We start from the raw sequence: 287,570 nt of genomic DNA on the forward strand, positions 1-287,570 counted from the left end.
CTTTAAGTGGCTGTGTGTAACCGTTGGTGATTTTTGTTGTTGATGTTATTATTTATGGAATTGGATTTGTGTCAATATTTTCAAACAACACCTTTCACAAATCAAGCAACACCTTTTAAGAGGCAAACAACACAATTGCAAATAAAATATCAATTTAATCATTCAAAAATATTGTATTTTATTTGGATGAAAACACTGTGGCTGGCGGTAGTCATCGTTAAAGTCGCTGTCCGTCTGGAACTCCACAAGCGCCCCAAGTTTTCCCCATCAACATCCGAGTCGGAGATCCAGACGGACAGCGACTCAAAGCCTGTGATTACTTCCGGTCCATTGAGGTGTCGCTTTAGGAAGAGCCAATCTTCCTAAAGCCCGCCCATGGTTTATATGCAGTTTGTGGATTTTTGTTTGCTCAATTCATAAAGTGTTGTTTGCTAATTAAAATGTGTTGCTTGCTTCGAGAAAATTTCATTCCATAAATATTCTGCCTCTTTATGAACAGAAACGATGTAAAATTATTTGTCCGCTGTGTCCTTCATAAACAAATCACTTCCTGTGTGCAGCCTGGGAATGTTGCAGAGTGACACGGGACCTATAGTGAAAATTACAGACTCATGTGGAGCTGAGTGTCTTAATCAGTATTGTATAAACTAATTTCACAGTGGTTTGAATGTAATAGACATTAATATTTAAAAGTTACAAGGAACAACTTTAAATATCAACACATTAAAAGACAAAAAACTAATTTCAAATGTGACAGACAATTTAGAAATGCACAATCTAATGTCCAACACCGTTAGATGTAGTTTGACATAAGATCCAGCAGAGGGCACTCTAGAACCCGACCAATGGAAGGTCCTTTAGACCAACACATTTTTACAGTTGAACAGTATAAAAATAATATTTGCCTGCAGAAAGCCACTTTGAGCAGACAGTCACAACAACAACACATCTGAGAAGCAGCATGTGGAGACATTTTGTGTCTCCACATGTCTCTGCAACAAATACGCAGATGCACTTCTCAATGTGACACTCAAGTGAGGCAACAGACAAAAAAATAAAAAATAAAGCAGAAAAAGTCCACTGAATTCACACTGGACACAAACAGATGCTACCAGAAGGTGTGTTGTGTGTAACTTTTAATATTTCGTTAACATTTAAGATTTTGTAAAAAGTGACAGGCCTAGTGTTAACCATAACCCTAACCCGAGTTGCTATGACAATACCAATCATGTAGCCTTAGGACATGTTTCTACGTGGAGCTGTTTGGTACGTTAAATATATTTTTGCGTTTCCATTAGGAATAGCACCAAAATAACCACCCCAACCATTTCTTTTTTCCAGTACCCTTCCCTTGGGGTACCAGGTGGAACTAGACCCACAACAGTCAGTTGATTGGGTGACAGAAAAGCGTCTCTCCCCTGTGACCGGTGTTTCTTCAGTCTATTCTAATACAAAGCTTGATGTCTTCTACAAACAGTCACAAACCAAGCAGAAAATAACGAGCTGCTAGATAAAACACAAGCCTGACCGAGGGCTTTACCACTACTGTACCAAACCAAACTGTACACATCATCAACATTTCTTTATGAAACTGTGCCGTAATGATGTAGTTGGTGATTACATCTCCAGAATAGTTCCTTACCTTGCCTCTGATCTTGTCACTGTATACTCAAACCATAGGATGTTAGGAATCAGGCTTGTGTCTCGCACCAGGAAGTACTCTGATATTGGCCTAGCACAGAATAAGAAGAGAAACCACAATGAACCAGTCCAGGCCACTTGTATAAGCCGAAGATGAATTTTTGTTCCAGTGACACATGAGGGAAGCAGAGAAATTAGAGTACTACTTACCACGCAGCTATTTTGGGGAATAATGGTGTCAGAACCTCTTGTGTGAACAAGAACCAGATTATCCCAATCGTACACCCAGCCACTGCACCATAGAAAACCTGGCCCCAGGTGTGATACAAAAGGTAGACTCTGAAAGCCAAAGCAGAGAGAAACACAATCAGACAACAATCAAGCAACATGTCGTTCTCAGAGTATCAGACCTAAAAAAAAGTATTGTTTATTGTTTGTATACAGATATTTGCACAACAACATCTTTGTTTTGTACACATGCCTCAAGTACAACAGAAAAGGTAAGCAAGCAGCATGATAATGAGCTTCATGTGGTGTTAATTAGCAGATTAAAAACACACTTGACAGCATTAAAATGGTCTGATGCACACACTAGTTATGTAAAGCAGTTCATTCACATGATAAAACTTTTTACAGACATTAAGATATATGTATATATATATACACATATATATACACACACATACACATACACACACACATATATATGTATACACACAGTATATATACACACATCTTAATCCTATCTTACACACATTACTACATTTAATCGGTCAACTTATTTTTTAAATTTATCAGTCTGTTTTTTGCACCACAAAATATTGATTAATCTGTCCTAAAACTTGAAATGATGTTTTCAAATGTCTTGTTCTGTCCACAAACTAAATTTATTAAATTTTACAGATTTTGTTGTTTTCAAAGAAAACGGAAAATATTCATATTTAAAGAGGCCATAGCCCGGAAGTGCCAATTAACGCTGCGTGTGGGTGTGTATCTGCGTCATTACCTCGTTTATGAAGCCCTAAAAGACTCCAGATCAAATGCGTAATGGATTACGGCAACGGCATTACTCAATGTTTTGATAATTGCTAACGGTGTATCCGCCTTTCCAGAGGGGGAGCTGTGGGTCCGAGAGCTGATGTGCCAATTACGTCACTTCCAGGTAACCGGCCAATCACAAGACAGTTTGTTCTGCGGGTGTGGTTTTGGTCTGAAACAGCGTGGCTGACGAGAGCGTCAGTGATGAGACATTTACATCGGCTCGTTTGCAGCGAGTAGGAGGTTTTTGACCATAAAAATGACTTTGTGTTTGTAAGTACACCTCCATATCTCACATATAACATAGAACTATGCCATGAAAATCAGTGTTTTTTTTTTTATTATTGAAAAACAAACCCACTCGATTAATCATTGCAGCCCTGCTGCGTATATATTTTTAAATACCCATATTGGCCAAAATAAAAGCAGTTAAATGCTGATCTCTCCTTTTATGGAAATGTATTCATTAGTGTTTTGTCCACCTCAGCTTTTCATTTGCAGCAAGCTGGGCTCGAGAGTGCGAGTGAACTGTGATATACAAAAAGACTGGCAGGGGACAACATAATTAACATTCTCAAGATACATGTGCAAAAGTTACCAAGCCATGAAGGTTAAGTTCTAGATACATCCCTTCTCTCCCCCAGTATTTTCACGAGTAGAATTAAGAACAAAAATGTACAGAACATTTATGCAGCAGCTGCTCATTTTCAGACAATTGCTTTTGCCAGATAAGGAACGTACCTGATGGAAGATTGTACATATCAGCCGGTGCTAATTTATGTCTGTGGGTAATTTCAGATCCTATTACTGCAGTAATAGGATAAGAGTGGCATCCTCACACACTCATTCGTATATCATATAAAGCTTCTTATCAATAATTTATGTCGATCAACTTAATCGTTTCTAACGAGGCCCTTCAATAGCTTGTGAGAAATAAAATGTGCCCCATATAGAAGGCTACATCTCTTACTTATGGTACATATTAAATAAGCATTTAGGTTGATACAGGTATTGGATCAGCCTAAGAATCTGCAGTAAAAGTTTTATTTAAGCAGTGGTAGTTGTTAGTCTTTGAAATGGGGGAAGCTCATTTCAGTCCCAGTTATTTAGTTATTTAAATTCTGCAAAAAACAACTAAAACAAGGAAACGTGATAATTACGTTAAGCTGAGCAAATAACACAACGACCAGCTATTTGTCTACAGACTTCCCTCACAAAACCAACACAGGACTGAGGCAGAAAATGCTCCGCTGTGCATGTTTCTGCAATGTTGTCAATCAAAAACTGGTTCCACTTTTCAGACAGTTCCTCCAATCACCATCGAGATCACCGCAGTGAAAAATCCTATTCTGTGCCGTCCCATAGAGAACAGTTGAAGCTGAGCTTCATGTGGTTTTGAGTCGGAATACGCAAATCACATAAGACGATGTAAATACAACACAGTTTAACACACATTAAGTGATGGTGAAAAGCAATTCCAAGGCCATGTGTCATGGACAAAATTTACGATGCGAGCCAGACATTAAATATTCTAATGTAGATCACACTGTACCCAGGTTCTTACATTTCCATGAATTAGATACCTCATAAAAACATGTGCATCACATTTTCCAATCTTTTATCATCATCATCATATTTTAACAACTTAAAACACCTTGTAACATACTGCTCATTTGGAGTCATGTGGAGAGGAGCCTCTTACCTGCTGTATGAGACTGATAAGGCCATGCCCAACAGGATGATGGACAGTATGTGTCTCCACAGCAAGTCCACACATCGAGCGTTGTTCGTTTGATGCATTCTGAAAAAGGAGACGAGCTTGAGCTCACATGGCATCCACTTCATGTAAAGATGGAAACGAGAACATCCAATAAAAGCTTATGAAAAACATGAATTTAATTCAGATAGTAATGTAAGATATTGTAGAATAAACAATACCATAAAAAATAAATAATATAAATGTTTAACTCATACATAATGAAGTCAGTGCTAACACAAGAGGGCTCCTCAAGTTTTTACGATCTACATGGAAATATGTCATAATAGTTGCCTAAAACCTCCAATAGAACAGAAAACTAATTGCTGCATTTCCCCACCCATAAAAATCTCAACAGTAAGAAGAAACAAGCTCACCTTAAATAAAGGAAAAGAAAGAAGTAAACAACAAAAAACCAGATTAGCTGGGAATGACTGGAGGGCATCCCATAATCTGAGGGCAGGGTTCTGTGAGCCCCTGCAGAAAAACAAACAAACACTCATTTAAATATATTTTTACATTATAGAATTTGTTTCCAAACCAAATACATGATTGAAGTCTGTCGGAAGCACATATACAGTAAATATCTAATTCAAATGAAATTGCTTATATTTATTTACATACATTGTATTAATTATTATTACATGTCATTTAGCAGACGCTTTTATTCAAAGCGACTTACAACGGAATTGAGTACAATCAGCCAGGGGTGGAGCCGAACTTGTGACCATTGCGAACATGATGTCTTTCGCACACAGGGTACCGGTCTTAACCACTGAGCCACTCCACCCCTATTAATGTCATAGTTACAATTTATATATAATTTTGAAGGGGAAATGAAAAATCAGATTTAGGTTTTAACACTCCTAAGACGTGGGACAGTTGACATATCAATAGAGTTAAATACAAATCAGTGCAATGAAAATGTATTCAGCCAGTGACGGATTACGATAAGAAATCATGTGACTAAAACATGACTCCAGCTTCTGCATTTCACTGCACTGAAAAATGATAGAAATGCTGTTTATTTTGCAGCTGGCTTTCAACCCAGTTATGCACACAGAGCTCTTAGGGTTAGTATTTCAAGCACACAAACTGGAGTAAAAGGGCTATGTCAATTGTGATGTTTTGATCTTACTTGGTGTCCTTTAAGTCATCTAAGCTGTGTTATTTCATCATTGTTCTGTGGTGACCCACAATACCGTATATCTGGTTAATCAGAAGTATCAGCAGATTATGTTCTGGCTGTTGTGGTGCTTTTGTAATATACCCCAAAAAAAAACAAATAGTCCCTCTTCACACCTGCTATTAACACCCGTCCTGAGAAAACTGCTCACATGGGAATACTGCTAAAATCATCTATTGAAATTTGATCATTTAAAATGCTTCCTGTGGCCACTTAACAGATTTCCTTTCACCAGCACTGTATTCAAAATACACACCGACTTCGTGTCTGATCGAGAGCACAAACGTATGTGCGAGTGTACATAGCGTGTGTTTGTGCGTCAGCATGAGTAACAAGAAGACAGGAAACGGATGGAAGGAGCAGAGCAAGTCAAATCTATACTCACGCTGCTGTCACATAAAAATAAACGCGTATTTAAAAAAATAATAATAATTACTTGGTTATCACTGATCAGTGTGATGTATCATTTAATGTATAAGAGATGTTTAGTGTGTAAAAACCCCCAAAAAGAAACAACTGTCGGTCTAACTCCACCCAGACCGTACCGTACCGTACCATATTACCGGTACTCTGCAACCCTAAGGAAAGGGGATATGGAACAGTTGGGTGGGATGGTTATTTTGGTATTACTGATGCAAAAAAAAAACAACATATATCGTACCAAACCAAACCGTTCCACTCAGTGGAAACACGGCTTGATGCATCCTGAGGATGGATTGAGTTCATGCATGCTCAGGAATGTGGCCACGTGTCTCCTCAAACCATATCCAAATGTGGATCTGTGGCTGCAATCAGGCCTGTACTTACTTAGTTCTGTCCACATGGGATCACACTACCCAGGACAGATGTTAATACCAGACATGGGTCGTAAGGCCAACAACACAGTTACCACCTCACCTGCACATGGGCGTGGCTCTTTGAGAATGTGCTTCAGCAGCCAGTTCACACCTTCATTCAGGATGAGCCCACCAAAGAAGGAAATCTGAATTTTTAAAGAAAAACAAACCAAGAACACAACAGACAACACATTAGCACTGACTAAAAACTTTCAGGCTGACAGCTGAGGCAGCCTCACAGACAATGATGCTCTTCTTGTGCAAGTCTTACCGTGTGCAGCTCCCGTTTAAACACTATGAGTGTAACAAAACCCACAAGGATTGCTATAGGCAAGAGACTGATGTAGGCCAGCACTTGTCCCGTAAGATCATCTGAAATTCAGTCACAAAGTAGTGATGTTAATTTTAAAACCCCCACTGGATTGTCACCTGATGGAAATGACACTGAGACACTCAGTAAACCCGGATGGTTAAAATGTCTAACCGTGAGCACAGTCAGGAAACTGCTGTGGTGGAGACGCTAACCGTCATAAAACCAAACACAACACACATGTGGCTCATTTGTTAAAAAAGAGGGTTATGATTTTTTTACTAACCACTATGAGGCCATTGAGCTAGCTGCTGCGTTTACACTAGTCCTGGCTTTAAATGTGAATAGTTAGGAAATTACACCACAGTCGCAAATCATAGTTTAACTGCTTTAAACGCCTTTATTTTGTCGGGTAATTCTCACAGAACACGACGTATATGTACATTCAATGGAAATTGTCAAAAAGTCGATATTAATGAAGCTAGCAGGCAAGCTAGCCTTCATTGTGGACATTGTCGCCAACTACGCATGCGCCAATGCCTCACAATTTAGCAGTCCGGCCAGAGTTCCCCCACTACGCTCAGTCTTTACAGAATCTCACAATTTGGCAGCGTCACCGACGGCCGCGTCCATTCAGGAGCAAGAAAACACACGCACCGCTCTAAAAAGACAAAGCGGTCGGTGGTAGCGGAGCTTCACCAGTAAGAGGAAGATGTTAAGTTTACGTACCCTCGGGGAATTCTACGCGTGTCAGAGATATAGACCGCCATCGAGGTAGTGCCGAGCACTGCTCTTCCAACGCCATCTTACCCGGACACAGCCGGGCAGTCCGAGTGAAACGCCCCACACACCCTCCCTGACCAATGACGAGCCGAGCTCCGATTTCAAACGAACCCCGGCAGTGGAGCAGTCGTCCAATCCCGGCCGCACACCGGAGAGGAGCTATCCTGCACAAACATACAAGAGAATTATTGAATGAACAAAAAGACAAAGTCATCGTATGTATAGTGTTCCCCAGCAAGCTGCTCTCATACAATTTATAAATAAAAAAAAAAATCGAGATTTTACACTCACAACCTGCAGCATTAGCCTGATTAGGTATTTGCCCAGATCTGTGTATGAAAACCTAAATAATAACCAAAATGCTTCATATAAACTGCACTTTAAAGAGTTTAAAGGGTGTAGATAAAATATGCCCCTATTTAATCATTTCTAACACTCAAATCACAGGTTATAAGCCATTCCAAAGAGTATGACTGCAACTAATGACTTCCATCATGTAGGAGAAAATGAAAAGCAGGAGAGAAGATATCAAAGAGCCACAAAACAGAATACATTTGGAAGATTATGTGCATAAATAGGGAGGAATGAAAGCTTACAGTTATAAACCAAATAAAGGGAGATTGCTGAGGGAAATGCCTATTAAATATGACTTCATCTAAGATGTATATACATATTCTTCTTGTCCGTGGAAGAAAGATGAGCCTAAAAAACAAAAATCCTGAAGGCTGCTTTAAGGATGAAAAAAGTGCAACTCCACTTGGACTGAAGAGCAGAAGAGCCGTACTCACCACTACACCCAGAAGACAAATGCACACACTTCTTGCTCAAACTCAAATAGTGTGCAAATGACTGGCTAAAACAGGACACAGTAAACAGGAAAAACCTGAGTTTATTTCCCCAAAATTGACCTTTTTACCATTTCTTATATGACAGAATGAGACCCTCTAACTACAAAGGACACGACATGCAAGTGAAGGGGCAAAACAGGACAGAAAAAGTGAGAATAATGTAGTGTAAGAAGGATAAAACGTCTCAGCAACACCACAAACCAGAATGTTAATACCTCCAAGTCTATAAACTCTTTGAAATCAAATGGATCCCTGTTTCCAAGGGAGAAAAGCTTTAATCTTAACTTGCTTAACTTCAATATCTTAATACTGAATCACTCCTTAGTTTCCTATGCAGTTTTATGATCAAAGCATATGTAAAAAGTCCAGTCAACTCATGTATCAGTGTAACCCTGGCAACACAAATGTGTCTAGGTTTTGGGACCAGTATAGAGAAAACTAAAACGGGAGAAAATGAGAAAATAAAACATCATGACAGAAACCATATGTGGCTCTATAATAGACGCATAATATTTACCCAAACACTAATATCAGCCACCTTATCAAAGCACAGCTGTTCCTCTAACGACATAAGAAGTCCATTACCTGTGCTTTCGTGACTGTGACATGTAACAATTGCAATAAATGGTTGAGTTACAAACAACAAGAATAACAACATAGCAATAGAAAAGTTTCAAATGATCATTTATTGGGAAAAAGGCAAAAAATAAACTTATTGTTTGATAATAAAAAATAACATTTAATGTGGAGAATCAAAATCAATTTACAGTTTGTGCTGGCATTGTAAATCAACAATAGAAAAGACAAAAGGCATAAACAGGACACTTGTAATGTATAGCAGTGACTTTACAAAGTAAAATCATTTTGGCCATCTGAAATCCCCATAAAACTTGATAATCTATTCAATGTAATCCAAGGAGAATCTATACCTAAAAATTGACTTTTAAATGAATGAGCATTTTCTTCAGCTTATTTCTACTTCGGTTATGTAAAACTAATAATAACAGTAACTATGGCTGAGTGCGGTTTTAGATAATGCAGGGAAATGCCAATAACTGCTTGCAAAAAATCTACATTTTTAACATGCAAAGGCTGCTGATCATCATTACTGAATTTGCCAGGATGATTCACACTGCTGATATTCTACAACAACAGGATTTAACAGGGAAGAAAACAATTTTGAATCATTGCACAACACAGTCAGATGTTAAAATCAACACAAAGGCTTAAATCTTAGGGCAGTAACCACAATTAACATCTTCCATAATATATTTTCCTTGCTATACATCATGTATGTTCTATGGTATTAATATATATATATATATATATATATATATATATATATATATATATATATATATATATATATATATATATATATATATATATATATATATTAGTTAGTTATTTTGTGTAAAACCTCAGAATTATTGTTTAGTCAAACTTTCACTCTGTTTATTTAAAAAGAGCTGCGGGACATTCCCATAGCTTTCTGTTTGTCTGATAAAGTGCAAAATGCTTGAAAGCACAAAGCTGCATATCTGTCAAAACAAGGTATGAAATTGATTTCAGGTAAGTTGGATAGACGCAGTTCACATTTGACTGACAATACAGGTTTTAGATAAAGGTATTGCATTGTGACCAAACAAAATAAAAAGGATTTATGACTGCGACTTTTTAGAGGCATGTTGCAACAAGAGCAGGATTTGGATTATCAAGACAACACATGCTTACACAAGTGATTATGAAGACTATGAATAACCAAGAGCCAACTCCTCTTAATTTGCATGAAACTATTCGGATCAGGACCAGAGAGGAAAACTTGCAGACAACACAAGCATACAGTGCGTTTACACTGCCTTAAATAATAATAAGTAATCTATTCAACGTATTTCATTACGATCATTCACTTTGTGACGATTTCTTAAATACAATAATGCACAACAAACATCTGCTTTTACAGTAACAAGGTTGTCCATGTTGGGATTGTAGAGGAAAACACGTGTCCAACACGTTCACAGTACTGAGAAAGAGAACTCAGGTTTTATCATCCATGCCCTTATGGAGGTAACAGTCTGACTGTACAATGCCCACTTCCTCATTGCAAGACTTCATGAAGTCACAAACAACCTTGGTAACAATTCTACTGTAAATGGTGCTCAAAGTGTTGATGAGCTTTTTTCACAGCACACATTTTGGCATAAAAGGAAAAGCACAGGGGTAAGACATTGTGATTCTCAACTAAAAGTAGGAAAATGATCAATTACATTTGACGAAAGTTGAATTTAAAGAGCAGTGTACCTAGGTATCCAAATGAATGCTCTTCTGATGACGATGTACTGTTTATATAGTCAACTATATTATTGGATCATTATTATTATGGTTAATGTTTTACTGGTTATGGCTGAAAATGAGTCTACATACTGTTAGGTAGTTTAATCAGCAAAACTCACCTAGTAATTTTCTACCCGTGCTGTTGCTGTCATGGCTTAAACTAAATAAACACGTAATTAAAACACTTCAATTGTTCAGATTAACAGTAACACTTGCACTTTTCCTATTAAAACACTGGCACATGTCTGCTGTGAAAAATAAGACCTTTTGGGTTTAGGGTTTTTCTTTAATCCACTCTTATCCCAATTTACACCAATAACAACATTTATACTCAGTATGTAGTGCTGCTGAAAATTTCACACATTAACAGATTTAAATGTATTTGTATTGAGACACTTTTGTTTAAATAAACTCGAAAACCACATCAGTTCTATGTTGTTTTCTATCGGCGTAATCCACTTTATCGGAGACGATTAATAGAAGTGGTGTGGGGTCAGAGCATAATTTGGGGATAATCAATACATATTTTCTATATGTTAACATTTTACCCTAAGCTACTTTTAATTGTTGTCCTTCTGGACTTCACACAGTCACATCTTAAACTGCTGGACCATACCAAACTGGAATAAATACTATTGTATAAGTGGGGAGACAAATTCATCACATCTTTCATTAAGCAGCAGAAGCGACAGAGAGTTAGCCAAGGTTATCAGGAATTATCATGGTTTTAACAAATATCTTTGTCCCTTTCAATAAAAAACTAAAACATTATCAGACTTGTTTTTTTCCCCATATAATAATGAAGAAGGTAGATAAGGAAGATATTCAAACTGATTTCACCGGTCAGATGAATGGAAGGTTACAATGCAACCACGAGTGGTAATCTGAAAACATTCGCTCCATGAGGAGTAACAGTGTAGAAGGCCCAGTCTTCATTTGCTCAGAGTGCTTCTGTCCTGTGTGTTTCTACGTATCACATCAAGGCAGAGACAAGTCCACACATGTCTGAGATTACATGACTTCAGTTGGCCGTCTCCAAATACAACACAGCAGCTGATTACAAAATAGGAAAGTCTCCCCTCACTGGTACTGGTGATAACCCAGATCTAGTGAAAATAAATCTGCTGATGATTAAATGATTATTTCTTACAACTCAAGTGTTGAGATGGAACTCCTTGCTGTTCCCTACTTGAAAACCCAAAGTCTTTGGCCCTCACAAGACACATGAATAACTTAGTGGCCCTAGTGGTTTTAGTTGGGCCCTGAAGAATCCTCCGTTTCTATGGGCACGGTACCATTGAGCTGCAGAAGGCTGTCAATCCCCAGATACCCCAGTAAAATTTCACTCCGGCGGTGGGAAAGGTTCAGGATGTCCTCCGCCAAGCACTGAGCCGAGGTGAAGCGTACTTTGTCGTGGTCGAACATATCCTTAAGGTACTGTACAATTTGTTGCTGGAGAGGAGATAAGAGGAGAGAAAACAGTGACAGATACAGAAACAAAGTCACATCTGGATTTTTTTGCATATCATATTAATTTTAGCTTGGGTTTGTAGAGTAAAAATGACAACCTGCGTTGTCTGACACCATACGTTGAAAGCTGACTTCAGCACGCTCAAGTTTGCAACGCAAAATTTCTCAGCTCTTCCCTGTTGATTTCGGATGATTATTGTACTGTTTTTAGAGGTTGTTGTATGTATGCATACAACATACAAGTATGAACATTGGTCACATTTTTGTTTTAGAGAGAGAATCTGCCCTTAATACCCAATATAATTACAATGACACAGGGTTTTCCTGTAGTTATAGCCTCCACTCTCCACATACAGCTACTAAAATATTTTTTAAAATATATTATTAATATATTATATGCAATTAAAATTCAGCAACACATGCCATGCATCCAGTGTGAACCAGGCCTTAGTATCACAATATATTCCAATTAGCAGATACAGAGACTTTAGACCCTTTAGATAAGCTATATGCCAAAAACCTTGGATCCTGCATTTGCCACGTCTTTCATGAAACTTTCATGTCTGGTAAAATTTAATAAGATAGACATCCTGTGATGTAATTTCTTGAGTTAAAAAATGAAAACACTGATACTTGTTTTTACAGGTTTCACTAGACTTCTGGTAATGGCTTTTAAAATAATGACAACAGTCATAATTCTGTATGTATGTACTTACCTTAAAGATAGTGCACACTTCACTTAGGTGCTGCCTGGGTCCTAAAAACCCAAAAGCTAAAACTGGGCTCACATGTTCTGATATGGCATAGAAGTGGGATATAAAACCATCAGGTACCTACAGACAGTAGATAAAGAACATGTCAAAATCAAATCAAATTCAAATAAGAAACAAAATACATTAAAACCCAAGCCGGGCTCAAATTACCATAAGCAAACGCCTTTTAGCTTTGAGGACAGACCAGCAAGCAGTGGCCAGGGCCTAAAAGAAAACCACAACGCTGTTACTGGAGTATGTAAATAATGTTGTTGGTGGTTTAGTTAATATGTGTGTGTGTAAATTTACCGTCTCTTTAAAGCTGTCAGAAAGCCAGCGATTCCTCAGCACAGCGACCACAGAGGAGGGAGGGCTCTCCAGGTCCTCAAACGCATCCATCAGGATGAAGTCCAACACAATGTCAAAAAAGTTCATACACACCACCTGCAGAAATGGAACCCAACAGTGCATTGTGTTAAATAGGTACACAGTACATATAAGCTTTAAAATAAGCTTTGAGACACAGTCTGAAGTCATTTCCAGAAGGGCTATATGAGACAATATGTCTACAAATGTCACTCTGGATATTTTCAACATCTCTTGCCAGTTCCCCAGTCAACTTTTCCCCAAAAAATGTCCGAGTGAGCCCATATACATCAGGTCAATTTGATTGACTCAGGCGCTATTCCTCGTCTTAATGTTACATCAGTTCTCCAGCTGTTCTAAATGCATCTAACCCAAATGCCTTCCCTGAGTTTGAATAGCAAAGTCTTCCAAATGTCCAAACTTTTACTGGAGTTCATGTCTTATCAGCTTAAGTAAAGCAGAGAGTGACCTGACTGTGGGTCACTTTTCAGTTAAAGTTTAATTTGGGTTAGTCACAGGACATCTCAGGTTTATGTCACCTAAGCCACCATTAAAACACACACACACACACACACACACACACACACACACACACACACACACACACACACACACATACACACATAAATGACAGCAGTACTCACTCCTCTGCCCTCCAGCTCCATCTTAGTGATGGGCCATGTTTCTTCCCTCTGGGTGTAAAGCAGCATGTCCTGATAGCTCTCTAGGAAGGCTTTAGGACTCTGAAAGTAAAAAAAAGCAAAACAAACAAATATGTCAACAGAACTCTACATAGCAGTTAAAGGAACACAATGTAGGATTTGGACCTTTAAATAATGTCTCCAAGATCATTTTGTTTTGATAGTGCATCAACTGAATGGCACCTCCGTCAAAGGCCTTCGCACTATGGAACCATAGGATTTTCGAGTTGCCATCATGACAACACAAAAGCAACTAAAAATGTCTACTTCAAGGCATATGTCACAGAGTCCCCTGTGTTATAGCATGGTCTGGCTGTATTACTGAAGTCATCTCATCCTCCGTTTACAGTCATACATCAAGTGATTCAAACAATTTGAAAACAATGAGCAATGGGGTTATCAAGGCTGGGTTGAAAACGCAAGCTACGCAAACTTAAGCACTTGTTATTTTGATTTATTTCGTTGTTCGTAGTCCTGCTTCAGAGTTTGTCGCAATCAACAAATGCACCCGTTACCACAACCTATATTTTACAACAATTGTAAGAGACACTGTTGTTTCCCCAAATGTAGGGGGGACCCCCGAGAGGAAATCCTACTTTTTGTTACTTCAACAGTACTAGCCAACAACTAAGGATGCCTTACCTTGTTTGCCTTCACCATTAACCCTGTGATCATTTGCTTTCCAGTCTCCATGAAAAATGTGCGATGAGTTTCATCTATCAACAGGACCTGAAAGCAAAAGGCATTAACGTTCATTTATAAAGCATTTTCAGTAATTATGTAGCCCAGTTTTACATTGGTCATCTCAGTGCCCACTCATTTTCAGTCTATAAATGCAAGGAACACCCGTTTGGCTTCAAACTTGGCAGTTACTCGTGCGTGCAGAGCCGATTTTGACATTGTTTTGATAGGAAATGAAAGAGTTATCAGTAGAAATGCCACAGATATATCACTAAAAGAGCCGCTTCCACCTCCTCAGAAAATAAACAAAAACAGAAAAACAGGTACAACTTGAATGGGTACTTCACTAGTTTTAAACAAACTTAATTTAAACAAATTTAGCTCCACAGGAACTTTGAGAGTGAGTTATCTTTGTCAGGAGGACACAGAAGGACTGACAACACAACACAAAGCAGCAGCATAATGTACAGTTGTTCACATATGAGACATGACTTCTGAGTATTTTTGTGGATGTGGTTTGATATAAAAGCACCTCACTTGCTGCCTGTGGGTGCTACAGCTGCACATGCACAGAGGCAACATATTACAACCTCAGGTTTCTCCCAGTGTCTCTTTACATGCACTGTGTCAAGTAAGAGATGATGATTCCATCAGAAAAACCTAAGAAAAAGCCAGACTGTTTATGGTGGTTGGCTCAAGCACATAAGTATAGGAGGTGTATGTGGTCTTGGAGAACCTTCCAGTTTTACTTATGTTTTGTTTAATTTATTTTCTGGTTCACCGCTCAATTAAGAATTTTACAGTGACTACCAAGACGACCCTATGTCCTGTTGATAATTCATTAGCAAGATGATCACCATGACAAGTCAATGTGTAATGCTTTTGACCACTAATAGTGATAGCAATGTTGGTCCTTGTGGTGAAAAACAAGTGGTAGTGTTGTAGTGCATCACAATGAGACTCAGAAAACCTCAGAGTAAACAATGGACGTCTCATATCATAAATAATGAATAAAAAAATAAACAAAGGAATTATATATCACATTCCTACTTCTACTAACAATAATATTGATAATAATCATAATAAATTAGAAACAGACCTGGAACGCTTGTCTCACACAGTGGAGTTTGGCAAGGAAATCTTGATCATCATAACATTCAAGTAATTCAGTCCTGGTAAAATAATAACGTATGAAACACAATTTGAAATAGCAAATCCCAATAAATTTCCTTTTTAATTAGCCGTGTTTGGTTAAGTGACATGTGGCAATTTAGAGTATCAGTGTATCAGAGGATTTTCATTGACAACAACATCTTGCTACGTCTAGAAACAATTACGCTCATCTGATCAAGGAGAGCTACCCCAGTTCAATTAAACAGTTAACAGTTGAATTAAAGAAATCATGTTAAAAGATCTGGACCTACACTTCTCATGTGATGACCGACAGTCATTTCTAAACACAGTTGATACAACTTGGTGCAGCTTCTTATTTTAAGTATGTTGGGATGTTAAGGATGTTGGACTTCAGTTACCTCGAGGACCTGTAGGCCACTTTGCACTCCCGCACTAGGGACAAGGCTTCTTCATATAGAGCTGCAGGCTTAAGAGGATGATAGACCTCTTCTAGAGCCATTGCATCAAACAACTGCACAGAAGAAAAATAAATTACATTCACAGACAGAACCTCAGTACACAATCAATGTATGTTATACTATATATTATATGCAGAAATAGCAGCAGAAATGATTGAAAAGTCCAGTGTGTAACAAGTAACAAGTGCATATAACTAATAAGTTAGCTTAGAATAAGCCTGTTATATGTTCTTTAAGCAAGGCAACTACTGCTTCCAGACATGCTTGGAAAAGGAAGGGGTGAATGGAGAAGTCGTCCATTTCTTACAATCTGCGGTTTCACCACTAGATGTCATTACTTCTTACACACAGGATTATTTAGGATGTACTGGGTGCACTTGAGAGTTGCAGAAACAAACGCACCTCTGCAGCAGAGAAGAAGGAGTCATCAGAGGAAACAGTAGCTGCATCATCATTTTGCAATCGGTGGAAAGTCTCCACTTGAGGCAAGATGAGAGTTCCTTCACTCTCTGCCAAAGGAACACCACAAACCTGACTCAGATAAATCTCCTTTGTTATAAGAAATTACTTTTCAGCAGTGCAGATCTGTGGTTATTCTCAAACTAGAGCCGGCCCATAACATCTGCACCACCAATTTTATCATTTACAGATTCTTTGATGGTGCAAAATTAGTTCAACACGAGACTCACCAAAGTCTGCCAGCACACTGTCTGTTGGGATAGTGCTGCCAAAATCCTCCTGTAGGTGGTAGGCCCTGTGCAGTAGTGTCTCCAACTTCTCAGCAAACACTTTATTACGCATTTCCATCTACAAATCAAGAAGGAAAGCATTAAACAGGTCCTGTGTAACTTCAATACTGTGGTGCAACTGTGTCGTCTATGACCAAACCAAAATCATAAGTACAGCAGGTGGAATCCCGACAGCATAACCACTGAATACAAAACAATACTTAAACTGGAAAAGCTGAGTACGAGAGTTTCAGGCAGTCTGAACTGGTTACCATGGGAAAGTCTTCACACGTTGCCCCCTGTAGCACAAGGCTACTGTTGCTGGAAGATGAGCCTGAGTGGCGAATATTCAGGGCCTGTTCCCACTTTCGTAGAGCTTCTTCAAAGAGCTCCATCCCTAGCAGGAAAAGAGCACCGAGACTTAACCATATTGTTTCCTTGTGAGCCAGAAAGCAAAAGCAGTCTCCAAAAAGAACATTAATTATAAAAAGCCCTGACTAACTTAAAAATATGAATTAATGTAACTTACATTCAAGGCATTGCTAAATTAGTTCAGACAATGCAGATTAAGCCTATCACTCCACCTGACTCTCTCTTCTTTTTACACAGTATAGCAGTGTTTTGTTTTTGGCAGGCAACATTCCTACTGCAAAGGAGGTGATTTGGTTTATGTAATATCTGAAATTCCACATTGGAGTGTTATTTATTTTTAAGCATCCCAAATCTGCACAGTTCCACTTAACATAACAATGAGTTCCACCGGCTCACCAGCGGAACAACACATAAGTGACTATATTTGACCACTAAACAGTAAAAAGACTAACTTTTTTTTAGGTTATTTGATGACAGCTTGTTAGTTTTGGTTAAAAACTAATTACAATGGAAAAATTAAACCCCATGTCACTTTTTTTAAAGCAACAATGTTTACAAGGCCTCTAATGATTAATGTATCTTATATGACATTGGTCTAATGGATAAATAGGGGTAATTTGTATATAGGAACCTTTCTTGTCTAGTCAGGTGTTTCACCTGAAAGGGGAAAACAGTTTCCGACTGCTGATGTTGCAAGTTGCTCTGTGTGAAGTTTGTGTGGGTGTTAAGGGAATTATGCAAAGTTACCAAGAAGCTTTGTGAATGAAAATAAATGGACTTGGATTGTTCAATTGCAATTTTGAATCAGACATTGATTCATCAGCCCTAATAATTGTGAGCATGTCAATTGAGCAATTCAGGTGCAACACCTCAGTGTCTTAAAGTGTAGGCTTAGCCTCTACAAAGCCCTTTTTCACATTTCACACTAATCCTGATAGCACCTACCCATTAAATAAAGATTCTCTGCATTGGCGTCCTCTAATACCCCCGACTCTTCAACCACAGGCTCTGTTTCCCAGGGTGTGGATGGATTGACAGACTGATTTGGGGAGTTTGGGACCCGCATCTGTGCCAAAAACACAGAATAAAGTCAAATAAGAAAACATGATGCAGAGCAATATGGCAAAAGGCAAGGAAGGATGAAAATAATGAAAAACTATGAGAATGAAACTGACCGATGCCAGGCTGTGTGAGGAGCTTGAGTGTTTACTGGGAGCCAGAGAAGAAATTCCACTCATGGTGTCATTGCTCCTGGTGCTTGGACTCATCACCTGACGGCCAGTTAATGGACCTATGTGGGGAAAATGTATTTTAGTAAGTGGAAATATTAAAGTAAATGCTGACGAAGGTGATAAACCTCACATGAAAGTCATGATTCTAGATGTGTGTACATACAAAAAGATATGCACACCTCTCTTTAATGAGGAGGGCCTTCCTGTCCTCATCAGGGCCTCAGGTATTCCAACCGTCTTCTGGCCCTCCTTCCCTTGTGTTGCCTGCTTCCTCTTCCTCCTCCGTCTTTTGAGCTGATGCGCAGTGAGAGCCAGAGCTACACTGCCCAGTGCTGTGGCAAAGAGCACCTTCTTCAAGCTTGGGGTCAGTTTTAGCTGGGAAAATATTGACTGAGAGCAGAAGAGAAAATCATGTCATAATGTCACCTGGTTCTATTATTCTTTTTAGATAACACATCTGATAAGGATGTTTATATGCAGATGTGCAAAACATCATTGTAAATGCAAAGCAAATTACCTGCCCAAATGAGGAATAGAGAAAGACAGGGATCTCTGCTACGGTCATGGCCAAAGCCTGAGCGATGGACATCCCTTCTGCTCTTTTGACAGACATTTCAAATATCAAAATGCCTTCAGGCCACAGTTTTTCAAAGCTGCCACAAAGATTTGCTCTTCGCTCTGAGATCAGCCAGCTCAGGGCTTGCAGATGAACCGTCTGTCGTCATTCACTCCTGAACTTGTACTTCGCACCAGTCCAGTACCAGTCCACCTGCAGTTTTATTCCCCTGCAATAAATAAAACATTCAGAAATTATCTTTCGAGTGCACAAGCCTCATTTCTTTAGAGCTACAATAAAGTGCACAGGCTCTGCAATCATAAAACCGTGACATCAACTGAGAGGGTTATTATTCCAATGAAAAATATACTTATCTATCTCCACCTCTTTTCCCCTTTATATTTTTCTTCCCTATTTTTCCTCCACCTCTCTCCCACATTTACTCAGTTTGCCCCCAAATGATCAAGGCAAATGCCTGGATTTTGGTTTGGCTCTGCCAGAGATTAATTTCTGTTTAAAAGGAGTTAATTCTCTCCAATGTAACCAGGTGTTTGCCTGTTTTGTGAACTGTTTTGTGAACCGTTTCCTCTCTCTACAATATTGTCAAGTGTCAGCCTTACTATTCAAGTGCCTTGAGATAATGTAGAGTTTTTATGCTATACAAATATAATTGATTTGACTAGCTCAAGACAACAAAATTATTTAAAAGCTTTGATGGGCTAATAAGATCTAAGTCATATTGACCGTTGAGCAACAGAGACACTTAACATTCTGCCAGTTATCCCTAAACTTAACGTAACCACATTTAACGTCTTAGTTAAAGACTTAGCCAGTTCCCAAAAAACAGTAAGATTCAGCCTCATTAGGTCTACGTGTCCTAAAAAGGTCAGTTTTATGGCAGAAAAGTCCGAAAGAGGTAACAAATACAAGAGAAAACGCACGCACCACGCACAAAAATCGAAAGTGAGGCTTCAGTTAAACTAGACTGGCTGCCCTTTTCTCTCTCTTTGAAGCAAAAGCAAAAGGTGATTCTAATTCAGTATTTACCGACTTTAAAAATAATGTTCCAGGCAGAAAATATATATTATTCTTGTGAGGAGACTCTACGTTGAAATAGATTTTACTGTAAGGTGAATGGTAATAGCTAGGCAGTTAGTCAGAGGCCATGAACTAACCAGCCCATGTTGGTTACCAAAATGTAGATTGACTCTGACCTCTCTTTCAACAGCTCTGCTGATAAAAACATTTAGCACAAGCAAACGAAAAAACCGTTAATTCGCCGACATGCTAACCTTAGCTATCACACTAAGCTAGCACAGCTCGATCTGTCACTTTACATCACAGCATCACCGAGTCCGGGCGAGTTGTGGGACTTTAAACTGGCACCCAGTGGCTTTAGCCGCTCTGTCTGCAGCTCACAGGCGGAACAACGCATAAGAAAGTCCTTCAAACAGCTACATACCGTCCGTGGACATCTAAGAAGACAGGGAAGGACGTTCCGATGTCAATAAATGCCGCACACTAGATTTTTTACTTCGCAAAACGTCAGTCAATTGACATGTCCAAGACCCAATTAGATACCAACTACACAAGGTCGAAATTAATTTTGGCCAATCAGATAAAGGGTAGGCGAGACAAACACTTTAAGGATCCAATCAGATCTTAGATCATACAACATGGTTCCCACACGGACCGGAATCAGAAGTCTTCTGACAGTTCACATACATTTTAAAACAGTTATTAAAATAACTATATATACTGTTTTAAACTGTAAATCATACAACCTACTTATATGAAAGGTTTTTACGAGTGGCAGTTGAAGGAGAAAAATATTCTCCTGTCGATTTCACTTGAAGGCAAATGTATTTATACGCAAGTGCAAGTTTCGTATGTAGAACAAGCCGAACGATTATTTCCGGTCTAAGGTATTTCCATTTCAAAATAAAAGCACAACAGTTACCTTCCATGAACGTGCGACGTATTTTTGTTCTGAAAAGCGGACCGGAAGCAATGTTTCAGATAGAGGGAGAGAGGGCGGATTCGTGGCCTAGAAACCGCGTCAAGACATAGCGATATAAAACGAGACAACATTAAGTTAAATAGCTCAGCCATGGAAAGTGTAAGAGGATAATGTTTGACGTAGTATCTACGTGGGAACGAACGCTTAATGAAACGAAAAGGATCGTGAATTGGAAAACACTCGTCAGAACCGAGGATACGTAGACGTTTAAACATGCATCATTTTGGAGATAAAAAGACGGGTGTTTTCTCGCCTCTGCATCACATTAAACGCCTGGAAAAATGAAAGGCAGGGGGCTAGACATGAAATTCAAGGTAAGAAGGAACCAGTTACTTGAATACAAATTGTGCGTTTTATCGATAATGTTAAGCAAACTTAAACATAAGTTTGCCTAAAACAAGTTTGAGGCCCCAGAAATTCTACAAAACTTCCGAGGCCCACGACCAGATCTGTACATCACACTAGCAACAATGTATCATAACACTGAGGTGTGAACTTCATTATGTTTTTTTAAAATGAACATCCTATTATTGATCAAAATAATTGTGATTACCAATGAAAATTAATTCAATTCTGCTGCTCACCAAGGAGAAATCCTTAGTAATAACAACACTCCTCATCTGCAGAGAAAGTCATTAAAGTATAAGTAGCAGTCCAAAAGGAATCTTTGTTTTTGTTTTAACTTAACATTATTTATGCTAACATTGAAAGGACAGTCATTCATGTCATTTAACATTCTACATTTTATAAATATATATAACATATTTGGTACATGTGTGAATTTCTACAGCCAAGTCTGAGGCACATCTGCAGTACCCCCAACACCCACACTTAGAGAATCTCTGTATGAGACTAATGAGTGCATGTATGGATGTGTTCCCCCCCCCACAGATGCTGCACTGGCTCAGCCTGCTGAGCCTAAGCCTTACTCTCCTGGTTTGGTTAGGTCATGTGATCACACAGCACGATCCAATGGTTGTTGTGCAAAATCGTGGACTCAGGGGCTACATGAGGATCACCCCTCACAGGACGGAGCAGGTAAAAAGCAGGGCGTCAGGATTTAGGCCGAGGTCAAATTACTTCACCACTCAGAATGTCTGAGTATGTTTATGGTGACTCTGAAAGTGGTTTGGATCTTTATGATCAGCATGAAAATAAGCGCAACACATGGCCCACTGGATCCTAAATGGCATAATCATTTGGTTTATAAAGTAGGAAACTGAGCTCTTTTTTTTGAAGCCTCAAGATTCTTGATTTGATCATTGCCATGTTGAGGGTTTGCAACCAGAAATTCACAACCAGGCATACCAGCTGTCAATCAGTGATGTCCACTCGTGCTGTGATTTATCATCTATTTTCCTGTGAAAGGAAACATAACTAACACCATTTACTTAAAAAAAAGACCTGAAACTAGCGATTGAGACCAATAACTCCACAGAAATATTTAAAATGACTTAGTAAATCAAATGAGAAATAGGCTAATTTAGCCATTGAAGTCCATCCAAACTCTTGATTTTGCAACTAGCAGTGTTTTCAGATTTTCTGATTGGCTTCAGCAAACCAAGCGAAAGACTTCTTCCACCTTTTATCTATGGTATGAAAACTTTCTGAAGCTACTATTCACTGGATAACATAAAGGCTAATTGTTAATCATTATAATGCCCAAATCACAACCTAAATGTATTTTTCTCCCTCTGTCAACAGTTTCTGGACTTGCACTGCAACCAGTGTGCCTTGGTCTCCAGCTCAGGTCAGATGCTCAGAACTGGTGCTGGAGAAGAGATTGACAAGTTCGACTGTGTTATTCGAATGAATAATGCACCCACACGGGGGTTTGAGCAGGACGTTGGGAACCGCACCAAAGTGCGGGTTGTGTCTCACACCAGCGTTCCCCTGCTGGTGAAAAACGAGAGTTACTTCTTCCAGCAGTCAGCAAACACCACATATGTGGTCTGGGGTCCTGACAGGAACATGAGGCAAGACGGGAAAGGACACATCTTTAACGCTCTCCTGAAAATAGCAAAGAGTTATCCAAAAGTGAGAATCTACACTGTGACCAAAGAGCAGATTCAGTACTGTGACAGCATGTTTCAGAATGAAACTGGGAAAGACAGGTACAGTGTGAATTTATGTCCCATCAGAGTAAAGTGTTGTTGTTCAAATCTGTAAAACAACAGAAGAATGAATTATTATTAATAGTTACACAAGATTAGCTTACTCAAATACATTATTACATTAACTATAACAGCTCAAGGTAGATAATCATCCTTACTGTTTGTTCAATGTGTTTATCTCATTTTAAATTCTCATTGATAAATGACTATTATGGCCACTTTTAAAGAACACATGTTTGTTGTCCTTTTAGAATGAAGACTGGGGCGTTTCTCAGCACAGGATTTTTCACAATGATTCTGGCATTGGATATTTGTGACAGAATCCACGTCTATGGAATGATCGACGATAACTACTGCAGGTGAGACATGAGAAATAATGTTTCCTCCATTTAAAGACAAAATATGTCCGATATAACCTTTTCATATTGGTGTTATTTCCTCCTGCCGACAGTCGGGCCAACCACGGTGATGTTCCTTACCATTACTATGAACAAGGTCGACTTAACGAGTGCAAGATGTACAACGTCCACGAGCATGCGAAACGCGGAGGCCACCGCTTCATCACTGAGAAGGCCATCTACGCTAAATGGGCCACACACCATCAAATTGAGTTTAAATACCCATCGTGGAGCCTCTGATGAAGATGTTCTTGGTCTGTACAGTGGTAATTCTTTTTGTTCTCTGCTGAATATTTTATTATTGCAAGAGCGGGACGCGTACAGTGCACATACTAGTAATTTTACACTGGCTTATACTAGTGGAAAAACCCATCTAAAACCAAATGTATTGTATATAAAAAACACCAACACATTTTATTTAAATGCTTAAATACCTTCTCAGCATTTCTGAATATTTCCAGCATGTACAGTATATCCACTCATAAAATCAATGTCCATGTCAGCACTGCACACACCTAAGCCTGTCAATCGAACCATTGGACAGTTGTATGATTAACAGACGTACAGATGGAAGGACAGACGTTCCTTGAATTAAGAGAGATGGTATATAGTAGTAGATTCTTCTCTAAACTACACATTAATTTCTTTGTACATGTGCCTTGATATTTCAAGTTAAAGCTACAATATGCACACAAGCTCTCTCTGAGACATGATCAATCTTTTATTTTCTTTGATTAAGTGATTCACTGCTCTTTTTTTTTAAAAGATATAAAACCAGCAAGAACCAGAGATGTGTCACTTCGCTTGACATAATCAAACAATTCTGACAGTTGACAGAGCTCATTGATTAACTGTCTACATTTTCTCTGCCATTCCTCTCAAGGATTGGCCTGTTTTGAATTAAGTCCATCTCTTAAGCAAACCAGTGTTCATAAATAGTCTGCAATGACAAAAAAACTATAATTTGTGTATAATCTGTTTGAAGAACATTTCATGCTCACTGCTCATAAATCCACCATCAAATGAACATACTGGTTCATACTGTTGCGTCACTTATCCTCAGCTACCGAAAGTTACTCACTTACTTCAGACAGTATTTCCGCCACAGGGATTAATAAAGTATTCTGATTTCGATCAAATGCTGGGCGTAGCTGTAGGAGTATTTACTTTTACAAGAACATGGAGTTTGCTTGCATTAATGTAATGTTAACCCAAAGAGTGAATGTGCAATTTGCAGTAGAGTTATAGGACACAGTAGTGGTTCGATGTGGGAGATGGAGCCTTGTGTCTCACACACTTTCACAGGTCCCACAGATGGTACCTGACATGATGCAGGTGTGATCATGTTTAAATCAATCACACACCAGATTATAAATACATGTAACCACAAACTAAATGTGTTCTCTAAAAAAAAAAAAAGTTTACCCTTTATATTTTGTTGCCTGTTTAAAATGAAAACTATAGTGGTGCCTTTTTTGTTGTTGTTAAGGCGTGTTTTGTGACTAATACCAAAGATTGTAATAGTATTTGCACTACTGCCCAAACTACTGTGTCACAGTACTTTATTGTGTGTACATTTCAAACTTGTTGAATTGTTCAGAGTTCAAATGTATTATTATTAATGACTTAATGTAGTAAACTGCATCAAATACTTGAATGTAAACTTGACCACTACTACTACTACTGTTGTTGTGAGTTTGTTGTCGTCATGAATAAATGTGCTGACTTGCTGAGTTTGTGTGTGTGTTGACTTTGTGGGAGACACTTAGACACTTTGCTTGTATCGGCTTGTGGATTCTATTTAATTATCAACACTGTCTTGGTCCACCCACACGTCTGTCTGTTACTGTAACTGATAAAAACTTCTATGACAGTGTGGGTGCACACAGACTGCTTTTATAATTGTAAGTATATAAAAACTAAACAATTGTGGAACAATGTGAATATTGAACCTTGAGAATATGCAACATCTTCACACGCCACACTGTTAGTTCTCATTAATTCCAAATTGTTTATGAATAACTGTGTCTCTGCCCACTAAACCAAAGACCTTGATCTTGAAAATTCCAAACAGCCAAACAGCAGACAGGGCCACAGTCGTGGGCGCAAACACAGAGGGAAAGGGGATGCTGACCCAGACACCACTACTAAAATCATGTGCCTAAAAGAGCTCCTGGTGTTCAGCCGCTTCTGTACCATATGAAATAAAAACGCCTGGACATTTACTCCAAATACAGGCAGATCATTTGAAAAATAAAGGTCCAGTGCTGACGATTTTTTTATACATATGTAAAATAGCTTAGTTCCTATTTTGTTACTTGGAAACTCTTACTTTTTTTGTCATTGCACAGTCAAAACACACAGTAATATTGAATAATTGCCAGATATTGACAGTTGAAGTTATCTTGGAAAAAGGGGTAGAAGCACTCATTGAACATTTTTTGACAATTCTACAGCCATGAAATCTAAATAAATCTAGGCAGCCTAAGTCTTATGACCTATCATGGTCAAAAGACTTAACTTAACCGCAGTATACATCTCACCCCTAACCTTACCCACAGGTAAGGTGGTCCTAATGCAGACTACTTGTCCTCACTAGGTGAGTGTTTATATCATGGAAGGTTCTAAAGAGATTACACACACAGACTGAGTGTCTAGTCTCGTCAGGTGAGGGCCGGTCCAGTGAAAATAAGCCCACAAGTAACTTTTCAGTAAGGGTGGGTGATATAACTTTAAAATTACACAACAATATTCCATCATGATGTTGCAATAACCATATTTGTGTCAATAGTTCACAGAATTTAAAAATAAAAGTGGTTTGTCTTAATACGCAACAACATATAGTTCACAATAAAAGTGTATTCATGATGCAAAATGAATCTATTGACCAAAAAAGGTTTGCCTTAAATGCTGATACTACTATCAATATTTATTTAGCACCTTCCAATATTTAAAATAAGATAATCCTTTATTAGTCCCGCACTGGGGAAATTTACATTGTCACAGTTAAGATAAAGGTAATAAATAGTAATACTTTTCCACATTATGTGAAAGTATAATATAGAAGGATATCAGAATCAGAATCAGAATACTTTTATTATCCCGAAGAAAATTGTTTCAAGGATATTAACAATATGATTATAAAAAGTAAAAAAATGTAATGGGTCCAATTTGGCCCCCAGGATGAATTTGTGAAAATGTCACATTATGATTAGAATCTCATAATCATAATGTGAAATATTATATTTCATTACATTTCACTTATTTTTCGCAAGACATTTCAGGTTGTTCATAATACTTCATTTATTATAAAACAAAGGGAAATAATTTATTATGCTATTATTTGGCTGGTCCAGCCCACTTGAGAGCAAATTGACACCCCTGTTATAGACAGTTACCAGAATATACTATATGGGTTTGATATTTACAGTATATATAAACAAGGACTGAACATCTGCAAGGTACTCAAGTGCCAAAAGAAAAAAGAAAAAACACAAAAATAATAAATTAGCAGGAATAAAATACACAATAAAACAGTCCAAAACATGCAGATTATGGGGAGGGGCAACACTAGCAACCCCCGCCCCGTGTGCGCCACTGATTAAAATCATGGATGTTCAAATATTATTATTATTATTATTATAATATGTCATGATTTGTTTGTTTGTTTAACGGTAAAACGATCACAAATTTGTCTCGTGCGCCGCAGTGACGCACGCGGTCTTGTCGTCGTCGTGGCGGGGGGAACAGGAAGATAAGAAACGTGAGATAGAGAGAGAGAGAGAGAGAGAGAGAGACCGCAAAGGCCGAGCGACGGTAAAGCGCCGGATTAACGCTGCTGCCAGATGACATGGAGTCATACTTAATACCGTAATCCCATCAGCAGGATATTGGTATTTATGAATTGTCGGTAAAGGTACGTAAAGGACACATTGGAGACGACGCGGTTTACTCATTTCTTTCTTTCCTTCATTCATTTATTTATTTATATTTATATTCTCTACATGAACGTCTGCTGTTTTATGAGATGAAAATTTTTTTTATCTTTGTGATAATTTTATAATCAATATTGAGGTGATTTTTACCTGTAGATATGGAGTAAATGGAAAATATGACATTTAATCGGTGGGTATGTGTCTGTGTTGTGTGTGTGTGTGTACACGGATGAGACGCAGTGCCATAGTAGCAGCAGCAGCAGCAGCAGCATCACAATGTGATTGTGCAGCAGCACGTTTGTTTGTCTCTCTCCTTGTATGTATGTATGTATGTATGTATGTGTGTGTGTGTGTGTGCGTGCGTGTGTGCAGGTATGACGACGAACACTGTGACAGGCAGGCTGATCAGAAAGCATGGTGCTCAGGCTCAATGGCAAGGTAAGTCTGGACACAAACAACTGGAGGGTGTGGCCCCTGTTCACTTCTAACCCTTCATCCTCATCATCTCCATCATCTCCATCATCAGGCCTGGCACCTGCAGGTTAAAAATGACTGGGGATGAAATCAAATTAAAAGCCTCAGCAACAGACGAACTGGAGTACTAGCTGTCAATCAATGTCGATATTTATGACTAGTGACACGCTGGTGAGACTGCAGGTTGCAACATACAGAGGTCTCAGCTCAACCTTTCACTTTCCCATTCACGCACAGATGTTTTAAGGTTGTTGATGCATCAGGTTTATGTTTTTCTTTCTTCAAAAACATGGAAGACTAGAACAAGATCAAGGAAACGTGATAATTATGGAAAACTGTTTTGGTGGATTAGGTAAACTGGACACTCTAAATTAATAGGTGTGAGTGTGAGAGTGCATGGTTGTTTGTTTCAGGGTGTACCCCGCCAATAACCTGCTTCTTAGTGGCCCAGCCTGTGGTTCCACCAGATAATAACTGGAGAAATAATGAGAGAAACACTTTTCACTGTCCCTCAAAGATTCCCACAGTAGTCTGATAGGTTTGATAACAGTGTTAGTTTCTTTTGTATTCTGTGCTCAAGGCACTTTTTGAGGTGTGCAAAGGACAGGTATGACCCAAATATTTTTTATGACTAGTCCTTTTATTATTGAAATGCACTTTTTGATGTACGTTTTAAACCCGTCGTCACCTGCTGCTTACTGGCTGCAGAAAATGTCTGGCCCAGCTAAGTTTCTTGGTCTGAGAATGTGGTTTGTAAATCAAAAAAGGGTTAAATATTGTAAAATGCATGAATGATTTTACATGAAAATCAGCAGAGTGGGATGAAGAGAAACAGCTTTCTGTCTGTGAACTGCTACAGCTGCAATGAAAATGGAACCAGGATGTCAAGCTCCAAATTTTATGACCATTCTATCCGTCTGTCTTGATTTCCTCTGCTCCGTTTCAGCACAGACAGATTGTGTTGCTCCCAATACTTTTCTATAGATGCCTAAAGCTTAAACAGTGAGGCTAAAAAAGCTCCATCAGCTTCCATGCCCCCTAATTACTAATCATGAAATAAGTAGATTTACTCAATTCCTGTATATCATGTATTACCAATTCTTAAACTTGAGTAATACCTAAAAGCAATTAGAGAACAATACAAAGTGTAGTAAAAAACATCTGAGTGATACAGTTAAATACAATCTAAACGGGCAGCAGGTGCCACGGCCTGAGTGCCGTCTGTTTTGTGTTCGCTGTTGTACGTCTTCCACTGTGAAATTTGATTAAATGTGACTTTATCTTCGATGTCGATCATCTAACTCGTGGATGTGGGTTGTGCCTTGGATATGTAATGATGTATGTGTCTTTGTGGCTGTGTCCTGTTGATTGTTATGTGTCATTTCCTTTTGTTACGTCGAGTGGGCCTGTAACGACACCAAAGTCACCATTCGGTTCGCATCACAATTTTTATTTTCAAAAATGCGCTTAATAAATACAACAAACAATGTAAGCAGAATAAATCAAATAGCTAGAGCTTTTTTAACATGCAGTAAATTGTAAGTAACTGCCTGTTATTCAAGAAAAATGGGCAAAAGCACTTATGTCATAGGACATTTTCTGGCCCCTTTATGGTTAAAATAAGCAAAAAGGAAGTCCAGACGGACATTTTGAAGCTTAGTTGTTATTAACTAAATAATAATTTAAAAGTTAATAATAAATTCATAGGGCTGTATCTGGAATGGAAGGGTAAACTCTGGGAGTTGGAAGGCGTGACACAGGTGCGTGGGTAGAGTGTAGCGACTTCGGTTTCGATATGCATATCGTTACAGAACTTCAAAAAGAAAAACCTGTGAAATGATAGTGTTTGAAAATAATCTACATTTGAAAAAGTAACTGATAAATAAATGTACAGTAGTGTGTAGGTAGGTATAAAGTACCGCAAATGTGTGTGTAAATGGAGCTTCCTCCATTACATTTGACCACTGTGGGGATTTTTTTTACACTGCAGAGTGGACAACAGAGTCACAAGATGGTGATCTTTGCTGCCATCTTCATCCTGATGACACTCTTCTTCCTGTATGGCTCCAACAATGGCAGCAGTGACGTCTACACCCCCATCCACATTACTGCAAATCACCCTCTCATAACAACAGACTTGAAAAAGTGGGCTGGGAAAGAAGGTTACACGACATTTCAAGGAAACAAGGTACTTAACAGTTGGCTCACAAAAATCCCCAATACCTATAGATTTCTGTGCTGTGCACAAGGTTTTCCACATGAGGCCGCATCAAAATCCTAATTTAGTATAAACTGTGACCTTGATTTCAGAATCAGTAGGACTATTTGCAAAGTACCATGGAAACTACAATGAGAGATATAAAAAAGTTAGTGGGATGCCCACAGATGTGTGTATTTTCACATGATACAGCTGTCTTCCTGTTTGCAAAATCTCAGAGCTGCAAGACCTCCCAAACGAGGGCTGCCAGAAAATAATGAAGCCATTCTTTTCTCGCAGCCCTGGGACAGAGAACACATTTCTCTGTTCATGCGGAGTATGTACATGCCCTCAGTCCTGTGTGGATTTTGAGAGGGAAGTCTGTCAACAAATAACTGGCAGTTGTGTGTTATTTTGCTCGGCGATATAAACACTGAAAAGAAAAACACTATTATAGCATTTCATTTTTTCATAATTTTCCCCTTGTTTACTTGCTCTAGTTGTTTGTTTGCAGAATTTATGTAAGTTTGAAATACCAGCAACCGCCACTGCTCCTGAGTATAGTATTGGTTCAGTCCAAAAGTCTAAGGACATCAAAATTAAGCTACTCTACTCACTATATTTTTTTTATTACTCATTAGTCATCTCTTTAAAAAAATGTTGACACCATATTTTCAATAAAGCAATTAAAAAAACTATTTGAATTCCCCCTAATACTCCAAAAGAACTTGAGTTTGTCAAATGAAGAGACTGAACACACCCTGAGCACAACAATCATTTCTGGATGTTTGTGCGTATTCATGCTCCACCTCACGTTTAATGCTGGTTTGAAGACTTTTGATTGGTGCTGTCTTTACTCCTCAGAGTATGACCCTGCACTGTCACAGCTGCGCGCTGGTGACGAGTTCCAGCCACGTCCTGGGGAGTCAAGCGGGAGAAGAGATCGACCACGCGGAGTGTGTGATACGCATGAATGATGCCCCCACTTTGGGGTATGAGAGCGACGTGGGCACGCGGACTTCCCTCAGGGTCGTAGCTCACTCCAGTGTGTTCAGGGTGGTGCGGAGGCCAAACGAGTTCTTACACCGCACAGACAACAACCCCATGATGATATTCTGGGGACCCCCGAGCAAGATTGGAACTATGTTCAGACTGATCCAGAGAGTCAGCATGACCTACAAGAACATGTCTTTTTTCAGTATCAATCAAAACAAGATGCGCAAATTTGACAGTCTCTTTTACCGCGAGACGGGACGAGACAGGCGAGTACTGGGCATTCATCTCAATCACATTTATACACTATAAGAAAAATGTTGATTTCACATACTTATTGGTTTGTTTGTTTGTTTTTTTTGGCTCAGACAAAAATCTCACTCGTGGTTGAGCACAGGCTGGTTCACCATGGTCATAGCCATCGAGACATGTGATAACATCAAGGTGTATGGGATGGTTCCCCCCAGCTACTGTGGGTGAGTACAAGTAAAAACAGGGCTGACACTGCGTTCTGCCCCCTCCTCCTTTCTCCTTCCCTCTTCTCACCTTCTTCTCATGCTCTCCTCCTCTCTGCTCCTTCCTCCTCTCATAAAGTTTCTTTTTTTTTAATTTAGGACATTTTCCTCCCATCTGTGGAATTAAGTGTACTCGGGTTTTTCTTCTTCTACTTCTTAGGAGAGAAGAGCAAAATAAGGCCTTTTTTGAGCTGCTATATATTATCCAGTCCCTCAGTTGACTTTTCCCTATCAACTGGCCACTACTGGCCACTATTTCAAGGACAATTAGGAAAAAATGAAATAAAATGGTTTTATGTAACTCAAATATTAGATTTTTTCCCCCACAATTAGGCCTATTTTGAACAATTATTACTGCCGATAATTGAATGGATGGAGGCCCCCCCTCCCCCTTGTTTTTTTCCAGACAAAAACATGTATCCAAGAAGATGCCATACCACTACTACAAACCCAGGGGGTCGGATGAATGTTTGACATACCTGCAGAGCGAGGGCGGCCGCAGAGGAAACTACCATCGCTTCATTACAGAGAAACAGGTGTTTGCACGCTGGGCAAAGCAGTACAACATCACCTTCACTCACCCCGACTGGTGAAAAAAAAAAGACTGAAAGCCTGCACTCAGTGGCCCGGATGAGTATTATAGGCTGGATTTCATTTTCAATCTTGCCCCGACTGGGTCTTGAAATATCCAAATGGTGAAGATAAATGGCAGCTTTTGCTAAGAAAACAAATATTATTTGATCAAATGACTGAGTAGACATAAGGAAACATTTTCCTCATGCACAAACTCACCTATGAGAGCTCTCTGAAGTCCTCAGTGTATCAGTATTTATGTAAATAAGGAGACAAATCAAGCTAAGAATTGGTTTGTACGAGTTTCTATTTTGTTATGTATTGAAAAATGCACCGTTTTCCATGTTTAAAGCAGATGTATCCGAATAAGTGGCTCACCGAATATACCGTATATATAATATGTATGTGTATGTATATATATATCTCTTGTCTATTATACAGAGAACTTATTCTATAGTTTACACTGCAGTGATATTCAGGAGATTTCTAAGTCAGTCTACATAGGAGCCTTATAAGCAATTTGGCCAAGAGTTAGAACAATTCCTAAAACCAAAAAAACATCCACACATATTCTAATTGAAACAGAAAACCAAACATAACCTTAAATAAAACAACAAAATCAAAACGCTGTATTAATGTATTAAATACTGTACTTGTGCAGTGTGATCAAAGCGCCAATGCTGGTTTTATGATGCTTTAGGTTTTTAAAATATATATATATATACACAGATTTATTTATTTATTTTGTGGGACAAACTCCAAAAACGAATGCAGCTTAAGGTCCAGCCCATGTGACAGATGTCAATAATAGGCGATGACAAAAACCATGAGGATAAAAACACAGGTATATTTTACTTTAGGTCAGGTTTAGAATTGTTGCCTCACAGCAACAAAGAAGTTAAGCGCTTTAGATCCCAGTCACACCAACAACCTGAAATTGAAATCTACCCCTTATCGGCCGCATCGACAGTCGGTGGAAGTGTCTTCGGCTGAGGGACTTTGCATGTTTCATGTGTGTGCGAGGCTTGTCTTTGGCTACTCCTCTCACAGTCAAAAGACATGCACATCTGGGGATCAGGCAAAACTAAAGCAATCATAGCTGAGTGCAAAAGTGAATGGTTATCACTCTCCTGTGATAAACCCGTCACGGTGAACTCGCTCTCATCCAATTTCAGCAGGAATCGGCTCCAGCCGCCCCACGAACCTCGAGGACAAAATGGTTGAAAATGAATAAACTCATATCTGATTTTTGTCAATCTCTCCTCAGAAAGATTCAGATTCCAGAAGTGATATGCCATCACTTTTATTGTGTAGATATTTTTTGTGTTGGTGCGCTAGAACACAAAGTAAGAAGTAAGAAGACGAACACTGAAACGGTGCCTCATAATTGAAACGTCAGTGGAATTCCAGAGCATGAAAGCTTTGCGCGATTCAACTACCAGTCAAACTACAGCTTTAAAGTAGAAACGTGAAGGTAATTCTTAATCTGCGTTTCCTCTAGCAATCAATTAAGCCCTCAGATATATCCGACTGCAGTATTTCCTTTAGTTTTGAGTGTATTGGTCAACAATAAACAGAAAAGAACATGTCTCTTTATCAACATCATCTTGTGAAACGTGAAACTGTATCCGAGAACTTTGAACTAACTAACTTTAGATTGACTGCTGAAATTCAGGTGTTTGATATGGCGCAGACACCCCTCTATTTATTTAAATCAGAGCAAACTCAGGTACTTCACTCCCAATTTGACCAAAAACGTCAAACAACAACTCTCTACAATCCAATGTCAACGCTGCACATAATGATCTTCAAGAGAGCATCATTTAGTTTAACAGAAATAAAAGTGGTAGATGCTTGCAGCATGCACTGCAGCTAGAATGTGATTATATCTAGAAGACAATCGCCGCTGTCAAGTCCTGCTTTCTTGTAGAAACATTTAAAATCTCCATGTTGCCCAGAGCAAATGGAGCAGGTCTTTTGATGAATTGAAATGTCTGACCTGTTTGCTCAGCAACATGAAGTTGTCTCTGGTCTTTATTTATGATAGTTCAACCTAGAATTTGTTTGCCATTGTTGTGCTGCTTTTTTGTTGTTGTAGTTGTTTGTTTTTTAAATTAAATGTTCTGTATCATTTCAGTATATAAAAAAAGGTCAGAACAAACTTGGGTATGGTATTTGTATTTAAATATGTACAATTTGTTGGATGATTTCAAAAAACAACACAATTACTAAACAAGAAATAGAGAAATCTGACAGCTCTTGGTGGAGTTAGATTTGTATGATTAGTCAATTATGGCAATCCAACCTGTTAGATGACCAAACATATACACTTGTTATTTCATGAACCATTGGAAACGTCTGAAAAGGCAGCTGTGATCTTCTGTCTCAGCCCCGACATGGAGATTAAGATGGCCTCCTGTTAAACGAAACGAATACGCTGTCAGACATCAACGAGCAGGGATAAGTACAGATTATGTGGCATATTATAACAGTATAAAGAGTTTACATAAATGATATCCATGAAGGTTGGTTCAATATATATGCCACACTCACTTCTGTGCGAATGGTCCTGCTGCCCTGACCAGGACATGTGTTCAGGTATAAGTCAAATAAAACACTAGGGTCAGTCACTTCCAGGTTTTGGTCAGAATCCACACTGGCCTCCAGCCCTTGTAGACCCCCAAAAATGATCAGAAGATGCCTGAAAAGCAGAGAATGTATAAAAATGTGAAGTATAGCAACTCTGAGGTTGAATTTGGCATTTTTTGCTATAGATAATAAGTATTGAACAAATGTAAAAATCAAGGATTCAAGAGAGTGATTGCCATTCATTACAATGCTTTCATGGTCATGAAGACTTAAACCTCATGGTGGATTTAAACAAAGTCATAATAAAATATTCATGACATTGGAAGAGACATTTCATTATGGACCACAGTGGTAAACTGACAAAAACAGACAAATTATCCCTCGTCAACAATGAAAACACTAGTAATTATTAGTCTTATGGGCTCTGGACCTACTTGAATGGCGACAGTGTGGTTTCGTCCATGTTGCTGCCTCTCTCTGAAGTCCCAATCGTCACATCGTATCCTTCTTTATACGGACATTCTGTGAAAACTGCACCTGCAGGAACAAACCAACAGCAGTGAGGACGCAGCGGTCAACTCAGGGCTAATACTACCACTAATACTCCAAATTAATCTGTTTTTGTTTTGACATGCACATATTATAGTCTGTTTCTGAGCCCTCCCAAAAAAAGAGATGTTAGAAAACTCTCGGTCTCCATTTTTTTGACTCCGTTACCCACACTGACTTCATGACTGGTTCAGTCACAGCTTGACCAACTGTGAACAAACAGCTCTTTTAAACTTGTAGTGTCAGTTACACAACGGAAGTCCTTGTTCTTACGCGTCACCATCATTCTTTTCCCATGAGTAATAATTTCCGAATCCATGTCAACAACTACAGACGAGAGAATCAGCTTCCTGTTTACGCTGACAGATGTCTGCCCAGTGTCTACCCATTCACACTCATGAATTCCAAGAGCCTGGTGAATGTCATCACGTCTGCAGGGTCCACAGCATGTTGAGCTTAGATAAGCAGCTTTAATTTTTTAATTTGTATCTTAATATAATAATGAATAGTCAGACTAACTGATCAAAGAAAGGACACAGAGCTCAATTTTTATCTGAAAATGCTGTTTTCATGTGTGCTTGAAATATTAATGACAGCATACAGTACATTTCAGTGATAAATCAAGAGTTGGAAACCTACTGAGACAAGATGCCAGACGGACACTGTAACCCCAGTAGAGTCCTCCTTCAATCCTGGGCACATGAGGGGCCACCACCACACCTTGGTACATTTTGCTGTCTAAAGATGAGAAGAAGTCAACACTCTTAGTATTGTAGAAAAGATTCAGACATTATCAACAGGCTAGAGTCTAGACAGAAAACATTACCTTGCTTTTGCTTGTTGTTGAGCTGTACTGTGACTCGAAGTCCAGACTGCAGCTGTTTATCAATCCGAACGTCCTGTGAGAGCAAGTGGACATCGTTCCGTTTTATTTGCCAAATTAGAAAAATTACTTGCCAAACTTCTGACAATTATTTGAATCATGTTACGCAGACAGAAAACAGAAATTCACTGGGTTCATATGTGAATACTTCATGAACATGAATATAAAAGTTGTAGCATCCCAGCAAAATTTTGCTCACCTTTCTCATTCCACAGTTGACTAATGAACCTTTTCCGTGTTTGCTTGGCCTGTCGAGGACAATTCCTTCCCGGTATTCTGACTCCTCGTCTATCCTCATGTGGTGTGGACTGTCTAAAGGGTTCAGCAAACCTGGCAAAAAAAAGCAGGTACATTATCACTCAGAAATAGAAAACAGGGAATATTGTCATCATCATCATCATCAAAACACAATAGAAGCAAATCACAGATAAAAATCTATAAAAACAGAATGTGTCCTTGTGTGAAATATGACACTTCAACTGCTATGACATATTTAACCTTTGGGTCAGAAAATGTATTTTTATACATTGATATTGTCTAAGTTCTGCAGGTCTTAGTTTTTTGTTTTTTTAAAATTAAAGGTGGTGGCCCTTTATTAAAGGTTCTTCTACCACTTCTTATATCAAATTTACTTTAATAACCTCACATGGAACATTTTCATGGGCAGAAGTGCGACAATGAATAGCATACAAAGCCAATTCAATTCATACAGTTCACCAGAGTATCATCATGTTTTTAAAGTTTCTTCAATGTGGCAGTTGTAAGTATTTCTCTGGCTGTAAAAAAACAAACAAACCCAGGAAGTGCTAATTTCTAATTAGGATGTTCAAAAGAAATGTATTTTAAATTACCTGCATACTGTAAATCCTGGTGCTTTGGGAAAAACCATTTGCGCAGGTACCTGGTGGAGAACAAAAGATGTAACAGAAGTCTGATAAAATCAAGGACAATGGTGATCTAATTTTGATAGGATATGAAATTATTTTTGGTTATACATTACTAAAAAAAGGAAATCCAGTTGATTGACTAACAACAATCAAAAAGAAATGACACAGACGCATTTTACATAATATACATTCCTACTTACTGAGGACACTCGAGATACTGAAGTATTCTGGCAAGCTGAATACACGCTTGCCCTTTCTTCCCAACACCTTTAAATTCACCTTCAACACTCCTGTGGGATGAAGCCAGAAAGTCAAACTAACGCTCTGATAGTTTGATGGTGTGTTTACCGATGACTTTAACCACTGTGTGGACTCACTTGACATCTTCCCCATATTCATCAAACACAACAATCTCGTCGACGCAGAACACGACACAGGCGCGAGCGATCTGTCCAGCCAGGTATGTACGGAGTTCAGGGGATTGCGCGTTGTCCAGCACAGAACCTGGCACGGCAACACTCACTGTGTATCCCCGACCTAAGACGAGGTGTTTATTTACATGTTGTCAGTCTGACGAACAAACAGCAAAAATAACCCATGAAATGAAATGAAATAATGGTCATAGTTACCTTTTTTGTTCTGGCATCTTTCAAGTTGTTCTCTTTCTGCCGCCTCTTGCTGTTTCTGCTTATCCAACTGTTTAATCAGCTTAGATTCTTTCCTTTGCTTCTTAGTTTCATTTACTGTTATTGAGGAAGAATCGGTGAAACCAGTAAGTAAATCAGATGCATCTCGAAATGTATCGGGACCGATGATATCCAAAGAGATGGAGTAAGACAAGCAGATATGACGACGTCCCTTTGCTAAATGAGCAGGTTTCATGACTTTCGCTTCTGAAATCTAATTTTAATCAAGGCTTATATCTATTTTTTTTTATTTTGATTCATCAAATAGTTGGGAGAAACATGTATCCATAAATAAAAGAACATAGTTCGAAGATGTATGTAGATAAGTTGCTGCTTCTCTTTGTTTAGTCTGAAAGGAAATTTTTTTGGGGTTATTAAACTGTAGATCAGACAAAAGAGAGGCCACCCTGCTCTTGTATTATTCACCATGTTGGGTTTTTCACAGTTTGCCTCTTTTCATGCCTTTAATTTGAGTTTAAGTCAATAAAACTGCATAAACATCGTGGGTAGTAGGTGTTACATAAAATGGCAATAAAGACAGTAATAACTTATAACGTATATTACACACAAATTTGCTCTTGACACAATATACATTGATTTGGGAATAGTTTGTTATAAAGTGGGCCCCATATTATGAAATTAGCTTCATAAATCAACTTGCCCATTTCACACCCTGTACACTTGCCAAGTGGACACCTTTGACACGGGAAGGAAGACTAATAGTGCATTTACATTGATTAAAATTACATGAAATTATCTATAACACATATTTATTTACACAGTACAAGCGGAGGGGAAATAGGGAAATGAACCCCTAAAACCCGAACATTTATACTGAAAATCACACATTTTTATACTCTGACAGTTATGAATTTTGAAGAATAAAAGAGCGAAATCTGTGAGCTTGCAAGTATAGCATGGAGCTGAAAGCTATCAGCCTGAGTTTTAGCTGTGTTTTACTCACTTTCTGCTTTTCTTTTCTTCCAGTCCACTCTGACCTCAGTCTATCGGAGAAAAACAAAAACACACTCACTACTAGAGAAAAGAGGACAATGTTAGTTTAATGATAAACACTGGTCTTACGTTACCTGAGAGGATAAGAGTCGTTTTGATGCAGTGTCGGTAGACATTTTGCACGCACCAACATGTGACGTTTCATTTTAACTTCCGGGTCACTACTAACTATTTTTCAAAATAAAAATCTGCTTCGTTCGAGAAAATGTCTTGGGGGTCTAGTCTGGTCAGGGAAAGAAAAAGGTTCAACAATTTACAGGAAAAAATTAACTGTCTAAAAGTTTGAAATTAAAATTATATCTTGCAACTTCATGGTGTTGCAATTAAAAATATTTAGGATGCTATTGCACACCATTTCAAAATAAAAGTGTTTGTTTTGATGGAGTTCACAACAAAATAACCTATTTATTTTAATTTTATAAGTTTAGGGGGCCGTGAGTTTGACACCCCTGAGTTAATGTAATGCACAGGCATTTAAAAAAGAATATCTAATGAAACATAGGAAGTTTCATTTTTAAACTAGTTTACTTAATATATGTACATATAAATATTGTTTAATTTTTTAAATACAAAATATCATGAGTATTAAAGAGCATACAGACTAAAGATTGTGCATTTGTAATATACAAATAATAAGTGATGAATATTCCAAGAATCAAACACCTTTAAAAGTTCTACTGAACCTGCTAGTCCACATGATGATTTATTTCTTTTTACGGTAAATCTATGAATAAAACACATACTGACTCAACGTTTATATTGTCATAGAGTTTACGCGTGTTGTTTTACTCACATTAAACCCCAAAAACGACACAATGAATGAACACATTTATCATTTAACCGTAATGCTGTACTTACAATGCAAACACAGTTTAAATAGACAAAATCATTTAACAAACAAAAAGGGAAAAATCACAGAAATATTTTTCTCCAAATCCTGAGTGTTATTCCTAGCTGTATTACAAGGACTGTAATACAGCTAATGTGGGGACATACTCTTGGAAATAAGGATGATGACTGAACTCATCAGTCAGACCAAGTCAAGTACTTTTAACTAGCTTCTTGAGATCTGAATGGATGGATGATGTTTCACTTCATGGACAATTTTCTCAAGATGTCCGCTGCTGCGTCCAGGGTGGAGTCTTCCTGTTGAACAAAGACAGTGAGTGTTTTAAAGAGAGTCTGACAAAGACAAACAGGGTTTTGGGTCTTTTTCATTTCAGTAAACTAGCATGAATTCACCTTGACAAAGCAGAATCTGATGTACTTGTTAAACTCCTTGCTGTGCTCTGGACTGTAGAAAGCAGAGACGGGGATTGTTGCTAAACCCTGCAGAAGAAAAGGACAAACTATGAAGGAAAATTCAGGGACAGGATGAGATTTGAAAGTCTGTTGATTTTATTCACTATTCCTTTTGTATGTGTCTTTACCTTTTCTTTAGTGAGCCATTTCACAAATCTGAAATCATAGGCTTCATCCTTGGTGCTTTCGTCATTGATGTCCATCTCTGTTAATAAAAAAGGAGAAAAGTAGGTAAATATTATTATAGTTCATTATCACAGAGGCTATTTACCTGGATTTTTCCAACTGTTAGTCAGAACTGAAGAGGACTCTTAGATGGGAGCTGAAACATCTTCATCTTAACTCAAGCAAGTCCAGTTGCCCACAGCTAACTGAAGATGACTATGACCTGAGTGGCTGAGAAATTTCAATCTATTGTTTTAAGTCAAGTTGTTTGACACTCACTGACAGAGGAGATGTCTGCGATCATAAAATAGCCTCCCTCTGGCATGATGGGCTGCAAACCTACACTCTCCAGACACAAGGCCAGCTTCTTCCTCTTGTGTTGCAGAATGTCAGGCAGCTGCTGAAAGTAGCTCTCTGGAGTCCCAAACAGCTCATACTCTCTGTCAAATCCATGAGCTACTGCCTCCTGTTACAGATGGGGATGGAGGAACAGGTTAATATGGGACATAGAAGAGTAAATCACACGTGTAAATGAAGATGAAATGACAATTACTGTAAGAGAAAAAATGTGAAAATCCACTTAATCCCACTCATGGTCCCCTATATGTCTGTTCTGATCATGGCCAAGAGGAAAGGAATTGGGCCCATACCTGGAAGGTCACAGGATGGGATGGGTTGTGTGCAGAGGACAACTTCACTCTCACTGGTTGGTGTGTGTGTGTGCAAAGATTACAAATTACAAAAGCTAATTCATTAATTTCTCCCTGCCTTTAAATCCAATCTTAATATGTACTTTTCCAGATTTCATCTAATTTAAGTTTATATTATATGGGTGTTCAATTATTTACTGTGTTTCCGTTTTGGCGTATGTACTACAGTGTTTTGAATCATTTCAGGGGGTTCCGTGTGGACGGAGATACTTCCTGAAACGATGGCGTCTTCACAGGGAACTTTTTGAAAACGGCAAAGAAAAAGATTGTTTACGCTTCGTGCCGTTTCTGTCTAAACGGGTCCTCAGTTGCTGTTTCCTCACTGTGTCTTCAAATTCTCACAAGACTCACTTTCTTCATTGTCGAGGTTAAAGTGTTTACCTGAGCAGCTGTTGCACAGTCATAAACCGTGTTCTGGTGGATGGTTTGTATGTGTTTCATGACATGTGCAGAGCCAATAGCCCAGCCCACCTGAAAAGGTATTCACCAACATAACAACAAGTCGTAAAGCAGGACACACAACAGTATCAACCAGAATGTAACTGCATGTTACCTTCCATCCAGTGGCACTGAAAGTCTTTCCAGCACTGCCGATCGTTATGGTTCGATCCCACATGCCGGGGAGGCTAGCTGTCAGTATCACACCAGAGATAATCATGTTCATGACACTGAGACACTGTGGAAGCATGTTGCTCAACTCCAGCTTTACATGGCCTCACCTATCTTTACGTGCTTGGCTTCGTCATAAGTCAGCCACTCGTATACCTCGTCGCTAATGCACAGCAAGTCGTGTTTGATGCACAGATCTGCGATCATTTGGAGCTCTTCAGTCTTGTAAACCTGTAAATGACACATGTGAGTGCTTATGTCTGGGACTACGCACAAACTCAATTGTAGCTGTGAATATTTATGTCACATTTACAAGACTTAATACAACATTCAGCAAAGTATGGAGCCCAAGGCTAGAGCCATGGGCTGTGCACTCCGATGTGAATAGGCAAGTTCATTTTGAGGTTTGGCAGCAGACTTCATGTGAAACACAGCTTCACCTCATCTCCATGAACATTAGTTCACTCTGTGTAAGCAGCTGTTGTCAGTGAAAAAACATTGTGTTTTACCAATATGTTACCTTTCCTAACGGGTTGTTGGGAGTGTTGATAATGATGGCTTTTGTGCGTGGAGTGATTTTGCTGGCCAGCTCCTCAGCAGAAAGAACCCAGTCTCCACTTGACAGGACAGCACCGCTCTCCTTTTTCTTTAAAAGGAAAGACACAAAAGACCAGTCTGTGTAGATTCTCATTCATCTAGATCACAGTTATCCACAAGTCTGTGAATCTGTAGCCACTGGGCTTGCAAGAGGTTTCTTCAGTATGGAACGTTCGCAGGAATCTGTGTGAGCAAATCTCAAGACTGCAGATCCACTTGCTACTGATTGAATGACTTTTGGACGACCAGTGAATCCTCCTTGAAACTTTCAAGTGTAGCCTTTAATTCATGCATTTACTTTCAAGTATGGGCCACACGGTGGAGAAGTGGTTAGCTCTCTCGCCTTGCAGTGAGAAGACCCGGGTTCGAGCCCCGGTTGGAACAAGGGCCTTTCTGCATGGAGTTTGCATGTTCTCCCCGTGTGTGCGTGGGTTCTCTCCGGGTTCTCCGGCTTCCTCCCACAGTCCAAAAACATGCAATGTGGGGATTAGGTTAATTGGACACTCTAAATTGACCATAGGAGTGAGTGTGAGAGTGAATGGTTGTTTGTCTCTAGTTGTGTGTGGCCCTGCGATGGTCTGGCGAACTGTCCAGGGTGTACCCCGCCTATCGCCCGATGTAGCTGAGATTGGCACAGCACCCCCCGCGACCCTCTGGTGGAGGATAAAGCGGTTAGATGATGACTGACTGACTGACTTTCAAGTATTCATATTTCTCTCAATGTGTATGAACAACTTACCGGCCTCAGAGGTACATATACTGCCTTGCCTCCAGCCATTACCACCATTGGCCGGTAACAGTCAAAGAACGGCTCGATGATGATCACCTGAGAGACACATTTCTGTTCAGTTCTGTTCTCTGAGATGTTAAACACACATGGATGTGATTGTTGTCTGTTGTCTCGTTGCTGATCTTCATACCTCATCTCCTTCATCAACCAGAGCCTGACACGCAGAGAAGAGTGCCTGATACGCCCCTACTGTGACCAGGATGTCCTCAAAAGGATCAATCTCATGTCCCACAATCCTGCTGAAGAATTTAGCCAGACTTTTTACAAGAGGAGGGTGGCCCTGAGGACATCAATCATAGCAAAATGTGAGGCAACTCACTGTTTCAGGGGCTTTATGTAAGACATATGTAAAATGTGTACAACAGTGACATTTAGCATGCAAAGACAGTTCAAAACAATACAGGGGCTTGGTGAGATCAGGTTGCCAAAAATACGTCATTAATAAGCTGCTTATACCTGGTGTTACATTATGTTCATGCACAAACACACACATTCTACACATTCTTTATTTTTATAAATAGATAGACGTTTAGTTTTTAGATAGAATTTGCATTTATAGATAAATGTCAGTCACATGATAATTCTCTACTGCTGTGCACAGTTGACACACTTTCAATCCCCACATGTTACTGGCACATGAAAGATTAACCATAAAGTTTTGATTTGAATAAAAATAAAAGAGACAGTGGGCCAGTTCAGTTATGTATGTGCATGAACACAGAGTAACGCCAGGTATAAGTGCAGCTCTGCATTAATGTGCATCTGGGATTTAAGTAACCATTTTTCATTGTCACACGTACATCCACATGTCCTCGTGTTAAATCACACTTACAAAGGCTCGAGTGTATTGGTGCATGGATGGTCCTCCACTCACTGCTTTACAAAACGCCTCCTGAATAAATCGAGGTGGTGAGAAGTCCGGGAATCCTTGTCCGAGGTTCACAGCTTTGTAGTCTGCAGCAAGTTTAGAAAATTCCACCCTGGTGGTGCAAAATACAGCTGCTCAAACACTGTGGTGCTGTTTAGAATCATCAGTCATCATCAGCCTCCTGTCTTCACAGCTACAGTATTTATGCCTCAGCAGGTACAATTTATTTCATTTAATTGTATTGTAATATTGTTTCCATAGTTTTGGTGGAAAACTAAGTTAAAAAATAGTGTTTTTTGTGTTTTCATGAATAAACCTTGGTCAATTGTTTGGTTTGTGCAAGTGCTTTTATGAATTGTTCATATTTACTGTAAAGAAATATCTGCAGCATTGAAAAAATATAGTTACTATAGTTTTGAAACACTTGAAAAGTGGACGACAGTGCGCATACGTGTTCAATAAATGGCCATTTTTAACACCTTTCTGTATTACTTGGAATTATTAAACTGTTAAATTCACATTACAGGAAAAAAAAACGCCAAACATTTAAATTGATTTAACAGAAAAACCCACATCAGTCGATCTCTATGCAGAACAGTGGGTTATATAATCCTGTATAACCAGATAACTTGTTAATTTTTATTTTTTCTTTATGTTAGGATGACACACTGAATCCTCGTGTGACAGACTTTGACAGCAATAAACTCCCAGAGAACAAACAAAGCACAGAGTGTTAGACTCAATGAATGGGAACGTGATGAAGTGCTGAAGTGAATATTACAAATACTCACCATACATTCTTCTTGACGCCATCTGTTCTGTGCGCATTAAGTTGTCTTGACATGATGTTCTGAAAGCAAAGAAGCCTTTTAAATGTACAATTACTGTGCAGCTGATGTGCTGTGGTCACAAGTGAGCTCCACTCACCTGGCGGTGGCTTCACACGGCACTCTGACGAAATAATAACAAGCGGCCAGAGTTCAGATTATTATTCCCATGAAAAGTATGAACTCAGTCTCAGTGCGACTATCCACGACTGACAGTATTTCCACACACGCTACTTATATTTAAAACACCAACAGTGTCTCATACTCCACATGTTGATAATGGAAAATCAAATACATGACATAATCTCCTCTACAAACAATGGGGGAGGTTGTTTTAACCACGACTGTGTCTTTTCTTTTCTTTTTTATTGTCAGCTCTCCTCTCATACTGCCGTGAGGGACAAATAAAAGCATGTTAAACAGATGTTATATTATCGTGTGAGGAGAAATAAAACAAAAATAAATATGCTGTAAGACACTGAACCACGTGCCACATGTTTCAGACTGCAACTTTAAGCTAACAGCGACACACTAAGGCAGGACTATTCAATTAAAAACTCAATATTCTGTTTCATACCTGTCCTTCACACACCTCAAAGTGCGTCAAAATAAGTGCCCAGTATTAGCTGTAACTTATTTTACATTACAAATAAACGTGTTTGTCATCTCAGGTGCAACTCAAAGTGCTTGAACTCTATGAAAAAAGATGACCATAACGTCATATACAACCCACAAGCATCTCAAAGTGCCTTAAACAGAAAACAAAAGACCTAACACCACTAGCAAACATATCAGACTACTGTGGGAATTGATGTAGGAATCTCTGAGGGACAGTGAAAACGGTTTCTCTTGTTATTTCGCCAGTTATTTCCAGTGGAATCGCAGGCTGGCCCACTAAGAAGTTGTCGATGGGCCGCATGTTGCCCACGGGCCACCGTTTGAATAGACTGGCAAACAAAAACAGAAAATTCAAATGAAGCATCAGAACTTTTGGTTTTAAAGTAGCTTAATTCATATATGTACATATAAATATTGTTTAATTTCTAAAATACGAAATATCGCCAACATTAAACAGCATGTAGGTGGAAAATTTTTTTTGTAATAAAAAGAGGGCCACCCTCCTCTTGTAAGTGATAATTATTCCACCAATATAACACCTTTAAAAGTTCTCCTACTGAACCTGCTAGTCCATGTGACGATTTATTTCTTTATACCCTAAATCTATCAAGAAATAAAACACCTACTGACGCAATGTTTATATTGTCAGTGAGTTTACTCTTGTTCTTTTACTCACGTTAAATCTCCCTGATGTAAAAACAACACAGTAAATGAACACAAGTGAGCACCTTTATAATGTTTTTTATTATTTAACCGTATCACTGCAGTTACAATGCAACACACAGTTTAAATAGACAAAATCTAACAAAAACAAAAAGGGAAAAATCACCTAAATATTTTTCGCTAATATGATCAAATTAGTGATGACATGGAAAATATTTCATTCACATTTCTCCTGCACATGAAAATCTGAGTGTTATTCACAGTTAATGTGTGGACATAATCTTGTAAATTAGGGTGTTGACTTAACTCATCATTCAGACCAAGCCATTTTAAGTGGCCCGATGAGATCTGAATGGATTTTATTGTCCTTTACTCCATTTCTTCAAGATGTCCGCTGCTGCTTCCAGGGTGGAGTCTTCCTGTTAGGCAAAGACAGCGAGTGTGTTTGAGAGAGTCTGACAAAGAGTAACAGGGGTTTGGGTCCTTTTCATTTCAGTGAACTAGCGTGAATTTACCTTGACAAAGCAGAATCTGATGTACTTGTCAAACTCCTTGCTGTGCTCTGGACTGTAGAAAGCAGAAACGGGGATTGTTGCCAAACCCTGCAGAAGAAAAGGACAAACTGTGAAGGAAAATTTGGGGGCAGGACATTCTAAATTCTTCAACAAACGTGAAAAACAAACGTCAGTTTTAAAACATATGAAAAGATCATACATGACTCTAGAAGGTTGCAAACTATTAGCAGGTGACGGGATCACCCTCGAATGTAAACACCCATCACTCGATGTTCACCGGCTCACGTCAGCTTTGTTTCTCAAGGAAGATGATCTAAGTTTTTATAGTCACATTGATTTTATTCAATGTTCCTTTACTACGTGTTTTTACCTTTTCTTTAATGAGCCACTTCACAAATCTGAAATCATAGGCTTCATCCTTAGTGCTTTCGTCGTTGATGTCCGTCTCTGTTAACAAAAGAGGAAAAAAGCAGGAAAATATGATTACAGTTCAAAACGTTTGAATGTACTGAAAAAGCAATCTAGAATGTATCACTCGGCTGTACTGAACTCTCTTCCAACAAGGATCAACGCTCTCACAGAGAACAACACGCTCCAACTGTGTCTCTTCAGTGACCCAAACGACCTTGTTTTCACACCTTGACTTTGGTGAAACTAATAACCTGAAACTGATTGTTCACATAAAGATTGTAATGATAAAAAGTGAAGTTGTTTTGACACTCACTGACAGAGGAGATGTCTGTGATCATAAAATAGCCTCCCTCTGGCATGATGGGCTGCAAACCGACACTCTCCAGAAACGAGGCCAGCTTCTTCCTCTTGTGTTGCAGAATGTCAGGCAGCTGCTGGAAGTAGCTCTCTGGAGTCCCAAACAGCTCATACTCTCTGTCAAATCCATGAGCTACTGCCTCCTGTTACAGATGGGGATGGAGGAACAGGTTAATATGGGACATGGAAGAGTAAATCACACATGTCAATGAAGATGGAATGACAATTAAGATTAAGAAGTTATTTTTATAAACCAAAATGTGAAAATACACTAATAACACCTCATGGTCCCCATACGTCTGTTTTGAGTGTAGGTAAAAATCATTAATTCATTCATTTCTCCCTGCCAGAGGAAATATGACAATCAGAGTCAGAAGCTTCCTTTAAATCAAAACTTAAAATGTACTTTTCCAGATTTCACCTCATTTAAGTTTATATTATTTGTTACTGTTGATTGTGCTTTCATCATATGTGTTTCTATTTATTTGTGAACGGTTTAACAAAAAAACCCAACTATAATATTCAGTTACTGTTTCCTCAATGTGTCTTCAAACTCTTGCAAGATGTATTATGTGCGTCACTTCTTCCCCACAGGTGAGAGACATTTGGTATTTTTGGATGCTCTGGTTTTGAAGGTAGAATATAAAATAGAAACCATGGCCAAGAATGCAATGCACAGCAAAAAAACTTCAAGATAAGAGAGGCGCTTTTATGCAGGGGCCACATTATGTTGCAACAATATCCAACAGGTGTAAAGTGTTTACCTGAGCAGCTGTTGCAGTGTGGTAAACTGAGTTCTGGTGGATGGTTTGTATGTGTTTCATGACATGTGCAGAGCCAATAGCCCAGCCCACCTGAAAAGGTATTCACCAACATAAGAACAAGTCATAAAGCAGGACACACAACAGTATCAACCAGAATGTAACTGTGTGTTACCTTCCATCCAGTGGCACTGAAAGTCTTTCCAGCACTGCCGATTGTTATGGTTCGATCCCACATGCCGGGGAGGCTGGCTGTCAGTATCACACCAGAGATAATTATGTTCATGACACTGAGACACTGTGGAAGCATGTTGCTCAACTCCAGCTTTACATGGCCTCACCTATCTTTACGTGCTTGGCTCCGTCATAAGTCAGCCACTCGTATACCTCGTCGCTAATGCACAGCAAGTCGTGTTTGATGCACAGATCTGCGATCATTTGGAGCTCTTCAGTCTTGTAAACCTGTAAATGACACGTGTGAATACAATCACCACGAGACCATGTAAATATCAAGTATTTGATGAAGATGTGTGTTAAAACAGCATTATGATGCATTTTTGTTGCGCTGCAGGAACTCAGTGCCCCAAAAATCCTGCTATACAGACGGGGAAATATGACTTGTTGACAGATGTGCAACAACTTTCATTTTCATTAATCAATCGTGCCAATTTTGACTCTTATTGCAATAACTGTCAAACTAATTGCAATATGATTTTTTGACCGTATCGCTCAGCTCCACTTACGACTAGTTAAGTCAGAAATAATACCAGATTGTTCAGCGACCCAGACTTTTAGGGACCAAGAGCGAGACAAAACCAACCTCTTAACCACTTATGGCTGCATTTGAAGATAGAGGTTTTCCAGCAATCCACATGATCATGACACACATCAGTGGTGGTCTTGACTAAAGAGTCTTGACAAAAAGTGCTCTTCACACTGCTCTTAAGTACCACAACACTCCTTTTTACACAGGTGATGTGTGTTTTTGTGCAAACACAGCTTGCAGGCAGAGGGCATAAACAGACCAGTGGTACCTTTCCTAACGGGTTGTTGGGAGTGTTGATAATGATGGCTTTTGTGCGTGGAGTGATTTTGCTGGCCAGCTCCTCAGCAGAAAGAACCCAGTCTCCACTTGACAGGACAGCGCCGCTCTCCTTTTTCTTTAAAAGGAAAAGACACAAAAGACCAGTCTGTGTAGATTCTCATTCATCTAGGTCACAGTTATCCACAAGTCAGTGAATCAGTAGCAACTGCACTTGCAGATTTCTTGTGTTTCACCTCTCAACCGAATGATAGAATGTTAGACACATTTGGTCAGGTTGGTCCCTTGTGGCTCTGATCAACCCTCCACCTGACCTCGAAAATTTGGTTGTACAATAGCAGTTGTATAATGACAATACGATGCCGACCTCCATGTTGTTAACAATAGTCATTAGAGTGTAAAGGTCCCCTCATTGTATATGGGAGATAAGTAGTGTCGCAGACCTTGTCCTCTGTTGAGAAATGGTTTACTATTATTTTCAGAGATGTATATGTTTACACCTGTGTCCTCTTTTGACACAGGGGCAGCCCAACATCTGGAATTATGACAGTGCACACTGTCCACATTTAAAAGAGGGTACATAGAGTTTCACATCAAACTTTCAGAAGTGAATGACCTTGAGAAGACTGCAGATCCGCTTGCTACCGATCAAAAGACTTTTGGACGACCAGTGAATCCTCTTTCAAACAAAGTGTTACCTTTAATTCACGCATTTATCTTAAAAGTATTCATATTTTTTTCAACGGGTATGAACAACTTACCGGCCTCAGAGGTACATATACTGCCTTGCCTCCAGCCATTACCACCATTGGCTGGTAGCAGTCAAAGAACGGCTCGATGATGATCACCTGAGTGACACATTTCTGTTCAGTTCTGTTCTCTGAGATGTTAAACACACATGGATGTGATTGTTGTCTGTTGTCTTGTTGCTGATCTTCATACCTCATCTCCTTCATCAACCAGAGCCTGACACGCAGAGAAGAGTGCCTGATACGCCCCTACTGTGACCAGGATGTCCTCAAAAGGATCAATCTCATGTCCCACAATCCTGCTGAAGAATTTAGCCAGACTTTTTACAAGAGGAGGGTGGCCCTGAGGACATCAATCATAGCAAAATGTGAGGCAACTCACTGTTTCAGGGGCTTTATGTAAGACATATGTAAAATGTGTACAACAGTGACATTTAGCATGCAAAGACAGTTCAAAAGAGTACAATAATAACAGGGTAAATCACACTTACAAAGGCTCGAGTGTATTGGTGCATGGATGGTCCTCCACTCACTGCTTTACAAAACGCCTCCTGAATAAATCGAGGTGGTGAGAAGTCTGGAAATCCTTGTCCGAGGTTCACAGCTTCGTAGTCTGCAGCCAGTTTAGAAAATTCCACCCTGGTGGTGCAAAAACAAGAACATGATGACAAAAACTGTCTTCACAGCTATTTGTGCCTGCAGGAACAATTTTATTTATTTAGTAAAATAAACACTAGACAATAATAACTGTATGCACTGTGGAAAATATCACTTCCATTTAGTTTTGATAGAATTACATGTAAGACGATTAACAGGTGATGCAAAACTAAAGAAAAAAATAAAATCAATAAATATGGGGGAAACAGTTGTCATTTTATTAATCAATATGGTTTTTGCCTTGAATTATCCATGTGTCATTTAAAGAAGTATTTGCAGTATTGAAATCATCAGTGAGAAGCAGAACCAGAAATAGCCCAGAGTGACATTTTATTAAACTGTATCAGTTTATAGTTATTTAATGAATCTGCTGATTGGTGCTTACGGTTTGTTTTCAGAGACTAGATAAATACTGCCAAGTGTCCCAGTATAGTTTTTAATGACATATTTGTTTAATATTTAGTTAATATATTTTTTAAATACTTTATAAGTGTACTACAGTGCAGACGGGAAATGCAAAGTGGAATGAGCCCATAAGTGTTCAAAAAATTGTTATCTTAGTAAATGTGTGTATCAGTTGTAGTTATTAAAAAGGAAACAAAATCATAAACAAAATAAAATTTGTTCTGCATAGATACCGACTGATGTGGGTTTTTCTGTTATATGGCAGATATAACAGAAAAAGCCACATCAGTCGGTATCTATGCAGAAGAGTGACTTATATAATCCTGTATAAGGAGGTGGTTTGTTAATTATTGTGAGTTTTTACTTACTATTTTATTTTCCACACACTTGTGCCTTATTAAAGGAGGAATTGCCACATTTTGTGACCCTCTCCACCCCCATTGCCCCACCAATCACTGGGTTATGTTAAGATTACACACTGAGTCCTCGTGTGACTTTGACAGCAATGAACTCTGAGAGAACAAACAATCAACGCACAGAGCGTTAGACTTAATGAACATGATGAAGTGCTGAAGTGAATATTACACATACTCACCACACATTCTTCTCGACGCCATCTGTTCTGCGCGCATGAAGTTGTCTTGACATGATGTTCTGAAACCAAAGCAGCTTTTTAAATGTCTAATCACTGTGTAGCTGATGTGCTGGGGTCACAAGTGAGCTGCACTCACCTGGTGCCGTCTTCTAACGGCGCTCTGACGAAATAAAAACAAACAAGGGGGCAGATATCGGATTATTATTCCCATCAAAGGATAAAGTCAGTCTCAGTGCGACTGTGCATAATTGACAAACACCGACAGTGCCTCCACATGCTGATACTGTAACATGAGCATTTTTTACTTTTTTAACTAACCAGAGGAAAAACAAAGCGACATATTCCGTGATTTCATTTCTGCGGAGTTCTTCCTGGTGGGCGGGGCGAGATATTTAAATTAGCAACAGCGACACTGTCGGTGTCCTGCCCAAAAGTGGCTCGGTCAGAAACTGGTCAGCTGTTAAAGCTGTATTGCGGGATTTATTTATGTAGTAAAAGCAAAGGTTATTTTATGTCTGAAATTATATAATTATTTTTTGTTTGTATTGTTTGAATTATTAATATAATTCAAACATTTATACACAGTTTTCAAGAGAGAAATAGTATTATTTATCACCTGCTGAAATACATGTACTCCTCCTGTACCCTACTGTTGTGTTATTGTGGTCATTTTGAGTCTTTTAGTTTGATTTTGTCCTATTTTCCATAACGTTTTAATTTGTCAGTTTTGTGTGTTTGATTTATCTTCTTATTTAAGCTATAAAGTGACCTGGAGTGTTTGACATTACATTACATGTCATTTAGCAGAGTGCATTCAACATTTGGGTACAAAAAAGAGCTAGCAGTAAGTGCTTCAAGTAAGCCAAACGATAAAGTGCTTCTCATAAGTGCAATGTGCAAGTAAGTGCATTTTTTTGTTGTCGTTGTGGTCGTCGTCGTCTTAATCGGACGAGATGTTTTAAGTTGGCCGCAGAAGATGTGGAGGCTTTCTGATGTCCGGATGTGTTTGAAAGGCGCTTAGAAATAAAACAAGTTATTATTATTATTCTTAGTAGTATATTTGTAGTTATTTTGGTTCACTGTGGTCTCTGTTTTTGGTCAATGATTATTGTTGTAGTTCAGCAGTTATGGTCATTCTGAGTCTATGTAGTTTTGTCTCTTTATGGTCATTTTGAGTATATCTGTACTTTTGTCTTCACTTTTTTTTGCACCTGTAAGGTAATTTTGTCTCTTTATTCTAATAATTTATTTTGTGTCTCTGGTTGCTTTATGTTACTTTCATATTCAGAGCAGAGAAATTATAGTGCCATTACCAGACTAGACAAATTACAAATTTCCCAAAAAACTGTACTGGTCTTTTTTTTTAAAAAAAAGAAAAGAAAAAAGGAATCCCTCTCTACAACTTGCCATTTGCGTTTATCAATGATGAACAGCATTTTATTGACAACAACATGTAATTTTACTCCTACACAGGAAAGAAGGTACAATATGTGTATCAACAGTAGCACTTTAATATCATTTAATAAATCACACTGTCAAAAAAAAACCAACAAAATTTCTTTGAGTGTGTTTTCTGATCATAATCTCCTTCCACTTTATTTTACTGAAGCTTTTTTCAAGTCCTCAGGCAAAATTCTGCCTTTCTTTCGTGCCTTGTCCTTCTTCTTCTCCGTTTTCAAATGCTTGTGTTTCTGGATGTTCTTTCGTCTCTTATCCTGACGGTGTTGCATCTTGTCCGTCACGTTCTCGCTGCGTGTGCCCCATGTCTTCTTCCTCTGGCTGCGGTTCTTCTCCTTTCTCTTCAGAGCGACACGCAGCATGTTCTCGTCATCTTTGATCTTGATGCCCTCCGCTTTATAAAGCAGGTTGGTCCACTTAATCTTCTCCTCCATCTGACGAGCCTTCCCTTCGTCTTTCTCCCTCAGCTTCTCCAGCTTTTCCTTGCGAGATTCCACGCGATCCAGCAGCTGCTTATAGTTTTTCCCTGTCAGTGGTGTTATCTGGCCCTTGACGCTCTGTTTCTTGTTCTTCTTTTTTTGCATTTTGTCTAAATAAACTTCTTCCACTGTCTCCATCTTGTTGAAGACGATACTAGTTTCATTTCTTTTGCTTGCAGCTGGGGTTGGCTCCTCTTTCGGTTTTATCTCTGGCTGCTGCTCTTGGGCACTCTGTTCAGCCAGTTTCTTCAACCGAAATTCTTTCCTCTTCCTTTTCTTGCGCTCTCGTTCCAGCTTTCGCTTTGCTCGCTTAGCCTGGACAGCCTCTGATAATGCATCCTGAGGGGCTCCCTGATGAAAGCAATAAATCACATGTTTAGACTTTGTACAAGCTAATGAAAAGAGGCACTGATTTGGAAAGAGCTGGCTGGAAGATGAGGTATGGTTGGTTACTATGAGCGGTGTGTTTCCATCACGGTATGGTACAATTTGGAACGGTAAAACCCTTGGTCAGGCCTGCATTTCGACTGAGAACAGTACCTTAACTTGGTAGGTGGGGTGTTTGCGCTGTGTCCGATGGCTGTGTCAGCGAGATATGTAGTGTGACGCTGTACTGCGCCGACAACGAACAATGACAAAAGAGGACATCCAACAGCTTGTTTTTTTTTCAGCTCGGTTTGTGGCCGTCAAAATCTGTATGAGAATAGATTGCGGGCGTTGAAGAAACACCGGTTGCAAGAGAGGGACCTTTTTCTGTCGCCCAATCAGCAGGTCTAGTTCCAACTGTACATACCATTACTCTGCTACATTATGGAAAGTACAGAAAAATAGAACAGTTGGGGCTGATTAATTTGGTGCTATATGGAAATGCAAAACAATACCGAACTGAACTGTTCCACTCGGTGGAAACACGCCAATGGGGACATGTGAAACCTTATACCGCATTAATTTAAAACATTGCGCGAATCTGAACGTTTTCGTGTGACATTTATTAAAAGTGCCGGGCGACCAAGTACAAACTGGGCTTTACACATTCATGCACACATATATTAAAATGAAGATCTGCATGGATCAGACATGCCACGCCTGCAGGCTCAGCCACAAATGTTTGGGCTACATGTGAACGTCCACATAGGGCCCATGTGTACCATCCTGCACATATGTGGCCCATGTAGAAACTAGGAATTGGTCGTAATGATGCTGTTCAGACACCAAAAGAAAAATAGTACTTCTGTATCTATCAACGGAATGACTTTTATTCACATTGACCTGATATTATGAGTAAGTATTTGGACAGTAACGCATTGTGAAACCTTCATGTGGACAGTGGATGTGCAGACGTTCAGTTTTATTTCTTTAACAACCATTTTATTTCATAGTTCCTCCATTTTCAGACACTCAAAATGGGCATCAAAACAATAATTGTTTTTGTTAAACAGCTTAAATTAAAACTGATGAACAACATTCATCATCCAGAGGCAGAAATGCACAAATGAATTTGCTGACCTAATAATTGCAGGTCTAAGGTCTAAAAACATGCTTTAAGCTGATTGAATTTACTGCATGACTAGGACAGATATTAAATAATGCATAGGATAATTAAATTGTCATGTGAATTTTCTTAACTGCCTTCAAAATTCTCATACCTGCCCTCTGGACTCCTCGATCTTTTCATGTAGCCTCTTACGTAGAACATCTACTGTTGAGAAGGTCGACTGTGCTTTTACTCCTTTAAGAAATAAAAACAATGAATAAACAATGACTATAAGAGACCATTTTAACAAGAGAAAGATAGCCAAATATTTAATTTTAAATATACATTAAAGCGTTGCTGAACTTTAATACATATTGATGAATTTGTGTACCTTTAGGTGTCTGTTTTGCAGATCCATTGGGTTTTGCTGTGGTCTGGGTTTTGTGTGCTGCTGGAGAGACTGAGGGCTTCTGTTTGGGTTTAGGTGTCTTCTCATTCATGTCCCTTTCCTTAAAGTGCTTCTTTTTACACTTTTTCTTCTTCTTTGGGGGACCACTGTCATTCTTACCCTTGAAATGAACTGAACACACACACAAAAAAACATAAATTACATACAAAACATTTTAATGACAGTTTTGTTGCTACAAGCATGAACGGTTTTGCCTCCTATGGATGGAACTATGGATGGAAGACGCATCATGCAAACCAGTTCCTTTCAAGCCTAATCCTCCCTCAGTAAGCGTCATCAGGACGTTAAACTGAGTACTCCTGTGATTCAGTGCCAGAGACAACAAGGTTATCTCTTCACGTCCACACCCTGTAAACAAAATACTGAAAAATTATTTCAGATGTGTTTCGAAAAAGGAAATTATTACAGAAGGGTGAACAGTCTGATCACTATAAGTGGAAGGTGTTTAGGTGTGGATGTAATGTGAGCAGAGTAATATCTAAATTTATCAGCTGCACAAGGCACTGTTCCAGACAAAGCTGTAACAAACTAAGGCACAGTATCCATTAACTGATGGAAAAATTATTAATATCTTTTACATCTTAATTATTCGGGTAAGTATTCATATTTTTTACAGGTACAAATTTCATGGGTGCATTAACATTTGTTTCATAGTATTTAATTAATAAACTTAATTTATGTGTGCAATTCATTCATCTATAAATCAATAAAAATACAATTCAGTGTTGACTAAGAAATCTTGGTTCGGATTAAACTGATTCCATAACTAAACTTGCAAAAAAAAGATTCTAAACAACCTTTCACTCATTCTGTTTTCTGTGTATGATCTGTTAACCTTCAGCCAGATGTTATAGAGCAACAACAGTTCAATATCTCATTTATTCCAATGTCTTTTAAACTATTTAACATGGAAACGGGTTAATTCTGCCATGTTTGTTGATAATGGCTGTCATTTTTCACTATGGTTACTGTGTTTGTTTTCACAGGATTGTATATTTTAATACTTAATTTTAGGGCAGGTGCAAAACTAATCTTTCTTGTTCTGTTATTTAAATTGAGTGTATTTAAGGTAACTTATTTGTTAAGTGTTTGTTGTCTCTGTGTGTTTGTTCTGCAGCTGCTACAGCACATTTTGCCCAAGAAAAACTTCCCTGTGTTGACAATGTATATTTCATTTGATTTTATGAATTTTAAACCAGTGAATTACTCTATTATTTTTTTAGATTATTGGTTCTGAAACTTTTTATACAAAGTACCACCTTACCTTACATTGAAATACAGTGGTGTAAATAGGTCGAGCAAAGTCAGCTACTGACTTTTCACAGGAGGCAGATTTATTCCCAATAAGATAATTTGTTCTCTCATCATCCTCCTCTTCCTCACTTATACTTATACACACATTGGTATAGTGAAATTAGATTAAGATGGAGCGAGAGATAGGGGTGATTCTAATAATTATTATTGTTGTTTTGTTATTTGCTTCATTTTCTCCTCAGCTCCACTCAGATCACATACACTGGTACAGTAGTACAGAAGTTCTGATTTTACCACCAGGGGAGCCTCACGTACCACCATCACAGTTTTAGAACCATGCATTTAGATTATTATAGGACAGATAATAAACATACTGTATATGTCACTCTCAAATTCATAAATACATAATCAATTCATAAATTTAAATCCTGTAAATGGAAAATAACATACATGTTATTATTTCTCTAGCATTCGCCCTTCAACTAATTTTTAAAATTGTAGCGCCAACTTTAGTTTACAGTAGCAATAGTAGCTTTTGCATCAGTTTGTCAACATAGCACAGAAGTGGGCGCTCTTCATAATAGGAAAACGTGTAAAGTAACGTTACCAAACGGTCTCTTCTTTGGCTCTTGGTCGCGTTGGGAAAATACCTTACTCGCCAATTTCTGAATGTACGTGTCTCTAGAGGCGAGGTCCATGTCGACGGTTGAGCCGCGCTGTCACAGTTTATCCAGCTAAAAATGAACAGAAATGTAAAATATCAACATATATCTTCCGCTACACACGTGGGTCCAAAACAGCGGGGCGGGGCTTAGACGAACCGGATGTAGTAACACCGTAAACATTCCCCCTTGACACAAGTCAGTTTCGTAACTGTCGCTGTTTGGATTTTCTTGCGTGTCTCATTGCGTACTTACGGTACACATATATACCCATTTATATCAAATGGTTACACATTTCTAAGAAGAAATGCATATTTATATACATTTTAGTCATAGTTGCATTCTTTGTAAAAGTAAAACCACTCCAAATGCACGGCGTAAATTATTTTTGGCTGCTGTCAGCACCCGTACCGTAATTGCTTAATGAGTCACGCAAGAAAATCCGGCGGCTAGCTTGACAAGTTAGTCAAGGCATACGTTGACACAAGCTGAAGTATAGTTTTATTTATCTATAATTTGACCGTTTTTCGTGAATGTTGTGATTCAGCATGGCTTCTCTGAGGTCAGTGCTGGCTCACTCCACCAAGGTGATAACGACACTTAAACAGCAGGTGAGTTATTGATAGTAACCCTGAACCTTGTCTTTACATAGACAGAGTTGTGTGATTCTCTTCACACTCGACTCGTAAGTTTGAGTTCTTTTTTCGTTTTCACATAATTTCAGGCTAATGTCATTTACATCAAGAGGACGTTGTTGCTGTCCAGACTGACTCTCTTCAAACGTGCAGACGGTAAATGTTATGTTGATACTAGACGTGTCAGTAACATCACTGGACACTGTCTTAGCATGTGTTATATTTTACAATTTGTTATTTTTTTGTCTTCACGTGTGTACATATTGCGGAAGTCAATGAGCACTTTCTAATCACTGTAGTCTGATACAGTACACCTGAAGTGTTCAGTCTTTAGTTATTTTTATCCTGGACCAATTTATATTGAGTTGTTTCCATTATCCTGCTTCCCATTTTTAATAGGGTGGGCAAAACATGGTAAATAGTTAAACCCCCTCAGTGTAACCACGAAAATATCACCCTAACTAATTAATAATTGATAATTTCAAGTAAACAGCCTTGTAAAGGTGAAGCTGCTTTATTGAGTTATGTGCAGCTATTAATATTAATAGTAATCAACTGAGTGAGAATTTGCTAGGATTTTATAGTCTGCTGATAGTAAATGTAGAACACTGAGGTTTACAAAACAAGAGTTTAAAAAAATTGCTTTTAAAAAAGAATCAGAGTCTGTACGGATTACCACTTATCCTCCACCCTCAGAAGATTTTATTAAAATCAATTGTTGACCTTTTAAGTTATGCTGCTCACAAACAATCTGGCTTGAAACTTAATATCCTTATTTACATTAATAAAAATACACTGTCCTGTGTATTGTGAATTTCCAGGCAGGTTCACTAACTTGTGGCGACAATCCAGCTCTACGACAGTCACGGAGCAAGGAGAAGACTCTTTTCTTAAATGGTTCCTGCTGCTCATCCCTGCCACCACGTTTGGCCTCGGCACATGGCAGGCAAGCTCTATGTACTTTGTGTCATCCCTTTGTTAATAATAATACAGACAAGCGCTTGGATTGTTTTTTTTGTTTAATGGACTTTTTTGTTGATGTGAAGGTGAAACGGCGTCAGTGGAAACTGCGGCTGATTGATGATATGACAAGACTCACGACTGCAGAACCTATCCCTCTCCCTCTTAAGTATGTACAAAGCAGACACAAGAGCCTTAAATATTTAACTGTGAATTAAAAGGGAAACAAACATTTTCACAGGTCATTTATCTGTTTTTGTCATGAAAAAAAATTATCTGGGTTTTGCACATCCAATTTCCTTGATCATGCATGACAGAACATTGAATGTGTTAGAGTTTAGGGCAGAACAGCTGAGATTTTATTTAATTGCATCACTAATCTGCAGATTGATTATGTTATAAGACCCATTATTTGCAGTGTTTGTACACACCATGTCATGTGAACACTGTTTGCAACAGTGAAACAAACACACATGACATCTAAATCCTCCTCTTACCATCGAGGTGGCACATGTAATTGTCTATGTCAGAGTGGATAAATAGTGGCCATTTTCTCCCTACATGCTAGTCTTGATGAGCTGAATAAGCTGGAGTACAGAAGGGTGACTGTGCGTGGACGGTTCGACCATTCAAAGGAGCTGTATATCCTGCCCCGCTCACCAGTGGACCCAGACAAAGAGGCTAGAGAGGCAGGAAGGCTGTCTTCAAGTGGAGAAAGTGGCGCGAATGTCATCACCCCATTCCACTGCACTGACCTCGGGTAAGAAGCAAAATATAGAATATCACTGGGTTCGCCCTGCAGTTATTATTATAACGGACTACAAACTGATTTTACACCATCTTCTACTGTTTCTGATCCTTGCTACCTTCACTTGCAGCATCACAATCCTGGTGAACAGAGGATATGTGCCAAAACTGAAAATAAGACCAGAGACCAGGATGAAAGGACAGGTCAGTGTTTCTGAGGATCAATCTTTGGTCCAGAGAATGTCAATCTTCAAAATGTAATTGAACTCAATCTAGTGGGACAATGTGGTTTGTCTTTGTCAGCCGTTATTTTAAATATAGTTTGGGGGGAAAAGTGCAGATTATCCACCTGATAACTTTTGTGGAAACAACTTGAAACTTCAGATAATTCAGAATTAAACTTATTTACAGACTCTTTCTTACTTGGTTAAATAAAGGAGAGAGTAAACGGTTTCAACACAAGCTTCTCATACATACATACTCCTTTCAGTTTTGGACTGTTCACATTTAGTGTAACACTGTGTGTCATGTGTGCAGGTGGAAGATGAGGTGGAAGTGGTCGGGGTCGTCAGACTGACAGAAGCTCGTAAACCCTTCATTCCCAAAAATGACGAGGAGAGAAACCACTGGCACTATAGAGACCTTGAGGCCATGAGTCGTATCACTGAAGCTCAGCCCATCTTCATTGATGCAGACTTTGGTGAGATCTCATCGACAAAACACACAATGCACTTTGAACTACTTCGCAATCATATAAGATAGTCAAGTGTAAAGCAGACATTAATGTAAGAGTCTCGCACAGGGAGCACCATTCCTGGTGGACCAGTCGGTGGACAAACTAGGATCACACTGAGAAACGAACACATGCAGTATGTCATAACATGGTAGGTGGACGTTTCCCTTCTGTATTTACTTCACTACATAATTACTATTGTTGAATTTCTAATGTAATTTACAACTCTTCTAGGTATGGCTTGTGTGCAGCGACCTCCTACATGTGGTATGCAAAGTTCATCAAGAAGATAAAATTGTGATGATTAAAAGCGGTGCAAAATCATGACTGTTTAAATTGAACCAAATTTTGATTTGGACTCTGTTCCAGCTTGCTGCATACAGTCACTAACTATTTTGTATATAGTAGTGATGTGTCCTACTGAAATAAATGATCTTCTGTTGCATTTTTTTCTCATGTCACCTAGTTCAAAAATACTAAACATTGCAAAGCTATGCATTTCCATCCATCTTATACCACTTTTAGGGATCAATTAAAAATACTACTTTAAATTGCAGATGTGGTTTAGTCTGAGCAGTACACTTATAGCATACAATTGTACCACTATTCACAAAATTAGTGAATAAAACCGAAGTTCATAGCTAGCCTTTTTTTTAAACTACATTTAAATATACAGCATGTTCACGTAAATCACTACCTTTAAACAAATTAAGTGACTAAATACATAATAGAAATTGCATTTGAGGCCATGGAAGACCCTCCCTGGTAATTTTTGTATCAACATTAATGGGAGTGTTTATCAACATGCCAATAATATGCTGCATTTTAACCATCAAGTCAGTTTAGATTATTTTCCCCAGTTGGACTTATTTCTGAAGTAGCACGGACAGAGGTTAACAATGAACACATTCCATTAGGACATACATTTTTTTTATTCCAAACAATTTAACCAAGCTTGGTAGCCAGTTCCTTAGCCTTTGCCTTCTCGAGCTTTGCGATGCGGGCTGTGGACTTGGGGCCCATGATGCCACCTCCCCAGTGACGACGGATCTGAAACAAGTTGGCAAAAAATTTGAATGGTGCCACTGGTCTCCAGTAAGAAATATTAGGTTCACATGGTTTAATAATGAATAAAGAATCCATACCTCCTCATATCTGTCATTGTAGTTGGTCTTGATGGCTTCCACAAGCTTGGCAAGTGCACCTTTATCCTCACTATAAACAAAACAAAACCATTAACTCTCATTCCATCATCCAACACAGTGCAATGACACATCTTATATTGTCACCTTACTATTGGGGAACTTTGATAAATTGCCAATTAAAATTAGTCAGTCTAGCATTCATTAGAAACTGCCCTATGAGCTACAACTGTATTAAATGATATGGAACTTTATCTCAACCACATTCAAAGATTCAAAGTGTTTATTGTCATATGCACAGTAAAGAAACACATTTCCCTGTACAATGAAATTCTTACTTTGCTGTCCACTCAAAAACACCAGCATAAAGTAAAAAGTAAAAAAGAGATGCTTTTGTAAAAAAAAGTATAAATATACATAAGAAAAATATAAATATTACAAAGAGACTAAAATAACATACATGCATAAAAATAAGTGTAAAAATAAGAACTGTACACATGTAGTTCTAGTTACGTTTCCATACACAAATCAGTTAATCAATACTCACGGGTTAGTCTGTGTGAAGGCGACTGATGTGCATGTCTTTCTGTGCACCAGTCTGCCCAGTCTTGCCTTGCCCTTGACAATACAGTATGGGACACCCATCTTGCGGCACAGAGCTGGCAGGAAAACGACAAGCTGCAGAGGGACCAGAAACATGTTAGTATTGAAGGAATACGCCAACCCATTATCATCATGGCAAAACATGTTAGTGTGGGGTCATTGCTCAGGGTTAAAAAGCTCAAATACCATCAAGGTTCATCAGGTGAAGAAATTCAAACATCATTGCCAATGACCATTTTCCACAATAAACTATCTAATGTAAGACAGTAGAAATCATCAGGTTCCACTGCTGTCAAATACATAAACTTACCTCAATTGGATCCACATCATGGGCAATGATGACCAGCTGGGCCTTCTTGCTCTCCACCAGGGAAGTGACGGTGTTAACACCTGAAAGCAAATGGAGATTTTAACTTCAAATTTTCGACCAAACTTCTTTGAATCACATTTCTCATTTTCTGGCCAATGCTCAGGGTTAAAAAGCTCAATACCATCAAGGTTCATCAGGTGAAGAAATTCAAGTCATCACTGCATACAAGCCAAATTACATAACGAGTGTGCAAAACCACTCCAAGTGGAAAACTAGCTTTCAATTTACCAGCACGAAGGACAGGGGGCCTCTTGGTTGGGGTATCTCCCTTCCCAGCAGCCTTCTGCTCAGCGCGGGCCAACAGCCTCTGCTTCTTCTCCTGCTTGGTCTCTGGCCTATACTTGTGGGCCAGCTTGAACAGCTGTGTGGCTGTGAAGAAAAAAATGTCACACTTTATTTCAAATAATTGACTCAGTTCAAAGAAAGTAAGAAACCATATTTCAGGTAGCTGAATCAGTGATCTTGGTGGGATGTCAGCATGGCTGATAAGATAGCAAATATTCGTTCACATCATTTTCAAAGCAACAACGGTAGTTTAATGCTCTTAGAAATACTGTACATTGATCCTCCAGTAGAACTGCATGTCCAAAAGCCTAAGGATACGTACCAGTCTGGCGGTCCAGAGCCTGGGTGAACTGGTTGATTGCAGGGGGAACCTTCAGACGCTTGTAAAGGATGGAGCGCTGCCTCTGCAGGCGGATATAACGAGGCCATTTCACAAAACGTGTCAAATCACGCTTGGGCTGAATATCCTGGCCTGTGGTGATGACAATACATTTTTTTAACATCCAACTTTAAATAAGGAAAAGATAGTTTAAAAAATTAAGTGCATCAGCGATCTTGGTGGGAAAAATGTCTTCAGTGTTGTTAAGATAGCAAATATTCCATTACATCATCTGCACCATTACAGGTCACTAGTACTACAAAAATGCCACCTAGGGGCTACTCACCAATGCCGAAGTTCTTTGGCCTCTTCTCAAAAAGGGGGTTTACAACTTTCTTGGCCTCATGTTTCTTGGCCACAGAAGGGGCAGGTGCCACCTTCTTCCCCTTAGCCTTCTTTCCCTTAGGCTGTCACAAAGAAATGGCAATCATGTTAACATTTGTCATTTATAATGTACTGTGAAATAAAATTTGATTTAATACCAATTGAAGAATTAATTAATTAATATCTCAGGGCATCACATTGTATTTTTTTATGTGATGCGAGTAAAGACGAGAACATAACATTTTGAGCTAAATCTTCATTTACATGCGGTTTTAATGGTACCTAGGTTTGTTTGGGATCCAGGCTTTAACTAAAATCTTTTATGCCGATTTGCATCATCATTACCGTTTCCTTAAACTGTTTAGTACACAGGTCATTAAAAATGGTCAAATCTACCATGTGTGGGTGTCAAGCCAAAAACCAAGAAGTCAATAGCATTAGCAAACACAGGCAACATCCTGCTGTCTACGCTGCAAATAACCATATAGAGCGAGCCCCCAAACTTAGGCTCGAGACTATATTGATTAAGCTGTAGTAAACAAACCGAACCTGTACATTAATTATACTTAAAGCCATTGATATGAATTAAAGATAAGATACTACTATGGCGACATGACGAAGAGGCCCATTCACGCAACACCACCGGCTAACAAATCCAACCGGACACATTCAAATCCCACCAAGAGACCGCTCTGTAGTCTTTTTCTGCCTCCTATGAGAGCATGTTCAGTTTAAGCTACTGTAAGGAAACGAGCTTGTACAAAGGCAGGGAAATTAGTTAAGTTAAAAATACAGTCCAAACACAGCGTGTTCGCCAACGTTAGCGTTAGCTTCTCACAGGGCAGCCACAGTGCTACACGTACCGGCTACACTTGTGTCACTTCAACCAAGTTTAAACCCAAAACACAACAACATCGACGTAAAATACTGACATTATATGCAAGGACATAATTCATAGAATCTATAACAACATTTTACAGTGAATCGACAGGTATGAAGACAAGGATGTAGACAGATAAAACAGAAAGGATTGCTCAGAAGAATGAACAGCTATGTACCCACCATGTCGGTTCAGGCAGAAAGGAGGAACGAGGCATTCTGGGTAGCCTAAATACCGCGAGGCTTGCGGCGTGAGTACGTGAACTCCCAATCACCGACCTGGAATCAGCTGCCACGGCCATTGTCTGCCTCAGGTTTATAGTTTTAAAAGAAGAATGCTGATTCGGAATCGGTTGTACAATGTCTATATACGATCTACGTCACTTTCAAGTGGAAAGTCGACGTTTGCTTAAAAAAAGAATCCATTATTATTTACAGAATGTACAATATTATTTAAAAGTATAATACACAGCTTATAAATATAGCATTACATAGCATATTACGTTGCCATTTTAGGAAAGTCACCAAATTAATTTACATTACATTTTCATTTTTACCAATAATAATAATTCAGTAATAATAAACATTTTGAACTGAATTCAATTAAACTTAAAATTCAGACTCCTTGCTCCTTTTAAATAAATACATCTGTAGGATATAAACAATTAAATTATGCCATGCAATATAAGATCAACAACAACAATATATCAAAAGTTATTATATTGACAACATGACTCACTCAAAGTAAATACTCTTTACACCTTAAGACATACCTTATTGTTTGTTACACATAAATCTTGTTTAGCCAAATTAGAAATGTGTTATAATTTATTGATACACGTCATTAATGAATGAATTAATGAAATAATGAATATTCATTAGCAGTGGGTTGGATTTGTGGGGCTGACGTCCCTCCTCTACGTCTCAGCCTTGCGTCGTGTCGTGTTGGTGTCATACCCAAAAGTGTTCGTCTATCACAAACTGAATGCCCTCCACGGGAACGCGCACAGTCTCTGTATTACAGCCCCGTCTATTGACGTCTTCAGCGGTTCTTATTCAAATCAGTCATTACTGTACTTTGTCAGAATATTTTACCATTCGTGCAAATATTTACGTAACGTGTACTTTTCTGATACATACATTTACTGTACTGTATTATAAAATACCTGTACTTAATACAGTCTTGTGTTGTTCTGATTTATTTTAATTTACCCTGCAGAATAAAATGTAGTTTTGGGCTTATACAGTGGTATACTATTCTGATGCTGTGATGTTACGGCACATTATACACAATAAAACACACCATTTTACACAATAAAATACTTAACTCTTTATAATGTACTATGTTTTGTATAGGTTGATTTATTTATAAATCAAAAATAATCAAAATAGTTGACTGATTGATTTAGTAATCGATTCATTAGCGTTGAAATAACCAGTGCAAGTGGGACAAATAAATGAGGCAATACAGCTTTAAAAAGTTAAGCGCGCTCCCGCGAACGGCGACCCAGTTCGGGCCGGGTGACCGGTTTAGAGCGCGACATCGCGCCTGTGCTCGGCCCTGCTGCTGCTGTGGTTGGTTGGTAGGGGGAGTTGTTAGGGGATGGTGGGCCGGTGTATCGCGTATCTCGGCTCGGCTCGACTCGGCTTCGGGGTGTCTTGCTAGCAGTCGATCGTCAGTCAGTATGCGACACTGAGAGGAATGAAAAAGAAGAGCTGTGATCGCTGCGGCAGCTGCTTCTTGTGGTTAGTACGAATCATTCACAGCAGTCACTGTTGTCACGGCTGCTTCAGCTGCTGCAGCCTCTGCTGCTGCTGCTGCTGCTGCTGCAGGGGGATGTTTTCTGAGCTGTCGTGTTAGTAAACATTAGGCCTCTCATTCTTCACAGTTGTCACATTATTCTGTGGTTTTATACACAAAAATAACGTGTCTCTTTGACATAAGTGTCCAGTTTCCAGACGTCAGAGTTGAAGAGCATGTGACATGTGTGTGTGTGTGTGTGTGTGTGTGTGCTGAGATCATAATATATATTATTATGTCTTAGCTTCAGCTACAACAGCTTGGATTCTGTGCATTTACAACAGTGTTGTTGTTATTGCTCTATTACATTATCAGACATCTTTCTGAAGACAGTGAGTAGCTATGGCTGAACAAGACCTTTGTCCCCACCTGGACTCCATAGGAGAGGTAACCAAAGAGGAACTCCTCCACAAATCCAAGGTGGGTTTTCATTCATTTGTAGTAAACCCTCTGCACAGTGAGATAGATAGATAGACTGACAACAGATGACTACCGCAGTCAAACAACAGTCACCAAATGTACACCAAACCTAATATCTTTATTTCTTCTCACGGATGTTCAGATCCCAGACGAGCCCCTAAATGTTATAGATCATATTTCCACACGTACCCACTCACCAGCAACTTCCCTAAGTGTACTTACTGTAATAGAGTGTCCAGTGAGGCCCTCTGCTGCTGCAGCCTACTGTATCTGCTTCAAGATTTGTGTGTTTCAAACCAGTCTGGTCATTCTCCTCTGACCTCTGGCATCAGCATCTTTCACCCAAAGAACTGCCACTCACTGGATCATTTTTCTTTTTCCAGTCATTCTCTGTGAACCCCGGAGATGATTGTGTGTGTGATGTACAGTAGCGGCAGCCTTTTCCATCAGTGTAATGTTAAATATATGAGCTGGTTGTTGTTTAAGCATTCACAATGAGAAGCTCACTGACGCATGAGTGAAAACACAAAATGTGCACGTGCCTGTGAGTGTGTATATGTGTGCGCTTATTTTTCCCCTCATGTTCACCTCTACTTGCTGCAGGGAACCTGCCAGTCATGTGGAGCAGGTGGTCCTAACCTGTGGGCCTGTCTGCAGGTAAACTGAGTTTAGCATTTTTGTAATGTCAGAGGCAATTGTGGGTTTAGCTCGTGCGTGCTCTTGCGTAAATGATGACGACAGCACCAGTCATAAATTATTTGAGACATGAAGGCCTGTGGGTAAATGCTTTATAAGTAGTGATGATGTGGGGACACGATGTAATTATAAGAGCAACTCTTCTCACACCCAAGCAAGCACATACACAGTATGCAGTGTGCAATTATAGCTATGGTTTTTATGTTTTGAATGACACCTCACAGTGAAGGATTTACTCTTAGCTGTCAAGTCAGATGGTGATGCAGTCAGATATTATCGGTCTAACACAGTATTTCTCTTCTACAGAATGATTGCCCATATGTTGGCTGTGGGGAGTCTTTCTCTGACCACAGTACCCTGCATGCACAGGTAAAACACGACCACTCCTGCCTGCCTGATTTTCTGCTTGTCAATTTTGCAAACGTGTACAAGTTTCCATTGGATTTTCTTATGTGTGTGTGTGTGTGTGTTCCCTTTAGTCTAAAAGGCACAACCTGACAGTGAACCTGACAACGTTCAGAATCTGGTGTTATGTGTGTGAGAGGGAGGTGTTTCTGGAGCACCGGCCTGCCCTGGTGCCTGTACCTGCTGCTCCCCATCACTGTAAAGCTTCAGAGCAGGTACCAGCTTTTCCCCCACAAGATCACATCTCATTTGTGTTGGAGCCCAGCAACTGCAGACATATACAGAAATGTTAGGTTATAAATGACTTAAGAATATATGTAAAGTGGTAGTGTGTAACTTTTAAATAGACATTCAAACCACTGTCAAATGAGTTTCTACAATGCTGATCCAAAAGACTCTCAGTGTTTCTCTGTAGAGCATTTTTCATTGTTTTGTTTTCATTTCTGTGAAACATGTCAATTTGTTTTCAATGAATGTATTTATTGGTAAAAGAGAAGGAAGTCCATCCTAGAAGGTTATGTATTGTCCAGTTGCACCTGTGGAACAGAATATCGACCACTATGATGACACTTTGAGTTAAATTTAAAGTGTCAAAAAGCAATTATTTTGTGTTGGACCTTTGGTGAATATATGACCGTCATTGTTTTGATGATCTGGAGTTGGAATATTTTATAGATCATATATTGTGTATCGTCAATCCCGCTTCAATATTGTGGAATATTGGAATATCCTGCTTGTTGAGTTTCCACACGAAAGAGTTAAAACTATAAAGGACTGAGGATGTGATTTCAAATTCCCACAAAATGTTTTTCACTCTCCTTCATATTGTTAGTATATCTGAATCATTTTCACAGGAAGGAGCTCCTCAGCCTGTGAGTCACCCACTGAAGGCAGTACCGATCGCTGTGGCAGAGGAAGAAGGTTCAGAGTCGGAGGAGGATGAGCTAAAACCCAGAGGTATAACTAATCTGTTTCCTTCTTCTAAAACAACAGTTTATTTAAAGCCTTTTAAAACAGACTAATTTCATACATTCATCTTCAGATCTCACATAATTAGGTCACAGTTGCTGTGTTTAATGCATGTATTGCATTAATCCTTGGTGGTTTGACTTGTCTCAAGATTGTGGGGACACTTACTCACTCAATAAAAGACCCTATTTCTGGTTTCTACTGTTGTTTTTAGGCTTGACTGGGATGAAAAACATCGGAAACTCTTGCTACATGAATGCTGCTCTTCAAGCTCTGTCCAACTGGTGAGGTCATCTCGTCTGATTACTTTTGGCCATTAACTGTGGATGTGGGTCTCTATTTTCTTTATTTTTAATATTTAAACACTTAAATGTTTGTCGTCGTCCCCCCCCACTCTCTTTCCTGAACCAGTCCTCCTCTCACTCAGTACTTCCTGGACTGCAGTGGATTGGTCCGCACTGATAAGAAGCCTGCTCTCTCTAAGAGCTACCAGAAACTCATCTCAGAACTCTGGCATAAAAAACGGTAAGAAAACAATGGAATTCCAGGCAGCTTTTGGAATAACAGATGAAAAGCTGTCCTCTTTGTACTAAATTAAAACTCATTAATTCCATCCATATGAAATTAGCTATAGTAAAGTGTCTCCCATGGCTGTTACTTTCTCAGGCCCAGCTATGTTGTCCCTACCAGTCTGTCTCACGGCATCAAACTAGTAAACCCCATGTTTCGCGGTTACGCTCAGCAGGTAGGGGCAAGCAGCCAGCAGGTAACTACATCTGGTATCACTCGACATCTTAACACTGTTGTTTTTTTGTTTTTTCAATTTGTTTTAAAATGTAAAACCCTGTGTTCTCATACGTCCCATAAAATTGGTTTAACTTTGCTGTGCACGACTACATTTGGGTTCTTTGCTTTGCACATTTGAGGCATGATTGTGTCAGTTTTGGGTGAATATTTGTGTTTGTTTTTTAATTTTTATCATTAGAATCAGACAAGCCTAGAGATGTTTTAAGTCAATAGAGGAAGTGAAGGAAAGAACTGGTTTAGTTATGTTTTCTCTGGTAATAAACATACTAATTAGTGACTTATTTATAATTTTCACTAGAGATTAATAGATATGAAATAAAAAAAACAATAGTCGACGCACAGCAGGGTCACATCTAGGGATATGCAGAAATTGGAGCAGCCATTAAAGGCAGTGCAGTTAGCACATACTGCTACATGTCCATTCACTTTGCATGTGTGTTATACAAGTCCATGCTTGCAAAGTTGTCCATACATCATACAAACATCACATATAAATTGCTACATTTTGCTTCTATGGCATACTGTAAATGACTTTGTATCACTGTTAATGTTTTGTTTTTTTTGTACATAAGTATATCAAAATATCTTCACATATGAGACATCTATCAAAAAAATACCACAGGATAAACACAAGTGACAATGATCAAAATGTTGACCATCGTAATCCTGACTGTTGCAGTATCTATGAGTGACGTAAAGGTGCCTCAACACTGATGGGCCATTATCACTAAATACTCTTATGAGTGCAGGCAGCAATGTAGTTTTTATAGAGTGGGAATTTAAGAACAGTTGTAAAATTGACATCATTATGTTTGAATATTTCTCCTACAATCGTCTTGTTTTAGTCAAGCTTAAAGACATCTGTCTGTAACCCATTTACAGTTGTGTCTGTAGCCATGTGATTCATCCTCCATTTGGCTTCACGTAATGTGCTTTTCGTGCGACAGGACACTCAGGAGTTCCTCCGCTGTCTGATGGACCAGTTACACGAGGAGCTGAAGGAGCCCCTGACGGAGTGCAGCATGAACGGCGACGGTAGTGACGGCGAGGACAGAAGAGATGGCGACCGCTCGCCGTCCGAGGATGAATTCCTGTCGTGCGACTCCGGCTCCAGCAGTGATCGGGGTGAGGGAGGAAGTGTGGGTGACAGTGAGCTGCTTGTGCAGGACGAGTGTGACGGAGTGAGGTCACCGCCTGTTGGGGTGGTGGATGTCAGTCCCGGCGGGGTCATCTCAGAGAAGGAGAGGCAGAAGGAGCAAAGGGTGTCTGGCTCGTCGCTTCATGGAGGCTTGCAAGAGATGGATGAGGACGCTGATGTGGATACAGCGGCTGCGGAGGAGGAGGAGGAGGTTCCAGAACGGGGAGAGGAAGAGGAGTCGACACCAACTCCAAACACTGAGGTTCAAAACCAAGACAACAACCAGACGTCTAATACTGGACCAGGCCAAAGCATCAACTCGTCAGGTAAAGTCCCAGTGAGATGATACATTTTTACAAACTTTCTCACAATATTTACAAATTAAAATCCACAAAGCCACTCTAATTTTATATGTATTATATTCATATGCCACTTCTGTAGAGCCCGACAATGAAGCATCAATGACCCAGCCACAGTCCACTCCCTGCAGTCCTGTGCGAACACTTCAGGAGCTGCACACCAAACTGTCCTCCAGTGCGCCTCGCTCCAGCCCGCTTCGCTCTGCAGGACCCGTGTATTCTTTCAAAAAAGGTGAGGAAACAAAAACAAGCCTTTATTCTTGAATCATTTTATTTCTAACACAATGACATATGATTTCCTGTGGTCATATTGGCAGCAATAAGATGTTTAGACTCCACTCAGACCTGTCCTCAGTGTTCCGATCACATGCAAGACCACATATGATCAGATCGAGGGTCCCTGGCCTTTAATTAAATACACACTGACATTGTGACGGTTTGTTAGAACAGAATGATGTGTCTGATGTCAACATCTTTGTGTCTACAGAGTGAATCAAAGCTCTGCTTGTGCTGCCGTAGCATTAAATACATTTTAAAGTGTTCAAATTCTGGCTGCATAGAAATTGACATATGAGCACTGATCGGTGTAAATAGACAAAAAAGAAAAAGAAAACTGCTGCGGATCAGACATTAGCCGAGGACGTGGTCTCTAATCTGTCCTGAGGTTTGATTTCAGTCGTGCAGATCAGGAAAGTAGACACGTGTCCTCAGACCACCTCTGAATGTCATTTCTGTCATCAGATCTGAGGACAAATGCAGGATGGAGGATGGATTGTGGGTGTTCAGATGTGTACTTGGTGTATGAGCCAATGAGATCACTCTGATCACTCATGACTAGAGTGTTTTGGTGCTGAAGGGAACGTGTTACAGTTTTACAACAAAAAAATGGAGAAAAAGACGACAGGTCAACCCCTTACTCAGGAAGTGAAAAGGAAGCTGCAACTCTGATGAGAGATTGTGAGGCAGAATTATTCTCTGTGTCACTCTGCCTGTGTCATTTCAGACTGTCTGCATATGTTAACGCGACAGCGCGATTCATTCATCTGCACTAACACACAACCTAGTATAAAGAAGGAAACTCTTTCAAAGTGCAAATGCTGATAAATATGCATTAACTTTTCTGAAATAGACAGTGTGTTACCTCAAGCTTATTGCACTTCTTTAGACGTGAAATAATCAAATAAATGTAAAAGACAAGTTCATCACTCATTCATTTGATTTCCAATTAAGGTGTGAAACAGAATCTCAGAGTCACACCTCAAATGTGAGGTTCCCGTTTGAATTTCATGTCTCTCCTCAACGGTTGGTTGGTTCCTTGAAAGCAGAATTCCAGAGAACGTGTCGCAATGACTCAACGACCTTCGCTTCCATACTGATACATACATTTTGTTGCTTGCAAGTCAGATAACATCAACAGCATTACATGTGATGTCTCTTCCAGCTCAACTGCTGCTCAGTGCCAGGAAGAAGAAGCAGTCTCACTATCGCAGTGTGATCTCTGACATCTTTGACGGCTCCATTCTCAGTCTGGTCCAGTGTCTAACCTGCGACAGAGTGAGCTGCACTTCACATATTTAGACACCAGAGGAGGCTACTTTCATTTTTGTTCAGAAGCCACAGCATATTACTTTATAAATAACATGTTTTTTTTGGACAGGAGAAAGTATGGCATGTGTAATTGTTTCATTTCAGCATGAGAAGTATTTTACATAGTTAGATCTTTGTACTGACCGGGACACATGGTGTCAATTCTCTGAATGCAACAGGTGTCCAACACAGTAGAAACCTTCCAAGACTTGTCCCTCCCTATACCTGGTAAAGAGGACTTGGCCAAGCTGCACTCCTCCATCCATCAAAACCTTCCAGTCAAGACGGGCGTTTGTCCTGACACTTACGGCTCGCAAGGCTGGATCTCCTACATCATGGATTCCATACGCCGGTCAGTGGACCATGTTGATTTGACATCCATCCATCCATCCATTCATCAGTCAAACTTTATCCACACAGCCCTTTTTCATAAACAGTAAACGTAACACATAAGACTTCTTATTAAAACATTATATACCATAACAAACGTGGCACTGCAAGATGGAGGCCTTTGTAAAGCAAGGCCCTCACCTACAGTACATATAAAAGGCTTATTCTACAAAAAACTTTGCGTTGCAACATTCAGCCGGACTGAGTTTGCTTTCACACTTTCCCACTTCAGTGAAACAAACCGAACCTTTTCAATAACGTATTCCCCTCCTCGCCTGAGGTGGCGCTGCATCAATAATTACTGAAGGAGAAGACAAGACAAGACAAGAAAACTTGCCCGTCTGTTGGTTAATGCAGGGCAACTTCTGTTTCCGCCACATAAGAGCAAAACATGGAGCTGCATCAAATCCTATTGCTCTTTTGTTTTATACAAACATAGGACACATATACGCTGCAACAATGGGCGTGGCCGGTTCTCCCGACTGTCGCTCTACACGCACGTATGCTGTGGTTTTGGCAGTCAGTGTGATTTTGAGACACATGAATCCAGTGGAAATGAATCTTTGTGAGCAGGTCTCATTTTGACTCAAGACTTCATTTTTAAAGTAGGACTCTGAAAGAGAAAATAGGCAAGTTTGATCATGACATTCTCCTAATAAGGTTATATGTGGCTGTGGAGATCACATTTGAAGCCAAGGAAGCTGCTGTCAGTGATGCATGCGAGGGCTTGCAGATCTGCACCTGCCCAGAATTTGTTTGTGGCACATAAACAGGCCTCCAGTCTGGTCTGGTCTCAAGAATTTATCAAGAATCTCATAATTCATCTTCTTCCTCAGAAAGTTTGGCTGCTCTTATCACGTTGGATCACAGGAGACTAATGAAGAGGAACATGTAGGAATGCATTTTGCTGAAATTTCAGCAGCTCGAAGATATCAAAATAATCAAAGCCTCATCTTCGTCATGACACTGCTCATGCCGTCACTCAGTGACTGGGGGAGGTGTTTTGAGGCAGGTTACGAGTAGGGTAATATTTTAGGCCTTACATGTTGATATAGGTAAAGGAGTTCCTCATCACTGTGTGGGCTGTTTATATAGATGGTGTGTAGAAGTCCTTCCTAGACTCTAATCACTTATTTTATAACAATGGATTCCTTGGATTTATATCTGTTTTATATTTCTATTTCTATAACATCAAATCAATAAAAAAAAAGAATACAAATCATATTTTTTAGCGAAATGAATAGTTCAATCCAACTTCCTGTTCAATAAACCTTCCCCATCCATCTTTCTGTACTTTACCTTTAGAAATAAGGGAAGGCTTTATAAATATTCTAAATTGCTAAATATTCCAAATCTTCTGTTTTAAAATTAACATTTTTTTCCCAAATAAAAAACAAAATAATAAAGACATACTATATATAACATAAATCCATTGTATTACACATTTCACAAACCTTCCACCAGACTGTAAAAACAACGTGGAAGCAAAAAAATTCAGTAAATAAAAGTTCTTTTTTTTTAGAATTTTTCATATTTCTTTAAAAAAAGATTGTTTTTAACAGAAAACATTGTTTTATAAAGTAAGATATCTTTACTTGTGCTTCCTGTTTGTTGTTGGTTATTGATGACAATAGGTTTGCGTTGTGTCTTTGAACAGGTTTGTAGTCTCATGTATCCCTACTTGGTTTTGGGGGCCCATGGTAACACTAGAGGACTGCCTCGCTGCCTTCTTTGCCGCCGACGAACTCAAAGGTAAACAATAATATGCACATGCCATTCTTCCATAATGCATCGTATTTCAATGATTTACTCTTCCTCTCAATGAAGAGAATATAATTATGTCAGAATTTACACTCACATGAATTCTTTTCCTCAGGGGACAACATGTACAGCTGTGAGAGATGTAAAAAGTGAGTATGTGTAGCAAATACTCATGGAATGGTTGATCTTTTGCATTCATTTACACGCCATGTTCTCTTCAGGCTGAGAAATGGTGTCAAATATTGCAAAGTGCTGCGACTCCCTGAGGTATGGCTTTTATTCCATAAAAATCTCATGTTTAGTTTTGATTGTGGTCGGACCAACAACAACTCTGTTTTTTTTTCTTTTCTTTTTTTGTTGTAGATTCTTTGCATTCACTTAAAACGTTTCCGGCATGAGGTCATGTATTCATTCAAGGTTAACAGTCATGTATCCTTCCCGTTGGAGGGCCTCGACATGCGACCTTTCCTGGCTAAAGAGAGTCCGTCCCAAGTCACCACTTATGATCTGCTATCGGTCATTTGTCACCATGGAACAGCAGGAAGTATGAGTTGCTTGATTAAGGCATTTTCTTCCAGATAGTTTTGCCCTTATTACAACATTGTCTCATTGCAGGTGGACATTACATCGCTTACTGTCAGAACGTGATTAATGGCCAGTGGTATGAGTTTGACGACCAGTATGTCACAGAAGTCCACGAGACAGTGGTGCAGAATGCCGAGGCTTACGTGTTGTTCTACAGGTGAGGATGGTGAGCAGGACCCAGCAGTCTCAAGCATCTCTACTGAATCCACTCCCACTGATGATGATGCCTTGCTCTGCGACTTGTGCAGGAAAAGCAGCGAGGAGTCGGTGAGGGAGAGGCAGAAGGTGGTTGCTTTAGCCAATATGAAAGAGCCCAGTCTGCTACAGTTTTACATCTCCAGAGAATGGCTCAACAAGTTCAACACCTTCGCCGAACCGGGCCCCATCAGCAACCATACATTTCTTTGTCAGCATGGCGGTGAGCTGTATACCATGTCTGTTTCTTTTAAGGTTTAAAGATTGTTAGTCAAGGGGAGTAACAAAACATTTATGAAGCATTTTTGGCTTTTGTTTATATTTATGACTCTGAGCTGAGAGATTAAGCATCTTATTTTTACTGGAGCACAAATTGATAACAGAAAGCTTTAATTTCAACATTTAAATCAGTCATTGGCAATTAATCCTTTAACACCTAAGCCTCAAAATATATTTGCTTATTTTAACCATAAAAGGGCCAGAAAATGTCCTGTGAGTAAGTGCTTTTTTTCCAGAATAACTTTCAATATCTGGTAGTTTTTTACAATTTACTGCATGTGCAAATAGTGTATTAACAATTTAAAATGAAGAAAAACAAAACACACTGTAGTTGTACATGAACACCAGATGTTGGGTGTTAAATTAGAAATGTGAACAGTATAAAACACATTTCAAAGTAACGAGTTTATGTCTCAATGTCTAAAAACAGGCCACAAAATAAAAAAACTATGTATAGGTAAATTTTTTGCAAGATGCTGGTTTGCCGGCTTCCTGCAACAGTGCTAGTGAAATTACCGTAATAACCACACATTGGCTTCGAAGTGCAACTTCTTAGCTTTCAGAAACCGTTGGAATTTTTATAGCACAAACCGTCGCGCAATTCCGGGAATGCAAAGTATCATCTGCGATACGCTCTGTGTTAAAGGGTTAACAAATCATGCAGTTGCAAAGGAAATGTGTTTTTCCTTGTACTGTACATGCAACACATCTCAAATTTCATTCATGGGGCACTTTTAAAACAACTGAAGGATGAACAGAATAATCTAGCACATAATAGCACAGCAGACAGACTACACAGCTTCCTCAGTGGGTGCACAATGCCAAAGCCTTAACACAGTAGAAAATGAGACTCTGTTTTGATGTTTTAACAATCCACCACTCTGTGATGAGGAAGTGTTGTATTTACTTTCAGCCTGCATTCACTTGCCACCCTTTCCTCAAGCTAACACACCCTGCAGCAGTCCGTCTCCTGATTTCTGACAATAGAGACTGGTATTAGTCCTAGTGGGGCAACAATTACTTTGCCAGTTGGAGAATTGCAAACATTCAACACAAGACAAGGCAAACGCCCACAGATACAGTATTTACGTCACAGATTAAGGATTTTGTGTAGGAGTAGGAATGAAAAAAAAAGCATTTTTGCCAGCTAATGTTCTTTCTGGGCTCCATTACAGCCTGGGAAAGTTAACATGCATCATATGTTATCTCTTTCCAGGGATCCCTCCCACTAAATACCACTACATAGATGACCTGGTTGTGATAGTCCCCCAGAATGTGTGGGAATACCTTTACAACAGGTAAATAATGCTGCATGTCCCCATTTTAGTAAATGACTCAATGCATGAAGACATGAATGATTGATACATTTTAATCAAATCTTTACTGCAAGTTTTGGTTGTAGTTTCTGATCCATTATTTATTCATATTAGCACATATCACTCATTGCAAAGGGTACATAATAAAAAAACTGATTCAAGGGCGATTGGCATGAAGACGTAAAAAAGGTGTAAAACAAGGCTTCACTTCAGTTTACTGGTGTCACTCACTTCCATTTGGCTTTGTATTTTAGATTGTCTGTGTTAAATATCTGTGTCTCTTTACCCTCAGTTTTGGAGGCGGACCTGCAGTCAACCACCTTTATATGTGTGCCATCTGTCAGGTGGAGATAGAAGCTCTGGCTAAACGTAGGAAAATTGAAATCGACACCTTCATCAAGGTAGATTACATTCAAGTTGTCTCTGCTATTAATAATGAATTTTTATAAATGTTTTTAAATGATTCTCCCTTTTGAAAATGAATAGAGTTGGACACTATGTGCAATCTGCTTTGCACAGATGCACAAAGCCAGATGATATTCCCTACCACAGTAACCACAGCAGCTCAAGATCAATGCCAGATGAGGAAGAAACAACTCTTCCGTGTTTGTCCAGAGTTAACGACAGTGTGCACATGTGTTGGCCAACATGACCGTGACCAGCGTTGACACCCGACACGCCTACAGCTGTCATTCATTGTGTTGTTGGGTATTTAATGAGCAGTTTTCTCTTGTCTGCAGCTGAACAAAGAGTTTCAGGCTGAAGAGGCTCCGACAGTGATCCTGTGTATCGGCATGCAATGGTTCAGAGAGTGGGAGAGTTTTGTGAAGGGCAAAGACAATGGTATGATCCTGCATGTACACAAACACAGCAGCGCGTTCACAACATGTTCCTTGTTACATACGTGGTTGTTTTAATTCCTCTCTCAGAGCCGCCGGGTCCCATCGACAACAGTAAAATCAGTGTCATGAAAGGAGGACACGTACAACTCAAGCAAGGTAAGCTTCAGCGCTGGGTTTGAATTAAAAAAAAAGAAAGTAAAACACAAAAACAGGCAGTACCTTGAATGTTTTTACGTGTGTTTTGCCCTCAGGTGCAGATTATGGTCAGATCTCAGAGGAGACATGGCAGTACTTGTTGGGTATTTATGGCGGTGGCCCCGAGATCGCAGTGAGACAGACGGTGGCTCCGGTCGACACCGACAACCTTCACGGAGAGAGGAAAATTGAGGCTGAGACCAGAGCCCTTTGAGAGGGAAAGAAAGAGAGGTTGGAAACTTTTCTTACGGGCAACATTACAGTCAGTGTTTCATGCATTAGGCGTAGTAATCCCCCCACGAGAAGCCAAATGCCCTCCACACATACTTTAGAGTCATGTGTAACAATTTTCTGGAAAGCCCTGGTCATGGAGCTTGTAGCTCGTCTTGGAACTTGCATCATTTCCACCCACTTTGCGTAAGTCAAACACGTGGACTCATAAATTCCCTATAGCCAGGAAAAGTGCAAGATACAGTATCTCATGATAGAGGAGGAATATCCAGCTGTAAAAACATCTGTAAATTCAGTTTAGACTGTTTGAATTTGAGAGCACAGAAGGGTTCATTTTGTTCTGAACTTTCTTCTCAACTTTTATTATACCCAGGTCCTCTGATTTTCCACTTCTGCCCTCACAAGAAGCTGAGGAATTTGCACCCTGGTGAAGAAAACCGTGTTGTGAGCACTTTGTAAATGTAGCAGCATCTTATTGCCGAATCCCAACAGGATAGCTGAACAGACACTTGACTATCACATTGTTTATTTAATGGATATCTCTGATCCTCGGTGTTAAAGTGTGATAATTAAGTGTCTCGTCAGCATCCCTGGTTGTATTTGGTAGCTATGGTGTTTCAGTGACTGCTGTGTAGGTGTCACGTTCAGCTCTGTTGGCAGCTGCTGTGTCCTGAACCATCACACTGCTGAGAAGAGCACTGCAGTGTGAGGTTTGGTTTTGACATTTCCTGTTCACTGGAAAGAAAACAACAAGACTTTGAACACGATTTTTCTGTTGTTTCCTAGTTACACAGAAACAAGTTCAGACATCAAGTCAGAAATCTTGCATAAGTCATTCTCGTGCACCTCCAACTTTAAATATGCATACACCCAGCCCTCAGGAATGGAACTTTAGTTTTGTTTACGCCAATCAAGTTATCTTTAAACTTTTAACTTTAAAAGAACTGTTTTCACCATGTAGGATCCAACAAGAACGATATATGTATATATATATATATATATATGTATATATATATATATACACACACGTGTGTATATATATATGTATATGTATATATATATATATATAAAATCAAGCACAACATGCACACAAATTACAACAGTAATGGTTATTTATGATGCTATTTGTTATCAGATAATCTTAAAAATAAAGCTCTAGCCTGAGGCACCACTAGGTGGCATGCGCTTATTTAAGTTTCTGGAAATCGTTACACCAATCTTATCCAATTGAGGCGTCATATCATGTTCAAAAAGCTGTATTCCTTATTATTATTATTATTATTGTAGGTTCAAACATGTTCCACTGCCTCGCAGCCAACAAAATTCTCCTACATTTTTTAATTTATTCTACATAATAATCAGTGCAAGCTCATGTACAGTAGACGATACAAGGGTAATTATCAGACGAGCAGCTTCAACATCCTTATGGCAATATATTTCACAAGGCATATAGAGAGAGTAAATCAAAAACATCCAGGACTTTTAAACACTCATGTTTTGACCTGTCATAGGTGTCATTTTCATTGCAAACAATTAGCAGGGTGGGCCACACGGTGATGCAGTGGCTACCATGGTTGCCCCACATCAAGAAGGTCGCCAGTTTGGATCCGATGAGGGCCTTTTTTGTGTGGAGTTTGCATGTTCTTCCCATATGTGTGTGTGGGTTCTGTGCGGGTACTCCGGTTTCTTCACAGAGTTCAAAAACATGCAGAGTTTAACTGGAAAATTGACAGGAGGTGTGAATGTGAGTGTGAATGGATGTTTGTCTCTGTATGTTGGCCCTGCGATGGACTGGCGACCTGTTCAGGGTGAACTCGCCCTATGTCTGCTGGGATTGGCTCCAGCCCCTGTGACCTCATCATCTGGAGGTTAAAGTGAGGATAAAGTGGAAGGCAGCCTTTTCGTTTCCAAATTGGTTGGTGGTTTTGTGGTGAATTGTTGACAAATTTTGTTTGTTTGATCAGTAGAAGAAGCTGTAAATACTATCCTGACAACACCATCAAACCATGGCTTACACATTCAGCACTTTTGCTTGAAGTTGTGTTTTTGGCCTCGTGATGAATTTGAGTCAATCTTATCAGACTATCTTTGGCTAAATGTTCAACCATGTTCACCAGCAAACTGTCTGGTTGGCCGTGTCACTCTGCTAGTGGGTAATGAGTAGGCACAGTTTCTGTTTTGTAAAAATGGCCACCAGCTATTGCTGTAAATATTGGTGTGAGTCATGGTGACTGGGGAAAGGTGAAGTCAGGATTTATCCGGTAAAGGCTTCGTGGCACTGGCACGTGGTCTGAAACAGAGAAGCACAGTAGAATTTGTGTTACCAGTGAGAGAAAGTGGAACATTCTGTGTGGAGGAAAGGCCAGGTTCTATAAGCTGTTGATAAGGAGATGATTGCAGTTGCAGGTGTGCAGCCATGAAGTCTCCAGCCAACACAAGCCACAGGGGAAACCAGCACTCCATATTGGAACAAAAGTTACTATAAATATTCTCAAAGCCAAGGAGAGCTGCAGATTCAAGTGACTAATGGTTTTCAAATATTATAAAAAAAAATTGATTATGCCTGTTTGTGCTGCATCCTTGCAAATATTCATTTGGCAAGCAGAGTGAACAATCCAGTAGTTTCAAAGAACTGTCACAGAACTGTACTCACCTACAGTATGTCCCTAAGAGACTATTCTAAAAAACTCAACTCAAACTAGCATTATATATTTTCACCTGAAACTTTCCAGCTATGACTTGTCAAAACATCAGTTTGGGCTCTTGTCATCTATTTAGTTTGTTGATGTGTTCAAAGAACAATGAAAATGTGGGTAATCTGTACGTGTGTATGTTAAAAACTTAGTTTGGGAGAATATGTGCAATGAAAAAACAAAGGCCTTGTGCTATACTTGTGCAATCTTAGCTCTATCATCAGAAATACTGGACAACTCTCAGCACAGCTGGCAGGGAAACCTGGTGCAGTGCATCGCAGCTTATTATATTGCAGTGTTAAGAAAATATTGTCCTCCTGTGAGTTTCTTTTGTTGTGTTACATCTCATAACTGTGTGTGTGTGTGTGCGCGCGCAAGATTTCCATTTCAGTGGGAAATACACGGATTGTTGTGGTAGGACAAAGTTCATTAGTGACATCAGCCTCTCCAGACTGGCTCATGTTCACTGGCACATACATCATTCAGTACGTGCTCTGTACGCTGTTGTGGTCATGATACTGGGGACACTTTGAGACATGGTGATTACGTGGTTGACCTCAATTCAATATGTCTTAATGTCTGTGCAACTGATGTAAATAATCATGACTGGTTAAATTATTAAAAAAATGCCTGATCTTTGATTTCCATGTTTTCGTGTCGCTTTCATTTTTTTCTAAAAAGGTTAATAATGCGACAAATATTTTTGGTTTTTATTAGCTCTATTTATTAGCTTTAACTGAAGCTGGAGCCGCAAGACATGGAGACATGAAAAGCTAGTTTCTGCCTAATACTAACAAATTCCACCTGTCATTATTAGAGCTTTCATACACAAGCATTATTTCATCTCATGTCTCTATCGACACAAGGGACCGATAGGGGCCATTCACATACAGCTTCAAATAGCACAAATGTCAAGAATCGCGTCAATCACTATGATGGAGTATTAGGGCCAAACTGAAAACCTTTTTTTTTTCCGTAATATATAATAGTCGTAATATTATGAGAATAAAGTTGTAAACTTTTGGGAATAGTCGTAATATTATGAGAATAAAATTGTAATCTTTCGGGAATAAAGTCATATTATCAGAATAAAGTCATAATTATGATTGATGCATTATCGCAGACGATCAGCTGCAACCTGTGTCAAGATGAGAATATTACGACTTTTAATATATTACGACTTTATTTTTGAAGTATTACATATTTTTTTCTCTTTAGTTTGGCCCTAGTACTCGTAAATCACATGCGTCACACAGAGATGAAAATATCTAAATTCTTTGTAATTCAGCAAACACTTTTAACACAGCTTTTGATACTTTTTTATGTTTTGATTGATTGAGCCACTCTCACAGCGTTCCCACAAAGCACAGAACTGAGAGCGTTTTGTGAAACTATTAATTTTTAAAAATGTTAACAGATGTTGCATTAGAAGGAAATACATTTTGTTTTGGAGCGCCATAGAATAAGAGACATGATAAAATGGGTAAATCAAGCCATGCTGGAGTTTCAAATAAGGATTTTTCCCCCCACTGCTGCATAATTACCATCTTAAAATTTCCTTTTATTATTACATGTCCTTATAGATCACATTTATTAATTAAGTCTTATTTGAGACACATTTCTTGATACCATGACTAGGTTTTAAATCACATACTGTATTTAAATACATGAGCAACGCAGAGGGACCATTACACTGTTTTCATTTGAGAAAGAGGGAGCAACTAGTTAAGTGAGCAGCTGTGACGTCATCTCACGTCCCAAATGTATGCTGAGCTGAATCCAGCCAGACACAGACCTACCAAGAGGAAAACAGAGCGGGCTGCATGGAGGAATATGGTGCATTTACTGAGCATCTTTGCAGACAAGAGAGCAACAGAGAGACACTGCACAGATCAGGTAAGAACCAGAACCTAAATAAAAGCCGGGTTAGACTATTCTCTTTTCACACACCCTGGTGCATCTGCAGCATCTGTCCACGTCACGTTACCAAAACAGTGGCACATTTTTGTCACAGACACAGACCCACGCAGCTCTGACAGGACACTTGCTATCAATGAATAATGAAATGTCCCACTGCAGGATTTTTGCGGACCTGCGAGTAATAAATCATGAGATGAAAATACGAAGAGAATCCAGGACAACAGGCTGCTGACAGAATAGTCACCTCTGCTGGCTCCGTCCACTGGGACGGGATGGGTGTGGCAGGTATAGCAGCAGACGCCACTCCATCATCTTTTCAATTATTTTCTCTGCCGGTGAAGGTCAGATCATAGATTGCGCAGGGCAGGTTGACGAGAGCTGTATTGATTAGTGGGAATCATTAGCAGTTCTCTGCTTGTCAATAAGGAAATAAATGAATTGCATGGGCTCCCTCGAGTCTTTGTAACTCTTTTGACCACCATGAACAAATATAGTGAACACACAGCATCCAAAGATGGCATCTCTGTTTACTACTATAGCTGGAGGGACATTATTGATTCTGCATGATGCAACAATTGTCAAACTGAACATTTAAAAATGAATACTGACAAGAAAATAATTAGATATATTGAATTAGATTAGCTTGTCTCTGCTTTCTTAAGCGAGCCACACTCGTCCCCTATTTGTGGGTTGACTCTGTATTTGCCCTCACCCTGACTGAAGGTCATGCACATGTATGTTGCAGTGCTGACACAACATGGTGGAAGTGGTGGTGGTGGTCATCAGAGGAGCTGTTTGAGGAGTGTGTGTGAAAGTGTGTTTACAGTTAAAATAGATGTTTGTCCCCACACGTCAATCTCCTCCTGCAGACAAGGAGGAAAACACCCATTTTCAAAGTCCATGCACGTTTGTTCTGTCAGTTTTTCGTGTTCTTTGTGAGATTATTTTTCCTTTACGTGAAAGCACTCACGTCTCAGCTCAACAATCAGAAACAAGTTTAAAAAATATACGCATATGCATGATGTAAAGGTGAAGAAGAAGATGTAATGGTGAGACTATAAATCTCACACCCTCCGGTCCCTAAGGAATGACAGTGACCTTTTCATACCAGAAAGGATGACAACACTTTTTCCACAACTCTGTCCATTCTACCACTCGCTCCCACTCCCTTTACCATCCCCATGCTTCAGGTATATGTGGGTGAATAAGATGAATCACAGCTCTGGTTTATTTAAGCAGAGTTGTTCTTCAAAACAGTGCTTACAAGGCATGAAAACCAAACAGTTTATGTTTCAAAATAATAATGAACAAACACACTTTGGCCTTTAAAACTTATTCCCCATAACATTTTTTACTTGTAATACTGTACCTTTTTTTTTGAATGACTAACTCCACATCTATTCTCTCCACAGGCATTAGTTATATTAACTGACATCAAGCTTGAAGAGCGATAACACAACATGGGAAGTTAAAGGCTTGTTTGATGATCTTACACACAGCCTAAACTGAGTCTAAAGTGCTGCAGCTGCACATTGTCAGAGGAGCGAGTCACCAGATGTGTTGTCTCCTGCAGTGAAAGAAGATTTTCCTCTGCCTGAAAGCTCTCTCGTCTCTGACATTTTTTTTTTTGCAGCAGCAACTTCCATAAATATTTACATGCCTTGTCTCGTGGCTGTGAGAAATGGAGAACACCTAATGACTCCTTATATGACCCTTTAACTCATGGTTTGCCTCATCGGGCCCTACAGGCAGAACTGGATGCTGAGGACTGTTGTGGTGCTTTTGGTTACTTTACAACAGGACAGAACTTGATCCAGAGACACACTCTTTGTTGTACAGTACCGTGCGCTGCACCTCCCTTTTCCCTGCAAGAGGAATATTATAATTATAGCAGAAGAAAATGATAAACACATCCTGCATATGAACACTCAGTCACAGGAATATGCATGGACTTAGCTCTGTGTTCTGTACGATAAATATCCTCTATTCATGATGATAATCAACATCATGTTTTATTGAACTTGCTGTTAAAAAAGTGCTTTATGAAAGTGTAATAGTAATGATGATAATAGTAACGTAAGCAAATACAACGATAAAACCCAACACAGGGTGGAATAAAATAGGAAAAGTCGATAGGTTGAAACCTTGTTTTAACTTTAAAATAATTAAACTGAAAACGCAAATAAAACAACACAGGGTGGAATAAAAAGAAGCTAGTCAGAGGCTAGAGTAATATCTAATATCCCTGATATCTAAGGGGAGTGTGTGCCACAGTTTAGGGGCGTAACAAAGGCAGCCTCCCCAATTTTCTTTTGACTGTTGTGGGGAACTTCCAATAACCCAACAGTGGACGAGCAGTAACGTTAATGTTATGATCATAACTCAGCTTTTTCCTTTTTATTTCGATATAGGTGGCAAATAGATGCAGCTACTGGTAGTGCTCATGTTTTTAACAGTGTTTAAATAGAAACAACTGCTATGTACTGTGATATTCTACACTATATTACACATAATATAAGCTTATTATTAAAGATACTTAAAGATAAAGATTTTCAGTGACATCATGTTGTTGTGACCTGCCCTCACGTACTAAATGCTACCTATCGTAAGAAATAACTTAAATGTGTAGTGTGTAGAGTAACTGTGGATTGTGTTTCTGTATAATCTGTCCCCTGACCTGTGTGCACACACACACACATTATGGGCTGTGTTGTGTGTTCTCAACTGGTGGACATGTGGACTGTGAGAGCGGGCAGGACGGAGCGCAGGGCCATGGAGATCACGCTGCAGGGAGGAGGATACCACAGAGTGACGGGTCTCCACTACATGTCGTCCTTCTCCGACGCCGAGGACTGCTGTGACGACACCAGCTCGGGCAGCTCTCTCACCTTAGACTGGCAAACTCAAGGGACCGATGTCTGACGCCTGACCGAGAGGTGTTAGCATCCAAAACATGGAAAGCAAACATCATGACATGCACAGGACATGCTGAATAAAGTGTGTTGATTGGTGTCAAAGAAAGAGAAGGTGTTGGAACCTGTTGTGCTTGAAACGCCACCGGCAATAAAAATCCTTTAAATGGGAGCTCTAAGGTGTTTAAATCTTCTTCTCCATTTTGCCATCCTAAAAAGTTTAGTTGGTCCAGTACTCTTCAAAAATGTTTTACTGGAGGTTTTTCTTCTATTTTTCCAGATTAGTTTTAGCACAGTGTTTAATCCAGGTTGAAGAGATATTTACAAGAAGCAATTCAACAAAGTAAAAGTAATATTAGTATGATGAGTGAAAATATTGTCTTCAAACTAAAGGCTCTACTGTCACATACAAGGAAATCTTGCCAAATCAAGAATCAGTAAATGATAGACAATTCATTTAAATAGAAATTAAAATACCATTAGGACATTTTAAATCAATACCTGTCAATACTTGAGGTCCATTTTTCTGATAATACTTTTGCATGAGTAAAATTAACTAATAGTAAAGTACTTGTGATGCCAACAACAACCTACATTCCTGACATTATTATCGATCATTTTATTGGATTATTACTGATGCGGAAATGTAGTCTTAGTTGACTTTATAATTGGTTGTGTGTGGGTCATATTGTATTATTATTATTATTCATACAGCATCATCATTCTATTCTATGTAAAATGGTGTTGAGCAATACTTAGGTGGATTATGGCACCAGTAGAGAAAATGTCCAGTGTTTTGCAACAAACCACGCAGCCCATGTTTTGCCAGCAGTGTTACACATGAATTCATTTTCCCAGAATGACCACTACGCAAATGAAAGGATTCTGGCTTCAGGCGTCACATAATCTCTCTCTGACTCAGACGGGCATGGCAAAGGAAATTATATTTTTGCGGACCGCATCACACAGAGTAATATGATTGATGTTTTATATTCAGGCAGAAAGGGTGGGGTTGAACGCGTCTTCCTGCATTTCTATATCATGTTGTGCAAAGACTGTTTAGTAGTAATTGGGAAGCCTTGTTCTATTTGCATATTCTAAAAATAAACAGTACAAACAAAACAAATAGTATGAATTACTGTTTTCCATTTCTCCAGAATGTGCCTTTTATATTTCTATCAGGAGCTGGGTCAGCTCTCCAGAGGCCGCCATTGCGTCCAAACATGCTCTTAAAATAGCTTTTAGTGGACAAACTACACTTCTTCTGAGTTTGATGCTAACTGAAGGTTCATAGGTTCTCCAAGACACTAGGAAGGGAAGGGTTAGGTGACGGATATCCAGCTGCTGTGCATGCAACTTCATCAATAAATGTTGCTAAGTTTTACACACTGTGCCTTTAAGTTCAGTAAATGATTTCTAAAAACATCTGAAATATGAAATAATACTGGTGAATACGGTAGCTTCTGTTTGTTTGTAAATCATTGGCAGTATTTAATGTCTTATTGAGGTTGTTCTCACGTTTATGTCCACATATTTTTTGATTGTTTTGTTTCTCTGTTGTCTCTTTTTTTAAGGTCATTTGTGGCTGTGGACTTTCATCAAGAAAAATGTTACCAGTCTCTTCGTACACGGTGCTCTGATTCATGGCTCCTTTGGGCCTGTGTCAGAAAAAGCTTGATCACTAATCCATGCATAATATGCAACTAATTCATCAACTATCTACCACACTCTGACTCGGGGGCGTGTCATACAGGGGATGACCACACCGCTGGCTGAGAGACATTTTTAAACTCTTACTTTAGTGAGTTTATGACCCTAATCTTTTAAGTAATAATAATCCTTAAAACTAGGGTCTGTAATTTTGTTGGTCTCATGTGTTCCAAAAGTCATCACTATATAAAGTTGTCCGTCTGTCTCAAAAATAAAAGTGGTGGGGGACCTTGATGGGGAAGGGTTTGATATTTTGCACTTTTTCACTCCCTCAAACTTATGGACTCTAGCTTCAGCTATGCTGTTCCTAATTAAGGCTACACTAGACTGGCCTCATGTAATTTAGCTTGATGTACGCGTTTATACTTATTATTTCATTTCTTACTCCGCTGCATTCATATTTGCCAAATTTAACTCTCTTATAGTCAGATTACAACAATAACACAACTCCTTCACCTTCACATTAATCCTTTATGAATTGTACAAAACAAGTATGGACTACTCCACTAAAGTTCCACTTTTCACAGCTTTGAGGTTTATTCAGGTCTCAGAACTGTGTGCATAACTTTTAAATACAATATAACAGATTTTATTCAGACTCTCAAAAACAGTTCACACAATGCTAATCAATATAGTACAGCGGTGTCCATAGTGACATTCCTGCGCTGGACACATAAAGTGATCCGTTATACGTCAAGACAGATCAAAGCAACCCCAACACTGTAAAGCCAGTAAAGCTAGTAAAGCGAGATGACTGCAAACTGGTTAGAGTCTGACTGAAAACACAAAGAAACATTTCACAAGTGGACTGTTGTTTACAAATTACTGGTTGTGCAGCAGTTTGATGGGATGAACACTGGTCTTCGCCTTTGCTGCTGCTATATACACACAAACGCTCCCTCGGTCAGGTCTGATAGTATTGCTTGACGGAGCCCCTTTTTTAAAAACAACAAGAGCAACAGCTGTCACATAGTGCAGCTTTAAGTGTGCCATGTAGGACACAAAGACATTGATATTGGTTTCACATGCTGCTGTGAATATGAAGTTTGAAAGGGATTTTCTAAATTGAAAAACGTGTATTATCTTTGATGAACCTTCTTCTTTTCCACGGACTCAGTGGGTGGAGAAAACGCCACTGACAGAAGTTTAAAAAAAAGCCTTCCCTCTGGCTCACTCTCACTTTCAGCAGCTTCACTCACTCACCACAGCTCCTGCTGCTCTCCTCTGCCCTCACCTCTCTTTGAACACACCATGGCGGTCATAAGGAACGAGGTTTTCTCCTGTTTTGTGTTCTACGCCGTGCTGCTGGTGGTGAAAATGTACACCATAGCGATAATAACGGGGCAAGTGAGGCTGCGAAAAAAGGTGAGTGTCACACTTTGTAGGAATCAGCGCTGAATTCTAATGATGCAGGAGACTCCATGATGATATTCATACTTTTTCTTTTATTTAAAATCTGTCCTCCAAGGCTTTTGCCAACCCCGAGGACGCAATGAGACACGGAGGTTTGCAGTTTCACAGAGAGGATCCATATGTGGAGAGATGCCGGAGGTGAGGAGTGGAACCGCATGCTTTTATTTTGATAAAACAAGTAATTAAGGTTTCAATATAAATGCAGTAAAGGTACAGGACTTGCATATTTAATAATGTTAAACCATTGACAGCATCATACCTAACATCCTATGCTATAAATAATGATGATTATTCAGTTTGTGATGAGGAATACTTTACATCAGGGCTGGAAGATATGACTAATAAATAATATCTTGATATATAGAGATTATAAGAGATTTGAACATTACTTTGTAAATACTTTCAAATAAAAAATAAAATATGTACAGTCATTCTATAACTTAATTCTGAATGATCTCTATTACATACTTAAATACCTTTAATTTTAGGTAATATCTGGTGTACTTCCTTGGCTTTTTAATATTATTATTATACATATGTGTGTGTAAGAAACAATGGCAACAATATGGTCACTTTCAGCTGCATCACAAAAAAATCCAGCTTAAAATGTAAGAATTTCCCTTTAAAGTGTTGCCTTGCCTCCATATATTCTTAATCAGCATTTCACTTAATATCATCAGTATCGTAATATTTGGTGAAGTGCTTCAACATCAGCGCTGCAACAGCATTTTAACCCTGGAAAAGACATCACAGGCTCCACATGACGACATGAAAACATCCCAAAACTGAGACAGTATCTTGTCTCATGTCTCAGTTTTGATATGATATTAATATACTACCCAGCTCTATAGTTTATGTGGAGTGGTTAAAAGGTTATACACCACAGGATGTTTGTGGCATGGTACAGAATGCAAGGATACAATTATGTAAATAATCTAGAGAAAATAGAGAAATTAAACAAATCTCACTTTAATATATCCCCTAAAAATCTCAGTGTCTCTGCAAATCTAATAAAAAAAATTCCATGTTGGTGCAACTCATGTTTTCCCTCTACTGATTTTGCACAAGAGTTGGCAGTCTGTCGTAGTTTTGCTTGGCTTCGTTTTAGCTTGTTATGAGCTGTGAGTGAGTGAGGAAGCCAGATGTTTTTTCTACGTGCTAAAGCTTTTCCTTTTGTTTTCCTTGTCTGTCCCGGACTACCCAAGATCATGTGATGGGAAACAACTACGCATTAGCAAATGCACTTTATTATGATGGTTCAGCTTCATGCTCTAACACAATCTGCTTTAACATAATCACCTCTATTGTAATGCAATCTTTCTGCAACAACTGCTGACAGAGCTCATTTCCTAGAAAAAATATTTATCAACGTTTATCCCAGTAAGAGGAGAGGAAGCAAAAAAAGTGTGGCTGATTGTGCTGCCTAAAGGTGAACATTTCAGGCTTCTGTGCTTGCACAATGCCAGTGAACTGAAAGGAAAATCCCTTATTATCCTTTTATTGTAAATGCATACGTCATTGTATGTCATCACTTCTTTGTATTGTCCACCGCTTTATCCTCCACATGTGGGTTGCTGGTGCCAATCCCAGCAGACAGTGAAAGGTGTGGGAACACCCTGGACAGGTCACTAGTCCATCGCAGGGTCCCTCACACACTCACACCTAAGGGCAATTTAGAGTGGCCAAACGTGCAGACTCCACAAAGAAAGATTGGGACTCAAACCAGCAACCTTCCACATGCTCCACTGTGTGACCCTTCTTTGCATTTTAATTATACAATAAATGTGTGTCTCATGTGTTCAAGGCCATAACTGGATGTTTTCCCCTCACAGGGCTCACATTAACGACATGGAGAACATCCTCCCCTTCCTCTTCGTCGGTGCCATTTACTCCCTGACTGGACCTTCGCTGACCGTGGCTCGCCTCCACTTCCTCATCTTCTTCCTTTGCCGCATGCTACACAGCTTTGCCTATCTGTTCGCCCTGCGAGCGCCGACCCGCTCTCTGGCCTACACCTTCGCACAGATACCTTGCGTCTCCATGGCGGTGCAGGTTCTCATGGCGGTGGCGGCGTACGCCTGAATATCCAGAGACGAGTGACTGACACAGAAGTGGTGCTCTGGCTCGTGAGTGGTTGGTTCTGGTTTGTGGTCTTTGACAGAAAAAGCAGGAGGTGGATACGGAGCAGATTCCTAGAAGAGGCTACTCTCTCTACTTGGATTTGTGAGGTTTTGTCAGTATTTTTTAGTGAGTTCACTTAAGTTATTTTGTACTGTACTCGTGTATTTAAAATGCATATGAAGGTCATGTTGTCTTATTTTTAAACCAGGATTTGTTGAAATGGAATTCAGTCTTAGACATTTGGCTCAAGCTGCTTATGAATGTTTTCAGCACAGCACTGTGTCAGTGTGTTGTCTCCTTCCCCCCACTTTTCACAAACCACCGCCATTCATGCGGCACTCCATTCACTGAGGCTTCATCCATTCATTTCCTGTGCGGAGATTTCATCTGTTGCATTAACATTTGTTTGCATTGCTACCTGCAACAAAAGGTATCATGGAGCCGGGCCATGGTGACTGATGATGTGTTGACAGGTTTTAATGCCATGCAGCACACGCAATACAAACTGATGAGTTAAAACTGTCTTAAGTGTCTTCTGGGGGAGGAAGAAAGGTAAACTAACGGAGTTTGGACTGAGAAATGAGTCTTAACAAACAACCAGCCAAGAATGGGAAAACTGTAAAAAAAAAAAAAAAATGTTTTCTGACGTGTAATATTTTCATTTGATCTGTGAAAAACATTTCAAAACTGTTGCTGTTCAAATATAATGATAATAATTTATTATCCATTATAAAACGAGTCATGCTTTACAAATGAGTAGCTTTAGTTGTCCTTTCATGTGAGTAATTTTGCTGCCTGGTCGTGCAGTGACAGTATGTTCTGGTGGCAAGGGGAAAGGGGCCCCACTTTGTGCGTGTTTGTGTGTGTGTGTGAGACAATCCAACAGTCTGAGGCTCCGGCATTCCTTCACCTATTATGTAAAAATCTTTGGACAGTGGACAGTGTGTTATGGGAAGCCATGAGACTTGAGGGACAGTCTGACCGAGGGTAGGAGCATGTTTGCTTTGTGAATCCAACAGCACAAATGTCTCCACACATTATGAGTTAAATAGTTTCTGTCTTACTTTGGCTGCCACACACTGTTTTCCAGTCATCCTGTATCCAGTGATTTTCCTACCAGTGATGACTAAAGTTGGAATTACAGAGCAGCAGTGTTTGTTGTGTCATTATATTTGTCATTTTTCTTTGTAAATAACTGAACGTGGGAGGACCATTTTCTTTGAGTGAGTGAACCTTAACAATACATATGATCCAGGGGAAACATAAAGCTAATAACATGTAAGAACCAGGGGTGTGTCTATCTCCTGTGCACTCATGAGTGGTCGTCTCAACCTGCCTCTACCTCCAGGGTGTAAGGAAACAAGGCATGCATCCTACTTCCTTTGCTCCTCACCTCTGCTCTTAGCTGATGAACTCACAGGAACTGACTCACTAAACATGAGGGATGCAGTATCTGAGTCCAATGCTGCCCACATGTACTTGTACTTGCAAAACTACTCTGATATCGCTGCACCTTATATCACTTTACGGCAGATGTGTCAGCAGTTTGGAAATACTTTAAGATAAGGAATGATGACACAATTAGAGCAGACTGCAACCCATGCTCTGCTATACTGGATTTGCAAAGAATCTGCCTCTAAATATTAAGTATTATTCATTTTAAACCTTATTCAATCTATCTATTTCTATATTTTTATTTACAAAGATGTGGTGTTCCATTTGCAAACAGGCTGTCTTCTAAATTGTATCTCGATGTAAATACCAGGAAATAAAAGCTGAAATACTGATGTCTTTTATAATATTATTTTTAATGTTAAACCCAAATGTTTTTAGAGAACAGCAAAAATAAAAAGGAATTGGCCTCACACAATACTTGTGGAGTATCTAATGTATTTTGTTCACAATCAAAGTGAGGCAAATAAAATTGATTCTCAAAATAATTTTCTGCGTGCAAATACTTCAAGTACAGTAACAAAGTATTATAGTTATTTATATTTCGAGCAACTTTTACTTCACTACATTTCCTCTAACTATCTTTGTTACTCGTTACTACCAAATAAAATCAGAAGAAGAGTTGGTAATGGTCTGTATTTATAAAAGCTTTTCTAGTCTTGAGATGCTTTACACTATAGGTTTGCCATTCACCCATTCTGGCACTTCAACACGGGGTTAAGTGTCTTGCTCAAGGACACATATAGACTAGCGGAGCCAGGAATTGAACCCACAGCCTTCCAGTTGAAAGACAACTCACCCTACCACTGAGCTCCTCACTTTTTAATACTTTTACTTCTAAAAATTCAGTACATTTTATATCAAAAAATTACTTTTGATACTTAAGTACAGTAAATGTCACATACTTAAGCGTTTTACTTAATATTATAAAAAGTGACTTCAACTTTTACCAAAGTCATTTTCTGGTAAGATTCTTGTAATTTTAATCAAGTATGCCTTTAAGGTACTTTATACAAGACTGGTATTATTAAGTACTCAGTATCGACAAGTACTCAAATATAAGTGATCAAACGGAAAATTCGATTTAATAGACTGATTAACAGAAACATTAAAGAGAACTTTCTTTTATTCATGGCAACTCTTTCTTTTCCTGCTTGGTGATCAGATTATGTGGGATGTCTCTGTTCATTTGTCTCTTTCAATAAGAAGATGGCGCAGTAGCGCTGTATCAAGCAATAAACTAGGCGAAAATGTACTTTTAGTGGATACATCATATTGCAGTTGCATTATTATTTATCTCCACCCTGTGGCCACACACAGTGAGGACTAATCATTAATTTCCTCATGCCCTGCACCTCATTGTTAGCCTGCATTGCAGCCCAGGTGTGTTTTTTTAATGAGACCTTTTTGCATTATACTAAATGCCACTGTGTTGCAGTTACTTTGACTTTGTAGAAAATAAACTTTAGATGGTCTGAGAGCAGCTTTTTTATTGCAAAGTTGTAGTGACGTGTCCTCAAGAGTTCCATGAGATAAAAAAGTTTAGAAACTCAAAGATCAGTCATATGTCGGTATTTTCCTGCCACATGCATAGTATGAAGTCAACAGTACACTATATTAGTGCAATGCAGTTTGAATGCATGGAATAAATGCTTTACCAAACAGTAAGACAAATAAAAAGAGATAGAAAATGCAAAAATATATGCTTTTGATCCACCGTCTTGATTTAAAACATCTCAGCAGCTTTTATGAATATACCATGAAAAGTGCTTTCACCTCTCCAGACGCAACATAGTATTGGTTTTTCCTTTTTCTTATTCATCTATTTAACAATGACAGTCACAAGATGACCAGGATTTGTTGACTTTATGGTTGTGTGTGTCTTTTTTAAAACTCCCCTTATTGCCATGTATCTGCTTTTTCAAACATTTTATAATATGATAGCAAAATTCCCTATTGTGGACTAGGTACTGGATCCTATTTGTTGAAAACATCTACCTGTGTGAGCTGCACAGGAAACCGAATACTGCTGTTGAAAATAAATTAATTAATAAATTCAAATAGTTCAAACTTCATAAATATTTATTACATATCAATAAACAGAATCAACTACTTTCACAGCAGTGGTCTACAGCACTTGTTTAAAATAACTGCTCAAATAATAATAATAATAGTTATCATCATCATCATCATAATAATATAGTTCAGTTTCATTTGAGGCCACATTTGATACACAAACATTTACAAGTAGTACTTGGCATTAAAAACGATGGCAATACAATTTTTTAAGACACTTGGTGTTTTTGTTGTTGTTGTTTTTTTTTGTTGATTTTTCCTTTGTTTTGATATCACAGAGAGGTTCAGCAACAGTCTAAACAGTAAGGTTTAAATACAAAAAACCCAAAACAAACAAAAACAAACAGTAAAAATGCCAAGGGGAGGTAGAAACAAAGAGTACTTGACAAGAATACAGAAGAAAAAGGAACAACCGATGTGAGAGAAGCAGCGCTCCCCCATCACCCACACTCATTCAGAGCAATAAGGACTTTATATTTCCTTTTATCCCTTATTTCTTCTTCCCTTATTTATTTCTTTTTTCTTTTTAGCTTTCTGTGTTGTTATAGTGTTGAATGGGGGTTCACACTGACACAGGCAGAACTGAGGAAATGCATGAGGGGGAAAGGAAGAGGAGGCTCATGCAAGATCTGAAGGCTGTTGTTTTGCCAAATCACCACATGGAGGCGCTCTTATACCGACATAAGCATAGTCACAACCACTGCTCCCAGTTTTGCTTTGCTAACTCTGAAACCTGACGGTGTGAGTTAAACAGCCCCACACGTTTTTGACCTGTTAAAATTCGGAACTACAACTGTAACTCAACAGTCAACAGAGTACGGAAAATAACCAGTTGTATCATTGAGAAACATAACCCCTTTATCTACGTTTAAGAACAAACTTTTCAAGACCGAACCCTCTGAGCTTCTGCCACTTCATCAGCCCCCGCGTCACTGCAGGTACTTTATACTGCCAGTCACGTAATTGCGGTTAATTGTTTGCACCTGGGCTGCACCTGGCGGCTGCTGATTGCCCAAAATGATGCAACGCACTTCCCCACTTTTAATGGGAACTCAACTGGTTTTTACACATTAGTTCAAAATGCGCTGTTTAGCGTGAGGGTAAAAAAAAAAAAAGTGTATGTTTTCTGTGGTTTTGACCAAGAACTTTGCAATTCAGAGAAAAAAAAAAACATTTATGAAGGAATGAAGGTTACTTCAGATTAATGTCATGGTTGATATCATGGTGTATTACAGGCAACCGAGTAGAGAGACTTTAATGAAATATAATGCATTTAACTTTGTGAAAAAGGCAGCAAACATTTGACTTTGAATGCACTACATAAAAGTAAAATTAATAGTAATTTTATTAGGTTTGTATGGTGTTTGTATCTGGTTGCAATCAGCAAAAAAACCAAAACAAATACATGGAACAACAAAAGCAAGTAGGTCAGGGTTATGGTTGAAAATCATCTTATTAATCTCAAGTGAGATCACTTCATAAATCAGAATATGGGATGTTTTTTTTCTGATTTTACACACCACTGTGTAAATGCAGCTTTAAAATTCCGATGTTGGCTCACAATAATAGATAATTATTTGAATTTAAGGACACAGAACAATGGTATTTCATTGAAGTGAGTCATTCAATTTCAGGCATTTGAGTTTTCTCAATTGTAATTACAACTTTGGTGTTGATGTGAATGTTATTACTCCTCAGAAAGCTTGTGTTTCAAACTGTGTCCAAAGAAGTCGACATTGGCAGATAAAACAAATCTACCAGTCTGAAACTCAAATTCAGATTTACATCACAGTCAGCTATACGTCCATTTTTAGGTATATTAAAGAAAGGATGAACAGTTGCGGGTTCTGTGATGTGGGATCTGACCAAGAACCTGGAAATAGAATTAACGACATGTCTGATTTTGATCCGTATTGATTAGATACATGGTGGTAACAGTAGAATGGAGTGACACCAGTGTCTACTGAATTGGCCCATTGCTCAAAGGTATAAGTCAGTATTTTACAGGATTACAGGATTTTAGTTAATATGTTCATGCTATTTCATTCATATTTTCTCTTGGGAGAGGATTTTTAGTCTGGTGGGTTTCCGAATGTGTTTTCCAATGCATTGGGCTCTGTGTAATAACAATGGGACTACTACAAAAGGTGACTGCCTTTTTGCAAGATCCACATACAATCATTTTATTTTCATTATGGGAGTAGTCATGACAGTATTAACCTTTACCATTTTTATTACATTATAATATTTATGGTTATTTTATTTTTGCCTCAGCCTTCTAATTGTGTCTCTTGGTGAGCCATTGTACTTAATCACACATAACAATCCAGTAAAAAAATTCAGATTTTTTTCCCCCTTTAACATCAACACTTCTGTTGTCTAAGGCTGTGCCTCGTTTATGTGGTTGTTGTTGGTATAATGTCACAGACCTGACGGTGCAGAATACACAAGACTCATAGCAAAGGTGCGCCATGCAGATTTAAGGTCGCCTCATTCTTGTGGGGTAAAATGTTTCAGCACATGTGGCATTGTGAGCGTGCCTCCAGTAAGTGACAGGAGTTGTGGGGTCTAATGCTGACTACAATCATGGCTGCTACTGTCAGACACCAATGCAATGTTCGCTTTTTGAGGGGTAGGATGGGGGGGGAAATGGCACTTGTGGGAGACTTTGCCTCCAGCCCTGTCTACCTGTGTGCTGTGAATAAGGACAAGAATAAGGACTAATATGTGCAGAGAGCATAAAAAGTTTTACTAAATATGGGAATAAAATGGATTTTTATAATATATTTATAAATATGCAACACAAGCATAACAAGCACACAAACCTGCCACTGTGTACGCATTTTCATGTATAAACAGATGTACACACACGCACACACACACGCACACATATATGCATATCATACAACATTTGAAAGTGGATTGGAAATAATCACATAATATACAACACATATTAAGCTCTAGCGACGTCCGAGCGCAATATAACAGCAGAGACTTTTCCCGTGCCTTGGTGTATCGATTTACATTCAGACTGTGGTTTGGGATCAAACCCCTGACGGTATCTCGAAAACTGCTGCAGAACTCTGAATAAACCACGGCGTCTCGCACAAACTCAACCGCCTCTTTGGGTAAGTTGCTGCAGGGGCAACACAAACACCCAACACACAGTGGCTCAGGGACCGCTCACAAAAAAACAAACGCACACAGACACAGCTTCTAACTCCCACTGCACCCATTTTGTCCGACTGAATGGAGAGACCCCAGACACAGGGATATAAACATAAGACTGCCAAGAACAAAGGTTCCAAGTAACAAACAACAACGTAAAAACCAACCAATCAAACTAACAAAATAATGGTGACAGTACAGGAGTGGGTGGGCAGAGAAGTGCATGGTGGGATTGTCTTCACTTTAGGTCCAGGACATCTTCTTCAAAGGATGTAGGGAGGGCAAACACACTGGCGAGAGGAGGGCTCTCCGCCTGCAGCGCCACCTTCTCTGGCTCAGCCTCCGAACTCGTTGGGCAATGCAGTTGGACATCTACGTCCACTTCAAAAGACTCTGATGCTAACCTGCTGTGGACAGAAAGATAGAATTCCATGTCAAAAACAATTATCCTTCATGTTAATTGCATTGCTGCTGTTGAGTCTGGACACTGTCACCTGTCACTGTTTGTTGATGTAAGCGCTCGCGCTTTGGGCTCATCCTCTGTGTTCTTCTTGCTCATCTTCCTTTGTTTGACTGTTCCACTGTCTGACTTCCCACTTGGTTCCTCTGTCAAGCCTTCATTTGTATGAAGTAAACAGTAAAAGGACATAACTTAACAGATCATTCCAACATTTGGGAAATACTTGTGTTTAGCTTGGCTTGGCATAAAGACTGGAACCAGAAGGAACCACATTTGCTTTTCTGAACAAAAGGTTCAGGGAAGTTCTTTGCGCAATCCTCCTCTTAAACTCTTATTCCCAGAACCCTCATGGACTGCGATGATCTCACCTGTTATATTCATAACAGTGCAAGAGGCTGCAAGGGCCTGAAATGATAATACTTTATTTCCCCAAGTTTGGACTCTTTATGCTAAGTCTAGTATTTATGTTTCAGCAACATTGGGCTGCATGGGACAGGCATTCTGGAGCTTCCTGTGTCCAGTCTTACGGAAGAATTCAAGTATTCCAAAGTAAGACTGGAAATGACACTGTCAGAATCCTGTGACCCATGTGTAGCCCAGACAGCTCCTACTCTGTCGACTGGGAGAAAATGGACCACAAGCGCAGCTACACAGCAGGCAAAGGCAGACCTAAGGCACCGCACCATCGTTGGCCTTGTACAACAGAGGAGAGAAGGCTTTGGCCTTGGAGAGAGCAGTGCATCCAACCAACCATACAAGGCAGCACCATCCCAGAGAAGAGGCCTGGTCATTCAGGAGGTGGAAGGGAGTTGAGAGAAGGAAGTTTTCTTGGAAGGAATTGTGGAGTATGGAAGCATTTCACATCAGCTTCATCTAGTGGGCAACATCCTGTCCTGCCATCTCCAAGTAACCTTAAACAATGGTACAGAGAAGACCTAATGTGTCCACTCTGTCCATCTCCAGCAAACCTCAAACACATTCCGGTTGGCTGTAAAACCGGCCTGACTCAAAGCCGTTACACCTGGCGGCCCAACCAAGTGCTGAAGTGTCTTGCAGTGACGCTGGTGACCAGACGAACAACCATCAATGCCCTACCTCCATCATCCCATCCTACACCAGCATCTGGGTCAGAGGCTGTGCTTCCCACCAGAGATCGCCATCGAACCTCAGACCAGACCTTTTGCTCTGGTCCTCCTTACTTCATAAGGCGTAGATCATAGAGCTGACTGTGCCGCGGGAGGATGCTGTGGAGGAGAGCCTCAAGTATGCCGAGCTGGCAGCCGATGCTGAGCAACGTGGCTGGAAAACCAAGGTTTTCCCAGTTGAAGTCGGCTGCAGGGGCTTTGTGGAACTACCAGGCTACTTAAGGACTTGAGAATTTGAGGCCAAGCCCAACACCAAGCCATCAAAGCCCTCTCAAACGCAGCTGAACAGGCAAGCCAATGGGTCTGGATGAAGAGGACAGATGCCACATGAGACCCCAAATTAGCATTTGCAGCACAGAAGGGCTCAGAGGCACATCTGGGACACCAGGTGTTGCCAATGAGCCCCCTGGAGGTGTTGTGTCCTGTCATCGAAACACCAGAAAAGGAGGGTGCCCAACCGATAACCCCAATGAGGCCCTGAACCCTTCTGTCCCATAAACAGTACCATGGCTCCTACCTGGAAACCCCTCGGAAGCCTGTTCCAACCCACCTCACACCTCAGGAGAACAAATCACTAAGGGATTGTAAGACCTAGTCCTAAAACAGAACTAACACACAGAACTATTGCTTTAAGTACATTCATTAGGTGTATAAGTTTACCAAGCAGCTCCTTCCGTGTGCGGCTGGCTATCTCTTTGATCTCCATGCGGGACAGGGAAAGTGAGTGAGTTGCAGAGATGAGGGGAGTCGGGGGCACCATGGCGGAGGCCGGCGCTGTAAGCACCTTGTTGACCAGAGGGGACTTGAGGGGTCTTTCGATGCTGCGGCCCACCAAGTTACACAGGGGGATCCTGAAGATGTGCTTACATGCAGCTTCACCTGGAAATAAGAAACCCAGAGGAAAAGAAGAATGGAAGAGGAAGAAAGCAGGGGAGGAAAGTCATGAAATTAAATAAGGGACAAATTAGAAATGAGAACAAAGATGGGAATGGGTGCAGGCAAAGAGACAAAAAGGGGAAGGCACTAATGAATGAACGTGTGAAACCTGAAGCATCACTGATGCAAAGTATTAGCTCATCAGCTACAAAAAATGCAAATGTGTATTTAAAGCACAACATCACTTTTTTAGACTTCAGGTTAAATCCACTTAATGATTTGTCAGACTGTATTGGATTTTTCTTTTTTCTGGTAAAATGACTGTTGCATCGTAATGCAGTTTGGAGCAATGGCTTGACATTTTAGAAAATTTGCTTAGTTGCCTTCTTGCTGAGAGTTAAAGAAGACAGATACCAGGCTCATGTCTGTATGATAAAAATAAAGCTGACACTAGCAGGTTAGCTCTGCCTGGCAGAGAGGAAAAAGCTTGCCTGCATGGGTCAGACTGAAAGGGAGAAAATCCACTAACCATTACTTTTAAGGCACAATAATTACTGTAAATCTAATCTCATGTGATTACCAAATTTGAATAAAAACGTTTGAGATCTCATAAAGCAGGTCCAGGCGATATTTAAGTATCAAATTGCTCATTCGTTCACAGCCCATTTCCAAAAAGACTCTAATGAGCCGTCAGGACTTCCCTGATTTATTTATTTTCGTTATATTTCGTAAAAAATGTTGAGGAAAGGCTGCACAAGTGTTATCAGAATAGTTTTTCCAACATAGTACCTTGGAGACGTGAGAGTCTGTCTGGATTATTTCAGTAGTGACAGATTATACAAATTTATTTGTAAATTAAATCAAGCTACATCAGTAGTCAGTGGTAGACCTGGTTGTGCCTCACTTCAACGAAGCTTAAAGAATGACGTCAGTAAGTTTTAAGCACTCAAAGCATGGGTAGTTGTTGGATTCACCTCTGTGTGAATCCAACAACTAGATAATCAGTGAGGTTGATGATGATGGTGGATAGTGTGTCCTCTTGTTCTCAGACTCTTTCTCACTGCTTCCAGTCTTTATATGTGAAACTAACTCAAAGTACCTTTCTCTTCATTTACGTATCATACAGACATCAGAGCAGTGTATCGGTTCTTTTATCTAACTCTAAGTCGAGAAAGTAAATCAACTATTTCCTCAGAATATAGAACAATTCCTCAAAAGTAATGCATTTAATGACCTGTTGACATGTGTATCATCAGAAAATCACACCCTCACTACAAACAAAAAGCAACGCTATGAACCAGTGATAGCGCTACAAAATAGGTCCTTGAATGCATTGAGGATGATTTCAAAATGGACACATACTTACAATAGCATACGCTTATAGAGGTTTCAATAAGCGACATAGTAATACGATTATTGTGAGATTTTAAAAGGTTATGTGAAAAACTCTTTTGGTGACAAACTGATACATAAGATCACATAAATGCACTAGTTAACAATCCTATTTCCTGAATCAGCATGTGATCTTGAATGTTATCAGTCTGACTACAGAGAGCTATCGTGATATAAATGCTCATTTAGCCTGGGGCTTCTATTCAGAGCAGTGTTTCCCAATTCTGTCCTGCATGTTTTAGACGTTTCCTGCTCCAACACACCTGATTCAAATCAGCTCGTCATCAAGCTGTGCAAAAGCCTGACAACAACCCAGTCATTTGAATCAGGTGTGTTGGAGCAGGGAAACGTCTAAAACTTGCAGGACTGGAGTCCCAGAGGACGAGGATTGGAAAACACCGATTTGGAGCATAATATTAAGCAGAGACTGCTAGAGTTTCCAATCTATTTGCAACAAATTAAATGGGTGTTTGGATTTTTTGCAAAGGGAATAAACTCTGCAGCATGTCACCCTGCAGTGCCTGGTTGTGCCATCTGGGAGCAGTATTGCTGTTCAGCAGTGAACCACTGCTTCACTGAGGTAGACAGGTAGCAACATGGATGAGACTAAAACAAACCGCACAAAGAGAACTGTCTCATCTGAAATGTCAACAGGTAAGAGGTTAGTCGGAGCCGTGGAGAAAAATAGAAGGTTGCAGTTGATGTTTGACAGGTACACTGTGTTAGTGTTGTTACAGATGCTGTCTCCTGCACCTGTGCGTGCACACGGCAAAAATGGCAACAGAACCAAAATGCGGGAAAGCATGCAGTTATTTGGAATATATATAATGACGGATATCAATATATTCCACATGTGTTTCTGGACCAGGGGAAGTACCAGCTATAGATTAAATATGATTGTCATGAATAATTTCAGCACTGAGTGAAGTTGAATTCTCCTCAGCATCAATCTGTTTTGCTGTAGGTCTTTGGCGTGTGTTTTGAGCCAGTGGAGGTAGGTGGCTGCGATAGCGGCCACATCAGTAACAACATCTTGTTCATGTTACTGATACAATAACATCAGATGAAACCCTCCCCGAGGAGCAGATACAGCAGGTGCGCAGGCAGTTAGAGGATGGGATTTTTGTCAGCACCCCTTCCAACTCTCTCCCTCTCCTTCAGCCTGTCCTTGCTTCAGCCTTTAATACCCCAACCACATCCCACCCCCACCTACCCTCATCCTTAGACTGTGGAACCGCTGTTTGGACAACCACTTTAGATCGAAGAGAGGGCTGACAAAAGTCTCCATGGCGACAGTGCAATCGGTAAATCATGCTGCGGCAGACGTGTCTTCTCCTTCCCTCCTTCCCTCTTCTCCCTCCTTCTCTCTCAACCTCCTGCTTGTACAAAACTCCTCCCTTGTGCTCTCATACTCATGCATACCTTTTTTGCTCTCTTTTCTCTGTCTTGATCAACATTATCTCTTGCGTCTCACTTTTTCTTACTTTGCACACGCTCACCTTTCACCCGCTCACATTCTCTCTCTGCACTAAAGCTTTAATTAGTTTAGACAGAAGGGGGGGGATGGGGAAGACATAATGTTCACTTAACATTCAACCGACGTTTAAGTCAACATGCCGCCTTCGAGCAGACAGGGTGATATACTTTGGGTGCACGTGCATGTGAGTGGGGCAGCATTATGAGCGTATTCATGAGCCGAGTTGTGGGAGAATCCTGCAGTACCTTCGGCCTCCTTAGACATGTACAGGGAAAGCTTGGTACCATAGGGGATCCGTATAGAATCTGAACCAAGGATGAAGAAGAGGGTTACACAAACTGAACACACGCACACACGTAGACACACGCACACTGCATACATTTAGGTATACACACAAGGTAGGTGATCCAGTCCAGGTGATGCAGAATCTTGCATAACTAGCTAAAACAGGAAAGAAAATGAAAATCCCTCTGAGAGAAATGATTACCAGAACCAGCCTAAAAGCATAAAGCCCATCCTCAGCTAATTGCAGCAGCGACAGCCAGACCTTCCTCCCTCTTAGTCTTAATGGGACCTGTAAATACTCACTCCCCTCAGGAAAAGACTGCCATGATGTTGCAGCAGCAGCTAAACAACCTGGACATTTTTAATAATTGTTGTCCCCGAGCTCTGTCCTTCAATGCAGTCGTCATAAATGCAGTGGAGGACAAATCTGCGTCCCTTTTTAACGGCGAACACAGGAGTCGAAATTGCCGTCGCCCGTCATTCTGTAAACTCTCTCTGAATGACGACCCTGCAAGTCAATGACGGCAACAACAGCTGTGCATCACAAATAGGCTCCAGGTCGGACAATTCTATCAACCTAAAGGGTCAGTCGAGAGGCGTGGATGTGGGGATCTGAGCGGTCAAATATACAATAAAAGATGGAGGAGGGAGTGAAAATGGGCTGGAGGGAGGGGTTGTATTGATCCTTAACCATCCCTGAAAGCATTTTCTTCCACTGAGGACATGTATTGTGTCTTTTGAACGGTGGCAGTTGGAAGCATGTGGCTCATTAGTCTCTTCCTCTTTTTGTAACTTGCAGTTTATTAGAATTTAAAAGATGATACCTCTTGCATGTTTTGGCCCTTAGACTACAAATCACAGTTGCATGACCGCCAAACGTTTTTACATTTTCTATCATTTACTGCCCATTGTACTTTCTTTCATTCAAGGTCCAAAACAGAGGCACATAATAATTGCCTTGATGAAACATGAGACAACTGGTCTAATCCATAGGTGTTAGCTCTGGATCCTAGCAAACAATCAGAAAACACACAGGTTTTCACTCTTAATTTCCAGTCAGTCACAGGCCTCAAGCATCACTGACTGTCAAAAGATGCCTTCACTGGATAAAGGTCCACAATGTTTTTACTAACCACTATTAACCATAACTATGTTTTGATACACATAACTAAGTGCATCATAAATTTACAATAAAGTAAATCCCTGCAGTCTCACAGTTAGACGTCACTAATTCTAAGAGAACCCCAGCAATAAATTGATTCTACTAATATATACTGCTTGAGCAAGAGTCTGATGTAAGCTTATTCTTCCATGAGACTCAATTCAAAAACAAACAAACACTGGCTGACATTACAGTGAACATGGCCATTGTAGTGAATCAAGCTCCGGGGCCTACAGAGCATCCAAAGTCAAAGGGTTCTGCAGGCAACTCTGACATTTTCAAAAAAACGACCAATGTCGACATCTTCGTCCTCTGAGGCTGTTGCAGGGCTTACCATCACCGAGCGGTGAGGGGAACACGGGCATCTCGTACCCGGTGGGCGTCTGCGGGGAACTCTGCGAGCTGGTGTCTTTTGAACTGCAGTTGGAGGCCGAGCTGACGGGAGCCGATGAAACAAAATAAATGTCCGACTGTGGGTGTAAAAAAACAGAGAGAGAGGGAGAGAGAGGGGGAGAGAATGAGGTTCTTCCAGGAAATGCTAAAATTAAATGATAGTGTCAGAGACATGAAAACTAGAGGAGAGTATATTTGAAGTCAGGTGCAGTGTGGCTTGTTTGGAATTATCTGTTTGTATGAATTATGAGAGTTTTATTGCTTTGTAGCCGTGCATAGTGCCAGCCATATTTCCCACTGGGATAATAAAGATTGATTGAAATGAGAGAGCTGAGACAGCTTCTTCTACGACACAGTGTAGCTTGAAAACACTAAAAAAACACTCACAACCTGGAGAAGCTCTTTGCCGTAGTGAACACCAGTGAGTCATGAGAACACTGGTTATACACTTCATATGCACGTTTAAACTATAACTTATCCTATAACTTAAATACCACAAAATAAAAAAATAACATTTCTATATTATTATAATATATTTGGTCTTATTTAAAAAAAATAAGACCAAATGATCAGAGAATAAGAATAAGAATAAAAACATAAACTGAAGTTGATATTTGAAGTACACACACGGACATGATATTGTGTTCGCTGTCGATCATACTGACCCGTGAAGCGGCCAACTGCAGCTCTGGGACCACTGCTGTGTATACAAGGTTGCCATTGACCACCAGTCGGATCTCGATGGAGTCCGTTGTGAACGCCAGGATGTAGGGAAACGCACAAACTGCAAAGACAACACAAGGCATATGACAGGCAGCAAGCGTGACTGACACACGGATGGAGGATTTTTTGAGCAGTTTAGCACTCGTCCTTCACAGTAAGACAGTTCTTGGTTGGAATCCTGGTTCACTCTAGACCCTTTTCATGTTCACTGTGGTCTGCATGGGATTTATCTGGCTGAACTGACTGCTGGTCTCAGGCTGCTTTTAATGGTAAATAGTTTGTATTTATGTAGCACTTTCTTAGTCTTGACTCAAAGCTGCTTTACACTACAGTTTGCCATTCACACTTTCATATAGCGCATCTCCTATCACTCATACGCTGCCAGCATAGCCCTTTGGAGGAACATGACCATCCAAGTCCAGACCAGGTCTGACCCTGCTTCCGAGATCAGACGAGATCGGGTGTGCTCAGGGTGGAATGGCCGCAAGGCACACAGCTCATCTATCATTGGTTTTTTAATACCACTCACACACAGCCATCAGGAGCAATGTGGGGTAAAGTGTCTTGCCTAGGGCCACACATGGCATTTAGACTAGCGGAGCCGGAAATCGAACCCACAACCTTTCAGTTGAAAAACAATTCACTCTACCACGAGTGCAGAGATTCACTGGATATTATCCAGGGAGACTGCATGTGTGTGAACTCAAAGGTCATCACAAGTCCCACCGAACATCCTCCACAGATTCTCCTGCCGCCTCCCCAGCTTAATCTCTGGATTATGTCTGAGTGAGAGAGCGCAGCAGGAGAAACCCCCAGATAATTCACAGTGAGTGTCCTCCCTCCTGCATGCTTAAGTGGCCGTTCACATGCATTGTCTTTTGTATGTGCAAAAACATTACATTGTGTGTCACATCGTGATAGAAATATTTACATTTTTACAGATCTTTTCATACTATGGCTCAAAAAGTAGGTCAAACTGGTCTTTTTTCACTCTGAAATAAACTTCCAACGTCCAGACAAAGCTCCTGAATCAGTTGGTAAAGGAGGGGATGCACCCGGACCTCACCACATATGCGTCAAATGTAAATGTAAATTAATTCAGTGAGACACCAGCAACTGCAGTCATCTCAGCAGCTCCCAGGTTTTGATTGCCGAGTAACAAAGGGCACGACAAGAGCGTGGGTGCCTCGATTTAAAACACCTCTGACTTCTTTTGCATGTTTTTCTTCCTTTTCAGTGCTGCATGCCCCTAATTCAGCAACCAAATCTCCAGACATTACACAGGGTTGTTGCCTAAAAACGGCTTCAAATGTTGGCCCTGTGATTCCCTGCCTCTAGCTGGGATTTTCTCCTGCTCTTGTGCGAACCCTCAAAAAATAAGTGGTGTATATAAAAATATTTCTAAATGTATTTCTTTTATTGCTCAGCAATTATTGTTATTGCTTGTTTTGTGTGTGTGTGGAAGTGTGAAAGGAGAGCACATTATTGGATGTACAGCAACCTCCCCCGGCAGTTTATTGTTACAATCAGGCTCAGGTTTTTCATGTTTAGCACCAATTGTGTTTTCTTTTCACTGTTTTCTGCATTAATACGGCACATGCACAGAGAGATACGCCACAACCCCACAAACACATGCAAGTCATCAAAAGCATTGGATGCTTGGGGCTACACATGGTGTTTCCACAGCAACAGCAAGCTCTGGCCAGGCCAGCAGCATGGGCAGGGTGGAGTTCAAACAGTGTTGCCATGGCTACCTACCAATAGCATTGGGCATCTGGTTCCAGCTGAAGTGGAAATCCGAAGTGTTGGACTGGATCATCGGCGTGGAGCCGTTAAACGGACAAACTTTCTTATAGGAACAAATATCTGTGAACAGAAAGAGCCAAGTCCAATAAAGAAAACACTTCTACAGTTCATTATTTCTTCATCCATCAGCACTTTGAACAAAGACCAAGAGCGTCTTATTATAACTCAAAGAAGTAACAAATAATAATACAGCAGAGAAAGGTTCTGCTTTGACAGAGAAGTAAATGTAGAGGGTCAAAGGTCAAAGGACGACTCACAGTTGTAACACAACAGCAGACCAGCCTCCCCGTCTTCATACACATCGATGGCTGCTACAAAATTTACCTGCAGGCATAGAGACGAGCTGGTTTAGTGAAATCGCTTCGACAAGATTCCAAAGGTCTGATATGAGTAACTGTAATGTCAGGTAATGTCAGGTCACACAGCCTTAAGGTAGCCTTAAAGGTACTTAAGGTCCCACAGCTCGACTAAAGGCCATTGCACAACAGACACATATTTTATGTGACGTTTTCACAAGTTAATGATCATTTTTGAACCTTTATCAAGTCAATGCAGCTTGATGGGATAGAAAATGGATATGTCGTATATCTGTACTTTTATTATTAATATTGTGGTCACAAATAAACCAGTGACATCATTACACTGAACAACTGAATGCAACTTTTATTTTTCCATCCCAGGTTAAATTTTATAAAGTTTAAAAAGTCTCCTTAACCAATATGAACATGGACTGAATGTCAATAGAATGACTGAGCATCAGCATTGTGGCTATTTGATGATGCTACCCCGTTACTAGTTGTGTCGTGTTAGATGTGAATAGTGAGGGTGTATACAAATAATTCCCAATCTCACGCTGTTTATTTGCGCTGCCGTTGGTGTGCAAGGGCCTTAAAATCGAAATGTTGTGGCTGATTGGCGTCCACGCGTCTGCTGCAATTTATTTATTGTAGTTACTTTCCTCTAAGAAAAATGGTTAAAGCAGAATAAGATGGTTTATTAGAACAGCTGTTCCTCCCCCAGCAGGCTCATTTCTCACTTCTCTTCCCTCTCCTCTCCAGCTGGTTGCTGTAAATGACGACGTGTTGATTCACCAAAGCAGTCTGGTGATCAGACGGGTAAATAAAGCGACTAACTGGGTCAGCTCAAGGTCTCAGTTCTGCTCAACTTCAGCAGACACCACATAACAAATAAATGGAAGATGAAAAGCCATTCTAATTTGCATGTGTGTGTGTGTGTGTGTGTGTGCCTCACCCTGTTGGCGTCTACGTGATGTAGCCTATAGGCATCTCCAGTGCTCTCATTGATCAGGTCAAACTGGTGTTTGTAGGCCACACATATCATGTTGTCGTTTTCCCCCGTCGGCCCGTCTACCAGCGCCATCACCACCGGCGGGTCACACAGACAGATCTCCTGACGGGTGGACGGCACAAGACAGAAACAGTCAGCGCTCACACACACACTTGCAAGCTAATCTTTTTATCTGTACATGATAATGTAATAACTTCCAGCTCTGACATCCTGACCCCTGTCTGTCAAAGTCCTAAATAATAATAATGCAACATAAAAATGTTATGTAATTTCTACGTGGATTTGTTAGGTGTGTTTTTTTGATACTGTATCCTGAATGGACATAGTCCATAGTCTTCTGGTTGCAAAACAAACTCCTATTTTGAAGCTTTGATCCTCGTGATTTGACCGATGCTGTGACAAGTTTTGCAAGCAGAAATTCACAGATGTCAACAAGGCTCTTAGTAGACAATGCCAGCTGTCAGTCACACTGGTGTCTATGTGTTATTGTTTCTTTGCCTCTAAATGGGAGCATAATTAACAAAACTAACATTTTCTTTTGCAGAAGACCTGCAACTAGGAACTGAGCCCATTAACTCCTCAGAATATATTTACTGAATATGAAGCCAGTGAAAATTGGCTCATAGACTACCATTTAAAGAGAGTTCTTTAAGTGCTATCATACTTTTCTATAACCACATTGGTGGCATCCCACTTTGAAAATTGCACATATGAAAATGTGCGATTTTAAAGTGTTATGACAAAGCAGCTACAATAATTTATTTATCCTTTTCTTTATTGATGTCCAGTCGGTCGTACCCGTATGTACTGAAACTCCTCCACTGGCGAGTCTGCCCCTGTGGAGACGGCACTAAAACCCTCGCACCGTGGCTGTTTCCGGGTGATGAGGAGGAGTTTGTTCCTGATGGCTGCTACTATCCTCAGCTCTGAGCCGTGGTGGGTGTTGATGGAGTACAAATGACAGCCTGGGACAAAGAGGAGAGAGGGCGAGAGACAGGAAGTATCGTACACGTGTTGTTTCCCGGCATCGTCCCACAGATCAATGCATTAACACACAGCTGGCATCACACCAGCAGCAGGTCGAAGGTTTTGTGTTTGGAAAAGCAGGAAAGAAAAGTAGTAATTACTTACACACTCATTTTTTAAACATAGGGCTGCTTAAAGTAACATTTGCGTTGGATTATGATAAATGTTTGTTCGATAAAAGCTTTATTTTAATTTTTTGAAATTGCACTTTGCTTGTTTAATAAATGACACTTGTCCTCAGTTTCTCCTCCAATTACACCAAAATCAAATGGGTTGCAGCAACAATGGGGAAATACGACTTTGCTACGAGTATTAGGGCCAAACTGAAGAAAATAGTTTTTTATCTTTCGAGAATAAATTCGTAATTATTATTCAAGCAAAATCAAGAAATACTTAATCATTTTGGCACATCAACACCACATTATCATCAGCATCAATGACTTTGAAAAGACTGAAAGAAACTGAGTCGGTTTCGAAGAAAGAATCACATAGACTCGGATTTATAAATTATAATACAAGTAATGATTATAAAGATATTATAATATAGACTTTATTCTCGTAATATTACGACGTAATTTTCATAATATTATAACTTTTTTTTCTGGTAATATCATCAGATGCCCAATTTAAATTTGAAACGGCTTTTGCTTGCTGCAGTCTTAACTCCTGTTCATACAGGTCCTTCCAGTGCGTTCCTAATGAAACGATAAAAGGACAAAAGCTAAAGTCTAAATATGTTATTTATCTGATATTAAATTGATATTTTCATCTGATTGATGAGATGAAATGGTCAAAAATACCTTTCGTTTTCTCCAGCTTATTTTCCCGGCTGTCACACTTGGTCCTGACGAGCTGCCGTTCCTCCAGGCTTCTCTTCAGCGCGCCGAGTCTGAACACATAGAGCCGAGCATCCTTCCCTAGAACAAAACAAAACAAAAGGACCCTTATGTTTTGCCTTAACGTTACTCAAGATTTGCTATTGCGTACTTTATAATAGCATCCTCCCACGGCCAGACAATAGTGCTGTGCTGCTTAATATTCAAATGACCAGAAAGCTTCTTAGGCTCTCGCTCGGAAAAGCACACACACACACACACATTTGTGTCAAATGTTCCAGCCACTATCACATAATCATTGTCAAAACCCAGTCACTCCTGTTTCTCGCTATTAGACCTGGCTAATCATCTGTGGGGTAATTGATTATATGCTCTTTTTGTTGGAGCATGAACATTTGTACATATGCTATTTGTGTCCTCTTCATGCTTTATGACTCAGGTTTCCTTACATCCATCTGTTGGGCTGCGTTTCTGTCGGTCCTTTAAAGCCCAGTGATTACACACACTCACATGTACCACCTCGACAAGGACTGGTTCTCTATAGGTCAGCTTTCTTAGATCACAGCAAGCAATCAATGTGTTCGCTGGACCAACGGAGGTGGAAAGGGTAAGTAGCAACTCAACAACACACAGAGATGAAATGAGAGAGAGAAAGGGACGCGGATTACGAGAGCTGCTGTAAAATGATGTGTCTATATTCTGCAGCAAAATGAGGAGATGACGACGGATTGAGCCAGAAGAGGTAATAATCTCATATACAGCGAGGAGACAGTCGAGCAGTCTTCACCTTGTACCTCGTGGTCCAACCCTACCTTTGTCAGCTCTGGTGATCAGCAGGTCCTGAGGCTCGAGAACATGCATCTGCTTCACCACCATGGTTTTGTCAAACACCTGCACTGGAGGCAGAACCTGCGTCTCTGAAACACAGAATATAAAGATGGGTTCATCCAAAACCTAATCCTAATCCTGTGTTTAAGAAAAAAGAGCTGGGGGATACTGATTGATTGCACACTCACCAGTGTTGGAGGAAGCTGGATCAGGGCCTGAAACAAAGACAACGTCATTATTATCGTCATCGTTAGTGTTGTTGGCCTTGGCGTTCTGCTGAGCACAGTATTGAATGGATATGGACGGGTGCCTTTATTTTAGAGAACACGGAGCGATATTGATTAGGGTGACCTCACCATCCAGCAGCATGACCCCCGCTGTGTCAGTGGCAGCCAGCAGAGACTGACCCCAGGAGTCGGCGCACACAATGTCATAGGGGAATGTGCTGCAGAACGACTGGGACTCCCATGGCTGCGGCAAACAACAGCATGGAGTCACGCACACACAGTTATCATGACTTCACTTCACAGGGAATGCACAGGGAGTACATTCATCTCTATTCTTAGAGTGTGGAGGTAGATAAACAAGAAAAATAATAAGATTAACTGTGTTGTGAAGTCAAAGAAATGTCCCAGAACAGAAACTTTACCTCTTTTCTGCACAGGCCTGTGGTGACAAGACTGGTCGGAGCATCTCCTCGCACAATTGTCTTCAGCTTTAGAGCCTGCGGAGGAAATGACACAACGTGGTCATCTGTCACTTCTTTAGGTTTTTGGAATGGTTTAAATGTCCAAAGATGGTTTAAATGAAATAATCTGTTACAAGTGTCAAAAATGACCCTCGTATGGTATAGTGTACATATCAATATCAATATCAGTATGTGTCATATTATAAATGTAAATACAGATACACCCGTGCAAGTAGTATTTTACTGTTGCAGCTGGTTAATGTGTATTTATAAATATTTTAGTTGACAGGTTCCTAATTTAGAGGTTGTTTCCCTCATAGGTGTCACAAGATACATCTGAGGAGTCATAAGATGATTCATGTGAGGAAAAGAAGAAGAAGTAAATTCTGCACAACACAAATAAGCAGTCATTTTCTAGACAGTTTAGTCTATTTTTTTCCTTTTCTTCATCTTGCTACCTCTATCTTTTAATCTAAAATATCTGCTGTGTTTTTAGAGACAGGCATTTCATAAATCTGGCTCCAACCCTTTCTGGGAATTTTGTTTAACCAGCTATTTCAGGAAATGTGATGATCTGTGAAATGTTATGTTTTTGCAGAAATGAGCCTAACAACATGACATGAGGTGCCGACAAGACATGGATTGTCTGTGTCACAAGGCAAATAAAGTAAAAATGTCTACCTACAAATGTTTTCCTGTTGTGGAATACAAGCATAACATTTTAATCAACACTCTAGTACCATGGTTCTCAAACTGTGGTACATGACCTTCTGGTGGTACTGTGATCAGAGTGGAGCTGAGAAATTTTGACCTGAAGTGTGTAGAAAATTAAACAAATAACAAAATAATAACAAGAAATTAAATAATAACAATTATCTCTTGCCCCATCTTAATGAATCATGTAACATACTGTAATAACATCTGGACAGGCCTTTCAAATCTTTACCTCTGCACAGGATAAATCACTTATGTATTAAGCATGGTGAATTATATGCACATTTCATTCTATTACTTATCTTTAACTTGCCAGACATTAGCTTTTCCATTTTAATTTAGGTGCTGGGAATTGTCACTGAAGTAGAAAAGAGCAGGACAAGCAAACTAGCAACAGTTAACCCCCCCAAAATAATCAAAAATCCTACAGTTTGCACAAATGTTCAATCAGCAACCATCTGATCAGACTGGTAATTTCCAATCCAAGCTACACAGACAGACATTTCAATTTACATATCCGCATAAACAGCCAATCTGTGTATAATGAAATCAAAACCAACCAACAGTACAGTGGCTTCACCCGAGCACTGTGTAATTTACATTCTTCAAAAATGAATCTCCATCAAAATATTATTCTACCGACTTATCATGTATAACGTGCATCAGACGATGAATGAGCGGTTTGTTAGGTTGAAGGAGGACGCCGTCCATCTACAGATCTGGAGAATCAAAGACTCGACATGTCTACCTTCCTTTGCTTTCAGCACAATGTGTCGATGCCTCGGCTTTGTGTTAATGAGCAAAGAGCGACAGAAACAAGGTAGAAACACACAAACAGAGACACAAAATGAAGGTGGCACACAACAAGAGAGACAGAATTACTTCAGTGGCATAAACACACACGGTTTCTCTTGGACTGCCTTTTTTGAAAAAAGGTGCAGACAGAACGTGAGTGATTTGTAAAGAGAAATTCTCATCTGGTTGTACTTTATTTCATGTTCATCAGCCTTCATTCAATCAATTTAGATCCAAATTACAGGCCAAAATCTGCCTCCCTGTTTGTTTGGAGCACTGTTGGCATATTTCTAGATTGATGGAAGGCAGATGTTTAGAAAAGACATAGTGTGACGGTGGGTCAAAGGTCTGTTCAGTCATCACAGGAGAGTCACAGATCTGTCTTTTTACAAGTGGCTGCTCATGTTTGAGTCAAAGTTTAAATAAATAACACATTTATCGCTGGAAATTAGTAAAAAAAAACAAAAACCCTGTATATTTTTGGGGTGAAGTGGCCCTTTAAGTATGCCCGTGCCAATAGATAAGTGTATATATACGGCTCAACAAAAAAAAAAGCATTGTATTTCAGCATGGACAGGAAATCTCTGTTACGTCTCTTCACAACAGTAGCTAATCAAAACCAGCGAGACTTTTCCCCACACACATAAAATCACCACCCATAAAATACATGGAATTATATGAGCCACTCGGACTGTGAGGTCGTTTCTACATTGTACACTAAACCCAGTCGTCTGTGCGTTTTCCATGTTTTCCAGAATAAAAACAATGCTTAGGAATGATATCATTTTCATAACTTCATAACTAAGTAACAGCCATTACTGATTTCTGTCCTAAGTAACTGCTGGATATGTACTTTTAAGTGGATATTGTATCATAGAGAGTTTACACAGACACTGCTCTCTTCTTTCATCTAATTTCGCACTGTGCCTCTACATTTTTTTTTACGTCAAACTTTCGTCCCCATTTTGTGAATCAGATCTTTGAATCCAGGCACCTTAATGTAGACTCGAGAGAGACTCGAGAGAGTTTTATAAAAGTGTTGACACAATCCTCTGGGTCACCTTCAGTTATTGCTGAGTGTGCAAAGCAAAAAACCTTAAGGAGCAGCAGTGAGTGGTGCAGTGAATGATTTTGTATTTTTTTTCTTGTTGCCCTGGCAAATGTGATAGAGACTAGAGTCACTCTGCCACAAGTTTTTGAAGTGAACACAACTCAGGGCTGCCCATCACGATCAATATGCTGGTTTTAATTCAAAACACAGGATCAATACACACTTTAATATTCCTATATAACCTGCTAATGGTCATTTGAAGGCGTTTACACTGTTTAATAATATAAAACACTGGTTGGATGGTGTATGTATGTGTGTGTGTGTGTATGTGTGTTCTTTTGTACCTGCCCTATTCTGACAAATTCAGCTTGCCGCGCCTCCTCCTTCTTCCGTGCCGATTTTGGAGACTCGGGCAACACGTCGCTGAACGATCGCCGGTTCAACATGTTCTGCGGAGAAAAAGGAACCTAAAGGTGGAACATGAACAGCCATCATTTTGTACACACACACGCACACACATGCACACGCACACGCATGAAGGAAAGAGAAAACAGAGAGGACTCTTTAGAGCCTGACCCTAGCAGAGAACAATACAGCAAGAATGAAACATAGTGAGGGTTAAATTGTGTTAGGGGCAACAGTGAAAACAAGAGAAGTAAGAGCAACGGTGATGTGAGGAGAGAGAGAGCCCTGACGAGAAAGTCAGCACTGCAGTGGTATCCGGTCGGTGTGGTGCAGTGTGCAGGGGGCTGCAGTGGAATACAGCAGCACACAGCTCAGCGGTGGCTACAGTCGCTGCCAGTTTGTGAAGTGACAAGGTGGAGACAGAGGAGAGCTGCAGTGTGTCTTAACTTGTAGAAGACAAGAAAAAAAAATGACATCCGCTCAGGAATGGACTAAGTGTTGTACCTTGTGCAGGTCAGGCATGAGGTCTTGGTAGAGCGAGCGGATCAACATATCAAGGGTCCGCTGACGCTTCTGGGCAAACGTTGGTGTCTCCAGTGTGGCTTTCTCTCCATTGATTACTGCCACAGATGCAGACAGATGAGTTTATTTAGGAAAAGCCTAGAGTGCAACAACTTATAGATCATATTATGTCATGATGCAGTTGTTTCTTCTCACATTTGACTAATAAAAAGTCCCTGAATTCGTGGTGATCAGTAAATACAGGCGGCGGAGGGAGAGGGGGCCCAAACAGTGGAACACTCTCCTCTGAGAAAATCTTCAACCTGTGAGAGACAGCATGCTGTTATTACGATGATAAATATATAATAATACAAATTATAATGCCTATGCCTATAATAACAATAATGACATTACATTACATACCAATGTAGTCATATTGATGAGTATGTTCAAACAATAATTAGGGAAGGGAATCAGTATCAGACCGATAAAAATGTAAAATCCAGTACAACTGTAAAAATGTAAATAATCAGAAAAAGCATTTTAGCTGAGTCATGTTTGGGTTTAATTCTCCTTTTTTTGGGGGAAAACAATATTTGTTACAAAGTTGGTGAATTGTGTCTTTGAAATGACTCGGCACAAAAAAGTGCCATCGTGCCATCCCTAATAATATTATAAGAATACACATTAATGATAGTATTAACATTATGTACAGTCACTGATGTTACATTGTGATAATACTATCATCATACTACTGATGTACATACTATAAAAAGTGACCTTTATGGTTAAGCACATTCAAAATACATCAGCATGGAACACAAACACTCACCTGTAACTGTCATTCTGGCTATTATACCTAACTAATGCAAAAATATCTGTGAGTGAATGTAAAGAAAAACACCGATAATGGAGGAGAAGCAACGTTAGCCCACAGCTGTGGTGTCATCATCTCACGTCTGTGATAACCACTTCATTTCTCTGACAGACACTGTCCGCATGAAGGATACGGGTGAAGTGTGATCGGATCATTGATGGTTTGAAGGACGACGATGTGTCATCCCCTTCCTGGAAAACTATGGTAACAATGTCATTTCCAATATGCCTCTTTCTTTCCACCTGCCAGAGAGGACAGAGAAAAAATGGGGGACACACAGCAATGTTAGCGCTCAACCACTTATGTGTGACAGGAATTCTCCCAACACCGTAACTGATTTTACGGTCACGCAGGGGACATAGGAGCAATCTTTAAAACACAATACTAATATCCTACCTCAAAAAGCGGTTACAAGAAATCTAAGTCCTGGGGCATTTTCAAAATAAATACCACCAGATACTGTACGTTACAATGAAACGGAATTATGACTCCAAGAAGGATTACAATGTTTTATGCAAATGACGGCAATCAGGGCTACAATGTAGCCTTCAAGCACCAAAATGACCTCAATCAGGTGAGCGTTAGAACCACTGCTGAACTGTTAACTGTGGAACAAATGAGGTAAAAGCTCCACAACACATTGGTTCACCTGTCGCTTTCACATCAAGCTCTTTTTATTATACTGTCACTCATCCGCTCCCTGTCAATTATACTTAACACCTTAAATTTCTATGTTTTTTATAGCTTTTATAGTTTTTCTTTTTACTATGCCAGGGCTGCACAACTTTATCTTGATGTATTCTATATAGAGTGAGAAATAAAGTGTTCGATTCTATTTCTAAATCATTTCTATTTATTATTATTATTTTATAATGAGTTCATATTTTGTACTATGATATTAATGCTGGACACCCACTGTGTCACATTTTGACTTGACTTTGAGATTTATTTAACATTGTCAAAAAGAGTTTTTGGTTTGCGAGAACATGGAAACTCCATGTTGAAAGGCCCTCGTCATGAACCCGGGTCTTTTTGCTGCCAGGCAACAGTGCTCGCCACTACTCTTCTATGGTTACAATCAGGTGTTATGCCCCAGTCTAGGGGGCCGAAGACATAACGTGATAAGCACACACAGCAGTTCGACTGCAAAATAACGACGTCAGTCGTAACACAGGCTTGAATTTCAAATTTGCGCACAAACACCTCAGCAAAATCGCACCCCATAGGTGTTTCATTTAAACCAGAACATTGTTTCATTTAGCCGCACCACTGGTAAGAGTATAGAACTAATTATTTCCTTTCCACCACACTCTTTTAATAAAAGTAACACAGCTCGATCGATTAAATTGAACTGACGAAGCAGACATTTCTGTCTTCAGGTGTGAAATGTTATAGTCAGATTCCACCATATGATTGTAGCTATGGTCACTCAAGATAGAAACAGCATGAAACAGAAACAAGAAACAGTGCAGCAGCTCTGTATTATTGACAGCTAAAATACATTTTTAAATTTTTTGATATTTTAAGTAAAAATCCACTTAAGTGCCAGATCTGGTAAATGTCAGCTCTTTAAAATCATACTCAATAATATTGACAAAACAAAATGAAACCCTGGAGGAAAGTGATGATCCTTCTTTCTTTCCTCTCCTTAAAGCGACTGACTGCAATTGCATTGAACTTGCTGCCGGTGACTGATGAGAATTTTAAATGTCTTAAACACCAGTGTTAATAATAATAGCAGATCTAGCACTACCGCCTCAGTGTGGGCAGGGTCGACATGTCGTACCGTTGATAGATACACGACACAAACACAAACTAGTGACGAACAATTAGATCATTAGAATCAGTCAATTAGAAATATTTGTTCAGTACAGAGCAGATTCTGTCTGACACAGACACTGAACCGACATATGGCTGAACTGTTGTGATTCAGCTCACGATCACTGACTTTCAGCAATGCTGTCGCTAAATGCAGCACTGCTGAATTATTATTATTATTTTTTAGCTGATCTATAGTTCATCATTGTTCGCTTTGATTTTTGACGTCGCACTTATGACTCTTCCAGTGACGACACTCTGTGACCAATCAGTCGCCCGCCGTCTGTTGACGTCACATTTTTAGTATCGGCTCTGCTCCCTTGGAACTTTGCCAGAGCAGGTACTAAAAAAAGCAGAGTCAAGTAGAGTCGAGCTGAGTCATGCTAGAAGTGTATAATGGAACAGTGCAGGGGCTCGGGAAAGAGGGTGTTGAAGGTGCTGCAGCATGAATTGCCTGTACACAACCTAGTGAGTCCACAACTTATGGAAAATGATCTCAAATTGATAATTTTTCAATTAAAAAGTGTGAATATGGGACTTTCAATTCAATTTCTCGTTAAACTGTACTTATTCAGAACTTTTAGAGAACTCTCTTTATACAGCTGCTCAAAATCCAGCTATTAGGTCTCTGAAACACAGCTGTGAGGATTTTCATTATTTTTCCCATTCAAAAATGTCATTTCAAACGTGCACTCAGAGACACGGTGTTTTATTTTGAAGGCTTGAAGTATTGGATCTCAGGCATTTGTTTACCATAAATACACTTTGTAAGGAGGAAGTTGAAATTCAGTGTCAGATACTTTGACCACAGAGAAACAAGTGCCAGATAGTTTGACTACAGTAATGTGTTGCTGTAGATTGTTAACAATAACAACATTCAGCATTTGTGCATGCAGTACATAATTTAACTGTCTTAATAACAATTTATCCACACAGGTACACCTGCGTACACCTAGTCTGAGCTGGTGCGAGATGTGATCGTATGCCAACGTCCACATTGATAAGTGCCGATCCTGGGTGCGCACCCATTTTTTGGTGTACACATGTTTAATAAATGCCGGAGTGAGGATGCAGTCAGTGCCCAGCTGCAGTACAAGTGTGTCTACTAATGTTACCAGTGTGTTTTAAAGAAGTTTGTATTGGCAATTGATAATAATTTCATAGCTCTTACTGTGCATTAAAGGACCACACATGCATGTACAGAGTGCAGGCAAAATGATGTCCCTGCACGCACGGAAAAGTGCCAAAAGATGTGTTCAGTCTCATCTAGATTAGTCATGTAATATCGATCAACTTTAGCATCTTTGTTATTGTATTAACATGTTAATATTTGCTCATTTGCACAAAACACAAAGTACAGCAGAGACAGAAGGGAATTATTTTTAAACCAGCAAGTATCTAACGAATAAATATTTTGACTAGATGCTGATACTTGATGAGTAGAAGATGGATACTGGAAAGCAGAGAAATAGAGCTTTGCGCAAATATACTTGTCATTACAGTAGCCCTCAGGACCGTCCAATCACAGACGAGATAGTTTCTCAGTACTGTAATTACTAAACGGTTATTGAAAGAAGATGGGGCAGAAGCACTCACTCATTGAACATTTTTTGACAATTCTACAGCCATAAAATCAATATAAATCCAGACAGCCTGAATATAGTGATGGTCATAAGAAATTAAAATCACAGTTGAAAGTTGGGTTTTGAATCTTAATCAATCCTTCTTCCAGTAATTGTTTGGATATTTCATTAGTGGTGGAACAGATCAATGTGTGCGTGCGTCAACATATAATCTGAACATAAACTCCAATAAAAGCATCAATAAAAAAGAAAAAGAAAGAAAGACTGAAAACTTACTGCAAAGTGACAGAATTGAACGATGCACACAGACACACAGTCACTCACCTGCTGTTTGTTCTCTTTGGAGTAGGGTAACATGGTGGACACATGGAACATGAGCTCATGGCCCTGATACACTGTGTAGATGGACTTAATTCCTGTAGTGTCATCTGCAGGTAGAAAAGAAACATAAACAAAAGACGATGACGAGTTAACATTTGCAAATCCAAAAGCCTGTGTTATTTTTTTTGTTTGCTAAATGATGTCATGCAAATATAATATGATTCATTCACTCTTGGTGTCTAGCCCTCCTCGGTATCCTGCCCATCCCTGCAGCGTAATGGAGTCGCCCAGCAGATTGAGAAACTTATCAAAGGTCTCGCTCCCCGTCTCTGAAACACACACTTTTGTTAAAGGGGTAGTTCAACATTTTGGAAATACATTTATGTGCTTATTTCTGTGAGTACAAAAACATGAAGAGGACTACAGGCCCTGGTATACTTCCGCGAGTGCAGCCCAGATTTTATAACCGCGTGCAAAGACCACATTGGATGCATGCATCCGCCCCACCTGTAGGTGGACTATTAAGAGTATACCAGGGTCAGCATGTGCGGGGAAGTATACCACAGGCTTACGAAGTTCGAAAACACTGTCTCCTGTCACCATTGTTTCAATCTTATGCTAAGCTAAAACTAGCCATCTTCTGGCTGCTTCATATTGAACGGACAGCTATCAAAGTGGTATTAATTTGAGTGTCGGGAGAATTACCATTGCTAAACATCTCGTCATCTGTGAGCTGTCCATCTTTGGCATACAGGACACCAAATTTAAAGTTGACAGATCCCTGAAAGATAGTGAGATGACATGAGATAATGACGTATTGCACAACATAATGACATTTGTGACGTATATAAGGTCATTATAATGCACAGTCATAATATTATAAAGTAAAACTGTAAGAAATGTCCTGCAAATATGAAACAACATTAACGATGCATACAAAACAGGTTTGTGACGGTGAGTGGAAACCTACATGAAGAAAACCTTACAAACGGGCACAAAAGATATCGTCTCTGCATAAAATAACCTGACCCATGAAAGCAGTGTCATCCCATACCTCCTGTTCCTCCAGCACCAGCAGGTCCTGAGGAAAGAGAACGTTATTATTATTTACACTCATCTCTAGGTGGAGATGACACAGCCTGAGGACACCATACGGATAATGTAAGGTGTGCTGAACGGGCACGACATAAATGGATCAGTGTGAACATTTCACTTGGAAGGGGTTGGTGCCTCGGTGTTACTCTCACCTTCTGAATCTCCGGGTTGAGGATCTCCCTGGGGCCTTTCTCAAACCTGTCCATGTTCATTGCACTGGGAATAAGAACAGAAGCAGGAGGAGACGGAGAAAGTGGAGGAGGAGGAGGAGTGGGGAAATCAGTGATGAAAAAGATACCAGAGTGTTTATCAATGGAAGACGAAAGAGCCTGAAGGGCCACACACAAAGATGACACCTGATACAGGGGATTTCTCATCCTGCTTGTACCACTAGTACTCATTCAGGGTTTCAGTGATGCTGCTCTGCTGCAGCAATGTACGATCTCCACTTTCCTCTTTCTGCAACATATGTGAGCTCATGCATTATATCATTACCATAGTTTTAGAGTTAATCTTACAAATATTAAAGGCCCAGTGTGTAAGATTTGTGACATCTAATGATAAGACTGCAGAGTGTATCTGTACTCCTTCACTCGCCTCTCCCTTTTCCAAGTTCAAGGAACTACAGTAACCCACGTATATGAGAAAGGACTGTTGTTCTTCTTCAGTTGCGTAGTAAGTTTCTGCTTCAAAATGCCAAACGTACAAAAACTTTCGTTATTTTAACGCAGTTATAAAACACTTACAAACATACTCATGTGTAGTAATGAAAAAAAAAAGACACAATGGACCTTTAAATATTATGGCATGACATTAGTTAAACAAAACAGTTAAGGCTTGTTGTCACCACAGCATGATACTGTGTATTTCTCTGTTATAAAAGAGCTAAATGTCTTATTTTTGCACCCAACAAACAAACCTAAGAATAAATGGCGAGGGATTTGAAAGGACTTGGATATGGTGGGAGTGGATTTTGGGAATGGATTCAAATTAAATAAACCATTGTTGGTTTGCACACAACAATGATGATCATTGGTAAGCAAAGCAAGTAAATCTGTGTGTGACTGTGGACAAAGAACAAACCGTCCACATTACAGAATTTAGTAAGTTATGCAAAAAGCAATTTGTCAGAGACATCACAAGCTAACAGCAAACATAAATAATTACACATGTACTGTGAGGAGTGAATTGGTGTCGAGCCGCAGGCTGCACTTCTCACCTGAGGATGGACTTGACTGATAGTGTTTTGGTCGGACTGTACGGGAGGCTGATCTTCAGAGTTCCCTGAGCCAAGAATGACACACATCGGGGTTTTACAAACTGTTAACACTGTGATGAGTCACTAAAACAACATGTATTTCTGGGAATGTCTTAGAATATATTTGGGAAGCGACTGAAGGAAAATCAGGAAACCGTCTGCCACATACCAGCTGCACTAGTGTTCTTTGTCCAAAGAATACCATGCAAAATCAGTGCTACCCTGAAGGAAATTGAGGCAACTAACATATTTTCCAATTAGTCATACAATGATTAGAGGGAGCCAAATTAACCAGAGACAGTGGAGCCAAATAAAGTTGTTCTGTTCCACGACGACAACATCCTGTACCAGTTAGAGTCTGACAGAGACAAGACAAATCAATGTGATCAGGCTGTGGAGGTGCACCACCCTAATCAGGTTCCAGATGAGTCTGGTGGCCAAAATTAGATCCAAGCTATGGAGCTGAGTCACCACACGACAAACACACAATCGCGAACATGCGTTCCTCTAACACACACACACAGACACACACCTACACACGCTGTGACTCAAAACTAGTATCAAGGTCCCTCAAGATGCCAGTTTGTTCTTTCTTATATTTAGAAATACTGCCACCTACGACTGAACGGTGTTCATACTCAAGAAGAATCTGTTCCACAGTGTACAAAAAGTTTCATTGCGTTCCCACTTTGATTGAGGGAAGATCATTTGTGGCTTCCTTTTTTTAAAAAAAAATTCTACTCCACAATTCCGATATTGAACTTTTCGACGACTGCTTTGATTGTTTTACAGATTGTGCAGAAATAAAACATGTCAATCACAAATTGATGCAGGTTGTCAGCGACTCCACCAAAAGTGGTGTAATTTCAAAGACTGAGGAACAAAGAGGCTGGAGCACTATTTCCATTTAAAAAGGCAGATGGTAAACAGATGGTAAACTCACCGTCTTTCTCCAGAGGATGGCTCTGTACTGAGGAACCCGCTGGTTATTCTGGTCTGAGAGGACGACTGACAGGTAGAAGGGATTCTTCTCTGCATCTGTACCAACATAGTTCTGATGAACTGAGAGAGAGAGAGAAAACAAAGAATCATTAATGTACAGTCGTGAGAATGTCCCAAATGAGCTGAACGTTTCGATGAATAAATGATTGAAATCAGATGAAAAATGAAGGATGACAATAATAATAAAAGACAGACTTTTTGCTTATTTTAGATAACAGCTGTTTGTTGATTTCCTTTCCCTTGAACACTGTCTTTGATCCCCTCACTGGCTTTTCCTGTCGTCCTCTGCCATTATGTCCTCCTTCCTACTCTTCCATTCACTATTTTCTGCCTCTCTTTTATTCATCCCCATCACCATTCTTCTTTTTCCTGTGTGACACTGGTACAGACAAAGATCTTCAGACAGAACCCCAGCAGAGTCACACATTCATGCCTCTGCCTCTTTGGTTGACAGGGTAACATGTTTGGGAAACAGTGCAGAAATCCGCCAACCCAATTACGTGCAGGATCTCTTCTGGTATTGCTATTTCTTTCTTTGTCAGATTCTTTTTCCTTGTCCTCTTTATTTATTCCTCCTTTGTGAGTCCACATTCTCACCTTCTTTCTCCTCCATGTGCTTTCCAGCTCTGTTTATTCTCCATTAGCTATTGTTTACGCCTCAGGAAGCCAATGACTTTGCAAGGCTGGGATGCATTTTCGTATATATTAGTTTAGCCAGCTTGAGCTCAAGTCAAGTGTCCACAACAAAAAAAATCGGTATGCTGCTAATGCAAGACAACAGGGACACAAGTTTTGTTCCATGACGAAATTTGGATTTAAAGTCTTTGTGTTCATTAGTCGGCACATTTTCATGTTGGAGTAATTGGCCTCTATTTCACTATGTATTGTGTTGTGTGATGCAGTCAGCTCTGCTCCGGCTGTGAGACACAGATGGCTCAGCTGCAGTCCAAAACAGTTTGAGCCAAATTTCTGGAGGCACAGTTCACTTTAAACTGCCCGTGCTGTATAGTGTGATTAGAAAGTGACCCCTGGCCTAAGAAGCATTCCTTTTCTTACTCTCGCTGACTTGTTGCTGACAAACTTTGCTTCACAAGTGCCTCCATCTATCTGAGGCTCTAACCTTTATCTCAGGCTTTCAGGTGAAGGCATTCATCCTTGATTTATGTCACAGTAAGGAAACACGAACAATGAGCTTCGAACGCACGACTTGCTCTGCCACCTACTCAGAGAACAGGCTGGGTGTTAGCGGCGATGCAATAATGAAGGTGAGAAAGGTAAAGGAACAGGTGACCAATATCTTTCTAAGCAATCTCTGGCATCTGTTAGATCATTTCTACATTAAAATATGGAAAAAAAGATGAGACAAATGTTGAGTTTTGCAGAGTGGTAAATTTATATTAGCTAGAACTTTTTATATCAAGTGCCAGCTGAGAAAATATTGAGCTCTTGAAATAACATTATTATCACCTACGATACAATACAGATGCAGATTTAGTACCAATGGGATAATTTGCTCTTTCATCCTCCTCCTCTTCCTCACACTGGTATAGTGAAATTAGATGGGACAAGAGATAAGATTATTATTATTTAATTTATTATATATTCTTTAAAATCTAGTTTGTATGCACTCCAGTCACAATTCCTCAGCTCTACTCTGATCACATACCCAGTAGAATAGTATTTCTGATTTTCCTCCAAGTACCACTTGTGGTACATGTACCACAGTTTGAGAACTGTGCTAGAGGATTCCAACATAAATTCATAGGCATCTGTACTTCTACTCAAAGTAACCTTTGGTCACCTTTTAAAGACATCATCTATGCTTTACTGTCGCTGCTTTGGAGGGAGGAAGGAAATATTTGTGAATACTAAAGTTATCCAAAGTGTTGTCTTTTGTTTGCTCATTTCATTGTGTGCATTTATTATGTGCACCAATGGATCACAACGGCATGACGCCATTTGCTGTGCGTGCTGCTGCCTAATCTCTCCCCCCCCGGAAAACACAAACTCACAAAGCAACCAAAGGAGACAACACAACAGCAACAAACATCAAGATGCCACACTACTTCCCGACATCTTCAAACAAGGTCTTAAACAATGGCTTCTGTGGTCTTAAGAGGCCCAATCCTGTTTCTCCTTTTACCCTAAAACTTACCCTAAGACCAGTTTTATGGTACTGTATGTACATGAGACTACAAACAAGGATTGTTGTGGTTTGTGTGGCGTCACAGAATGCTTACCAATGTGAGCTTTATGACGGTAATTATGATGCATTTCATTTAGTCAGAAGTTGAAGGTCAGAACTGGCATCATGTCCATGGATAAAAATGTAACAGTAAAAGTAGAAGTGGAAATCTGACATGAGGAGTCCAGTTGAAGGAGTCCTCATTTTGGAAATACTGACTTCCCAGTACAACTGGAATGTGCCATTAGTTTCTGTGGAAATGGTTAATCTGGGACTAATCTCATACCCCTCCATTTGAAGTGTTATCTCAAAGAAACTCAGTTTGGAGTGCTACTAATCTCATACACTTCACCCTACTCCTCTACCTCATCAAGCATCAAGACACCTTACGCCTTCATGTAAACGCACTCACCAGAGGTAGGCCTAAGTGCCGGGGCAGGGGTTGAAATGTGATTGAGCCTAAATGTGTTATCTGCCTCAGCTCAGTCTGTTGAGGCTGCATCCTCCACAGGCTTCCTCCCTCGGTACTGTATGGGATTATAGTGTAGTCGAGACTCTCGGTGGGAATACGGATGGATGCTAACTAGTTTTGGCCTTGAATGAAGAGCAGTGCTGCAGGAGGACGAGGCTGACATCACAAGATAAGTCGCATCCCTCAAAACCTGGGAGTACATTCAGAGGGTGTTCTTTCTCTTTCCTGCAACATCTGACTGTCAGCTTATATGCTCTAACTGTCCCTCACCACCTGAATGTGTTTTTCTGGCTCACACTAACTTTGTACAGCACAGCAGCAGCACTGACCTTTTCCCAGGAAGTATTTAAAGAACCATCTGGTGTGGTACTCGGGATTCTCCAGATGGACATCAGTTCTCCTCCAGGTTCCTGGAGTGTAGTCTGAAGTCTGCTTGTCACACACACACAAACACAAAAACACCACATTGTCATCGTCGCGGTCACAGCTCAAGTCGCAGCAGTCCTCTCTTTGGAATGTCACAATGCAGCAGCACTGATTACAATACACAGCGAGGCAGCATTTATTTTTTTTTAAACCCTTGTGTCATGATGTAAATAATCCGGGAGGATTTTGTGACAGAACACTCAATCTTTTATAATGTGAGACCTAAACTATAGTAAGTTCCAAGACAAAAAGTAGGAACTTAATCACATTCAGAAAGAGGATTGCAATAGACATGCAACATGATGATGTGAGAAACTACTGAGTCTTCATCCTTTAAGCCATACTACATCATCAGTTAATCCTTTGTTCAGTTCAGCAGTATAATACAATATGCTACAATAAACTACACAGTGCATACACATCACTTTATTTGAGTAAAATAACAGTACTATATCACACAGACTTACCCTTTCTGTAGGCACAGAGCACAAAATCAGGTTTTTAATCTCTGTTTTATTTTTTCAAAATAAAGTTTCTTTCCTAATGTGTGCTCATTTGTATTGTTTTGTTTAGTGGGAAACTTCATTGCATGTATTTCTCAATCCTGGTCCTTGGAACCCACTGCCCTGCGTGTTTTAGATGTTTCCCTGCCCCAACACACCTGATTCAAATGAATGGCTCGTTACCAGGTTTCTGCAGCGCTTGTTGACGAGCTGAAGATTAGAATCAGGTGTGCTGGAGCAGGGAAACATCTAAAACATGCAGGGCAGTGGGGCCCAGAGGAGCAGGATTGAGAAACACTGGTCTACACCACTGTGTTTTGACAATAATTTACAATACTTCTTGTAAGAATCACACTGTGGTGTATATTCTGAACAAAAATATGTTTTAGGACAAACCCTCCTAACTTTGAATTGGTAAAAAGATGCAAGAAAAACAACATGATCAAAGTTTTATAAATCTTTTCATAAATTTTGTTTGATTTATCAATTAAAATCACGATATTTCAGGTAAAAAAAAAGCGTTTAAAAACCCATGCGTCCTATACTACCCAAATTGGACTAATTATAATTCACTGAGGTTGGCAAGGACGTGATAGGGCAGTGTGAATGGGCATGAGCACATGTGCACAAAAGTGTATTATTCTATATTGTGTACCTCATCTGATGAGCCATTCTCCACCCTGAAGCGTCCTGCCCTCTGAATAGCCCCATCTGCGTCACTGGAAATCAGCTGAGAGAGAGAGAGACAGAGAAAGACACAGACATGTTTGAAATGATGACAAATCATGACTTGTGTCAGACAATAATAAGCAGTTCATAGGGAGAAAACAATGTAGTGATGGCGATCATCATAAATGTGGCAGACACAGCACCTGCATGTGACAACAGTGGCCTGAGTCCTTTTTTTGTCATTTTTACTTTGCACATATCAGAGTCTCCACTCTTTGATGAACAATAATTACTCAGTCTGTGAAATGATTTGTCCAATTCCCCTTTGCTTGAAAGATGTTTTTTTTTTAATGTTCCTTATTCCCTCACGTCTGCCACCCTCTACTTATCACTCCAATTACCTGTCTCTTGCTGACTCACGTCTCCCTGGTACAGCATCGGAGAGGAGACATTATGAGGGCAAAATGGGACAGTTAATGATAGTGGGAGAGCCAGAGAGCAGGGAAAACAGAATGTAGTCTGTGCGATTATATACAACTAAGATGAATCGGTACAACAACTTAAACGGCCCACATTTTTGGCTGTATTCTCTCTGGCTGCCTCACAAAGAGTGTGATCGGAACAGGTGTCACATGTTTCTCCGTCGCTTTACAAATCATTCCCCATGTAACAGAAATAGTCAAAACAATAATTTTGCGTTGAGGCACTGAGACGGAGATATCTTCAAAACTATTAGACTGATTTAGTCGAGACATTAAAGTCTCCCTCAAGATCACTTAAAATATCATCAACACACAACTACATATTTTAAATAAAATAAAACGGAATGGACAAAACATTTTATTGCACAATCACTGCCAAACAAACAACCTCTGTAACTCCAAAATGACACTTCTGCTTCTGCCAACAGGTAGTTAGGCCCACTCTTCCCGTGCTAACTGCTCTAGTCGTCTTATGTTTGAATGGTGGCTTCTCCACACTGTAATTTTCAGGTCTTTTCGTCGATGTTCAACATGATTAAGATCAGAACTAATAGAGGATCCTGTCTGAAAAGTCCAGTTTTTGAGTGGCTTTTTAGCTGGGATGTTTTGGGTCATTTTCCTGTTTCCTGGCTGAGCTTTCTGACACTGCACGCAGTGTTCTCTGCTCCAGGATAATCTTTTGATTGTGCCCTGCACAGACTCCAAGGAACCACATGCCAGATGTAGCAGAGCAGCCTCAAAACATAGTGTTTCACCGTAGGTAAGGTGTGTTTTTCTTTGAGGGCCTCATTTCTCTGTCCATGAACATGGACCTGATGTGACGAATACACATCTCATCAGACCAGAGAATATTCTCCTACATTGTTTCCAGCTAATCAACATTAAATTCATTTGATTTAACAATTTTTTTTGGGTGAATGAAACATTGTTTCAATATACTGCAAGGGCAGCAACAAATCTGTAACATCCATCACCATGAGGACTAAATTTAATTCCCCATCTAACAAGCCTCAGCTGAACGCTGTGTGCCGTGCTTGCCTTAAGCCACAGAGACAGACACAGACACACACACGCACACACACACACACACAGACACACCCGCTCGATGATTGGTTGTAGGGCAGCCGATGACTGCTTGTTGGTGCAGTGTGTGAGGCACCGTTGGCACAAGTCAGGTTTGACAGGAGCCCTGCCCAAAAGCGAGACAAGTTGCTAGACAACCTTCAAATTGGGGACGCACAATATCAGCAGATTTTGGCTTTAAAATGTATTGTCGGATAGCGGCAAACACGCCAAAGTCTGCTGATTTGACTAATGACTTCAACAGTAGGTCTGAATAAGTTGCTACCACCAGGACTTCTATGCTACAGTCCCCTACAGCTATTATTTCTTTGATGCTTATTGATTTTGCAAATTAAACATATTTTATATCCACATCTGCTGTGGCACTAGTATGAAAAATAGTATGTTATTTTCACAAGAGAAGTGACTAAATGACCTCTGCAGTTAGGTAAAAGGAAAGACATATTTATCAGTGTCGGTTATCAACAAAAAAGCACTCCCGATTTTTCGGCATATCGATAAAAGTCCAATGTCGTGCATCTCTACTTAAAATCATGGTAAAACTGATTGCACAGTGTAATGGTGATAAATAAACCCCATCTGCATTGAGCCTTGTTTTCACTGTGTGTTTGTTTGTCTTTTGTAGTTACTTTGACCCAACACAACACCTGCTCCGACAAAAAAGTACCTGCGTCCTTAATGGCTGCGTCTTTACGACTGTTACCGAACAGGAACAGCTGTCTGTTGCCTCTTTAACATTTAACACAAACTGAGGCCTCATTAAGACGCGAGGATCTCTTCATTATGTTTAACCTTTGAACAGAGACAAGTAACCGTTTCCAGTCTTTGTGGTTTACGGCTAGAACAATGATCTGGTTTATGTAACTCCATGATCAGCGGACAGACATGAGAAATGTCCTCATGTCTGTCATGTAAGCCCACTTACTTTAAGCACAAGCTTACCTATTTCTTTAACCTTCTTCTCTTATGCAGCAGACACACAACGCAAATGTAATCACACAGATGTTGAGTCAGAGAAAACAGAGGTTTTTTTTCTTTTAGAAAAGCTGATGTCTCAGAAGTTTGAAGTTCTCGTCTCTCAACACAAAGATGATTCAAGAGTTCAGTCAGTCCACGTTGCTGCTATTGTTCTTTGTAGCCTCATTGACATGCCTGTAACACCCACTCCATTATATTACTATTCACATCCTCATTTCCTGTTCAACACTGTCAACACTGGAGCATGATGTGATGTTTTGTTGCCAGGCAACCAAACAGAGTCTGCCCTCCCAGGAAGATCTTTTGCTTTTTGCTTCTTGCCATCTTTGCCCTCTGCTCTCTGACCTACTTGACTGCTGTTGCTCTATGTTGCTCCTCGCTCTCTCGACATGTTAAGTTCAAGAGTGCTGTCACGGCTGCGTAATCCTGCACACGGCCTTAAAATATTCACATTCACTGAAGTGCTCTAAAGGAGCCAAATAAGGACAGGAGGGTTCACGGAGACGGCTTTGGACGGATCATTTCATCATGTTAATCTCTATGAGGCAAATTGTGACTTGTGAATATGGGCTACATTGATACTAGGGATGCCGATACCGATATCATCATACCAACAAATCATGCATACTTTTATTACTTATTTTGTAGTGTGGAATGTTAGAAAAGGCTTGATCAGGTGATATTACTCAAAGAGAAAAGACTAGTCAGCAAGAGTAGGTATGAGAAACTGACCCATTTATTACTAACCAATGGGTTACATAAATTTTAACCTTCAACATAAGAATATACTACAACTCAATAAAATAAATAAGAAGACCCTGAAAAATAACCTCAATAAATCTAATAAAAACAAATTATACTTTTGAAAGGCACACAATTCAAGTTCACTTCAGTTATTTTTTACTGTCAGTATATGATGGGAACAACTGAGGGCAGGGACAAAAAAACAACACAATATGTTGTGATTGCAACGAGCGCTGCTGGAGCGGAATGGGCTGCTTGTATTGGAGCGCTTATATCAGAGATTTTGGATGCAGTTCGAAATAATCCGATATTTGTTTTTTGGCTGATATCAGACCGATATCCAATATCAATATCAGATCGGGACAACCCCTAGTAGTGGTAAGCACTCTTGCCTTTGCAGCAAGGCTACTGGGTCCGCGACCCGGTCGGAACGAGGGCATTTCTGTGTGGAGTTTGGATGTTCTCCCTGTGTGTGTGGGTTTCCTCCCACAGTCCAAAAACATGCAATATGAGGATTAGGTTAATTGGACACTCTAAATTGACTGTAGGTGTGAGTGTGAGAATGAATGGTTGTTTGTCTCTATATGTGACTCTGTGATGTGGACTGGCGATCTTTCCAGAACGCACCCCACCTATCGCCCAGTATGTCAGCTGAAATCGGCACAGCACCCCCGCGACCACCATGTGGAGGATAAAGTGGGTAGAAGACGGATGGATGAAGAATCTACATATGCTGCGACGAGTATGAAAAATATTATGTTCATTTCATGACAGAAGACTAAATTACCTCAGCAGTTGGGCACAAGAAAAGCATATATCGGTATCGGTTAATGGCCCAGGGACTCCTGATATATCGGCATCGAATATCAGCAAGAAGTCCATTAACAAACATCATGTTCTTAGTAAACTCAGTCCAGATAAATGCTGCATCACAAATATGCTTGTCATCCCAGACAAAACTTGTGACATTGACTTAGTGCAGACTATACACAACAGGTAAATAAAATCATACTGGGAAATAGCTGACTGAACAGAGCTCAGTGTTTATCAGTCTGTGAAGTGGGTGCGTGCCCTGCTTCAGATCCTCATTAGATCACATCGCAGAGGGATAGTGATGATGAGAGAGAGGGTTAAAGTCCATTTAAAACAATTCTGTGTGTAAGTGAGGATAAACGGCAACAGCTTTACTCTCCGTCTAAAATGATTAATTACTGTCACATTGACTTTATTACTCATGCGGAATTAAATGTGATATGCAATACTCACTGCTGTACTTATTAGGAGCATGGATCAAAATACTACATCTGAAACAGACCAAGATATCTTTGCTTCTTAGATGAATTAAACAGCACAATTCTTCATACCATATTCAAATGATATCATACTAAATATCCAACGGTTCAGACATTACCTAGTTCTTACTTCTCATGTGAAAAGATTCACTGTTTTTCCCCCACAAATGATCCATTAATTCATTCATTTATTGCTTGTCTTCACTCCTTCCCCTCCTGCAGGAGCTCCAACTCTTTCAGTCACCTTAGCCTTCTCACTACTCTTTATAATTCCATATTCAATATCAGGTATTTCTCTGTCTCTGTCAGAAGGTCTACTTTGCTTTCCACCATGCTTGTTTTTGACCAACTTGGATTTACAATGAGCTTGGTTATCCTGACGTTCTGCCTACCATGTCCCCACAACCTGACCTTGTGTTTGGCCTGCCCTTGTCTGGGTTTTTTCTAATAAAGGTGGCAGTTTTAAACTTGGTGTCTCTGAGCTGTGCAGTACAGTCCATGGACAAAATAAGACATGAGACACAATTATGTCCTGATGTTCATAGGCTTCATAATTTATTGGCTAACATAACTGGCATTTTAATAAAGTAATAACTGGCATTAACTGGCATATTAATCACCACTATGAAAAGAGCACTCATTATCTTGTGAGAAACTATGATCCTATTTAATAACAAGATACAGTTTCCAATGTGAAGTCAACAAGTCAGCCATGTATATGCATACATTTTCTTATTTTCATTTGTAATTCTCCAAGCTTCTTGAGAAAGCTGATATTTTGGCTAATGGTGGCTTTAGAATCAACCATTAATTGATTAAAACTGATTATTAATCAACTCAATCAATTCAATAAGATCACTAAGTTGACTTCTACTGGACACTCTTGAGACGAAGTGAAAATGTTATGAAAATAAATGAAAGGATTAATGTTGAACGTGCTGTTTTGTACGATGTAAAACAGAATACTTAATAAATTAAAAAGTGTCACCATAACAATGTTAACACAGGTCATGCTACTGTAAAAAAAAAAAAACAATATTGTAAAAACATTCCTATTATTGTCATATTGATTTCACCCACTCCTTACATGCACACAAATAATCCATGGGCTGTGTTTTCCCTCCCTGAGATGTATATCTATATATAATGAGACAATACAATCCAGAGGTTGAGAGCCAAGCGTGTTTACTGCAGGTGTGAAGCTCTGATAAACGACAGGGTTTCTGTGCAGTAATTGGCGTCTTAGAAGAAGCTGCAGAAAATACGGCCTCCCCTCCTTTCATATGCATATTAACGACGCCGAAAAACAAACATATATCTTGTGCATGCTTCCTGATGTGGCGGTAAGTGCTTGTGTTTGCATGTGTTTAAGTGTGAGCGAATGAGCTCTGCGATCCCGTCAAGATCCATGTGTGCACGTGCAGAAAATGTAAAGTCAATGCAGGGTGCGACAGGCTTCCTTCTCCCTCTATTTCTCTCGCCTCCTGCAACATTAACTGTCCAATCGCTGGATAATTGAGGGGAAACCAATACAGTGTTCAGACAGACTGATGCAGCACCTCTTCATTGTCTGCATGTGAGAAAACGATGCATGACATTTGGTGCTAAATGCACGTTTAGATAAGTGTTTATGCGACGGTCTGAGAATAGGCTTCCTGCTGTATTTTGTTAAGAAAACTGTCAGGAGACAGGAAAGACTGAGTGTGTGTGTGTGTGTATGCGTATACAGCAACTGCTTCTAAATCATATAACAGAAGAGGTGCAAAGAAGTGAATGCTGCACTCCGACCATTCCCTGCGGGCTGTGGCGAGGCAGATGAGAGGAAACAGGGGAGAAGGGGGAGCCTGTTACGCTTCGACTCTTTAACAAACAACCCATAAAGCGTCTCGGCACTGCCAGTGAAGAGCAGCGGAGGGACGGGGCATAGAAAAAAAAGAAAGAAAAGAAGAGGGCATGCACGATGTACAGAGAGAGAGGGAAAGAATGACGGATGAGCCTGACGGGGAGAAGAGGCAAAGAGCAATGTAATGTCAACAAAAAGCCAAATGATAAAAGAATAATAGCCATCTCCACGTTGCGTAAGCCCCTGGGAAGAGAGGTTAGCTTTATAGATGGAACACACACACACACACACACACACACACACACACTCTCCCAATGCAACACTTAAACAGCTCCAGTTTTAGGGCATGACTTGAACATTCTACAAACACAATCAAGCTCACTGCGTACCCAGAGAGCGTCCCATTTCCCCAAGGCCCACAAGACAAAGGAGCACTGCAGTGCAGAGAAAATGTGTGTGTGTGTGTGTGTTTTGAGGTATTAAATCAATACTTTTGTGAATGCTGATAGATAATTGATCTCATCAGTGGGCCTGTTAATGCACACTCACGATCCTGCAGGAGGGCAGAGAACACGGAGGCGTGGGCGGCAAAGCAGGAGAGGAAGTGGCAGAGGATGAGGAGGGGGGAAATCATGAGGAGCAGAGGGGGTGAAGAGAGGCAGGTGCACAGCGAGAGAGAAGATATGAAAGAAGGATGAGAAGTGAGACATAGAAGAATTAAGGAGATGAAGAGAGGGGAAAAACGGAGACAGGAAATGCAGAGGAATAAAAAAAAAGGAAGGGGCAGGAGTGGGGTACAGAACATGTAGGTGGGAATGTTTGGGAATTACTGATCAATAGTGTCATAACAAGTTCATGTTTTAGCAGTGACATTTGTACAGCTTCTCTGGGCTCTGTTTTACAACTCAATCTGTAACTGGAGAAGGAGGCTCGGACCAATCAGTAGTCCAGAGAGCGATGGGGTGTTCCTATTGGCTGTGTCACTACACCTATTCTTCATTCAGGTCCTCTCTGTTGCTGTAGTACCTTCAAAAACATTCCACACTGCATAGAAACCTAAAAATGTGCACAATTGAAACGCCTAATACCAAGCCACCCCCTCATGTTTTTAATCATAACAAATTCTGTTCTTTGGCACCGGCTATATCAGGGTTTGGATGAAAGACTGTTCTTGTTTTTGGGATCATTTTATTCCTGGTTGATTTTATTCAACAGTCTTATCTTCTTAATACACATTAATGAGTCTGATGAATCAGTCAGATATAGTGTAAACATTTGGATGACTGAGAGAAATATGATTAGATAAATATATATGTGTGTGTGAAAATATGTGTGATGAAACACACTAATAACTGCACAACATCTCTGGGAAAAGCTCTTTCATGTCGTGGGAGAATTCCTGCAACACTAATAGCAATGTTTAATGCATGATATATCATCGTTGACAAGAAACAACCAACTACTTGTCAAGGGGAACATCAGAGGTAAATATGTAAATCAGCGACCGACATCTGTAACACGCCTGTTTTGCCATTCAGTCATTGACTGCACCTGATTAGCATTAACGTTGCCCGTTACCAAGACAAATCCAGCCACAGAGACAATGGCACCACATCAATATCTGCCCATTTGTACAACAGCAATGCTGCCTATGACTAATCTAATGAGTGGGACTGAAGGCACGGGGCCACAGGGGCGTGCTGGTCTGGTGCAGCGGCTACAGGAAGGCCCCTGAGACAGGGGCAAATGCTGCAGTGAAGCCTGGGATACCAGAACGCAGCAGCAGGGCAAAAAGCATCTGCTGTCTCATTAGGTGATTGGCCGTGTATCAGAGAGACGCGCAGGGGGGACAGACTGAGAGACGACAGAGGGACAGAGTTTAATCTATCAGGATGTTTGGATAAGCACCCACTTTGAGCTGTTTTGATTACTTTAACAGAGATTGGTGCTCCACACTGGTATTATTAGGGCGTACGTGACATGCGTTACAATCACAAATGCAGCGATTCTTCTAATCTGGACGGTATATGACAAAGAATTTATAGGGCATTAACGTCTCCCGCCCAGACATGATCCTGCATACCAAGAGATCATACCGAGAGATAATGCATGATAAAGCATTCCAAACGCAAGCAAAGTGAGCAAGAGTCATGATTGGTTTAATGAATTAAAGGGCAGCTATATCATTTGTGAAAAAAAGAAATGGTGCAATCAGTCGAAATGAAAAAAAGGTGAATTCACAAGTAGTAACGCTCAAGAGGCACAAGATCCTAAGAAATTCACAAACGTCACCTGCAACCAGGCACCCACTGTGTGACACCCGCTGTCAATCACTGGTGATTACTTGTTTACTGAAGACCTGGAGCTAGTGATTCAGTTTAATGCACAGTTAAATCGAGCTATGGCCGTAGTCTGACTAAGACAGGCCGAGTCCGAGCATACATGTGGAGGAGAAGATCAATTTATTGGCCGTGTACGTTGACTCTGCCTCTCTGTAGGTGGCGCCAATCTCTCTATAAGCTAGTGCATATTGAATCAGTTTCCTGTTGGCCTTTACGTCAGAGAAAATCAAACAGCGGATGGCGAGCTGGACGATGAGATGAAGTTAATCGTGAAGTTAGATCGAGCATGGCTCTTGTGGTTGCCGCGCTGTCCGAAAAATGACGCTGGGTTGAAGGGTTGTCATTGTCTTATAATGTGCACTTGTTGCCATATTGACCACGCTTGACCAAAAGATACATAGTCTGGCTTTAACGTCAAAAAAGAAGAGGGAACACTCAGTGACACACACACAATGAGATGCACCCACGCTGAGAGTGGGAATAAACTCAGTGTGATGGTGCAGTCAAAAGCCTCTGAGGCAGTGACAGTAACACTGGTGAGCAGGTGGGAGTGGAGCCGTCTGCTCACCAGCCCCTGTGCAAACTGACAGCTAACCCATTAACACCCGCACGCATGCACACACACACACACACACACACACACTGTGTGACAGTCGCAGTCATTGCTGTGAACTATTGCACACCAAACAACACAAAGCTGAGACCGAAGCGCAGTGAACACACACACACACACGCATACATACACACACACACACACAGCAGCAGCAGCATAATAGTGTTGTTTTTCTTATTTTCCTGTGTGGCACAACAACACAGCCTCAGAAACAGTGAGCACACGTCACTTTAATACCTGTCACCGCCTTCATCAAGAGAAGACAATTCAATTCACGTGGGGGAATAAAACCACAGCACCAGACTCTCAGCGGTTGTGTCAGGATTAAATGAGTTTAATTGTTGTCAGCTTCAGCTCCGACTGCACGACGCACACTTGAGTTGCTGAAAGTGAACTGTGGAGTTGTCACTGAGTCAAGAAGACAAGACAAGAGTGGGGGGATAGATTTGTTTATCTCTATGAATGCAGAGGAGCACTGTGTATGTGTGTGTGCGTCAGCAGCAGCGGCAAGGTATTGATTTTTAATTTTTCTTAGGCCTTGGTGTATTTAGTAAATTAAGTGTCCTCCTCTGGCTACAGTAGGGCAAAGTCACACACGTGAGCAAACACATTATCACTGATTCTCCACTCCACACTTTCATTCAGGAGAACTAACATTGTGATACAACGTGTTGTGAGCTAATGAGTACATTAATATTCCACAGCATCCTGAGCTGGTGAGGAGTTCACATTTAATGGTGCTGTATGTAAGAAATGTCTGATGTTAAAATATAGATAGATAGATAGATAGATAGATAGATAGATAGATAGATAGATAGATAGATAGATAAATAGATAGATAGATAGATAGGTAGATAGATAGATAGATAGATAGATAGATGGTTAGGGTTTGGAATATTAAATGTAGATACATTAGTGTGTCTACATGGTGGTGGTGAAGAGGGTGGTCAGGATTATCCATGATGGATAACAGTTTGTGCAGTGTCCTTCCTCTCCACCACAGCCTCAAATGTTTCCGGCTTGTAGCCGATCACAGAACCAGAGCCAGGCTTCTTAATCAGTTTCTAGAGCAGGTTTGTGTCGCTGGCTCCGATGCTGCTGCCTCAACAAACAGCGGCACACAACAGTACGCTGGCACCAACAGACTGATAAAAGATCACCAAGGCCGCAGCGCCACCCATCACCATCCACACAATAACACATGGGATACTAGCAGAGTGAGCAGAGAGCTGCTAAATGTCAGAAATATTGAACAAAATCAGACATAAAAAGCTTCGGTATCTAAAATTCTAAAAGCAATTATGTCATAAAGTACATGTTTTTTGAGGATTTTCAATTAATGATAATTAGTGACACCAGCTATTATAATTCAGTCCTTCATGCCACCCTACAAATCCTTTAATCAATTAATGATTATAACAGGAGGCAAACAATTAAAAAGGATCAAATATTTGGTTAAATAAAGGTCAGCTCGACAGAATCAGCAAACCCCATTCAGCTTATTCATATTCAAACTGTACATAAATTATATTCACTCAAGTTTCATTAGTTCATTTCATCATCCTGTCATTGTCAGATGAATGTTATGTTAACTTACCATTGTTCATTTTAGGCATTTGACTAGTGTCACTTTTCTTATAAAGACAGTGGCAAGACCAATTTGCATTTAGCTTTGTATTACTAGAATGGGGCTAGTATCTTTGAAAAATGTTGCTTCCCAAATATCTTCATTCTTTTCTTTGTTACGTGCCCACCAGTGACACTGTGCGCCGATTAAAAGTTATGTTGCACATTGGTTCAACAACCGGATCAGTGTCTCATCACACTTGAGATGATCTCTTTACTCTCTTTTCATGTACAATATGAATCCACGCATGTTTTCTTCACATCTACATCCAGGAGCAACAAGTCATAACATCAAGCTTTAAAGGAACAACCCGCTCACACCCTCAATGTTTGGGTGCTGCTGCTGTTTCTCTCTTTCTATCTAAAAAATGTCCCTCACACACACACACAGGCACACATACAGCAGTTCTGTGCCTGTCAGTCTGCTCGTGCTGATAGGTGGCATGCGGTTTCTCCTCCAACCTAATCTGTCAAACACGTCGTGTGCAGCCCTCGTGGACAAAACCCTAATATGTCTCTGGAAGGAAGTACGATCTCAGTGCGAATCTCTTGGGACTTCCTGTCCCTCTGGGCTATCAGGATGTACAGACACAGCTCACAGTGGAGGGACATTCACTCATACACGCTCCCCCCAAAGCAACAATGACTCAACAGCTTGGCCACCAACCAAAGACACACAGTGTGCAGCAGTTCTTTCATCAGCAGTATCAAAACAAAACTAATTCTGGAGGATGAACGGGCGTCACTGTGAGTGGACCGCTCACCGTGATCCACACTGGCAAAGCACATCATTGGACCACACCCAGTACGTCACAACTCATCAGCCCCCCGCTGCTGACCACCCATGCCAACAGAAAAAAAGATGGGAAGACAGTGAGAGTAGCCAGAGTAGCAAGGCAGCACACAGACAGAAGGAGGAGGATGAGGAAAGAGAGCGAAGGGATGAGGAGACAAAGACGCTGAGACACAAAAGGAGCAACAAACAGATGAGAGCATTGTGGGTGGGACTCACCAGCTCGACCGAACCATAGTGTTTCCTGCTGAAGTCTCCACGTCTGCAGCCCAGGTCCTCCGAGGCAGAGCTGTTAAACACACACATGGTCAGACACATGGTCTACTCATCCTGCAACATACCACATAAACATACATCAACTGGAACATTACTCATACATAAGGGGCAGCTGCAGCATCTGCTTTTCTCAAGTCCCTTTATCTGACGTTGTCTTCTTGTTCATGGACACATACTACTTCATACTATGCACTTTCTTTCTTTCTCACTCCTTTTCTTTCTGTCTTTCTTTCCTCTGCGACTGTCTGCGTCTCTGTTTGGCGGGGACAGCAGAGGCATGGTGACTGGATGGGAGTGGCGGCCAACCCAGTTCTGATTGAGATGCGGTTCCTGATTAAATTAAACCCAAGTGATAGATGGCGACTGGCTGGGAGAGCTGACTGCTGGTCAAATAGTAAAATGCACACACACAGAGTTAATACGATTGTTATTAAATATAAAAGTGATACACGCACATCAGACAGAAATGCAGAACAATAACACAAGGAAGGCAGTTAAAGATGTTTTAGGCTTTTCTTTTACAATGAATATCAGCAGTATTTCAATATTTAGGGTTCAAATTGTACGGTCATAAATTAGACACACAATCTCATAAAATCAAGACTGCTTTTCTCTGGAATTAAACCAATAACAGTAGATAATATAGGATCAAATAAAATCTGCTTCTCATAATAAAAGGAACAGTTTGGTATTTTCTGTTTTGTATTGTTTTTTGTGTGTAATTTGAAATTTTAAGATCAGGACACAGAAACCACAACACTAACTCAGTGCACACTTTAAAATCCGTTTACAGCAGACCACAAAGCTCACATGTTGCTCAAATATGCGCAAATGTGCACCACTGCTGCTAAAAATAGTAAAAGCAACTCGCTGCAATCCATTCATCCATTCATCCATCATCTATACTGCCCTCTGAATCTTTCTGAGGGTCGCAGTGGGAGCTGGACATTGAGCAAAAAGGAGGTTTTGCACCATCCACAGAAAGTCTCCATTTAACCCAAAATGAAAACCAGCATGTCAGCAAAAACCCACACACTACACCACTGTGCACATTACATCCTTCTGTAAAACAACTTGTTGCTTTAAATTTCTGTTTCTGTTCAGATTAAACCGCCTGGTTAGACTAATGAATGCACATTTTTCTATCACAATGTTTACAGCGCAGACATTAGAGTGGCACTAACCTACTCGTCTGGAAACTATGACGTGAGTTTACTCGAATTAGATCATGTTTCTTTAAACCCCCACGTTATGAAAGTGAGGTTATAAACTTGATGTTTGACTAGAAACAAGGAAGCAAAGGGAACAGCAGTTATTCCTTTTTTTGAACATATCCTCCATGATGTGATCAAGCCAACAGGACCCGACTAGATGTTTGCCCAACACTCGGTAGGAGTATTATTCTTTAGACGTGTCCAGTGAGTGGAATGATTCTGTACGCATTTGTTAGCGTTTCAATTATGAATAGTGCCAAAATAACCATCCCCAAACATTTCGTACCTTTCTCCCAGGGTACCAGAGCAATGGTATGGTACTGTACGGGTGGAGATAGACCCATGACAGTCGGCCGATTGGGAGTCAGAAAAGCGTCGCCCTCGTAGGTTTATCATTTGATAGCACTTCAAAAAGCAGAAAATCACATGCTGGGATATTAAATAATCAGTGTCTACATAGTCTGGGATAACACCAATAAAGCATCCATTGTTTAATTTGCAATAAATATTATATGAATCTGGTTAAATTATTTTAAAAAATGTAGCAAAAGCAATGATCTCACACGGTGAGATGGTACAGTGATTAGTTACAGTACATCAAAGATCAAGTTGATGATGATGCCACTCAAAAAGAAAGTGTAGTATGCAGCTCGTCTACTGTATGTAACACTTCACATATGTGTACAAATGCAAACATGTTTTTCTTCACAAGCACCAGAGCTCACTTTGCAAAGGACGGAGCAGAAATAGCTCATCAGTGTGGCAGCCGATGGTCTTTGAGACCCGAGTGCTGTGCTGCATGCAATCAGTTCATGTAAGTTTAATGCATGTATGTATGTATGTTTTTATTGATTTATTTACGTTCTCTCCCTGAGTTACATGAGAAAATCAAAGGGCTACACCCCTCTCTGAAGCTACAACTAGCAACCACTTAGCTCTGTAAAAAAAACAAAAAGCAAAAACAACTTTTGTTTCCCCCATTTCATCTTTTAAACAAATAGACTCTGACATTATCAGAGACTAAGTAAGATATGCAGATTTTATGGGCTTTTGGCAGAGCATCGCACTCCTCATTGCTGAGCACTTGAAAGCATCAAGTGGAATGTGCATTTCTTAAAATGTCACAAACTATTTTTTTTTTGCTAGTTGTTTTCCACTGAAATGAATATGTCACAATGAAAATCAGAACGACTGTATATACCAAAGTATGTGAACGGAGTGGAATTGTGACCATAGTGCATAGAAAATTATATAACAATATGTCAGAAAGAGGATGAAGATGATGAGAGAGCAAATGATCATATACGGAATAAAACAACAGAATAAACAAAAACAAACATACTGTGAAAAAACGATTCACACCATGACCTTACCAGTGTTAATTTTGTTACTACGTAAACTACTGTATGAGGAAAAAGTTTCTTTTTATCGACGAAAACAAGACTTTATGTAAATGAAAATAAAGTTGATGTGAAAAAAGCTATGATGAAATCTACTGACACTTTCGTCAACCAATAAAAACAAGGCCAAAATGTTACGGTGGGGCAAACTGGGGAGAGAACCAATCAGAAGAGAAGAATATTAAGAAGTGATCCGATCAGACTAATCTCTTTGGGAGGTACGGGGGTTAGGTGGATCAGTCTAGATGTCAACACAGAGGAGGACGCGCGAGGAATGACGGCGCCAGGAGTGACAACATATGGTGGAATTTCCCGCATGATTGTCCAGAAGAAAAAAACTCTTTGTAAACCATGTGGAGAAAAACTCAAAGGAAACAAAGCCTGGAGACACATTTTGAGGCGAGTCGTCCAGAAATCCATGCAAACACTATTTTATCAGCGCAGCTGTTCAAACTGAAACAAACCACCAACGCTGATAATTATGGATCCATTTTCTACCGCTTTATCCTCCACATGAGGTGGAGCTGTGGCAATCTTAGCTGACATAGGGTGATAGGCGGGGTCACACCCTGGACAGAATGCTATACCATCACGGGGACACAGACAAACAACCACTCACCCTCACCTACATTTTAGTTAATTTAGAGTGTCCAATTTACCTAATCTCACACACACACACACTGGGTAGTACACTACTGTAGATTTAGTGGACTAAAACTAAAACATCTCCGATGACTAAATTATGACTTTTTATCATAAGACTATCACTAAAACTAAATCAAAATTTGCTGGACCTTACCATCAACAACCATTCCCCTCACTGTGCACCACACCTGTGCCAAATTACACACACACACACACTTCAGAAAACTAGTGCGACTACCTCACAGCTCCACCCACAGTTCTTTGGTAAGCATCAGACAAACAAAGAAAGAAAGAAAAACCCACACAAACAAACAGCTGTATCCTCAGCATTGATTCTCATCATGGCAAACAGAGACACTGGCTCCTCACACACACACACACACACACCATTGGACAAACATCGATCTGCCACAGCGTTAAAACTGCTAAATGGTTTTATTGTGGCATGTCCACAACTCTATGGACAACACGATAGACTACGGGTGGAGTTTGTCTTGCAAAATAAATATTGCATGTAGTGTTCTGATACCCAACAATGTAACAGACCACGGGGGAGGAAACAGTCAGTACATTTCCTTGCACAGTTAATTTGAGCAACAGTTGCAGCTCTGCTAGGCTGTTTAATATTGGACTACTGTCCTTGTCCCAGTATACAAGCACAAGCAGGAAATCAATTTATTAAATGAAGTGTGTCTGCTCCTGTGACACTAGGCGGTGATGTTCACCCTTTCAGCCTGTTGGAATTGGGTGTTTTCAGGTTGGTTTCGCTGGCAGATAATTGGTAGCATGATGAGTACCAGTCCATGTCTTTCTACCATAAACTTGGAAAAAATATTTTTCTTTAACCTGGCGTGTGGTCTCATTGTCAGTCCAGAAATGCACTGGTCTAGATTTTGTTTTCTTCTATTATTTCCAGGTCAAAGCCGGGGGTTGGGACTGTGGCGCACGCACAGAGCTTTAACGTATACATGCAAGAGTAATTCCTCTGCCAATTGCATTATCTGGGTGTGACTTTGAGAAAATGTAGTTAGACTAACACAATAAATGTCTTCTTCAAACATCAAGTAAAGGTACGGAGTGTTGCTTAATGCATCTATTTTTGCTGCCGAACAGACTAATAGATGAATGGAATTCAAAATGCAGACTGTGTGTATTGAGGGTTTATGCATATTAGGTATTGAATCTATATAGAATAGGCTTTGTATTGTTGTCTGAGTGGTGATATGACCTAGATGCTTTTTGCTTCATGTGTCTCTACATCTCCAACTCCTCCTCTATTTCCCCCTGACTCTTCCCTCTGTGGTCAGGTTTCTCTCCATCTCTCTCTCTCTCTATATCTATCTCTGTGGGAAGAGGGGGATGAAGGCAGAGTGTGGCTGTTAATACATAATGTACGCTCCATCTGAAAGTGCGCCTGTACTACAGGCTGCATCATCACTGCATCCTCTCGCTTGCCTTGGTAAAAAAAAAAAAGGGTAGGGTCTGCTGGAGCTCCATCACTAGCTTCTACCTCTACGTGATCCCACTCTGTCTTCTCAGTATGTCGCTATCTTTCCTTCCCTTCCTACCTTTCCCTTGAGAGGTGGGTCATAGAAGGAATTCTACATTCGAGGGGGATAATTAAATGGCACCACCTCACCCCTCTTTGCAACAGAAACCACTTAATCTCCCAGTAAGGTTCATGTAATTCAGGAAAAGGTCTAATGATTCTTGGACTTTTGGTGAATTTTAAAGGCGCACATGATTAATATGACCATTACCCCAAAGACTGTTTCAGTCAACAATTATTTTTCTCTTCAACACTTGGCTGTGTCAAGCTCCCAGGAGAAGTGTTTTCGCCTGAATGAGAATATTGCTTTGTTTAGTTGGGGAAATGTTCAATTTTAGCTTCTCACTTTTTAAGATGAGAGGTATTTTAACACATGCAGAAGGTGCGCAGTCTGCGGTGAACCAAAAGACACTCATTTAAGAGGTGGGATGAGGCGGAGGAGTACACAGCCATGAGTGTGATGAGGAAAATGTACCTGTCAACAGAACTCCAGCACTGCAGCGCAGCTAAGACGACATATTATTCAGTTTCCGGATTTCCGACCTCATCAGAGTTATCTGTGCTCGTCCTGTTAGGATTTCATGTTATATTCCCAGTCATGTTTTTGCACCAAATACATATTCAATTATACCTCTTTTACTACACAATAGAATAAATAACACAGGTAAACAAGCTAGTAAAGGTATTTTGACTCCTGTTCCACTGCCAATGGAGGAGTTTACATTTCTGTTCTTTGGAATGCACCATAAACAACAACCACCATGGCGCGGAGGAATCAGAGTATCATGGAGACCAGTGGTGACGTGATGGTGGTCCCACATTATATCTCACACTTAAGTTCCTCTTTCAAACTGAACGAGCGAGCCAAGGACTGAATAATTCAGATGACACCTTGTAACAGTGCACAGTAAAAGGTGCAGAGTTTACTAGACTGCCAAAGTAAAGGAGCGGAGGATGAAATTAGCACATTCACCCGGGTGTCACGCTTACATAACTACCAATCGGAGCGAGAGTCGACACGAAGCTGTGACTGACTGGTGTGACCCAGAAGTGAATGTCGAATGTGTTCATTCTAACTGCAGACAAATGCCAGATATCATCACAGATGTTTCTGTATTTCTTATTTTATAGTTTTACAATAATAAAGCCACATACAGTATTGCTGTTAGCACTTCATCTTCTGATAATACGTATAAAAGGCTCGTCTGGTTTCCTCTCGACACGCAGCGTGACATTTTATTTGAGATATTTGATGTTGCACTCGAAGCTGCCCTAACTTTTGGAAATCATAACTTGAACTTTGCACCAGACAAATTCAGATACCTACTCTCCAGCAGCATAATAGTGGCTGTTACCAGCAGAATTTACTTTAAAAGCTTTGGACTAAAGATAAATAGTGCTGAACCAGAAAGAGGTGAAAGGCATATTCAGTAATGGAGTACGGGAAAGGTTACAAATTGTGGTTTCTGTGACAAGGCAATGGACAGTGGCCACTGAAAGGCTCCATATAGTGAAAAGTGAAGTACGGAGTAAATCACACTGCCAACCATCACACTAAACCTCTTTGTGCTGCTCAAGAAAAAGCCATTTTTTTATTGGTTTGAACTCTTGGGTCGTTAAAGTGGCTCTTTGTAAGATTGTGTTATAAAGAAAAGCCAAACCGACCAACAAACAAATACAAGCCTATCAAGGGTGACTATGAAAAACATAAAAAGCCCTCCATCTGCTCCCACATTGTCTACCTCGTAAATGCAACACACACACAACTGGCAACTGCGTCTGACAGTCTAAATAATGTAAATGTCAGTGTCTCTGCTGCAGCTCCAACTGCAGCCACGTGAGATTCAAACGGTTTCACTTTTTTTTGTAAAACAAAAAACAATCATTTGGATGATTGTTGTTACATCTTTCTTTTAAAAGAGACACTAACCCATTATCCACCCAATAATAAGTCACAGATATATTCTGCTGTGGTGACAAATAAAGACATTCATGCATAAAAAGAACAAAAAGCTCCATCATTCTCTTTAGCTCATGGCTTTCCAGTATGAAAATAAGCACCTTTGCTATGACTGTGGCATGAGTGCATCAAGGCTTTCGCTGTGTACCAGTGTCACTGCAGCTCCCGTGCTCTCTGTACTGGTGTCTATAAAACTGGGAAAGAACTGCTGCTGCTGCTGCTGCTGCTGCTGCAGTGGTGGCATTTTCAGATCCATCAACAGTAAGAGGCTGGAAATGAGCTACAGCAGAGTAACCTTGGAGTACATCTAAACTCAGCTGCACAGTTAAAGCCACGATGCTGGCCACATTGTGTCATAGCCCAGCCAGAGCTGCACTCACTCTGGCAGTCCTACCTTGAACTGAAACGCATGTCATGAATAATTCATCATTTTCCATAGGCTACTGTAATGTCTGCTCTCCCAGGGAAAAAAAAAGAGGCAGCTTATTGGCAGGCGAGGGATGAGTCCCCATTCACTATTTCTGTTTAAATTACAGACAAAGCTGTTGATAAACCAGAGCTGCGGTTTGATTAAAAAGCTGTTGTGGATAAAAAAAAAGTGTGCTCAGTACTTTCAGACTGAAGACTTGTGGATTCAGTGGTGCTCAGTTTGCCAACCACCTCACAGTAAATGGAAAAGCAATCAATAAATCATGCACTTGATGCATATCTGGGCAAATATGACACTCACACACACACACACCAGAGACAATCTTTGGAAACATTATTAGCCGATGCAAGCGGGTGGTAGAACGCACTTTACGCACCAACAAAAACAGTGTTGGTGTGTTGGCTGAGAATGTGACGCGAGACTGACAGAGCGACTACAGAGAGAGAGAGAGAGAGAGAGAGAGCTACCCGTTAGATTCAACAGATGAGAGAGGTGACATGCATGTACACAGGTTTTGCTTTTCTTGTTATTACCGCTGATTGAAAGTCAACAGTTTGTTTGACGCTGGATCCACACTGTTCATGTCCCCATGCGATGTCAGTCCAGCGGACAAGGCGACGACACACCGGAGTCCTGTCTCTCCTCCCGCTGTCTGATCCTCCTCCCGCTAACAGCGCAGGCACATCACTGCGGCGCAAACTCTGACAAACAGCTGATCTCCAAAAAAACAAAACAAAACAAGAACCCCACACCGCTGCGTGTTCTGTTCTCTGCCGCTGACGCGAGGACTCTGTGCGCAACTGGTCACTGCATGGTGGTGAAGCGCAACGTCTCTCTGCCAGATGAGCTGTGTGTGTTTACTGTGTGGTCCCTCTCTCTCTCTCTCTCTCCCTCTCTCTGTCTGTCTGTCTCTCTCTCTCGCTCTCTCCCCCTTCCCCCTTCCCCCCAACCTCACACACACACACACACACCACACGTCACGTCACATTTTTTTGCTCCAGGCTCTGCAGAGCAAAAGGCAAAGCATTCAGAGCGGCTCATCCTTGATGTTTGTGTTTATTTCCACTTTAAGTTGCTCTTACATCACCGTCAGTTTAACAGTGTCCTGGAGCGCAAAGTGATGTCAGGATGCAGCAGCAGCAGGTTCACATCTCATCGAGTGAGCTCAAAACATAAAAAAAAAATTAAATTAAATACAACGGAAGCCCAAACATGCGTTTTCCATTTTTGTGATTCTTAATGTGAACAGAAAATACAGAAAATGTAGTTAGTGATGGCACAATAATATGTGATAAAAAGCACTTGCAGTCAGTGACTTGTGATTATTTTGATATTTGTGAATGGAGATAAACACACCGTGTATTTGGAAAATCCTTTCTACCTCGCTAACATACAGTCCCTGTGATTTATCTTTTAATGTGCCACAATGGGGAGCCTACTATGACCATCAACTGCTTTATCCCCCACATGGGGGTTGAATGGGGTGCTGGTGCTGACATAGGGAGATGTGGGCATGGTACACCTGCTCCCTTTGCCTAATTACCCAAATCTGCATTTTGGACTGTGGGAGAAACAGGAGATCCCGGAGAAAACCCACACACACATGGGGAGAACATGCAAACTCCATGCAGTGAAGCCCTTGTTCCAACCAGGTCTCAAACCTGGGTTTCCTGGTCAACTCGCTGTCATTAGTTATTGTGGGGTTCTGTTCATTACCCAATTGCTGTTCAGTCATAAATATCAAACATGTTTGATTCTATGATTTGACACCAGGAAGACTCTGATGCGTCCGTCTGTTAATCTGATAATCTGTTCAAATCAGCCTAAAATCAGAAGAAACCCACGATTTGTGGCCAATTATCCTCTAGACTTCAGTAAATAAGAAGAGTGGAGTTGCAAAATAGTTATTTTTTCCTGTATGTAAATATTAACAGCCACATAATGAATAAAGGACTTAACCCATTGCACCTGCAAGTATAAATATTAATAATTGCAAAATACTTTTGGTCAGACAAAGTATTTCATCTTGTGTTGCCAATGTTCTAACATTTCTCTTCAAGGAAAAAGGTACATTTGCTCTTCTTTGGCCTCTTTGGCCCTCACAGATCAATCACTCTTATGTGCTCTCTGGGGTCTACCCATAATTCCACTCAACAGCAGGTGCAGGCAGTGATGAGGTCATTGATTCATGCAACCTCCGTCTTCCTCGTCTATATATTATGTCCTTAAAACGCACTTTTCTGTACCTTCTAATGATTACGTCGCATCGAACACTGGACATCACAGAGAACTGACACTGGTATTTAATACACGCCACACGCTTCAGATCGCTGTTTCAGATCCCACAGATCAAAACAACAACACACAGAAATTAATAAAAAATAAGTTATAAAAAAAAAAAACGACACACAAACATACTAATTCATTTTGAAAAAGGTAGGACTAAAGTGTAGTCACAAAAGTAAAAATAGAACAAATGTCATCATCATCAACAATTATTAACAATATCGGACAACTGATGTTTTACATCCTTAATTATAAACACATGTAATGCTTCTTTATTTGTGGTGACTCAGTTAAAAATCTCCCATAAACCATCAAAAAGAATCAAGGGGAGAAAACGATGATACATGTGTCGTTTTTTTTTGGTTTTTTTTTAACAGCTGGTGTGAAGTTCACAGGATCCAAAAACAGAACAGAAGGATCAGATCAGATTTTTGGAAGTTAAAAAATAAAGTCACTCTCAATCTTACATGTAGTAAATGATGTTCTTTCTCATGGCTGGGAAAAAAAATCCCTTCCCAAAGAAAAGAAAGTTTAAGTGATTAGTGGATAAAAACTATAGTCATATGCATCACAGTCTGTTTCAGTCTCACAGTGGGAGTTTTCCAAAATAACTTTCCATCTTTTTATTAGTTGGAAAGTGTTTCCTTGCTGAGGAGTGAGTGCTCCAGGAATAGCTTAGAAAAGAACAATTTGGTCCGAAGAAAAACTACTCACTTGTCTAACTTGGACTGCTTAGGTTCAGAAAGAGAATGTTGAGCTTAAAAACAAATAAATACGTTTAAAAGGGAGAACATATTAAAAGGGTTTGACATTTTGACCGTTTCAAAAGGATTGGCATGTGAATATTGATGTAAGATTGAAGATCTAAATCTGTCCTTCATGGTCCATGGAGAAAGAATTAGTGATATCTAAATAAGAGAATGCAGTAAATGGAGGACTGCTCTGCGAGTCACTGTTGCCTTTCCCAAGCGGCTCAGGGAACTACTGTGGCCTTCACACACCAGAAAGTATGTCAACTTCCTTTCAAAATCTCTATTCAATCTCCCTGCCATGTCCTCTTTTGTCTTTGTTGGTTTATGCACTGGCTGTGTTTGTGTTGTACACTCACTCATTCATCATCTACCACTATACCCTCTACATGGGGGTCGCTGGCGCCAAGCTCAGCTGACATAGGGCGAAAAGCGGATTACACCCTGCACAGGTCGCCAGTGCATCACAGAGATGAACAACCATTCAGTCTCACACTCACACCTACAGTCAATTTACAGTGTCCAATTTACCTAATCCACAAATCTGCATGTTTTTGAACTGTGGGAGGAAACTGGAGAACCCGGTGAAAACCCATGCACACATAGGGAGAACATGCAAACTCCATGCAGAAAGGACTGTATTATATACTCCTACTTCAAAGGACTCTTTTTAGGAATAGGACAAGTCTTGCCTATTTTTTGTCCATGGGCAATTTACATTTCATGGCAAAAGAGACCGTGCAAACAGGGTTCAAATTATAATCTGATCTTTGAGGCTGGTCTCTAATAACTGATGTCAAACTGAGACAAAGAAATACATAACAAAAACACATAAAACACTTAAAAACCACACTTAAAAACAAAAAGCAGCACACATTATATCGCGTAGATTGCAGTGAAAGTGCAGTCAATGTCACTGTCACTCACGGGTGATATTGTAGTTTTGTTGTAAAACATGTTTCTGTCCTTAATCTGTCACAAACAATAGTCTTTACATTGAAAATTGCATCGTTTGTGATTAAAGTGATGGTTTGTGGTTATATTTTAACGGCCCACCCCCACAGATGTACAATTTTACTACCTTCACGGGAGCCCAACAGCTTTTTATGGGAGCTCAACTCCCATTGGCTCCCACGTAATTCGCCAAAGATTCCACATCTATAACTGTCACATGTGTCACAAACACAACTGTTCCTATTTCAAAGTTAAAGCACTTCAGAGTTTCAGTTCCCTGAATTCTACTCATTCAAGCTTTATTGTGGAATGTTTGCACATGTGCAGCTTCATATCCAGAGAGTCCTGAGTATAGATGAGTATTTATTTATGAGCATGTAAATGCATATTTTACAATGGCAAACTCTTGCAGCAGCTTTGTTCATTGTACAAATAACCGTGGTGTGCTCTCTTGGGCAGATCAGTGACACAGCTGTCTCTGTATCCAGTGAGGGCCTGGCCTTACATAGTGGACCATCCAAGGTCTTAAATACAAAGTAATGCTACAGGTTGAGAAAAGCAATGAAACACACCCCCAAAAAAGAAATTGCCTACTTGTCATGTGCATGTGTAAACAGTAATATTGAACATGTGTGTAGTAAACAAAGTGCTAAAATTCTTTTTCTTAATCATCTGCTCAGACCCAAAGAAGAGTGGGTGAAATATGAGCTTAGGTAAATCTGATACCTGCACAATAGTCCAGCCACGGCCGATGTCTGTAGTTTAGCCCACAGACACACACACACACACACACACACACACGAAAGAGTGCAGGAATGCTCGGCTCAGGCTACATGACACTCAGCTGTTCATCAATTTTTAATCAGTAGAAACCCCCCTCTGTGGCACGCCACACCACAGGAAAACACCTAGAGCTCTTGACACACATGTCATTCTCTAATCTTCTACTCTCCTAATGTGGCTCCCTTTAAAAATAGCTGATGTTGAAATGCAGCAATAATCTGTAACCGCCTGAAGGGAGAAACAGTTTCTTTTCTTTTTTTTCCTATCTTTTTTTTTAAGAGACCACTGAAAATAAAGCCTGGCTTTTCTCACGTCAGGATCAAGTTACAAACAACCAGCCTGAGACACCTGAACACCCCCACCACAAATTAGAGCCCCGAGGGTGATCTCACACACACACACACACACTCACTTGTAATATAAACACCTTCCCGTTGCCACATTGTGACAAGCATCAAGTTGCCCTTTGTATAAGGGCTTCTATTTTTGTTTCATTTTCATAGAGTGTCTTGCATAGTCAGTCTGTAACAAGGGAACTTAAAGTGACACACTGTAGGATTTTAATCTTCAAATAATATCTCTGAGATTATTTTGATGGCACAGCAGGGTGAATGTCACCTTTGTCCGTTCAGGTCTGACTCTGCATCACCTGCATTGACACTATGCGACTTTTGGTTTTGGGTCAGTGCCACTAAAAATGAGTGTTTGAGTTTGCTGTGCGTCGGGTCATGTTAATGAAGTCATCTCGTCAAATCAAGTGATTCAAACAATGTGCATACAATGAGCAATAGGTTATATAAGCCGGGTTGAGAATGCAAGTTATTTAAACTAAAGGCCCTGGTATACACCAAAGTTTTGGGCATCACATGACGCGGACCCTGGTATACTCACGCGGCAGGGTCCTATAGTGTCTCACTTACAAGTCTGGACACGTTCCTACCAAAGAAGAATAGAATGATGCGACAGCTCCCTCGGACACGTCTGGTTCGAACGGCTCACAGCCGAGAGGGCAGGGGACTCGAGGTGTCAGTCGGGTCGAGGCTCGGATGACTATCGTTGGCGACTACTTTTTTTTGTTGTCAATGTTTATTCTGCTTGGTGAACGGGGCTTAATACTCCACCACGTCCACGCGCACCCAACGTACTCTATCCACGCAGTTCCAAAATATGGGCTGCACACACGTCAACAGTTGAGGACACAATTCACGTCATGCGCACCGTGCATAAAAGTATACTAGGGCCTTAAGGCACTGTCTTTTGTCGTTTTGTCATGGTTATTTTTCTAATATCTTGAAAAATAAAACAATGTAATCATATTTGTATGAAATGCTATAACATTACCTACTGTAAAAGTCCTGCTCCACAGTATCGCTGGCTTGTCAACAAATACACGTTACCCCCCTGTGGGGGGGAGGAACTGAGAGCAAATCCTACATTATGTTCCTCAAAGATCCATCTGTTAATGAGGCCTCGGAGCTAGTATCAACCCGAATGCGTAACAAAACTATTATTGGAGAAAGAACAAGTGTATTGTGACAACAGTCTGCTCCAGGTGATGAATATAATCCCCTGATTGTGGGATGAAAAACAGCCTCTGCTTCCATGAATACACAAGAACAGTTTAGTCTGTTTTCTGATGTCTTCAGTGAAATATGCACTGCTCTACAACAAGACAATGCTGCAGGAGGTTTGGGATTGTGAGTGAGGGAAGGAAGGAAGGAGGGAGGAGACATATTTTAATGTGACCATGGATTTGAAAACAAATTTAACAGATGCACGTGCTTCATACCAGAGAGATAACCCACGGGAATCTCTCCGTCTTGTAAAATGCTTCCCTGATATCGACACGTATTTGATTGCATTTACTGCCCGACTCTTTTCTTTTCTCTTTTTTTTTATAGTTCTTTGTAGTGTATCTCATTGTTAACTATGCCGGAGTCGCAATTTTATACTGAAGGGACTTCAGCTGCCTGGTAAAACAGCAGTGATTGATTAAAGTCTCCCATCAGGGGCCAGATTCTCCTCCAGCTGTAAACAGAGCCGAGAGGAGGCACGCGAGTCTAGTTCTCCCTCACATAACTTGATTCACATGATGCTATAAGGTTATTATGGAATTATTGATCAATAATTAATCACATGTTGAATGATACCAGCTGTCAGTCACACCAGCGTCCACTCCTATGAGTGACAAAACTGATGTCATGTGATATTGAAGAATAACGGACACTGTTAACTCTTTGGGAAAAATATCTACTCACGTTGTAAATAAAGAAGTAGAAACTCATTTTCCCATAGACTTGCATAGAGTTTCCCATAGAGTCGACCCCTAGTGGCCAGTCAGTATATACTTACTTCCTGATTGACTACAGAGAAAAATTTAGTACTCCAGAAAAATCACACACACTGAAAGTGTTTAGGGTTGTCAAAGTTAACGCGTTAATCGTGATTAATACAGCTGAGATTAACGCATTAAAATGAATTAATGCAGTTAATGCAAATCATGAAAGCCAGGAATTATAACCACGACAGAGTCACTTGTCTGAGAGACTGAGACGGAGAGAGGTGAGAGATTGTTGGACGGAAGGTTTCATTTTAAGAAGCTGAGCGACGGAACCTGGGTGTCACGGCATGTTTTATTGACAATGACTGGATGTTGTGATCCTTTGCCTTGACTGTCAAAAAAACAGATGCACGACTAATTGCTCAGACCTGCGCAGAGGAATTCCTCGACATCGCAGACGAGTGGAAAGTGGCAAACTAATCACTCGAGGCACTGATAGTGCCCGTAATATGCTGGCAGCTGCCTGGAGACTTCTCTTTGTCTCTTTGAAATCACACAGTTCTATGTGTAGTTCTGTGTTTGAAAAGTAAGATACAATTACACAATGGTAAAATACACACTGTCTGATTACTCATTAATTTAGTGATAAGAAGAAAAGCAATCAATCTAGATGAACAAATTTCCAAATGTGAGATTAATTAGTTCATTTTTTTTTTTTTAAATCTATTGATAGTCCTAGTTTAAACACACTCAAAGGTGATTTACTATTATACTATTATTGTGCGTTGGACCTGCTTCATCATTAGCTAGGAAGTGGAATAAAAACTATATTCCTGTGTGCGTGGGACCTGACACAGGTGGACTATCCCAGGCCCTGTGCTCCCCAGACAAATGCAACTTCAAAGTTCAGGGTATAGATGTGGGTGTAAGCATTATAGTGTGTGGGATTACAATCCATGTGCCCATGCCAGTATTACATATATATATATGCATAAGCATGCGCAGGGTTATCATCAAGAAGTGAAGCCCGTGAAACTGCATGATGGGGATCAGAAGCTCTCAGGTCAATAGTGTGCTAATCCCACGGCGGCTCCATCGCTTTCTCTCTGGTCAGCTGCTGCTCCGGCCCTTTAGTCTCACCGAGTAAGCCATGTCAGACCATGGCAACTTTCCCACGCGTAGGATAAACAAGGCCTCTGTTACTGTGTGTGTGTGTGTGTGTGTCAAAGCGTACAGTGCGATTAGCTGTGCAGCTCCTGGCACTGGATCACACTACAAGTCAATTCTATAAATAGAGATGTATGAAAATGAGCAAAAACACGTTACAGAAAAAAACAAAACAAAGCTACAAACAGTGTCATTTAAAAATACACTAGATTCACCTACACGTGTCAACAGAGTTTGGGTTTTCATCCGTCACACTCATCTAAGTGCAGCATGCAAATGAAAAGATTTGCACATGACATCACTTTTTTTTGATTAGGTTTTGTCCGTGGATAATCTACGCCGTGTGGGAGGAAGCAGAGAAGATACATGGGTTCATTTGATTACAGATAAGTTCAACCATTGTTTATTCTCTCGCACTAAAGTATTCAACCAGTAGAAGCACATTTCAATCTTTCCATGACAATATACTGTATTTTCTCTCTAGAATATGTTGCTGATTAGTGACTAGTAACATTAATAAGGTGAATAGAAGAGCACATTAAGTTAGATTTATACTGTGTATTTATTAATCAGTGGTGGGAAATAACAAAGTACATTTGTGAGGGAGATTTTATGTTTTATTTTTAATTTATTTCATATTTTATGCTACAATGCAATGTACTTTCACTCCACTACACTTCATTTGTAGTTACTACTTACTTTTATGATCAAGAATTTAACAACAAAACAGGCTTATAACTTATATATTTATACTAGCTTCAGATGTGAGATGTCTGGGTGACTTGATTTCCTGTTTAACCTTCCAAACCCAACGTTTGTATGCAATGTTAATGTCTGAATTAAAAGTAAGACTCCTCTGGGTTTTTTATGTACACTGCACTATGGCTTAACTTATAGGATTTTGAATGGAGTTAGAAAATGTACATATAAAACTAAACCTAACATGTACAAATATGTTATTATTTAAGTGATAAGTCTAAAATGACAATAAGTTAAAGCTTCTCAACAAATGTGAGGTGTTGAAACAAGCATGCTAAAATATTTCATTTTTAATTTAGACAAAGACACGTATCTGCAAATTTAAGACCAGTAGTAAAAGTATTGGCTGTGGCCATTTACATTCCTGCATGGGTGCTTTTACTTAAGGAGTTAAGGATTACAGCGCAGATTACACACACACACACACACACATAATTACTACTGGCCTAAGCCTAACCCTACCTTAATCTTAACTCTTAACCTAACGCTGACTTCATCTTAACATGCCTTCACCATAAAATGCATTCATTTACATTATGCCGACAGATTTAGGTCCCCACAACATAAGGAATACCAGACGCGCACACACACACAAACAATTTGGATGCAGACCTCGTTCCCCCCTTGTCTCTTGTACGCCCCTAAATGCCAGCAGGTCACCATGTGACCTCTGTGAAATGCCACCGTGACAGGCCGCAGTAGTTTATGACGACGCTTTCATTAAATGTGATCAGGTGCATTAAGCTTTTGTCTGCAGCGATCAGAGTGAACCTGGTCATCACTCTGGCCTTTGCCTGGCGGCGACCTGGACGTGCTTTTGCTCAGTGTTTCTGGGGGAATGCACTTTATATGTCCTGAAGACTGCTGAATGTGTTTGTCGATGAAGGTTTTGTTTTTGTCAACAATGACACAAATACAGTGAGTTAATTGTCTGTGTCTGAATGAAAACCTTCAGCTCAGTCCAGCTGCTATGGACTGAGTTATTCATACTATATGTAGTATGAAGTATGAATAACCGATGCAGCATAACCATGTCATCACTACATTTTAACGGCTTCAATTAAATGCAATAAAAAGCTCAAACAAACAGATGGATAAAGATCCATCGTCTTGCCTTCAATGTCTTTTCTCATGTCAAATAATCAATGTGTTCACCCACGGTTCACATCACCAGATGGTCACATCAGTGTTTACACAGTGAGAGTCTGCCCTCTTGTGGTTAGATATTCTATCACAATTGAATAAGAAATAAAAAATAAAGAAATAAATAAAATAAAAAAGAGAACCCTGGGAAGCAGGTAGACGTCTTCATGAAGCAAAGATTACAATTTCATCGTCTCAGAAAATAAAAAGTATGTGCATATAAATAAATTACAATCAAACTTTCATTTTGCTGTCACACTGTCACACTGTCCTGACAACTTGAAGCTGTAACTTTAAGTTACTTTTAAACATAAATGAATGTCAGCCACATTCACTGTGATAAAGTTACAAAGTAGAATGAAGTCAAAAATTAAAACACTGACAAGAGCCTCAACTGTTTCACGAACTATGGAATTAAATGGCTTTTCAAAAGAATAAAAGGCACCACTGTGCCACAATCTCATAGTTTGGGTAAGAGGGTGTTCATTTTAAAGGGCTGTTTGTCATCATTATTCACACTTTCATGGCACGAGACGCTGCTTTCTGAAAGAGCAATCCCACACTGAGACACACAAATATATTTTTTTTATATTTTTATATTTGTCTCAGGATAACAGAGGAAGGAAAGCGAAATGGTCCTTTGTGTGTGTGTGCTATACATCTGTATTATGTGCACTATTTGCATATAAAAGTAAATGAAGACAATCTTCTTTCTGAACGGTATAATTCCTCTACTACGACAGCCGTGCGTCTACAGTTGCTGAAACCACATCTTACCAACCTCAACTAAAATGATTCCAGTAGATGTTTCCACAGGTACTTTCAATCCGCACTGCCATCTCTCGAACTCTTTCATGATTGGTTTCTGTTTCGCTCGCTCTCAAACCAAAGCGAGACTTTTTGTCAAACGCCCTTGAAACCACAGGGTAAAAATGTACAACAGTTACCCGGCACAGGCTCCGCTCTCACTTCCTCTCTAAAGGATCTCTCTCTAAAGGTTACGACGAGGCCAGCGGGCTGGTGTGAGGCAACTCGCAGTGTACAGTACGCACAGACTCCTTTTGAGCGTTCTTATTCTGCTCTATGTTCCTCTGGCATGTCAACACACATTCACTTGGCCAATATGGGTCTCCTTGCATGTGGCTTGTGGCCATGCTCAAGATGGCCACATCTCGGCCAATACCCAGTTAAGTACACTGGCTCTGATCCAGCCAACTATAATGGGGAATATTTTTCCAGCCTCCAAGTTTTCCCAAAGCAGAGCGCAGTGTATTTTAATATGTAGGTATGCGTCCTAAAGCCGTAAATGGAAGCAGATGTTCCCGCCAAAGAGGAAGAGTTTGCATAGGGCTGTAATCAAGTGAAGGGTTTTTTTTTCTTCTCGTTATTTGAGTCTATTTTTCTGTCTAAATGAGTCTGGTGCACTGCATTGTGCACATGGCTGAACTGTGTCGCGTTGTGCTGAGCTATGCAGCCACATATGGGAGCGATTACAGTCCAGTGTTTATCAGACCTCACTGAGGGACCGACTGTACGGCTGAGCAGAGCAGAACCAGCCTTGTGCACAGCCATTTCAATTTCCCCAGCTACAACCTTCTATGGAAGTCAGACAAGTGAGACAGCGTTGCACGCACAACAAACGTCCTGGATGTGGCGACTTTCTTGAGATGAAGCCATTTGATTAAATCAATAACAGTCAATTCATGGTTTGTTCAAGGAGTGTCGAGTTTACAAGTCTCTCTCTCTGGGTTAAAAGTAATGTAAACTTGGGCTGAGCATGAGATTTTGGCTCAGTTCAGCTTGAAAGTATTGGTGTGAGGCTACATTAGCCCATAAACGAGCATTAACACACATAGAGAACTGCATCTGTTGCAAATCATATTGCATTATGGGTAATTTAATGTCATATTTGCAATTCACCATTGTTTTCTTTTCAAATGAGTCTACCAGAGGAGTTTTAGATGACCCTTTAAAATGCCTTGTTTGTCTCTCCAACTGCCCAAGATATAAAAAAAACGATCAAAATAGTGATTTTACCAACTATTTATCTGTCAGTTGACTCGGAATTGCAATGTAACAACACATCTGTGTTTAATGTGTGTGTGTGTGCACATGTGTGCATGTGTTGTATGAGTGAGAGAGAGAAAGAAGAGAAGAGTGAGCGCTAAACAACATTCCCAGTAAGCAAAGCAGTCAAGTGCCTCGAGTCAGCAAAAATGTCGGTCATTTCAGCTCCCAGCTGGGTGCTTTATGACAGACTGTAACACAGAGGGAGACCCAGGCAGCTCAAGTCTTTCACAACTACTTTCACCCAGTCTGTTGAGGAGCACATAAACATGGTCCCATACATGCACAGTCTGATCTAAGAGCACGCAAACGAAACATGTCTGACACTGAAAACATATGTTCTGCATTCACACACTGCTTTGAAGTGCCCTGTAAAAGCTTCACCAGCAAACCACATAAGGACAAACCCTAATACATATTTCCTTCTCCTTTTTTTTCTTTTTAAAGACACACAGTCTCAAAAACTCTCAAACCCATCTGCTTACAGTGCACGCGTGAACAGAGCGTGGTGCACTTCAGCTACATCTGGAACCAGTCTCGTGCCAATCCAGCAAAGGCAGCAAGCAGCAGCAAAGGCCCTGGCAACTGTAGTCACAAAACACTGGCGGTTTGGCAAAAGGCAAGGTTAATGAAGACACTGATAGCGTTTCAAAGCAAATGCACTCAAACAACCCCTGAAGTGAGAAGTTCAGGGAGTGGGCAGAAACAGAGGCCCGAGCGAGTGAAAGAGCACATCACTCTCTGACTGTGCCTGAGGTTTGCACGACGAAGTCGTCATTGTCTCTTCTTTTGTGAAGTGGCTGAATGGAGGCATGCGTGGACAGTTAACAGCAGGGAGCGGCTGGATGACAAACCGAGTAGATTGATTAGCGCACATTTCAAAACCCATTAATCCAACGCCGTCAAAGCCTCTCGTTCCATCCTACATTGTAAACAGACTCCTTATCTTAACATATTTGTTCATCCCGTGCTCCAAAGTCGAACCATAGTAACATGCTCTAATCACACATGGACCTGCTTTAGCTCAGTGATAAATGGGCTTTTCTTCCCTCACGGTGATGCTCTCTGCCAGTGCATGCCTTTCCTTAAATGAACTACAAATGTTCTGTTATGGATTGATGAGCGAGCCTGGAAGATTCCACACAATGAGGTTAGTTTCCACCGCAGCAGAATCTGCTGATGCTGTGTTCATAGAAAGCAAACTGCCTTTGATAGCGGCTCCATCAGAAAACATCCTCCTCCTCCTCCTCCTGAGGTCAGGGTTTGTATGTTTGCCGGTTTGTCTGTCTGTCTCTATGGCTCTGCGTCTTGCAGCTGCAGACTCATGGTCAGAGTTGAGACGGTGCTTTCGAGGCTCCTTCAAGTGTCACAGCACTAATCTAATCTGTCTAATCTCATTCGCACAAAACTAGTCGGTGTTGACTGGGAATGCTTTGAAACAGTCCCGTGCCAAAAAGTCAGTGACAGGAAAAGTTGACAAAGACTCATGACCTGATTGTTATTGAAAACAGTTGGAGGGAAAAAAAAACCACTACACTTTAATAAGTTGGGATTTGTTGTTCTTGTAAGACGTACAGACTTCCCTCGCTCAAGCTCAAGACTCCTTGTCCAGAAGTACCGTGCTTACTTATGCCATGGCATATTTAAACTCAGATGTTGAGGTTGAGGTTTTCAGTGCTTGTAGAAGCCTCAGGCAAAGACAGGGAGCAGGTTACATACATATACATAAGTTACAGCATGTGGAAAAAAAGGCATTTAGTCACCTGAAACCACCACAGCAGAGGAAAACGACTAAACGACTGGTCCCAGTGGTCATTTCAATTTTTCCTCTATAGCCCCTGTTGTCACTCAGCATATCTGCCAACTGGTGGCCTGCTGCTGACTTTGTGAGATAAGGCTTAGTGAAACCGTGTCCAAAACAGACTCGGAGAAATAATAATGTGATATGACGTGTGTCACAGCAGATTAATTCCGGGGCCACAGCAGATTTAATGACAGGTTGTCAAGCTTCCCTTTTTTTTCTTTATATACAAATATTTCAATATTTGATACACAGTTCTAGGTGTAACAAATATAACCATCTATTATCTATACTGCTTATTATTTGTTGGTCACGGAGGGACTGGAGTGAATTGTGTCAATAAATAGATTAGGTTACTGCTGGAAAAAAAAGATAATTAAATTTAGAGGCAACAGAAAACTTTCTGGTCCCTAGTGGTTCATTTGTGGTCACTGGCACAGAGACGCAGCAGTAGCAATACACCAGTAAGGACACAGGTACTTTTCCTCAGCGACAGCATTGTGTTGTGTAATAGTAGGAAGTGCTGCATTAAAAACACCTGAACACTTTTAAATGAAATTGCTCCGTGCGTTGTCTATTGTCTACAGAAACCTCATCGCTCATAGATGTCACAAAAATGAATGATGAAAAACAAATGTGGATGATGTCACTTTTCCATGACCATTACACTGTTAAGGTTGTCTATTCCAGTGTTAAATTAACATTTATTACTTTAGCCTCTGATTAGTTTGTCTTACATGAGAGTCAGCTGAATATCAAACACTAAATTTGAGGTTTGGTCAGACAAAACAAGACATTTAAAGATAGAAAAGTCACCTCCAATGAGCATTTATCATTGTTTTCTGTCATTTTGTAAACAAAGCAGTGATCCAGATGGTAATCGTCAGGTTAACGGATAATAAAAATTGACGTGTAAGACGTCTCTCACAAGAGTAAAAAGAGGACAGATCAATACCTACATGAAACTCCCTCATGACATACGTCCAGAGGCAAACATGTGGGAACATGTGTTTCTGCACGTGTGATTATTTACGTGAAAGCTGGATTCTTACACACTGTGGACATTCCAAGCCGTTTCACATGCGTTTAACCTGGAAAGCTGCAGCACAACGACTTACACGCAGACACTCCCCAGCAGCAGTAGCAGTAGCAGCAGCGGCCCCTTTACTTGAGTGTGTTTCATATCTCCTCAGTACAGTGGAGAATCTATTTTCCCATGCAGTAGCACTCCAGGCTCGGCTCTGATTGATTGTCTGTTACACTGCTAGTGTCTCAGAGACGGTCTGCCAGGAAGTCTTACAGTGTGACTGAGCCCAGAGCAAACAGAGAGGCAGCAACCCTTGCACTCCACACGGGAAAGCAAAATCAAGCTAATTAGAAGAGATGTGTAATTTAAACTTGGCACACGGACGACCAAATCTCACCCCCACATGCATCATACACCCTAATTAGAGTAAATGCTCTTATTTGGAAAGGGAGACCTGGCAGTGTAGATGGAGAGATCTCAAACTCTCTCTCTCTCTCTCTTTTACGTACTCTAATTGTTTTTCCATGAAAACATTTGATAGTTTTGTGCTCTCAAATGAGAAAAGCATGATTACATTTGTCTGGTTTGAATAAAGTACATTGAGTAATTGCAGATTTGGGTCTATAGGACAGATATAACATGACATTTGTATATGACACAATGATGAGGTGTTTTCCAGTCACACTCAGGGTCACATGTCTGAAGTGTCCCAGTTTGGATGAGTATCATGGATTACCATCACCCAATACAAATCCTTTATTTTGACCCAAACTTTCCATTGATTCTTATGTTTTTTTATGGTAACTTTTAAGTTCATTGAATGCATTCAAGACAACACTCGGACTGAATTCCTTTCACCGCATGTCCTTTATAAACGACGCCCTTGTCAAGCCTTGAGGACGCTGAGTGACTGAGTGAACTGGTGTGACATCAGAGTTAAACCAAATATTTAAAAGGAACAAACCACAGTGCACAAACTTCTGATGGATGAGAGTGGGAGTGGACCACACAGAGAACTGCATCATACCCACACACAGTCACAGTGGGCACAGGAAGATGTCTATCACAGAAACCTTAGCGGGGTATCACACACAAAAAAGCAATTGCACCATGTGGAGAGGTGCAATTGGAGAGGTGATCTGAGCTGCACATTTTATGCGAACCTGCCAACAGGAAAGACCCCCGTGTCTTCATATGTCATATGTCTGGGGCCCCAGGGTGCAGGTGCATTTATGTGAACTCACAGGTGCGTGTACCTCACACAGCAGTAGGTGATCTGATCCTTCAAACCGTTGCCTCTGAGCTATTTTTAGGCCGGGGGGGAATTACAACGAGCATATTCTCAGCCCTCTGTGGCCCAAGATTGGACAACACTGAGGCGCTGAGGTTGCAGGACTGCCCAGTCAACACCTAGTCTCGGCTATAGAGTGGTGATTGACGGTGTCCCGCCACTGAGCAGCACTGTCAATATTGCAGAGTCAGGTGCAGACGACATGTATCCGTGCGTAATGCATCACACAAACACACACACACACACAGTCCGACATAGGATATGTGAACGCATTAATGTTAATCCACTGATGTGGGAATCACACACGGTTATGGATGCGTAATATATATATATATATATATATTAGGTATCCTTTCTCCAAATTAGTGCACACGAGATAAATGACCAAACCACAAGGTGAAACATACCCACGCTAAAGCCAGTGTTTGGCACCATATGAAGTGCCACTTCAATGCAAGACAGTGTAGCGTTTATGGGATAGTCCAGCCATTTTTCATCACCCTTATTGTCCCAGACAAAGATCATAAAGAGAAGGACATACCTGGTGATCTCAAAGCTGCAGCCTTTCCGAAGAAGCAAGGCTCTCTTCCGCATGATGCCTTTGTCCCTGCCGAGGTACACATTTTTATCTGAATTCATGGGTGCTGGACGAGCAGATAGACTGAAGCGAACAGCAGAGCTTCCTTTCCAATGTTTCAAAAAAGTCTACAAAAAAAAAACACAGCGAGCAGAGGGCTGTGAGAGGCGGAAGAAAAGAAGAGGCAGTGTAGCTGAAAAAGAAGAGGAAGAAAAAAATCCTTTTACGCACAGCTCACCTCAGCGGGGAAAGACGGAGGGAAAGTGGTCTTGCAGACTTTCTTCGTCCCCTCAATTCAGTTCGAAACAATAGCTTTCAGTGGTGCATGCTGTCGGGATTTAGTGGTTTCTCCATGGAGCAGCGGCAGCAGCAGCAGCGGCAGCAGGAGGAGGAAGAAACGGGACTGCAGCAGCTGAGCTCAGGAGTCTCTGCCGCCCCACTGATCCTGCTCTGATCCTCAACTGTACTGGAGCCCACAGCTCTACGAGTGTGCTTCAGCCCGACACTGAGAGAGAGAGAGACAGAGAGACAGACAGAGAGAGAGAGAGACAGAGAGAGCAAGAGAGAGAGACAGAGAGAGCGAGAGAGAGGAGACTTGTTACAAGCAATTAGGGATGCACGATATTGGACTTTTTGCCGATAGGCCGATATATCTAAGCTTTCTATGCCCAAGGACAGAGGTCATTTAGTCGCTTCTGTAGTGAAATCTAAGTAACATTCTTCATACTAATGTCGCAGCAGATGTGGATATAAATGATCTTTATTGTGCAAAATAAATAAGCATAAAACATAATAGCTGTAGGGGGCGCTACCATAGAAGTCAAGGAGGTGTCTTGCATCCCAACCAACCAAAGATACTCAGTTTTTTCCAAAAAACAGGAAATATTCCCAAAACAAAGAAACTCTCAAACAATGAATGACTTATCAAAATAGTCTCTACATTATCCAATAACAATCAATTAATCCTTGCAGTCCTCAAGGTTAGGTAAATGCGCTGTACCACTGCTAGTATTTTAATTTACCATGTTTTCTTTATCTCCGATGACACACCACGGCCATCTCATAACTTAATCAAATATATTGCTTACATACAGTGTCTCTAAATTAAGTTACTATGTGCCGTGCCAACGGATGAGAACGTGCTCGAGTTGCCAACCCTGTAATTCAATGCTATTCTTAAATCTTATTAAAATAAAAACAGTTACTCAGGAGTATATCCTATGACACGGTGAGTATATTTTGAATATGCATATCCTCCTTTAATGTCAAAAGGAAGGTTGCATTATTTGAAAACTATAAACAAAAAGGTGGTTTTCAAAGTATGAATAGTAATTATCCATGTATACCATGAATATGCACTGCAAACTTTATATAAATCCACATGCTAAAACACGATCATGATGCAACAACAGGTTTTTGGGCAATGTCTCCTCCTCATGCTTTTATTGCTGTCATAGATTCATGTAGCGACAAATGCTCTGCACAAGTCTTGCAAAACTCTTGACTCTTAAAAGCACAGATCTCGTGTCAGATATAATTTCCAAGCACTCAAGCAAAATCATTGGGTACAATAAGAAAAAACAACATTCAAACAAACTAAATATAATATTGAATTTGTGTTATTTTTGAGGTCATTAGTTGTTGCGGTAACCACAGCGTTGTGACATCAACTGTGTCGTAATGACTGTGTATTTAAAAATACCATTACTAAATGACCCGATCAAGAGTGCACTGAACTCTGTGTGCTCCTTTGTTTTCTTTGTGATCAAACCATTTAAATCTTTAGAGTTGAAATTATTTGTGAACCACCATAAGAAGTATCTAACGATATTCTTTTTATGATTGATCATTGATTAAAAACACATCATGAAAAATGAATAACAGCAGAGCAGCTCTTTGTTCACTGACGAGTAAATACTTGTGGTTGTTGGCGCGTGTTTCGCTTTTTCCATCCGTAGGAAGCAAAACGTAGAAATAGAAGTGGAAGGAAGAGTATCAGCTGATCACTCCCACATACTGTATGCACAAGTAATATTCACACCGTCGAGTACGTCAGTCCACTGTTTACATGTGGAATTCTCTCAACATGACTCACAGCTGCATTCAGACTCGGCCATATTTGTGTGATCGGGAAAGCTTCAGTTTTGTTGCTCAAACTCTCTTAGTCACTATGATTCAACAGTGCTTCTGTTTACCACATCACCCTGTGGTTGGAGACGCCTTTATATAGCTGCCCTTTGTCCAACACCACTTATCAGTCCGTGTCTTTGTGTAGTGGCAGAATAAACTCAACCAACTGAGCTCAAGAGAGGCTCATTTGTTGAGGTTTGACTTGTGGCAACGTGACTCTTTTTGAGAGACTCTGTATTTATTTACTATAACTGAGACACTCAAAGGCAAACTGCCTGTAATTAAGAAGTGGTATTATTTTTCTGACCACGACCAGAAAAAAAAAAATGTTCTCAAAATGAAGTCCGTATGTTTCAGTGTGCCTTCAGACTCAATGAAATGCAAACAAATTCAAGGTGGATTCATTCGAGGCGATGAGGTCATTTCATACAATATGTGTGCAGCTCTTTTCTGTGTTTACTGAACAAGGATGGAGGACACGGAAAGACCTTGTAATTCTCCAAACTCCAGCAGGATTTAATGAAAACATGCGTCTGAACATACTCTGGCCTTTTGGAAATCATTTGCTGTGTAGAGGAGGAATTCAAAAAAAATAAAAATAAATAAAAACAATATAACTGCTGTTGACCTCTTTTTGCTCAGTGGAACAACACAAAACAAACAAAAATAAAACACTGCTCACTGGGACCTGGTGGAAATACCTGCATCACTATAGGTTACACCTTTCACATGACTCATTTCATCCAATATCATGATGATGAAATATTAGTAGTGCTACTAGCACTGTATATAGAAATTGATGTTGTGTCTATTTGGACAGTGAAGCCAATACTGAAGTGTTTGAAACCTGTCATTTCTATTACAGCCATCAGGGTGCGACTCCACAAGTCTGTGCACCGTGAAGTGGAACTACAGTTACATTTGAGCTACGGCTGTAACTTGACTACACTGGTCAATTGAACAACTGTCCATGTCCCAGTGTTCCACCAATAGAGGGGAATCAATGTATAGATTCTCTGCTACGTTAGGTGACAATACAACCCTTTTCAGCTTGTTAGAATGAGGCAGTTTCTGGTTTGGCTGGCGTGTAGTTGTTTCCGAGTCTTCCTACAATCCATGAGCTTTAAAATATCAAGTTGTTTAAGCTGACAGAGCATAAAATTGGTCTCCTCATCAGCCCAACAAATGTATTGGCCTGAATCTTGCCATGTCTTTGTTGCTCTTGTCTTATTTGTGGGTTTAGCTCAAGGGGTGGGAAGTGTGGCACAAAAGCAGAGACCGTTTGACTGAACAAATACACGCAGCAGTAATTTGACTCCCATTTGCATCGCCTGCATGGATGTGTCTATCCAACATTGAGAAATTCGACATGTTTACATGGATTTTAAAAGTCCACAAACTTTCGTTCTATATTAGAAAATGAGCCTACTTCTCAATTGATTCACTTTCCTGAGCAGTTTATGGTCTCAGCTCAGTCCCCCCCCCGCTGCTCCCAATATGGATTTCATCTAAAATTCTAAAGTGGAGTTCACAAACCAGTGGGTGATGTCACAGCAGGGTTGCCTTGTGTCCTTTCCAATATTAGCATATACAGCATCGGTGTCTGGTTGTGTGGGACAGTTTTGCTACTATTTAGTCAGGTTTAATGTGTGGTGGTATGAGTGAATTTGGACTCATACTTATGCTAATACTGGCTACACATTAATTTGGTGGAACAAAATCCTGGCTTCCATTTCACACAGAAATCGCAGAGTCTCCACCTCTTTGATCAGCAGAGTAAGGACCAGCTGTCATTTGTGAACGAGCGTGTGCCACGGGAGCTGTGGCTTACGAGCTGTCGCCGACCTCCTGCTCCGATTATGGCTCAGTCTTCATAACCAGACTGAACAATGACCTCTGGATGTGACATTCGGGAGGTCATTTCACTTCAACACAAGCCAAGTGCAATTCGGTCCAATACAGCCTCCATTAGGCAGGAAATAATGGAGCGGGCCAGTGGTGTGAAGAGGACAGGACAAGAGGAAGTGCACATATTAAGCAAGAGAAATAAGCAGAGGGTACATGTGTGAGTCACACAGAAACAGGTTGCTCTCAGCACCTCAGTGCTGGTAGAATTTGCACGTCTGTGCGTTGTCAGTTTCATGCTGCACTGGCAGCATGAAATGAGGAATCAGAAGCCATACAACAGCAGCTAACCGAGACAGTCTAATACCACATTTAAGCTGATTAAATGTTGGTTTTTGAGCAGTGGGAAAGTCTTAAATCAGCAGTCATTTCTGGGTCAAATGACTCTATAAAGCATGTGGGTATTTATTGCCTTTCTGCTCTGATTGGCATAGGTGGGTGAACAGATTAATCTCTTCTTTATTGCTTTCTTTTTTTTGTCAGTGAAGTGCCTGCATGAATTTCACGGCGAGGCTATGGTGTGCATTCATCTTCTGGCCATTAGCAGAGGCATTAGCTATGAATATTTGAAGCAAATGTTACTATTCACCATTCATTCACCTTCAACCACTTTATCCTCCACTTGAGGTTCGCTGGTGCCAATCCCTGGTGAAAGGCGGGGTGCACCCTGGACCGATCGCCAGTGCAGTCCATCACAGGGCCACATAGAGACAAACAACCATCCACACTCACCCATACAGTCAATTTAGAGAGTCCAATTTTTTTGCACGGACTGCTATAGGAGGAAACCAGAAAACCCCGGAGAAAACCCACACGCACACGGAAAGAACATACAAACTCTATGCAGAAAGCTCCCTGTGCCGACCAGGTCGCGAACCCGGAACCCTGCAAGGGCAAGAATGCTAATGACTACACCAACCATGTGGGACAGCGCCAGACATTTTCTATTTCATGAATGATTGAATGAAACAGGGACTAAAGCTACAAAGATAGAAGATACAAAATAGTAACTGTTGCAACATTGTCACTGAGATCCATGCTGCTGCTGTTTTCTTCTTCCTCCTACTCATTTTGTTTCTGGCACATTTGTGACATCACAAGTCATGCACAGGTGATGCATTGTGGAAAAACTAACCATGTACAACTGCTAATTTTAGTCTGAAAATGGGCTTCAGTGAAAGACAGAGGTAGGGGGGGAAGTCTGAATATGGATCATCCTCCTCATCTCTTCGTCTTCTGTCTCAGCTGCCTGTAAGTGGACTGATTCATTTTGTGTCTTGCTGACCTGAGCAATAAAGTAAGAACACATGGAAGATGCCAAAGCTTAGCTGAGGTGAGCCTTGCACATAGACATACAGCATCCCCGAATGTAAAATATAATTTGTAGCACTCTATTTGATAAAATACACCTTGGTGGCATTATCTATGTGATGTTAATAGTGAAGCATCTTTCTCAGTCACTGTTTTTGTTTTTTTTATAGGGGTAAATGGGGTGTTGGTGTCTGGCAATGACGGCGCACTTGTCAGCAGGATGTCGTCGCAGCGTATACAGTACAAGTGCCAAATGCCACTGCGGAGACCACACATTCACCAGCAACACAAAGAGGAGGTCTTTTATTCAGCAGAGTCATACTTGGACCATTTCATCATTCTCTGAATCATGCAGCCGAGCATGTGAAAGTGGTAGTTTCCAGTGTTGCCGACATGCGACCCCCTTCATGTGGCTTTGTGCGGACATGATTTATGAGCAGTAAAAGACTGCTTTTACTGATTTACAAAGACTGATTTTTCCTTTCATAGCTGAGTCACTTTTAGATACTGAAATGACTACAGTGAGAAAAATCCATCCATTTTCTACCGCTTTATCCTCCACATGAGGTTTTGCGGGGGGTGTTGTGCCTCAGCTGACATAGGGCGCCTGTCCATCACAGCAATAAACACAATTTTGTGCAACAGAAATACTGCATATTTTTTTATAATTAAATCATCTTGGGACACTTTTATGTTTACTTCAAGCTTGAGAGCCACTGACTAAGGTGCACACATGTGCCTTTAATCATATTTAGTCAATATTTTGATGGTACATTCCATCTGACTGTGGTTTAGATGTTATACAGTATTTACTTTTGGTAAGAAAACATTTAATTTGCATTATGTGGGTTGTCCTCAGACACACATCTTTATACAGAAGTACAATGTAAATGTTGTCTTTAATGAGTTGGGTAATTGAATAATCAGTTGGGTCCATCAATAAAAATCAAAGCAATTGTATTATTCTTTTTTTTGTAAACCTGACGTCGCTAATGTGCTGTAGTCTCCTACACTATGGTAATTAATCATTTTCAGACCTAATCTTTATTCAAATCAATTCATGGAAGGCTTTCAGCTAAAGAGCAGTTTTGTGTGTGTGTGTATGTGTGCGTGCTTGTGTGAACAGGTGCATAGGTTCTGTTGGGTTGATGGCTTTCATTCAGGCTGAGGGAAAAGTCTTCAAGGGCATTGTTAATGTCATATAAGGACAACAACCCCGCCTCCCCACATACATAATGCTTTCACTAACCCCTTACCCTAACCTTAACCATCACAAATAAATGCCTAACCTTAACATACATTTAATTCTGACCATGTCTAATACCATGTCCCATTAATAGCCCCTTTACAGTTTGACAGAATGAGGACCAGTCCAAAAGTCCTCATTTTCACAAAATTGTATAAGTTTGATCCTCACAATGATATCCATACAAGAACAAACACACACACACACACACACCACCCCACTCTTCCCACAGGCAATCAGACAAGTGATTTCACAGACTAAGATCGTGATCACAAGAAAATCTGCCAGAGACATTAAAGCACTGGTGTCGCCCATACTGTACGTACCTTTATACTCAAAGGAATCCTCTCTGTTCTCTGGTAACAAACATCAACTTCATGCATGCATTACCCATAAAGAAATCCCCTCTGCATATTGCACCAGTGAACACATAATATAATAGATGCACAATCAAATCAGCCAGACAGGTAACTGCAATCATTTCCTCTCAAATCAGAAGCGAAAACAATCATGTCAGTGGGAAAGTCTTGAATCAGCAGTCATTTCTGGGTCAAATTGCTCTACAAAGCATGTGGGCATTTATTGCCTTTCTGCTCCGATTGGGCCCGATGTCTTTGTTATTGCCTTCTTTTTTTAGTCAGTGATGTGGTGCATTCATCTTCTGGCCAGGAGCAGTGGCATTAGCCATTCATATTTGAAGCAAATCTTAATTTTCACCACCTGGGACATTCATTCATCTACTGCACCACTCTATCCTCCACTTGAGGGTCACAGGGGTGGGCGCTGGTGCCAATCCCAGTTGATATAGGGCGAAAGTCGGGGTGCACCCTGGACAGGTCGTCCAGCCCATCACAGGGCCACATAGAGACAAACAACCATCAACTCTAACACCAGTCCAATTCACCTAATCCACAAATGTGCATGTTTTAGGAGGGATGCTGTAGGAGGAAACCGGAAAACTGGAGGAAAACCCACAAACACATGAGAACATGCAAACTAACCCGGGTCTTACTGTAAGGGCAAGAGTGCTAACTACTACACCAACCGTGTGGCCCCCCATCTAGGACTATGTCGGAACCTGCACAGGAGACTCAAATTTAGTCTACACCGTGTGCTCCGGACATTGTGAACAAAACAAGGTCTGAATGTTTACTCTCCATTGATTCTCCTCTCTTGTCTCCGGAGTAATTCTAACAGCTGTAAGGCACACAAATAGCACACAACAGCCATTAGTGTCCTGTAGGGTGGTTAGACAACGCAAACGTGACTTACAATATTCCTGTCATGTTTATGGATTAGTTCATATTCTATAGATTAATGTGAGGGTTATGTTTTCCATGTGAATTCTAATGTCCTCATTCATCTACCTGCTTGGTTTGAGTTTTCCCACGGGAGCGTATAACCATCTTGTTTGCGATTCTACTCGGAAATGTAATTAGGGGGTAATCGTTGATTGTCAGTCATTTCCTCTTGTGCTCTTGCACCTGCAATGGCTTAACTGATGCCAGTAATCTCGAGAAGGGCTCGGGGGTTCTTAGTCTTGTGCCCAGAGTGCCACTTTTTTCAAACCTATCAGCATCTTTTCCTACTCCACTTTTCCTTTGATTGCATTTTTCGTCCTTTAATTACCACTCTCTTACTCTGGAGTGTGCTCTGTCAGAGGCCGAAGCGCAACATGAATGCAACTCTGATGAGAAGTGCATTTTTGGTACTGCACTATGATGTTCAGACACTCAAACGCCACGAGAATGTCAAATTAAATATTTTAAGCTTTATGCCACAAATAACCTTTGTAAGTCTGTGAACATGTTCACATTTATTACGACAATCATCTATATATCAATCCATTTACACGGGGAAAAGAAACAGTGGCACCGCAAACTATATCAGTGCTTCACAAAGTTGGAACAATTCCATTGAATTATTTTGAACATCAAATGAAGTCACTCAAGGCTTGGACCTCCAAAGCTGGAAGGTAGATGAAATCTGAGTTTTTCCAACTGAAATTTGTGATTTGCCTGAGTGAGAAAAAAGGTTATTTTCCTTGTGGCTGTTTTTGCCCTTGAAGCCTCATTTTTGGACCTGTTATCAAGGTTATGCTGTACTCAAATGAAATGAAATAATGAAAGTGACATTTTTCTAATAAAGAACGAGGAGTACTTCGGCAGATCTTGGGTAAACTCTGCAGGTCTACGCGTGCCTTAGCACCTTCTTTCTCTCGTTTCACGGGGGAGACACGGAGCTTATCTCCGTGCAGCCACTCACGGCTGACACGCTCCATTGCACACACACATTTACCTTGTCCTTGTCACGACGCCAGTGAAGCTCTTTCCCACTCTTCGAGTCGGGGGTCATCGAGAGTGGCAGTTTCAGTCGGCAGATGGTAGCACTCGAACGCCATCTCCTCCAGTAGATTTGATAAGAGGGAGCTTTGCAGATCCATCACTGTCCATAATCTGGTTTTATGTCAGTCATTTTCTTGTAGCCATATCTGAAATATATATTAACTGTTATAAGATGAGGTCAGGGTATAAAAAAAATGTGCAGACTGGAAATCTTGATGACATATAATGATCAAAACCAGCAAAAAAAGTAGTGTTAATTAGTAGATTAGTGCTTTGTTAGGGCTTTGACGTTGGCACAGCTCGAGAATGGTTTCAGTTGCTGAACCAAATTCTGAATTCCAGGAGGATGAAAGGACGGAAACTTGCAGAAACTCTGTGCATTCCACTATGCTGCCACTGTCATGTTTACTCCTGTTTCGAGTTATGCCTGTCATCGATGGAATATGGTTCTGATTCCCTGTGAGGATCTGAATGGAACTAGAGCCCAAACTGGAACTGTGCCGGTGCTTGCCGAAGTGAACGCTTACATTTAATAAAAAAAGGCCTTTGCTTACACAGGTTCTACTTTCGGACAAATTAGCTGCTAATTATGGAACTTTAATGGGTCTTGTTGACCACAAGCAAAACGATCAAGCTTTGCCCTTTAAGAGATTTGTGTTTTTCTAAGAGGAAATCCCTCAGGTGGAGACATGAATGACTAACTGAATGGATAAATGCAGCCAGGTATCATGCATCTTCAAGCTTTCCTTTCACAGGCATTAACTTGTCAATATCTTCTTGGCTCAAGTCTCCATCTCTCCCTTTACTGGGTGGATAGAAGATTCAGACTTAGTGCACATAATGCACGCCTTAATGGAACTATTCAACCTAATTACTCTCGTGTGAGGAGTGTGTCATATACATAAGCAGCTATGCAAATCGCATGCTTTTCTTTCTTTCTTTCTTTCTTTCATTCTGTCTGTCTTTCTTTCTTCCCCAGCTTCTCTGACTTTTGATGTCTTCCCAGTGCTGTGGGAGGATCAGAGAAACAGATGTCAATTATTCATTAGGTTCTCAGTGTTACAATGTCACAGAGGGTTTTTCAGCGATGGGGTTATGATTGTCTGATGCGTCCATCTGTTGTATAATAATCGCACATCCTTTGCCATTATTGTCGCAATGAAACTGTTAAAAAACTACTATTTTGGATTGTTTTTTTTGGACGTGTTTCAGATTTAGTAGAAGGTGAAACTTCCAAATTTTAAGCGGTAATTCCTCGTATGAAAGCTCTTCCAGCTGACATTTGTTTTTAACTCATTCATATTCATTCTACTCTTTCCTCTTCCCAGGATCAAGATTTCGCTTGTTCTTATCTGACATTTTTGCATCTTATTTATCTGTCGCTATACGACTCTACAACAACAAAAGTGTTCTCAACCCAACAATCACCCTGCTGACAATTTCATCTTGAAATCATAAAAAACAAAAGAATAAGAAACCCCATACAGTATATTGATGTACATATGAGATGAATGTTATGAGTATCATGAATCTGTGCTGGATTGAAGTGGCTCCAGAACCCCATGAACTGCAAACACTCCTTTGGGTTTATCATAATGAGGACAATCAATCAGCTGGCAGCAGCAGCAACTTTGTAAACACCTGTTTGTTTGTTCACTGCACTTTTGTTGTAGCCCAGTTTTATCAAGGGGATCTAAATGGGTTCCTGGACTTCAGAGTAGCAGAGTCTATAAGGCTAATTATCATCTCTCATTACATACTGGTGAACCAGGAAGTCAGCTCATTGTTACCTTCATCACTTAATTCTACTCTACTCTAGCAGACGCAGTGTTTAATAAAGGCATTGAGCTCAAAGGGGGAAACATTGACCAGTGTCAGTTTAACCCTTTACCAGGCAAATAACTATATTTGGTTACTTATACAGACATCCAAAACCCCTACCGGGCGTTACTGTGAGATCTGAGAAGCACGCCCACGTGAAATTTGACCAATCAGAGGAGGCATGCGATGCATGAAACTCAATATCTCAAAAACTCATGGTAAGTTGATTAAATAAATAAATGGTGGAGCAGGAAAAAATCTAAAACATGCAGGACAGAGGTCCCCAATGTCCAAGATTGGGAAACACAGTTTTAAAATGGCAAGGAACCATATTTAGGATCTGCAGGACCTTGATTTTCTATATAATCAAAATAAACAAATTAAAATTGACTAAAAATGTAACAAAAGTGTGTAAGAATTAGTGACACCTAATGGTGAGACTGCAGAATGCAGCCCACTCAACCCTAACTTTCCCAAGTCCATCAGGAAACTGCGGGGGGGTGGGCAGTTTCCTGCTTCTTCCTTGTTAGTTAATTTATGTAGTAAAACACCACTTCAAACTCAAAACATGTGAGTTCAGGCTGCTGCAGATACAACTCTCCTAAATGCGACACACTTGACCTTTTAGGTGAAATCATGGACACAGTTGTATCATCCCAAAAGGCACCTACCCTGGGCGGCAGTGTCCGGTCATCCAGATGGTCAGCTCTGCTCTGTATTCATCACAGACTTCATGCGCTCCAGTTACATCAGTGTGGCCGTTTCCCAGGGAACACAAGGTGCAGTCTCTTCTTCAGATGGGAATTCTCCATCGCCACAGTGGTCAATCACTCGAATGAGGCTGTGGCTGACAGGCGCCCTCTTATCAATGTCTACAAATTGGATACAGAAGAATTAGAGAGAATTAAGAGCTCTCTGATTTGTGTACTATTTTCTTAAATCCTTTTTTTTTTTTTTTTTCAACGCTGGTAACAGTTTTGTCTCTTCTCACCTCTTTTCTCTGCCTCTTATTCTTCCCACTCTGCGGTTGTTTAGCAAGAGATCTCGAGCAGATTTAGCACTTATCGACATAAACAACAATAATAAAAGAAGTTCTGTCTGTTAATGAGGTAATTAGTGGATACTTCATGTAAGAATGGAGAATATATTTCAGCCTTCTGTTGCTTCTACCACACACAGTCACAGTCAGTGAATGCATTCTCTGTATCACCTTGAAACACTGTTCTTTCTTTCTTTCTTTCTTTCTTTCTTTCCTGGAAGCCTCAGAGAAGCCCCCTGCACTAAAAAAAGCTCATGTTTTTCTTGAGCTTTGTAAAAATCCTCAGAGGATGCCACGGCAATTTTACTACGAAGTCGTATTTCAATATCCTGTCTGTTTTGCCTCCTGAATAAGACTGAGAGTGTGGTCCAGCATATGTTGTTGTTCTTTTGTTCCACTGCTGTCACACTGTGGTATTATAATGAAAGTGAGTACAGTGTAATACTGTAAATGTGATTATGACCTACTAGGGCTTGCTTGTTTGGATATTATTTGATTATTATTACTGTTACACTAAGCCTGGCACAACTATTCTCCTTTACACTGCATTTGTACTTTCTTAGCTATCCTAGTTAGCATTAATTAACATAGGTGGACCCTGCCTTTTGCCCTGTGCCAGCTGCGATTGGCCCGTGACCTATGACCCTCATGTAGAGGATAAAGCAGTCAACAATGGATGGATGGATAACACTAAATATATCGCCCGTCTGCCCCGAGACACCATCTTATGATGATACTGTATTATGAACATGAGAAATCCTGCCCGTCTTTTATTAAAAGTCTAAAAATAATGTGCTTTGCCATACGTCTGCTACACTTTCTATCTTTTTTTATGTCAATGAAAAACAGTATGAAACATACTGTGAAAGTCAGAGCACGTATCCTCACGCGGGAAGACACTTATACGCCTCTGTGTCGTATTGTCATCCAACAATAATGAACTGACAATCAACCGTCGTCCCCTACATCGACGTCCCTGTGTGATGGCTGCACTTTATTATGCTGCAAGTCATTAGCCGAACATGGAACTTTACCCTTGAGCATGGGGACACACATTTCATTTCGGGGACACACGTGAAAAACAACAACACCAACTCACAGAGAGGCCCCCACCCACATGTGAATCACTACTCGTCTCCATTCCCTCATTTCTCAGCCCTTTGAAGAAGACAATAACAAGAATCATCTGTAAACTCCAGTTAACACATGTCTCATATGGTGTTTGTGTCCAGCATCACACTGCTAAATGCAATACACACACACACACATCTAACCTTAAAAGAAAACGAGGGGAAGAATCTAATTGAGCATTGTTATTTACACTGAGATGTGATGCTGAGCACTGAGGGTACATGTTCTTTATCCATTCTTCCTTCTCATGTCTTACGGTTTGATGAATTCAATTCTCTTGATTTACTGGTGCAATTTGTTAAAAGACAACCACTCATTTTGCAGCTTTGATGAAACTACACTTGTGTCATTTTGATGTTCTATTTTTGCCCACTGGAAACATGTGATGCGGAGGTGGCGAGCATCTGTTATTTGCACAATGTCCAAGATTCTTAGTAATATGCTCGGTGATATGAAGACCACACGCATCAAAGTAGTTTTTTTTTCTTCTTTTTTTTTATTTGAATGGACTAACTGATCAGACATTTCATTTAAAACAAATCCTGTTCAGATTCGGATTCAGAGTGACCCGATATGATCGATTCTGCCAATGTCTGTTGGTGTCCAACGCTGTGTGTTGTGCATTATTGTCTACTTTCCTTTAGAATGGGAACACCATTTAAACAAATGTCATCATGTGTCATTGAAACTAAAGACTGAGATCATTAATCAATGAGAAAAATGTTTACTCAGACTTTGAACACCAAATGAGAAGAAGATCATTTTCCTGTGCATTTTCAGTCAAACACAGTACTCGCCCACTGGTGGATATCCATTATATTTTTACTTCTGCATTGACTTCACTGAGGAAACTGGAACACTTCATTTTTTATGTATGATCAATGACAAAATAGTGATTAAAAAAAGTCTATGTACAAGTCTATAAGATAGTCTATCAGTTTTTAGACGTGTTGCAAAACCACAGGTTACTTTTACCTCATCCATAAGGTCTTTTTCACCTAAAGCTGTCACTAAGTCTGGTTTTTACCACCTGAAGAACATTGCAAGGATCAAGGGTTTCCTGTCTAAACAAGACACAGAAAAACATGTTCATGCTTTCATTTTCAGCAGATGAGATTATTGTAATGGTGCTGCCAGAGAGTCCTGACTAATAACCAGGAAACTGGACCACATCAGATCACTACACTGGCTTCCCATGAGTCAAAGGATAGATTTTATAATCTAACTCTTGGTCTACAAAGCCCTGAATGGTCTTGGACCAGTCTACATCGTAGACTTATTGGTTCCCTATGAAGCATCCAGAGCTCTAAGATAATCAGGAACAGGTTTGTGAAGCAGCATTCGGTTATTCTGCTCCTTACCTGTGTGAACAAACTCCCTGAATACCTGAGGTCTGCTCACACTGTCAGCGCATATAAATCAGGCCTGAAAACTTCATTATTTACTGCAGCTTGTTCTTAAATTCTTCAATAATAGTTATCAATTCATTCTTGTCTTTCAAATGCACTTTGTATAGGCAAATCACAATCACAGTGACTATTTTAAATATTATTTTAATGTCTTGTTTTTATTATGATGATATTCATGCAATTTCAATGTCCTTGTAAAGCACTTTGAGTTGCCCTGTGTATACATAGTGCTATACAAATAAACTTGTTTTGCCGTGCCTTAAAAGTAAGGCACTTTTAGTAAAACAATGAATTAAAATATAATTATTCTGGCACCAGAGAAAGAAAAATGGCATTTTTTTTCCCCTAACATTCCTGTTGTGACATTTTTGTATGTGAGTTGTGTATACAGTATGCTCTCCTGCTAATCACACAGTTCTGAACAAACTAAGTTTTCAAGTTTGTCTGCTCAAGTTAAATCTGCCGATGACAGCGGAATCTACCAGTGAAATTCCAGGTGAGGATGTGCAGACAAGTGTGTTAGAGATGCTTTCAAAGCAAAGAGAGAGAGAGAAAATTAGGTTATTATGGTGAAGAACTAGACAAAAACCAGAGCAAATAGGACAATAGGAGAAAAGGGAAAGAAAAGGTGCAGAGAAGATGAACCACAGATCAGAGGTAGGTGAAGGATATAAAACCAGGAGCAACTGTATTAGAAGCAGGAGTATAAATTGAGACAGAGAGCTTTTTTTTTTAAATAAAGGAAAGCTCCAAGGTCATGATCATCTGTTTGGGCGAGCGTGATGTGTCGGTGATACTGCAGGAAAAGCTTTGAGGTTAATCTGTTTTAATGCAACAACAAGGGAACATCACCTGCTGCGTGAGTGTGAGGATGTTGCCTGACAACATGACAAAGTCACTTCAATTAAACAGTCGCCCCACACCTATAAAAAAAAGAGAGAGGGGACAAATATAAATGAAAAGACATAAATCAAAGTCATAGAGGTAGTGTAGATAAATCAATGCTCCTTAACCCAGGTGTGTGTGTTTATGTGCTTGTGTGTGTGTGTGTTTGGTGACAAGGATGAGATTGAATCCTACAAATGGGACAGGATGTTTTCCCGCTGTGTCCCCTCACAGAGCGGAGCGTATGCTGCTTCAGCATCGTTCCAATCAATTTATGACCACAGTGTGAATAATATGATTTGCCTCCATGATGGAGGAAATATCTTCTTCTTTTTTTTTTTTGGAACATGTGTGACTGAAGCGAGACAATGGCCTCAAAAGGCATTTTACATGTTCTTCAAAGAGTCATTTCTTTTTCAGGAACTTAGAAAATAAAGGTTTCTGTTGAAATGCCTATGGGATGAAAGCTATTAAGGTGGATGAGTGGATAACGAGGGGTGGAGCCTATGCCAAGGAAGACCACATTACATCTGTGGCAAATGGAAGTTGTCCTTTTACCCACTCCTTTTCAAACGTGTGTCATTTTTCCTATTTATTGAAAAAAATACATTGCCTTTTTCTAAAAGTGAATGAACAGAACCAGATATTTTGAGGTAAGCGCTTGTTTCGATCTATATTATAACACACACATAACACTGTTGTTATTGCTAGATGTTTGTCCGCATTTCGTATTGTAAGTATGGAAAAATTTTCCTTTTCAGTTAAAAATGTGGTCGACGACTGAAGAAGAAATATGCAACACAGAGACGGGAAACCAAAGCTTCGGTTGTATTTTTGTCTCCTCGGTGTGATTCTCCTCCAGGGATGTCGCTCCTCATGCTGCAGCCAAATCCAATCTCTTCTCAGGATGTCAGGAAATAAATTGAGAGTGAAAACATATCGGATTTGGAGCGAGATGACACGGTACACCTGGCTGAGCCTGTGCTGACCAACTGACACACACACAAACATGTGCTGTATGTCTATGTGCTTTGCTTTTCTCAGTACATACCATTTGGAGAATATAAATTGAATATTGCACATAAGAATTATTCAATTTATAGGCATGACTTCCTGTTAGAGGGAAATAAAATCTTACTTTGTGTGCCCTATCTTCATTTCCTCTCACCAAGCATCTGCACCAGGGGTGTCATACCCAAATGACCTGGGGCAATGAGCATCTAATCTGGATAAGAGGGGGCCAGTCTATTGAAAAAAACATAGAAATTGGGAAAACACAACTGTTCAGTAGCAGGTGGGCTATATGAGCTAAAAATGATTTCACAATATTCCATCCCGATGTTGCAATAAAGATATCCATGATGATATTACACAGAATTTCAATGTAAAAATATTTGTTTTGATATGGAACGACGTGTCCTTCAGTATAATGATGCAAAACACATCTATGAATATCAAAAACAGAGAAATAAAATCTATCTAGGCAATACATTTATTAATGTGATAATAACAAACGAAAGTTTTATTACTATTATAAAAAAAATACTGCTAGCAAACATATTTATTATTAAATTGTGTTTAAACACATGATATTACGTTATTAGTTTGACGCCACTGATCTACACTCATGATGGTTTTTTTTATACATAGTTTGCACGTAAACCGTGTCGCTGCAAAGACTTACTCTACTCTCTTTGTTAAAAAGCAGAGGACGTTAATTAAGAGACGAGTTATGACGTTTTTGAAACATACACATTCATGTTTAATTTAAAAGCCTGGTTGTTGACATGACAGTTACTCAGTCAAACCTGGCAGTGCACCGTTTGTGGTGGTTTGTTAGTATAGCGATTGTTCCAAGTTAAAGCTTGAGTGTGGAATTTACCCCACGCCTCACACGTCATTTCAGAGAACGAGAGTTAACTCCTCAACCAAAATTTCCGCCGTCTCCCTCAATCAGTCGTAATGTTTGTTTGTTTGGAGCTTAATCAGCATTGTGTGACAATGGGCTTGAAAGTAATAGACATTTGTTGCCACTAAAAAGTTCTGCACTACAGCTTTAAATAAGTCTAATTATAAATAAGTATTGTGTAAAGGACTTGGGTGAAGTGAGATCATTTGCTAAATGAGGCGTTATTATGCTCATATTGTCTGTAGGCTGTAACACACACACACACACACACTATTTATCTCAAGTGTAGAGCCCAGATGTGACCAAGGTCCATCATTGGCCTCATGCAAGACAGAGTTTTTGAAGCGGGGGACAATGGCTGTCTTGTGGCTTTTGTCGTAATTTGAATACTTGCAGATGACTGTGGGATAAAAACAGGTCTGTGGATAATGAGAGAAGATCGCCAGGCTGACACTCATTTGAGCCATAATGAGTTCTAACGGTCTCATAATACAGGTCAGAACAAAGCACATTAGTCCTGTTAGAGATTTGGTGATATCACATTATTTAGCCTGGCGTGCAGCGTAGAGAGACTCTTTAGTGGCGTCTGCTATTCTCATCCAGACTGAAATCTCTCAAATGTTGCAATGACATTTTGCACAGACAGTTTGTTTTTTTCCCAGAGGATGAAGTTCCTGAACAGCAAAACTATCTCAGCCTCAGCCGCAAATGTTGTACAAACATGTGGTTTAAGGACAATAAATCTCACAGACTTTGGTTATGCACTTACTTCTCTTTTTTTGAGCCACCATGAGGCTGACTGTTGTGGATTTGTTGTTGGACACCACAAGAAATTAACTACTGAATTAGCAGAAGTGTGCAATAACAAAGTGGACTGAGCAGAGACAACGGGAAAAAAAAGAAGACATTTGCTTTATGACAAAATCAATATCAGGCAATTAATATCATAATTACTTCTATTTTTTGTAATATTTGGAAATGTATATCTCTTAATCTGGCATGGACGAACTGTATGAACACACAATTTCCCCCAGGATTAATAAAGTATTCTGTTTCTGATTTACCAATGCTAGTCTTTCTGGTACAATGTGAAACTCCTTCAGTCTGGGACAATGACTGAATCCTTCATTCATTCATTCATTCATTGTGAGGAGTTGGAGCCAAACCCAGCTGACATAGGGCGAAAGAGGAAAAGGTCATGAGTTCATCGCAGGGCCAACACACAGAGACAAACAACCATTCACCCTCACAGTCACACCTGCGGTCAGTTCAGAGTGTCCAATTAACCTCTGCACATTTTTGGAAGAGACTGAAGAACTGAAAAAAAAAACTATCAAAAACAAAAGAGGAAACTGTGAACATAATAAAAAGGATGATCATATTTGGCTTAATTATGATGCAAATTGTGTAAGACAAGAGTGGTGTGCTTTTGAATTTTGATAAAGCTGAATGACAATCTATTTACCTTGCCAAACATACCTCTTAAGTAATAAACATTCTTATTTGAGAACTGTATACGGAGATTTATGAATGTCTATGGGCTGTAAAGTGTAATATTTATCGGCTGGGGTTTTTTTTTTGTGCTGAGTGTGTTGTCTCTTGTTTTGAAGTAAGAGGGTCTAAGTCCTAACGTTTCCATCCGTCATAATCACCCTGTGCCCCGGTGAAGGTTAAAAGGCTCCGACAACACAGACGAAAACTAATCAGTAGAGTTGAACAAACTCCCTTGGACCCACAGAGCTGTACAGTGTCTGCCTTCTCTAAAGGCACAGGCGTTAAATCTCCCCAGGCAGCTCAAGGCTTTCAAACACACACACATCACTATTCTGCACCACACATACATCTATCCACTCTCACAAAGACACGAGGGTGCCAAACCTCCAACCCCATGTTCACTCCTCCATTGCGCGCACTGATCTCGCTCACTCCTCCTTCATTCCTCTGTGATGAGAGGCGAGGCTGCCGTCCATCGCCCAGAGCAGATGAATGAAGCCACAGTGCTTTTTCACTCAGAGCTGCCAGAGATAATACGCAGTAATTCCATATTCTATACTCTCAAACTAACTAACCTACAATTATCATCCCTTTTTGAGACTCCATCGGATATTTAGCCTCCGACAGTGTTCACCAACTTACTACACTTTTATGAGTAAACTTTCCAATGTGTCGCTCCACGTGTTGCTGTGTGAGTGTATTTAGGGTCAAAGGAATATGTAAAGTCTGATGAGACTATGGAGAATTTGTCAAGCTGCAGATTTAACCATTAAATGAGCTGAACTATTTGTTTTGCTGAGTGTTTGTAGTCTGTTAAACTAACAGTCTGTGCACCTTTAAGAAAAGCATGAGAGCAGACTCCTAGCAACTCTCCTAAAACTGATTTCTCTCTTATTATAATAATTGTGTTGATGCTCCAAATAAACAGAGATAATGAATTTGCAGCTGCACAAGGTTAAACACAGAGTTTTAATTACTCAGGAGGAATACAATGAATAAAAGGAAATCACAATGCAATTAAATGATTGCAGTCTTGTGGCTTTACACTAACTGGCCAATTCTTTAGGTACACCTCTATTACTTCTTGTCAAGGCAACGATTTAGTCAGTGACATGGCAGCAATTTGCATTTAGGTTAAAGACGTGGTCAAGATGACCTGCTGAAGATCAAACTCAGGATGGAGGAGGAAGGTGATTTAAGTGACTTTGGATGTGGCGGGAATGAGGTGCCAGATGGGCTGGTGTGAGCATTTGAGAAATACTGTTGATCGACTGGGATTTTCACTCACAACCATCTCTAGAGTTTACAGAGAAAGCAAAAACATCCAGTGAGTGGCAGCTTTCTGAGTGAAAGATGTCTTGTTGATGGCCAAGGTCAGAGGAGAATGGTGAGGCTGGTGATAGCACCAAGTGGTCTTTTCTTGAAACCGATGGCCCCCCCCTTATTTATTTTTTTTTTCTTTTGGTACATAAAATGGCCATTGAATGTACATCACACGTTCTGATGGCGACACATGACTACATGTCCTGATGAGTTGAATATTATTGTTATTATTATTATTATTATTATTATTATAATAGTTTTTTTTTTTAAAGCTGAAAGTGACCCAGGGTGCTTTTTACGTATTGTGCCAGAAAAAACTGATCTCGTAAGTAAAGGTCTTGCAGTGACTTTTCTCTTCTGAACAGAAAAAAACCACTTACCTCATGCAGTACCTCATTAGTAACACTAACACAGACTCGGTTTCATCTTCAAAAAGAAAAAAAGGAAAAGTATCAGTTATAGTGTATATATTGACAATTGTAAAGTGTCACTCACTCGTCTTCTACCGCTTTACCCTCCACGTGCTGGTGCCAACATGGGGCTAAGGGGGGGTACACCCTGGACAGGTTGCCAGTCCATCACAGAGCCACATACAGAGGTGAGCAACCATCCACTCTCACACTCAGTCAATTTTAGAGTGTTCAATTTGCCTCATTCCCAAATCTGCATGTTTTTGGACTGTGGGAGGAAAATGGAGAACCTAGATTAAACACATGCACACACAGGGAGAACATGCAGGCTCTATGAAGAAAAGCCCTCGCTCTGACTGGGTCACAAGCCCAGGTCTGCTGCAAGGGCAAGAGCGCTAACCACTACACCAACCGTGTGGCCCAATGGGGATTGGGTACGAGAGTAAATATTTTTGTCACAGACTTGTGTGAGTGCATGAGTGGCATCAAAAGCGCAAATTTCAAGTCTGAGGAAAATCTAGTCTGTGTAATCCAAGGAATTCCTTAAGTAATGTTTAGCTGTACTTCTCAGGAGCCACCAGCTTCTGTCACAGGCATCAAACCACCGCCTGCTCATGCTTCCACTTATTAAACCCAAAGCCAAATATTGAACAGACCAAGCAGCAGCTCTCAAGCAAACTCTCCCACAGAGCTCAACCAGCCAAACATATTGAGGTAGTGTTTCTTTCTTTAAACAACCTCCATCTGCTAAAACAATAAAATAATATTGAAAAAAAAAAATCAGTTGGAAAGCTTAGTCATCATAAGCTGTATTTAGTCTCACAAAAGCACCTGGTACAAACAAGAGGTGCCTTGCTCTCAGGAAGTGGCAGAGCTTTTTTGGGGGCAGGTGACAAAGGGAGAAGTTAGATATCCAGAGTGTTACTTCACCTACGCTTGACCTCAGAGGAAAATACATCTGTGCAAAGGAAATGGTTTGAACCTAGGGGGCGACGGTTTCCTCCAGGGCCTCATTCCAGACACTCCGCACCTAAAGCCCGCACACTGAGGTGCAGACCGTACGAGCAACACAGCTGCCTCACTTTATTACCGTCTAACCGTTTGCAATATAGTCCCAGTATCACATGCGAGTACAAGGACGCCAGAGCAACATTCTACTCCAGATACATAATTAAAGAAAACAGGAGGAATGTCAGCGAAATACAAACGTCGTACCGAAGATTTAAGAGTTTGTTTATTGTCATAAGTGGAAAAGCAAAGCCTTCCCAACTATCTCACGCCAGTGATTACATATCTGAAATGTCTGTCCTTCTCATAAGGCAGGAGCAAAGTGAAGACTCTACAACATCTACGGCACCGAACCATCTCGGTTTAGGGTTTAGTATCTGGTCTTATCAGTGGACTTTAAAGAAGACCAAGGAGGACTCAGGCTCCTGAGATCTCTGCTGGACAGCTGTGTCTTCTTGATTGTGGGATGGCCAACAAGTCAACAAATGGTGCTTCATACAGTGACAGTATTTACTGTGTCCAGAACTAACATTTTTGGCTGCTGGGAAAAGAAATTTGAGTTGTACAAACACTTGTGCTGAAACCAAGCAACAGAAATGTGTGAAAACAACATGATGCTGAAAGATTGAGTGTTATTATTCCACATCAACTAAAAGGGGCAGCCACATTTAGATTTCCGAGGCACTTGTGCCACAAAAAACGCCTCATTTTCCACCACATTATTAGCATTAACATAATTAGATTGTAAATCTCTTAAGGTTGTAAAAGGAACAAGAAAGCTCAATTGAATCTTCTCCAAAAGCATGCGTTAAAGTGGACAGGCATGTGATGAGAGTTCATTCCCTTTCTGTGATCATTAACTTCACTCACACTAAGCTTGGATCGCTGACAGGCTCGCTCCTGTCCATACAAAGACTAATGACTTTCCAGCAGCATTAATGGGCACAATAAAAGGACGATAGCCATCCGCTTTAAGGGGGTTACGTAAAGCGACAGATCAGTCGTATTGAACTGGTATTGAGCTTCCTCGGACTGAGGCCGAAGAAAAGATGAGGGAGTAGCTTCTGCTCTCGTGAGACTCACAGACACGACGCATCATTAATTGTCTAGTGAGGGAATTCCAAGTTGTGGGAAGGTACAAAAGCACACAAGGAGAATCCGGCTCCTGCGCCAGAAATAGAACACACAACACATTTCGCCCAATTTCCTTTAGGTGTTTGCTCTCCTGCGATTAAAGTGCTGAAGCGGAAATGACAGCTCTGAGCACCTTACAGCTCGACAGCCCTCCATTCTCATTAATGCGCTTCATTGGAGGTTTTTTCCGAAGACATTAAGCCTGTCAGTCACCTGTTCCTGCATCGCAGTGACAGTAAACACTGCAGGGGCGAGCTTTGCAGGCGGCTCACCTTTAATGGGGACCTCAGGAGCAGAACCGTTCCTAGAATTAAGAGAACGTGATTGAGCAACATTGCTAATGTCAAACATTAATGCAACGATGAAAGCAGAGATCACAGACTATTCATTTTCAAACACACGAAAAGAACATCTTTTTTTTTTTTTTTAATAGGCCTATGGCTATTGGCTTTGAATCCAGCTGCTTTGATTTCTTCATGCTGCACCTATTTAAGCTCCGTATGTGAACACTTTACAGTCGGAAGCCTGATCTTCCTACAGAGCGCTCGGAAAATTCAGTTTGCTGTGATGTAGTGAAGGGAAATTAACCGTGTCAAAGAAACACACACGACTGATTTCAGCAGCACACAAAGAGAGCCGGTGTTGTTCTACATTTTATACAGACAGTCAGAAAAGCAAAGGAACACAAGGAAAAACGGTGAAGGTCGGGGGGAAAAAGTCCTTCACTTTATCATTATATTCTCCCTCTGCATGTTATTGCTGTTACACAGTAGCTCCCCCGCCACGTCGTGTGATGTTGAGAAAAAGCTCGTTTCTGGGTGTAAAATGTTTGCCTGTGGGAATTCCACACCTGCACCTTTCTTCTGCTGCTCTTCACACCTCACACAGCTGCTTTTACTCTCGCCTTCATTAACAATCACATCTGCCGCAGTCACAGTTACAACAGAAATTGTGTAAAAACACTCATGAGAAAAAAAAGGGGGGGAATGAAGAGGTATGTGTTCAGCTATGGGACTTAAAGTAATTATTTTCATTGGCATTTCATCTGGTTATTAATGCCTGGTCATTTTCTTGTGTTTGTTTTTTCACTTGTTTGTGAATTAATATTGATTTAGTTTGTCGTGATGTTGAACGGCATCCATGATGCTGCATCACTACGTTCCTTTGAGTCTCGTCTTGGACTTGTTTCTTGTTCCTGTAACGATCACGTTACCATTCTATTGATTATCCAACTAGTCACACGGCCCATAAATCACCCAAAAAGAGTGAACATTGAGTAAAGTGACATCAACAGTTCAAAATGAGTAATAATTCCAAAATATGGAATTTTCTAGTGATGGACTAATTGGTTAATCAATTTGCTTTTGCAGCTCAGTATTCATTTATGCCAATTCTTTTAAAAAATAACACGAAACTGGAACAAATAACAGTCCTGAGAGCTCTACAAGGCAACACGTTTTCTTTTCATTCAGGATTTCACACAAAAAAATGAAGCTAGAAAAAGAAAAATGTATCTGCCAAACGATCTCTCTCCAAGGCCCTATGTGATCTCCCCAATTATCGTCTCACTGAGCCTGAGGGTTTGCTTTATTAAAGACTCTGCACTCAGAGAGGTGCAATTCAAAGCCTTCAAGCCCATCAGCTCTCTGAGGGTTTGCTTTCCTCTTTTGTATGTTTGTCAAAACTGAAGTTGTTTTAATTCTGCGCCGAAAAAAAACCTCCTAATCCCATCTGTTTTGCACTGCAAACATGCCACATACAGAATCGATGCAACACAAAAGGACAAATCCCCCTCCAGCTATTCTGTTTATCTATCTGATATCTGACAAACACAAGAATACAAGTTACCTAAAAACATGCTATCATCCACTCAGGTAACACAGCCACAAGTGGATGTGCTTACTTCTCTGTGGTTCTTTTCCATTTAACGACTTCCATTTTCTTTTCTTTCCACTCATCCACTCAGGTGCTTTTTTTTTTCAGAAGAGGAAGCTCTTCCCAACATCACCAACATGTGCATGAGCATCATCCTGTACATCACAGTGAAATCTGCACAAAAGGTTATTTCCACAACATTTTTGCACCAGAGCGAAGCATTACACAAAATAATGATCTTTTTTCTTCTTTTTTTAAACGCAGACGACTAACAAAAAAAACCAAAACGCATTCCCTTATTGGCTTACAGTAAATGTGCGACTAACAGTGCGATAAATGCTACATGTTTTCTGCTCAACGTTCTAATCACTAAAAAGGAAATTAGATTATTATTAAATTCATTATAAAAATACTAAATCTGTCCAATGGCTAATTTAATTTATACAATTCTTTTTTTCATTTATGCTATGTTTGTAATGTGCCACAAAAGACAGAATAATTCAAGGTCCTGAAATGGAGCCCAGTGTCCGACAGTAAGCACTGCATTGAAAGCAGACTGAGGAACATAGTGTAAGGTCTCCAGGGGAACGTCAGCCTGTCCTCCTAACTCCGCTGTGGGACAGTGGGGTCATCCTGGCTGCTCTCCAGCAACTCATCCTCAGAAAAGCTGATGTGAAGACAGGTGTCATTCACAGGAGAGGAGAAGGGCAGCGGCTGCTCATGGGTGTCCAGGTGTGAGGTGAAGACGCTGGGTTCAGCAGGACACGACTCCGTGGGAGAGAGAACCGACTCATTTCCTTCTTCTGTGGGACTGTCACAGCCGCTGGACGCCGTCAGAAAAGTCACGCGGTCTCCAAAGAGGTCGTCGTCGTCGCGCAGGGGCGACAGCAGGGACTTGGTCTCGGAGCGGACCCCCGAGTCCTCGCTGGTCGAACAGGAGCTGCTCTCGCCGTTGCTGAGGGAGTGAAAATCAGCGGACGACAGGGAACTCGGGGTGATGTCTGGGAAGGAGAGGCCGCTGCTGCGGCGGCTCGGGGCCACATCATTAGCGGCGAAATCTCCAGGTGTGGGCACAGCTATGACATCTGAGCCCGGTGACATTGTTCTACTGGCCCGCTTCCGGTTCAGGGAGGGAGGAGGAGGGTCAAGTTTGGGGATGGTCTGTTTACACCTGCAAGACAGAGAACAGACGCTAATTAGTGACGTCTCAAGGAACATGACGAGAATGTCTTGTTCCTGTGGATTAGGCAGGGGGCAGTTTGAGATTCTGACAGTAACTTCAAGCAACAATAATCCCATTATCAAGACGTGCTGTGTTTGAACGGTGGCGAAAACTGAAAGCGCGGAAAGGCTCCAAAGTGATGACATGGTGGCCCTGTTCCTACTCGACCGGTAGTTTAACTTCTACGTCTTTGTGATGTTTTGAGAGTATTTGTTATTTTTCATCATCACTTTGTCAATTGAACAAGTATCCATAAAAATTTGCCACCATCGAAAAGTACAGAAAGATACAGATGCTGCGCAATCAATCTGTGTTCATTGCATGAGGCGTAGGGAAATCTGAAGAAAGGGTCCTGGACTTTTGAATTCAAAATGAAGCCTGTGTGAAGTGTTTCCACAATCTCCACAATTTGTGGTCTAGCCTAGGTATCGAATTTGTTTTTTCATTCGATATTAAATATCTGGTCAGCTTCATGGAGCCAATGAACATGCAGCATGCTCTTTGACCAAGATCAAGCAGGGATCATGACTGAATCTCTCTCGAGACGTGCAGGAAGCTACAACCAGAGATGGAGCTCATACTGTAGCACAAAGGAGAAGATACAGACAGGGACTGAAATGGATTGGATTGGTACAGAAAATTCTATCGTCAGAACATCTTCTAAAGCTGACTATGAATTTGGTGATAAAGCCATCCGTCAGTCAGCCTCTAAATTCATATCCTAGATTCATGACTCCTCCCATTCCCATTTCTGGAGATCAGACTGGGTTTGTTCAGGAATCAGTCCAGATATCGATACCAAATTTAAAAATATTGAATCAATACCTCAAGGGCTTATAAAACACCATGTAATTGTGCAGTTAAATCAAAGTACATACTAGAAGTGTGTGCACACATCTAAGAGATAAGAATGGATAGAACACAAACGTGCTTACACGTCTATTAGAGTACAATCAAAAAAAAGAGCCGATTTTGTGCTTGAATTTTTCAAATACTGCGTTATACTTTGAAAGTGTTCATCTGGCCCATGCCTACATTTCCTTGTCTCTTTTGCTAATTCAGAAAAGGATCATTTCTGGAACATCATTTCACGACAATAAGCCTCCAGCCAGTTTTGCTCTCCATCAGTCATATTATACTCCATTAACCTGCACAGATGCAAGCCGTTATTAGACAAGACCGTATTCTTCCATTCCCTCTGGCTGCCTGTTGTTTCAGCCGTCTAGGGACTTATCTACATCCCACAGTTCCCCTGCTGAGAAAAAAAGAGGGACGGGGTGGAAAGAGAGCCCAACGAGAGAGGAAAAAAAAGAGAGTCGGAGAGTAAAGGAGCGAGGAAAGAACTGAAAGGCTTTCCCCTCATACACACCAGAAATAGCTACAGAGCACTCTCTCTCTCTGATAGCACAACAATACAATAATGCCACAGCAAGCACCAGTGCACACAACCACACAATCATTCTGGTGGAAAATGAGTCCTGACACCAGCCTCACTAACAAGCCTCAGTTCCTCTACCGACTCCTCCCACCTACATTATGCTGGTGGCTGCTAACTGCGTTCCACGGCCTGTGGTTGAATCCTGGTCTCTGTAATGAACTTACGTGAGTTGCTGATTCATTTATCGTCTCTTCTCCTGTCTGAGGATGTTGTGTTGACAAATAAAATGACAGACCTGTTGTTGCAGGAAAAACATCTAACAACATACAAGAATCTGTGATTTCCTATCCCAGCAAATGACACACACACGCAGGGCAAAGGTCACCATCGCCAATCGCATTCATTAACATTAGCCATGCCAGTTTGTCCAATGGTGTCACCCATTAAAATTCCATCCATTCATCCATCTTCTACCGCTTTATCCTCCACATGAGGGTCGCGGGGGGAGCTGTGCCAATCTCCACTGACATAGGGCGATAGGCGGGTCACACCCCGGACAGTTCACCAGTTCACCACAGGGACACATACATGGATAAACAACCATTCACTCACAATCACATTTTTAAAATGTGAAATATTGAATGAAATTCTGTGAAAAATGGGACAGACATTCAGCTAAAATGTGCTTCGACACTTCTAAATCGTCACCAATTACCTTCAGTCCCAGCTGGACTTCATTCATTGTCTAGCACTTTATCCTCAACATAAGAGTGAGGGGGGAGCTGGAGCCAATCCCAGCTGACATAGGGTGAAAGGCGGGGGACACCCAGGACAGGTCACCAGTCCATCGCAGGGTCAACACACAGAGACAAGCAGCCATTCATTCTCACACTCACACCTATGGTCAATTTAGAGTGTCCAGTTAACCTCAGCACGACTGTGGAAAACCACAGAGAAACAAAGGGGCAAAAGCTCTCTTGACCTTGATCTTCAGACCATGAAAGTGGGGACTCACAAGCCGTCAGAAAGGTTATCACACTTGTACCTGGCTTGAAACGGCCGAGCGTTCATAATGATATTCGCTGTGAGTTCTTCCCATCAAACTCTGGATTATTCACCTAGGGAACATGAGCTGGGTTCAGACAGGTTGGTTGTGCCCCACTAAGGGTTTAGATAAATGTCAGACTGAATGACTGACATGTGAAATGTATTGATTATGTCTTGCAGGTTATTGTCCCTTGAAATGTGCCATTCAAGTTTGAGGGGAAAAGCAAATCGAAATGCAAAAACAGGCAGCACAAATTTACTCTGATACAATCTCATTGTGACAAAGACACATTGTCTGCGCCCTAAGACACATTTATGTTTACTAAGGCATGTCAACACATAACTGTCAAAACATTCCGGGTCAGACTAATCTCTACTTTGACAAAAACATTAATACAGTTCTATAGCTAAATAAAACCATTCAACCAAACGTACAGTTAAGATCCTGCTGAGGTTTCAGGTGTTATTGACATGTGTGCACAGTCCCTGAAGGTGTGGACTCATTTGCATCTGGATCAAGGCCTAAGCTCCTTTCTTTCCTTCCTGGACTCATTATCATAACTTTGACTCAGCACTCCTTTTTATTTCTGCCACAATGACATCACTCCTCCCTTCACTGCAACATCTTCATCTCACATCCCGCTGTAGAGTGTGGAGCTATTCAGCCATCCCACGCATCGGCCACTGTTCCTTTTTTTTGGTCTTTTGTCCCAGCCTATTAGACGTGGAAATTCACCGAGCACGACTATGGACCAAACAAGATTAACTGACATAAAGATCAATGCCACCCAATGAATTTAATACTTCTGACCATATTTCTAAAAATAATCAATAGTTGTAGCCTCTCTCAAAGACAAAGACAAATGACATTTATAGCTTTAACTGGTAAATTAGATTCACTGCATGTGGGCTTAATCACTGAACAATGTAAGAGGCTTTACATCACTTGAAAAAATGCGTAATATTATGTTGCATTAAGAAAGAATATCTTTTGAAATCCCCATAAGTCATTATTTCCACATCACTGCGAAATCTTCCTCTCGTAGACGCACAGACTATATGACAAGGTAAGGACCTGGTTCACACTTGTGACAATGATGTCTCGCAGTACTCAAATCCTCCGGTGCTCATTATTAGACCACGAGTCTGCTCAAGCTCTCCAACTAGGAGCGTGTTCATTTCAAGACTATTTGTGGCAGCTCTAGAGAATATATGATTACATATTACGGCTAAAAAAAGAATATTACCAACAGGACACTACCTTCACTGTTGGAAAGGTAAAGGGATATAAACCCTACAGAGACTTAAGGCAAAGGGGATTTAAAACAGCTCTGGCATTAGAAAATAAGCTGCAAGAAAGTGGGATCCTCACATGTTGACTGTCCATACACAGCATCTGGCTATAGACCATTTTGTGATTTAAAATGGATTCGACTTACACACTTTTATTGTCAGCCATACAATTGAATTGTCAAAGGGCTGTTTGCTTCTGTTGCTCATCTTATGGCTGCTGCTCTAACATGCAGCAGTGAAGTGTGCGAGACCACTGATGCCATTCGTATGCCTGAGGCTCGGATTATTGCATTTCTCCATCTGGAAGACGGCGTTTTGGTGAAATTTAAAAGGAAAACATGCACGTTATAACCAACACACACACACACGAAAGTGTAACACAGGTTCAACAATAAAACACAGCGAGAGTGAGACTGCCTCAGCCTGACAGTTTTACGATCTGACCCAGAACCTCTGCTGACAAAGTAAACCACATCGTGACGAGAACCCGTCTTCCCTCGCTGCAAAACAAACATCACAGTCCTACAAAGAGTGCAGACCACAGACACCGTGCACAACGCATGTGTGACTCACTGATTACCCCAATGCTAATGTGCTTATGAGTTTGCAGAACCATATCCGCATGTAAATGGAGGCTATTACTCAGTCATTAGCAGAGAAATCACTGGTGAGACCCACACATGAGCCAGATCCTGTACATCCCCCACACTGTTCACCCACCACATGCCCAGCCCCCATGCTTGTGCCACAGACACTGGTTCCACATGCTGGTCACCATGAGTAATACTCACATGGAGGGAAGAGAGGGGGCAGAGAGGAAGAGAAGGAGGAGGAGGAGGAGAAGAATGGGGCTTATTGGCAGAGCGTTTCCCCTGCTCCTGGGGAGAGTCAGGTTGGTGCAGCAAACGATGACAGGGACGGGGATGGAGGGAAAGCATGAGTGGTGGGTTTAAGCTGTAATAAGGTGTTATTCTGAAGGTTCAGTTTTAGACCGACACAAAAATGAGGGACGGTTAGATGAGGAAGAGGATGAGCAGGAGTGGGTCCTCGCACCTGTACCAAAGAGAGGCAGACGTTAGACTCCAGAGGACCAGAGACCTATTTAAGGAAGCAGCACCGGAAAATTCAAAGGCAAACACCGGAGACTTAAAAACTTTTAAATATTTCTAACTAGGGCTGAACAATTAATTAAAATTGTATTGAAATCACAATGGAGCCTCCTGCTTCTTTTGAATCGCAGGCGCAATATTTTTTTTTATGTATTTTAAAAAATATTGTCAAGGCCCTGGTATAGTTCCGTGCGTGCCTAAGTGCACGATGTGCACTTACTCATATACTCGCCCACCAGGGTCCTGAAGTATCCCACTTCGCCATCAAGTGGCGGTACAAGTGTGGACACAGGGAATAGGTCGGTAGGAAGAGAACAATGCTTCATCTCCCCTCGGATGCGTCTGGTTCGAGTGGAGCAAATTAGCAAAGAACACCCAACGGTTCCAAAATCTCGGCTGCACACAACGGTGCACGTTAGGTCCGAGCATGCTGTGCGTGGAAGTATACCAGTGTCTTTACAGAAATGTATTTAAAATGAAATTGAGAATAATGGTGTAAGTAATTACCATTCCCTCTGATATCACAAATCATATCACAGTCGCAATTTTGGTCAAAATAATCCCAATTAGACATTTATTAAAAATTGTTCAGCCCAATTTCCAGCTGTGAATCCCCATCACCAACTAAACAGGTCTGATCTGGGGTCACAGGGATTAATAGGCTGAAAGCAGAACAGATAGTTCACCATTCGATTTAACTAGGTTTTAGCTTCAAGTCTTTGCTGGTGTTTATTTTCAAAAAGCCTATCAAGACATATTGGATTTGCTGCAACCACGTCTTGCCAAAGTCCCCGTCAAAAACATTTCCGTCACCGACTTCCCACCTCTCCAGGTATCACATTTATGAGGGGATAAATCTGAAATGTCAAGTTTCCATCTCTGCACAATGAAGAGACATGAGCCGTGGTATAAATCCAGCTGATGGAGCCAAATGCAGATGCATCAGCCATTAGATTCCCAGTCACATCATGCAATTAGATTACTGTCTGATGGCGAGGCTGTCAATAGAGCTCTGACATGCAGATGAGGATAAAGATGAAGAGGGGGAAAAGTTAAGAGGAAGGGGAGATAATGAGATAGGTCAGGAAATTTGATTATGTAATATACAATACAGTCAGAGAGACAGAAAAGAGATGGGAAGAGATGTGTCTAAACTGTGCTCAAGGAAAACATGACTCATGAGTGACTAAAACATAGTTGGCCTTCAAAAAGAAACTGGCACCATACACTATGTACTGTATGCTGTTGCTCTGTGTGGGCATTGGTGCAGTTTTTGGCAGTGTGGCTCCTGGGATCACAGCAGTGAGAGGCTGTTTGTCGGAACTAGCACTGAGGTTTCAGACCAAAGCATCTCTTGGAAGAATTTCCCGAAGGATCATTTCTGTTGTCTGAAGGATTTCTGGGATATTGAATATCTGACTGTGCTGTTGATGTCCAATAGATATTTAGATAAATGCACAAACATCAATGGTTTCCTGATGATGCACATAAATGGGTGAACTGTTGGCGATTACCACTTTTCAATGACAAATTCAACTTGAAAAACGTTGGAATATAAACGGTAACGTAACTTTTAGGGATTTTTGATGCCGTCAGTGTTATTACTTGCCTCTGTCAAGCAACACTATCACAGCTCAGCTAAATGAGCGTATACACCAGCAGCACAGGGGCAAGAACCTTTATAGTTTGTTTTGCTTTTAGTGAACAGGACAGCGTAGCATAAAATGTGACGAGCAGAGGTGGAAGTGAACACAGATCACTGCAGGGGGCCTATGCCTCATGGAGCGCCAGCTCTACCAACTAAGCTATCCACAACAAGGTTGTTTGAGCAGTATAATTCACTTCTACTTTCCATTTCCAGTCATACTGCAACCTGTTTGCCACTAACTCCCTATACTAGTACAATGTTGCTGTTGCCTCCATCTGTCTTGACATTAATTGCAAAACAAAACAAACTTCCTGTGTGCAGTGCAAGAATGTCACCATATCTAAACATCACTGTACGGAGAGAGTCGTGTGGAGCTGATGAGCCTAATCAGCGCTGTGTTGTTTAGATGATGTAGAAGTTATGCACTGCAGTTTTAATAAATACAGTTGCCATGCCAACTGTGTGACGGTAAACATATCTGTGGAGCCTCAGTATATATGACAGTGTAAACATGTTGACATCAGTATTTAGCTCCACTGTGCTCACGTCCAACATCGCAGTCCTGGCTGGAGACCCTCATTTTGATGTGCGTCACATAAAAAGAGGTCCATGACTCAAGAAGTTTGCAAATAACACAGTTGAGTTGTTACCGCAAAGTGCATTTAAGTCTACTATAACATCCTGTTTGGATCCCGTTCTGTTTTTCCTGTTTTTGTGTAAAATGTGACTCATAGTTAGGTTAGGGTTCAGTTCAGTGCCAACAAACCATATGCAGTGATTGTTCAGTATAGTGGGCCCCAGCTGGCGTGCGCACATGGCTGTGGTCCACGTTGGGTGATAATGCCTCTGTGATGTAGAGCTAAACGACACTAATAACAAGATTTGAACGGATTCCACTCGCTTCGCATGAGCAGCAACTGACGAGGGGAGAGGCGAGGTGAGAGGGGATGGCAGAGGAGTATCTGTCTGCAAGTTTGCAGGACATAAAATACAGCCACTCAGGCTGTAAACATTGATTTACTGGGGAAGTCCAGAAAACAAAAGCAAATAGATGCAATAAAATGAGGGGCGGCGGCGGAGGAGGAGGGAGGGAGAGGGAGGGCACAGGAGCGGGACTGTGCCAAAAGTAATGCAAAGGAGTTTGGCGTGAGGGAAACACTATCACATAATGGAGCCTAAAGTTTCCATTTCTCCAGCTGTCACTCTTTTTCCGTAGCGTTCCAGATTAAAATATTTAGATGATTCACATGAGCTGCATTATACACTACACTATACTAAAAAGGTCACATTTATTTTATAATCATAAACTAATTTGATTGAGGAGATAATGAAGTTTTTGTGCAGTTCGACTGACTTCATTATCTCTATACGCCAATTGTGTATAGGGCTTGCATAAAAGTTTATGATGCAAACATGATGTCACTATGGAGAGCAGGCAAACAAGCCAATAAAAAGGAGGAGGAGGAGGGTGGCACAGAGAATAGAGTCACTTTAGAGGAAGAACATTAAAATGCCCTGTTGGTGCATTTCTAAGCTACTGAGACTGAAAACAGAGGGATGTGGCAGTGATAGAGAAGCTCTGGAGGAAAGGTGACTAACAGAAAGAGAGACGCTTTCTGTTATGTAATTATAATTAAACGTGAAAAGAGACACATCACATTCACTGATTAAATGTATATATATATATATATATATATATATATATATATATATATATATATATATATATATGGAAATGAACAACAAGATGCTTCTCTTTAGAAGAGACTGGAAGTTCTTTTTTGTTCTTCCCTGCACCTTCATGTCCAAAAATGCACTCCGACATACAGTGTGTGGCTGGGTAGAATTTCAGGTTGAGAGGGATGGGAATTGGGATTGGCTGGGACTGCGTGCTGCAGAAAACCACAGGATGTGAGTCTGGCTAAGCTGCAGACACACTTACACTAGAAAGGATGTACACAAGTCAAACACACACTGCACTAAGTCAATTCCAAGTCAACTTATTTCTCTCCTCATGTGTTTGGATATCAACTGAAAACGTTGGTTTCTTCATGGTTAATTCACTGTGTGCTGCCTTCAAGAAACAAAGAACACAAAGAGGAGAGACAAATGAAGAGAGAATGAGTGACAACAGGGAGATAAACACAAAGAAAGACTCAAGAGTTTATCCTGAGCTCTGCTTGTCTCCTGCAGTATTTTTTCTTTAAACCATAGCTGGTGTTTGCGATAGCTTTAAAACTCATTTAAGTAGTAATTACATGCGACATATGTGCATTCAAAGCTTCATCCTATAGTATTCAGCAACATCCAGACAGTAAACCAGGATAAAACAATTCAACAAAATGTGGAAAACAGCATGGAATGGAATCAAACATGCCTGAAAATTAAATTACACTTCCCATACATGAATCCAGAGAAAATTATTCTATTTGCAGTTTTTGCTCAAAACATGAGTGAATGGCTTTCAAAATGAATTATTGCATAAAATAGAGACACTAGAAAGGAGTTAAAGCCCATGGATTTTCCATGTTTCTTTTTAAATCTCATTCTTTCTGATTCCCCCTCTTTAAACCGCAATCCTGATCCCCTCTTTGTTTGTGTGACCCCAGCCCTTTCCTCCCCATGTGCTGTAATCCTCTGATTACAGCCACACTTTCATTAGCTGGCTGGCTGTTTTTGCTGAGATGAGCTGTTCTCCACTAATAACACTAAAAGCTACAGACTGCGTAAGTCACTGTGTAGCCTGGTTACCTCACACACAAACTGACTGCTCTCACATTAGGACTGTCGCTGCCGTTTGTACGATTTCATCAGACTAATTCAGTAATAGCTTTGCATTTGTGTTTACATTAGACACAGAAATGGCAGAAGGATGGTTGTGCATGCTGATGATGATGATGAATCATCAATCTACAGGAATGGAAACAAATATGGGAAACAAAAAGTCAAGGAAGCCCACTGTTACATTCACTTAAACAATGAATTTGTCTCCTATATCTTAATATCTTATTATTTGAATAGTTTTTTATGTACCTATGACCTGATACCATCTATCTATCATGTCGTTCATACTCTTTTAGAGAATATTTGAGTATATCTCTCAAATAGAAAACAAAAAAAGTGACATTTTACTAGTAATGAGGCTCAAAATGTCCTGATGTTTGATTCATTTTAGAAACACTTGTAGCCGTCCAATAAGATGTCATTTTCCCTGACCTGATAAGAACAGTAACTAGAAAGTGAAGTAAAATGTTTGCCAAAATGTTACAACTATTCCTTTAATGTACAGTATAATGGCTTCATTGCCTAAAGATTTCAAGATTTCAGCTGATTGGTGTGTGTAGAGTTCTGACAATCGCTTTTTTATGTAAATATATCGACATCCATCTTACTTTTCATCCATGTTGGCCGAGTTTCGCGATACAAACGGGACAATCCCACCGCAGGACTTCTCCTTGTCCTCCACCCCCCCGTTGGCCCTAAGGAACGGGTCCATGTCGCTGTTGACCGACGCTGCTGGTTTGTTGCTGTTCTCCAGGTTGAGCAGGTTGAGGTAGGACTCACTGCAGTCCACCTGGGTCCGGAGCGGCCACGAGGGTGAGGAGGTGATGAGCTGGTCCAGGGTCTGGCTGTAGTGATTCTTCAGATTCAGAGACAAAGACTTTGCTAACGTTGAGACGGACGACATCTGACCATCTGTGAATAAAGTCAAACAAGTCAAATTAATGATAAAGATACAAGATAAAGACGAAAACTAGACCTCAAACCACTCCATAGCAAGACCTGTGTTTTGTAACCCATATTTAAAAAGGACATTTTGGCTGGTAATGCTTCATGTGTACGAGTGTCCTCATTAAATATGCTGCACAAGAATGTGTGTAGAAGACACAGATCAGTGCAAACAAATTTGACAATAAAATTATGTAACATCCATCATTGGAAACCCAAATCACCAACCCACTGAAAAGTGGATTGAAAATCACACAGAAAATCAAAGACTGTGATGATTAAGGCTTTAAACAACGCACTGTGCTTCAACCGCAATCAAGATTATTACAACAGTAACTCTGATGATTCTGATTATTTCTCTTCATGTTGATAATGTGAGTGAAATGTCTCCTGGTAGACGACAATTCATTTAATTAACCTTTGAATGACTTGCAATGGGTCGTTAGTGAATTCTTAATTTATCTAGCGTCATATCAGAACAAAATGTTAGACATTGTTTCTAAGCATTTTGGCTGTGTCTTAGTACAACACAAACAGCATTTACAAACCCAGGGGGACAGGGGACATGAGCTGAGGAGGCGGTCATTCATGATGCATTTGTTTCCACAAAGCTTTAATGAATGGATGTCATGTGCTCAAGGAGAGACCTGAATGTGAATGTGTAGCACTTGGGGGGTTATTGGGAGACAATGGATTGCATAAATGTATAATCTCATCCATCCATCTTCTACCGCTTTATCCTCCACATAAGGGTTGCAGGGAGGGCGTTGGTGCCAATCTCAGCTCACATAAGGCGAAAGGCCGGGTACACCCTGAACTGATGGTTGGGCATTCACACATCCCCAAATGAACTGGACTTTCCGAGCAAACAAACTAGGGTTGAATTAAGAAGGTCTGGTGTGAATGCACCCTAATTCTTACATTCTGGACCTGTAAAAGTATACTCAGTCCAACTTGGTGCTTATCAGATCACCTAAAACACATGTTAATGATCACAACAGGTCTCAGTATCTCACGCTCTGTTTGTTCATCAACTTTATCAGTAACTGAGGGTTTTGCATCAGTTCTGTGTGATTCAAGTGTCTACTTTGATCAAGACATCTTCCACAAAAGCACAGCAGTGTCTGTAAGAGTGCTCAGACTGCTTGCACTCATACTTGAAGGACGGGCTGTTTGTCCCCTCATTGCACATGAAAGTGAAATGCTCATGTGAAGGACGCACAAGTGGGACAGAGGGACACACCATGAAGCTCTAGCCTTCAATCCATGGCAGCTCTACACATCAAATCATCAGATCATATTCCGTGTCCTCCATCATCCCCAAATTGACAGCGTGTGTGTGTGTGTGTGTGTGTGTGTGTGTGTGTGTGAGAGAGAGAGAAAGGAGAACTGCAGCACAATGGAAATCTGACCAGACAGATTGTCTGAGAGATTACGCCGCCCTTACGTCACTTACCGTGTCCATTAGCTTGGAGCTCCCGCTGTGGCGACCCTGGTTGTGCAGTTCTTGGGGAACGAGTCTCCAGCTCTTTCAGCTGCTGCACCAGCAGGGCCAGGTGCTGCAGCAAGTCCCTGTTCTGCAGCAGCAGCTGGTGGACGCGGGCCTGAGCCTCCATACGGGCAGCCGTCTCTGCTGCCATCTGATCCTTCAACAGCTGCACCTGCAGCAGCGAAACAGAGGGGAGGGTTCGTTTGTTTGTGAACATTTGTGATTTTAATTCAAAAGCCCTGATTCAATAAGCCACTACAATCTTTGTTTCAAATTTCAATTAAGTTTTCATGACAAGTCATGAAATTGGGCCTCATAATCATATCTTAAAATGTAAACATACATTGGTGTTTCATTATTCTGATGTTTTTAACAGGAGGCTAATGAATCGCTTGAGATATTTAACATCAGTGCATTTTCAATTACATTACAGATTGGTTCTTTTCGCCAATGCTAGAACAAACGTACATGCATAACTGTGTTAGTGCTGCCCCCTAGTGGGTTCTATTTAGTAATGAATAACATAATTAAAAGAGTAACAAGAGCAAAAGTCTATGAGTAAAAGGACACCATGCGTCTCTGTACTGTGTGGGATACCTCAAGCAAATAAATGTCTGTAGTGTGACATGATTGCTGCAGAATTTGTGTATATATGGGAAAACTGAAGAATCAGGGAGAGAAAATATTTTCAGTTTAATTTGTGCCGTACTCTATCTGCATTTTCATAAACTGAGATAAAATGAAATTGCAACAGAGCAAAATGTCAGCATGGCTTGCTAAGCCAAATGTTTCCATATGGGATGGTGTAAATCCACTTTAGCTACTGAAAAAGTGAATAAAAATGATGTCCGACTACATCAGTCTAAGGGAAGCTGAAATGATAAAACAAAAGACATAAATATAATTATATTTCTGTAATAACTAATCGTTATTGGTTAAAAAATCTAAAAACAGAAAAAAAAATGCAAACAGTTTGTCATTTCTTAAACAAAAACATTAACTATTGGATTAATTTTTAAATGAAAATACCTTGTCAACCTTGAGCTTATGTCAGAAAGTTCAAAGATGATCAGTTTTGTGCCAGTGACTCGTACCTGTGCGACAGCCACCTGCGTGTGCTGCTGCTGTTGCTGCAGCTGCTGCTGAAGGAGCTGAAGGTAGTGTTGTGACGCCAGTGGAGTGAGAGATGTAGAGCAAGGGCTGCTGGGAGTAACGTCTTTGGATGTCACAGTGAAGACGGACCTTCGATCGAACTCCTGGATAATAACAAGTAAAAAACAAATTAGTGATAAGCTAAAATGGTGGATATTCTCCCGAAAACCAACACCTGAGATAGTTCTGTCTGGGGCCTCAGAACCTGTTTGAATCCTGGCCACATCACATATTTTGATGAGACTTATTTTTAATCAGCAAACACCAAACCAATGCAATTAAAAACAGCAGGCCAGCAGCCACACAGTCTCTGAGACCAGCTCTGTGACTCAGTGATCAAGGCCTCCTCACCAGAATTGGAAAATATCAAAGTCCATTACCATACCACACACTTTCTCCCCCTCGGTTTCTATTTATCTCTCTTCATTTTCTTCCTCTGTGGGCTTTAGATCATTCCTTTGCTCTTTAATAGCACCAATGTGTCCAGGAGAAATAGGATGTTCCCAAAGCACATTTACATTTAAACACCCTTCTCTTTCTCATACAGTCAGGACAGATCAGATGTGGATAGGTGGTTATTATATGTCCTTATGTGTGCGGAGGGTTTCAGTGAGAAATAACATCTCAATTATTAATTACACACATGTGTCTGTGAGGCAAAAATTGCTTCCCTACATTAAACCACTAGAGGGCGAAATAGCACATAATAAAACAGAGCATGTGAATGAATGTAAGATAAGCTCCTGATAATGAGTTATTTTATCTTGCATTTCCAACAATTTTGATGGCATTAAACACATTGCATGTGTGGGTCACTAAATTTGTAAATGATATGGTTATGCAAAGATAGTTGTATAGCTTATTTTACATCTGTAACTTTATATGAAAAGAATCCATAACTCAATGATGGCATGTACATGTAAACAATGTAACAAATGTTAAATGAAATATGTCTCCAATACAGCAGGAGATTTTAAATGTGTGTTTACATCTGCCTTCACGTTTTTCATAGTTTGTTAGAGAAAATTACAGACAGTATGTTCATATATCCCTCAGAAATGCTTAATAGGTATGGGTAGATTTAAATAAGCAACCATTTTTATTATATATAGATATGGTTCTGTATCAACAGTATGAAATGTAATCATTTTAATATGACAGTTTATAGAACAGCTGTCGCTACGACTATTTACATGAATATAACATTTGTTTGTACTTATCATCTGTAAAAAGCTTCGTAATTTAACATTTACTCAAATAAATGGCAGAAATCTGATGCATTTAACAATCAGGAAATACATTTTTTGCCAACAGATGTGCAGATATTGTCTTAATTGAACATGTCAAGCAAATGAATGAATTTTTTTTTTTTTCTTAGATATGGTCTACCTTAATTTGCCCGAACAAAAAGCATCTTAGATACTTTGCATTTTCTGGACAGTATCCCTTTCTTGCTGTCCTCCTGATCTTATTCCTTCTTTCTTCCCCTTTCCTTCACTCTTTGCTTATCTCCACGGAGCAGATGCCTCTGAACCCCCCTTGTGGGATTATGTTGGCATTCCTCAGAAATCAAAAGGGAAAAGACTACTTTTTTTTTTTGGGATTATTTGTCCCCTTTTCATAGCCAGCGGGAACATTCAGGTTCCCCATTGAAATTCCGCTCTCTCTGAGCAGCATGATAACAGCTGTGTGTGCCACACTCGCTCTGTTGACAAATCCAAAAGAACAGATCATGTCAAACAAAAGTCTGCAATGTTCACATCGTTTCATATTGTCACTTCCTGACTTCAAAAAGGAGTAAAACCCTGCCACATATGAAACACAGTGAAATAAATATGTTGTTTTTCCCAATTCATGCATTAAAGACCAGGCCATTTCATATACGCAGGATCTCCTGCTGACCTAAAGCGATATATGGAGTCATGGAGAGCGGCAATGATGATCTGGTCAGGTACTGCAGTCGATGACTAAGCACTACACTGTGCTTTCATAGTTTAAAAAAGACATTTGGCAGCGCTAGGCCTGGATTAGAGCATCAAAACACACACACACACACTCCAGCCAAAATAATGAATCAGGGGAGCACAATCAATATCCTGTAGCCACAAAGACAAACAGTGTGCAGGAAAAGAAGCCAGTCATATAAATGTAGAAGCTGCTTCCTCCTCACAGTAGATGTAGTGAAAACCCTACAGCTGCAAGAAAAATTGAATGTCCTATGAATGTGGTGTTTATGATGTAAAGCAAGCTCTCCTGAGCAGTTTCAACATTTAGATGTTCAATGACTGTGACAAGAAATGGTGCCACACTGAATGGGCTTCAACACTCAGGGCTCAGAGCTTGAATAGCTGAGCCTTCCTCTTTGGAAACACCCGCCCCCACACACCTTCTCTGACAGTGGAAGTGGGTCAGCTGTGATTGGACAGCATGTGTGTATGGGACAAAGAAAGCTGGAATTCAACTTCTGCCTCAAGGTCTTTCTTTGTATGTGGAAACTTTTAACCGACAAATGAGTATCACACAATGGAGTGCCTTAGTGTGCACTTTAACAATAGGCCAGTAAAAAACAAAATCAAAAGACAAGGAGGTCCCCAAGGCTCCATTCTGGGGCTTCTATCACTAGATTGGATTATGGAAAAATCCCAAAATCATAATAATAACAAAATGACTCAATCTCTGTATGGAACTGAAATTCCATTAAAGCTCTGAGCTGTGCATTGACCACATTTCTGTTGTGTTTATTAAGAAACATCAAAAACTTGATTTCATTTCAAATTAAGACTAAGATTATTACAAATGGATATACTGTAATAGTACCTCAGCCTATCAATATGTATAGGCCTTGTGCTCAACAGGATTTGGAAATGTTGAAATGTGCTACAGAGATGAAAGTTTGACTTTACTCATTTGATATGTTTGTTTGCACATGAATCTTATTATCCTCCACATTTCAATATAGTGTACGACGTCTTGGCAGCATCTTACCGTGATAGTCTGTCCAGGTTTGACCACATTCAGTTCAGCCAGACCCTGAAGAATGTCATTGACTGCCATTTCACACAGTGAAGTGCCAGCTGAAGAATCTTCTCGTCTTCCTTGACGTTTAGCAGCCTCCTCTTCCTCTCCTCGCTCTGGTCCTGTGAGTTTAAGACCTGCAGGGGGAAGAAAAACAGGACAAAACACTTCCATTATCCTCTAGCTCTAATTTATTTCACTTCTAGATTAAAAAGGGGGACACAAGACATTTTAGAGCTGGGTAACACAGCTGGGCAGAGGGGAATGAAACCCACCATCCTGGACCCCTAAAACTCTCCATGTAACATGTCTTATCTTGCTTGTTTATTCTTTTTAAAGAGTTGCAAGAAAGAAACTGTTGTTGACAACAGGTTGTGTTGCTCCTCCAGGGCCAGTTGCCAGATTTAGAAAAGTTACACTGGCTTCATATATAATTGGAACTGATGTTTCCAACATTGGAAATGATATTGTTAATTTTTAGCAAGGTTCTATTCTTGTTTAGAATGCTGGTATCTAAGGGTACTTAAGTAATTTTAAAAAACAACAACAACTGGACCATAGGAGGTTGATTTGAGGAGAACGAGTTTATCCAATGCTGAAATCAAATTTACTATACAGGTAAGACACTGCTTGTCATAGTAATCCTGTAGTATGAGTTTGTAGAGTTTCATATTCTTAACAGCTTTGATAAATTTTCAATAACAAACTAGCAGATGACTCACCGTTAGTGCTGGGCTCCTCTGTGGACTTATCACTCTCTCCATCTGCCTGTCCGTCCGCCTCCTGCTCAACATACTGCAGACTGAGCTTGTGACACACCTCAAAAGCCTGACCAACTGTCCGCACAATACGCATGGCCTGTGTCTGTCAGGGAGTAAAAGATTATTCAGTTAATAAGTCTCTTCTGCTCCTGACCCATCATCTGTCTTTTAAAACACGTTACTTTTCCTTTTTTTAAAAAGAAAAAAGACAAATTTCCACATCTGGGGACAACAAAGATGATGATGCTGATGATTCATAAAACAGAGCTCAGATGGAAAGAAAATGATGCATTTGCAGGTATTTGGCTGTTGGATTTGTGTGTGTTTTCCCCAAAACAGCCAATGTATAAGCAGCTCAACCTCAAGATGTCCCAGCTCACCATGTTCTTTATGTTAAACAGATTCACAAATCTATGGGATGGATACATTTTTTAAATAGTATCTCTGTAATAAATAATCAAGATGCAGCAGTTAATGATTCTTTCGATCTTCATGCTAAATAATCATCTGCTGGCTCAGATGCAGACTTAAGACACTATAATTAGTGGAACGCATAAGTGATATTTGTTTTTGCCGGAGCGTACCTTCTTCTTTGATTTAAAGACATTACATCTGAAGGAGTTACTGGAGCCATCTCTTGCAATGTAGCTAAAGATCTTCAAGTCCTGGGAGTCATGAGACACATAGAAAATCCTGCAAAACATGGCAGTAAACATAAAATGATGAGTAACAATGACACAACAAGCAGAAACCTCTATAATCAAACACTTTATGTCATTAATGTTCTTATAATATCAAATTATATAAAACACGTCACAAAAAACAGCGGTAGTCTATGCTGTAAGTATGTGTGTAACTGTGACAGTGGAGCACAGGATCAGACCTGCATCTCCATCTGCAGCTGCACTGAAATTAAACATTCCCATTGGGAAGCATGAAAACAAACGATAATCATCTATTACTGAACACGTCACATGTTTCACATGCACAGGAACACATGCAGGGATAATTATGTTTAACACAGTCTCTCCAGGTGTAGCTCCACGTCCTCCCACACATTCAGTTTATGCATAATTTACACATAAGAGCACGCACTTAGACATTTAACGTGGGGCCACTTTAAGTGGCGGCCTAATGCCTTCTCTCTCTAATGAAATTGCCTCATTAGCTATAAATTGGCATTCACAAATGTAATATAAGAAGTTTGTCCGCAGGACAAATCACGTTTTGATGGGAAATGTTTTCTTTTTTTCCTTTTACATTTCTTCCCAGGACCTGACAATCACAGTAATGGCTGTGAGTTGAGCAGTGACTGACAGACTCACAGTCACTACATGGCTGCTCTGACAGGCTCCACCACCACAGTGTTGACAGTGAATGCAATGGGATGTTGACGTCCTTTGTGTGCCACACATAGCAAGATATGTGTCAAACAGCATGAGACTTAATTGCAAACTTGGCCAGTACAAACAAAGTGAGAGTCCCACTGAACATAGAACCATATGCTGTAGTAACTACATGCACGAGCGATACATTTTTCATCATGCAGCCTTATGAGTCTAACTATAGTTGGCATATAAAGTACATTCAAGCACTTCGTCCTGTACAGTAAAGTAGATGGAATGGCCTATAAAGCAAGTTTCAGCTTCATCCGCTGAGGCTGAGATGGTGGACATAATCTACACTGTATTATTTACCGTCTACTCACAGCAATTCATGTCATTAAAGCTAAAGAAGGACTGACAGGCTGCACGTTTAATCACACGGGTGCACAGAAGCTGTAGAGATTGTGACGCATTATTTGTTTTAGACTTAGACTTCCTTTTATTGTCATTGCACAGAAAACACAGCAGTGAAAACTGGCAACGAAATTACGTTGCTTGGCAAGCAGATAAAAAACCAACACATAGCATTGAACTGAGGTAGATTATTGTGTACTGTGATTAGTAAAAGAAATAAATAAGTGTTTTTGTATATAAATATATATAAAAGTAATGCAAAAAACAACAAAAACAGGAATGAAATCTATAAGCAGCAGAACAAATAAGTTAAAAATTGCTTTAGACAGCAATATGAATCTAATTCCTTTATTTGAGAGGAGTGACTGACCTGTATATGGGATCTTGCATGATTAGCATCTTGCTCTCATCCCATGTCCATTCTTTTCTCTGTAAGAAAGAAATGACCGCGTTAGATCAGCTGAACAGAAAAGGAGATTTAATGGAAAAGATGGTAACTTTTCATCTCTTCCTTTGGTTTTACCTTCTGTTTCTTTCTCAGTATCACTTTAACCCCATCCACAGACACCACGATGTTGACCTTCTTCTTTTTGATGTTCTTGGCCTTGAATTCATACTGAAAAAGTAGACAGAGAAATAGCAAAATATTAGGAAAAGTAGACTGAACTGGCTTTTTAAATATACTGTTGGGGCAATCAGCTTACGGGAGAAAAAAAAATTGGTAATTAAATCGATGAAATGGAGTAACACAAAATAACTAGAACACTGCTCACCCTTGAAACACAACCTAAACTAATATACATCTAAGATGGTTTTAAATAAAAGCATCAGCAGCTTGTGAACAAATGCCATTTTTCTGAAAGAGGCTGCATAACACAATCAAACGTTGTGTACAAAATTATAAATCCCACCTGGCAGGAAAAAAAAACGAGAGGACAAACAATTAACAAATGACAAACAATAGACCATTTTCACAGAAGATATGTTTGACATTGCAGCAGGAGAAGCACACGTGTTAATGTTGACCAATTGCTCAGCTAAGTTCATGTAAACCAACTGGGTTAGGGTTACACCCAGAAAATGAGAAAGCCAAATAGAACTCCACCATCGTTCATTTCATTATTTTTCCTAAGTATCTGTCATGATAAAGAACTGAGACTAGATTGATGGCACCAGGTTACAAAGTGCAACCACACCAGGTGAGATTAATCTCTTTGATGACCAAACTCCTCCCACCAGGCTCCTGTAATATGATCCTGATCAGAAAGAGTCGAATGTTACATTTTCCCCCTTATAAAAAGGTCCCACTTGCTATAAATCTCGGTCCCATAAATCAAATAAAACAAAAACTCACTCATCTAAGATGTCATCCACTGATATTTAAAGCATTAATAACACTTTTCAATCAATTTAGGTAAGTGAACATGGTCCAGTTGAAACAGAGCATCTGACTGGAGAGAAAAAAAGGTGATTTAAGTGACTTTAAACATGGCGTGGTTGTTGGTGATGTGTACAGCAGCAGGAGAACACACTGGGTGCCACTCCTGCTACTTTATTAGGCATCATGTGTACCTAATAAAGTGACCATGACTGTATCTTATTCATTGTCACTGCAGGTTTCAACCAGTTTGGTTTGATTATACATTAAAAAAAAATTCTTTCAGTGCAGAAAAACACTGGCATCATAAAAGTGCAATTCATTTCATAAATACATTGTTGGACACATGCCTGCATGGTTTATCCATAAATCTCAAAGGGTTTCCAAAAAATACTTCAATTTCAAGTTATATAATAAAATGAAGCTTAATATTGGAGATGCTGAATGAGCAAAACATCTGGGAATTTTACGATTTAACTATCAACTGATTATCAAAACCTGTACATGAATTATCCAATGATCAACTAATCACTTGATCAGCAATTGTTTCACCTCTTTATGCTGACATTCAGTTCTACACACACACACACAGTAAGACAGACCTGCATGTATGTCCTCAGCACAATTGGAACGGTGACAGAATTAAGGTCATAAGTGGGGACAATCTGTCACCATTAAAGCATGATCTGCACTGCACTTTAATATATCAGCAACTTTTAATAGCTTGGCAGCTGACATTGGAGCTCTGATGAAGTCTGTTCAATGTCTGTAACCAAGCCAAGTTAAAAAAAAAATTACTTTTCTGCTGCAGCTCTCAGCGAAATGAGAAGGCGCTGGTCAACTACATGAAAACAACAAACTGAAAAAAGAATTACTGGTTTGTTATCATGTTTAAACCTGGTCACAGGGAATGACAGAAGACCATGATCAGCTGAGCGCTTACCAACCTAAACCAGCTGAATTAAACACTATTTAAAACTGAAGTGCCTCACTTTTAAATGTTATATAAACAACAGGCCTGTTACATTCAACTCATTATCAAATGAGTCCACTCAAGGTTGATTCAGCCTATCAGCTCCACACGACTCTCTCTGTATTTCATTTCTCATTACAGTGGTGTTAAGATCCTGGGTTGCCTGATGTCGTTTCTGCCCTGCACAGAGGAAGTGATTTGTTTTATGTCGAGACAGACGGAGGCAGCAGCAACATTGCACGTGTTCACTGAGACGACTGCGAAGAGGTTAAAGTATGAGCGAAAACGCAGAGAAGCACCGACTAAAAGTGTCACAACTGGTCAAACACATCTGATCGGTCAGCACTTTGATGAGGTAAATGCTTCTTGCCCCCGACGCACGACTGCACCCGCAGCTATATACACAATCTCACTCAGCCAGGTCCAGTCTTGTAAAAAGTACAAGTTAAAGTATATGACATTTACTGTACTTAAGTATCAAAACTAATTCTCTGATATAAAACGTATTTTTAAAGTAAAAGTATTAAAAGTGTAGGTAGTAAGAGTAGGGATAGAGCCATTGTAGCTCAGTAGCTCTAATCCTAACCTCGTGTTGCAGCGTGTGAACGGCAAAACTATAGTGTAAAGCAGCTCATCAAGACTAGAAAAGCTCATATAAATACAGACCATTATCAACTGTTCATGTATCAAAGATAGTTAAAGGAAATGTAGTGGAGTAAAAGTAAAAGTTGCTAGAAATACAAATAACAAAGTACATATATGTGAATTTTGTACTTAAGTACAGTTACGAAGTATTTGTATTACAACACTGGTCAGGTCTGACAGAACTAACTTAAAATGAAATACAAATAATGTCATATCATTTTTGTTCACAAAGACCAAATAGAAATAAAAAAAATCACCAAAGTCAAAAAGCCCAGGATGTGTGTGTTTTGTCCCCGTTCTGTTTGCTGGGTGTCCACACAACAGCAGCTGTGTTTGCACTCATGTTTCCGCCTCCTCGAGTGTCCACGCTCCTCCGCCGAGGAATTTCACAAGTCTGGCCCGTCGACACAAATCAGTGTCAGTATCACACAGGGTTCAGCTCTTGTTTCCTAACAGCTATCAGGGTCTACAGCTGGACTGTGAGGCTACAGTTACTGATGCAGGTGTTTGACTCCATAGAGACAAAGCTGGTCCAAGACATTGATATGCAGTGCAAGTAAACTGTGGTGGGAAAAGGGCTGATGGGAGGATTAAGTGTTTCACGCAGTTTAAAGTGATTGCAGGATACGTTTGGAAAGTGTAATAACTTCCGGAGTCTGGAGTTAAATGCAGACACAAGCCAACAAAAAAGAAAGAAGGCAAAGTAATGCTTTCAAATAAATGGTAATTGTCTTATATCGTATGTGGCAGGTCAAACAGTGAGGCAGCAGTAAAAGAATCTATAAAGTTTTATGTGAAATTGGGGAAACAAACAAGTGAACTGACAGAGGACTGACTGCATGGGTAAAAAAGACTAATGCTGCCTTCATTAATTGTGGTAAATACGAGTTCCCGATGTGCAAAATGCACATGAACGCATCCTCATGTCGTGATTTCCAGTGAGAGATTGGGAGATCATTTTCATACACCAGTTCCAGAGAGGAGCTGACCTTTGATATTTCAAGATGGCAGAGAGTGAATCAAGATTCATCACGAATGGTTGGTTTATTATAATTATTCATGAATAATTTAATGAGTAAAAAATAGACAAAGACAGACGGTAAAATGGTAGTTTTAGTAAGGAGTAACTTCAACATAAAGAATAACAATAATGACGTACAAAGTCGAAATAATCACTTATAGTCACAAATAGTCATGTTCCTGCTTTTTTTAAAGCCTATTTTGTGTTATTGGTAGATTTAATCATACAAGCAACACCTTTCACACAGGACGTCAAAACAAATTATTCAAACTTTTCTTTCAATTTGAAGCAGTAAGTGGGAGAACTTGCGTAATGGATGCAATCAAATCTTTCACAAAATAACACAGGCTTTCAAATGTAATTTACCAATAACCAAGTAATATATTCTGAACTATACATTAAATAAAGTATGATAAGGTCATTGGACCATGTCACTACTCACCACTACAACCAAATGAAAATAAAACCAGTGTTGAGACTAAAATTAAGAGAACTGAGAAGTAGATAGGTTGAGGAGATAAGATGAGACAGTTGAGATTTACAGGAGACAGGCGCTGTTATGTAAGGACCTCCTGCAAACCTGACCTTTTTAGCCGAGCATTTTTAAGAAGAAGACCTGCTCCCAGACTTTCATTTGTTTTGCTTTTATTTGCTCTGGGTGGACGTGTATGTCCTCAGTGGATGTGTGGACACACTGACGAGCTTTCTCATCTCTGTGTTTCCATACTTAAAATTCTTTCATGCCCCTCGTGTCTGTTTGAAATGCCCTGCTCTCCCTGCTCTGGATGCATAGTGATTAACACTTCACTCTCTAATTATACACAACTTGGATCCAGAGAGAGCTGATAAAAGAGAGTGGGGTTTTAGACTCGGGGAAGAGGAAACCCGCCACACAGACAGAGAGAAATGTTACCCAGGGTTTTAAGAAGAGGAATAAAGAAATGTCCTTGCTGCAAAGTGGAACAATGTCAAGATTAAAGGGAAGTGTGAAACCATAAAACAGATGGGCATTGCTGCGTTCTAACGTAACGGTGCTAAATCTACTTCTACTGAGAATACAATATTAGCTCTGGTGCAAATAATGAGATGAGACTGTTCAAAGAACAGAGGAGCAGAAAAATGATTCACTGGCAAAAAAACTGGCATCTGAAACTGACAAAACATGCACTGATTTAAAATGAAGCTTTTCATCTGTACAAACTGAAGAGAAGGAGATTAAATGACTTCCACTACCTATTTATTTGACACACACACACACACACACATACACAACCAAACCTAGTACAACTTTTAACAGAATTTTACCAAATTTAGCAAAAGATAAAAATGAGTTGACATCCACCTTTGGATATTTGGAGTTAATAATGCAAATTCTTCAACTTGTCATTGGAGCAAGTGAGTGCAATGAGATGATGCAGAAGTACAAGACAATCCATGAAAACAGTCACTGTGAAAAACAGTAAAACTGTGAAAAATATCAAGTTGAAATGGATTCAGATATGTTTGTTTCATAGTTTCCTTTACAGGAATTAGATGCTTACCAATATTATTTTTGTCAAGGTTTTTGTGCAGATTCGAATGCATTGTTAAAGTCTGCTAAAAAGTATATGTTGTTTTTTTTTCCAACCCCATTAGTTTAACATTTTTGTGTTCGAAGTGCAAGTAAAACTGTCTATTTTATATGTAGGTGTGTTATCTGTAGTAGCAGCAAATTGCAATCACTGTTCTAAAACCATGGAAACACAAATTGGAGTCTCATTACAATTCTGAGTTTTTTCAGTGGAAACACTTGCAAGTAGCACTTTGTGGAACATTTTTAAATATCGCTTTTATTTTGTGAAAAAACTGCAATGGAAAGAGAAGATTATACAATGCAACACTAATCTAATGCAAGTCTAAGTGAGAAGAAACAAACTCTCTGAATACAGAAGAACCAGGAAACACCAAATCCACCAAATGGACCTTCAAAGTCAGAGTCCACAACGTCTTTTATAATTTAAGGTTTATGTCGCCATTCTGGTGAGGCAAAATGGGATTTTGCTACTTCATTCATTTCAAGTATGAATTTTTCATACTTTCTCTTCTTAAGTGCAAAGTGTTTTGAAATATTTAGGCTTTTAATGCACTTGCTTTGTTATGGGGTTTTCCGGTACCAACAGAGGAACAATTAAAAAGTTTCCATCTAAGCCTGACTTTGAGTAAGGCAAGAAAACGCTTCCAAAGAGGAGCTTAAACACAGAATTTGAAATTCTCTAAATCACATTTGAGAAATTTACAAAGACAGACTTTAAGACACAATGAAAGAGGGAAATAAACTTTTGATCTTAAACACTTAAACACGTTTACTGCTGACAAAGAGCATTGCAGTGCTACAGTGATGTTCAAGATCCACACAGACAGACAGAGGACATCTATCTGAAAACTTTCTTATATGTGGTGTGCGTGCCGCATCTCAGCCATCAGCCTCATCAGTCTTCTCAGACAACATGACAAATTTCGGTGGAGGTTCCTCTCCGCAATCTATTATGAATGTGTCAGACAGGTTCGTGCTGTTGCTGCACGGATAAAATGAGGAAGGGGAAGCTGGCTCCGATCCCACTTTTATAAATTTAAAATGGCAACATTACAAGAACAAACTGGAGGAGACAAGAGGTCATTCACTTTTCATAAGGCTTATCAGAGCAAGCGAAGACAATGCAATGTGCTGTGACAGTTTCAGAGAAGCTTTTTCATTGCACAAATGCCAAACTATTTAGAAAGCCAACTAAAACATCTATTTAATAACTGGAGGTGACCAAGAGTGGAGGATGACAGCTTTTTAATGTGGAAGCTTTGAGATCCCTCGTGTACACATGCTGTAATTAATTAGATAAACTGTACAAACTGAGGGAAAATGTAATGCTCTCGTTTTATGAGCTTTTAGAGCTGGATTAGCAACATTAACTGAATACATTACGACGTTTGAGGTGAAGCTTTATTCATTATCATATACTTTACACACACACACTATATGGACAAAAGTATTTGGACGCCTGACTGTTACACCAACAGGGCCTGAAATGACATATTAAAACTACTTCAATGCGGAGTTGGTCCCCCTTCTGCAGCTATAACAGCTTCCACACAAGACTCCTCAAGATTTTGTGTTTCTATGCAAATGTGTGTCCATTCATTCATTCTGGAGAGCATTTATAAGGTCAGGCACTGATGTTGGACAAGAAGGCCTGGCTCACACAATCTCTGTTCCAGTTCATCCCAAAGGTGCTCGATGGGGTCGAGGTCAGGGCTCTGTGCGGGTCTTTATAGTCCTTGCTTTGTGCACGGGGACTCAATCATGTTGGAATAGAAAAGGGTCTTCCTCAAACTACTGCTACAAAGCTGGAAGCATAGCATTATCCAAGATGTCCTGGTTTGCTGAAGCATTAAGATTGTCGTCCTTTGGAGATAAGGGGCCTAGAGCCCACGCCTGATTAAAACACATGAGTTCAGTACTGAACAGGTGTGGCCAAATACTTTTGTCCATGTCCAAGTGTATAGCAATTAACATACGTTCATTTTTTACTACAGGAGTGTTTAGGTGGGGGTGTTATGAATACCAAGATGTACAGAAGGTATAAGGTAACAGTGCTGATTAAAAGCAGCTCCACACGACTCTTGGTGTAGACTTTACATCACCTGGTCACATTCCCACAGTGCACACAGAAAGTGAGCCAGCATTGCACTGCTAAATGCTTAAAAGTGATCGCTACTGCACAAAAAGCACAAATGTTCAACTGTTTGATGGGATAAACACACCTTGCTACCTACTGCTGTATACACACCAAAGCTCCCTCAGTCAGGTTTATTATTGTGTGCTATTATTTATAGTCTAAAGCCAAGCGACACTTTTAATATGTACAGGAACCAAAATGTAAAAATGTACTTATGTGGACTTTCAGTAGCTTTTTTAAGTTAAAAAAACATCTCACTGTCGAACCAAACATAGAAACTAACCTCTTCAAGTGTTTTAAATATGAAAAGCACTGGTGATGTCTCTGTTAAGCTCGGCACCACATCCCATCTACTCACTTATGGAGCGAAAACCTAATCCCACTTCAAAGAGCTGAAGCGACACGAAGGCGAGAGTCTCAGAGGACAGTGTAGAGGACGTCCAAGAAGACTTTAGAAAACTCCAGGGTTGTCCTCTTGCAGTGCTACCAGTCATGTCTGCACTTTATATTTTTTTGAATTGCGCTCCAAAGTCTGGCTTCAGAGAGATTTCAGAGTTGGAAAAAAGTTGGAAAAGGACAACCGTGGCTTCCCCCTGCTGTTCATGAATAAATCTTAGAAAGAATAAATAAGCAGGATTTTGGTTTTTCAAACCAAATCATGGAATAAGAAATGATGTGTACCCCACTCCACTTCATCAATCCTAAGAAGGAGTGGAATGCTGGGTGCATCTCGGGTCATTGTTGCTCCCCCGTAGAAGCCTTGAATCCATACAGGAGTCCACAAAAGCCTCTATAGATCGCAACCTAGCAACCCCCTCATTACAATTCCCAGGATTTGGGGAGCTCCGAGGAATTTCACTGCTTTTTTTCCTCAAATCAGTATACAAAGAGATGACTGTTGGGGACAGAACAGAGCTGAGAAACACAACAGCTGCGAGAAAGAAAAACTGTGTGGCATTTAAAAGGGGAAAAAAATAGAAAAAAAAGAAGGCAGGAAATGATTTGTAATTAAATTAGCACATTCATTTTTTCTTTTACAATTCAACCGTTTTGCCAAAGGAGCAGCTACATGTATAGCTGCTCACCTCGTCTCTCTCACTGGGAGGGATATTTTCAGACCAGCTTTGGCCAAACCAAAGTGATGGACTCAGTCAGCAGGAGTGTAAATGAGGAAGCAATTACCTCGAGTCACCACAGAAAGTGACCTTGGCCTGGATCAGGAAGGGTCAGGAGATTGTTTGCATGTTGACGAGTGACCCAAGTGTGTGAAAAAGAGATAAGGAATAAGATGCGGCAGCTTGATATGTAAATAAAATAAAAACAAAAGGTGTGTGTGTGTGTGTGTGTGTGTGTGTGTTTGTGTTGCATTTAGATGCATGCTGCCGCATGTCTGTGCCAGAGTAGGTGGCTTCCGCCTGAGTGCAGGTATTATGGATTGGACTTGCGTGCAGGTCGCCTTTGTCAGCCTCTTGTCAGCAGTGGCAGTCTGGTCCTGTGGGAAAGAGTGCTAACAGGAAAAGGCCTCCTTAAAAGGCTGCTTAAAGCGGTCATCTCGATGACAACAGGGTCACACGCAAGAGAGTGATCTACTGCAAAGGGCATAAAACTGTTTCCTTTTCTTTTTAATTTATTATTTTTCTTTATTTTGTATATAACCTTCTTAGAGAAAGAACACAGCTGGCAGTGACACTGCACTGACTCCATCTGGGAGCTACAGCTGTTCCTTTTCTGGATAAATGACTTTCATTGCTTACACTGCAAGTGTTTATAGAGGCTGACAGGCAAAACTGATCAAACGTGGTCCAAGTTACCACAGAATTTCTGCACAGATGCACAGGAAGTATCCAAGCTCCTGCTAGTAGCTACTACAGCAAACAAAGAGTTGACTCGTCATGACCAAGAAATCCTGCCACAGATGGAAATCATGAATGTGACGTGGGCTGCTTTAAACTCGTACCTATGGCGAAGAATCAAGAACACTTGAAGCAGCTAAGCCAGAGTGCGGGTCCAGGCAGGCTCTCCTCCAGTGTCTGCGCCTTTGCAGTGAGAATGGATCCACGCCCGAGTGACTCCCTGACACGCGCAATGAAAGGACAGCCAGTCCCAGAGCGCTGACGCCGGCTACTCAGGGTTAGTCACATGGGACACAGGGGCAAAACAAAAGGAAAACCCTGAGCATGCTGAAGCTTGCTTTCAGTGGCACGGCCGGAAGAGGCGGTGGGTATTGATGTTATTATCCTAATAATTTCACAACTTAGAAAAACCCAAATCCCAGAGTTTTTATCTGATCCGTGTTACAAACGAAAGAACTCAAGATAAGCTTGAACATGTTTTATTTTGTAAAGAAAGAGGAATCAGTCAGGCATGTCCTGACTTCTGAAGACACCAGTGAATGGCAGAACTACACCTACAACTTTCCACACAGATAGTGAAACCTCTCATTGAGATTATTCCAGTGGGATGAAATTTTTGGGCATCCACGTCATAATTGGTGGGCGTTAAATAATAATATTGTTGGTGCTTCTTTTTAAAAATAGCTTGAAACATGGTTTTAATATCTCAAACACTGACGTACAAATATTGAATCAGGGATTGTAAAGCTGAAGGAATGAATTTAGAAAAGTCAGGGTCAAAGCCACTGCTAATATCATAGTATGCCGATAAGATGTACTTATATTTGTTAGCTCTTAAGGACATAAGGCTTAAGGACATTTTCTGGCAAAAACACTGACCTTGTCGGGACGCAATAGTCAAACTGGTTCAGTTTAGCTAAGATTATACTTGTGGGTTGGTCATAGTTGTGGTTAACTGCATTAACTGGTTGTGTTTAAGGCTTCGGTTAGGCTACAATAATAATATGAATAGGTGTCCAAAAAATAAAAGCTGTGCAAAGCTGTGAGTGTGTTTGCGAGTCACTGTTGTTCAATTATGTCTGACAGACATGTCTTTAGGCAGATTTATCAGTCCTAAAAATAAAAATGAATGCATGCAACTTGAACTGTAACACCTGGATTATGACAGAAATCCTTGCTTGCCAGCTGTAGTTTACAACACAACACATGCTGCTGCTTTCTGGAGCATTTTAACCTTTTTCACTTCAGGAATTATTTCAGGATCATTTCAGCCAAGTAAGTATGTATATAGTCGTTTTATATATAGTCTTGTAGAGTGGCACATATCAATCAGAACTGAAAGTAAACTGTAAAAATTAGCCATTAGGGCAAAAGAACATCCTGCATCGAGCTATATGGACATGATGATTGTGGCTCTGTCCAATGCTGCTAATAGGATTACTGAACAGTCAGTACACAGGTCCTATTGTAGATATGTGATCACTGGTCTTACGTCCATGTAATATATGGTTTTATGCTACTACTGTACAAGTCAGTATGAGGATGTTGACAAGCGATTTCAACAGATTTGCAGGATAACGTGAGAATAAACTCCAATTTATTAACAGAAAAAGTATCATTAACCATTCTCCAAATACATTGTGTTTCTACACAGTATTAAAAAAAACAAGATATACATTGTTGATATTTCAGGGACTTATATAAATCAGGATTATAACCAAGAGATAATAACAAATAGAATGTATGAGTTGTGGCCCTTTGCCATAGAGATTATAATACTTTCCAAATGTTCTAAATTAGTACATTACACACTAAAAACTGAGATTATTAAGCGTTTTGTTTTTCCAGTGCAAATAATAGAATCTGTGATGACTTAATCTGGCCATTTTGGCACACAGTTGTCTGCCATCAGCCAAACAGAAAACAAATTTGAATGGACAGGGCAGTGGGGAGCCTGCAGCTGGTGAGACAGAGGTACGCGATGAAAAGAAATCCAAGGAGAACAGGAAAAACACAAAGGCTACACTAATTTTAATAACACTATGTCAAATGCTTAACCACACATTGACCCCGATTTAGGGGGGGTAAACATGAGGGGCAGCATCTGTGCCTGACATGCAAACATGTCCCCAAAACGCCGCTCTGGAACAAGCTTTAGGAGGGTGTGAATGTTTTTTTATGTAGCTCATTAGTAGCTTAAATCCACGTCTTAGGGGACTGAGACAGCTTCTTGTGTAGCCCACTGGTGCCATGTCAACACTGTTGAGTCACTGTGATTCTAAGCATTATGTTGCACCACATATGCTGCATTTGAATTGACTGTTAAATCATGAAGATAACAGAAGGTTGTAGGTAAAGTGTGCCACCACATGGTACTGAACGATGCGTTCTGCTTATCAACGCAAGTACCGAGTCACACCCGAAACGAGGCCTTAAACCATTGCGTCACATCATCTGCAGCCGCAGCATAGAAAATTGGCTTAGCTCTTGCCTGCATTCATTTGATTAAAGTGATCAAATCACTTATTTCTTGTCTTTATATTTGAGGTCCTCGCCAAGTCCTCTTTAGTTTAGTGCCATTTGTGCGGAATTAAACAATACCATAGAGATAAGCCGTGTTCAGCAGTGTGCCAACTGAGATGATCACTGTCCTATCTTTTCATGTTACTGTCCAGACAACTCTGATGCTGAGAGCTGAATGAATGTGAGTCAGCATCAAGTAAAAGAGAAGAGGAAAGGAGAGGAGAGGAGAGAAGAGAAGATTACGGGCAGCATAGCAATCAATAAACAAAACAACCTCCTCAACTGACCTTTTGGTGATCTCTTGACTTATGTGGACTGGCACAAAAATCATGGTTCCCAGATGAGTCCTACCTTCCCCTCAAGCATCACCAGAAGTATTAAGGTTACGTCATCTCTGAACCTTGATTTTGCACCAGTCCATCAAGTACATATTACCGTGGATACAATACTGATGTCTAGCCTTCTGGTTTGATAAAAGAAGCCTTGGGAGGAAGTAGCAGTTTGCCAACTCAGTAGATTTATAATGTCAGTTGTAATGTCAGTCACATCACAAATGTTGGGGTTTGAAAAAAAAGAAGGGAGTTTGTTTTGCAACCAAATGACTCTAAAACCTTCTTATACAGTGTACAGTATATGATCCAATATTACTTTCAGCCAGGATAATGTTATGTTAGTATTAACACACCGCAATACCTGTATGATGTGAGGCAAATGGGAACTAGAGACTACAACAGAGGAAAGAATGAAGGAGATCTGCAGAGCTCAGGCTTTACTACAACCCCCCAGACACATTCACACACAGAATGTGAGGAAAACCAGACCAGGTAAAGGCAGAACATACACAGAAACTCAAGACGACATGACAAAAGTACAAAGTTTGGGAAACATGCTAATGCCTCCAGTGCATATGATCAGATCAGTTCATATGACTGTCTTTTCCCTGCATTAACCATTCAGGTTTTCTGCCATGATGAGTTGATGCAAGTAAGATGAGTCAGGTGACAAATAGCAGTGTGTTATGTAAAGCAATCTAAACTATTACAAGGCATAGAAACTCTGCTCTTTTCCTGTATGATCAACAACTAAAAATGGATATTTCCACATAGCTGTTAAAAACCTGTTGCTGTCTAAATGATAGGACCGAGTTTTAAAAGGCTGTAAATCAGCATGGCGTTCACATTGGAGAGAATTAGTGCTTGTGTGGATGGACCCATTTATAGCAGTTCATTAGCACATCATTTATTCAATTAGAGCGAAAATAAAGAGCAATCACTGTTTTCCCTGTCAGACTCACAACCCATTAAGCTCCCAAAAACCACACATCTGTCACACTTCACAGATACAATATCGTGACAACAGAAAACAACTGTGAACGGTTTCTAGAAGAAGCCGCTTTTACATACAATGAAAAATATTGCAATTATCAAAAGATACAACTTTATTTACAGTGAAAATGTGACACTAGTCATATTTTTGCTTGAACTATGACTGAAATGGTGAATCGATCACTTTCAGTCGTTGACTTTTAAATGTCACGTCATAAAGTGAAATTTTCTTCCCTCAAAATAAAAAAATGTGCCTCACACATTACAACCAAAGTTGCAGAAAGGATGCCAGCATCCAAGATTCCTGTTCTCGTCAGAGTCAACACACACAGCTCAAGAACCAGGGTGACAAATCAGACGGACTGCTGCCAATCAATGTCAACGGGCATTAGTTTTAATAATTCATGCTTCTGATGATTCCATATTTGGAAGATTAATGAGAAACATTCAGGAGGAAGACATAACAGGTACTGGTGTCGGGATGTAACGTCAACTTAAGCTATGCATTGTTATAAATGATGACAACTTCCTGCACATCAAAACTGACAAACCTGAGACAAGGTATGATGAATGCAATCTAAATGTGGCCACAGAGAAAGAGACATCAAGGAGGGGAAACAAAAAGAGAATTAAAGTGTTGCACAGTTGGCGGGGAGAATGAGACCTTGAGGCTTCAGCACGCTGGAACAAGATGAGAGAAGTGAGATGAATGCACACACATACACAGGGAAAGACCTACACATATACACAACTCCAAATCAGATTTAGAAGTAGGGCAGCCTATCAGCCAGCTCAGAAGCCTGCAGCTCCTTCCTCAATCATTATCCAAACCAATGACAGCAGTTTATCAGCCCACTCTTCCCAAGAAAGAATGCTCCCATGCATATATTTTTCTCAGAATAAAAGGTAATAACCAATAACTAAACCTTGTGTCAACCTTGAGATTATGAGTTTGGCAAAACTGAAAAAGTGTCCCTGTTCAATTTAAGTTGGCTCTGAATATGACACAGAATATTCATGAGAAACTGAGTGGCCTCCGTTTCTATTTGTACAACTCTTTGAGCTCTTCTGAAACATGGAGATGACTTGAGAAAGACGTGTTTTAGCAGGATGAGTTCCGGGGAGAGAAGCAGGATGACATTTGTGGTTATTTCAGGACAATCAGGACGACTGGAGTGAATTTGTTGACAAAACACAGACATAGTGACGATACAGCAGAGAAGACAGAAACTACACAGAATAATGCAATGCACTAATGCAATATCTATCCAGTTCCTCTTTTAGTCCAAGTAAATATTTGAACCAAAGTTGAAATTTGTGATGTTGAATTGACAGGAATTCACAGTTCCTCAGGTAGCACAAATGAACATTTTTTACCAAAATGATTGTTTTCCCTTGACTGGTGATATTATCGAGATATTGTTTTCATAAAAATGGCACATACACAGTTGATTAGTGCACTTACATAAACCAAAAACATTTCCAACCCTCTTTAAATCCAAAGACATCCCCACTTATATTCAGGGTCGTTTCAGAGCTGTTTCACGTAGGGTTTGCTTTTAAATATCGCCATAAATAATGAAACGTTAAAACGCTCTAAATCCTCCTCTTCACTGAATGAAATGTCAAGACTCTTCAGTGTGAAGCCACACGTTTGCTGGCTCACAATAAAAGCCATGTTGGAATGTTGGAAACGGGAACAGAAACGCTGGAGTGCTTTCACTTTGAAATGAGTGCAGGAAGTGTTTGTGTTTGTGACACTTCCAAGCGAGCTGAGCGGATACTAAAATGTGACATCGACAGACTGCCGGCCACTGATTGGTGGTCAAGAGTGTCGTCACTGGAAGAGCCATGAGCGTGACGTCTGACACAGGAATCAAACTGAACAATGCCAAACTGTAGATCAGTTTAAACAGCACTGCCAAAAGCCGGCGATTGTGAGCCGATCACAATTCATTCTGCTGTATTTCAGTCCAGTGACTGTGTCAGACGGAGTCCGTGCTCAGGTCATGCAGGAACTGCTCATCACTAGTTTGTGTGTTTGTGTCACCTATAAAACAATGCCACTTGCAGCCGTGTTATGACGACCGTGTCCACGTTAGGGAGGTACTATAGTGATGGAAAATGACATGTCTGGTACCCAAACCGTGTAGATTTGGATTGTGCCAAGCCGAGTAGTGCTAGAACTGTACAATAGAAAAGCTTCATATGTGAGTGAGTGAGGGAGGGAGAGAGAGTGAGTGAGTGATCGGGACTGCCGGTGTCACACTCTTTATAAAAGCTGATGGTTGTGTGGAGTATGCAACCTTAATAAAGCCTGGAATACAAAGCAACTTCAGGAAAAAGACAAAGAATGTCAGTCACTTTATCAGGAAGTGAGCTCATGCTTCCAGGCTACTCCTCTATGTCATCAAACTAGGTCTTTTGTTAGTGTCGTCAAGCAAAGGGGAGAGAGAAGGAGAGTATAATGGCAGAAATGACATATTGTGTATTTACCCTCTGGAGACCAGAACTGTACAAAATGACGTAATCCATATTACTAACATAAAATACAGTCTTGGTTGTTTCAGACAAACCTCTTTAGAGTAGAATATTTTAAATGATAATACATAGCAAGCATATGAGTAATCATATGCAAAAAGACAGGATGAAGAAACACCTGACCCACCCTTACTGTGGAGCCACAAAGACAAAACAAAGGCAAAACAGCTCATGTGACTGCTGACCTACAGGTGCAGACACACACACACACACACACAATACATCCACAGTACACACACACATACACAGGTATCCAATTCCTGGTCTGTTGACTTTAGTTGTGTTTGTACTCGAGATCAGCTACAGAAGGCTTTGCAGCAGGCTGAATGTTATGACCTCCACAGGGACGTTTGCACTGTAATAAAATGGTACGCTTGAGCCCGTATATAGTAAAAAATAACAATAACAGTTGTAAAGGTGTGATAACACTGACTTTTTACAATGAAACTGGTAAAAAATTGTAAATTGTGAGCCATTCGTGTGGCAGTTGAATTGAAAGGTCTCATCTTATTTGTAGCTCCTGGGATTTAGTTATTGCACGCAGTCTTATTGCGATGTAATGATGCTTTACTTCTATCCAGTGGCTAAAGAAAACCACAAAGCCACCATTGCTGTGAGTCTGTGTGCTGAGTAACTGCTACACAATAACGGTCAGGGAACGAAGACGATGTGCCTCCAAGCTCCGTGGCAGGATTGAGTTCATGGCTTTAGAAAATGTACGATGATGTGACTTGTTCGGGGGTGAGTGTGGGGGAAGATCAGAGTTGACTAATTGTAGTGCTGAAAGACTGGGCTCAGCCTTAGGGCAGATGATGACAGCACAAGCCTGTGTGTCTTGTGTGTGCGTGCGTGCGACATGATGCTGGTAGTGGAAGCAGGGACCACTCACCACCTGCCCTGTCCATCCATGTGAGCAAAGACCTGCTGTCCTTTTAGTGCATATATATATATATATATATATATATATATATATATATATATATATATATATATATATATATATATATATATATATACATATACATATATATACATATATATATATTTTTTAAATAGATATATTTATTTAAAAAGGAACAAAATGGAAAATACAGCACAATAAAACAAAGACACTGTCCAAACCAAATTAACTCCATTGCACAATGTGGTTTCAGTTATTCATTTGAACAGGATGATAAATACTGTATTCTGTGCTGTAATTCTTAAAAGTTATTTTCAAAATCCACTACCTAGGGTTTGACATTGTTGTCCTATTGACCGATCGCTTATTAAAAACGGAGAGGCACGGATGGACACCTTTTTTGGGTTCTTGTCTGTTTGCTGCAGGAATGCGAGGGCTCAGCCTCTGATTGAACATCAAAGTGAGACTGCAGAAAAATCAACGATATCAAACTTCATTCAGTCTCAATCTGTGCGCCTGTCCTTTGATACACTGCACTGTTCATTGCACCTGCAATATTAGTACTTACATCAGTCAAGGATTACATCCCTATAATTTGTTGCCATTACACTATACTTGCATGCTTCATATTATTCGGGTCACTTAAGATTATTTACTTTGTTTTATTGTATTTTATGCATCATCTTTGTTGTTTACTGTATTTATTGTATTGTCCATTATTGTAAAGCTTTGGTATGTTATAATATGTTGCACTGTGGCCATGGGGAAATGTTGTTTTATCTTATTATGTACACTTGAACCTTGTACAACTACATTCAGTGACAGAACAAAGCATGGGACGACATGAAAACCCCTTTGTCATAACTATTAAAGAGAAAATTGCAATTGTGATATGATTGCAATAACATTGTAAAACAGTGTTTCCCAACACTGGTCCTCAGGGAACACTGCCCTGCATGCTTAAGATGTTGCCCAGCTCCAACACACCTGATTCAAATGAACAGCTCGTTATCAGGCTTCTGCAGAGCTTGATAACGAGCTGTTCATTTGAATCAGGTGTGTTGGAGCGGGGCAGTGTTCCCTGAGGATCAGGGTTGGGAAACACTGTTGTTGTTGTTGTTGTTGTTCTTTTGATGTCTCAAAATGCTCCACACAAACTTTGTTATGAAACTATTTGGGGGGTTATTTATATCACTGATTAGATGCATATTTTTAGCGAGCATTTTTTTAAAAGTGAAAACCAAGAATTTGAAAAGGCATACTTATATTATTAATTGTATGACTGGAAAGTTGTGGTGGTTTTTAATGTGATGCCCCACAAAAATGGTGCATCACTTGTCAGGAGAACAAATAAATGCTTGGAAGTACATGAATAGTAAATCTGTGGTTTTCGCAGCCACTTCAGCTTCATTAACTCATCATAAATAAACAGCATTAATGTTAGCACTGACCATTGAGAGGGTTAGTTTAGCTTAGTTGCACCATTTACATTTATTTAGCGTCTGCACTCAAAGGCTCAGCAAGAGGTCTCACTTAATAACTGTCACTTAGCCAGTTCAAGAGCTCAATGAAACTCTTTATTGAATGAATTAAGTATAATCATGAGAGGAACGAGAAGGAAGCTAGTGGAGCTTAGCTGATTCACTCGTAGGGCTGAATGAGTAAGGGAAAATTGCAATTTCTCTGACAGATATACTGATATTTTAAGGTTCAATATTCACTGTGTACTAGATTTAAACAGGATGGAGCATTAACACATGAGCGAACATCAAACTATTCACTACTCTATATCAAATGCAAGGATTATAAGTGTACAACCATTATCAGAAACTGGAACTGTGTTCATTAATAATCAAACAATAGAAATCATTTCCATAAGCACAACAACAACTCACACTTAAATGTGTCATACACTTATGGCAATTAATTGCAGCCTTTAAAAATTTGCGAGCATTGTTTCATTTCTAGATTTCCAGTATTTTTTTTTTGCTGCAACTGTCCGGGTATGACCATTAACCAGGCATCAACACAGCAGATCATGCAGACGTTTACTTTTAAACACTGATGGGGGTTCGTGACTTATTTTGGAATTATTGTTAATGAAGAAAAATGGGTCCCTCTTTCTCTTAACAAAGGGTAACCACACTAATCCAACACACATATAGGTCACGCACTATGCTGTTGTACATCTGTCATTGAGCTAACTATGCATACAAAGTGTAAACAGTGCCACACCGCCCCCACTTCACTACAGATCTCTAGTGAAGAGAGATCCCCCCAGAGTTAAGCTGTGCTCTCATTTCTCTCCTGGGTTTCTGGGACATGTCATTGTCGTGCAAAAATGAAGTGATTATAAGTAACATTTAGATATCATTTCGGTTGGATTTTGGTTCCTGATCATTTTCAATCATCATTTGTGTTTAATCTTACTTGGATTTGGGCTGAGAGTGAAATACCTCATTTGTGCGTGGTCATACTGCACGTGATGTCTCTAATCTGTGTTTGTGTGTTGTGCAGCCTTCGGGCATGGATAAGCATTAGTGTTAGCAGAAAAAAAAATAACCTGACACTAGAGGATTTAATGAAATAAAGAGGAAAGGAGAAATAGAGACAACAAAAGTGAGTGAAAGATTGACATTGCTCTGTTTCTCTGGTAGGCGCAGTGGGACTGCTGCTATAGCTTGAGTGACAGGTGGCCACATGAGCATAAGGCAGAGAAGCAAAAGGTTCAGTAATGAACACACACACACGCTTTTGAAACTTCATGCCTGATGATTTGGCAGGTGTAAACAACTCATTTTTTGACACAAACACTTCAGTTTCCTTATTTACTCACTAACAGTTATGTAACTTCCATTGAACCACTGTGCCTCTCTGCAGTTGGAGTCTAAAGAAGGTAATTTACATAGAAAGACTCAGGGCTTTTTCCATAGCAGGAACTTGAGGCAGATGTTAGCAGGGGGTTCAGATCATCACCAGCTATACCTCCAGCAGACGCAGGTACATCACATGCACCAGCCCTCGGCAGCCACATTGGAGGAGCATCATAGTGGAGGAGCCATAGGTCAGTGAACCCTAAGAGAGCTGCTGACCTAAGGAACCTGGTGACATCTGTGAACGTGTGCCACTAGGCTGGGCAGACAAGGTGGCTGGGGTCTTCACCAATATCATCAACGTTAGCCGCTAGCCTAGTTTACCAGATGACACTATGGAAGGATGACTCCAAAACTACCACGAAAAGGATACTCATAGACTTCAAGAAGAAGAAAACAGACATTCAGGCCATTTTCATCAGTGGGCAATGTGTGGAGAGGGACATGACCTGGAGCACTAATACCGCACAGGTAATTAAGAAGGCACAGCAGAGACTCTGCCTCCTGAGGGTCATCGGGTAAAACCATCTCACACAGACAATGCTTGTGGCCCTTTATATTACCATATTACATCTATGTGTGGTTTGCCAGCTGCACAGCAGCAGAAAGGGAAAGTGCTCCACACTGGGTTATCACCACTTCACCAGAAGATCACTGGATGCTCTCCCTGCTCCCTGGAAGAGCTTTACATTTCCTGCTGCCTTAAAAGACCCCAGGACATATTTAAAGACCCATCCCCCTTAGGTAGGTGGTGTTTTGGTGACAGAAAATACACAGTGGAGACCAGTCCAAGGTAGCCAACGAGCCATGTATAAAGAGTATGAACTGAATGATTGATTGAGTTGAACTGTAGCAAACTTAAGCACACAAAGATAACTTCTGTTGCCCTCTCTCAAAGGTTCAGGTGCCCCTACATCACTCTCACCAGCCAAATATCTGCACCTGCCCAAGTTTTGACAGTTCAATAGACCATACAATGACAGGAATGCCCTCACCCCAAAAACATTTGCTTCTCCAGGGTGTAAGATAAAGTTTGTTAATCTGCAACATGGCAAACAGAGATTTCACAAAGTATTCCAGAAAGACACTGGGGGGGGAATGCAGAGAGAGAAAGGAGCGATGCAATTTCCTGGGATACTCTTGGAGGGATGTGAGGGAGGCTTACAATCCCATTAGAGACTATCAAAATTCAAAGGAAAGCATGCATAGCCTGCCCTCAGCCTAAAAATCTATTCCTGTCAGTGTTAAGTAGACAGCAAGAGATGGGCTGAATCGAGACAGGGGCTATTTTGGTAGGAGGAGAGTGCGGTGGAAGGAGTAGGACTGCGGATAGGGGAGTAAGAGGAGGAGGTAAGAGACACAGAGGAGGAGGAAAGAATAGCCTTTAACTTGTTTTCTTTTGTACGGTGGCGTCCTATAAATAGTGCTTTACTTGTTCCCCAAGGAAATTCCAGTCTTTAGAATGGATGACGACACCACATCTTTCCATATGGATGCAAGAACTCCGGCCTTTGTCATTTGGCCTTGTTAATCGATTGAGGAGGCTGTTAAAACACAAAGGGACTTGCAATTATAGAGTACTGGAGCACACACACACACACACGCACACACCACCGAGATGGTTTCTATTCTGGTCAAACTGAATGAAACAACTTCTTCTCAACCAACACAGTAGGACCAGTCAGCCATAATAGGAAAAGGTTGAACAAAAAACGACTCTGAAAAGATCCACAGGATACAAAATTGTGTCTTTTTACTCTCTCACTGTGGGAATGGCAGGTGTGTGTGTGTGTTTGTAAAAAGCTGAGGCATAGTACCCCTGCTCCTGTCAAAGCCAGATTTACAGTTTACTCACAGATGATCAGGCTGTGTTGCCCCACTCTCCCTTTTTTCTCTTTATGTTTGCTCCTATTTTCTCACATCGACTGAGACTAAAAAGATTAGCCGTGGGAGATGAAGTGACTATAGCTCCGCCAGCCACCGAGCAACCCATCTTGATTCAAGGACTTCCTCCCACTGCAGTCTCTCTTGCATTGCCATCAGTTCCTGCCTCACTCTCTTTAATCACACTCAACTCCACAGAGTCTCTGCACAGTCCCTCAGCTAAAGGACTGCGCTTTTAAATTAAAAACAAGGGCTTTGCTTTTGTGAAAAGAGATGAGGGCACAGTCGGGAAGGCCAGCCAAGATTCATGTACATGAAGCTAATTTGACTACCAATCACAAGTATACACATATACCCCACAACACAGAATGAGAGGGTTAATGCTACAGTTTACAGTTCTGTATTGCTATGTTATAGATTTAAAACAGGAGTATGAGATCAAAATATTAACTTTTATACTCTAACGGAAGGTTGAGAACTTGAAATGTCCAGTTTTGGTGAAATCATTTGCCAGAAATGAAAGATAACACAATTATACATCATATTTTGTATACAATCACCTGATTGTATGAATTACTGTTTTTCATTACCACAGAATAAGCCTATTATATTCATATCAGGAGGCAGGACAGCTCAACAGAGGCTGCCACTTCGGACCAACCATGTTTTTACAATAGCCCAGAATGGACAAACTAAACATATTTTGAGGTTTCCTGCTAACTGAAGGCTACGTGGGATCTAAAACACACACGGAAGGGTAAGAAGTAAGAGCAGCACTAAAGCGTCTTCCACACACAGGTTGAGACGGATAAAAGTGTGCTCTTAAGAGTCTGTCAACACATTTTACTAAGATCTACTCGGGTCCCCTGCACTTCATCACGACAGCACTCGATCCTCGTCATAAAGATCATTACTTGGATGTGGGGATAAAGTAGCGTTCGATCCAGGCTGCATTTGATACGGAGAGTCCACTTGGAGACGGAGAAGCGCACAGCAGAAAAAAAAAGGCCCGTCAGTCATGCACTCTCGTTGTCTGATATATTCGATGAGATCCTCCTAAATATTTTCATAGATTCTAAATGAATTTAGCCATAACAACAAAATTAGTTAAAAAAAACCAAAACAATTGCACAAAACTGGCATAATACTTTCTTTCGGTGTTTCGTGATTTTCAGTTTCGGCCAACAATTTTAATTTCGGTGCATCCCTAGAAGCTGGTGAATGAGCACTGTATACTCTTACTTTAAAAAGGGTCCAGTTGCAAAGATAACATGACACATCACAACCTAAGCCAGAGTGTCATGCAACAGTCACTGTAATAACACAACGCTATAAATAGAAACATCTCTCCAGTCACTGTCAGCAGAGATTACATTAAACACGTGACAAATTAATAAATCAGAGGTTGTTTTTTTATAGATCTGTGTTTCCTTCCAGTTCTCCCCCTTTACATTATTCACTGGAGAGTCTAGAAAAAAAAGCTTTCATTCATTACTCATTCAAAGACAAAGATATTCTATACAATAAGCTGAGAGTTACAACCTTTATACACCAACTCATTCATTATTGATGCTGTGCTCTCTTTGGACCTCAAGGGAACTCAACGCACAGAGAAACATATGAACGCAGCAACCCAACAGGTATTCATCCACATGTGAGGAAACACTCAGACATAAATAATAAGCTCTAATGAGCAGGAACATCATATGATTCAATGTAAAAACAACAGGCTATTTTCTCAGAGAGGTGATGTTTTTCTGCACCACTGAAAAGCATTTTGCCTGCTTGTGTTTTATCCTCTGCCTCCGCCTGCAGTGTTATCACACTCACTTTACAACCTTATTGAGCTGTCAGGTTGGGAATCACTATCTGCCCATTCACGCAGATACAAGGACACATTAACAGTCCAGCTTTTCTAGATGTGTGCAGTTTGCATTAAACAACTATCTCCTAACACTGGAATTCCCCCAGTGTTAATTTGCAATCTTTCACAGTTAAATCAGCACAACAGTTACCTGCTGTTTAGCACTAACAGAGGAAGAGTAACAGGGAAGGATTTCCCCCAAAATGATAAAAAAAAAAGATCTCAGAACTCATACATTTTTCAGAGGATAAATTCACATTATGGCTTCTGAGTGGCTCCAAAAGTCACACATTGCTCCTGTGCCTATTCACTCAGCCGGGGATAAGAGTCTTGTCGTGTGTGTGAACCAAGCTCTTAAGATTACAGAACCAGTGCAGCTGTCTGATATGACTCTGTGAGGAAAAGGCTGATCTACTGGGACACCAAGAGGGGAAGAAACTATGTCAGGATCCCCATAGAAATCCCAGTTATTATGGTTTTATGAGGGGAAAACACCACCTATGATATGAAAAACTGCAAAAGAGAAACAAAGTGAAGCTCATGGGGACAAAGATTTGCTGAATTCTAATAAACAATCAGGGCATTCCCAACACACACTGTGCCTTTCACTTTGCTCATGCATGTTTAGAGAGGAGAGACACAGGACACGTCTTTCTGATTTTTGTTTTCATCTGTGGTGTGCATCACTCTCAAACATCAGCAGTTGTAATCTGTTGTCCAGCCAGAACATGCATCACTAGACCAATTTCATGTGACACATGCTGCACTATTTGTATTGTGAGTGATTATTGTGTTACTGTAAACACACAGTTTCCATCATCCATCATCGAACCATCAGCACAGTACCGAAGATGAATGTGTGTATACTTGTACTTCTTTAGGACTTTCTCTGGCATAAACACTGTCCTTGCCCGGACAAGTAGTCCACATGGACACCAAAACCTGGTTCTAATGGTGCAGAACGTAATTCCTGAGGAAATTATTAAGTTAAGCACTAAGATTTGAATTGTGGTTAGGTTAAGGTTAGAGTTACATACAAACCATACAAAGTGAGGACATTTCGGCTGGTTCTTACTTCTTTAACCCTTCTGTGACCATCCTGTTGTCCCAGACAGCATTTGGCATGTGTCCTTCTCATTACCATAACTCCTAGACTGTTTGTGATATCTAGAAAATTCAAAGACTATGGACTGGACAATCGGACAAGATTCACCAGCGTGTCACACATTTGTGATGTCAGCTTCTCAGTATCTTACTCCTAAAAGGTTGAATAACTGCCAGATATTGAAAGTGAAAGTTGTCTTGGAAAAAGGGAGCAGAAACACTCAGTCATTGAACATCTTTTGACAATTCTTCATCCAAAGAAAATCTAAATAAATCCAGGTGGCCTGAATATCATGATGGTCATAAGAGGGTTAAAGGGATTGTTGGGGGTTAAGACCTGGTTTTAGAGTTAGAATTGGGTTTAGAGTTAGAACTGGGTTTAGGTTAGGGTTCGGCACATAGGTGTGATGGTTAAGGTTTGGGTATGGGGCTAGAGAATGCATTATGTCTATGTGGGTCCTCAATATGAATGAAGCACAAACGTGCACGTGTGTGTGTGTGTGTGTGTGTGCATTTACACCCTCGCCATATTTCTTTCATCTTACCCTGATTCTCCTCATGGCCGCCACGATCTCCATCCGACTGTTGGGCCTCGGCACGTCAAGACTTCCCACGTACTGTGGTAAATAAATAAAAAAAATCAGAAACATGGCGTTGTTGTTGTTGTTGGTTTTTTCCAAACACATTTTTCCATAATCACATGACATACTCAGTTATAATGTCAGTTAAATTAATCCTTACTGACACAATTGAATTACTCCACTATGCTGCCAAAGCATCGTGATCGATCACTGCCACTGAGTGTGCAGATTCTCCCGCAACATTTACATTCACTATCGAGCCACTAAATAAACAGTCAGACTGCAGGAGTGCGAGAATTAAGCTGCAATAAATTGAACTGTAGATGCTCAGTCAGACAAAATAAACTACATGATCTGTAAATTTGAAGGCGACTTGCACTTCTCTGTTTGCGAACAAGTGTGAAACTTGCAGTGTCTTATTAATAAGCTGTTTGTGGCCTGTATATAATTAAAAATGTGCTGGCAATGCACACTTGAATAGCATGTGTGCTTTGCATTTACAATGTGATTGGATTTACAAACTACAATGCAATTTTCAAGTATTTGACGAAGACCAAGGAAAAGATATGCCGGTAAATAAGCAGACATAATAGAATAAAGAATAAAAACACAAGCAGTCGTGTGACTGAACTTTGGACTCTCTTTCTACCACTGCGTTTCCTAACATGAATTGAACAGTATAAAGTCACATAATGATGTGTATGGATCAGAGATGTCTAATTTTCTAATCTAATTTAGAAAATGAACTTGCAAATACCCAGATTACCATTTTATAATTTGAGTGAAACCTTTTTTTTTCTAATTCTATTTCTGTGTTTCACTTTCAGATTTGGAAAATGTGAAAAAGAGGCGTCAAGTGTAGCTGCAGTGAAATACATTCAGAACAATAATAAAGGCAATTTAGTTTTCAACACTGAAATAAAACATGTGGTCAGCATATATCAACGTAACATTTAAATACATCAGGCACACACTTTCTGAGGGAGAAGACATGCAGTGGTTTGAAATGTTGAAAGATGTCATATTTTACATTTATACTGTAAAATATTGCCCAAATGATTCACTTCAGGGTAAGACTGGACAATATGGCCAAAAGGTTCTTGTAATAAAGACTATCAAATCACTTAATATTGCTAATTATCATGATGAATATCATTACATTCTTTTTTCCCTCCTGGATGAAAGTTAAATAAACCAACTACTTGTGTTTTTAAACGTTACGTTTGCGCACTGCACACACATTCTAATGATATATAGATCATATTTCAGTTAAATAAAGTTACCTGCAGTTACTTGATCAGTTGCCCTGACTTAATAATTCAGTGTTTTGGGGAGAAAATGAACAAATTAACATCAGTTTAGTTCATGTTTGCGAATCAAAACAAGAGAACGTGTAAATATTGCTTTTGTATATGCGTAAAATCTTTGTATTTGGTAAATAAACTACAAATCTGAGAGACGCCAGACGGTGCCATGTGTTCAAACTTCATGGAGGAGGAGGAGGAGGAGAGTGCACCTGACACTGTGGCTCCAAAACATCACACACGCTCGGACTGAATGATTTTGAAATACTACGAACGAAGAAGGAACCGTCGTTGCTGTCACCTTGGCTTGGAAACTAATCCCATGCTGATAAGCCTCCTCGTTGTGCAGCGGCAGCCTCGAGTCCGCCACATCGTCCACCAGGTTGTACCTGTTCCTCGCAGGCATCGCGGGCTCCCACGAAAAGATCCCGACACGACGAAACACAACTCAACAAGTCAACGTGGAAATGTCGAGGGCTTCAGGAAACATCCCGCGTTTATGTGTGTGTGTGTGTGTGCTCGTGTGTGTGCTCTAGCATTCAGCTCCCTGTGGAAACGCAGCCCATTGTTGTTGCTTTTGAAATTCAAGAGTCCCGTCCTCAGGGGGGACACATTTGGACGCCCTCTGTCCCTGAGACAATCAATAAATGTCCTCAGTTCAGCAAATCAACGCAGCTCAAGTCAGAAGCGGGAAATAAATCCAACAGCGTGTCTGTCTGTCTGTCTGTCTGTCTGTCTGCAGGTGGTGTTGTCTGCTTGCTTTTTTGAACATCGTCCTGTTGGTGGTGGCAACGCTGCTCTCTCTCTCTCTCTCTCTCTCTCTCTCTCTCTCTCTCTCTTAAAGCACAAAGCTCTCTCTCTCTCTCTCTCTCTCTCTCTCTCTCTCTAGAGCAAAGTTCCCTGGCATGATGCAATACAACCCGGATCGGGAAGGAAACTGCTGTGGAATTGGACATTTACACTACTTATCTGTGGCACACACAGAGGGAGAAGTTCTGAACTTTAATAATAAAACAAGGTTCCACAAAGTAAAACACGTTTATTAAAAGTCATATAACCTGTTTTGTATTGTATTCTTATTAATACACAGCTACAGCACTACTGCTCATACATTGAAAACATGCATTCTCATCCATTGATGTTAATATAATATCACAATGTTAATGAAACACTTTAAAGCTGCAGTATGTAACTTTTGGTGAATGATGTTGATGTTATTATTCTGCCTCTGTTTGTTCTTTGCAAACAGAAACAGTCTTTACATGCATGCATGTTAAAAGTCTAGGACAGCGATTTGGTTTCCTTAATGTCATGTAAACAAATCGAGCCAGTCTTAGTCGGACTAACATACCCGGATAATTCGATTCATAGTCTGATTACTCCTGCATGTATACACTTAGTTGGACTGGAGTCAGACTTGGTGTTCTGTGCATGGACCAAAATGTCCTCCCCGTCTTTGACCTGGACGTAGAAGGAGGCAACGTATAAACTGCAACGGCAGCAGGGTCTTTCTTGAGACAGCACAGCACCCACAAGAGCCATGCTTGATCTAATTTGTATCAGTTAACGTGTATGACAGGTGCGAAACATACAGAACCACAGCACGATCCGTCTTGCCGTTCACTGCAAGTCCGATTATCTGTCTTAGTCAGACTACGGCCTTAGCTCGATTAAACTGTGCATGTAAACGCACTGACTGAGATATTATTTGTATGCTGTGTCCTTCTGAATCCTGAATATAAGCAAAACTATCAGACCCGACCGAGGGACTGTTTGTGTGTATACAGCAGCAGCACAGAGGCAATGAGAGTCTATCCCGTGAAACTGCTGACCGACTGGGTGTTTTTAAAGTAGAACTGTGGGCACTTCTTTGTGTTGCGAGGCATATGGAGCTGATAGGCTTAATCTGCATTTTGTAATAATTCTTTGTGTCAATTAAATATCAAAATATTAATTGCAGGACTCTTATGTGCTATTGTTTCTTGTTTTTTTTACTATGGTTATGGCCAAAGACTTGTTTTCTCAACTTCTTATCTTATCATAACTTCAGTACAGAATCAGGATGGCAATCAATGGTAAAGTCAGTCATCATCTACTACTTTATCCTCCACCAGAGGGTCACGGGGGGTGCTGGGCCAATCTCAGCTACATCGGGCGATATGCGGGGTACACCCTGGACAGCTCGCCAGTCCATCGCAGGGCCACACACACAGATAGAGACAAACAACCATTCACTCTCACCCTCATGGTCAATTTTAGTGTGTCCAATTTACCTAATCCCCACATTGCATGTTTTTGGACTGTGGGAGGAAGCTGGAGAACCCGGAGAGAACCCATGCACACACGGGGAGAAAATGCAAACTCCACGCAGAAAGGCCCTTGTTCCAACCGGGGCTTGAACCTGGGACTTCTCGCTGCAAGGCGAGAGTGCTAACCACTACACCACCATATGTCCCTCAATGGTAAAGTTCACCACATAAACCTCTTCCATCCATCCATCTTCTACCACTTAATCCTCCACATGAGGGTCGCAGGGGGATGCTGGTGCCAATCCCATCTGACAACGGGTGAAAGGCGGGGTACCTTATTTATTCAAAGGGGAAAATGTCATTCAAGGCTTTATGGTGAGTTTGATTTACACCACCTTTCATCATTAAAGAGACTGAACTTGAAATGGCTATAGTTTAATTGTCAGCCTTTATCAAGCCTCCACCTCATCCCCTCTTTGTGATAGTACAAATAAAAGTACATTAATTAATCCACTGAATGGTTTAAAACAAAACTAAGACCTGTTACTAGATTGTGTCACAGTGCCCCCTGCTGGTTTCTCACTAGTTCTAATATATGTATGAATCCTGAAGGATTTTTACTACAAGAGCCCAGTGGTAACATTTTTAGGTACTCCACTTGTTTCATGGACAAAGGCAAAGACAGAATATAAAGAGAACACCACTTTCAATTACTTTTCTCCAAAGCAGCTTCAGCTCACTTGTAGAGGTTACAAGTTTTTTAAGCATCAAGACAGAAAAAAAGAATTCACAGTTGTGTTTTTTCAGCCTCGTTATTAAATGGAGTAATATATACAGAGTAAAGTCGTCATCCATCTGTCGAAGGGCACATTTTTTTCAATTTCAAGATTGTCTTGTAGATGTACATTCTCTGTTCATACCTTACATGATTGAAGTGTGTAATGTGGAAAACTGAAACCACGCACTGCACATATTCGTAAAACCAAAGCAGAAAAAGTAACACAATGCTAGTAGTAGCAGATTTGTTTAATTCACCAATTCATATCAGGAGGAAGATTCACGTCAGAACACACATTATACACATAACCCTCACAGCAGAAGACACACCTGCACATGAACATCATCAACAATTTTTAAGCACATCACTGCAGTTAAATTAAAACCAAACAGGCGGATGGACAAAAAGAAATAAGTGTTTTGACATCTTGTGTTACAACCGTGTGTGTGAGAGTGTCAGACTGTAGCATATTGCTGGCTTTGACTTAGCGTTTAACCTTTTGTGAGCACTGGTTGTGAATGTTTAAATGTTTTAAATGCTTTATAAATGTTTTTCCATTGGCTCAGAGAGTCATGCTGATTAACAGAAAACATACACCACTGCATTAACTGTATCTGAGTATTGTGCATCGTCAAGTATGACACCTGAGAGCTGGTGGGTGCTGTGTGAACAATCCACCCCGTCACTGACCAGCCAGTAACAGACGTAAGTTAGGAACAGCTGTAAGAGGTACGTGTAAAGAATTATTACACCAAAGCATCCTTTTCACCCACAATACAACAGAGGCAAGGCAACAAAACAACACTAAACACAAACCGTTTACTGCAAACCACCGCTCACCTCATTTGAATGACAAAGGCAAGCTGTGGCTCTGATGATTGTGTGGGATACAGACCAATTAGTCCCTGAATCAACTCACTTCCCCTCATTAAAATCTAATGAATTTTGGTCGAGCAATGTACCAATTAAGACTCAAAATAAACACAAAAAAATACATATTTTAAAATGGAAAAAAAAAAGTACCAACACATTTTAAATAGGACAGTAGATAAAGTAAGCGCACTTTCCAGTTCTCCCAGTACACAATGCACCACAAATCTGCAGCCACATCCCAGCTACCAGCTGCTCCAACATGAGCAACCGTACGTAAACAGACCCATGCACTGAAAGCTTTTAAAGAAATCCCAAATTTATCAATGCCGACAAATGTTCAGTCCAGCAGCGCTTCAACCAAATACAAATAAAACAAAATTACTTTTTTTTTTTTTTTTAAATCTTTGGGTATTTCTGATACATTCTCTCATGCTAAAAACATCCCTAATGCCCATAAATGTTCATGAACACATTCAGGCTGCTGTTCAGAGTTGTATGCAATGGGTGTAATAATAAAACAAAACAGTTTGTATTTGTTCTTAAGACGTTCTTAAGTCGCGTTTTCCAGTCGAATAACGCATCTCTAAGTGTGAATCAGTTTAATGAATCAAAGGAAATTCCTAAAATCAAAAGCCTCATCTACTAAAAGTCACTTATACACAACTGGAAATCTGGTAAGTTTTCTTCACATTAATAATAGTTAAAACAAATACACACTCAGTTCAAATGGCTCTTGATTTGTATGCAGTTAAATAAAGAAACTGTCAGCCGCACATATAAATGTAACATTTCTCATAGCTGTTTCCACCATGACCTCAATTGACTTGAATAGATTTATTCTTCTGTTTGGCTGCTTCCACTGTGCTGTAAACACAAGAATTCTAGAGTGGGTTTGTGTGCAATAGTTTAAAGTTTAAAACAAACTGAAAAGCTGGCATCAAATTCAATACTTTGGGTGTGGCGACGCTTAAATCTGAACCACATGATTTATTATTTGAATCTCCCTTCTACCCGCCAAGTCATACAACTCTGAATCACAGCCTCACAGTCGCCATGACTCACCTGAAGTTAATCATCTACATTTTAAAAAAAAATCACATTGGTTTTTGCTCAGATTTCCTAAAAAGGTTCTGGGGCTACAACATTTTTTTTCCTGCATTATTGGTTTACAACCAAAAGCAGCAACACATAACAAGGGGACTAAATAAATACAAACTCAATAAAACATTCACAAAATGTAAAATCTAGGATATAAAGTGAAGAAGAGAGTGGATTTTTACCCACCAGGTACCAAATCATGGACTGAAATCAACATCGATTCATTTAGATATTAATAGGCCAGGGTAACAGGAACACCACAATTTAAATATGAATTCAGTTCCTTTGTTGAAGTGACAGAAATGATAGTGAGAGAAAATGGATGGATGGGTGAAGGGCAGGAACTAAAGAAAAAACTGAAATACTAGAGATAAGAGAGGGAGGAGGTTGGATGCCTCACTCTGGAGCACCGTTTGCTGTTCCTGCCATTCTCTCTTCGTCGCCTTGTTTGTTATGCTGCAGTCTGGCATAAGTCACTGCATCTCCCCTGAGAGAGAAAGAGAGAGAGAGAAAGGGAAGGCGGGATGCGAAGGAGGGACGGTAATTGAACGTAATGAGGAGGGAAAGGTGAGCGGAAACAAAGAAAATGCAGGTATGACAGGAGAAGATAGGAATGTTAAACACAATGTTATTTCAAAAGGTGACTTTGTCAAACATTAATGTGCATTAGTTAAAAAGGCTGATTAGAATTGTTACAACTGTCACACAAAACAAAAATCATATTAGCGGATTATAATGTATTTAATATGGGAGTCTGTTATAATAATTTTAGTGTTATGGGTGAGACATCATAAGATATTTTTAGAGTCAGAGCAATTAAAACGTCAACACATAAAAACAATACTTAAATAATGTAAAATTTGGTTTGGTTTTAAAATACTTTGATTTGTATTTATGTATTGTCACCTACAAAAATGACACTAATGAACCTATTGTAGTATTCTCTAGAAAAAAGTCTGTTACACAAGTATAATCAGACAGTCATACGCACTAAAAAATTGTTATCTGTAACTTAATAAAAATAGACAAAAGAAAAACATCACAATATATACTACAAATAATAAAACTTACATTTTAAAAGAGAACCACTGATTTGTCCCTGCTTGAGTAGTTTGATATACATGATTATAAGTTGACAACAACTACCAAACAGCTTACTTTTTGCCCAAGGAGGCGAGGCCGTACAAAACCCCTGTAGCAAAAGCGATGGCGTTACCAAACAAGGTCGTGAAGGAGAACTTCAAGGCTACGGGAAACAGAGCCATCCTGGAAAACCCAACAAGAGACAAAAACAACAGTGAGATCACAGCAAGTACATGCTGTAGATAAAACAACCTCATTCCCAAAAGTGTGTGAAATGTTTACAAACATGAGGAAACTCTCCGATTGTTCTTACCCGCAGTAGAAAAGGGCTTTCTGCCATGGTCTGAGCTTGTCTGCCCGGGCTGCGACTGCATTTGCAAACTCGACAAACTGGCAACAGAAGGGGACTTCACACAGGAAGAGGACGAAGGCAGTCAACCTGGAAACAGGAGTAGAGAAGAGAAACACAATGTCCTGAATCATCATGTGCATTTTCATCCTTAATTCTGTACAGCAGTGGTGTCAGTGATGGAGATGTGGACAGATCTAAACAGATGTTAAAGAGGAGAAACATCATGCTGCCACTGGGATCATTAAATGATGAGAAAATGACTTTGGTTGTATTGTAAGAACATTTCTATAGTGAAGCAGTTCAGTGAATTCAGAGCTAACTAATAATCATTTACTTTGATCTGAAACAAGAAAATATTCTTTATCAGGGAACTGGATATTATTAAAAAAAATGTAGCTAAGAGGTCCATTATGAATAGCCATTTCACAGGAAGTCTTCAATAGTAGTCTTGTTCAACTAACAGTCCCTTACAGCAAACATTTAAGTGTTATAATAATAATAATAATAATACGTTTAAATTAAAAGCGCCTTTCAGTTCACTCAAGGACACTTTACAAACAAGATGAATTAAAATCACACAATTAATTTGCTGTTGTTCATTATATATGACAATGAACAACAGCAAATAGTTTTTCTTTTACATTACATTCTGAAAACCCTTGATTAAAATCAACAACAAATCACTGCAGCCTTTGGCACCAAAATATTCTCTTCGACATTCGAGCAGCACTGTCGCTGTGGCTGCAAGGCTAAATGAGACTATTGCTGACTGTCCATGAAAGATAATAGTGTACATACAAATAAATAATCAAAATGAAACAAACTGTGTAAATAAATCATCTAATCTAACATATTATTATAATTAATATGGTAGGTTGACACATGTAACAGAGCAACACAACAAGTCCTGTTAAATTCATAGTCTGGTTTCACTAACCAACTAACACTTTTACTGTATAACCGTATTCTTAGAATGACACGAACAGTGTGACTTCACTTCCTTAATAATGTTGTTTATAAAGTATAACAAACAGTAATTTGACTTACACCATCCACACCCCAGCAGCAATGTTTAAAGGGTTCACAGTGACGCAGTTCCACACTCCTGCGATGGCACAGGCTGCAAGATTTAAAGAAAAGACAAATATCAGAACTGCATTCCGGAAAGTATATATCAGTATCACTAACAATGCAGACTGACACTTAACAAAAACAAAAACCTATTTTACACATTACTGTGAAATGATTTAGTTTTAGGAGGTCAGATTTGTCTTTTTGCAGACAATTTTCTGCTCTCATATTTATTCCGTGCACTTGCAAGTGTTTCCTTTAATTTGTTGTGTCACTTTAGATCTTCTCAACATACATATTAATTCAATAAACAAGCACCATCCTCTAAAAATACAATGCACACATGTTCACACAAGTACTTTTACATTGCGGTCAAAGAGCATGCTATATGTTTATTGGCTCGATGAGATTAACTCCTTTGGTATGATAACACATTTTTCTACATTAAATACCACAAAAGTCTTGGGGTTTGATACCCAGCACTGCTACTGTTTCAAAGGCAAACCACTAAAGCGAGAGATTGGTGATGATAAATATGTCTGAACCGTCTACAGTGCCACTAACAGTAGAGGAACTACGCAATGTATCATGCTCATTGAGACTATCCAGCCTCCTTAATAATACAGAGCCCATTGAATATGCAGTGGCCCAGGTGGTTAATGTGATACAGGCAGCAGTACTCTGGTGTCACTGTGACAGGGGGAGAGGCAGGGTGGCTGCAGTGTTGCAGGAAATCTGCAAACTGAGCAGTAAAAATCACCTTTCTCTCTCTCACGCTAGACTCTTCAGGGAAGATGTCACAGTACCTGCTGTGGCCAGTGTGTGCTCATCATATGATAATGTTTTAACATGGGAATGACAGGCTGTGGTGGCACTACTATTAAACCAGACAAACAGGCGGTGCCCTGCTGCAGTGATGGAGACAATAGGCTGAGGCAAATCTTTTGTTTAGCCTGATTGAGTAGATGAAATGAAGCGCGTACACCATCAAACACATGTTTAAGTGCAAAATGTGATGCTCTCACTCTTGAAAGCTGAAAAGTAGGGCTAACAAAAGATTGACTAATAGTTATTTATGAATGAATCACTCCTCAACTATTGTGATAGATTAATCAGAGTAGTTTTAATATATAAAGTAATATTTTGTGATTGTGGTTCCTAAAATGTAATTATATGATATTGTTTATTTGGTCCTCTGTGACAGTAGCATGAGCAACATTTTTTGGTTTGAGGACATTTTATGGACAAAACAACAAGAACAATAAACACATTAACTGATTTGTTTAATCAATTAATCAGGTCTGATCATAGCAAAGAGCACAAGCCCCACCATCACAGAAACCCGACTCAACAGTTGTATTCACATGTACAGCAAACATTTTTACCCAGTTGACATAAGAAATCGACTTTAAAATCTACTTACATATTCCTCCCAAAACCCCTGCTATTTTGCAGAGCCATCGGTACCACCATGTCATGCCATCATCCTCCGGGGTGGCTTTATTGGTCACTGCAGCCTCTTCAGAGCTCATTGTGTTTTTCTAGCTGTTGGCTAATGTCAGTATTTACAGATGCCAGCCCAAATCCACCCAACAATGGCTTTGTTAAGTTAGCTAGTCTCAACAAACCAACTATTAGTTTCTCACGAACAAGCCTTACAGTAATGTCAACCGCACTAAAAACCCTTAAAGTGTTATTTAAATCAAGTATCTCTTTTGTCTCTTTCTGATATTCCCAGCAGCTTCGCACCGTCAGTCAGCGCCAGCTAACAGGCTAGCTGATGCTAAGAAGCACCGCAGCATCTGTGCAGCACACCTTTAACAAAACTGTACAATAACTACAGCAAGGCTCGTCTCGCTTCCTGTTAATTAATGACCTCACACTTTTATAAAAGCAATTTGTTTGATCCCCGAGTCTTCTTTATGCCGTTCGCCTCCCTGGCTGCTCGTCAAACATGAGCGGTGCATTGTGGGATACATTTCATGTGCGTCACGGTTTGTTTACATCAGGAGCAGCTGTGAGGCAGCAGTTTCCGCATCACAATAGTGTCTTAAATCCCGGAGCTGTCTCACTTTAACCGACTTTAAAACCATCGATAAGTCAAATAATATAAATTATAATTGATTCTAGTTATTCATTCAAAATGTAAAAAATTAAAGCGAATCAACTACAACAAGTCTTCTGTAGTTCAATTGTACATTTATCCTTTATCTAATGACCCAGTGTAATATTTCTATATAACAACCTGGACGAAAGAAAAACTTAACCTTAAAGATAATGTAAGCTGCAACAAAGGGGTATATTGTTATTTCCGATCACAATATCTCACAATTACCCTGCATTTTGTGAGCATAAAAAATATTTATATATAAATTATTAAATGCAAATGTGACATTAGAATACACCAATTTAACTGATTCCATTTGTGTTGCAAGTCATGCAAATTAAATGCATAATTCAAGTTTGAAACATTTGCATTATGTCATGCTTTTGAATGTAATTGTAATATTTGAAAGGCAAAAAATGAAGGTCAATACCATAGAGGTTAAATGATATTCACAAACTGAAGTAAAACAAATGACATACTCCCATTATTAAATATCCAACTCAGCTTTAATCACTCATTCACACTTTCATAAACAACATACTTCCAAAATCACCTGTCACCTGCACAAGATCCTTATCAAGAGATGTCTCATTGGCTTGATGGGGACTAAAAAAAATCAAACAAACAAGAGGTAGGTAATTGAAGTATTTTAACAAAGTCACAAAGTGACCAGCTTCAACTCTTGAAACAGTCTTTCTCATTCTGACAGCAACATCGAATGTAGGGGCCTATGAGTCCTTCGACTGAACCGCCTTTCCTCCGTTATTGGTGCTGGTTTCCTCTTCCCTGAGGGTGTGTGGCAAAGCATGTCGTCAAGGGTCTGCCGAGTCACCTGACCAGCTTGTTCAAGTTGAGCCACTATCTGTTTCACTTCCATCAGATGTGGTCCACCCTCACTCCGCAAACACAGCAAATCCAGCTATGAAAGAGGTCACAAGAGATTAGAGTCCACTCTTTCACACCAGTTTTTTCATCCCAATTTCTGTTGCTATTATTTCATGACCATTCTGATCAACAAAGTATCATCATTTAAATTACTGCATCTCAGCTATCTCATCATTGCTTGACTTATTGTTGCGAGAATAAGTAGCTTTTGTGTTACTGGGCAAATATTTGGGGATGAAACTTACCACCTCCTGTGAAAATTCAAGTTTCTTGACAAAAGCAGGGCTTCTAGGCAGCAAGGATGCAGTCAGCGTATAAATGGCATCTGGTACTGCTCCTGACATGGTTAGTGTCAAAATCTAAATCACAATAAAACAAACACACAAACAAACAAAACGATTAACAACTGAACCCTCACAGCAAAACATGGATAACACAGTTATTTGGCGCATTCTTACGTTTAGATTTTGGAATAATCTGTTGTCTGTGCTCATAATTTGTGAAAACAGTGACTTTGCATTTTCGATGTCATTCTAGAACAATAAAGAAAGAGAAAACAGATGATGGTGAAACAGTGCTCACAACTTAATGCATGACCAAATGATAACAGAGCAAGATATAACTGACCTGCTTGAGTGCTAATGCTATAGCAAAGCCATAAGCTCGTCTGGGGATGGATCCGTTGGTTTGTCCCTCCTCTATTAGAGAAGTGCAGATTCTGTAGGACTCAGTTGTGTTCTAACCAACATAAAAACAGGATATCAGTCACGAATGAACACCTTTTTACTAAAACTTCAAGTCAAATCATTGAAAGGTTACCAGTTTATAGCAGGTGCCAGCTGCCAGTATATGTGTCTCTTTGTTGAATGGTATATTTTGGTTCCTCATGGTTCTTAACACCTCTAGAGCATCTGCAACAGCCAGTGATTGCAATATTATACTTGTACTAACAGTAATAATAGAACAAAGATAAGAACAAAAGCAACAAACATGCGGGCCAACTCAAGAAGATTCATCTCTCACTTACTTTCATGCGAGCCTTTCATGAATAACATGTCTACGGTGATGTTAAAGGATGTTGCATCGTTAAAAAACCCTTTCATTTGCTGTGGAAGAAAATGTCATTATTTGTATTAATTTCTCACAAATTTGACATAATTTAACACACTTTGTCCATAGCCGAAGAAATGGCTGCTGTTATATCTTACCTTATCTGTAAGCACAGCAAAAGCCATGTCCTCCAAACCCAGCTCATAGCACAGTCTCACAAAGATGGGACCAAATCTGAACTCTCCAAAAGCAACGTTTTGGTTCTCAGCATGATACCTGTGGGTGTAAAGTAAAAGGATCACGTTCACAGCATTGCGAAACTTGACTTAGTTGAAGACACATATTTTGTTGGTGTGTGTTTTGTGTTGGTTCTTTTTATCGTGGGAAAAGTCACATGCTCTTGCACAGATTATTTGGTACATTACCTGTAGATGGCATCTCTGGCTACCACCATGTCGTCTGCAGACTGGCACAGGTGAAGGAGAAGCTTCAACTCATCTCTCAGCATCAGATCCTTTTTTTGTAGCTTCTCGTTGAACAGCTCAACAAAGTTTCCTTTAAAACAAAGACAAAAATTGTATTGTGGCTTCAAACATCTTACTGCAGTTTAGTGATGGTAACAAGAACTATTCCACCTTGTGATCCCTTAGCAAGGTGAGCGACAGCCAGCTTCCTCTGCTGAAAGTCTTGTAGTTTGATAACATCTTCTGACAACAGATGCCTTTTAGCTGCAGAGACAATACATTTTAGATGCCAGTTATTACACAAATGCAGCTGTTTTGAGGTATTACAAAATGTGGTGGTACAATTCCTGGTCAATTTCATCACTGTCTAGAAAACCACCTGAAATGAATGAAAATCTAGTTATTTTAAGATAGATGCTCTTTAGACAGACTCCTGGATATAAGCGTGGATCACTAATAAATGATTGATTTGGCTGGATCTGGCTGTTAGGGCAAATAACAGAACATCAATACTAATGGTTGTATTTGATTGATTAGATTAGATTAGTTGTAACTTTATTAATCCCTCGTTTATAGTATATTCTAACAAAAATAATCATATATTATTTAGCAGATATATTGAAGGTGTATCTTAATATAGATATATTCTGCATTGTAGAATATAAAAAGTAAGTATATATTAGCAATATTATCTTACATTACATTATGGCAGACATTACATTAAGCATGTGACATAATACAAATGTCATACAGCATAGCACTGCATCACAAATAATTTCAATAGTGTCAAGGACAAACATAGAAAACCCAAATACAACCAGGTATACAGCACATTATAATGCAAGACGATGACACCTTTAAAGTGACTGTAGAGTAGTTTTGTACACATGTAGGTTCGTCACAAGTTGCTAACGTAGCTTCTCCCTGTCCCTGTAACGCAGTCACTTTAAATAAACATTTGTGTCTCAGACAAGACAACGTGTGAAAGAGTTGACACCGTTTTACCTCCTTCGCTGCTTTCAATCCATCCTGGCTGCGCCACATTTAAAAAAGCAGCTTTAGAACGTTGGCGTAGTAACAAACGACAACATTTTCCAACTCCCGTCAGCGCCATACTTGCCTGTACCATGTCATTGAAAACGAAGGGGAGGTTTTGAAACGTATAAAGTTTTAAAACACGAACGTATGTATACTATAATCAGCTACAGTTAAAACGAAAATTTTAAATGTACATTTCAATGTAACATTTTAATCGAACCAACACTACATATCTGATTATTAATTATTAAATGTGTGGTACGCTGTTCTCAGTTGGTATCATCCAACATGGCAGCACCATGGAGGTACCGCAGGTCATTTATCAATCTTCATAATATTAAATTAAAATTACCACATGTTTTTAATCATTTCCATTACTTATTCTTTTTAATATATTTTTTCTTTATTTTTGTCTTCCCCTAAAACATGATTAGCATTATATTTCTGATCAACACTGCTGGTTTAGAAAAAGGCGTTCATATTGTGACCAGCAGATGGTGCTGTCTCATCGCAGTTTTAACAGAATAAGTTTGGCGCTCACTTGTTTATGACTCATTTCAGTATTGTCTGGCTGAAAAAAAGCTATTTTATTTTACTTCTTAGTATTATTATTGTTATTATTATTATTAGTAGTATTAGTATTATTATTACTGACAATAACATTGAAAAAATTGAAAAGTTTAATAACATTTATGATCATACCGCAGTGAGGTGAGGGGTAGACAAAAATACACCTGTCTTAATAATTTAGTCCCATACACGACATCCCTCAATGTGGTCATGGATATGACCAAAACCTCTGTCATGGAGTTATGACTCACTGTTGTTTCACACCAAATCAGTTTCAGCTTTCTGTATCTAACTGCATAAAATCTTGTGTGTAAAGTGATAATTAAAAGCATTTCTGCCAAAGAATTTGATGCTCATCAGTCAATGTTTTTGGTTCTAATTTCAAGTGGAAAGACATGTAAGCCAACATTTCCATTGATAGTAAGAGACAGTTCTCAGTGAGAAATACACACTGCCACCAGTTGGTGAACCCAGTGGCCTATAAACCATTATATAATCGAGGACTTGCACCCTCAGAGAAGAGTGCTGCTGCATTTGCTCTTTATTCATTCGAGGTTCAACCTTTTACTGGAAAAAAATTGTTTTGGTTTTTTGAATTGAAAAACTTTTCAATAGGTTTATAAACACATGTGGGGATCAGGTTCATTATTATTATTTTTGTTCTTTCTGCACACATGATTTACTACTGGGATGTGAATTATCACCCTATAACCTGCCTGTATGTAGACGAATGAATGTGGAAACAGAATTGCTAGACATGCAGGCATCTTGAGGAGTAAGGTGTTTATTGTTAAACAAACAGCTATCGTGGATCGTCTTGCTTGGAGAAAATAGGGCTGGGACAGGGAGGATCCCGACTGTTGCCCTGGCAACAAGATCTCAGCCCATCCAGCTGAGATTGCATGCTCAGCCAATCAGACACGGGCCCTTGGATAATTTATGGTATCCTACAAGGTGTTTGTGCCTCTTAGGGTTTCTCTCTTCCTCTGTGCGAATGAATGTTTACCTATAAAATGCGATGTTTCCTGCATACTGTATAGCACACCTATAGATACAGGTTGAGACTTTAGTGTGTGTTAAGCTGCTGCTGCTCAGATAATGCTGGACTGTTTGTAGTTGGTCTGTTTTTAGCACTCAGACTCTGATTTCCCTTGCCAAACTTAAGCCTTCTTTGATTTGTCCCTGCGTGCCCTTCCTTTTGGTTTTGGAAAGAGCCTGGGGTGTCCCATCATCATAAATGAATGTCCCTGCTGAAACAGTTTTGGCACAGAAAAAAACCAGCTGGTGCTGATTTCTGTGTCAGCCAGTGAGCCACAGTTATAAAAGCACTGTCCTTGAAAGACAATTAAATAGGTTAGCTTCCATCTTTTGCCAGACTTATGACATCCATTTATATGCAGGCCTCTTTACTCAGCGACTGATTTTCCACTAAATCATAAACGTCTGTGCCTCCAAATTGGGTTGGGAAAAGAAGTATGGATGCTCTCTCATTTGCATGACCTGTGTACTGTAAAGTAATATAAAAGCCTTCCACTTACAAGTATGCGATACATTTGCTCTCAGAGTCTGGTTCACCAGCTGAGTGTCCACATGCTGAGAGACATCAAACGTATGTACTTGTGGTCTCCCACTGTACAACAAAAGGATATTGAAATGTGGAGCCATGTCATCTTATCTTGGGGCATCTGCTCTGGGGAGCTAAATATGTTTTAAATTATTATTTGTGCTCATATCTGTCTGGCATATTTCATATTCTAGGTATCATATTAAACCATTTAACTTGTTATGAGCTGCATATATTCTACTCAGTTGGCTTTTATTGTTTACCGTTTAGACTGTTTTTTAAAATACATTTCTCCTTTGCATTTGAGGCAATGGCAAAGTTTCAGCGCTGATGCTTCACAGTCCTGGTTTCAAGCGAGTGCCAACTGCAGCCATTATATATTATACTGTTGCACATGTTTTTTATCTTGGAACCCACAACAAAGGGCATGCATGTTACGCATTACGACAATATTCTTATTATAGAGTTATCCCACAGTCGATGAGTTGTAGCTGCCCAGGATACTTTTAAATAGCTGGGATGAGATGCAGGAGGCAAATTAAGTCCGTGAATTATTCCAAAAAAGAGTACTTTTCATTGTCTCTGTCGACATGTTACCACTGTATGTAAATATACAACACAGTGGAAAGTTGTGAACAAGGAGATTAAATAAATGACTCATTCCTGAACCTCTTTATCACTTACAGCCAATCACTGGAGGCCATGACAGCACAAGACATTAACACTGCTCAGTTCCCTCTCATTATAATAGAGGAGCTGGTTTATAGCTTGTAGCACAAGCACTGGTTATTTCATGTATCCCCTAGTTCACAGTAATCGACTAGATTGAAGTGAGAATACAAAGTGAACACATGAAGTACAGAGTCTATTAAAAATATTTAGCCTCACGAGTGGTGTGAAAAAATGGAAGGAGTAAATCACTCCATTGCCTTATTACATTTACATGCTTTAAACCAGTGAACATACATATGAGAACACACCGTCTTTGAAATACAACACGACTGGACTCTAAGAGAAGACAGACGCAGAAGTGTGTTCGTTTCAGATTTTATTGTGGTTGTTTTTGCGTGTTTGTTCTTCAGTAGTTCCTGTTACATCAGGTTTGCCATATGAGTTGAGGGAATATTGCACACAAATATCAGAAAGCTCTAAGGGACACTCACTTTAAACTAATTGCTATAGGGTATATATGAGTTTTGGGGGAGAAGGAGCGGAGAGGGTGCATGATCACGAGACAAATATACCACACACAGCTGCAGACAGACGTTATTAAAGTTCTCCAGAGAAAGATAGGGAGAAAAAGGCAGAGATAAATAGACGGAGAGAGAAATAGAGGAAGAGAAGCGAAAGAAGATAGCGAAATGTCAGTTTGTGAGAAGTCAGTTCAGAGTTGTGTAGGTTTTGTTGTTGATGGACAGAGTGGTGTTGCCAGGAGTGCTATTTCTATGAACACCTAACGCTATATCAGACATATCTGGTGATTTTGGTGGGTTGTTTTAATAATCCAGAGTGCTAAACGCCTGTTACCACTTGTGTGTCGATTTGTTAAATGACCCGTCAACGTTGCTCTATACTGGTTGGTTTTGGTATGTGTCATGTTTGTGTTTAAAGTGTCTCATTTTTGTTTTTTTTACAAACTTTCATCTAAACCACACGTCACTCACTCTCACATCTCCATGTGCCGCCCCTCTCATCGATTTGCCTTGACTGGAAGCTGTTTCCCTTTCATCCTGGCTACCAAGGAGAAACTCTCCATGTCACAGGAAGGTTTTGTCCTCCCTTTAATGCTCACACTGACCTGATCAATCCTCACTGTGCTGCACCTAGAACCATGGTTTACAGTGATACAATTCCCCAGGCAACTGCCTTTGTGACTGTACTTCAGGACATCATGGCAGAACTTGCAGAAATCATAAAATGTTCCTCACATGTATTTATCTATCTAGCCTATATAGCCCTGTTGTTCTTAATGCAAGTCTGAGGAAAAAAATCCCCCATTAAAAGAAGAAAAGGCAGAAATCCTAACGTATCATACCCCATGCACATCTTTCGACCATTCCAACAGCCAAAAAGCTATTTATAATTATAATACAACGCGTTAGAAAAACAAGACATTTTAAGGTTTATGAAAATATCCTGCTTTACCAGTTGTAAATAGGGAAAAAGGCTAACCCCGCCCATAGCTCAATGATTATATAAAAACTGGAAACCAGAAATACGTTTTGATTCTCTCCTTTCAAAATAAATTAATCTGAAAATAAAACAGCCAATCTGAAATAGAAGACAGTCATCTAAAAATGTTAACATTTTGGAAAAAAAGGGTCCAGGTTAACAGATGTGACAGAGCCAAGGGCATGAGGCAACTTTGTGTTGCACAGCATGAAAGACCACATGGACAGAATGCACAATAATTTAAATGTAACACAATAAATAAATAAATAAATAAATATTGATATACTAATATCAAAAACTTAACCCCAACAAAAAGTCCACTTAAATCAAATACAACCCAGTGAATTAAAAATCATTTTCATGATGGGAGGGGCACTCAGTCTCACATGTGATGAATATGAAGTCAGACGCCATATTAATGCCGATCAGATTAATATTAGCCCACATTCAACTATCCATAAAACAGTCCTTTTACGTACAGTATTTAGACTTTCCCCACTCTCCGACCAGTCACGCCTGTTCTTGTGCATTCACCTTTGACCCTCTATAAGGCAATAACAGAAAACATACTGGTTTATCCTTTGGTTGTGGACGCCATTATTCAAGATTATATCATGTGCAGGGATGTTTTGTTCCTTGACGGCACCGACTTGATGAAAAGCTCTAACATAACAATCTCATTACACTAACATCATCATTACTTGAGTGAGTTTTTTTTTTTAAATTGAACAGTAATTGCTAGGCAGTTGGGGTTCTTTTTGTAATGTCCTCCAATTCATTATTATAATCAACACATTCATTATTCATTAACCAATTGTTCTTTCATTGGAACCCCTGAAAGCAAATTTGTTTTATCATTAATCCTCATTTCAGATATTTGTTTCAAGGTTTAGTTCACAAGAAGTATAATTTACTGTATTTGTTGCTTGTCTGCTTAGGTTTTATGCTACATAGATTTGTTTCCCCTCTACAAATAATGACCAATCCCATCATCGGTCACAAGGCCTCCTGATCCGCAGATCTCCCCTGCAGTACCAGCTCACATCTCAATCTTACAAGCTGGGAAGGACTCGTCCTGCATGACAACTGTGCTGCTGCTGGCTAAGACCATGATGTTCAGCTCCTGCTGCTTGTCGTGCGTCTCCTGGTACCACTCCCTCAACACGTCAGTGTCATGGGTTGGAATCAAAGTGACCTGCCATTGGAGAGGAAGGAGGTTTTTCTGAGTTGTCCTTTCAACCAGAAATGATCAATTTAACATCATTATGTTAAATTGCATTACAGTAATACATATTTTTGTTAAGTAACAAGATCAGACTAACATATGTCCGCATGTTTAACAGAGAAATGCAGTAGAAAGAGTCAAATTTGACTTATGACAGCCTGGAACCTGCTGTTTCCCCTGTTTACCTCCGAATACAGTATCTTTCTCAGTTTACTCACCCTTTGGATCTACTTGATAATTGATATACAGTACTACTGAACTTCACTCTAAATTCACTCTCTCTGTCAATCAAAACAAGTAACTCTGTTGGACAAAGATGCCAAATGTATAGAATTCTGCATACATTTGTAGTCAAATAACTGTAAAACTCTCCTTTGAATGCTTGGAGCCTACCTGATTGTTGTTTCCCCACTGGGCCTTTCCTTCCAGCAGAGCATCAAGGACAGCTCTACTGGGCTCCTGAGCAGTCTGATCATTTCCACTGACCACATAGTAAGAAGAGCGCACCCGCTTGAAGAACTCAGCATCCACATTCTTGGCACTGCAGTGATTAGGGATGTAAACCAAATCCATGTACATGGGAGGACAGTTGGGCAGTGATGCCGCACCTGATACCTTTCCACTACCAGTACCTGAAAAGAGCAAAACATACCCTTTCATTTCTTAAAAAATATCAAGTAGTAAAGTCATGTTTGATGACAATGAGTACATTGAGCTTACCCGATGTGGCACTTTTCACACCCCTGGATGCAGAGGTATTTGTTGCATTTTTTACATCTTTCCCTTCTCCGACAATCTTCTTGGGAGAGTCAGCCTTTGTTTCCTTGACTTTTGATAGACCACTCTTCCTGGCTGGCGAGGAGGTCTTTTTTGAGAGTTTTTTCTTCTTGGGCTTTTCGTCTGTATTAGCGTTGTGGTGATTTTCTTCAGCCTTAAGGGCCTCTGGGTCCACCATACAGACATCATGGTGGCCTGATGATGGAGCAGGGTCCCTGAAAACTGGTGGAGGGTCAGCATGCCTGTAGGTCAAGGTTCTGTCAGTAGGCAAAGTCTCAGAATCATCTTCAGAGTCAATGTTAGCATCTGCCGTAATAGAGGGGCACTCCTCTGTTCCTGGAGGAACATCTGAATCTGTCTGGGAAGGAGCAGATTCACTGATGGATGTAGGTGGGGTCTCCTCACATTGCTTGATGGGAAGTTTCCCACCCGGGGGTGGTGGCCCTCCTCCGGACTTGACCAGAAGCTTCTCCTCATCCAGAGCACTCTCCTCATTGATGAAATATTCCAGAGGGTTAGGGTTGATAAAAGACGGGGATAGTTCTGTCTTGGGGTGACGGTACTCACATGACGTGACTAAGCAAAGGTCAACATCTGTCTTAGATGGAGCAGTGGGGCTTTTCTTGGTTGTGTCAGGTTCCCTAGAGCCACAGGCAGAACTGTAACTGTACAGATCAGAGGAAAGGGGAAGATATGATGGGGAAGGAACTTTGGGGCTCACATGGGATTTTTCCTCAGGTGATGAATCCTTGGATTTAAAAGGATTTGTTTCGATTGCTGGGGAAAGTGTCTCATCTTTTGAGAAGGTAAAAGAAGACGATGGAGAAGCAACTTTGGGAGGTGAGGGTGACTTGTCATCTTTCGGCTGTGCGTTAGATTTATTTGACATGCATTCCATGGAGGGTGAAATTGGGCTGGTATCTTTATCAGGGGAAACATCTAGTACCGGGGAAGGCTCACTGGACTGGGCAGAGTGGGGGAGAGAAGATGCTTTAGGGGTGACAGGAGATTTTTCTGTCTGTTCAGCCACAGCATGAGGCATCTCTGTTAGTTGGCATGGGGTTGTAACAGATGGTGTGGACTGAGATGCATCTGATGGGGTAGCAGAAGTGGCATGGACAGAATCACTCTCTTCAAAAAGCAAAGGCTTCTCCACTGTGGAGCCAGGTTCTCCAGGCAGTCTTACTCCATCTGAGGGGCTGTACTCAACCTCAGTTGGACCATTCTCTGTGGCACGTGAGATACCTCCCAAAGATAGGTGCTCTGGAGATTGCTTACTAAAGTCCAAGGCTAAGGAGTGGTCAGGGGATTCCTGGCCAAACTCTATTGACATGGTAGAGTGCTCTGGGGATTTTGTGTCCAGCATCTGTCTTCTACTTTTTGACTTTGGTGAGATGTCTGGGGAGATTGACATGGGCCGGGGACTATCTTCCTTGGATGGCGATCCCTCAGCCTCCTGGAAGGTGGTTGGTGTCTGAACCACAGAGACAGACAGCGAATCATCAACTTCTGTGGAATGTGGAGAACCTACCTCAGCATGAAGGGAAGGAGAGTCAGTGGTTGGCTCTGGCAGGGAGCTGGTGGCCAGGGAGGCAGTGGATGCTGATGCTAAATGTGAAAATGTGTCTTCTGCTACCACTTCTTCCAGAGGGGTTCCTGACTTGTCTGATGTGGTACCCTCAGAAATAGACATTTTACTCTCTTCTTTGACAGCTGTAAATGGATTGTTGTCGGAATCATGTTTGGCTATTGGTGCTGAGGACAAGACTGGATGACTGTTTTCTTCAGCTTTCTTACAGTCAGCATCAAAGGGTAATTTGTCCTTTGTTGGAGAGTCGGGCTCAGTTGGAGGTGCACATACTGGAGAGAACATTTCCCTTTCTATCGGAGAGTATCTTTCCTCTTCTGGTTCATTGGGTTCTGGCGTAACTCTGTTGGAGGAGTCCTCTTTATCACTTGTGAGCTCCACAATTATTGGACCCTGCATTTTGTCGTCTGACACTGGTGGAAGAGTTGCAGATTTTTCATCTACTGGTGACTGATAGTAAGGTGTGTGACCAGAGGACTGAGGTGAGTTTGCTCCTTCCAGTGTTTTGTCATCTGGGCTGAGGGAAGAATCTGCTGTTGCTCTCGTGTACCCTGCCAGTGTAGTGGACAATTCTATTGGCGCAACAAAATCAGATGGAGAATCAAATTTATCCTTGCGGTCCACTGAGGGAGAACGAATAAGTGGTGCTGTTGTGGAGTCTAAACTCATTCTAGCTGAGTCTACATCTTCTAGAGCTGTGTCATGCTGCTCAGCTTTACCTGCAGGGGCAAAGTCCTTGCAGAATCTATCTTCTTCTAATTGTGAGGGTGGAGATATTGTGGAAGCAGAGTGGTTGTAGTCATGGCCTTCTGTGGCATCACTATGAGAGTGATCTGATCCTGGCAGATCCTGAAGTGAGGGAATCGTCATCTTATCAAACTCTCCAGATCCTGAGGTCACAATCCTATCTGCATCTTGTAGAGGAGATTCAGTATCATCATTTGGGGTTTCATCACTCATAACATCCCTAGGAGTCAACATCTCATCCATGGGAGTAGGTACACTGGAGATCTCAATGGTGGACTGAGTGCAGCCAGAGGCGACGGTGTAATCCTCAGGGGCTTCATCTCGGTTCTCATCATCTGAGGCTGTTGAGCTCTCAAAACCGACCGGGAGCATTTCATCGTGAATGGATGCAGCTGGAGAAACAGGTGAAGACACTTTGGGTGAAGCAGTCAAAAAGAGATTTTGTCTTTCTGTTTGTATTTCACTTATGAGCTCATCCTCTAAATTTGTATTGATCACATCAACATTGTCTTCAACACTATTACCTGGTTTGATTTCATCAGGTCTCTCAATGTGTTCCTCTTCACTGGGAGTAACTTTATCTGATTCTGTTTTTGGTGGCTCATAAACTTCCTTGATCTCTCCTTTCTCTTCATAATCTCCTACCTCAGATGTGTCCTCCATTACAGTGCCCTCATCTTCAAATTTCTCTAGATTTAGTTTTTCCTTAACAACCTGTTCTTCTGGAGTCACTCCACTGTCACCTTCAGCCTCTGTTGTGGTTATACCCTCATCCACAGATTCTAAGGCCTCAGGTGACTCTTTGGTTTGTATTATTTCTTCATGGTGGATCATCACAGCCTCTTCTTCTTGATTTTGTTGCACTGTTGCTTCATCCTCCACCAACACTTCAGATCTGAGCTCCTCAAAGTCCTTTGTCAGGTCCTCTGGTGAGGACATCAGAGATCGTTCTACTTCTGGATCCTCTGCAACAGCAGTGGCATTAGCTGCAAGTTTGCCATTATCCACTTTTGTCTCTTTCTTTGTAACCTTTGGCTTTTCTTTTAACTTTGATGATATTCCCTTATTTGATGCATCGTCTTTTTTCAAGGGCTTTGGTTTGGGTGCTAGATTCTTTTCTTCAGTGGTCTTTTTCACATCTTTAGAGGGCTTTTTAATGTCTCTCTTTTGTTCTTTCTTTTCATCCTTTTTCTCCTTCATGGGTGAGTCTTTTCTGAAATCCTTTTTCACTGCTTTCCTTGCCTCCTCTTTCTTTACCTTTTCATCTTTTTTACTCTCTTGTTTGAGAATATCATCCTTCTTTGCTACTTCTCGTTTAACCTCCCTTTTCTTGTCGACAGACATCCTGGTCTCCTTCTTCACAACTTTTTCAGCTTTTAGTTTCATTTCGGACTTCTTCTTTTCAGGAGTTTCATTTTGTGCTGTTATCTCCGACTTTGCTTTGGATTCTTTCTCAGGCGCCTTTGCCTTTTTCAGTGGGACCTTTTTTTCTGTCTTTTGTGTTTTTTCATGAGTTGTTTCTGCATCTGTGTTAGCCTTTTCTGGTGCTTCCTCCTTTGAATCCTTCCTGAAGCTCTTGATTGGTGATGGCTTGGGGGTAGACTTCAGACTCTCTTTACTGTCTGTTCTGTGTTTCATCTTTGCCTGCTTTAGTGTCGGTGTTGAGGGCACGTTAGAAGACATTGCCTTTTGAGTGACAACTGGCTGCTTCAAGACGTCCAAGTGCTTAAGCTTTTCTAAACCTTCAAAGATGTGATGCTGGACGGCATTTCCAGGAAAGAGAACACGCACAACCTTATCTGTGGGATTTGCAGGGTGCCACACAATGAGCGAAGAAATAGATGTCAAGTAAGAGACAGGGAATTGAGATTCTTTTCCATTTGGCAGCAGAATTGAAGCTGTGTCTTTTTCACTACCAGTCCACTGCTTCATGAAGTGCTGCATCTCTTTGCTATTCTTTGAAGGATTAAGCACATACATCTCAAGCTTTCCGACACCCATTTTCTGAAAAAGTATGACGGGCTCTATAGTGTTTCCAACAGGCCTTTGCAAAGGCTCTATCCTCAAATTTAGCTTGGTGACAAATTGCTGAATACACGCTGCCTCCTCAACATTCCTCCGCACTCTATAGTCAGGTGTGGGATGATCCAGGTTCTCGGGAAGGTTCACAAACACAACGCCAATATCTGGAGAGATCATGTTCTTCACCCAGTCACTGTTAGCCGTCGAACCCTGTGACTGTTCCTCCTCAGCCTCTGCGATTTTCCTCTGCAGCATACTGTTGATGCCTGGCAGGTTGTCATCACCGATGTGAGTCAGGAGGATGGAGTCGACCCGATCCAGGTGTCTCACCAGCTTCCAAAAGCATGACCTCCTGTCTGAGCCACCGTTAATGAGCATGTTAAAGCCATTCACAGCAAAGAGAGCAGAGTCACCGTGACCGCCGGGGAAAATGTAACAGCATGGTTTGGAGAGTTTGAGAAACCCACCTGAGGTTGGTGGTTCTAACATGTCAAAAGGAGATGGCATCTCTACTGATTCAGATAAATACTCTGAGAATTCAGAGAGTCCCTCCATTTCAGGAAGTATGAGTGTGGAGTTCATTTTCATATTAATGAAGTCTTGCAGGTTGTGTTTGTCCAAGTTGGAGTTTTTCCAGTCGCCTTCTTCAGGGCAGAAGAGAGTAAGATGAGCTTTGTTTGCTGGGTGAACGGTGCTGAGCAATTCCCCAATCTAAGCATGACAAAAAAAATGATCGAGAAATGTAATTATTGACAAATCAAGATCTAGTAGTAGTTAATTTTTGGGATAACAACCACCATGCACTTTTGAATTGCCCAAACCAAAAAAATATACTACTTTCACCAGTAAAACAGCTAAGCAGCAGAAACACAAGGTGTTTGGCAACAGTTTATACAGGAACATGTTTGGAAAGCACAGTGTTGTAGATCATTTGTGGACAAACATAGACCTCACATTTTCTCACCTCTTGGTCGGTGAATATGTCTATGAAATTGAAGAATGAGAAGGATCCAGACTGGAGAATCAGCTCTCCAGTCTTTTCAGAGCATTGCCCTGAGAGAACTAGCAGCTTGTGTTTGGCAGTGTCTGATATCATCAAACGAACCTGGAAATCAGAGAAGGAAAATGTTGTTTTCCATCATAGCGTTGAAAGCATCTGGGCAAAATTTTAAAGAAATAATGTGGAAAGCATTTATGGTCCTTGGAAAAACATGGGACTTTCTATTGCTATCAAATAGTTTAGGAAAAAATACTTTACTATTTTAAAGGGAGATGATATTTTGAACCCTTCTGCTGCAGCATTCAGCTTGAAAATGTGATCACTTGAAATATCATGTTACACAAAGCCATTAGCTAATTAGCTGACCCATTCTGTTGCTGTCCACTGTGCTGAGTTTCATTTTATCCATCTATCTGTCTGCCTCCCCCACTCTTTGTTGCTGTTTTTCCAACTCCAGCATCATCAGCTGTTCTGGGCAGCAGTCCAGGTCAACCCTGCTGTGCCCTGTAATATAATTAATGCACAATTTGACTGCAGACAGGGCTAAAAACGTGGTGGAGACACAGGAGAAAATCTTGTGCCATCTATGCTTCCGACCCCAATATGTTTCCCTTCCCATTAAAATGTTGTACTAACAAAATGCTGCGATTGCTTTTCTTGTTGTAAATGAGAAATCAGTTTTGTCCCTTGAGCTTCTAATTGCTCCTATTTTCCGACGGCAGCAGCAGCAGCAGCAGCAGCAGCACACGGTAGTCCATACTAAAAGTGGATAATTAGACAAACAGTCAAGCCTGAGTCATTTTTCATTTCCAGGCAGTATTTTCTTTTGAATCTATGCTATTTTAATGTTTTGTGAATCAACCCCCATTAACAGAAGATGGGGAGGAAAAGAGTAAATCAGTACTGAACAGTATGATGAATGCGTTAGGGCCCATTTTACCTCAGTGCTGACTGCTTCATCTGACGGGTTTATAAGTACCACCGTTTCCAGGACATTACTTTTGTGGTGAAGAATTCTCTGTCCTGCAATAAAACAGAAAACATTTACAAAAAATTAAACTCACAGTCACACAATTCTAGAATAGAAGCTCATGCTTCTGTTTCTTGTAATAATATCACACTATCTCCTTCCCCACCCCCACACGTAAAATATAATAAATATAATTTGCTGATTTAAACTAAAAGGGATTAATACTTAAATCAACAAATGAATAGGCTATTTTCATAATCGCTAAATGTGTATTTTCTGATTTAATAACATCATCAACATCATCTTGGGGATTAGAGAAGTATTACGCACAGCATTAAGAAAAATTTATATCATTTAATATAAAAAAAAACCCTATACAAACTATACTATATTATATAACCTCTTTGTTATATGGGCTCAAAAAAACATATGAACTAACATGGCTGAGTAAATGTTAATGGTCTCTGCAGAACAGAGCTCTAAGATGGGAGATTCAACATCCCATCTACGCTGAATCCCGCTGCTTGGTATCAAAAGATGTTCCCCCTCTTGTGATAGAACATAATCTCCGATGTATTCTAAGTGACGAAATTGCAATTGTAATTAAATTGGAGTATTATTTTTCCTTAATAACTTTTTGTAGGACAAATGTGAAACAGTCATCATTCATCCACAGACCTGACACCAACATTAATTGACTTTTTTAGCCCATCGGGGGAAAGCACTTCAAAGACAACGATGACAAGCATTGTCATGTGTTAGGAATGTCAAGAAAACATGGGGCAACATTTGCATTCTGCTCAGTTTGTGGTCAACAAGTAAAAAAAAACAAAAACAGGAAAAATGACATGACATCATCAATCAAACAATATTCATAACAGTAAACAGACGGAAAGAATCAGCACATCTTGGAGGATATTTATTGCCACTGACATCTCGAGGACAACAAGCTCTTCCCCGGGCTATTGATGAAGGGAATATCTATACCTCTTTAACTAGTGTTCATTGTTATTTTGTTAATAATATTCTATTATATCAATACAAATGTGTGAATAATGATAGACTTGTTACAAATGGTAACACATGTGTGATCAGTCCAAAACACAAAATAATAAGAATAATAGAAGATGGAAAACTGGCACAGGATAATTCTTACAGTTTTCTTTTTTTTTGTGGGATGTTTCAATGATTACCTAAGTTGCAATAACAATACAAAGACTGCAGGCAGTGATGATAGGGCCCTCACGTCCTCAGTGTCCCCCAAGCAAGTGTCATGTCCTCTATGCGAGTCGGGGCACTTCTTAATTCGTGGCAAATGGTCAATGACAAAACCCGCTCGGACAAGTTCGCTCTCGTCTTGTACGCCAACATTCAAAATGGCCGACATCCTGTTGAGTTGAGGCCATGGTTATGGTCGATTCGACTTGGTCTATATCATCTAATTGGGTGAAACTCAATTTTGCCTCCGTTTACACCTTAGGTGGTGCTATAGAATTCTTGAGTCATACACAGGTCCAGGAACTATGCCAATATCACATTTTCAGCCAGGAGCCGTTTCGGCCCCTGCCATTCTTGGCCCAGGCCCTAATAATGTGAACCCAATTAGAGTTTGGTCTCTCTATGATGAGGACAAAAATGTTCTCCCTCATAAGACGGAGCAATCAATCATGATGATTGACCATGATAATGACTTTGATTTTATTGATTTTTCCTTTTTGCTTCTGTGTATTTAGGGGGTTAACGTCAGGTTCACCGAATGAGATGAACACAAACTAACTCTGCACACCTCAGCCCCACAATCCAATCATTTTCTTCTCATCAATTCCAGTTTTTTTTCCATACTAATTCCCCTGTTTTATTTTACTAATGTGGATCAATATCCTCCATTAAAAACAAAGAACGGGCTGCCACTGGTATGCTGCCATTTGGACTGACAATATATGTGCATGTATTCCTTACGAGCTTCAGAGGGCGGCGAGGTGTCGCATTATGACCCTTAAATTCAGAAGCACTATTAAAAAAGGAGAGAGTGCCTCATCCCCCGGGCGGATTCCTCCATACATATTTCATATAGCAGATTCTCATCATGGAGCCGATGAACCAGCTGCTTCCTCCCAAAGAGCTGTCAATCCATATGGAAAAACCTTTTCATTCATTGTTAATATAGCGAATCCCCCTCTATATATACTGTAATAGTGTTTGGGAAAGCCTACTCCATTTGTTATGTGCCTTTTATTAGATTGATATACTGCTCTAATAGCAGAATTATTAACAAAAAGTACATCTGACTATAGTAGAAAGCATCTTCACAGAGCTTTGTTCTTGAGGGGCAGCAGTTTGCACTGATAAACAAAGCTCCTTGAAGAACAAGAGACTGAGATATCACTTCTCCCTGGTCTGTGAAATTAGAGAACAATCATTTATCAAAGTCTTTCCTTCATCCTGCTACTGTCTTACATAAACCTGAAACAAATATTGTAATATACAGTAGAGAAGCACTTTCTTTGTGTTGCTCTGTGGGTGACGCCCTGCTTCCTGGCCTGTCTACGGCCACACTCTCACACTAAGGTTTGGTGAAGCACAAGGACATGCCACCGCAAACCATTACCATCAAATTGCAGCGTGTCCAGGCTAACTTGTCAAAAAAAATGACAGATTGTGCACTGGAGCTCGCTTGACCCCCAGCAATTACCTTTATCGATATAAAAAACCCTTAACGCCTGGCGCAGCTCCGTCTCAGCGGGAGACAAGATAATGCGACATGCGCCACTGAGCATTCTCCTTCTGGCTAAATTACAGTGCAAAACTGGTGTAGCCTGCATGCCATAGACTGAGCCAGACATGGGGACATCAATGTGGATGGCACCGCACCAAATATAGATCAGTGGAATAAAAAAAAAAAAAAGATCCAATGCCTCCCTTCTTTTGAACACAATTCAGTAACTTACACAGGATTATGGATTACACTTTATCTCGGGAGAATTCCTTGCATGTGTCAGCACCTTTCTCCTTCCTGTCATTTCCTTTTCCACCACAACAAGATAATTGACCCCAGTGACTTCCAGCAGTGAAGACGAGATCTCCCCCAGCATGGTTTTCAATGTCACTTGTCCCCATATTTTCCACACCACAGTATTTAAAGGGAACAAGAATAATATATGATGTACTGTGTGTGTACGGACTGATTGTCAGTGCGGCAGCATTAAGCCTGCTCACTCACAGATCGGTCAATCACGTGTGTCACAGTATCGATAACAGTGGGCTTTAAACTCATTAGGAAATAGCCTGTCAAATCCAATGACAACATGGCAGGGGAAAAATAACAATAATCACTACATAAATGATGCTTTCCCAATTTCAATGCAAATGCAACTTGAATGACACATGACTAATCAAACAATCCGCTGATTTATTATCTGCTGATTGACCTTTCGATCGACACAGAACAAGGCAATTGCAGTGAAAACTGTTGAGAGCATTTTGATGACAAAATTAGCTCAGACAAATGTATGGTAAGGTAAATACAACGTATTGATCGACAGTGCACTGTTGTCTTCAACAGCCCTCATAATCAAGAGTCTTGAATGGTTTTGCGGGCCAGTAAATGGCCTTTTAAGTCTCCAGTCGTCTTTCAGGCTTCAGTGCTGTTGGCACTGATAGTCGAGTGCTGGGAAATCCATACATAATCAGATGTATCCTATGTCCATCAGGCACACACACTGCAGTTTTCCTATCTTTCCCCCTTTTTGCTCTGCTCCTGACTGTGAGGTCCAGGCTTCCTCTGCAGTAACATAATGGCCGACATATCATTTTATTTAGCCTTCAGTGCTGCTGCCACCACCATAGAGCCACCTGCTGATCTGTTTATTATTATTTGATTCAATTGTCCAGAAATAAGAATCAACCCTTTAACACCTAAGCCTTAAAATGTCTTATTTTAACCATAAAATGGTCAGAAAGTCCAGAATAAGTTTCAATATCTGGCAGTTATTTACAATCGACTGTATGTTAAAAGAGTGTATTAACAATTTATAATGAAGAAAAACAAAAAGTTGTATTTAGAAAAAACACCACAGTTGTACATGAACACCAGATTTTGCTATTGTGTTAATTTTTTTAAATTTGAACAGTATAACTGTAATTAAACGTTTGGTTGAGTCTTTGTCTCACTGTCCAAAAACAGGCAAAAAATATGGAAACTATGTGCAGGGTTTTTTTCCAACTCTCTTCTCTCTGGTGATAAACATGCCGATTCGTCAGCTTCCTGCAACGGCGTGAGATAAATTACCGTAATAACCACAAATTGACTGTGACTCAGCTTTCAGAAACAGTCGGAATTTTTCCGATAGCACAAACCGTCACGCAATTATGGTAATGCAAATTACACGTGCTGATTGACTGAAAATACAATAGGCTATCCATACGTCTTTTTATCTCACTGGCAGTTTTAAAGGAAGCATATACTGAAAACAACCTATTTGTTTCAGGGACAGGGTACAACAGGACGTTTGCTTTGCAGTAGTAAATAACTCTGACTCAATCCAGGGTAACTGTCCTTTCTAAAACATAAAGCCCCGTCAACGTCAAAGAAAACATTGACATTTTCTGGGGAACCTTTCAAAATGCAGGGATCTATTCTCCAGAGGGAGACACTGACATCTAAGAATATAAAAATATAGAAGATGAAAAACTTTGAGACATTAGTTTTACTACCATCAAACATTGACTTTTCTTTTTAATGCTAAAATCAGGCATTTATTTCAACTCTATAATGCAGCTTTTTCTTACCCCTTACATCTCTCTACACCTCCATCTTAACCTACTCTATATTCCTATCCCTCCCTCATCCCCTTGTTTGCCTTTAACGTTGTTCTCTTTTATTTCCACAGTCCCCCTCTCACCCTCTCTTGCTCAATCCTCTGTGTTCTCCCTTCTTTATTTTCATGGACTGACACTTTCCACTGGGGACTCGACAATGCTAATTACTCCCAAATCACATGTGCATCTTATCCTGGTTGCAATGCAACAGCACACGAGAGAGAGAGAGAGAGAGAAAAGGAGGGAGAAGAATGGAGGATGGGAGAAAATGGCATGAACAAACTGGGATGAAAGGATGTGAGGGTCTGGAATCCATTTTGGTTCTATCATGGGTAAAACACTGTTCCCACAACAAATGCATTGCATCCATTCTGAGATTTGACAATCTTCGACTAAACCAGTGACGTTATGTTACTTCTCTCTATTGTTCACAATGGATTCGTGCCTCAGTGTGAAGCGCTGCTGGTCACGTCCAGTATGGAGCGAAGCCAAGCAGAAGCTTGAACTGCTGCTGACCGCCAAGGCCGTACTGTCCACTGACAAAACCACATGTCCTGACCCTGCTGGATCTGTTTTCATCTTCATGGAGCCACTCCCATAATTTGCAAACACTGCAGCTATAAATGCACCATGCATCAAAATGCTGAGAGTACGTTTCCAAGGAGAGGCGATAAAAGAAACCCCTCTGCTTTTGTCTACTGCAGGAGAAGTTATAGCTGACAGTGATAAGATAACCTCAAACGTGCCACTCCACTACTTTAATACAAATAAATAACCTTCTGACAGTTACTAACTTGGGGGATGGGAATCAGTATTGGTCAGTATCGGTATTGGTGTGATACTGGTCAAAATCACTGGATTGGATATTGGACAGATGTAAAATCCTACAGAATCCAGATTGTAAAAAATGTAAATAAACATCAGCAAAAGCATTGGAGCTGAGTCATGTTTGGTCTGTTTGTTTCTTCTTTTTTGGGAGAACAGAATTTGTTACACAGTGGAGAATTGTGTCTTTAAAATGACTCAGCACAAATGTGTTGTTGACAGCTTCAAAGGTCATAAATGGTCTAAAATGACCGTATTAGGACTAATATCGGTATCGTTAGATACTCGAGTTTGTGATATTGACACAAAAAGAAGTATCGACCCACCCCTGCTAATATCTACAATATTTACTAAACATTTAAATAAAAAGACATGAAAATGGTCACACTACACTGCAAAATTAAATTTCCAAGATGACACAGATATGTCACTATTGGAAGTATTTAAAATGACTTTAATCAACCACAACAAAGTCTCTGCTGCACTGTTCACATCATGCGAACTGTTACTTAAAATGTAGGTACTTTTGGCTGCGAAATTGTTCAGTTGATATATTATGAATAAACTAGAGAAAGCACCCAGAGAGAGCAAACCTCTCCCATGGCTGCTTAGTGTTAATACACTTTCCTATCTTGCAAAGTCAACAATGTCCTCATCACTACCAAAATCCAATAATTTCTTCCTTAGGCTATAACCTACATACCTAGAAACCTTCATCAAAATTCAGCAATTATATTTTTAGTGATGCTGCTCAGAAACAAACTAATTAGACAAACACCTAAAAAACAAGCTAACGTGGTAATTATCTGCACAGTTCTCCCATCATTAAATATAAAAAAGAGTTCATTTCAGATTTTGTTAAGGATGCAACTCAAGCTATAATAAATAAGTATTAATGGGCAAAAATGTCCTTTTACCTCTGACATCTGCAGAGAAACGAGCCGAGTGTCTGGAGACAAACAGCTTCAGTTCCTGGTCCAGGTTGCAGTCGATGAGGTTGGTGTCCCATGAGCGAATCCCTGCAAGAAAGACACAGGAATTAAACAGGTTAATATTTCAGAGAGTTAACCAATACAGGGGGCGACGGTAGCTCAATGGTAGAGTTTGTCGTCGTTCAACTGGAAGGTTGAGGTTGAGGGTTAATGGTTTCAGTTCCTGCCAATCGACATGCCGATGTGTCCTTGGGCAAAACACTTAACCACACGTTGCTATGAAAGTGTGAGTGAATGGATGTGAATGGCTGCAGTGAAACCATTTACCATTCAATACACAGAGCCGACATTGTAGAGAATTTGGAAACAAGAGTAGGAAATGTGTCTCACTTGTGTGTCACTTTTTACTGATCCTCAACCTCATGTTCATTAAATAAATCTAAACAAACACAAACTTGTTACTATAGAAGGAGTTCTATAGCCCTGTTTGTGTTTTGCCAATCCCCCCACCAACACACACACACACTGGTGGCCTTCACTCAGCTGAGTCATGATGGCATCATCGTCGTCATAAAGAATACAAGCCTGACTAATGTCTGTGCAGCATTAGGTGATGACACACAAGAGTAAATAAAAACAGAGAATTAAGTGTTAATCTCTGATATTTGTTTCACTATATTATGCACTAATGATGGATTAAAAGTAACGTCCATTTCTTTGTCCAGTGATCCAGTTATACTACTACTGAGAGAATACGAAAATAAGGTCACATTCATAATACATTATCAAAACGCGGAATATATGAGACATTAAAATTAATTTAATAATCCCCATTTTGTGCGTGATAATACTGTGTCATAAAACTGGTGCCAGGACAGCGACAATAACTTTATTTAGTAAAGTTAAAAAATAAACTTTGAATTAAATTTGAACAAAGGCAGTTAAATTAATACAGTTTTTTTGCTTCGTTTTTATGGACCCTTTAACTCATAATGCTTTGTTTTTACCACATGCTGCTGCGGTTTTTCAGTTGTCTTAATAGTTTGTATTGATTGTTGTGTCTTATTGTGACATTTATTGATAATTTTTATGGGCTGAAAGGAAGTTGGGGAAAAACAAATGACGTTTGCATTTCACTGTGCACTGCACCTTTAAATGCACATACGATTGTAAACATTTGATGTTGTTGATTTAATGCAAAAACAAAGTGGACTCTGACTCCAACAGTTAAATTAAATAGTAAACAAAAGCAAACCATTGAATAAAGGGATTTCCTTTAATCTGATTAGATTTATAAAAGTATATAATATATACAAAGCTATGATTATACACGCACACAGTAACTGCGCCATGTCTCCTCTCCTCTCTCTCCCTCACATGCAGGCCTCCACAGCAACTGTACGGCTATTCAAAAACGCCCTGCTCTCTTTGAAAATCGGTTCTTGTGGCTTTCCGTAGGGACCGCAGTGCGGACAGAGCCACGCCCACCAGCCGGTGTAGGATGGATGAGAGAGCTGGATGCGAGATGATGATGATGATGGAGAAATGTTCTCACACTTTTTTTTTCTTCATCATTATATCAAACACTACAATCTCAACAGAATCATTTTGTGCCACATGTCCACAAACACTGACACACTTATTATACACCATTAGACCCACGCGTGGGAAGCTTCGCTCTCCTGAAACAAAAGCCTGACGCAACCAGAAATAAAGCTCGATAATGAGCTGCGTGCGTGCGCGCGCGAGGAAAAACAAACGCAGCTGCGTGGAAATGCGGGACACGAGACATTTTACACGCGGGGATTTGTTGCTGAATCACTGGCTTGTCTTGTTTTATGAGAGGACTTGATTTGACCCACGTGTGTGAGGAACAACAATTGGGCCTTGTTTTGGGGAGAAAGAGAACAGTCACACTGTGTTTGTTAAAAGTGGGTGCGTACGTGGCACCTGTGTCACCCCCCCACCTCACACACGCGATGTGACTATGGCGACAGATGATGGGATGTTACAGGGAGGGGCTGGTCTACAGTCCCGTCAATGACAACATCACTTTTACACAATGAACAATCCCAAACTTCACACATTTTAACGTCAATTCTGCGTATTATCGTGCGTACAGTTGCACCAGTAAACATGTTTATTGACGTAGAGATAAACATGAAGTTGAGGACTCAGTGGCATGGCTGCGTACCTTTCTCTATGTCCGCAATGGCACATTTGAGATGATCCTCCGTGATGATCTCACCGATCACAACCAGCAGGTAGAATTTGCTGTCGTTGAAATGCGGCGAGGGTCCGGAGGTTGTGGGCGATGCCGCGGTGTTGCTTTGGCCGCCCAGAGTCTCCATTTCTGCGGACTGTACCAGAGTGGCCATCCTTCCTCTCTCCTTTCTCCTCTGTGTGTCTGTGTCCTCTCTCTGTCTCTGATTGTCTCAGTCACAGCAGCAGCAGCAGCAGCAGCAGCCTCCTCCCTTTACTCAGTGCACAGCATCAGACAGACAAGGAGACAAGTCTCCAGACATACAAGTGGAGTCCTGATAGGAGTGGCTCTATGCTTTTATAGCAGCACACATTGTGTCATATTCGGTAACCGGGGAAAGAACCGAACACAGCACCGGCCTTTTCCTTTTCTATTTTTTTTCGCAAACTCACTCCGCAGCTGATGTCATCCGCCCCCGGAAGTCACTGAGAATATATTTCCTTAAACAACGCACAGTTAAATTAGAAGCCAAAACAAAACAGAAAATGCTGAATGTTGCCAAACTCTCCAGAATTATCCTTTAGAAATAACTCAATGATGTATGAAGACAAACTGAAGATTGTCAACGATAATAAGAAAAGTTATTATTTAATAATAAGAAAAGTTATTATTTAATTTATCTTACATGTTGTCCATGTATATTAATGTTTGTCAGTTATAAATATACACATCTGTTAGACCACCACCCAAAGCCACAGCTTACTCTAAATGAACAACATTTATCAAAAAATACTTATTTTTAAATGTTTCTGTAATGGTCACGGGACCGATATCACAAACTCAAGTATCTACCGATACCGATATTAGTCTGACTGATACCATCATTTTAGACCATTTATGAACGTATGAAGCTGTTCATTCATTTGTCATTTCCTAAACATCATTCTCCAACTGTCACAAATACTGTTCTCCCAAAAAAAGAAGAAATAAACAAGCCCAAACATGACTCAGCTAAAATGCTTTTGCTGATTTTTACATTTTTACAATTTTTGAACAGTGAAACATGTGATTTATACGATTGTTGGATTGTATCGGATTTTATATTTGTATCTGTCCGATATCCAATCCAGTGATTTTGACCAGTATCATACCGATACTGACCAATACCGATACTGACCAATACTGATTCCCATCCCTAGGTAACACATCAGTATGTAGAAGCATTTTTAACCAAACTTATATTTTTAACGCTAAAACACAATTATTATTGTTGTACATGACTTTTCAAATTGACTGTTTTACAAAAAAAAACTGAAAAAACAGTAAATCATGTTATTATTTCTGCTACATCTAAGATGTCAAATTTGGATATAAAAATTAATGAATTAATTCTATTATTTGCCAAATAAATAATAGCATTTTTAGTTTTACACAAGTTTTTGAAAGATTTCTAAAATGTTTTAATGACAGATAATCTAATACATTTGTTAAGCACTGTATATCTTCACATTCACACTTATTGACATTGTCATTAGCCCTTAAACGGACATTTAACTCGTTCCACGATGGCTAATTAGTTATGACATTTGATGTTCATCAGACACAAGTTACAGATGAAAACTTTAAAGGTTTATCTTTTTACTGTTACGATATTAGCATAGGTCTGTTTCGTGGGACGAGGCAATGAATTAATGCAACAAACAAGACTTTCTCCTGTTCTTCTCAAAGACTGACATGAAATGTGACACAATGAGTATTCTCAGAAGAGCCATTTTTGACCCCTCTCCACCCAAATGTAATTAATCTGGAGCCACAAAAAAACTTTTGACCCATAAAATGAAGATAACATCATGTATTAGGTTTTATATATAGATTAACTATAACTATAGTTTGTTGCATTTATGAAATTTAAGAATTATATAAAAATAAAACTCACAAAAAAAACCCAAAACACGTGTTGGTCTACATTGAAATGACAGAACTTTATAGATCTTGTAGATAAAGAAACGCACTTGTAATAATTAAAACTTGTGCTTACATTTTACATTATCATTTTTTTTTAATATCGTTTTTCACATATTAAAGTAGCGGAAATATTAATTTAATAATTAATATTTCTTGCTTTGATCTCTAAATAAGAGGTGTCCACTTTGAAAGAAACTACAAGGAGTCACTGCAGAGGAGCTGAAGTGCTCTGATTTAAGGAGGAAAGGCATTATTGAAGGATTATGGATCATGGATTCGTTTTGCAAGTTAACCCAGATAAAAAAACAACAACTTTATTTTGCTCTTTTGTGTTAATTCACCTCCAACTCCAATATACAGGAGAGACTTGTGAAATCATAACATGGAGACTACAGTATATTACAAAGAGGAAATGTGTACGTGAGATCAGGTATGAGAGAGGCTGTTTTTAGCTCCTTTTTATAAACATTGCATCAACTGTAACTTAACCACGATGACAATGATACTGCACTTGAAGACTGTTTAAAAAACATCAGCGTAAATCCCATGCAATTTTTCCTCGAGCAGAGATTCCCTCAGCCAAGAAACAAGATCCAAGATAAAAGTATTCGGGAGAGATTCTCATGTTTTTTCTCTTGCATAATTTAATGATAAATTGATGGATTATAATGTCATCTATGAAGTATTGCAGACTTAAAATTAAACAATTCACTATTATTGATTAATCATCCATTGAAATTGTTGTTTTCGCAATACTATTACAACCATATTTAGGTATTTATCCAAGTTTTTATTTTAGGAAATGCAGCACATGCTGTGTCTACGCAGGATTAAAATAATTTTAAAGAAAAAACAGCTTCTGCAGGCGACTATTTCATGTCATGTCTAATCTTAAATATATCTCTGTCTCCCTCACAGTTGAATCAGGATTTCCCTTTTCTCTCTTTTATAGTGAAACAAAGCGTATGTTTTCATATCAGTAGAATCAGATCAGAGATGGGGTGATAGAATGGAGATCATAAGCTTGTCACATTTTATTAGAACAGAACAAAAAACAAAGAAAGGAAATAGTGTGTATGTTGGCAATGAATAAAGAACATGAAAGATGCTCAGTTCTTCCATGGAGAATCACTTTAACAGGTGAAACTGTAGTGAGAGCAGAAAATACAGATTTGACAGATTGCTACACACATACACAACAACCTTGACCTTCATCCCCGTGGTATTGATATGATTGAGTCTCATGGATGGGGTCACATATATATATATATATATATATATACACACATATACACATGTACACATATATATATATATATATATATATACACACATATACACATGTATATATATACATATATATACACACATATATATATATACATATATACACATATATATACACATATACTGTACATATATATATATATATATATATATATCAAGTAAAGCTTTGCTGATCTACTTGTAGCCAGGTTTTATGACATTTGCTGACAGTAATGAGAACTTTCCTTTTTTTTTTTAAACAAAGCCCTTTTATAACCAAGTGTCTGCTGGACACCTGTTTAATGAATAATTAGACTCACCTGTGGCTGAATATGTATATATATATATATATATATATATATATATATATATATATACATATACATTTATATATATATGTATATATATATACACACACACATATACATGCATATATACACATATGTATGTGTGGATATACAGGTATAAATTGTGAATTACTGCCCAGCTCAACGTACAGTGCAGCTTTAGTCAAACCCAGTTACATTGTTAAATTATTAAACCTAAGCAGCAGTGCAGTATGACTAGTATGAGGTAGGTTTCCCCTCGTTGTCCCAGTCTCCTGCTTTCTTTGTCGTGATTTAGTCATTTCAGTCTGATCTATCTAATTTTTTCCTTCCTTGTTTTAGTGCTTTAACGTTTTATAAGTTCTACCATGAAGATATTCCCAAATTGTAGCATATTTCTATGGTTACATCAAAAATAATAAATATAAGGGTGCGAGTTCTCCCTAGATCCAACACATTACTGACATTTACCTGCAAATCCACATTGTAATCGAATCACTATGTGAAAGGGTTTATTTTCATTATTTGTTACCATGGAGACGATTATTTGCCCCGGCCGTAATCAAGACCATATACTGCCACAGTGCTGCTCAGGGGAGAGAGAGGAGGGTGTTTGTGCTTTTTTCACTATTGGCAAATAACGTTCATAATAGCACATAAGAGTTCTTGCGCGATTAAGACCATGTGTTTGACAACTAGAAAGTGTTCATCATGAGGAAAGGTCCACATGCGATCCATCATTTCACCATGAGTTATGAATGTTTCAACTCAATGCTAATAAATTCAATTGCAGCAGTAAAAAGAGAAACAATTATTTCTGTTGTGAAGGAAAGGAAATTGAAGTAGCATGTGGACTGGAGCGGTTATGAACTGACCAGTGCTTCTTCTCTCTGCTGCTGCTGCTGCTGCTGCATCACAGACAGACGTTTATTCATCGGTTACAATGCAGATGGAGGCCGTTCATTTGAATACCACACGTTATTGTTCCACTGACACAGAGCCAACATCTAACCCTGGATGGAGATCAACCGGTCACGATGCCATAAGAATCTGCACTCGACATTTGTGGTTTGGTCATTGCCACTGTTTGTAAATGAAAGTTCACCAGCTACCAGCTGTCAGTCATACTGGTGTCCACTCAAATGTACCATATTTTCCATCTTTTCCACTTTTAATGGGAAGATAATAACAAAATAAACATCACGTGTTATTTAGGAAGACCTGAAACTAGTGATTAGTGATTGAGACCATTAACAAGGAAGATATTCAATAATCGGTTAATTTCCCCATAGACTTTAATTTAGGGCTGCAACGATTAATAATCGAGTCAACGATTTTGGTAATCGATTCATGAGTTTGAGTCGTTTTCTTTTTTAAATAAATAAGATTTTTCAGCTTCTTAAATGTGAATATTTTCTGGTTTCTTTGCTCCATAAAACAAAGAAATCATTAAAACTGAATCATTTTGGTTTGTGGACAAAACAAGACATTTTTTCAGGTTTGTTGAACACCGATCAACATTTTTCAACATTTTCTGATACTTAACAGACCGGACAAGTACTCGATTAATTGAGAAAGTATTTGACAGACAAATCGATGCTGAAAATAATCGTTAGTTGCAGACTTCCATTTAAACAGAGTTGTTTTTGCAACCTGCTTCAGTTAGGAAACATTTTTCCCTCACATTGTATGAGCGGTACAGACACGTGCACAGACTAGACTCCATCAGAGAGGAGTCCCTCGTCTTCTTTCCTGCCTGGTATCTCTGTGGTATTTCTCTGGGTCACTCGGCACCCTGCTGAGCTGACAACACCAATGTGTCACTCCACTGTGTGTGTGTGTGTGTGTGTCGAAGCAGAGGGGAAGTGAGTTGAATCAATCAAAGTTCATATCTGCACACAGCAAATAGTGTAATACACATAGTTATAACATGCGAGTATTCAGTATTTCACAGCTATTATTTAGTTTTCATTATTCCGTCCAGCACCATGTCCTGGCATTCAATTAAATAAAAATGTCAGGCATCGCGTGTGTGCGTGTGTGTGTGTGTGTGTGTGTGTGTGTGAACCAGCTGACCTTTGTTGTGTCTGTGATGGACGACTGCTGGGCATGAAACCCCACTGTTGAGCTTTCACACTGGCCAATCCCTCTCCTAATTCACTTTACATAACATGGCTGTAGGGATGGCGATGACAGCCTGTTGGTTCATTCAATAGTTTTGGTTCAAACTAAAACGATTTAATGGATTGTCATGAAATTTTACGAACACTTTCCGAGAGACAGAGACATTAAGGAGGAAAATGCAATGCCAGGGTTCCCTCTCAGGCTGCTCTGCACATACACAATATATCTATGTTTTTACCTCATAGTCGCAATTTTAATTCTGTTAAACAAACATGCAGTGGAATGTTCGACCCGTGTGTGCGTGGGTTTTCTCCCGCAGTCCAAAAACATGCAGATTTGGGGAAACTGGACACTCTAAATTAACCGTAGGTCAAGAGTGTGAGAGTGGATGGTTGTTTGACTCTATGTGGCCCTGTGATGGACTTGCGACACCATATCTACTGCATGGATTAGCACTATGAGGTGGATTCTGAGTGAAATAAAGAAGTATATGAACTTAGAAGAACACATTAACACAGCTAATGTTTAATCCATAAATGTGTTAATGATGGACATTAATAAGTAAACATGAGACAAGTGGGTATTCTGGACACATGACAGTCAGACCATACGCTTTACAATATGCATTCTGTATAGGACAGGGAGCTTGAGGGTCTGTCCTGGATATGGTGTGTTAAGGAAGTATAGATGTCTCTTGTTTGACTAAATGGTGATATTGTCCAAACTTGTTGCATACAATTTACAGATCATGAGAGAGACAGCATGGTATATCCGGACCCGACTTCAAGCACACGTTGCACCATGGAAACAAGAGAAAGGCGGTTGTCGGAACACGTGATGCCTACAATGAAAATGCTAAATAGTCTATATGAGGTTAATTTTGCTTTTCTGGGGCAGAATTGTTCGGAGATTCGGCACGGACGCATTTTCCTGAGCTGCTGCAGAGCTTGTTCTGATGCCTGACAATAACATCCCTTTGTTCAGTATGAGTCTGGTGTCAGAGAGGTTTTCTTTCTACACCATCAACTCCTCACCTATCGTTCGTAAGAAGGAAGCCTGACTAAAACGACAACATCTCAACATTCGAGGCACTTCAGTGAGCAGCTACTGTTACTGCTCCATTTAGCTAAAAGCTCCACTGTGCCAACAAGCCGACCCTCTAAGAGCAAACAGGTTTGCCGAAGCCTTGCATTAATTACACATACTAATGAAGGGAGCTGACTTAAGGCCATTTTATAGATCATTTTCAATTTACTTAACACTCTCTCTTTGTTTCCCTTGTTAGTTCACAGGAGAGCTTGTCCATTTCTTAGTCTGGCACCCACCGGAGAAAGGGGGAACAAAGCCTCCCTCCATATGCCTCTAATCTGCACTGGTAAGTGATCTCCTGCTGGGACGGAGAAATAAAAGGTATCATTGGCCGGGGCAAGGTTAGATTGCTTTTTGGTCACAATCCCAGGAGGCATTAACACCCAGATGTAACAGAGATTTCACAACAAAGATTTAAAACAGGGTACATTACACCAGCGAAGAGAGAAAATGACATTTAAACTATGACAGAGCATTATGTTGTGTGTATATATATATATATATATATATACACACACACACACACATATATATGTCACCTGTTTTTAATATATAGGAGACTTGATTTTGAGGAGATGCTTAGTCGAGCCTCCTTACTTTGCTATGGTTAGACTGATAGCTCCCTCTTGTGGTCATAACGGTGACAGACAAATTGAGGTCAGTTTCAGTGGCAAAAAAAGTATTCAGAGTTATACAAAGCCTTTCAAATACATTATGTATCACTGCCACACAACATTCAGGTTAAAAAAAAGAGAAAGGAATATACTTCAATATAATATTATTTATATATTTGTCACTATTGCATGAGATTTCATGTGTTTTACTGTTAGGGATGATCGATTATATGAAAGCTATCATGTGCACTATTTCACTCACTGAAATGCAGTACATATGTGCATGTATCGAATTAATGTATACAAATGTTAAGTACTGTATTTCTGCTGCAGTATTGTGTTCATTGTTTAACCACAACGGAAGAATCGTGTTCCTTTTAAACAGAAGCAGCTATTGTATGATATGTTGTTATTTTGCCGCACTGTATATTTCATACTATTTTACAGTCATTTCTAACTTTAAAAGGTTCAAATATTACACTGAGCTGACATTAAGCTAACAACACAAATACTAAACACAATACTCGGGGTATTACTGCCACTACAGCCTCTCCCAGATGAACACAATCCTGATCGTGAAAGATTGTGTGACTGATGCTGTTAAAGGTGTTGCATTAATTAATTTTTTTGTCCTCCTATTACGTCTTCTGTAATTTACGCTTACAGAAAGCATGCAGAACATGTTGTACAAACTGTGAGGTCTTGTTTCCCCCCTCCCCCCCATCGCTTTCATCACCTGCCAATGTCATGTCAGCTCTTTCTCTGCAAAATGAGCTTTGTAATTAAAATACAACCAGAGAGTGGAGCTGTGGTACCATAAGGTGAAGACGTGACACCTGCAGAAGGAAATGACTGAATCCTCTGTGGGTGTCCATCCCAGTACATCCAGCTTTGTGGTGCAATATTTGGTTATTGGTTTGTGTTGTGTCGTGTTGCCTTCACGCCTTTTAAAAGTGATTGTCCTGTTCATTTAGTAGCTGTAGGAACTAAGTGTAGGTGTTCAGGAAAGAGACACGGCAGGATATTATGTAGAAAGAATCATTTTGAAATGTAATAAAATATATTTAGAACATTGATTGCAGTGATTATGATGCATCCCATCAAAGAAAAACTTTAATATTATTATCTGTTTAAATTTATATAATGTATCCACACTGAATCTGTCATGCGCGTAAACATAACACGTAATCCTCCTTTTCTACTGATTGTTGGTCCTAAAACCAGGTGTGCTTTTGTCATAGACTACAGTTGGGAGCGGAGTAAACATGGTGAGATGAGATTTCAAATATCATATCATTAAAAAAGTGCACAGAGAAAGCAGGTGCGATATCAGAAAATGAAGGCCTTGGCTCTGTGTGCACAAATGCTCAAACTGCCCACTTCAATACAACCCCAAATAAAAGCAAAAATCAAATGTATTACATTTATAGATACGTGGCTTCAGTTTTGACCATTAAATACTTATTCCATAGAGTCTGATACAACACTCATTATACCTCAGCAATGAGTCTTGAAACCTGTCAGTTAGTGACCAGACAACATGTCTCTCTGCTCTCCGCCCCAATCAAATCAGTCCATAACTGGATCTGGTGTTTCTCCAGTCTTTATGCTAAGCAGACAGGATGTAACTTTAAGTTTTATATAAAAAAATAAATAAAAATGCATTGATCTATTCATCTAAGCAAATTTCATAAAAAAAGAGAAGAGTTTTGGCTTTAAAAACTACAGTAAACGTTAAGACATGTGGGTTAGATTCAGTTTAGCGTTGAGTGCTGTAGATTTAGCATTGGCTCACGAGGATCAGGACCAGAGCCAGGCATTACCATTTCAACAAAGGCGTTAAGAAAACATTGGGTTAGCTTAAGTTCACTGTCACCATTTTAGTGGAAATACTTTTTAGCACAATACCACACGTGGCAAAGCGCCGCTCCTGCCATCTCGCAGTGTGCATGCGGCAGCAAACAGTGTCAACTCCGCTTTGAGATTCAAGGAAACCCAACGTGACAACGTGTCACAGGCTTTTCTCAACCGACATCCCACCAAAGCACTGACCTCAAGGTACACTTGTTTACACTGTCAGCGTAAGAGTCGAAAATTATAAAATGAAAAATATATCGGAAATGGCAACCTTGACTGTGAGCCAAAGAAGCATCAAAGGTACTTCCTTAATAAATAACATGGATCAACTTGGTATTTTCCGTTATGGGAAAACGTGGGAATATTGACCGCACGGTTGCACCATAACTACTCATTTTCAGTGAAAAGCAAAGGCTTCTCATTTATCAGTCTTTCCTGTGGTCAGCCCTGGTCTTTCTCAGACTACTTTTTGATGCGGAAACATGCTGTTCTGTGCCGATTAGTGCAGAAGAAACTGTCTCTGTCTGTCTCTCTCTGGTGTGTCCACACTGTGCCGTTCTCTGCTCTGTGGGTCTTTGTTCTGGTTCAACAAAGTTCAAAAGGTTTGATCACTCCTAATCTGACTCTCTAGCTGTAATTCATCTACGGAGGCTTTGACTGATGTTCAGCCAACGCTTTTACACAAAATGCACACACACACACACACACACACACACAGTGAGAGGGCAGAGTTCAAGACCTTTTCCTCTTTTTTTTTTCTGTTGTAACAATGGTAATAGCTTACAGCCACTAAATTGACTTCTCAACTTAGCAATTTCATCTGCTGGCGTAGTTTCAATTCATTTATATCAATGAAACAATTATTATAACCCTTTCATTATAAAATATGACAGGTGGATTTTACGTAAAGGTCCAGTGTATAGGAATTAGTGCCCTCTAATGGTGAGACTGCAGATTGTGACTCAAGCCTTCCTTTTCCCATTTAGCGTCAGAAAACTATGCTGGCCTACACATAGTAGAAAAAAAATGTCATTATTCTTAAAAATGAAGGCTTATTTAAAGGCTATGAACATAATCATGTTTAGTCTAAAGCAACAAACATAATTATGAGTAGTATATGCAATGTTTGCCAATAAAACCTCATAAATGTTACAGTCTGGACTATTTAAAGAATCAAGGAAACGTATTACCTGAGAAAAAGTTACTAGATTGAAGTAAAGTTAAGTTTTGTTTAATTTATAGCTACATAACTGTCTTTATATTTAATTACATATTCGCTTAATACTGTGAGTTCGACCAACTTAAGAAATGTGTACTTTCTAGGAACCTAATTATGAAGCTATAACTAATAGAAGGGTATGATCACTACTGAATTCACTCGTTAGGCTACTATGCCCATAGATGTTTATTCCATGTAAAGAACTAAAATTATATTAATTAAAGTTGCTAATATTAACATTGTTACAGAAACTGTGAGTGATGTGCAGTGATGGGAATAGCGGGCTTAATAGCAGTGGTAATACCGGCGTTACAATTTACAATAAAAATAAAAATTGACAATAATAAAGACTTTTTTCTATGAAGTGTCCATTTCATTCATTAACATATTGAACATTCAGTTTTATTATAAATAATTGAACATAATGTTGAATTTAAAGTTTTATTGGGGTTGGGGGGGCGGGGTCTGAATTCTTTGAAATATTTGAACTTAAATAAAAAAGTAACTTTCCCTAGTAAGTAGTGCAGTAACTCAGTTACCGCATTGTAAAAGTATGTTTTTGGGAGAACTACAACTAATTAATTAATTTTTTTTAAAGTAATGTTGTATGCTTGTATGGTAAAGGTGAACGAAAGCTAAAATGATTGTTATTATTTGTTATGTCGATAAACATCTAAACTTCTGACCCACATTTATCACTTCCACTGTGATATTTATCAAACTTCCCCTTGTTTTTTTCCTCCCCAATTCAGTGACGGTAACCATTTCTCTGGAAATGCCCATTATCTGGAAACGTTACCCCTGAAAGGTTCACTCAGAGGCCCTGGGTAAAAAGTAAAACAATAAACAAGCACATGGTACATGGAACTGAAAGGCCCACACAAACAGACTGATGGTTGACTAAAGCCTGAACTCTGATTATATTCCTGCTTTTATGATTTTTTTTTTGTTTGTTTTGGCTTCACTTTTTAAAACGGAAGGTTTGGCTTTATTTGATGCATATTATGTTGGTGTAATAACACACGCCACTGTCAGGAGATGTGGTTTTAATGTCTTTTAATGTTTAATGTCACATCTTTTCTTCACTCATAGCTTTAAGTTGTTAACAGTAAATCTCAATCTGTCTGTCTGTCTGTCTGTCTGTCTGTGCTCTCTGACTCCTCTCCACATTTCGACACAACCTGAACCAGACCTCCAGACCTTGTGTGTCTGCCGAGTGTTATCGTCTCTGTGTGGCAGCGAGGCCTGGTCAGTGTTACTGTCATTTACCAACAGGGACGCCAACTTGTCACTGTACTCATCCTCCCCACAAGAGCCCCAAGCATTTATTTGAGAGAGGGCAGAGTGCTGACAAAACCAAGTAAGGCCAGCATTTTAAAGGCCACGGGAGAGAGATCCCTGGGAATGTTTTGGGAAATGTTGTCTGAAATCGTCAGGGCAAAAATCAAACCAGCACATTACATCACATGGGAACAAGTGACCTGCTCTGAGCGGGTTGCCAGGAAAATCTCCAGAAAGACTCACCAAATCTCCTAATCTCACGTCTCATCTCGTCTTAAATAAAACTGAGTGCAGCCACGGAGACCAGGGATGTCCCTATTCTGAGCTCAAGCACCGGAATGGAGCCAATGTAGGTATTTGTTAACTGATCGTAGATGGGCAATCACCCTGATCATTTACGTCAGCCGCAGGGCTTTCCTCAAGTGCTGGCTGTGGGTTAATTGCTCATGCAGCTCAGCTGTGACTGTAGTGGGGCTTCATCTGGGGCCAGACTCGCAGCAGCATTTACTTCACATTACCAGTGTTTGATATAACAGAGCCCCTGAAGCTGACATCACGCAATCCTGTCAATCAACGGTCGGAATCGAAGGCTACTCAAACCTGCCACGTGAAGATGGTGGATAGTTGTTGTGTACACAGGATGCCAGAACAGAGCATTTTAGCAGGTCACCAAAGATCCCGAGGTGGATTTCTGACATAAAACGCGTTCAAAGTGAGCACAGATGACAAAGTGATGGAAATTCCACAGGCAGTAAAACAAGGTAAAATTTATCAAGAAGCTGAAGATGTCGGGGTAGTGCACATTTGGAATATTCCAAGTGTGTGACCAGACAACATGTCTCTCTGCTCTCCGCCCCAATCAAATCAGTCCATAACTGGATCTGGTGTTTCTCCAGTCTTTATGCTAAGCAGACAGGATGTAACTTTAAGTTTTATATAAAAAAAAAAAAAAAAATGCATTGATCTATTCATCTAAGCAAATTTCATAAAAAAAGAGAAGAGTTTTGGCTTTAAAAACTACAGTAAACGTTAAGACATGTGGGTTAGATTCAGTTTAGCGTTGAGTGCTGTAGATTTAGCATTGGCTCACGAGGATCAGGACCAGAGCCAGGCATTACCATTTCAACAAAGGCGTTAAGAAAACATTGGGTTAGCTTAAGTTCACTGTCACCATTTTAGTGGAAATACTTTTTAGCACAATACCACACGTGGCAAAGCGCCGCTCCTGCCATCTCGCAGTGTGCATGCGGCAGCAAACAGTGTCAACTCCGCTTTGAGATTCAAGGAAACCCAACGTGACAACGTGTCACAGGCTTTTCTCAACCGACATCCCACCAAAGCACTGACTGGTTCCCCTGACCTCAAGGTACACTTGTTTACACTGTCAGCGTAAGAGTCGAAAATTATAAAATGAAAAATATATCGGGTCACCAAAGATCCCGAGGTGGATTTCTGACATAAAACGCGTTCAAAGTGAGCACAGATGACAAAGTGATGGAAATTCCACAGGCAGTAAAACAAGGTAAAATTTATCAAGAAGCTGAAGATGTCGGGGTAGTGCACATTTGGAATATTCCAAGTCCAAGTTTTGCTATTTATTCTCCATGGATTTAAAGTGTGCCGTCAACTTAGCTTGAAACTGGCAATTCTTCCTACAACATGGCGGTGTAAACAAAGTCAAAGAGTCATGTGGTGCCCGGTCATATTTTAAAACAATGCCATGTTTAGATCTGCTCCTCTTCACTCTGGTTGCAAATTATTACATGTTGTTATTACACAAACACAGTGCTGGTTTAGCTAACAGAGAGCCAGTGACACCCGTCCTCTCTCGCTCTCTCTTTTCCTCTACCATCAATACCTGCTGCTGCACAGACAGACGTCCAAACTGTCTACACTTCAGTTAGGAACAGCATTCATTTTACTGACAGTGACCTTCGTTTTTCTTTTGTTTTTTTAAAAAAAAGAAAAGATGTTGTAGTGCGCAGCTCTGTTATCCAGGCAAAGACAAGTATCAACTTGGCACTCATAACTGGCAGATACTCAGTAAAAAAAATCAGATTGGTATCAGGGGCCAAAGAAGCTGTTCCCTAACAGAGACAGTTACTCGTATTCTCTTGTGACAACCGTTTCTGTCTACAACCAGACCAGAATGTTAGACTAATGTAGTAATATTGGTGTATTTTGTTCTAAATTATCATAGAAATCAAAGTCAGACATACTTAGAATGAAGACATGAAGCCTTAGAGTATTAGAGGCTCAATATGCAGGGTGTGTTTTGGCCTTATTGAACAACAATGCCCTTATAAACATTCAGCATCCTGTAAATCAACTGATCTGACAGAACATGTGCATCTGCTCTGAGGTGTGTTTACAGTCTTAAAATCTGTCCGATCCAGTCCCAGGGCAGTTCACAGAGAAAGACTGAGCAAGGTAGCGAGGACATTTTCTAAAATCACAATATTTAACAGAGGAGTCCTGTGCATTTAGACAGTACTGCCGGTTGTGAGCCGCATCACAACCCCGTTCAGCCGTATTTCAGTTCATGCAGGAAGTACTGAACTAATCTTTTTAAATAACGGATGATTCTAACGATTCAATACACTGAAAAGAACTGCTTTACAAGTCACTAGTTTGTGTGTTTGTGTCGCGTGTAAAACAACATAACGGCAGTTTCATGCAGCCGTACTATAACGATTTGAGGAGGTACTATAGTAATGGAAAAAAGTTGGCAAGAGTAGAGTCGCCCAACAGCAGAGTAGACAAGAATTGCATATGCTGCAAAGACACCCACAGTAAAAAATCTTGTCTGACAAAAAAAAGGTGTCAATATTACATATTGTTTAAAAGATGGAGAGAGATTGTCTCAGGTGATCTGTCGAGCATAAATGTTTTGCCCATTGCAGCGTTAACGCTGGACAGATCTCTGGATTTCGTCTTTGCAGGAGGTTTTTTAAACACTGAGACATTAGAATTAAACATAAGCATTACATTTCAAAGTTTATTGTTTCATTAATACAGGGGAAAGTATTTATCACCACTGTTTTTTTTTATCTTCAGTGTGGAGACACTACAGTAATAAGGTTCTTCCAAAACAAATGCCATTGAGACAATGCAGCTGACTCTTGCTCACTCATTCCAGGGACATTACAGATGGCAGAACACAGCAGCTCCTGACAACTGCAGATATGGAATTCAATGCTCCTCTAACAATCCTGAGAAGGAATCCAACACAGATTTTCACTCCTCCGGGTGCGTCCATCATCACCCGTGCCCACAAACATGCCCACCCCCGCGGAATTAGAGAGGCATTAAATGTCCGCGCTTTCTCTGGGAAAGCACTTAACATCAACTGATCACACACTAATTATTTTTGCCTGGGATCCTGGTCAGGCCGGGCAGGCACACACACACACCAACCAGAACTTGCATCCTGATCACAGATGTAGTCTTGCTAGGGTCAATCAAAGTGCTATGCGGCGCTAAGTCCTTTTCCCATGGAAATATTTCCTCAAAAAAAAAAAAAAAACAGCAGTCATAATCTTAGGCAAGATTTGATATAGTGCGAAAAGCGAGAAGAGGGTTATACGAAGCTCATGTCCTAACACGGTATTAACCAGCACCTGGTTTACTGAGCCTGGCAGGACACTATAGGACTGGACAATATGGCGACACACATTAGTCTGATAACATGTTTTTAAATGAGTTGCCAGTAGTAGACTGAATTGCATATTTTGAACTTGGAAGAGTGGATTAAATTAGCAATAAAATTTAAAGAGGTGTCTTTGTATCTATAAACTTACATGATACAATGTCATCCCATTTCAATAAGAACATACACAGACTGTACAACTGTAACATGTCTTCTCTTGTGCTATTTCACACACCTTAATATCAACAACCACTTCATTAGCATGCGGTAAAACATGGTGATTTAACTTGTTATGTGGTTCATTTAAAAAAAAAAAAAAAAAATAGGTGTTTCGTTTTTCCCAAGAAGTGTTTTCTCTAACTTTTAAATTTTTTCTTTTTTTAAAAAACAAACCTCTGTCTCTGTGCTACACACAGTTCATTTTATGGAGCATAAATTTCTGCTGACATATCAATATGCTGTCACATAAATCTAAGACGTTCATTCCTTAACGCGTCTCAACGGGTCATGATGTTGTAAGACTGGGGCATATAGAAATACTGCCTGAAAGCAATATGGATTTTATTTTTTTCCCTGCCCCACAGAGCAACTGCCAGGCATGGTACTTTATCATTATTCTAGGAATCAGAAAAAAAGAAAGAATGAACAAATGGGTTCAACAAAGAGGCATTTGATAATAGAGCTATGCTGTTTAAGTGTTTTTGTTTTGTTTTTTAAAATCAGGATCAAAGACAAGACGTTTTCAGATTAAAGTGATTGCTGATAAACTGGTTATCATGTGCAATTTCCTTCAGATCCCACCAGCATTGTTTTCCAGAAACCATTAAGCTCAGGCTGACTACTGAACTTGTCTCACTGTCTGGAGTCCGTTTCCATTCATTAACTTCTGGCGCATACCTGTACATATTTTCATATTTTCATCATCCGTCTCTCCCCCTCCTTCCTGAGCTCAAATTATCCGTCCCTGTAGTTTCATCCTACTTGTTAATACAAGTTGCGCCATTCATTTTTTTCTTCCTTTTTCAGCCGCATACGAGACACTTCAATTCTTCAGCAACACTAAGTTCTTGGGCTGATGTAAAGGCTTCTTTGTGATAAGATCTGTCCGACTAATTACCCCACTGAAACTGATAGTTGGCAGATGTGGCCACCGTGAAATTAGGTTTAAAATCTACAAACTAACAAGACACTGTCTTTGTTAGCGTGCTTGACTGCATAGGAATTACATCTGTGGTCTAATGACTCAAATTAATAATTCCTTTTAAATAAATATTGCAGTGTGTGAACTTAATTGATGTTTTTCAGAAAATAATGCCCTGGCATCTCTCCACGGTCCCGGAATCGGTTTGTCAGGCACAGGCCGAGTGCCACATTTCTCAGGAAAATGAAGACCACGACTCAGGGGGCACATCTGAATCTAAAGAGTCTTTAAGGAAAGAAAGGGAAAGGGAAAAATGCAAGCAGGAAAACAAAGTACAAAGAGTTGGGCTGAGGCCAAATCCAAAAAAAACCTAATGCATGGTCCAAAAACACTATGAAGAATCAAAACAGGCAGCGAACAGAGCACTGGGAATTTAAGGCATATGGCACGAATCAGCCTGGCAAAGAGCAAGTTCAGACAGACCAGTGGATGTTCACCACAGAGCTAATGAGGGATTAGGGAACAGGTGAGCAGGTGAGGAGCAGATCAGGTGATTGTACTTGCAAAGAGCAGGCAGGTGGGAGTGGCAGAGTGGAGTGATTTCACGGCAGACATTTTGACATGTCAGAGAGGGAAAGGCACAGGTGCAAGAAAAAAAAGAAAGAATACTACTACTACTACTACTACTACTTAAATTTCACTGCTGGGTCCTGGCCAGTTTCATGCAGATTCAAGGTCATGCGTTACATCTGAAGTCACTTTTAAATATAATCAAATGCAATTGTCAAAAGTGTTCACACAATTTTGATGAAACCTCTCAGCTCCACACGACTCTCTCAGTATAGGCATGTTAAGGTTTTATGTGGCACAGCATAATATTACTGGGCCGCACACAGGAAGTGATTTGTTTTATGGGAAATTACTAATAGAGCTTGACGGCTGCAAACAAGCTGAAGGATGACTGAAACCACACAAACAAGAGTCATTCAGCAGTTTGACAGAATAAATAAATAAAGGACTCTTGTGTCTTGTCGCCACCTGCACCTTCGCTGCACATTTCTGTTCACACACCAAACAGAGGCTAAATAACAAGAAGAAGAACAAAAATCACTAAATAATCCTGCACTGCGGCTTTAAATGCGCAGTCACATATGTGAATGTATCTAAACAATAATTGCCCGCTGAGGTGAATGCCTGCTGAATTGTTTTGCAGTGCAGGATGTGATGCGCGCTGGAAACCAGTTGTGTGGTCTGCAGTCTGTCTGAGATTGTGGTTGTTGGACGAGGGTTATTTTTTTTTTTTTGGGCTGTGACATCATAAAGTACTGGCTGGCCTTCTGGTTTTTTCCGTGTGTAGTTTGACAAATCATGTCTGAGCGGAATGTGGTCGCCTGCGGCTGAAGGCATCTTCGTGATTCCTGCGTTGCGTAGCCACCTCTGCAGACACACCAGTGGTTCCATTCTTAATAAAACGACGCTCCGCATCAGCCTGATGATCCACACGTGCAACCTCGATTTCCACATTCCTTTCCAATGTGGTTGTCCTAGCACGCGCAATCAACAAGTGCGGTCCGAGAGGTCACAAAGGGCTTGCGCTGCCCTCGGACGACTGCGACGGGCCCGTCACGAAACATGGGCGGATGACAACTTTAATGTTACACTGATTATAGCAGACCTCTGCTGACTTGTGGATGTGGAAAGTATGAATCAGTCTTAAAAAACAATCAATGTGGAGAGCAAAAGAAACACATATTGACTTTATTAGCCATCAGCTTTTTAATGTATCTGCTTTCATGTGTATGGCTTGAGATAAGCCAAAAAGAAGGTCTGGGTTGGGGGATGTAGATCCTCAAATGCAGCTCCATTCCAGCATTTCACCTTGCCAGTTGAACTGTAAAGAGCGGGTGAATTCAAAGTGTAAGTCTTGGCCCAGAAATTCACTTCATCCACACTGGAAGCCCC

The 287,570-nt window shown here is 40.1% G+C and overlaps 17 protein-coding genes, 1 long non-coding RNA gene and 4 other non-coding genes across 48 annotated transcripts in view; 6 read left to right on the plus strand and 16 right to left on the minus strand.

The window, feature by feature from the left end:
* The window catches only part of dolpp1 (dolichyldiphosphatase 1), a 9,130-nt gene extending 1,515 nt beyond the window's left edge, over nucleotides 1-7,615 (minus strand). The window contains exons 1-7 of the mRNA XM_044012994.1: nucleotides 7,497-7,615; nucleotides 6,729-6,829; nucleotides 6,519-6,603; nucleotides 4,813-4,912; nucleotides 4,382-4,480; nucleotides 1,852-1,980; nucleotides 1,643-1,732 (exon numbers count right to left, since the gene is read on the minus strand). Of these exons, the coding sequence (XP_043868929.1) occupies nucleotides 1,643-1,732; nucleotides 1,852-1,980; nucleotides 4,382-4,480; nucleotides 4,813-4,912; nucleotides 6,519-6,603; nucleotides 6,729-6,829; nucleotides 7,497-7,572 (680 nt within the window). The 5' untranslated portion in view covers nucleotides 7,573-7,615. The remainder of the gene's footprint in view (nucleotides 1-1,642; nucleotides 1,733-1,851; nucleotides 1,981-4,381; nucleotides 4,481-4,812; nucleotides 4,913-6,518; nucleotides 6,604-6,728; nucleotides 6,830-7,496) is intronic.
* Nucleotides 7,616-10,400: 2,785 nt separating this feature from the next.
* miga2 (mitoguardin 2) lies at nucleotides 10,401-20,726 on the minus strand. 2 transcript variants are annotated; one of them, XM_044012627.1, is made up of 16 exons: nucleotides 20,645-20,726; nucleotides 19,144-19,411; nucleotides 18,806-19,016; nucleotides 18,570-18,685; nucleotides 18,340-18,460; nucleotides 17,295-17,419; nucleotides 16,984-17,101; nucleotides 16,697-16,803; nucleotides 16,235-16,347; nucleotides 15,802-15,874; nucleotides 14,664-14,750; nucleotides 13,965-14,063; nucleotides 13,264-13,398; nucleotides 13,126-13,179; nucleotides 12,919-13,035; nucleotides 10,401-12,184 (listed from the first exon to the last, which is right to left on the minus strand). In XM_044012627.1, the coding sequence occupies exons 2-16, from the start codon at nucleotides 19,237-19,239 to the stop codon at nucleotides 11,984-11,986; spliced, it is 1,773 nt and encodes a 590-aa protein (XP_043868562.1). In that variant the 5' UTR covers nucleotides 19,240-19,411; nucleotides 20,645-20,726; the 3' UTR covers nucleotides 10,401-11,983. The 2 variants fall into 2 exon arrangements, with proteins under 2 accessions (XP_043868562.1, XP_043868563.1); XM_044012628.1 differs by lacking the exon at nucleotides 20,645-20,726 and adding an exon at nucleotides 20,475-20,638.
* Nucleotides 20,727-21,196: 470 nt separating this feature from the next.
* On the plus strand, nucleotides 21,197-25,447 carry st6galnac4 (ST6 (alpha-N-acetyl-neuraminyl-2,3-beta-galactosyl-1,3)-N-acetylgalactosaminide alpha-2,6-sialyltransferase 4). The gene is made up of 5 exons (XM_044013011.1): nucleotides 21,197-21,516; nucleotides 22,094-22,240; nucleotides 22,907-23,316; nucleotides 23,568-23,675; nucleotides 23,768-25,447. The coding sequence occupies exons 1-5, from the start codon at nucleotides 21,484-21,486 to the stop codon at nucleotides 23,952-23,954; spliced, it is 885 nt and encodes a 294-aa protein (XP_043868946.1). The 5' UTR covers nucleotides 21,197-21,483; the 3' UTR covers nucleotides 23,955-25,447.
* A 1,916-nt stretch (nucleotides 25,448-27,363) lies between these two features.
* Nucleotides 27,364-33,987, plus strand: st6galnac6 (ST6 (alpha-N-acetyl-neuraminyl-2,3-beta-galactosyl-1,3)-N-acetylgalactosaminide alpha-2,6-sialyltransferase 6). 2 transcript variants are annotated; one of them, XM_044013007.1, is made up of 6 exons: nucleotides 27,364-27,630; nucleotides 28,022-28,087; nucleotides 30,114-30,311; nucleotides 31,185-31,582; nucleotides 31,682-31,789; nucleotides 32,235-33,987. In XM_044013007.1, the coding sequence occupies exons 2-6, from the start codon at nucleotides 28,064-28,066 to the stop codon at nucleotides 32,419-32,421; spliced, it is 915 nt and encodes a 304-aa protein (XP_043868942.1). In that variant the 5' UTR covers nucleotides 27,364-27,630; nucleotides 28,022-28,063; the 3' UTR covers nucleotides 32,422-33,987. The 2 variants fall into 2 exon arrangements, with proteins under 2 accessions (XP_043868942.1, XP_043868943.1); XM_044013008.1 differs by lacking the exon at nucleotides 27,364-27,630 and having other exon boundaries at nucleotides 27,875-28,087.
* A 590-nt stretch (nucleotides 33,988-34,577) lies between these two features.
* On the minus strand, nucleotides 34,578-39,168 carry spout1 (SPOUT domain containing methyltransferase 1). 2 transcript variants are annotated; one of them, XM_044053647.1, is made up of 12 exons: nucleotides 39,084-39,168; nucleotides 38,960-38,999; nucleotides 37,939-38,052; nucleotides 37,687-37,846; nucleotides 37,510-37,599; nucleotides 37,274-37,323; nucleotides 36,622-36,752; nucleotides 36,366-36,438; nucleotides 36,179-36,277; nucleotides 35,425-35,527; nucleotides 34,955-35,102; nucleotides 34,578-34,817 (listed from the first exon to the last, which is right to left on the minus strand). In XM_044053647.1, exons 1-12 carry the CDS (start codon nucleotides 39,123-39,125, stop codon nucleotides 34,740-34,742), a joined length of 1,128 nt encoding a protein of 375 aa, XP_043909582.1. In that variant the 5' UTR covers nucleotides 39,126-39,168; the 3' UTR covers nucleotides 34,578-34,739. The 2 variants fall into 2 exon arrangements, with proteins under 2 accessions (XP_043909582.1, XP_043909581.1); XM_044053646.1 differs by lacking the exons at nucleotides 38,960-38,999; nucleotides 39,084-39,168 and having other exon boundaries at nucleotides 37,939-38,953.
* Nucleotides 39,169-39,675: 507 nt separating this feature from the next.
* On the minus strand, nucleotides 39,676-45,109 carry LOC122758403 (kynurenine--oxoglutarate transaminase 1-like). Of its 3 annotated transcripts, none has more exons than XM_044012568.1 (13): nucleotides 44,978-45,109; nucleotides 44,842-44,900; nucleotides 44,015-44,162; nucleotides 43,313-43,462; nucleotides 43,132-43,218; nucleotides 42,316-42,441; nucleotides 41,906-42,026; nucleotides 41,740-41,816; nucleotides 41,568-41,657; nucleotides 40,756-40,942; nucleotides 40,440-40,516; nucleotides 40,252-40,338; nucleotides 39,676-40,151 (listed from the first exon to the last, which is right to left on the minus strand). In XM_044012568.1, exons 2-13 carry the CDS (start codon nucleotides 44,892-44,894, stop codon nucleotides 40,119-40,121), a joined length of 1,236 nt encoding a protein of 411 aa, XP_043868503.1. In that variant the 5' UTR covers nucleotides 44,895-44,900; nucleotides 44,978-45,109; the 3' UTR covers nucleotides 39,676-40,118. The 3 variants fall into 3 exon arrangements, with proteins under 3 accessions (XP_043868503.1, XP_043868500.1, XP_043868501.1); XM_044012565.1 differs by having other exon boundaries at nucleotides 39,677-40,155; XM_044012566.1 differs by lacking the exon at nucleotides 44,978-45,109 and having other exon boundaries at nucleotides 39,677-40,155; nucleotides 44,842-44,929.
* Nucleotides 45,110-46,220: 1,111 nt separating this feature from the next.
* Nucleotides 46,221-52,030, minus strand: kyat1 (kynurenine aminotransferase 1). 3 transcript variants are annotated; one of them, XM_044011926.1, is made up of 14 exons: nucleotides 51,969-51,985; nucleotides 51,787-51,810; nucleotides 51,651-51,709; nucleotides 50,485-50,632; nucleotides 50,187-50,336; nucleotides 50,006-50,092; nucleotides 49,237-49,362; nucleotides 48,544-48,664; nucleotides 48,378-48,454; nucleotides 48,206-48,295; nucleotides 47,398-47,584; nucleotides 47,044-47,120; nucleotides 46,674-46,760; nucleotides 46,221-46,577 (listed from the first exon to the last, which is right to left on the minus strand). In XM_044011926.1, exons 3-14 carry the CDS (start codon nucleotides 51,701-51,703, stop codon nucleotides 46,518-46,520), a joined length of 1,263 nt encoding a protein of 420 aa, XP_043867861.1. In that variant the 5' UTR covers nucleotides 51,704-51,709; nucleotides 51,787-51,810; nucleotides 51,969-51,985; the 3' UTR covers nucleotides 46,221-46,517. The 3 variants fall into 3 exon arrangements, with proteins under 3 accessions (XP_043867861.1, XP_043867860.1, XP_043867862.1); XM_044011925.1 differs by having other exon boundaries at nucleotides 51,787-52,030; XM_044011927.1 differs by lacking the exons at nucleotides 51,787-51,810; nucleotides 51,969-51,985 and adding an exon at nucleotides 51,424-51,567 and having other exon boundaries at nucleotides 51,651-51,712.
* Nucleotides 52,031-53,047: 1,017 nt separating this feature from the next.
* Nucleotides 53,048-57,599, minus strand: surf6 (surfeit 6). Its single transcript, XM_044011928.1, has 4 exons — nucleotides 57,392-57,599; nucleotides 55,453-55,641; nucleotides 55,234-55,316; nucleotides 53,048-53,938 (listed from the first exon to the last, which is right to left on the minus strand). The coding sequence occupies exons 1-4, from the start codon at nucleotides 57,480-57,482 to the stop codon at nucleotides 53,246-53,248; spliced, it is 1,056 nt and encodes a 351-aa protein (XP_043867863.1). The 5' UTR covers nucleotides 57,483-57,599; the 3' UTR covers nucleotides 53,048-53,245.
* Nucleotides 57,600-57,786: 187 nt separating this feature from the next.
* LOC122758076 (surfeit locus protein 1) lies at nucleotides 57,787-60,966 on the plus strand. The gene is made up of 9 exons (XM_044011929.1): nucleotides 57,787-58,057; nucleotides 58,171-58,237; nucleotides 58,903-59,027; nucleotides 59,128-59,210; nucleotides 59,610-59,801; nucleotides 59,920-59,992; nucleotides 60,326-60,488; nucleotides 60,591-60,672; nucleotides 60,756-60,966. The coding sequence occupies exons 1-9, from the start codon at nucleotides 57,995-57,997 to the stop codon at nucleotides 60,820-60,822; spliced, it is 915 nt and encodes a 304-aa protein (XP_043867864.1). The 5' UTR covers nucleotides 57,787-57,994; the 3' UTR covers nucleotides 60,823-60,966.
* Nucleotides 60,967-61,434: 468 nt separating this feature from the next.
* Nucleotides 61,435-63,710, minus strand: rpl7a (ribosomal protein L7a; the record flags this gene model as incomplete). Its single annotated transcript, XM_044011930.1, has 7 exons — nucleotides 61,435-61,571; nucleotides 61,667-61,736; nucleotides 62,211-62,341; nucleotides 62,577-62,656; nucleotides 62,865-63,005; nucleotides 63,244-63,393; nucleotides 63,587-63,710. Coding segments are annotated over 7 exons (801 nt in total), but the record flags the coding sequence as incomplete, so codon positions are not given.
* Nucleotides 62,425-62,494, minus strand: LOC122758760. Its single transcript, XR_006358187.1, has one exon. It is a non-coding gene; the product is annotated as a small nucleolar RNA SNORD36 (small nucleolar RNA).
* On the minus strand, nucleotides 62,731-62,800 carry LOC122758754. Its single transcript, XR_006358181.1, has one exon. It is a non-coding gene; the product is annotated as a small nucleolar RNA SNORD36 (small nucleolar RNA).
* Nucleotides 63,086-63,155, minus strand: LOC122758762. The gene has a single exon (XR_006358189.1). It is a non-coding gene; the product is annotated as a small nucleolar RNA SNORD24 (small nucleolar RNA).
* Nucleotides 63,464-63,537, minus strand: LOC122758761. The gene has a single exon (XR_006358188.1). It is a non-coding gene; the product is annotated as a small nucleolar RNA SNORD24 (small nucleolar RNA).
* A 2,345-nt stretch (nucleotides 63,711-66,055) lies between the features above and the next one.
* On the plus strand, nucleotides 66,056-80,224 carry usp20 (ubiquitin specific peptidase 20). 4 transcript variants are annotated; one of them, XM_044012540.1, is made up of 25 exons: nucleotides 66,056-66,249; nucleotides 66,620-66,724; nucleotides 67,328-67,381; nucleotides 67,727-67,789; nucleotides 67,900-68,040; nucleotides 68,680-68,782; nucleotides 69,009-69,078; nucleotides 69,206-69,319; nucleotides 69,461-69,560; nucleotides 70,549-71,065; nucleotides 71,181-71,330; nucleotides 72,540-72,652; nucleotides 72,865-73,037; nucleotides 74,733-74,827; nucleotides 74,952-74,985; nucleotides 75,058-75,103; nucleotides 75,200-75,380; nucleotides 75,452-75,578; nucleotides 75,670-75,839; nucleotides 77,112-77,193; nucleotides 77,504-77,612; nucleotides 77,952-78,054; nucleotides 78,141-78,209; nucleotides 78,305-78,479; nucleotides 78,853-80,224. In XM_044012540.1, exons 2-24 carry the CDS (start codon nucleotides 66,647-66,649, stop codon nucleotides 78,460-78,462), a joined length of 2,850 nt encoding a protein of 949 aa, XP_043868475.1. In that variant the 5' UTR covers nucleotides 66,056-66,249; nucleotides 66,620-66,646; the 3' UTR covers nucleotides 78,463-78,479; nucleotides 78,853-80,224. The 4 variants fall into 4 exon arrangements, with proteins under 4 accessions (XP_043868475.1, XP_043868474.1, XP_043868476.1 ...); XM_044012539.1 differs by having other exon boundaries at nucleotides 78,305-80,224; XM_044012541.1 differs by having other exon boundaries at nucleotides 69,461-69,539; nucleotides 78,305-80,224.
* A 2,037-nt stretch (nucleotides 80,225-82,261) lies between these two features.
* On the plus strand, nucleotides 82,262-86,186 carry LOC122787124. The gene is made up of 2 exons (XR_006362542.1): nucleotides 82,262-83,068; nucleotides 84,505-86,186. It is a non-coding gene; the product is annotated as an uncharacterized LOC122787124 (long non-coding RNA).
* Nucleotides 86,187-88,903: 2,717 nt separating this feature from the next.
* On the plus strand, nucleotides 88,904-91,856 carry ptges (prostaglandin E synthase). Its single transcript, XM_044053621.1, has 3 exons — nucleotides 88,904-89,079; nucleotides 89,183-89,265; nucleotides 90,960-91,856. Exons 1-3 carry the CDS (start codon nucleotides 88,966-88,968, stop codon nucleotides 91,207-91,209), a joined length of 447 nt encoding a protein of 148 aa, XP_043909556.1. The 5' UTR covers nucleotides 88,904-88,965; the 3' UTR covers nucleotides 91,210-91,856.
* A 2,908-nt stretch (nucleotides 91,857-94,764) lies between these two features.
* On the minus strand, nucleotides 94,765-164,684 carry garnl3 (GTPase activating Rap/RanGAP domain like 3). 15 transcript variants are annotated; one of them, XM_044011936.1, is made up of 32 exons: nucleotides 164,418-164,684; nucleotides 164,144-164,307; nucleotides 140,040-140,109; nucleotides 128,011-128,085; nucleotides 126,756-126,855; nucleotides 123,711-123,829; nucleotides 122,729-122,793; nucleotides 121,662-121,725; nucleotides 121,469-121,495; nucleotides 121,120-121,195; nucleotides 120,645-120,743; nucleotides 120,418-120,521; nucleotides 116,826-116,934; nucleotides 116,648-116,693; nucleotides 116,032-116,138; nucleotides 115,819-115,934; nucleotides 115,254-115,376; nucleotides 112,311-112,385; nucleotides 112,018-112,132; nucleotides 111,850-111,876; nucleotides 111,646-111,750; nucleotides 110,798-110,914; nucleotides 109,770-109,936; nucleotides 108,915-109,073; nucleotides 107,921-107,987; nucleotides 107,616-107,723; nucleotides 105,800-105,918; nucleotides 105,076-105,211; nucleotides 103,540-103,599; nucleotides 100,210-100,428; nucleotides 98,439-98,559; nucleotides 94,765-98,351 (listed from the first exon to the last, which is right to left on the minus strand). In XM_044011936.1, exons 2-32 carry the CDS (start codon nucleotides 164,239-164,241, stop codon nucleotides 98,183-98,185), a joined length of 3,162 nt encoding a protein of 1,053 aa, XP_043867871.1. In that variant the 5' UTR covers nucleotides 164,242-164,307; nucleotides 164,418-164,684; the 3' UTR covers nucleotides 94,765-98,182. The 15 variants fall into 15 exon arrangements, with proteins under 15 accessions (XP_043867871.1, XP_043867867.1, XP_043867869.1 ...); XM_044011932.1 differs by having other exon boundaries at nucleotides 126,756-126,858; XM_044011934.1 differs by having other exon boundaries at nucleotides 126,756-126,858; nucleotides 164,411-164,684.
* A 21,069-nt stretch (nucleotides 164,685-185,753) lies between these two features.
* si:dkey-34e4.1 (carboxyl-terminal PDZ ligand of neuronal nitric oxide synthase protein) lies at nucleotides 185,754-235,407 on the minus strand. Of its 3 annotated transcripts, none has more exons than XM_044012448.1 (11): nucleotides 234,918-235,407; nucleotides 233,277-233,348; nucleotides 208,660-208,752; nucleotides 208,507-208,565; nucleotides 206,982-207,090; nucleotides 206,359-206,500; nucleotides 205,607-205,758; nucleotides 202,564-202,725; nucleotides 201,437-201,641; nucleotides 199,644-199,947; nucleotides 185,754-189,725 (listed from the first exon to the last, which is right to left on the minus strand). In XM_044012448.1, the coding sequence occupies exons 1-11, from the start codon at nucleotides 235,020-235,022 to the stop codon at nucleotides 189,158-189,160; spliced, it is 1,971 nt and encodes a 656-aa protein (XP_043868383.1). In that variant the 5' UTR covers nucleotides 235,023-235,407; the 3' UTR covers nucleotides 185,754-189,157. The 3 variants fall into 3 exon arrangements, with proteins under 3 accessions (XP_043868383.1, XP_043868382.1, XP_043868384.1); XM_044012447.1 differs by having other exon boundaries at nucleotides 205,607-205,773; XM_044012449.1 differs by lacking the exon at nucleotides 185,754-189,725 and adding an exon at nucleotides 197,958-198,325 and having other exon boundaries at nucleotides 205,607-205,773.
* A 2,466-nt stretch (nucleotides 235,408-237,873) lies between these two features.
* Nucleotides 237,874-244,106, minus strand: cacfd1 (calcium channel flower domain containing 1). The gene is made up of 5 exons (XM_044012950.1): nucleotides 243,544-244,106; nucleotides 242,097-242,169; nucleotides 241,011-241,136; nucleotides 240,773-240,880; nucleotides 237,874-240,101 (listed from the first exon to the last, which is right to left on the minus strand). Exons 1-5 carry the CDS (start codon nucleotides 243,650-243,652, stop codon nucleotides 240,011-240,013), a joined length of 507 nt encoding a protein of 168 aa, XP_043868885.1. The 5' UTR covers nucleotides 243,653-244,106; the 3' UTR covers nucleotides 237,874-240,010.
* Nucleotides 244,107-244,714: 608 nt separating this feature from the next.
* ptcd2 (pentatricopeptide repeat domain 2) lies at nucleotides 244,715-247,762 on the minus strand. Its single transcript, XM_044053657.1, has 10 exons — nucleotides 247,632-247,762; nucleotides 246,798-246,890; nucleotides 246,588-246,717; nucleotides 246,321-246,438; nucleotides 246,140-246,218; nucleotides 245,932-246,023; nucleotides 245,740-245,850; nucleotides 245,571-245,645; nucleotides 245,358-245,471; nucleotides 244,715-245,146 (listed from the first exon to the last, which is right to left on the minus strand). The coding sequence occupies exons 1-10, from the start codon at nucleotides 247,753-247,755 to the stop codon at nucleotides 244,925-244,927; spliced, it is 1,158 nt and encodes a 385-aa protein (XP_043909592.1). The 5' UTR covers nucleotides 247,756-247,762; the 3' UTR covers nucleotides 244,715-244,924.
* Nucleotides 247,763-250,829: 3,067 nt separating this feature from the next.
* On the minus strand, nucleotides 250,830-269,504 carry map1b (microtubule-associated protein 1B). The gene is made up of 7 exons (XM_044012316.1): nucleotides 269,069-269,504; nucleotides 266,860-266,961; nucleotides 260,270-260,352; nucleotides 259,294-259,434; nucleotides 253,916-259,040; nucleotides 253,589-253,827; nucleotides 250,830-253,165 (listed from the first exon to the last, which is right to left on the minus strand). Exons 1-7 carry the CDS (start codon nucleotides 269,250-269,252, stop codon nucleotides 253,010-253,012), a joined length of 6,030 nt encoding a protein of 2,009 aa, XP_043868251.1. The 5' UTR covers nucleotides 269,253-269,504; the 3' UTR covers nucleotides 250,830-253,009.
* Nucleotides 269,505-287,570: the final 18,066 nt, after the last annotated feature.

The sequence above is a fragment of the Solea senegalensis genome, linkage group LG21, assembly GCF_019176455.1.
Source record: "Solea senegalensis isolate Sse05_10M linkage group LG21, IFAPA_SoseM_1, whole genome shotgun sequence".
Taxonomy (NCBI): domain Eukaryota; kingdom Metazoa; phylum Chordata; class Actinopteri; order Pleuronectiformes; family Soleidae; genus Solea; species Solea senegalensis.

Coding starts and splice junctions, on each gene's coding strand:
- ptcd2 (XM_044053657.1), bottom strand. CDS start 247,755: ATGGTACAGGCAAGTATGGCGCTGACGGGAGTTGGAAAATGTTGTCGT. Junction 246,024..246,139: donor CATGAAAGGCTCGCATGAAA/GTAAGTGAGAGA, acceptor TGGCTGTTGCAG/ATGCTCTAGAGGTGTTAAGA. Junction 245,472..245,570: donor GATTATTCCAAAATCTAAAC/GTAAGAATGCGC, acceptor ATTGTGATTTAG/ATTTTGACACTAACCATGTC.
- st6galnac6 (XM_044013007.1), top strand. CDS start 28,064: ATGGTGCTCAGGCTCAATGGCAAG. Junction 30,312..31,184: donor CGACATTTCAAGGAAACAAG/GTACTTAACAGT, acceptor TTTACTCCTCAG/AGTATGACCCTGCACTGTCA. Junction 31,583..31,681: donor CGCGAGACGGGACGAGACAG/GCGAGTACTGGG, acceptor TTTTTGGCTCAG/ACAAAAATCTCACTCGTGGT.
- LOC122758076 (XM_044011929.1), top strand. CDS start 57,995: ATGGCTTCTCTGAGGTCAGTGCTGGCTCACTCCACCAAGGTGATAACG. Junction 59,211..59,609: donor CCTATCCCTCTCCCTCTTAA/GTATGTACAAAG, acceptor CCTACATGCTAG/TCTTGATGAGCTGAATAAGC. Junction 60,673..60,755: donor ATGCAGTATGTCATAACATG/GTAGGTGGACGT, acceptor CAACTCTTCTAG/GTATGGCTTGTGTGCAGCGA.
- miga2 (XM_044012627.1), bottom strand. CDS start 19,239: ATGTCTGTCAAAAGAGCAGAAGGGATGTCCATCGCTCAGGCTTTGGCC. Junction 18,461..18,569: donor CCTCACACAGCCTGGCATCG/GTCAGTTTCATT, acceptor TTTTTGGCACAG/ATGCGGGTCCCAAACTCCCC. Junction 13,180..13,263: donor CTGACAGCTTTAAAGAGACG/GTAAATTTACAC, acceptor GTTTTCTTTTAG/GCCCTGGCCACTGCTTGCTG.
- cacfd1 (XM_044012950.1), bottom strand. CDS start 243,652: ATGAGCTCTGAAGAGGCTGCAGTGACCAATAAAGCCACCCCGGAGGAT. Junction 242,170..243,543: donor AGGGGTTTTGGGAGGAATAT/GTAAGTAGATTT, acceptor TAAATCTTGCAG/CCTGTGCCATCGCAGGAGTG. Junction 240,881..241,010: donor AAAGCCCTTTTCTACTGCGG/GTAAGAACAATC, acceptor TGGGTTTTCCAG/GATGGCTCTGTTTCCCGTAG.
- garnl3 (XM_044011932.1), bottom strand. CDS start 164,241: ATGAATTCAGATAAAAATGTGTACCTCGGCAGGGACAAAGGCATCATG. Junction 112,133..112,310: donor CAGGCCTGTGCAGAAAAGAG/GTAAAGTTTCTG, acceptor TGTTTGCCGCAG/CCATGGGAGTCCCAGTCGTT. Junction 109,074..109,769: donor AGGAGTTTCAGTACATACGG/GTACGACCGACT, acceptor TCCACCCGTCAG/GAGATCTGTCTGTGTGACCC.
- map1b (XM_044012316.1), bottom strand. CDS start 269,252: ATGGCCACTCTGGTACAGTCCGCAGAAATGGAGACTCTGGGCGGCCAA. Junction 253,828..253,915: donor TGTGAAAAGTGCCACATCGG/GTAAGCTCAATG, acceptor TGCTCTTTTCAG/GTACTGGTAGTGGAAAGGTA. Junction 253,166..253,588: donor AGTGGGGAAACAACAATCAG/GTAGGCTCCAAG, acceptor CTCCAATGGCAG/GTCACTTTGATTCCAACCCA.
- surf6 (XM_044011928.1), bottom strand. CDS start 57,482: ATGGACCTCGCCTCTAGAGACACGTACATTCAGAAATTGGCGAGTAAG. Junction 55,642..57,391: donor GCCAAAGAAGAGACCGTTTG/GTAACGTTACTT, acceptor GTGTGTGTTCAG/TTCATTTCAAGGGTAAGAAT. Junction 55,317..55,452: donor TGCAAAACAGACACCTAAAG/GTACACAAATTC, acceptor TATTTCTTAAAG/GAGTAAAAGCACAGTCGACC.
- st6galnac4 (XM_044013011.1), top strand. CDS start 21,484: ATGAAAGGCAGGGGGCTAGACATGAAATTCAAG. Junction 22,241..22,906: donor CCCCTCACAGGACGGAGCAG/GTAAAAAGCAGG, acceptor CTCTGTCAACAG/TTTCTGGACTTGCACTGCAA. Junction 23,676..23,767: donor ATCGACGATAACTACTGCAG/GTGAGACATGAG, acceptor TCCTGCCGACAG/TCGGGCCAACCACGGTGATG.
- spout1 (XM_044053646.1), bottom strand. CDS start 38,191: ATGAAACCTGCTCATTTAGCAAAGGGACGTCGTCATATCTGCTTGTCT. Junction 37,600..37,686: donor GAATATGGGGAAGATGTCAA/GTGAGTCCACAC, acceptor TTCATCCCACAG/GAGTGTTGAAGGTGAATTTA. Junction 36,278..36,365: donor CAACAACAAGCAAAAGCAAG/GTAATGTTTTCT, acceptor TCTCATCTTTAG/ACAGCAAAATGTACCAAGGT.
- si:dkey-34e4.1 (XM_044012447.1), bottom strand. CDS start 235,022: ATGCCTGCGAGGAACAGGTACAACCTGGTGGACGATGTGGCGGACTCG. Junction 208,753..233,276: donor CGGCCATGAGGAGAATCAGG/GTAAGATGAAAG, acceptor CTACTTTTTCAG/TATGAATTCAAGGCCAAGAA. Junction 202,726..205,606: donor AACCTGGACAGACTATCACG/GTAAGATGCTGC, acceptor GTTATTATCCAG/GAGTTCGATCGAAGGTCCGT.
- kyat1 (XM_044011925.1), bottom strand. CDS start 51,861: ATGGGAATAATAATCCGATATCTGCCCCCTTGTTTGTTTTTATTTCGT. Junction 49,363..50,005: donor TATATGTACCTCTGAGGCCG/GTAAGTTGTTCA, acceptor TTCCTTTTAAAG/AAAAAGGAGAGCGGCGCTGT. Junction 48,296..48,377: donor TCAGTGCCACTGGATGGAAG/GTAACACACAGT, acceptor ATACCTTTTCAG/GTGGGCTGGGCTATTGGCTC.
- usp20 (XM_044012539.1), top strand. CDS start 66,647: ATGGCTGAACAAGACCTTTGTCCCCACCTGGACTCCATAGGAGAGGTA. Junction 68,783..69,008: donor GGATGAGCTAAAACCCAGAG/GTATAACTAATC, acceptor TGTTGTTTTTAG/GCTTGACTGGGATGAAAAAC. Junction 69,079..69,205: donor CTTCAAGCTCTGTCCAACTG/GTGAGGTCATCT, acceptor TTCCTGAACCAG/TCCTCCTCTCACTCAGTACT.
- LOC122758403 (XM_044012565.1), bottom strand. CDS start 44,894: ATGTCAAGACAACTTAATGCGCACAGAACAGATGGCGTCAAGAAGAAT. Junction 44,163..44,841: donor GGCGTCAAGAAGAATGTATG/GTGAGTATTTGT, acceptor TTGCACCACCAG/GGTGGAATTTTCTAAACTTG. Junction 42,027..42,315: donor CCAACAACCCGTTAGGAAAG/GTAACATATTGG, acceptor TGTCATTTACAG/GTTTACAAGACTGAAGAGCT.
- ptges (XM_044053621.1), top strand. CDS start 88,966: ATGGCGGTCATAAGGAACGAGGTTTTCTCCTGTTTTGTGTTCTACGCC. Junction 89,080..89,182: donor AAGTGAGGCTGCGAAAAAAG/GTGAGTGTCACA, acceptor CTGTCCTCCAAG/GCTTTTGCCAACCCCGAGGA. Junction 89,266..90,959: donor TATGTGGAGAGATGCCGGAG/GTGAGGAGTGGA, acceptor TTCCCCTCACAG/GGCTCACATTAACGACATGG.